This window comes from Bufo gargarizans, chromosome 3 (assembly GCF_014858855.1).
Source record: "Bufo gargarizans isolate SCDJY-AF-19 chromosome 3, ASM1485885v1, whole genome shotgun sequence".
In the NCBI taxonomy this organism is placed as follows: domain Eukaryota; kingdom Metazoa; phylum Chordata; class Amphibia; order Anura; family Bufonidae; genus Bufo; species Bufo gargarizans.
The window spans coordinates 478,984,392-479,226,791 of record NC_058082.1 but is presented as its reverse complement, the minus strand read 5'-3'; the positions used below and the strand labels follow the sequence as shown (position 1 = coordinate 479,226,791).

Genomic DNA, 242,400 nt, shown 5'->3' with positions numbered 1-242,400 from the left:
TTAAGCCCTTTTTAATTCTAGAAATTAGTGGTCTGAGGTCAGACTTCACCAATGTGATCTTTTCGCGCACCTACAACATGGACTGTATTTCTCCTTTAATAAGAATATATGAGAGAATCTAGGCTTTATGGTTCGCTGATTTTCTTAGTTGTTTTAGTGCCGTTTTTGGCAGATTTGTATTAATTTTTTCAACTTCCCATCCATTTCAATGGGAGAATCCACGCAGATTCCGCTCAAGATAGAGCATGCTGCTCCTTTTTTTCCATGCTGTCATTTTCCAATGTGGAAAAAAGAAAGCAAGTTCTGCCTCCCGTTGAAATTAATGGGAGGATTTTTAGAGGTGTTTTTGACGCGGATTCCACGTGGAAAATGCATAAAACAAACACTAAAAAATGTCATGTGAACAGACCGTTACAGTGTCCCTGAAAACTTCTGGCATGTTATAATGACGTGAGGCGTTTTGATCGGTGTGTGTGTGACCCCCACGACTGCTAAAATGAAGGGGCACAAGCGCTCAGTTGAACACTTTTGGCTGTGATCGTAGCCTTGAACATTGCACTGTATGGACTCGTACACTCTCTATGCAGCCCTGCCTTTGCGAGGATCAGTCAAAAGGGCTCACAGATCCAGTGAGGGTTTCTGCCCCTTCATTTTTAGGGAGCGGTGAATACCGGTCAATGGTGAATGTCGCTTTCTCTGGCCTCTGCGTCATATATGCCACAGCCACCACTAGAGATGAGCGAATTTCATATTTTGAAGTTCGGGTTGTGGTATAATCTGAATTGCGTTATGGATTCAATTACCACGGACTATAATGCTATTCCATGACTGAAGAGGACTCAAGCATAACGAAAACCAGACAGATCCATCATGCTGGCCATGGACTTCTATTATGACGGAATGCCTCTACAGGCATTCCGTCATGGAATAGCATTATGGTTCGTAGTAAAGGAATCCATAACGCAATTTCAGATTATACCACGATATATGAAATTCGCTCATCCCTAGCCACCACATTCATTTTGCATATTTTAACAGTACATACTAAGGCCTTGCAGTATTATGTGCTCATCTCAATAAGGCATTCTGGACATTTTATTTGCATTTCCTCCCATGCCGTTTAGATATGTATTAACTCCTGAAGTGCCTTGTTGCAGCAGCTGCAGCGTTTGCGAGAAACTATATTGTGTGCGACAATGCTGCAACCCTTTACTATGGGAAAAGGGATTCCCTTGACGTCATTGATGGAGGTCTTTCATTTGCTTTAAGGGTACTTTCACACTAGCGTTATTCTTTTCCGGCATTGAGTTCTGTCCTAGGGGCTCAATACCGGAAAAGAACTGATCAGTTTTATCCTAATGCATTGTGAATGGAGAGCAATCCGTTCAGGATGCATCAGGATCTCTTCAGTTCAGTCACTGAACGGCGTTTTGGACGGAGGAAATACCGCAGCATGCTGCGGTTTTATCGCTGTTTAAAATTCCGTAACACTTGGCATTTTTTCCCATTAAAATGCGCATCCGGCCCCGAGTGTTCTGGTAAAACTGATCCGGCATTGCGGTGTGCGTGTATGCGCAGACCGCAAAAAATGTGAAAAAAAAGAAAGTAAATGCCGGATCCGTTTTTCCAGATAACACCTGAGAGACTGATCTGGCATTTCAATACATTTGTCATATGGATCAGGATTCTGATCAGTCTGACAAATGCCATGAGTTTGCATACGTTTTGACGGATCCGGTAGGCAGTTGCGGCAACGGAACTGCCTGCCGGAATCCTCTGCCGATCCCTAAGAACCATCCATCGTGTTGTACTCGGATAGGATACTGTACAATATAACGTTACGTATTGCACTTGTGCCTGTTAATGGCCTGTTGGAAATGTTCACTTGATTTTTTATTTTTATTTTTCTTAATCTTTTCATACTTTTGTGGAAATAAATGCAGGATGCACATTTGTCTGCAGGGGTCATGCCGCTAATTCACCTTTGCATTTAATTTACTGCCTTTAAAACAAAGTTATAACGGAGACGTCTAATGTGACCGCTTTGCAGAAGTCATGTTTATTTATTGCAAATGATGTAACTAAATATTTCAGAAGAAACCCAAAAAAAAATCTATGTTGGTCTTATTCTTTTGCTGCATTTCATTCTGACAACATGCCACAAACTGCACATACAGTCAGATCCATAAATATTGGGACATCAACACAATTCTAACCTTTTTGGCTCTATACACCACCACAATGGATTTGAAATGAAACGAACAAGATGTGCTTTACCTGCAGACTGTCAGCTTTAATTTGAGGGTATTTACATCCAAATCAGGTGAACGGTGTAGGAATTACAACAGATTGCATATGTGCCTCCCACTTGTTAAGGGACCAAAAGTAATGGGACAGAATAATCATAAATAAAACTTTCACTTTTTAATACTTGGTTGCAAATCCTTCGCAGTCAATTACAGCCTGAAGTCTGGAACGCATAGACATCACCAGACGCTGGGTTTCATCCCTGGTGATGCTCTGCCAGGCCTCTACTGCAAATGTCTTCAGTTCCTGCTTGTTCTAGGGGCATTTTACCCTCAGTTTTGTCGTCATCAAGTGAAATGCATGCTCAATCGGATTCAGGTCAGGTGATTGACTTGGCCATTGCATAACATTCCATAACATGCTTTTGCAGTATGCTTTGGGTCATTGTCCATCTGCACTGTGAAGTGCCGTCCAAGGAGTTCTGAAGCATTTGGCTGAATATGAGCAGATAATATTGCCCGAAACACTTTAGAATTCATCCTGCTGTTTTTGTCAGCAGTCACATCATCAATAAATACAAGAGAACCAGTTCCATTGGCAGCCATACATCCCCACGCCATGACACTACCACCACCATGCTTCACTGATGAGGTGGTATGCTTAGGATCATGAGCAGTTCCTTTCCTTCTCCATACTCTTCTATTCCTATCACTCTGGTACATGTTGATCTTGGTCTCATCTGTCCATAGGATGTTGTTCCAGCCTGTGAAGGCTTTTTTAGATGTCATTTGGCAAACTCTAATCTGGCCTTCGAGTTTTTGAGGCTCACCAATGGTTTACATCTTGTGGTGAACCCTCTGTATTGACTCTGGTGAAGTCTTCTCTTGGTTGTTGACTTTGACACACATACACCTACCTCCTGAAGGGTGTTCTTGATCTGGCCAACTGTTGTGAAGGATGTTTTCTTCACCAGGGAAGGAATTCTTCGGTCATCCACCACAGTTGTTTTCAGTGGTCTTCCGGGTCTTTTGGTGTTGCTGAGCTCACTGGTGCGTTCCTTCTTTTTAAGAATGTTCCAAACAGTTGTTTTGGCCACGCCTAATGTTTTTGCTATCTCTCTGATGGGTTTGTTGTGTTTTTTCAGCCTAATGATGGCTTGCATCACGGATAGTGACAGCTCTTTGGATCTCATCTTGAGAGTTGACAGCAACAGATTCTAAATGCAAATAGCACACTTGAAATGAACTCTGGACCTTTTATCTGCTCATTGTAATTGGGATAATGAGGGGATAACACACACCTGGCCATGGAACAGCTGAGAAGCCAATTGTCCCATTACTTTTGGTCCCCTAACAAGTGGGAGACACATATGCAAACTGTTGTAATTCCTACACCTTTCACCTGATTTGGATGTGAATACCCTCAAATTAAAGCTGACAGTCTGCAGTTAAAGCACATCTTGTTTGTTTCATTGCAAATCCATTGTGGTGGTGTATAGAGCCAAAAATCTTAGAATTGTGTTGATTTCCCAATATTAATGGACCTGACTGTACTTAGGGCTCATGCACACGGCCCTTCCATTCATTAGGGATGGCAATTTGCTGCCTTTCTGTGATGGCCAGCACCATCTACCACCTTCCGTTCTTGTCATTCTCCAGTTGTCTCTGATTTAAGATTTGGAGCTGAGATGCAGGCAACGACCACAGCCCTACCTTCGGCATTCTGTCTGGACTGCCCTAGTAATGACCCCTATAGAGGCCCCAGGAGTATGCTCCCAGTGTGGGCTAAGACTCCTGTGTCCCTGCGCCATTTGTACACCGCCTCATCTAGTGGCCTATGAAAAAGAACTGTTGAGCAGAGAGCCATGGGCTCCCATGCCCTGCTGTGGTATTCAGTTGTACAATTAAATTTAGGAGAGGACCTGGGGTCCTAGTCTTAATTATAGGGGTTTTCCCATCTTGAAAACTGGGGGTATATCGCTATGATATGCCCCCCATGTCTGATAGGTCTGGGACCCGAACCTATCCTTAGAACAGAACCCACAAAGTGACAGAGGACTCAGGTAGGTTACCCTCCATTTCTATGGGAGTGACAAAAATAGCCGAGCAACCCCTTGGGCATTAGCCCACTGTGGCCATTCCACCCCTGGGTAAGGGAGTTCCAAAAATAGTTGAGCGCTTGCTTGGCTATTTCCAGCAGTCCCATAGCTGTAAAAGGAGAGCACACTGCATGCGCAGCTTGCTGTCCTTCACTTCAGGGACCCGTTCTGGAGATGGGAGCAGGTCACAGAGCTGAGACACACATCTATGGTATATCGTAGCAATGTGCCATCAATTTCTGAGATGGGAATAACCCTTTAGTGGTTGACCTGATTATATATATATATAATATATATATTTTGATGTCCTATACAGAAATGATGGTCTTACCTTTATAGAGCAGCCCCCACTGATGCCATGGCACATTTTTTTATCCCCCCCCCCCCCCCCCAACTCTTGGCCCTGTTAATTTCGGCATCTTATATTATAATGAGCTGACTTGGTTATACTAGGCGGAGACTCGCAGTTTTGCTGGGGGCGGTTCTCTTCTCCCTTGCTCTGAGCACATCCAATCAGAGCGCACCGCTCTTAGCCAGGGAGAATGAGCTCCTCCCTGGCTAAGAGCGGCGCGCTCTGATTGGATGTGCTTCTCCCTGGCTAAAAGCAGTGCACTCTGATTGGATGCGCTCACACCTAGGGAGAAGAGAACCGCCCCCGGCAAAACTGAGAGTTGGCTCATTAAAAGATAAGGCACCAAAATCAACGGAGCCTGGAGCGGATGAACGGGGGGGGAGGGGGCTCTTTGGGGGGGAAAAAGAGAGTGCCATGGCATCAGTGGGGCCCGCCCTATAAGATAAGACCATAATTAGACTAGGGCTAAACTGATGAAAGGTCCTCTTTAAAGAAGTTTTCCGGGCTACACATATAGATGGCCTATACTCGGGTAGGTTATCAATATCAAACTGGTTGGGGTGCTGGGTGTCAGACCCTTACCGCTCAGCTGTTTGCCGCAGGCTCCTGAGCTAACAAAGAGAATGGAGTCAGAGGCACATCACTATCCACTGTGCCGTGGTCATGCCAGGTTACTGAAGCTCAGCTCACTTGAATGGGAGTGGAAAAAAAACATTTTCTCATCTGATCGGGTGTTTTATGCTTGTTTGGTAGAAGCAGATCTCCCTGTTTAAATGGGGAATATGCTGCCAACAGATGCAAACTAAAAAGAACGTTGGGAGAGATTTATCGTTCCCATATGCCATTTTTTGTTTTCTTCTTGCGTACAAAAAGTTGCTATCCCTTAGTTTGAGACCTATTAAACGACGTTACAATTAAAAGTAGTTGTAGTTTGCATTTCTATGCCGCCCTCATCACCCCCCACCCCCCACCAAAAAAAAAAAGTGTGTGTGAGATGAGGGATCATGGGCACAGGCACATTTATCTTAATTTACGCCAGTTTTCAGGTATCACTGGTGACTGAGATCTATGGCAGCTATGAGCTAGGGTAGACTTTATTGTAGGCGCATGAACTGACGGAGGATTTGCTTAGACGAGCCATGCACCGCATCATAAATTAAGTGCATCCTCCAGCACCACAGATAAGGTCAAGACAAGTCTTAATAAATCTCTTCCATGATTCGCCCCCATACAGTGGGACAATAGTTTATTACATTTAAATGTACCGATCACGATGCTATATTGTCAATCTGCGCTCGTTTACCGCCAGGTCTGCCTTTATGTCTGTGATTACAGATCCGTCATGAATTGTCAGCTGTTTTTATTTCTGGCAAGGGGTTGTATGACACTGAAAAAAACATGGCTGCATTGACACTTACTATAGATGTGCACACACGGTGATGCTAATGGATTTTGCTTTGGCTAAACCAGGGAATGGAGTATAGAGGACTGAGTTCTTCACCCTGATCCCCTGCAAAGAGACATCAACTAACCCTCAGGGAATCCTCAGGTCACTACCCTCATTGTATGCTACATTAGCCACAGCTGGCAAGTAACTGAACTATAAGCAGCAGGCAGAAATCATAGCCTAGTGGAGTAGAAAGTGTGTGAGGCAGTTTTGGGTAAACAGGGAGAAGTCAGGACAGCAGCAGACAAGACGACAGTCAAATATGCAAGCCAGATCTGTAACCAACTGATCAGGACAACACATCTTTGCAGCATACAGGAGGAACCTTATAGATCTTTTTTTATTTTTTTTATAAATATATCTTTATTCACAATACAAAATCAGCAAGAATATAACTTTTCAGAACAATCAATATTTTTCCCATTTACAATACCATCCCCCCACCACTCCTCACCCTTCCATACCCTGAGAGAGAAGTAAAAAAAAAAAAAAAGGGGGCGGGGGGACATAATTTATACCATATTATTCAAACAACGAACTATTCTAAAAGTAATGTCCCCTATTATCATATTTTATATTTTCCACTGTTCATTTCCACTCTACTGTTAAAGGAGGATCCCTTTCAACCCATTTTTTTTTTCATTATAATAAGTCTTGCTTGAAACAAAAGTTTACAGAGTACCATCTTATTTATTTTTGAAATCGGCAACTGTAATGTGTCTACTTCTGATTAACTAATTGTGTCCCTTAATTGCAGATATCTAAAAAACTCTTTATTGGAAATCTAAAATTTTCTCAATGTCTCAAAATCTTTAAACACCTCTCCATCATTTTTTGAATTTCTTTTAAATTGATATTAGTCCAAATAGCAGTGAAATCTATATATCCTTTAATATCCCTCATTTTTTAATCTCTCCAAATGTGATCCATTAAATTAAAAATATAATTACGGTATTTTGTTTATATTTCCCAATGCTCCAGATTCTAATACCACCATCATCTTCAATTGATGATCTTTCCACCCCACATTCTTCAAGTGTCAACCCAAAATACACTCACCTAAAGAATTATTAGGAACACCATACTAATACGGTGTTGGACCCCCTTTTGCCTTCAGAACTGCCTTAATTCTACGTGGCATGGATTCAGCAAGGTGCTGATAGCATTCTTTAGAAATGTTGGCCCATATTAATAGGATAGAATCTTGCAGTTGATGGAGATTTGAGGGATGCACATCCAGGGCACGAAGCTCCCGTTCCACCACATCCCAAAGATGCTCTATTGGGTTGAGATCTGGTGACTGTGGGGGCCATTTTAGTACAGTGAACTCATTGTCATGTTCAAGAAACCAATTTGAAATGATTCGAGCTTTGTGACATGGTGCATTATCCTGCTGGAAGTAGCCATCAGAGGATGGGTACATGGTGGTCATGAAGGGATGGACATGGTCAGAAACAATGCTCAGGTAGCCTGTGGCATTTAAACGATGGCCAATTGGCACTAAGGGGCCTAAAGTGTGCCCAGAAAACATCCCCCACACCATTACACCACCACCAGCCTGCACAGTGGTAACAAGGCATGATGGATACATGTTCTCATTCTGTTTAAACCAAATTCGGACTCTACCATTTGAATGTCTCAACAGAAATCGAGACTCATCAGACCAGGCAACATTTTTCCAGTCTTCAACAGTCCAATTTTGGTGAGCTTGTGCAAATTGTAGCCTCTTTTTCCTATTTGTAGTGGAGATGAGTGGTACCCGGTGGGGTCTTCTGCTGTTGTAGCCCACCTTTCTTTCCCATTCTGACATTCAGTTTGGAGTTCAGGAGATTGTCTTGACCAGGACCACAACCCTATATGCATTGAAGCAACTGCCATGTGATTGGTTGACTAGATAATCGCATTAATGAGAAATAGAACAGGTGTTCCTAATAATTCTTTAGGTGAGTGTAGGTGCTATATTATGCCGAGCCATAAACCAAAATTGTGCCACAAAAAAGTATAAATACCAGTTTGGAAGTGCCATTTCCCCCTCTTTAAGTGAAGATTCTCCTAGTTTCAACAAAGGAAAATATCGATTTTATGAAAGACAGGAGACTAATATTATGCTTATATATTTCTTTTTTACTCCCAGCAGCAAAATAGTTAATGTAAACATATAAACATTTTTTTATAAAATATGTAAATGAGCCTCTAGGAATATCCAATGAACAGCCAACAAAGGTTATATAAGGTTTAGCCCCACATAAAAACTTCCTTCTTTCTTGATGATAAACATTCATTATAAATACAGTTGTTGGAAATTAAATCTGGATTTGATGATCCACCAAGAATCACACCATCTTGAATATAATCTGTGTATTAAACTGAAAGGAAAGAGAAATGTATATAATAAGGGTTGGGTCAATAGGGTGGGATAATGTTTGTCTCCTGTCTTTCATAAAATCTATATTTTCCTTTGTTGAAACTAAGAAAATCTTCAATTTTAATTCCAGACAAGAGACTCCATTATGCAAGTTCAAAGCTTAATTTTAGATATGAATGTAAAACATAATATCACAACATTGTTACTGGTTATTAAATAATACCATGGAAACATGTGCTTCAGGTCTAAAATAAAAGTTTTTAAAAGTTGATTCGGAAGACCAATTAGCTGCTTTTAAGATGTCTGATAGAGATCCTCTAGCTTGTCTAACTTTAGTCAGAAAAAAGAGGAATGACCCCGGATAACCCCTAACGCACACAGAGAGGACAGTGCCTACATATATATCATATAAATGCGTTGGGATATCCGAAAGGAAATAACTCGGTACAAGCTCCGAGTGCAATAGCAGAAAAAAAAGTACCAAACTAATGATTAGAAAAAATATTTTATTAAATACATGGTTAAAAACGCACATATAATAGATGCCAAGGACAAGGTAGGGGGAACAGGGAGGAGAAAACGAGCCTGGACCCTGGACAAACACACTGGTCACAAAGTGCATGTAGTAAAGATAATACTAAGATCATGAGAGGAAAAACACATCTATATAGGGTACAATGACCAACTCATGAATCCAGTGTACAAAAAAGGCACGCCGAAAAGCGCGTTGGGGTAGCGCCATCCTGGTCTTCTTTCACACTTGGTCCCTCCTTGGTGAGTTTCAGATCACAGTCTCCCTGCCATGGCTTTGTGCTGCCGATGTTGAGACCTCTCACTTGGCCTTTATTCATTGTTATACTGCCTGTATATTTCTGTACTGCCAGTGTTCCAGCATATTATGCATTACAGCCATGGTGGGTTTTCTTATCGGTCTTTACTCACCTCCAACTATTCAATATATATTTTTTGTACACTGGATTCATGAGTTGGTCATTGTACCCTATATAGATGTGTTTTTCCTCTCATGATCTTAGTATTATCTTTACTACATGCACTTTGTGACCAGTGTGTTTGTCCAGGGTGGCGCTCGTTTTCTCCTCCCTGTTCCCCCTACCTTGTCCTTGGCATCTATTATACACTACGTGCAGAATTATTAGGCAAATGAGTATTTTGACCACATCATCCTCTTTATGCATGTTGTCTTACTCCAAGCTGTATAGGCTCGAAAGCCTACTACCAATTAAGCATATTAGGTGATGTGCATCTCTGTAATGAGAAGGGGTGTGGTCTAATGACATCAACACCCAATATCAGGTGTGCATAATTATTAGGCAACTTCCTTTCCTTTGGCAAAATGGGTCAAAAGAAGGACTTGACAGGCTCAGAAAAGGCAAAAATAGTGAGATATCTTGCAGAGGGATGCAGCACTCTTAAAATTGCAAAGCTTCTGAAGCCTGATCATCGAACAATCAAGCGTTTCATTCAAAATAGTCAACAGGGTCGCAAGAAGCGTGTGGAAAAACCAAGGCGCAAAATAACTGCCCATAAACTGAGAAAAGTCAAGCGTGCAGCTGCCAAGATGCCACTTGCCACCAGTTTGGCCATATTTCAGAGCTGCAACATCACTGGAGTGCCCAAAAGCACAAGGTGTGCAATACTCAGAGACATGGCCAAGGTAAGAAAGGCTGAAAGACGACCACCACTGAACAAGACACACAAGCTGAAACGTCAAGACTGGGCCAAGAAATATCTCAAGACTGATTTTTCTAAGGTTTTATGGACTGATGAAATGAGAGTGAGTCTTGATGGGCCAGATGGCTGGATTGTTAAAGGGCAGAGAGCTCCAGTACGACTCAGACGCCAGCAAGGTGGAGGTGGAGTACTGGTTTGGGCTGGTATCATCAAAGATGAGCTTGTGGGGCCTTTTCGGGTTGAGGATGGTCAAGCTCAACTCCCAGTCCTACTGCCAGTTTCTGGAAGACACCTTCTTCAAGCAGTGGTACAGGAAGAAGTCTGCAAGGTAAGAAAAACATGATTTTCATGCAGGACAATGCTCCATCACACGCGTCCAAGTACTCCACAACGTGGCTGGCAAGAAAGGGTATAAAGAAGAAAATCTAATGACATGGCCTCCTTGTTCACCTGATCTGAACCCCATTGAGAACCTGTGGTCCATCATCAAATGTGAGATTTACAAGGAGGGAAAACAGTACACCTCTCTGAACAGTATCTGGGAGGCTGTGGTTGCTGCTGCACGCAATGTTGATGGTGAACAGATCAAAACACTGACATAATCCATGGATGGCAGGCTTTTGAGTGTCCTTGCAAAGAAAGGTGGCTATATTGGTCACTGATTTGTTTTTGTTTTGTTTTTGAATGTCAGAAATGTATATTTGTGAATGTTGAGATGTTATATTGGTTTCACTGGTAAAAATAAATAATTGAAATGGGTATATATTTGTTTTTTGTTAAGTTGCCTAATAATTATGTACAGTAATAGTCACCTGCACACACAGATATCCCCCTAAAATAGCTAAAACTAAAAACAAACTAAAAACTACTTCCAAAAATATTCAGCTTTGATATTAATGAGTTTTTTGGGTTCATTGAGAACATGGTTGTTGTTCAATAATAAAATTAATCCTCAAAAATACAACTTGCCTAATAATTCTGCACTCCCTGTATGTGCGTTTTTAACCATGTATTTAATAAAATATTTTTTCTAATCATTAGTTTGGTACTTTGAGCTTCCTTCCTCTTTTTTTCTGCTTGTCTAACTTTAGTAGACATAGCTCCTCTAGAGGAGTGTGCTCCAAAGAGTAAGGTATCAACTCCAGCTAAAGACATAGTTTGAGATACCCATCTAGCCAGGGTTGCTAATGACACTGGTAAGTGAGGTTTGCAATAAGAAATAAGGAGTTGAGATACCTATGGATTCCTGAGTGGTAAGGTTTGTAGTTCATAGGATTGTAAACACCTAACTACACAAAGTTTTTTTGTAAAGGGAACGCAGGGTAGAAAACCGATGAGATATTGGTTTTTGTACGACATACAATAGAGAATTGCACGCCTTGTGGTAGAAACTGTCTATGGGATATATCCAAAGATTTGACATCTGATATTCGTTTAAACGAAATAAGGCATAATAAGATGGTTAGTTTAAATTACAAACAATTTCAACGGAAGAAGATCATTATCCTCCCAATTTAGGAACAAATTGAAATCCAAATTTACGTCCCAAGTAGAATTATATTTGGGCATAGGAGATCTTCGAAATCTAATACCCTTCATGAGTTTGCAAACTAAAGGGTGTTTGCCTACTGGTAGAGTTTGGATAAGGGAATGATAAAAGGAAATGGCCGATCGGTAAACGTTAATCGTTCTATATGCTTTTCCTGCGTCAAAAGAATCAGACAGGAAATTTATAATCTGATTTAAAGGTGCACATACGGGATCCAATGACCGTTGACTGCACCAATTAGACCAAATCTTCCAGGCTGATCTGTAAGAAGATCGGGTGCCTGGAGCCCAGGCGTCAGAAAGAATGTCGTTAGCTGATCGTGAAATTTCGAAATCAATTCCTGACGACCGGAAATTAACCAGGCTACTAGGGATAGATGGTTCGATAGAATTAACGGATGTTGTTGTCCTGCTGGATTTAGAAGGATCGAGGAATAAATGGGAAGGATGCGTGGGTAATCTATCGTCATTGCCAGTATCTGGGGAAACCATGTTTGAGTTGTCCAGAGTGGGGTTATCAGAACCAGAGTTGATTGTTGTGACATGGTTAGAAGAAGAATCCTCGGGATGAGATTGAAAGGAGGGAAAGCATATAATCTCTTCTCGGGCCATATCTGAGATAGAGCGTCGGTACCTAACGATTCCGGATCGGGACGCCAACTAAAAAAAACAAGGAAGTTGACGATTGAGTCGAGAGGCAAAAAGATCCAGGTACATTGGACCCCAAAGTGAATCGATCTGATGAAAGATGTTGAGATCTAATCTCCAATCGCTGGAATCTGTGAGAAATCGGGAACTCCAATCTGCAATGGTATTGGATAAGCCCGGAAGGTATTCTGCTTTCAGAGTGATATATTTGTCCAGGCAGAAATGCCAAACTTTTTTGGCAATGTTGGCTAACGTCTCTGATCTGGTTCCTCCCAAGCGGTTGATGTATTGTACAGCCGCAATATTGTTCATCCGAAGAAGTACACAGCAATGGGATATTTGTTTCGTAAAACTCTTGAGGGCAAAAGAGCCTGCCAAAAGTTCTAAACAGTTGATTTGAAGGGAAGACTCTTTTTCGGACCATTTCGCTCCTGTGAAAAGGGCGCCACACCGAGCACCCCAACCCAGTAGACTGGCATCCGACTCGATAACTATATCCGGGACAGAATTGAATATAGTTTTCCCATTCCAGTCTTGGATATGTTGTAGCCACCAAATTAACTCCTCCCTGGTGTCCGGGGTTAGGATTACTTTGTATGAGTAACCTAATCCTTCCCTTAAATGTTGTGTTTTTAAACATTGGAGGGACCTGTAATGTAAGGGAGCAGGAAAAATTGCTTGGATTGAGGCTGAGAGTAGGCCTACAATCCGTGCTATTGTCCTCAGAGATACTAAATTCTTGTTGAGGACAGATCGGATTTCTTTCCTGGTAGTCTTCAATTTCCTGGATGGAAGACTCAGAGTAGCAGATTGAGTATCTACCAGGAAGTCCAAAAATTCCACCTGTTTTGAAGGAATTAATTTAGATTTTTCGTAGTTGACTAGAAATCCCAAATTGGTCAAAAGAGTTAGTGCCCAATGGATATGAAGGTGAATTAGTGAAAGAGATTGAGCCATGATAAGAATATTGTCTAAATAAATGATGAGGCGTACACCTCTTGTCCGAAGGATTGCCACTACTGGTTTTAATAGTTTTGTGAAACACCAAGGAACGGAAGACAATTTGAATGGTAGGCTGGTGAAATGATATTTGTGACCCTTCCATAGAAACTGGAGGTAAGGTTGAAACATCGGATGCATAGGCACCGTGAGATAGGCGTCTTTCAGATCTATTTTTGCGAGCCAATCTTCTTGTAGGAGTAGGTCTCTCAGTAAATAGATACCCTCCATTTTGAAATGTCTGTAGACGACATAATTGTTGAGGGTTTTCAGATTGATTACAGGTCTGTGACCTCCATCCCTCTTTTTCACCGGAAATTGTACGGGTATTTTTATTAAAGCGCCTTTGGAACATAGTTCCTTGATTTCTAAATGTATCAGATTTTGATCTGTCTGGGAAAATGTGATCGGATGTGGTAACTGAGTTTGAATTGGTTTGTAGCCAAAGTCTATTTGGTAGCCTCTTACGGTTTTTAATATTCATGCGTCTGTTGAAATCATAGCCCAGACGTTGATAAAATGTTTTATTCGACCTCCTAAGGGAATGTGGGAAGAAAATAGAAAGAGATTTCTTACCTGCAGAGGGTCTTGATCTCGGGAATCCTCTATTTCCTCTCTCACGCCATGGTTTTCCTCTTGTAGGGAAGAATGGAGTGGTAGTGTAGGAGGTGGATGGGTAATTAGTATATTCTTGTTGTGGGGAGGGGCCTTTAAAGAAATGTCTGTCATGGAATCCTCGGCTGGGAAACCGGCCCTTTCGTCTCCCAGCCCTTCCAAAAACACACCCTTGCAAGACTCTTTTTAGAGAAGTCTGGGCCTTATCAAGTTATGAAAATAGCCCCACATACTTGTTAATATCTTTAACAAAATAATCTCCGAAGAGTAACCCATTATGGTCATTATGCACCGGGGCAAGGTGCGTCAATTGTGGGTCTAACCTCATAAGAATAGACCTCTTTCTTTCAGTGCATATGGTCGCATTTGTATTACCTAATAGACATATTGCCCTTTGTGACCATCCTTTTAGGACTAATAAATCCACAGGTTTGTCTGAAGTGGAAGCCTGTTCAGTCAAATCTAATATTTTTGTCAAAGGACTAACCATGTCTTGTAATCTATCTTGGATTGACCTAAAGGAACGATCTACTCCTTTTTTTGGATTTTTTTCCCGATTTTGACAAATATTTAACCAAAGCTGGATCAATTTCAGGCGTATCTGAAATTTTATGTGGGAGAGTGGGTCTAGGGCATTCAGCTCGTAGTTTGTTTCTTGTAGAATTTTCTAGTGGCTTTTTGAGCCAAGAAGACACAAATTTAGACACCTGGGGTAATGGTACCCATTCTCCTGACCTGGGATGCTTAATCATTCCAGGGTCAAAGAAAGGTACCCCTGATCCATCCAAAATAACGGATGAAGAAAGATTTCCTTCTTCCTCATCAGAAATGTCTTCATATAGAGATATTATATCACTCTTATAAGAATTATCTTCTTCACTAGAGGATTCAAGAGGGGAAGAGTTAAATGAGTCCAGCTTAACTCTTAAAGCCTTAGATGCCTGCTTCGTGACTTCAACCTCAGGGGCAGAGGGTGCAATGTTAACTGCTTTAGCAGTGGTAACTGTGCTTTTTTTAAAAGCTCTAGATTTTTTCTGATCCAATTTTTCCTGTGTTTTTTGTAACTTTTTAGGAATGAGATTGGTAGAAAATCGCCTTTTACAGGCTTATTTACCCCTCTTAAAACCATCCGCAAGGCGGGAAGAGGATTCCTCCGTAGACCAGAATTGGTCGGACGGGGTAACAGGGTCATTTGGTTTTTGCAAGGTCTGCGCATTAGTCATAGCCATGGTCACAGATTGTGTAATGATACTTTGCAATGACGACATGGCTGTGTCGACTGCACATTGTACAGATCTAGAAACTGTTTCATTGACCATGGATTGGAGGAGGTCTTCCTTCACAATAAGTGAACCTGGGGTTCCAGGAATATTTTTATGATTTTCAGCGGACATGTTGGCTGATAATATATATATATATAACCAATTAAGGAAAAATGCAGAAATTGTAAGGGATTGTAAAATATCACCATATACACCAGGGGTGTCAAACTCAAATACACAGTGGGCCAAAATGTAAAACTTGAACAAAGTCGCGGGCCAGCATTGAACAAATGAACCTTTTAACATGGACCCAAACAAGATTTGCTTTAACATTGAATATGGAACAAGCATATTCATTTATTAAATAAGATTTAAATAATAATAAATAATAATAATTTTTAAAATAAAATAACAATAATAAAATCAATCAACCATTCAAGCCCATGTCTTGGAGTAGCAAGAAAAAGTGCATAAAGAAAACATTAATTATTGCTCAGTTTGCTGCACACTGATCTAATCTGATGTGCCCAAGCCAGATACCTGACATCTCTTCTTGGATGATAGTTCATCAATGTCTGAGCTCAGGCTTTGAGCTGAGGAAATCCTCAGTATCGAGCGAAGGTGTTCATCAGTCAGACGTCTCCTGTGAGATGTTTTGGTCATCTTCATCGAGGAGAAAAGTTGCTCACATAGATAAGTGCTGCCGAACATGGAGAGCATCTGAGCAGCTTGGGTGCGGAGCTGAGGCATTGTGTCAGGGATGAACTGTGGAAACTGTGCGGCGCCCACAGCATCATACTTTGACTTCAGCGTGTCATTACACTGGAGTTCAATTAGCTCCATTTGGAGGTTGGTTGGTGCGTTTTCCACATTAACTGCGAAGGGATTACTAAGCAGTTCAAACCTACATTTCTGGACATCAAAGTTGGCAAATTGCCGGCTAAACTCAGCGCCGAGTACACTGAGTTTTTCAGCAAACTGTGCGCATGGGAACAAGTTGGTAAAGAACTGCGTTTTCATGGTTTGGCAGCAGGGAAAATGGCCAAGGTTTCCTTGCAGCATCTGATTCTCCCACAGGCACAGTTTAGTTTTAAAAGCCCTCACTGCAGCGTACATGTCTGTGATGATGCGCCCGCGCCCCTGAAGCTGCAGGTTCAGCGCATTGAGATGGCTCGAGATGTCACGCAGAAAGGCCAGCTCACACAGAAACTTTTTCTCCCGAAGCTCTGCTGTGTCCTTCCCTTTGCTTTCCAGAAACTGACATATTTCCTCATGCAGCTCAAAACATCTATTCAGTACTTTTCCTCGGCTTAACCATCTCACCTCTGTGTGATACGGCACGTCTGAATACGCCGAACCACACTCCTCCAGAAAAGACTTAAACTGGCGGTGATTCAGACCTTTGGCTCTTATAAAGTTAACTACTTGTGTTACTGTGGTCATAACGTGTTCCATCTTTAGGGCTTTGCCACACAGTGATTCCTGATGTATGATGCAGTGATAAACAGTTAGTTTACCTGCACAGTTCTCTTCCTGCATCTTCTCCCGGACCCTGCCCACCAGTCCACTTGTTTTACCGCACATCGCTGGCGCACCATCTGTCGTTAATCCCACGAGTTTATCCCACAACAGCTTTATTTCAGTTACGCATTTGGAAACCTCCTCAAAGATTTCCTTTCCTGTGGTTGTGCCATGCATTGATTTGAATCCCAATAGCTCCTCCGTAACACACATATTTGAGTCCACTCCACGGATGAAGACTGACAGCTGAGCAGTATCAGATGCGTTGCTGCTCTCATCCACAGCAAGGGAGAATGCAACGAAATCTTTTCCCTTTTCCAAAAGCTGGTCATACAGATTGGTGGCAAGATCACATGTGCGATCAGCTATTGAAAAGGCTTGCTTTTTCTCTGGGCACACGATGTCACAAACTTTCAACATGCACTCTCCCTCATTAAAGGGCCGGGCTGATTTTGCGATCTCTACTGCTACAATATAACTAGCTTTTACAGCAGCCTCACTTTGTGATGTGGCTTTTTTGAACATATTCTGTTGTGAAACCAAACTTCTTTTCATCTCCTCCACTTTCTGGCTCTTTTGAGTCATGTCCAGGTCCTTGTACTTGTCATGGTGTTTTGTTTCATAGTGTCGTCGAATGTTGTACTCCTTAGTTATAGCCACGTTGACTCCACAAATCAGACAAACAGGTCTGTCTTTTACATATATAAACAGATATTCTGTCTCCCACCTGTCCAGAAAGTTCCTGTTGTCTGCCTTTCTTTTTGCCATTTTTGGGAAGAGGTTCCACAGTGACAGTTGTAGCTTGAGATCGCTATGACTTCTGTCACACAGGAGAGGGCGTTTCTGGGACCTGTCCTTATTGACGCGCCGAAACATCAGCAAGGCATTATGGGATTTGTAGTATTAGCGATGAATGAATGCGCTGTATAATACCGGCGGGCTAGCTCTAGTAGTCATTTGGTATAGCCTCGCGGGCCAAATATAATTACACTGCGGGCCAAATTTGGCCCGCGGGCCAGAGTTTGACACCTATGATATACACCAATATAAAGAAATTGTAATGAAGAACAGTATATGTAAAGGATATTATGAAAACTATCACTAGGTGGCAGCAGAGTATAAGGAATGAAATTAGCTAGCAGTTTTCTTCTGAGACGGAACGAGCAACAGACGATATCTCTGAATGAGGAGAAAAGGGCGCGCAGGCTGATGACCAGCTGCACATGCGCACTGGGGATCGGGTGCTGAGGTAAAGTGAAAGTAAACAGTGACAGCACTACTACAGGTAACTCAGCATAGAGGAAAATAATAGTGCAAATGCAAAGCAGGCAATAACTCTAATCAGGGGGAACTGAATGCAGGAGAAAACACATTAACCCCTTAGTGACCAAGCCTGTTTGGGCCTTTATGACCAAGCGTTTTTCTTCCTTTTTTCATGGTCTCGTTCCAAGAGCTATAACTTTTTTATTTTTTCGTCAATATAGCTTTATGAGGGCTTGTTTTTTACAGGACAAGTTGTAGTTTTTAATTGCACCATTTTGGGGTACACATAACTTTCTGATTAACTTTTATTAACTCTTTCTGGGAGGGAGATGGGGAAAAATAGCAATACCGCCACTGCGTTTTTACATTAAACATTTTACGGCGTTCATTTTTCGGTACAAATAACATAATATCTTTATTCTCTGGGTCAGTACGATTACAGTGATACTAAATACTTATAATTTTACAACTTTTTTTTTCCAATAAAACCCCTTTTATTAACCAAAAAAATGATTTTAAATTGCTACTTCACAAGACCCATAACTTATTATTTTTTTTCTTCTATGGAGTTGTGTGAGGGCTTGATTTTTGAGGGACAACTTGTATTTTTCATTGGTATCATTTTGGAGTAAATGGCGCTTTTTGATCGCTTGTTATTACGTTTTTTTTCGGTGGAAACTAAGAATAAATTAGAAATTCTGTCTTTTTTTTTTTTTTTACGGCGTTCACCATAGGGGATAATTTATGTAATATTTATGTAGTCCGGGTTGTTACGGACGCGGCAATACCAAACATATGGGGGATATTTTCTTTTTGCAATTTTTTTTCATTGAAAAGCGTATTTTCAATGGAAAAAAAGCATATATTTTTTTTTAAATAAATGTGTATTTCTTTTCTATTTTTTTTACTACTTAAAAGTCCCACAAGGGGACTATAATATACAGTATTTTGATTGCTTTTAAAATGTAATGCATTATCTCTATAAAGCATTACATTTCAATAGCAATGCATTTCAAACATTGACCAGCAGGCTGCGCCAGAGAGGCACAGCCTGCTGGAGAGAACTGCAGACAGGCTCGGGGCCCTGAACGGAAGCAAGGTAAGCTTCCGAACACATCAGCACCCCGCGATCGCGTTTTCAGGGGTGCTGATGGGAGACAGAGGGAGTCCGCTCCCTCTGTCACCACTTTACATGCAGCGGGCGCCATTGCGCCCGGCATGTAAAGGGTTAAACAGCCTGGATCGGCACTTCTGCCGGTCCGGGCTGTTAGAGCAGGGATATACTGAATAATATTGTGCTTCTATCCATCTTTTTTCTATACAATTCAACATTTCCTTATCTAAATGTGTTTCCTGTAGACAAATGATGGCTGGCAAGTACCTCCCCATCCAGTCAAAAACAGCAAACCTTTTTCATTTTTCTCTCAACCCTTGTACATTAATTGGAAGGATTCTTATAATTTAGAAGACAATACCAACACCTAAATCGGAGATAAAGGAAGAACAAAAAAAAAGCAAAAAAAAACAAACACCCCTTCACAGGAAACCTAATCTATCTCCAAAACCCCATTCTGCTCCCCTTATCGTAATAACAGAGACCCTCTTTTCTATGCATGATAAACGCCTTATGTCTCGCCCCGTCCTCCTTGTTAGACTACTACTTTTCACACAAGCCCTTCAAATCTAGTCATTTATTTGCTTCTTTTCGAGAGTAAAAAAGAAATACTTTATCCTGATGTAATATTCGCAAATTAGTTGGAAAAACTAAACTGTATATTATCCCAGCCTGTCTCAGTCTCCTTTTTATACCCCCATATTTTTTCCTTTGTGCGCTAGTAGCCACTGAGTAATCTGGATATACTCTTATTTTATTCCATCAATTACAAACTTCTCAGAAAGTCTGAACGGTCTTTATGATATACAAAGTTAGTCAAGATTGTTCTTGGATATTCTCCTGGCTTTCTCATTTGGCTTGGCAAAGGTGTTAGACAATATTACAGTCTTGCAATTCTCGGCAATCCATTTTTCAATAAAATCAATACAATCTGACCCCTCCTTCCCCTCTGGTATTCCTACCCATCTCAAATTCACTCTTCTAGACCTATTTTCCATCTTCGTTATTTTATTTTCCATAACATCATAAATCTGTTTAAGGCCTCTTGCACACGACCGTATGCCCTCCGAGACATACGGTCCGTGAGCCGAAGTGGCATTGATCGTGCGCACTCATAAGATTATATGAATGCGGGACAATAGCCATGCGGGCGGCCCAACGAGCACAGACAGCATCATTGTAATCTATAATGCAGTGCGCTCCCGTGCGCACGATCAATGCCGCTCCAGGACATATGGCACGCTCACGGACCGTATGTCTCGGAGGGCATAGAGTCATGTGCAATAGGCCTAAAAGTCACTATGTCTTTCTCAAGTTTGCTTAATAGATCCTCCACAGGTGAAAGCCTATTCTCCATCTCTTGCATACGATCACACAGCTTCACCAAATTGTCTCTAATTAGGCTCACATCCGACTGAATTCCCCCTATCTGTGTTACCACTTTCCCCATCATAGTTATTAATCTTGTAACCGCAAAAAAAAAAATCTTTCACCATTCTCGGGTCAGAGTCACATAATTCAACATCCTTTTCATTCCATTCAAAATTGTTTGTCTTTGTGTTTCCTTCAGAAATAACACCTGACCCCTCCTCCCCCTTTTTCCTTGGGTCAAGGGTTTTTGAAGGAGAAGTTGTAGCTGCTAGATATTTGCTCAGCACATTTTGTTTCTGCCTTCTTTCTAAGCCAGGACCTCCAGCTGAGCATCTATTAGACCCGTATTGGTCTTCCTTTTTTTTTTGGGGGGGCGGCATTGTGGAAGATACACTTGGTAAAAAAAAAAAAGGGTAACAAATCAAGCGCATCCAGAAAAATCCAGTGGAAGATTAATATGAGTAAATTAATAACATATCATCAGTCACTTGTTATAAAAGCAAAGGGTTAATCCGGAGATCAGGTTATAAAAAACTGGGGTTAGGAGGTGTCCTCAATGTTAAAGAATCTGTCCATATGGTTAGCAGATACTGAGCATTATACATATACTCCTCTGATAGGAGCTTGTCAGACAGGGTTCAATGCAGTTTAATGCAAATAGGTTAATGGAGTATCACAAGTCACTTGTTAGAAAGGCAAAGGGTTAATCCAGAGCTCAGGTTATGAGAGGCAGGAGTTAAGAGGTGTCCTCAATGTTATAGGGTCTGCCCCTATAGTTAGGAGATAGTGAGCAGTATTAAGCAAATAAATGCAGTAATTATCCTGTAGGTAAATACAAGTCAGATAATACCTCTAACTCCAGCCTCCTTCACCATCAGAGAACTTTCTCTTTTCTTTCCCCTTTCTCTTCTCCTGTTATGGAATATAATGGATACTTGCTTGACACTTACAAAATGGAGTCTGTCCGAGAGACAACCCCCAGTATGCATTCTATGATTAAAACTATTTGCAGCAAAAACTTGAAACTGTCAGGAATTCCTCTGAGTCTATAATACATATGCCTTAAACTTATTTCCTGTTTACATTCCTTCTTGCTAAAAAAAACTATTGTGAGCCCACTCCTCCCACTAATATGGAAGGTATATAATGTGAAGCCCCCACCTAATAAATTAGAGTTATGCTTCGACCTTATCTAGTGTCAGTGTTATTTTTCACGCCGTGCATGCACGTATCTATCTAATTTGGAGCAGTGTATCAACTTACCTGACCATTGATCAGAACCAGAACATTTTGGCACCCAATGTGGGGCTCGAAGATTGGACCCCCCCCCTGTTCCTGTACCCCCGAAGATCAGATGTAGGAGGGGCGCACCAACGGACACCGGGATCGCTACTCTTGATATGAGGTAAGAAAACAGAGTAATCTTGCCTATACTGTGTCCCCTGGTGTAGCCTCTTGTCATCTGTCTGAGGAAAGAGTGCGGCAGCAGTTGGGATGACTTTGAGGGCACGCAAGTAAGAACCCCACAGTAATTGATGAGATTTTGATACACTGTGTTTTATGTGTTGCGTTGTTCTGACGTCGTTATGACCTTGAGCACCTGTGTATAAGCTACCGAGTTACAAAATAAGGAAGCCTACCTCATTTGCCTACATCACGGTACAGCCAGAGGAGTCTGCCCGGATAGTAGAAGGGGAGGAGGCTGTCAGAACCGGTCCAAAGGTGTACTACGTGTCTGACTCAAAGAAGAACTCAGGTAGTTCAGTAACACAGGGTGCAAGCACAGGTTACGGACTAGACTGCTCCAGGAGAAATTACATTATGGGAATTTTTGAAAGTGTCCCGAAAGGACAAGAGAGGGAAACGCTTCGTAAAGTGTTTACCCAGGTTGCAGAAACATCATGAGATGTGTAAAGGTGGCACTCTTTGTGTTGATACATGGAGAGCATTGTTAAATGAGAAGAAAGGTAAACTTACTGATAAAAAGATAGTAAGTGCAGTGGAGGTGTTGCTTGCAAAGAATTTGAACGGACGGGGGGGGAGAACAGACATATAATGAAAAGACCGAAAGATATTACTGTATGCCCGGGCAGCCACCACCTTATAATAATGGTGTCATCAAGAAGAAGGGGAGGGGACCTGTGCCGTATGTGGGCAACAGAATTCTCCCTTCCATGTTACGTGCCTCGCATGTGGTGCTTCACGCCCACATAGCCACATTCCTATAGCTACCCGGCACCTCCTACCCACAGCTGGACTGTTAACCCCTGGTAAACCAGATCCCTCCGTTCTGCCTGTAAGCCCACAATTTCAAGCACTCTATCCCATGATAAATCCTGATGGCACATTCAGTCTGCCACAACAGGTTGTTCAAGTGATGGGCAAGAAGAAGGAGAAGGATGATGGGGATGAGAACCCAGCAGAACCCCCCGTGCATACTACTTTCCCCTCTCCTGCAGATATGAGCACTCCTAAACGGCGGTCAGACTTGACCGAGGAGGAGCGGCGGATACAGTATGAGTTACATGAGATAAAAGAACAGATGAAGAATGTGGCAGGAGAACAGTCTGAATTTTTGAAATATGCAAATGAGACCATTTTATACAAAGCAATATCCAGGGGACCACCTAGATATGTGTCATTCACACCAAATCAGCTGTATTCAGTCAGTTGCCGGACCCCGAGACCCACACCATGCCGTTTTACTGTAAATTAGATCAAATATACAAGACATATGGGAGTTCGTGGTCAGATCTACAAAATATAGTAGAGAACAAAACTGGAGAATACTCAGCCCTCATTCTGGAGAAACTCAAGAAGCATTGTGTGCCTTTGTGCCCCGCACCGTTCGTGTCTCTGTTGATCGGTCAATATAGAGTGAGAGACAGGGGGCCATAGCTGGAAGGGGGGGGTGACGTCATGACATTGACATGTGTGATAAGCAAGAACACTGTCTGCAAGGCCAAAGAGATAATTAAAAGAAGATTGTCGCATTCGCACATGCAGGCAAGCAATACACTTGGACTGTGATGCCTCAGGGAGCACAGAATAGCCCCTCATGCTTTAGCAAAGCCATGTCCTCCGTGCTCAAACCATGGCAGGCTGACAACCCGGAGGTCAAACTCCTGCAATACGTGGATGACCTCCTCCTTTGTGCTTCAAGCTTTCAGGAATGTCTGGCTAGCTCAATCTCTCTCCTACAGTTCCTGGCCGAATCGGGCTGCAAAGTATCTCAAACCAAACTCCAATTGTGTTTACCCAAGGTAGTTTTTCTTGGCCACTGTATTGCCCAAGGTAGTAAACACTTGACGGATTCCAGTAAAAAGGCGGTTTTAAACATACAGATACCAGACACTCCACACCAATTGCAGACTTTCTTAGGCCTCATTTCCTACTGCCGACCCTAGATCCCCGATGCCTCAGTACTGATGCAGCCCCTAAATGACTGTATTCCCCGGAATGCAACCTCTCCATTCCAGTTAACAAGGGAGGCTAATGAGTCATTTGACAAGTTGAAGACAGCAATTGCAACCGCTCCGGCCCTTGGGATTCCTAACTACAGCCTTCCCTTCAGGCTGTATGTCATGGAATGTCAAGGTCACGCTACTGGAGTTCTGAGTTCAAACTCATGATGGACACAACAGACCGCTGGGCTACTACTCTAAGCGCCTTGACCGTGTAGCCAGAGCTGCCCCTTCCTGTATCAGAGCTGTCCATGCTGCCAGCTCTCTTCTGGATGTCACATCTGACGTTGTGCTTGGGCACTCCCTCACTATTTTGGCTCCGCATGACATCTCTGCCATCCTCCAGCAGACACAACCCAAACACCTCACTGCACAACGCCACCTCCGGCTGCAGTGTAGTCTGCTCCTGCCAGATAATGTCACCATTCAGAAATGTCACATCCTTAACCCTGCTGCACTCCTTCCTCTTCCAAGGGGGAGTATACTAGAGATTCAGGAGAAGCTTCTGAAGATTTTATTGATCTGCATGCTGAAGAAGATCTTCAGGAAGAAGAACTATGGACCTCAACTGACTCTCTTTACCAGGAACAGGATCATGATTGCATCACAATGATGGAAGCTGAAGTAGGGACACCACCATCGGTCCAAGACACTCCTCTGACAAACCCTCATTGGATTCTCTTTGTGGACGGCTCAAGGTACGCCGATGACAAAGGGAAATTCCATACAGGCATGGCAGTCACTAGTGAGCATGAAGTGCTGTGTGCAAGACAATTGCACCCAGACCAGTCAGCACAGGAGGCTGAACTCATTGCCCTCACTGAAGTCTGCCTCATGGCAAAAGATTCCACCGCTAATATCTACACGGATTCCAGATATGCCTTTGGAGTGGTTCATGACTTTGGACTAATATGGAAGGCACGGGATTACATCACAGCCACAGGAACCCCAATCAAAAATGCCTCAGCAGTAGCGGCCCTAATGGCAGCAGTACTCCTGCCCACTCAAGTGGCAGTGATCAAGGTAAAGGCCCATACACGAACTGACACTCCTGAGGCCAGAGGAAATGCCCTAGCTGATCAAACAGCGAAGAGAGCAGCAATGGAAGAGGAAGGAGCCCAGACAGAACAGATCCTGACAGTACAAGAAGATCTGGAGCAAGAGGAAGTCACATGGGACCTACTGAAACAAATGCAGAAACAGGCCACTCCCAGGGAAAAGGAAACCTGGTTGAAAGAGTCAGCCCTCGAAGAAAAATCCAGACTCTGGACACAGGGAAAGAGTATGCCTAGCCAGAACTCTCTATCCCCTAATAGCCGCAATAGCTCATGGGCCCACCCAACAATCCAAAACAATCATGAAAGAGCTAATTGATAAAATATGGTTGGCCCCAGGGATCACCCCTGTCCTGGGGAGAAATACTCAAGCATGCCTCATTTGCGCAGAGTGTAATCCAGGTAGAACCAAGCCCACGCCCCGGAAATATCTCCCAAAGGCCTTATATCCCTTTCAGAGGATACAAATCAACCACATCAAGATGCCAATGTGCCAAGGGTTTCAATATGTGCTGGTAGTGATAGACTTGTTCTCTGGGTGGCCAGAAGCCTACCCCTTCCGAAATCAGACAGCAACTAACTACTACTGCTAAAAAACGGAGGCAGGCGCTTGTCTGTAGGTTCAGAGTACCTGAGGCCATTGAGAGTGATCAGGGCCCAGCATTCACTGCCAAATTAACCCAAGAAGTCTGGGAAATGGTAGGGTCGCACCTGGAGTATCACAACCCCTACAGGCCCCAAAGCAGCGGCAAAGTTGAAAGATTGAAAGGGGTGTTGAAGTAAAAAATGTTGAAGATGACCAGGGAGACAGGGCTCAATTGGGTTCAGTGCTTGCCTATAGCACTCTTTTCAGTTAGGCACACACCAAGGCCTCCAACAAACTGACACCATACAAGATCCTATTTGGGACAGGGCCAAGAAGTGACAGTATTTCCCGCAACAGTTGCAAATGCATTATGAATCTGTTGCCAAATATGTGATAGCTCTGAGTAAACAATTGTCTAACATACATGCACAAGTTTTCTCTTCCATTCCAGATCCTAACTTCCTAGAAGGAAGTCACACTCTGAAACCTGGAGAGTGGGTGGTGGTCAAGAAGCATATCAGAAGCACCCTCGAACCACGATACGAGGGACCTTACCAGGTGCTGCTGACCACCCCAACTTCTGTAAAACTCGAGGGGAGACCTAACTAGATCCACGCATCACACTGCAGAATAATACGAGTGCCAGCTCCAGATATCGAGGAAACCACCGCTGAATATGCATGATGCCTGTTGCAACGGTTATCGCTCTGCTACTTTTTGTCTACACCTACACGGTCACATATACACAGAATCTTCCAAAGACAGGAGGACAAGTGGCCATCACCCAACAAAAAGAGAAGGATGGCTACATATTGACCACTTTCTGGTTTAATTCCTCCAGTACTCACGTGGCTACCTTCAAATTTTATTACTGCAGTCTAGTATTGTGCCCAATTCCAGCATGGCAATGTAGCATGTACCAAACGGGCAGCCATAGATCCACATACATCTGTGTCACTGATAACCAGTATGGGGAATAGTGTAACTCGTGGGGAGCAGTTGGGTGGAATACGGGTGACCCATGGGGATACAGACCTCAGAGTGCCCGAGACAAAATAGACAAAATGGGTAAATTCTTGCTTACCCACATGACACTGTTTAAGAGTGGAAGATGCCACCCAAGTGGACAGACAGGCTCCAACATGCCACTTACCATCACAATAGAAAACCCCAGCCCCAATGACGCAGGGACATACCTTATAGGCACCTGGATGGGGGTGGTAACTGCTGGGGACATGGGCATGTTCCACCTGAAAGACCTACATAATCTCACAAAGATAGAGAAGGGTCCGTCCAAACCCTACACTACCTCCCTTAGGCAGATGACAGCCATAGCAGACCCCCACCTTTGAAGATACTATGGCCGCAGAGACAGGATTTTCTGACACCAACCTGTGGTTAGAACGGATTAAATACAATGTGACACATACAATAAGATGAACTGTTACATATATGGGGGTGTACGCCCACACCTAGACACAGTGCCCTTGCATCTGCCTCCTTAGACTGAAAGCTGCTTCCTCAGCCTATACACCAACACAAGCGTGAATGACTCTGCCTGTGAAAAGAGGAAGAGAAAATACCCCCTGGTAGTAAAAACCACCAAACCAGGTGAAGGCATAACCATATACCCCGGTAACTACACCTGTTACGTCAACCCTGGCAGTCAGAGATTCTTGGGCAACTTCACAGAGGGTACTGCTCATCCTACAGCAACCTGTCCACTGAAACACAGAATCAGAGGGTATCTTTGGGGGACATCTATTGGATCTGTGGAGATGGAAAAATAAGAACTAGGTTAGAAGGCAATTGGTCCGGTGAATGCGCCCTAGCGAAAGCCATAATGCCCCTTCACATACTAGAAGATGACCCCACAGTTAGAGGGTATACTCAAAAAAACTATTTAGGGAGGTCAAAAAGGGAGGCCTCCCCACAGGGGAGCTTTGACCCACATGTGTATATAGACACAATAGGAGTCCCAAGGGGGGTCCCCAACGAGTTTAAGGCCAGAGATCAGGTGGCAGCTGGATTTGAATCCCTACTCCCAATAGTGACAATCAACAAGAACGTCGACTGGATAAACTACATATATTATAATCAGCAAAGATTTGTAAACTACACCTGTGATGCCCTAAAAGGAATTGCAGAACAGTTAGAGGTTACTTCTGCTGTGGCCTTTCAGAACAGGATGGCCCTAGATATGATCCAAGCTGAGACTGGGGGAGTTTGTAAAATGATTGGGGAAACTTGCTGCACCTACATCCCAGATAACACTGGCCCCAAAGGGAAGGTAACTGAAGCAATAAACAAGCTTACTAACCTCTCAGAGGAATTAAAACGTAACTCATGGATAACAGACCCATGGGAAATCCTTTCTCACCCAGATAGGTATGGTGATAGTCTTGATGCTAGTATTAATGTCAGTAGTGTTATTTTGCGTTGTACCCTGTGTCCGAAAAATATGTGAAAAAATTGTGACTTCAACTACTGAACAGCCCATCATGCTGCTATATGGTGAAGAAGAAATGGAAACCAAAGAATTCAACACAAGTTCCCCCACCAATTACAATGTCGTACCGAGATTGGTAAAGATGTATCCCAGGGTACTATCATAAGTCCGATTAACCGGGAGTCTACCCAAAAGGGGTAGGTTGTTGCCACTGTGGGTGAAGAGGATTAGGAATGGTGTTTCCAGGGGTTCACTAGGCAGTGAAAGTTGTACAATCAAGAATCCAAGGGGGGACTGTTATGGAATATAATGGACACTTGCTTGACACTTACAAAATTGTGTCTGTCCGAGAGACAACCCCCAGTATGCATTCTATGATTGAAACTATTTGCAGCAAAAACTTGAAACTGTCAGGAATTCCTCTGAGTCTATCATACATATGCCTTAAACTTATTCCCTGTTTACATTCCTTCTTGCTAAAAATAACGATCACAAGAGCCCACGCCTCCCACTAATATGGAGGGTATATAGTGTGAAGCCCCCACCTAATAAATTAGAGTTATTGCTTGACCTTATATAGAGTGTCAGTGTTATTTATCTCGCCATGCATGCACCTATCTATCTATCTAATTTGGAGCAGTGTATCAACCTACCTGACCATTGATCAGAACCAGAACACTCCCAGACACCTCTACAACAAATCAGGCACACACCGATAGCCTGCTCTGACCGGGCTCTCTCTCCCTCTGCAAGTCCGCTCCGTTCCTCACCACTTCCACCAGCAGAGGAACCCCTCCTCCAGTCAACGTTGCTGTAACAGCCACTAGGGAACCCGAGCCATTCTAACAAAGCAGACAAAGCAGGGACCTCCGCACCAGGTACACAGCGTCTCCCCTGCCACCCCTCCTACTCCCCACACGGGACACCGGCCCTGGATCAAGTGGTGGGGAGGGGGCGGAGCCCAGCGTCACGCATCTGACGCTCCCATGCTCCTCGACCTTATGGATCTTATTACTTAGGCCCCGACCAACAGGAGGAGGATCTCTTATAAAAATCCAGGTCTGTAGTGCATAAGACAGGGTTAGCAGCACTGGTCAGGCGAAATTCAGGGGGCAGAAGAATCACTAGCAGAGTACTAACTGAAAGCAGGTTGTTTTTGGTGGAAGATTTCTAATTTGATGGCAGAGTATTACACATGTTTTAGAAGAGCAATTTTTGTTATCCCGCCCTTGGTTGTTATATAATGTTATGTAATGTAATTCAGAAGCATTTTTGGTGGTGGAAAGCCACTTCTAAAACTGCTAGCGTTTTTCCGCTTCCACATTGACTTCAATATAAAATCCTCTATCATTCCGCTTCAGAAGCGGATCTGTGCACATGGTGATGTTTTTCCATTGAAGTCAATGGAAAGCTATGGATCACAGATTTCGCTGCGGGAAAATGGCCGCTTTCCATGATGGAATCCACGGCGGATTTAATTCGTGTGACTATACCCTCTGCTCGGCAGAACAGCATTATGAGAGGAACAGTGGCATGCAGAAGGAAAGACGCTGTACACTGGCGTAGAGAAGTCAGTGGATCATGACAAAGTCTCTGTCCTGAAACGACACCGCTTATATCATTGGGGTGTTTCTAGAATTGCAGCTACGACTTCTTCTGAGCTCCAATGTGAGAACATACTAGCACATTGAGAAATCTGACACACATTTCACTCTATGCTTTGCAAAGAATAATATTTGCAACATAAATTGACAAGATGCACATTTTTTTTCACCAATTGGTGGATGAGATTTGTGTAAACCTCATCCTCTTTGCTGCTACGGTACAACACTGCGGGTCGTTCACTTGCAATTCCACAATGGAATGGGCTACTTTCACATTAGCATTAACAGGGTCTGGCAGGGGAACAGCCTGCTGGATCTGTCCTAACGCTAGCTCATGTGTGCCGCCGGAAGTCCGCTCCAGCCTCATTCACTATAATGGGGACGGAGGTCCAGCCACAGCACGGCAAACATGCAGAGAGGCGGCCGGACAAAAACTGCAGGATGTGTGCCGCTGCAGCCAAGTGGCAAATCACTGCTAGGTGACATGCCGCTTGGGGACACATAACTATTGAGGCCAGTCATTGGTTGCGGCGGTGCATGTGACCCCCGTCTGTGCAGGAAATTGACATGCAGGGACTTGAAGTCCGGTGAAGAAAGGCCGGACTTCACAGAGAGGCAGCGATCAGGTAATTATAGATCTCATTAAGGATCCCACTCGAGGGATTTAAAATAAAATCTTGGAAACCCCATTTAAAGACATGTAAAAAGCAAACATTATGGAGGAGCTTTATCAAAATTGGTGCAAGGGAAAACTGGCTTAGTTTATTTTGTAAATGGGAACTGGAAATTAACAATATTTGAAAAGATATAACCAAATAAATGTTAAATGGTTATTTTTTTTCCATTTTTGCTTTGTATGTTATTAGCAAAACTAGATATCTAACATTTCATCCAGGGCCCTCAACTATGATGGAGGGAGCTTCCCCTGGTGAGGCCAATTCTAGATGAATGTACAACTGTGCAGAATGTGCTGGCGCATAAATGGGATTAATGATGATATAGGTCAAGCCTTGCCTTACCCTAATCTGCACCACGCTCTCTTATCTGCTACTAATTAGAACAAATGATCCCAATGTACGCTAACTACAGCTTGATGAGAAGTTAATAAGTATGTATTGTGTGCTGAATGCCTGCAACTATTAAAAGCTGTGTAATGGTAATGAATTAATATATCATACTAGAAAAGAGAGCTAGAGATGGAGCAGATTTGTGTTAAAGGTTCTAAAATATATATATGTTATATTAGTAAATATGGAAAAATTTGCAAAAATACTGCAAAACCAAAAGGGACGCAATTGTCCTAGAGAGGGGTTCACCAAGAAATCACTTTACTTATATAGGATAATCTGATTTGTGAAGGTCCCAAATACTGGAATTTTGACCAAACCCCAGAGCTTGTAAGGAGTATCAACAGAACGTGGTCATGTATGCAGCCATATTCTCTAAATGACAATGATAAGAACTGCCCTGTTGAAGGCGCGCATGAACCCTCACGGATTTAACTTTTTAGATACGATTTAAATATCTTACCATACCATACAGGCATAATTATTTTTTCAAATATACGTATTATAGGAATATAGGTGTCGCTAGGCTAATGACTATGCATATTGCCATATCAGGCAAAACCTTTTGCTAATCTTCACTAACTAGAACTTTATTAATAAAACTTTAAAGGTCATCTGTCACAAGATTTGTACCTATGAAACTGGCTGACCTGCTGCATGTGCACCTGTAACCCATAGGGTTACAGGTGATCCCCTGGTGGGCCCTTGAGCAAGGTGGGCCCTAGTCTCCCACTCACTGCACCAGTGGTACATAACACAGTAGACGTACTGCGCTACATACAAACCGGATTCCAAAAAAGTTGGGACACTAAACAAATTGTGAATAAAAACTGAATGCAATGATGTGGAGATGGCAAATGACAATATTTTATTTGTAATAGAACGTAGATGACAGATCAAACGTTTAATCCGAGTAAATGTATAATTTTAAAGGAAAAATACATTGATTCAAATTTTCACGGTGTCAACAAATCCCCAAAAAGTTGGGACAAGTAGCAATAAGAGGCTGGAAAAAGTAAATTTGAGCATAACGAAGAGCTGGAAGACCAATTAACACTAATTAGGTCAATTGGCAACATGATTGGGTATAAAAAGAGCTTCTCAGAGTGGCAGTGTCTCTCAGAAGCCAAGATGGGTAGAGGATCACCAATTCCCACAATGTTGCGCAGAAAGATAGTGAAGCAATATCAGAAAGGTGTTACCCAGCGGAAAATTGCAAAGACTTTGCATCTATCATCCTCAACTGTGCATAACATCATCCGAAGATTCAGAGAATCTGGAACAATCTCTGTGCGTAAGGGTCAAGGCCGTAAAACCATACTGGATGCCCGTGATCTCCGGGCCCTTAAACGACACTGCACCACAAACAGGAATGCTACTGTAACGGAAATCACAGAATGGGCTCAGGAATACTTCCAGAAACCATTGTCAGTGAACACAATCCACCGTGCCATCCGCCGTTGCCAGCTGAAACTCTACAGTGCAAAGAAGAAGCCATTTCTAAGCAAGATCCACAAGCTCAGGCGTTTTCACTGGGCCAGGGATCATTTAAAATGGAGTGTGGCAAAATGGAAGACTGTTCTGTGGTCAGACGAGTCACGATTCGAAATTCTTTTTGGAAATCTGGGACGCCATGTCATCCAGACCAAAGAGGACAAGGACAACCCAAGTTGTTATCAACGCTCAGTTCAGAAGCCTGCATCTCTGATGGTATGGGGTTGCATGAGCGCGTGTGGCATGGGCAGCTTGCATGTCTGGAAAGGCACCATCAATGCAGAAAAATATATTCAGGTTCTAGAACAACATATGCTCCCATCCAGATGTCATCTCTTTCAGGGAAGACCCTGCATTTTTCAACAAGATAATGCCAGACCACATTCTGCATCAATCACAACATCATGGCTGCGTAGGAGAAGGATCCGGGTACTGAAATGGCCAGTCTGCAGTCCAGATCTTTCACCTATAGAGAACATTTGGCGCATCATAAAGAGGAAGGTGCAACAAAGAAGGCCCAAGACGATAGAACAGTTAGAGGCCTGTATTAGACAAGAATGGGAGAGCATTCCTATTTCTAAACTTGAGAAACTGGTCTTCTCGGTCCCCAGACGTCTGTTGAGTGTTGTAAGAAGAAGGGGAGATGCCACACAGTGGTGAAAATGGCCTTGTCTCAACTTTTTGGGAATTTGTTGACACCATGAAATTCTGATTCAACATATTTTTCCCTTAAAATGGTACATTTTCTCAGTTTAAACTTTTGTTCCGTGATTTATGTTCTATTCTGAATAAAATATTAGAAGTTGGCACCTCCACATCATTGCATTCAGTTTTTATTCACGATTTGTATAGTGTCCCAACTTTTTTGGAATCCGGTTTGTACATATACTCAATGTACAGCACCTCAACCAGCCTATAGTCATATAAAAAACTTGATATATTATTAAAGAAACTTCCCAGTTTATTATTATAGACACGATCAGAGCTGAGATGACTTCTGGGTATAGCGGGAAGCTGCCAGTATCCTCTTTTCCCCAGGACCTTTCTTCTCAAAGCTCCAGGGACCCCCATATTCAAGTATTTGTTAGCATCTTGTGTGAGCAGGTAATCTATGTATCTGTACCGTGGACCCCCAAAATAAATTTTACTGGTGGGCTCTAGGCACCCCAGTCTGACACTGATCATAGTAATGGCCCGGTGACTGAGAGGGTAAAGATTCAAGTTCATCTGCAGAGCTGAGAGAGTAAAACTCTGCATCAGAACTGGGGGTTCAGCACTAGAAATGAGGGGTTCACTTCACACCCAAAACACATAATACTGACAGCACAGTGACTTCTCACCTCAGGGCTCGAGTCCTGCGGGAACGTGTGGGAACGGCGTTCCTGCACTTTTTTTTATAGCAGGAACGTCGTTCCCTTTCGGGGCCACCCGTCTATAACGCCGGGCAAAAGGACCAGGAAGCGGTGAAGGCTTTGTACTCACCGCTTCCTAGTCCTCTGTAGGTAACGCTTGAAATTAAAATATACCATCGGATTGGAGAAAACTCTGATCTGATGGTATATTCTAAACCTGAGTTGTTCCCATGGTGATGGGGACGCACCTCTGACAGGGCACTGCCATCCGTGGCACCTGATGGGTTAATTGCACGGACGGCAGCTCCCTGTCAGAGGTCGGGTGCCGGGAATGTTTCTACAATGTTTGCATTGGTGGGCAGTGCGCTCCCCCTGGTATTAAAATCATTGGTGGGCAGTGCGCCCTCCCCCCCTCCGCAGTATTAAAATCATTGGTAGGCGGTGCGGCCTCCACCCCTCCCCAGTATTAAAATCTATGTCCAGGGTTATCACTGCTACATACAAAGTATGTAGATGAAAACGGACAGCACATCCAGTAGAAAAATACTTAAAATTTATTCAGCTACAGTGGCACAGTGAGGCGACGTTTCGGCTCAAAACACAGAGCCTTTCTCAAGCAAGAAATATTTATATATATATATTTTTTTTATTTGGGGGGGGGGGGTGAGTTGGGGTGGGAGTGGATCTTGGGTGAGTTCCCACACTTTTTTTTCCCAGAACTTGACCCCTGCCTAAAGTCATCGGTTCCGCAGAAGTCACTCTCATCATCCTCTACACTGTCACTCCATTTCTTTGGGGACACAGAATCCCCATTCTCATGATTATCGGGGACCCAGCAGTCCAAACTAATCAGATACTTATCCCCTATCCTGTAAGTAGACAATAAAAAAATAAGCTGAGCTGTAAAACCAAGAAAGTCCATCACTATCTGATCAGCAGGGGTCTGACACCCTGCACCCCTAGCCAACTGACTATGAAGATTCAGAAAGAGGCCCAGACCAGGGGCGTAACTAGAGGTGACTGGGCCCCACAGCAAATTTTTGTATGGGCCCCCCCCCCCCCGTGTAAACCCCGCTCCTTTGGCTAGTCACGATCTAGACCAGACTAGGCTGCCATGCCATCCTTTTGCTATTATATATATTATATACATACACACACACACACCCTATCTGTCATGTAGTGTCATTCTATCATACTGTTGTGGGGGCCGTGTCAAAGTCTTAGGCCCCTTTCACACGGGCGAGTTTTCCGCGCGGGTGCAATGCGTGATGTGAACGCATTGCACCCGCACTGAATCCGGACCCATTCACTTCAATGGGGCTGTGTACATGATCAGTGATTTTCACGCATGACTTGTGCGTTGCGTAAAAATCGCAGCATGCTCTATATTCAGCGTTTTTCACGTAGCGCAGGCCCCACAGAAGTGAATGGGGCTGCTTGAAAATCGCATTGCATCTGCAAGCATTGCGGATGCAATGCGATTTTCACGGATGGTTGCTAGGAGATGATAGGGGCCCGAACTTTATTATTTTCCCTTATAACATGGTTATAAGGGAAAATAATAGCATTCTTAATACAGAATGCAATAGTAACATGTGGCTTGAGGGGTTAAAAAATAATAAAATATTAATTATTCACCTCATCCACTTGATCGCGCAGCCCGGCTCGTCTTCTTTCAGGACCTGGTAGGAAAAGTACCTTTGGTGACGTCACCGCGCTCACAACGTGGTGAGTGTGGTGACGTCGGAGCAGGTCCTGCTGAATGAAGATAGAAATCTTCTATCTTCATTCAGCAGGACCTGCGCCGACGTCACCACGCTCACCACCAGGTTGCTAGGAGATATTGTTTGTAAACTTTTAGTTTTTTATCACGTGCATGAAAAATGCATCAAAACGCATTGCACCCGCGCAGAAAAAACTGAACGCAATTGTAGACAAAACTGACTGAACTTGCTTGAAAAATGGTGCGAGTTTCACTGAATGCACCCTGAACGCATCTGGAGCCAACCCGTATCGTTTGTGTAAAAGGGTCCAGCCATTCCCGTATTGCGGACCACATATACGGATCAGCAATACACGGGCACCGTTCCGTGCATTCTGCATCACGGATGCGGACCCATTCACTTCAATGGGTCCGCAAATCCGGAGATGCGGAAGGGTGCGAAACGGAATTACGGAACGGAACACTACGTAAGCACTACGCAGTGCTTCCGTGGGGTTCCATTCCGCACTTCCGTTCCACCAAAAGATAGAACATGTCCTTTTTGCAGAATTGTGCTTTCCTGGGTAATATACCCGGAGAGGTGAACATGACATCACACTACACTGTATGTACAGAACAGTATGACCCCTGCTGTAGCATAGGCACCCATTCTATGTATTGCTGCAGGGCTGACATCGACTGTAGTCTGTCCCCATGGTCTGAGCCCCTGGTAACCAGTCGAGTAGCTAGAAATGACTGGGCCCCACAGCAAATTTTGAAACGGACGGGCAGGCGTCATACAGTGGCATTTGATTCTTTAACATACATGTGTTTTTACTGGACTATGACGTACACGATACAAATATGCAGTACTCCACGTTTTTGTATCCTGCACAATCCGGTAAAAAAAAAAAAGGATATATAGATATTTTACAATGAAACTCTATGGTGAACGGATGTCACTGTCATGGCATCAGTATGAGGCATCCGAATAAGTTTTTTTGTATATGTTAAACAGATGGGAAAAACGTGATGTGAACCCAGCCTTAAAGGAGTTGTCTGGGTTCAGAGCTGAACCCGGACATCCCTCCATTTTCACCCCGGCAGCCCCCCTGACATGAGCATCGGAGCAGTTCATGCTCCGATGCTCTCCTTTGCCCTGCACTAAATTGCGCAGGGCAAAGGCATTTTTTTGGAGATCTGGTGACGTACCAGGGCTCTCCATGGGGCTGCCAGGAACCCCGGTGACGTCACCGGCACTGATGGGCGGGACTTAGCTCTGCCCTAGCCAGTAAAAGCCGCCCGGCAGTGTGTTATTGAAAACAAAAGAGCCCGTGCCCTGCGCGATTTAGCGCAGGGCAAAGCAGCGGTTCGGGGCATAAGATGCTCCGATGCTAGCCTCAGGGGGGCTGTCTGGGTGAAAATAAGGGTATGTCCAGGTTCAGCTCTGAACCCGGACAACCCCTTTAAATGTGGGACAAAAATGTGATGTAAATAGTGGTGCATTGTACAGTTGTGGAAAAAACCATACTCGCCTGCTCCCCGCCGCTCCGTGATCTTCCAGTCCCCATTCTGGCCTCATACTGGTGTCCCCAAGCTGCACATGGGCGCCCAGAGGAGTGTGGCATCAGATGGATAGGGGGCCTAGAGGGCAGGGCATCAGATAAGTAGGGGGCCCACAGGACAGAACTGGGGGGGCTTCTGAAAGGACAGCAGATGAATGCAGCTGGGGGGGGCTACATGAGATGCAGGACAGCTAGGGTTGGCAGGCATAAGCCTGGAATGTATGGGCTCCTGAGAGGGACAGGCACAGCATCTTCTTTCTGCAGAACTTCCTGTCACTATTCAGTCTCCCCTCTCCCTCCTGTTACTGCCGACTACAGAGCAGTCTCTGTAGAAGAAGCTGGGATGTACTAACAGGGGAGGGAGGGGAGACAGGATCTCCCTGTAACACACTGTACTGTGCCCTAGCTGCACTATTAAGCAGCCAGGCTCCTCTATTAATGGTCTGTGCTGATGGGCGGGGCTTAGCTCCCTGCTCTGCTCCGAGGACATTCTAAAGCAGCAGTGAAGTGAGTGTAGAGGGGGTGTGGCCAGTCTGACTGTTTACTACTGCTCCGGGCCCCTTGTCAGCCCGGGCCCCGAAGCAGCTGCTTCCCCTGCTTCCCTGGTAGGTACGCCACTGGCCCAGACACACCACTAGTCGATATACACTGACTTCTGCATAACTGCAAGGTATCAAATGTACAGTAGATGTTCTCATTAGAAGTCGGGGCACTGGTCTTAAAAGTGGCCCTGTTGATGATGGGCCTTTACCTCATGAATAGTGTTGACTGCGAATATTGGTATTGCTAATTTTTATCGCGAATATTGGCACCTCGAGAATTCGTAAATATTTAGAATATAGTGCTATACATTCGTAATGACGAATATTTGTTTGTTTGTTTTTTGTTTGTTTTTTAACACAGTACACATCAGGTGATCATCCCTCCCTTCTTCTAGCTTGTGGACCAATGAGAAGGCTTAGCAACATCCCTAGCAACCAATAGAAAAGCTGCCCACCCCTTACTATATAAGAACCTCCCCAGCAGCTATTTTCTAAAGTTTATTGCAGTTATGAAAGAGACAGCAGTGTCATTGCTGTGCTCTGTGCTAACTGTGCACATTAGACAGTTAACTTATATATATAATTCAGATAGTTAGGGGGAGATAGTCAGCGTAGGTTAGATCAGGGGCGTCGCTAGGTTAAAACATTCGGGGCCTGGGCCCCGGATGTTTTGTCCCATGCCCCGAATGTCCTGCCTGCCTGCCTGCTAGATACAACTGTATTACCGTACACAGAACGGCAATACAATTGAATCTTACACTGGGAAGAGGTGAAGCACCTTTGGTGACATCACAGGTCATGTGATCAGCAAAACAGGCTGTGATAGGATGACCTGGATGATTTCACCATTATGTGACCAGTGCAGGATTGGACCGGAGTGAAGAGGAGAAGGAGCCTAATGCTGATGTCTGTACAGGAGAGGTAAGTGAAGGGAGAGGCAGAGCAATGCTGGGAGTTGTAGTTATTTAACTGGGATATATGTTAGGGCTGAAGGGAGGGATGTTATTGACATGGAACTGTGTGCTTGATGTGGCTGGGGGAGGGAGTGATGTTATTTACATGGGACTGTATGTTGAAAGTGGATGGTGGGGGGAATGATGTTTATGTACATGGGACTTAATGTTTAGGCCCCGTGTTTCCCAACCAGTGTGCCTCCAGCTGTTGCAAAACTACAACTCCCAGCATGCCTGGACAGCCTTTGGCTGTGCGGGCATGCTGGGAGTTGTAGTTTTGCAACAGCTGGAGGCACACTGGTTGGGAAACACTGGTTTAGGCTACGTTCACACTTGCGTTTGGTGATCCGCTTGTGAGATCCGTTTCAGGTCTCTCACAAGCAGCCCCAAATGCATCAGTTTAACCCCAATGCATTCTGAATGGATGCGGATCCATTCAGAATGCATTCGTTCTGCTCTGTACGGCCCCCCGTTCCATTTTGGAGGCAGACCCCAAAATGCTGCAAGCAGCGTTTTTGTGTCCGCATGGCCTTGCGGAGCCAAACGGATCCGTCCTGACTTACAATGTAAGTCAATAGGGACGGATCTCTTTGCATTGACACAAAATGGTGCAATTGTAAACGGATCCGTCCCCCATTGACTTTTAATGTAAGTCAGGATAGATCCGTATTGGGACTTAGAAATTCAAATCTAATACAAACGGATCGGTCCTGAACGGATGCATTTGTTTGTATTATATCGGTGCAGATCCGTCCTGTACAAGTACAGGACAGATCTGCACGAACGCAAGTGTGAAAGTAGCCTTAGGGGGTGATGTTTACATGGGATTGTGCGTTGGAGGCGGCTGGGGAGGAGGTGATGTTATTTACATGGGACTGTATGGTGGAGGGAGGATTATAACTGCAAGGGGCACTGCAGATCCAGGGGACATTATAGGCCAGTGGTGGCGAACCTATGGCACGGGTGCCAGAGGTGGCACTCAGAGCCCTCTCTGTGGGCACCCGCTCCCTGGTATGGTGTACCAGTATGCCTTAGACTTTTCCTGCCATTCATCAGCGCAGGGCTCACTATGAACAGCACAGGCAGCGCACTGAATGTAGGCAGGCTATTACAGCTACATGATAAAGTACATGGAAGATATACTATATTGGCATTCAGGTTAAAGTGCGTGTTGGCACTTTGAGATAAATAAGTGTGTTTTGGGTTGCAGTTTGGGCACTCGGTCTGTAAAAGGTTCGCCATAACTGTTATAGGCGGTCTTATTACTACTGGGGGCTCTATAGGAGGGTCTTATAGATCCGCCTTATAACTAAGCGCACTATGGGGTTATTACTACTGAGGGGTCTGTAGGAAGCTTTATCACCACTGGGGGAACAATAGGGGGCCTTATTTCTACTGGGGACTCTGTGAGGGTATTATTAATATGGGAGGGCTCTTCTAATAATGGGGGCATTGTTGAGGAGCATTATCACGGTTGGGGCAGTGTTACTAACGAGGGCATTCTAGAAGGGAATTACTATTGGTGGGACTATGAGGAGCACTATTACTATGGGGGGCAGTAATGTTTCTTCAGGATAGTATTTGGGGGTATTGAGGGGGGGGGGGGTTGAGGTTTTGGCACAGCAAGCAGCAGGATAACACTGTGGGGACTCCAGTTGGGGGATAATGATAGAATGTGAGGAAGCTAAGATGTCTGTGTGTCACACTCTGCAGAGACGAGGCGGCTGAGAGAAGTTGTCCAGACCAAGTGGAGAAGATGATGACAGAGAGGAGATGTCACCTGGAGGCCCTGGATGTGAAAGGTAAGTGCCGCTGTATAGCAAGTACAGCATAGTGCGGGGGGACATATTTATTGGGGCTTGTGCCCCGGATCTTTTGAGATCCTAGCAACGCCCCTGGGTTAGATTGATCTATAGTGTAGCTGATAGGTTCTGCTGTCCATACATACATGCTACAGACATAGTGCTGTGATGTCACAAGTTGCACGTATTGCAAAAAAAAAAGTGCATCATTAATTGCCGAAAATTTACAAGCGCAAATATACTGGAGCACTCTATCTGCATATAAAGCTATTCTAATGTTCTGCCGTGCCAACCATTTTCTCCAGTCTCGGGAAACTTATACCAGCTTGAAAAATGTAGCATAAGTGACCCACGCCGGTATTTCACCCACATTACGTGAATAATACATTGCCGATTTTCTCAATAAAGAATACAATCTCGAATTCTCTAATTCGCGAATATATGACGAATATTCTACAACATATTCGCAAAATATTGCGAATTCGAATATTGCCCCTGCTGCTCATCACTACTCATGAAGAGTCGGGCCTTCAGCACTCAGCAGAGAAAAACCCCCCAGTGGAGGAAACCTCTAGGGAGCCATGGCTGAAGGACTGCCCCTCCCCTGGGCGGTGGAGGAGAACAACGACATGACAAGGATGGTAGATTTTTCCTTGAATTAATGGTGAATGTCAAGTTCGTTGACTTCTGCAGAGACCAAGCCTGGAATCTGCCTTTTGATGCAGCAGCAATATCACTTCTTCGGTGAAAACATCTGGCTGCGGAAATTTTGGTGAATGACAAGTCCAGTGGTGAATGCAGAGACCGAGCCCGGAATCTGCCTCTTAATGCAGCAGGAAACTCACTTCTTTGGTGAATACGTCTGTCTGCAGAAAGTCCAGTTGAATGTCAAGTCCATTGGTTATTGCAGAGACCAAGCCTGGGATCTGCCTTTGATGCAGCAGGAAACTCACTTCTTTAGTGAATACGTCTCACTGCAGAAAGTCCAGTGGGTGAGTGCAGAGACCGAGCCCGGAATCTGCCTCTTGCTGAAGCTCAGGTCATCTGATCCTGACATGGTGGCCACCATGTCGATGACTTGTGTCATCACCTCAGTCTGTATCCCATATTCATTGCCAGGACACAGTGAGACCTCCGCTTTGGTACAATGATCTGCAGATGCAAAAAATATGACTGAACATGGAGCAGCAGAAAATTACATGTAAGTGACACACAATTTACTCCCGGTCACTGTGGGTCGTTGTAATCTCTTTAACTGTATTAATCTTAGGCCCATGTTTCTAACAGCGCAGCGATACCAACGCTTATCATTGTCATTGACTGTTGTAACTGTTATTCTTGTTCTGGGACCCACTGCTGTATCCAACATAAACAGAATACACCTTATAATTGTGGGCTGATTTATTTCCATATATTTTTATAGGGTTTGGAGCTCAGTTTTCCTGATCGAAATCGCTAAAACCCCTCTATTACACACTTCTATAGTTAAAATTCTGGGAGCCATTGCTGAATATCAAGGTCAATGGGAGCTCCCTCTAGTGGTGACTGCAGACAGTTAGAATTTTTTCATGCCATATATCAGGTGGTTTGGATGATTTTCCACTAATGGCCACTGCTCTGCTCATCTTTATGGAGAATCTAAGCCCTAAACTATTCTATGTCATCACTGTGGTGTCTCCAGAACTTGGCTTCATGTCTGTTATTATTATGAGCTCCTGTCATAAATCACATTACATTTTATGACTCTGGTAACAAGGATATTACCTCATTTAGGGATCTTTTTTAAGACCAATACCTTCCAGCAGGGGTCACTAGTGAAGATCAGGAGATGGTTTAGTCTGTGCCTCATTTTGTCTCAGACCTATGGTGATCCCATCTGCTGCAATTGACTTCTTAACCCCAGGCTGTTTTTATTTCCAGTGGTGACCAGTGGATACCGCTGTGTCCAAGTTATACAGAAAACACCATAAATATCAAGAAAATCACAAATCATCAATATACCAAATGAAGATACAAGGTCTTCTCATTGATGCAGTCTCGATCATCTGATAGTCTAACACATGTTACTGGGACACAACTGCCTGATAATCAGGTCTCTAGGACTGAGTTAAAATAATAAATTAGGATACCCTACCTATAGACACAGCAAAGTTATGGAGCCCAAAGACTAAAAGGCCAATGTTTGTCGGGTGTGATTATCCTGAACATTTGGTGGTTGTCTAATTATTTGCTACACATAAAAATATATATTATCACATGAGAAGACATTATTCCAATCAGTACATGAAGATGATCAAACTTAGAAAAGTCACTGGTTACTTACCAATACCAACAAGTCTTTGGGTTCTAGACCTGTACCATGGGTTAGCGGTTTTAATCTGGGGTTGGGTAGAGGCTGCAGCTTTTGGGAAGTAGAGGATCCAGGTCTGTTTCGGTAATATCAGGCTTCTGGTCAGGGCGATCTCTTGGCCCATCATAGACTCAACATGTCATGAAAGACATGGAGTCGCTAAGTGACCTTTTTGGGAAAGCCTGTTATTGTGCCATTCTGCAGGCAGGATATTAGAGGGGTCTGCAGTATATGAGATGTGTATTTTTGTGTTGTGCCCACACTGGTGATTACCACGTGGGTCCAAATTGTAGTCCATTTAATTTCAGCCGCCCATTGATACCAGAGTAATATGCAAGTGGTACGAAGCCATAATACAAACACCAAAGTAGTCTATGTGGCCTTACTGTACCTAAGGCCATAACTAGGTGCAAAATTCGAAAACATCCCAAGCAACTTCCCCAAAACCTCTCCTCCCGCAGCGAGTCCTGCACTGTTCAGGAGGAGGAATCAAGAGTTTACTAATCAATGGCTGATGAAAGCACCTCCCAAAGCCCTTCCCCTCCATCTGCATGCAGCAGCTTCCTGATAGTCCTCTTCTCTCTGAGGGTTTGGGTCCCTGTAGGTTGTAATCTTCTGTCCTTACTGTAACCTAATCATCTATCCATGTACTGACCTTCCACTTACACACAGCAGCAAAATTGAACAGACAGTGCTTCAGTGTAAAGCATAAGGGAGATACAGAACAGCAGACCAAATTTATGAGACAGGACCTCCTATACACAATGCTGCTAAGCTGCAGTCACTATGATGCACATGACTATATTTTTGGTCCGTGTCCAATTCGCATTTTTTGCGGATTGCACACGGATCCATTCATCTCTATGGGTACACCAAATAAACGGACAACACATGGATGTCATCCGTGTGCTGTCTGCATCCCTGCGGCTGGGCCACAAATTATAGAACTTGTCCTATTCTTGTCCATTTTGTGGACAAGAATAGGCTATTTTTTACAGTGGTTCTCGCTAAAAATTGGGCGATGCACACAAACTGGTTCCATATTTTGCGGATCTGCAATTTGGGGACCGCAAAACTGATACGGTCGTGTGTAGGAGGCCTTAGAGTGAGAAAAATGCGGAGTGCACACAGAAGGTGTCCGTATTATGCAGGTCCATTGTTTGTGGACTGAATTATGGGCACGGACATGTGCATGAAGTCTAAGATCTAGTGAAGGCTCTTTTACAGTCAGCGAGGTGTCAGTGAGTTTTCTGCTTTTCCCATATTAATGACCTATCCTCAGGATGTTCAGTATCAGATCACTGTGATAAATGAACTGGGCACTCTCAGGATATAGGGATCATACAGATATTTATTATGTATAAGACAATAAAAAAGGACAATAAAAAGAGAGAATATGGCCCTTCTATTGTACTAAACAGCACCTCCTCACTATAACTAGCACTCTGAATCTAGATAAGTACTAATAACTTTGTATGACATATTCCTGAAATAAAACGGCAATAAAATGGTACAATCGATCGCTAAATCACAAATTATTCACACAATAAAAAACGCATAAATAGCGTGGACGCTGAATGTTCACTGGGAAAACTCCAAATGTCACTGTTGCGAGTTATTCCCAAACTCACTGATAAAGTTCTGAAGCTCCAAAGTAACAATTATTAAAGGCACCGTGGCGTGATAGTCCCACAACAAACAGGTATAGTGGCGTCCCGCTCTAGATTCAACCAGTAGCGTCCCACTGGGCGAATAGCATTCAAGTCTTGTTAAATCTCCTGTCAGCAAATATTCGATGAAAAAGATAGTCTTACCGGAGCTACTGAGGAAGGGGCAACCTTAAGCCCCGAAACGCGTCTAGCGCTAACAGGACCCCGAACTTTGAAAGAGTGAGGACCAACAGATAGTGCCGGAACCTCATACCACACTGCTCAACACCACGATAAGGTTAAAGTATAAGGAATCCGTGATAGCCTACAGCAGAGACCGGGCTGCACATGCCAAACTTTTACCTACGTGGGATTTCAACAACCTGACCGCTCAAAAAAGTCTGGAGGTAATTTATTAAAACGCGACCCAGCAGAGCGACGGTGTGCAGCGAAGTGGTGAGAAGAACCTTTCATCGAATATTTGCTGACAGGAGACTTAACAAGACTTGAATGCTATTCGCCCAGCGGGACGCTACTGGTTGAATCTAGAGCGGGACGCCGCTATACCTGTTTGTTGTGGGACTATCACGCCACAGTGCCTTTTATAACTGTTACTTTGGAGCTTCAGAACTTTATCAGTAAGTTTGGGAATAACTCACAACAGTGACATTTGTAGTTTTCCCAGTGAACATTCAGCGTCCACGCTATTTATGCGTTTTTTATTGTGTGAATAATTTGTGATTTAGCGATCGATTGTACCATTTTATTGCCGTTTTATTTCAGGAATATGTCATACAAAGTTATTAGTACTTATCTAGATTCAGAGTACTAGTTATAGTGAGGAAGTGCTGTTTAGTACAATAGGAGGGCCATATTCTCTCTTTTTATTGTCCTTATTTTATTGTCTTATACATAATAAATATCTGTATGATCCCTATATCCTGAGAGTGCCCAGTTCATTTATCACAAGTTTTACGTCATTTGAGTGCACCTCTGGTTGGTCTTTGTGTGTTCCTGTGCGCCTCATTTACTATTTTTATCAGATCACTGTGTGTCCGAGTCCCGGCACCCCTACTGATCAGCTGTATGAAGAGAATGCAGTGCTCGCAGGATCGCTGCTTTCTCTTCACCGTTTACCTGCTCATCATTGACATTGCAGCAGCGAGGAAGTGTAATTACAGCTCCTCCGTCCTATTCACTTGAATAGGAATGTGTGTAACTGCAATTGAGCTGTACCATTTTACCCCTTCACTACCGAACCACTTTTTACCTTAAATCCCAGGCCGATTTTTGCAAATCTGACATGTGTCACTTTATGTGGTAATAACTTTGGAACGCTTTTACTTATCCAAGCCATTCTGAGATTGTTTTCTCGTCACATTTTGTACTTCATGATAGTGGTAAATTTCAGTCAATATTTTTCATTTTAATAAAAAAAAAAATATAATTTACTAAATTGCAATTTCTCTGCTTTTAAGACAGAACGTGATTAGGGGCGGAGTCTAGCGGCCGAGCCGGATGCAGGCTGAGTGAAGAGCTCTGCTGATGACCGAGCCCTTTTGAGCTTATTAAAGCAAAGATAACGGCAAAAAAATTGGAAAAGTCGGCAAAGACAAACCTAAAGAAACACCTGGGAGGCTGAAGACCGCTTCAAATCAAAGCGATCTGGACAGATTTGTGAGAAAACCTGAAGCGAGGTCAGAATCCAAGATGGCGACCGCACGCCGGGTGACTCTAATAGCAGGTAAAGACGCTGACTCAGACGGGGAAGGAGATAGCGATCCAGAGGAGACCGCAGCGGCAGACGACTTACCTCTCTCCAGAGTCTTCATGAGAGACCTCTTACATGACGCTTTAGAGCCCCTCAGGCAGGATTTGTCTGAAATAAAACAGGATGTGCGTCAGTTGAGTACCAGAGTGGACGCACTAGAGACTGAACAGCAAACCTTCAATGAATTTGGGGAACAAGTGGCAACCAATATGGACAATGCACAGGCCCACATAAACTACTTATATGCCCTAGTAGAGGACAGAGATAACAGGGGACGGAGAAATAATATAAGGCTCAAAGAGGAGTCCCTGAAACAAGAAAAGCTAGAGATGGACAGAATCCATAGGGCGCTGCCGCCAATGCCAAAGCCACAAGATCCTCCTAGGGACGTCATTTGCCGCATGACCAGCTTCTCAGTAAAAGAATAAATCCTGGCAGCAGCGAGAAACAACAAAACAGTGGATTTTGAAGGTTCCATCATTACGCTATATCAGGACTTATCGCCCATGACTCTAAAGAAGAGACGGCACCTGAAACGCCTCCTGGATATCCTGCAGCAAAAGAAACTAACATATCGATGGCTTCACCCATTCGGTTTGCTAATTAACACGCCACTCCGGAGACATAATGAATTCCTGGCAAGAAGGATCATCCAAGCGGCAGAAATCCAGGAAGGCCCATGGACAACTACCCGTCTGATGACGGATCAACACAAGGCGGAACTTGGCCACCGTTCATATCCATTTATCCTGATGACCTACAAATGTTGGGTCACACTAACTCCTGTTATCTGTTAATTACAAACCAATGACCTGTTTTTAGCAGGCCTTATTATCTGGCGTTTCTGCACTAATCTCCTTTAACTCTCCTTCCCTGCTCCTATTTCTGTATCTATTCTTCCCTGCTCCTATTTCTGTATTCACCCTCCTTATGCACTACTATCTCCTCAACAGATTATGATAGTCCTATATATACTGGGTTATATTAGTTCAATGTTGTGATAAGTGGATTTCTAATTGAAGGGAGACACCCAGTGGCGAAAGAAAAAATTACAGTTATTCCTGGCAAGTCACTTCACTTCTGTTCTAATGTTCCTCATGTCTTTCTAATTAAATGTCTTTATATCCCATGATAGCTAGCTCAAACGGGGACTCGGTCCACCCATTGTAGACCCCCTCCCCAGTTCACATGTCTCTTACTTGGAGACCCTCCGTTAAGTATTATATTGTAATTAACTGTTACTACTGTTTTTCTCCTCTTTTTTTGCTTTAGGTCCTTCCTCCTCTATCCTACTCCTTCCCCCCCCCCATTGCTGAGCATATTACTGGTACTGGAATCAGGTATGGATGACTGTCCGCGAACTAGGCTTATATGTGCATGGCTAGCTTACATATATGTACATACAATGTTAGAGGGCTAAACGCACCATCAAAACGGAGTCAAATATGTCAATATTTGCATAAGATGAGAGTGCAAATAGCTCTAATACAAGAAACACACTTTCACATAAACCATGTTCTAAAGCTATCACACATGCTATATAACCAATGGTTTCATAGCACCTCTCCCTTAACGACCACAAAAGGGGTCAGCATAGCCATCCATAAAAATACTCAGTTTATACTTCAAGACACACTAAAAGACAAGGATGGTAGATTTATCTTTGTAAAAGGAACGATAGGTCTCCAGCTATTTACTTTTTGCAATATATACAGTATGTACCTAACACGGCGCAAGCCACATGGCTTCTAGAAAACACAAATAAACTTGGAAACTTTGCAGAGGGCATTATTATCCTAGGCAGAGACTTTAACGTCACACTAGTCCCTAGCCTTGACTCTTCCACTGGATCCTCATCAATGTCAAAAATATCACTATGTAAAATAAAAAAGGCACTTTCCCAACAGGGTCTTATAGACGTTTGGAGGGCATTGCACTCCAATGAAAAAGACTATACCTACTTCTCTTCTGCTCACCACTCCTATCAAAAACTGGATTACATCTTCCTAAATATGCAAGCTCTCCAGTATTGTATCTCATCCAAGATCGGGAATATTCTTCTGTCAGATCATGCCCCAGTTTTCCTCACATGTACTATTCCCAATATGCCTAAAACGGAATATAGATGAAGGTTAAATGAAACACTATTGAATAGCTCTAATATCCCAAAATTAGCTGATCTGATTGAGGAATATTTCAATTTGAATGAATCAGCAGACCTATCCCAAGCTGTGCTTTGGGACGCCCACAAAACTGTTATAAGAGGCCATCTAATTGCTTTGGGCTCTCGTGTTAAAAGACAGAAGTTAAAGAAAATAGAAGAACTCACCTCAGCTATCTCTAAACTGGAGACGCAACACAGGAGATCATTAAAGGAAGATACTTTGGCACACCTGGACACCCTAAGATCAGAACTAAAAAATATCCTAAATGCCAACACAGCTAAACTGTTTCTATCCACTCAATATAAATACTACGCTCACGGCAATAAAGCTACAAAAGTACTCATGTCCCAAATCAAAAGACGAAAAATAGCGTCCTACATCTCCCACATAAAATCCCAAAACTTGCAAGTAGTCCACAAAACAGAATTAATTGCTGAACAATTCTGCAACTACTATAGTCAACTATATAATCTACAAGTCAACCGAACCCTGTCCCAAACTAGTGAGAAAAAACAACACATACAAAACTGGCTAGGTACACTGAAACTCCCTACTCTAACTACTGCTCAAGCCAAAAAGCTATCCTCTCTGTATACTCTAGCTGAACTGCAAATAGCTTTAAAAAATTCTCTGATGAACAAGAGTCCTGGGCCAGACGGCCTACTAGTCTTTTATTACTCCTCGTTTAAAGAGACCTTACTACCCCGGCTATTGGCAGTTTGTAACGAGGCAAGAGAGGGCAAACCATTCACCAGAGATATGTTGTCTGCGCAAATATCCATTATCCCCAAACCTAATAAAGACCACTCACTCTGCTCAAACTATAGGCCAATTTCGCTCCTCAATAACGACCTTAAACTTTATGCAAAAATGCTTGCCAACAGATTAAAGCTTTACTTACCAGACCTTATTTCGGCGGAACAGGTGGGCTTTATACCTGGAAGGGAAGGGAAAAATAACATTATCAGGGTTATAAACCTTATACAACTAGCTACGAAGTCAAAATCACCATTAGCTATCCTCAGCATGGATTGGTTCTTTATGACACAAACATTGGCAAAATTTGGAATCCCGAGCACCTTCATAGCCGGGGTTATGGCAATGTATTATAAACCGTTAGACCAACCTAGAAGAAAAAACTCACATATAATGTGTAGATAACACTGGGGTCTAGTATAATATACTGAGCCAACCCAAAAACAAAACCAATAACCCCAAAGAAAAATGGGAGACACACATATAAAATATATGTAATTTATTGAGACATGATCACATAACAAACAATATATAAAACATAAGGCACAAGTGTACAGGAGGGGGGGGAGACCTCAAGTAAGGAGGTCAGATACAACCTCTCTCCCAAACACCCAACTGCCAGTTGGGTGTTTGGGAGAGAGGTTGTATCTGACCTCCTTACATGAGGTCTCCCCCCCTCCTGTACACTTGTGCCTTATGTTTCATATATTGTTTGTTATGTGATCATGTCTCAATAAATTACATATATTTTATATGTGTGTCTCCCACTTTTCTTTGGGGTTATTGGTTTTGTTTTTGGGTTGGCTCAATGTGTTATAAACCTACAGCGCGCATCCTGGTGAATGGCACCCTCTCCCCAGTATTCACAGTATCAAATGGTACTCGCCAAGGCTGCCCCCTCTCTCCCTTACTGTTTGTGTTGGTTATAGAAACGCTTCTTCAATCATTTAGGCATGTTGAAATCGAGGGAATGAGAGTAGGGTCTATAACTCATCAAACAGCTGCATTTGCAGATGATGTACTCCTATTGATCACTAACCCAAATCTAGCCTTTCCAGCAATGTCTACACTTCAGAGTTATCACTCCCTATCCAATTTTTCAGTGAACTTATCTAAATCCACAGTCCTGAATGTGAATCTGAACCCACAAGTCATGACCACTTTGCAAAAAAACACCCCTTTTCAATGGACCACTTAATCAATAGTATTCATAGGGATAACGCTTATACCGGAATTTTCTAATTTGTTTCGGGAAAACTTTCAAACACTACCAAAACGATTAGAAGACTTGATAGGTTCTTGGGATATTCCATTTATATCATGGTTCGGTCGCAGGACGCTCATCAAAATGTTACTCATGCCCACTGTTCTTTACTACCTTCAAGCATTGCCTATTCCAATCCCCAAAGCTTATTTTGCAAAAATGCAAGGGATTCTATCAAAATTCCTCTGGGGTGGTAGGAGATCTACAAACCGGATTCCAAAAAAGTTGGGACACTATACAAATCGTGAATAAAAACTGAATGCAATGATGTGGAGGTGCCAACTTCTAATATTTTATTCAGAATAGAACATAAATCACGGAACAAAAGTTTAAACTGAGAAAATGTACCATTTTAAGGGAAAAATATGTTGAATCAGAATTTCATGGTGTCAACAAATCCCCAAAAAGTTGGGACAAGGCCATTTTCACCACTGTGTGGCATCTCCCCTTCTTCTTACAACACTCAACAGACGTCTGGGGACCGAGGAGACAAGTTTCTCAAGTTTAGAAATAGGAATGCTCTCCCATTCTTGTCTAATACAGGCCTCTAACTGTTCAATCGTCTTGGGCCTTCTTTGTTGCACCTTCCTCTTTATGATGCGCCAAATGTTCTCTATAGGTGAAAGATCTGGACTGCAGACTGGCCATTTCAGTACCCGGATCCTTCTCCTACGCAGCCATGATGTTGTGATTGATGCAGAATGTGGTCTGGCATTATCTTGTTGAAAAATGCAGGGTCTTCCCTGAAAGAGATGACGTCTGGATGGGAGCATATGTTGTTCTAGAACCTGAATATATTTTTCTGCATTGATGGTGCCTTTCCAGACATGCAAGCTGCCCATGCCACACGCGCTCATGCAACCCCATACTATCAGAGATGCAGGCTTCTGAACTGAGCGTTGATAACAACTTGGGTTGTCCTTGTCCTCTTTGGTCCGGATGACATGGCGTCCCAGATTTCCAAAAAGAACTTTGAATCGTGACTCGTCTGACCACAGAACAGTCTTCCATTTTGCCACACTCCATTTTAAATGATCCCTGGCCCAGTGAAAACGCCTGAGCTTGTGGATCTTGCTTAGAAATGGCTTCTTCTTTGCACTGTAGAGTTTCAGCTGGCAACGGCGGATGGCACGGTGGATTGTGTTCACTGACAATGGTTTCTGGAAGTATTCCTGAGCCCATTCTGAGATTTCCTTTACAGTAGCATTCCTGTTTGTGGTGCAGTGTCGTTTAAGGGCCCGGAGATCACGGGCATCTAGTATGGTTTTACGGCCTTGACCCTTACGCACAGAGATTGTTCCAGATTCTCTGAATCTTCAGATGATGTTATGCACAGTTGATGATGATAGATGCAAAGTCTTTGCAATTTTTCGCTGGGTAACACCTTTCTGATATTGCTCCACTAACCTTATGCGCAACATTGTGGGAATTGGTGATCCTCTACCCATCTTGGCTGCTGAGAGACACTGCCACTCTGAGAAGCTCTTTTTATACCCAATCATGTTGCCAATTGACCTAATTAGTGTTAATTGGTCTTCCAGTTCTTCGTTATGCTCAAATTTGCTTTTTCCAGCCTCTTATTGCTACTTGTCCCAACTTTTTGGGGATTTGTTGACACCGTGAAAATTTGAATCAACATATTTTTCCTTTAAAATTATACATTTACTCGGATTAAACGTTTGATCTGTCATCTACGTTCTATTACAAATAAAATATTGACATTTGCCATCTCCACATCATTGCATTCAGTTTTTATTCACAATTTGTTTAGTGTCCCAACTTTTTGGAAATCCGGTTTGTAGACTACCTCTCATACTCATGTCACAACACCCCACGAATGGTGGGCTCGGTTTTCCAGAACTATATATCTACCACAAAGCAGTAATTGGTCTAAGATGCCTAGAATGGCTAAGACCGTACTCGAACCGACTAGACCTTATTACTGAAGACAATATGGTAAACCTCCCACTTCATTCTAAAATCTTCCTAGACCAATCCCAAAAGAACACTAAACTACAAACATATAACACCATCACTAAGTACACTTTAGACATGTGGAGGGACTCTAAATGGAAAGATCATTTACTATCAAATTACCTCACCCTGATGCAGGTTCGTGATGTGCTCTGCCACTCCTCTACCCAGTTCTGGGAAACACTATCTGACCGAGCAAAGTCTATCTCCACACCCGTCTTATCCCATTACCTATGTCCGGATAATGACATCCCAACTTACGACAAACTGAAAAAACACCCTATAATATCCAGCCTTTCCACTTTCCAAATAGCTCAATTTATTCACTTTTTAAAATCCCACCTTAAAAATCTCACTGAGACCACCGAACAATCTGCTTCTGAGAAACTAGCCCTTCAAACAAAAGAAACCAAAAGGAAAGTTATCCAAATTATACAGCCTTCTATTGGCCCTAACACGCCCTGACAAATTTCCCTTCATCTCAAAATGGGAAACTGAACCTAATATCCAAATCTCAGCGAATGAGTTAAACAGCGTCCTGAAGGCCCCCCATAGGGTGTCCAGGTGTGTCAAACTGCAAGAAAACAGTTATAAAGTACTAACCCAATAGTACTACACACCACAACGCATTAACCGTATGTTCCCTGAATGCAGCCCGGTCTGTTGGAGATGTGGTCTTGAAATAGGCACTCATAGCCATTTATGGTGGAAATGTTCTAAAATTACATCCTATTGGCAAAAGATTTGCAAAGTCATCTTTGATGTTTGCAGAATATCCATACCAGTCTCACCGAAGCTATGTCTATTTGGGGTGTTCGGGAGTCTCAAGTGTCCCAGATACACACAAACATTGGGTCAGATTTTGTTAGCATCATCCAGACTACTCATTGCAGTATACTGGAAAAAAAACAGAGTCACCCCCATTACAACACTGGATTCTAAGGTGTGATCAATTATACCGCCTAGAGCAAATTGCACACTGGGAATCCCGAACGCCACAACGATTTGAAGTCATATGGAAACCTTGGAAAAAATATAGGGATTTATCGAACTAACAAACTTACAGGTTATAGAGTGTGAGCACATAAACCAATGTTTTATTACTTGTTTATCCACGTACTACAAAACAGCAGCATACTCAACTCCCTCATCCCCACCCCTTTTCTCCCCTCGGACTTCCCTCTTCCCCCTCCTACCCTTTAAAGTTGCTTTTCTCATTGAAAGTACTGCATCAGTTATATTCTTATATGGCTGCCCTGGTTGGGCAAACAACTTGTGTACAATATCGTTGTTTTAAAACCAATAAAAACAAAACAAAAATAAAACAGAACGTGATACCTCATATAATAGTTATTACTTTACATTTCCCATATGTCTACTTTATGTTTGTGTAACACCCCAGAGTTGTGTTACGACACGCCTCTACCCCGCTACTATCTCCTAAGAGCCTTTACCTTGTCATCTGATATGATTTTGCTCATGTCTTCACAACTGTGCATTTAAAACTATGTTAAATGTAAATTTCCTTGTAATTTTCCATGTTCACCAGCAGGTGGCAGCAATGCGTTGGTAAGGTATTAGGTTCAGTTTAGTATATCTAGGCTGGAATTGGTCATTCCAGCTTAGCTCCCCCTCTGTGGATGTGTGTACTGTTCCCACATGCTGCAGATTGGGTGGAGAAGGAAGTTAGGGTCAGTGTGCCAGCCACCCCTGTTGGGGAAGGCTGTGTGATAGAGTTCAGGAGTTCCCCTGTACAGGGCCGGACTAGGGATAAAAACCAGCCCTGGAAAAAGTTGCATACCAGCCCCACAACACTGCGTCATTATTTACTTGTTTATAAAAGGGGAAAGCATTCATTTTAAAACACGTGTGTAAACACGAATATGAACTTTGCCCCACAATAGCTCTTTTGTAGAACCCCCATTGTTCATATTATCACCGTAGACCAGCTTTTCCCTACCAGGATGCCTCCAGCTGTTGCAAAATTACAACTCTCAGCATGCCCAGACAGCGTTTGTCTGTCAGGGCATGTTGGGAAATGTAGTTTTGCAACAGCTGGAGGCATCCTGGTAGGGAAACACTACAGTAGACCATTATCCCATCCAATTAGGTCAGAACTAAGAATAATCAAAGAACTTTACTTTAAAGTAGAGGTGGGACGAATCCAATCTTTTTTCAAATTCGAAAAGGTTCTCGAATCTCTTGAATCTTTCGAATCTCGAATCCTACGAATCCTGTACATAAGAATTGTGTAAACGGTGTAAGAAACAAAGTGATCCAAACTCAATATTCTTTTAATATGAAAAAATAAAGAGTCCTTTTTTACCAAAGTATTCGGATTTGGATTAGAAAAAAATTGGAAATGCAGGGTACTACAGCGCCCCATACCTCTTACATCCAGTGACGTCTTTTTGATGTAGATGTCCCTTTCCTCTTTCCTCATCTTCTCCTTTCAGACCTTCAGATCAGACCACCAGTTTTCAGCCATTTTTCGCCTCTGCAGTTTGACAAAAATAAAAATCTTAGTTTACTACTTTTCCTTTATTCTCGCATCTTTTGGACAAATCATCCTACTACCCCCAATACTGTGCCGCTGTGCTCCCCAATATTATACTGCAGAAACAGATAAACCCCCTGATAATACTAGTACCACACAGAGCCCCCCATATAAAATACCCCTTCTTTGTGTCCTCAGTATATGCCCCCATAGTGCCCCCAATAATGTGCCAGTAAAAAGGGACCCCCATAACGCCCCCCAATAATGTGCCAGTAAATGTCCCCATAGATGCCCCCCATCATGTGCCAGTATCAAGTGTCTCTCTCCTCCCCCCACATGTCCCAGTATCATAGTTCCCCCCCAAGTCCCAGTATCATAGTCCCCCCCAAAGTGTAAACGGTGTAAACGGTCCCAGTATCATAGTGCCATCTCGCCCCCCCAAAGTGCCAGTATCATAGTGCCATCTCTCGCCCCAATGTGCCAGTATCATAGTGCCAAACCCCTCCATGTGCCAGTATCAAGTGCCAAACCCCCCATTTGCCAGTATCAAGTGCCTCTCTCCCCCATGTCCCAGTATCATAGTGCCATCTCGCCCCCCGAAAGGTGCCAGTATCAAGTGCCTCTCTCCTTCCCCCCATGTGCCAGTATCATAGTGCCATCTCCCCCCAATATGCCAGTATCAAGTGCCTCTCTCCCCCCCCCCACATGTGCCAGCATCATAGTGCCATCTCCCCCCTCCCAATGTGCCAGTATTAAGTGCCTCTCTCCTTCCCACCCACCCCCCCATGTGCCAGTATCATAGTGCCAAACCCCCCCACGCCCCAGTATCATAGTGCCATCTCCCCCCCAAAAGTGCTAGTATCAAGTGCCTCTCTCCTTCCCCTCCCATGTGTCAGTATCATAGTGCCATTTCCCCCCCAATGTGCCAGTATCATAGTGCCATCTCCGCCCCAATGTGCCAATATTAAACACCTCTCTCCCCCCCCACATGTGCCAGTATCATAGTGCCATCTCCCCCCTAATGTGCCAGTATTAAGTGCCTCTCTCCTTCCCACCCTACCCTATATGTGCCAGTATCATAGTGCCATCTCCCCCTCCCAATGTGCCAGTATCAAGTGCCTCTCTCCTTCCCCCTCATGTGCCAGTATCATAGTACCAACCCACCACCATGTGCCAGTATCAAGTGCTTCTCTCCTTCCCCCCATGTGCCAGCATCATAGATAAGTCCTTTTTCCTTCTGTGTCTGTTTTTACTAGGCCCCTAGAGTGACGCTAGCTCCTTCAGTTGTGGAAGGAGCTGGTTGTCTCTTTCTCTCTTCCCTACAGCTGAGGGTTTGGTCCAGTGTGTTACAGCTTTAGGTACGTGGGCATGTGCATATCTACCATCGAGATATGCACATGGGCATAGCAGCATAGGGAAAGTCTCTTAGGGATTGCTAGGAGGTGACCCCTTTGTTCTCTAGCTTTTGGGGCCTAGTCAGTTGTTTTGTTTGCTTTGCAGTGTTCTGTTTCCTTCCCTTCCCTTACCTACCATGACACTTTGTAATGCGAACCAAGGGAGTGAAGACACCTTTTGCTTCCTGCACTCATCATGACAGAGGAGGCAAGAAAGATGGCCGCCATTCTGGAAATCAATATGGCCGCCGCACTCAAGCCCGCTCCCAGCGGAAGACCCCGACTGCCAAGTCGTCCAGACACTGGATGTGTCTGCACCGCCAATTGCCCCATCGCCAGCGACCGATGTCCCAGCCCAGGAACAAGCCGCGTCCTCTAAGGAGCCAAATGCAGTTCTGAAAACAGCCGCGACCGCCAACGATGATCTGCAGGAGGCACCGGAATCGGCCACCCGGCCGCGACATCAGGTAGTAGTAGTCCCGCTCCATGAGGCCCCGGTCCAACCCGTAGCTGCCCCTGCGCCGCGCCCGGTGGTACCTGACTTACCTACTAGGCCCAGAGAGAGCGCTCCTTCCCTGCCGTCACCACCACTGGCGATACCTTTGCCAGAGCCATTACAGCCAGGAGTTCTGAGTCCTTCTACCCCGGCAGGAGTTCCCAATGTACAGCAGCTCACCTTAAAGGATAACTGTCGTATTTTTTTTTTTGGGGGGGGGGGGGGTATTGGATTGTGGTGATTAATATCACATTGGTGGTCCTATTTCAACTTTTCACTGTGTATTCAATTACCCCTTAACTCCACATATTTTTTCCCTGTACTGCCTACTTTTACCTGTGCTTAAAATAGGGTTGCTAGGCATGGTCCGTCTATCTGTTGAAGGACGGAGCACGCAGCGTGCAGGCTCACATTACTGACAGCCAGGGACTGTAAGTAAATGATTACAGCCAGGTCCTCCCCAGCAGCTGATAACAGTGCCTGGACTGTGTGCACTTCTCCCTGTCCCTGCACTTGGCAGACGCTCCCTCACTCAGCAGACTTGGACAATGCAGAGTTGAAGCAGCGCAGACCAGGGAAGGGAGATCTGCCGTCTGCTCAGTGTATAAATGAAAGCAACATGTGGTAAGAGGACCCCTTTGTGCTGCAGGAGATTAACCCTTTAGGGGGGGGGGAGAGCTCTGGTTACTGACACTTTTGGGGGGCTATTGTTACTGACTAGTGCATGTGAGGAGCTCAATGCATTGTGGGTAGTGAGGGCAGGCGCGATTAGCCTCAGGCTGAGGGCAGTGGCGGCCATCTTAACTGAATTGTGAAATTGCAGCTTTATGCAGACTGGTTGCTAAGGGCTTAATCTTATTAAATATGAGGCAAGTCAGTCTAATAGTAATTGATTCTGGAATATCATGTTATTAGTAACTACATATATGAAAATTGAAATTAGGGTCTAAATGTGACATTTATCCTTTAACTTTGACCAGCCTCATTACCCAGACAGTACCAGGAACCACCACAAGAGGTCAGTGGAGCTCCATCACAGCAGCCAGCCTGAGCTACAAGATGCAGGAGCGCCCTCTTGTGTTCCTCAACAGCTCCAGCAGTGATTAGGAGGTCACCTGGCAGGATGACCTTGCCCGATGGAAAGCCCACAGGTGGAGTACATTACAAGACTTGCTAAAGAGAGCGGAAGAACGGAAAAAGATAGAGAGAATGTTTAGTGGAGAAGATGACTTGTCAGAAAGAAGAAAACGCATAAAAACATATAAAGAAATTGTGGAGGAAAAAGAGCACAGAGAAAGGGAATTGTTTGAAGCCTCCAAGTCTTCTCAGCCGTCTGCTGAAGACAGCACACCTGATATGACTCTATCAGATCCGTCAGCTACTAAAAGTGACCTACCTACCAGTGAAGAGTCCACTGATACTGCTTCACGCACTCCAGAGCCACCACCGAATCCGGAGCTTCTTGCTATGAAAGACCAAGGGTCCGTCCTTTATTGCTGTCCAGAGAACCTATCACCTACAAGGAAAAGGCCAAGGCCTACAGAGGATCCTCCAGAAGAGGGTGAAGCTGCAGTTCCAAGTTCTGCCACAGAATGCCACCAGGAGATCGCAGATGAAGTTTCTGCTGGAGTTACAGCTGCTGAGAGCACACAGTTCAAAGAATAACTTTTGCGTCCTCAAATATGGGACCCAGGAGGAAGATTTCCAGACTTTCCTGTGAGGAAAACTACCCACGGTGGCAATTACCCACTACCTTGTGTGGATTCCAATTAACTCGATTGTTTCCCATTGGATTGCAAGTGACTTCTATTTGTTTCCAGAGGATTCTACATAAAGCACTTCAAAGTAAAAGGACTCAAGTCATATTTGAATGTATTCTTGAGTATTGATTGCACTAATATTATTGCACTATGTTTTTGCACTAATGTTTACAGGTTAAGCAACATTCAAGTATCATATGCCCATTGTGTGTATTCTTTTCTAGGTGCCGCAATGTGACCTTCATGCACTTATTGTGAAATTGCACTAACTTTTGCACTTAGCCAGATAAGTAGCACCTTACTTTTGTGTGCCTTGCTTTACAGCTCTTGTTCTCTCCCCCTTTACATGGACTGCCTCTGAGGACGTTAATACCAATGGCCTAATGATAGTGCACGAGTAAGACAAGTGGTAAGTCCCGGCAGGTCCAGTAACTACACAGGTAACCCTGCTGCTTCGGGAATGGTTAGAGGAGTTTTTGACCCATCCTTCCCGTTTGTTATTTGTTCAGGATTGCTCCCATCCTGAGGTGTCTTCCAGGAGTTCCATGGGATTATCATACCCTCCTCCTGTGACTGCCAGAAGTGCATGGAGACGCTAATACCTCCCCTTCTGTGCCTTTGCATAAGGTATGGAGCCTCAAACCTTCGAGCCATTTTAGCTACCCATAGTCACCATAGTGATCGTGCTATAAGCCTTATATTTTGACTTTGGTGTAGGGAAGGGAATACAGGATAAAGCCACCCTTCCATTTGCGGGCATTTCATTACACAATGGTGGGACTACAGAGTAAAGACACACCCATGCTTCCTTTGGTGTTTACAGAGCTCAGAACACTTCAGAATTAGTCAGTAGTGATTGCTTAGTGCAGACCTTTGGTTCACTGGTAATACCGAGAGGGAAACTGTTACTTAGGACACCCTACTCATGCGGGCAGGAACCTCAGGGTAGCCGTTTCATGTTTGTCCTTGTATGTCTTTATGTGTAATTCATGCAGCACTTTGTACTTATTTGGGTACCCCAGAGCTAGTACCTCCCCTCCTAAGCATAAGTTGAGGGTGGCTTAACTCAAAGTAAGGGGGAATGTAACACCCCAGAGTTGTGTTACGACACGCCTCTACCCCGCTACTATCTCCTAAGAGCCTTTACCTTGTCATCTGATAAATTTCCTTGTAATTTTCCATGTTCACCAGCAGGTGGCAGCAATGCGTTGGTAAGGTATTAGGTTCAGTTTAGTATATCTAGGCTGGAATAGGTCATTCCAGCTTAGCTCCCACTCTGTGGAGGTGTGGACTGTTCCCACATCCTGCAGATTGGGTGGAGAAGGAAGTTATGGTCAGTGTGCCAGCCACCCCTGTTGGGGAAGGCTGTGTGATAGAGTTCAGGAGTCCCCCTGCATAAGGAAGAAAGCCATGATCTTGTCTCAGCTGAGACATTGATCACATACCCAGACTGAGCCCTGCAGCCTCGGCTGGATGACAAGAAAGCAGACAACCTCTAGAGTTTCAGGACAAAAGCATTCCCTGAGAGCCTATCTGTAAGTACGGTCCAGAGACCTAGGAAAAGCCATATCCTCCTCAGCTAGTCAGTCCCCACAGAGCAGAAGATAAAGAGAAGTGCATAAGCTAAATTCCTGCCAAAGTTTCACACCTACTAAGCAGACGTCTTTTTCTGCAAGCTCCACATTTATAGTGCAGAAGATTTATTCCTGCCAACCATTGCCAAAACCTGCTGGGACCAAGGACCAAAGCTGTATTCTGTTTGGATTCAAGTTATCCTCAGTAAATAAAAGTTTGAACTTCACCTAAAGATCTGGACATAAATTTCTGCTGCAAAATTCCTCTATTACTCCTACTATCACTACACCCAATTTATTGCAAGTGAGCCAGGAGTCCAGCCGTACCCAGGTAGGAGACACCGTTGACTCAGATATCACCACCTATAGAGACATTATAGGACATTACACCACTCTGACATTCCTAACCTGGGATGTGCGTTATAACACCTTGGGAGGGCCCTGTGATAGTACCCTGCGCACGCTGCAATTGGCATCATGAACAAAACTATAGACTGTCATCTACACCTGACCCAGCCATTGCATAGTTTGGCGTCAGCGTATACCTGTATCCTGCCTCATTGCATTTGGATAATTTTGTGAATGCCATTTAATTTTTGGGGGACGTTAGAAGGTTTAGAAGTTTAGAAGCAAATCTTGAAATTTTTCAGAACATTTCCAAAACCCACTTTTAAAGGACCAGTTCAGGTCTAAAGTCACTTTGTGAGGCTTACATAATAGAAACCACCCAAAAATGACCCCATTATAGAAACTACACCCTCAAGGTATTCAAAACTGATTTTACAAACTTTGGTTACCCTTTAGGTGTTCCACAAGAATTAAAGGAAAATGTAGATGATATTTCAGAATTTCCCTTTTTTGCAGATCTTCCATTTTAATCAATTTGTTTCCAGTAACAAAGCAAGGGTTAACAGCCAAACAAAACTTAATATTTATTACCCTGATTCTGTAGTTTACAGAAACACCCCATATGTGGTCGTAATCTGCTGTACGGGCACACGACAGGGCGCAGAAGGAAAGGAACGCCATATGGTTTTTTTAAGGGCTTATTTCACTGGGATAATTTTAAGTTGCCATGTCACATTTGAAGACCCCCTGATGCACCCCTAGAGTAGAAACTCCAAAAAAGTTACCCCATTTTGGAAAATACACCCCTCAATGTATTAAAAACTGATTTGACAAACTTTGGTAACCCTTTAGGTGTTCCACAAGAATTAAAGGAAAATGTAGATGACATTTCAAAATTTAACTTTTTTGGCAGATTTTCAATTTTAATCAATTTTTCCAGTAACAAAGTTAACAGCCAAACAAAACTTAATATTTATTACCCTGATTCTGTAGTTTACAGAAACACCCCAAATGTGGTAGTAATTTGCTGTACGGACACACGCGTCGCCAGGGCGCAGAAGGAAAGGAACGCATATGGTTTTTGGAGGGCAGATTTCACTGGGATAAATTTAAGTTGCCATGTCACATTTGAAGACCCCCTGATGCACCCCACAGTAGAAACTTCAAAAAAGTGACCCCATTTTAAAAAATACACCCCTCAAGGTATTCAAAACTGATTTTACAAACGTTGGTAACCCTTTAGGTGTTCCACAAGAATTAAAGGAAAATGTAGCTGAAATTTCAGAATTTAATTTTTGGGGCAGATTTTCATTTTAATACATTTTTTCCAGTAAAAAAGCAAGGGTTAACAGCCAAACAAAACTCAATATTTATTAGCCTGATTCTGTAGTTTACAGAAAGACCTCATTTGTGATCATAAACTGCTGTACGGGCACAGGGCAGGGCGCAGAAGGAAAGGAACGCCATATGGTTTTTGGAGGGCAGATTTCACTGGAATAATTTTAAGTTGCCATGTCACATTTGAAGACCCCCTGATGCACCCCTAGAGTAGAAACTCCCCAAAAAATTACCCCATTTTGGAAACTACGGGATAAGGTGGCAGTTTTGTTGGTACTTTTTTAGGGTACATATGATTTTTGGTTGCTCTGTATTGCACTTTTTGTGAGGCAAGGTAACAAAAAATAGCTGTTTTGGCACCGTTTTTATTTTTTGTTATTTACAATGTTCATCTGACAGGTCATGTGGTATTTTTATAGAGCAGGTTGTCACGGACGTGACAATACCAAATATACAACTTTTTTTGTTACATACAAAATACTGTAAGCCATAAATCATCAAAAAATGAATAAATGAAACAACTATCCATGCACATCAATACCATGCATAACTGTCATGCCCTGCTCAGGTCATGTGCGGAGGTCTGCTAGGTTAGCAGCACATGTGTAGCCTTTTGTTATTGTTTTGGAGTTGAGCTGTATCCGCCTCCCTTCAGGTGCACTGGGTGGGGTCATTGGTATAAGTTTAAATTACGCCCACTCCCAGTGTCCTGTGCGGGTTATAGCTTCTGTCTTGTTCAGAGGAAGGAAGTAGGGAAGGATTGCTGTTCCTGCTCAGTACAATATAAGTTGGTTTTGTTTTCTTGTGATTGTCTGTCTAGGCTGTTAGAGACACGACTGCCCCCTCCAGGTCCTGAGGGAGCAGGCTGCCTATTTCCCCCTTTCACCATCTTAGGGATTTTAGGGAATGTTCAGCCTAGGCACGAGGACACGTTCATTCCCACCTTCAGGGTCTTAATGTGGGCATAGAAGTCTAGGGAGAGCTGGTAGGGATTTGTCAGGAGGTGACCTTTATCCCCAACTTCTTGCCTAGACATTTGTTTTGTTGTATTCTGTGTATCTTGTATCCTGTCCAGCGTGACAATAACACAATCAAAAAAGTGTATAACTATATGCCAATAAAAATTACCAGATTGCATGAAATATAAATATAATTTATTGACACAATTTATAAATAACAATTCATACATGAAACCAAGTACAGGAAAAGGCGACATCTACATCAAGAGACACAACTGGTGACTCAATCCCCATTATGCATAATATTAAAATTGCAAGTGCATATAAAGATCTCATACATACAATGAACAGAGTCTATTTACCCATTATGTGTCCTCTCTGGGATGGCGCTAGCCCTGACGCGTGTTTCGGCGGACCTTCGTCATTATATTATGTATAATGTGGATTGAGTCACCAGTTGTATCTCCTGATGTGGATGTCGCCCTTTCCTGCACTTGGTTTCATGTATGAATTGTTTATAAATTGTGTCAATAAATTATATTTATATTTCATGCGGTCTGGTAATTTTTATTGGCATATACTTTTTTTGGTTGTTTGTTTCAGTTTTACATAATAAAGCATTTTTTTTATTTTTATGATTTATTATTGTCTCCATATTCTGAAAGCTAGAAGACAATACGGGGAAAGCAGAAAACTCCTTTAAAAAAGAGTCGTATCTGTCCTTTATACTTTCTCTCCATTTTTAATCTTCCTGATTTTGTCTTTCAAAACTCCTTCAGCAAACTTGACCGTGTGGCCGCCGTACCCTCACGTTCCCCTATAAATGCTCCAAAAATCTCCTCCCCTATTCCTCTTGGACATCAAATGTACACAATGAGCTGCAACATCGACCTTCGGAGAAGACTGAGGAAGTCCATGGGTCGCTGATTCATCTTCCACATGGCAGCCCTTTGAATAGTGGAAGTTCTAGCCCCGTGGGTTGCTGTTAAAATCCAATGTATTATTACGCCATAGTCATTTTATTCAATATCACAATACAATTATAATATTTGGAACTTCTAAAATCTTGTATGCGATTTCACTGCAAACAAGGCATGTGATAATTCATCAGGAAACCCAAAAAGACTTCATCTGAATGCGATCAAAGTTATCAGAATATTCATGTTTACACCTTATAGAATAAGACTTATCACAGGAATTATTCATTAATAGGTTAACAAGGCCGTTTACATCATCCATCATATGAATAGATTTGCATTTATAATGTGACACATTTTCCAGAAAATGACAAAACTAGGCAAGTGACGTCACTGTCTGCCCCTGTCATCACCCTGGAAACAAAACAGCAGCATTTTATTTTTCTGTCAGCAGGTGTCGCTGTCTCACAGCCGCTGGGTGGCAAAATCTTTGGCTCGTCATAACGGCTTTCTAGCCAGCCTCTCTCATCTCTATCGACGACTCGCCGGACTGGGTGACGTTGGACAACAAAGATGGCGGCGGGAAGCAGTAACTACTGGGAAGGTGAGAAACGGACCCTAAAGGCGGCCAGTACCGGATCTACCGGGAGATGTATGCGTGGGAACACTGGTTAGGATGCGGGGTGCCTGGGTATAACTCCGGAGGAGTGCTCGCAGCCTGCAGTGTAGTGAAATGAACCTCAGCAAGGAAGACTTTCCTGTTACTGAGCTGTAATGTCTCTATAATGCAAGTGAAGCTGTCCCCCCGTCCAGAGGCGATAATACCAGTGTATTGTATCAGGAGCCTGACTTTCACTATTACACCCTCCATAGCCTGTAATGTAGTCTATGTGCTGTACCATGCAAATGCCATCATACAGCCTCCTCATGTAAAGTATTACTGAAACGCCATCATACAGCCTCCTCATGTAAAGTATTACTGAAACGCCATCATACAGCCTCCTCATGTAAAGTATTACTGAAATGCCATGATCTGGATGTGTCATGGTGGCCATCAAAGCGCTGATCACCTCCTTAGCCCGTCAGGTCAAGAGCGGTTTGGGTTGTTATAGTCGCGTCTGCGCTGAGACCCGTAATTCCGTAAATGTACAGGACATACATTGGCTAGAATAGGTTCCTGTAAACACAAATCTGAATAAAACTAATTAATATTTAAGTTCCCCCTTATTTCAAAATCTCTGCTAGCTGTCAGTAAAAATTCTTGTCCTCATGCTGTCCTGATCATGTCATGTTTAGTGTTGAGCGAACTTGTGTTTTAAGTTCTGCGTCCAAGGTGCGGGTTACCGAAGAATCCCGTTATGGATTCCGCTACCACAGGGGATTCTTTGAAAGCTGCTTTCACACCTGCGTTGGGTGCGGATCCGTCTGGTATCTGCACAGACGGATCGGCACCTATAAATGCAAACTATGGTATCCGTTCAGAACGGATCCGTCTGCATTCTATGTAAAAAAAAAAAGTCTAAGTCTAATTGTTAGTCCGACAGATCCGTCCTGACTTTACATTGAAAGTCAATGGGGGACGGATCCGTTTGCAATTGCACCATATTGTGTCAACATTAAACGGATCCGTCCCCTTTGACTTACATTGTGAGTCAGGACAGATCCGTTTGGCTCCGCAAAGCAGCGTTTTGGTGTCCGCCTCCAGAGCGGAATGGAGGCGGAACGGACCCAAACTGATATATTCTGAACAGATCTATTCAGAATGCATTGGGGCTAAACTGATCCGTTTGGGGCCGCTTGTGAGAACCTTGAAACGGATATCACAGGCGGACACCGAAACACTGGTGTAAAAGTAGCCTTACCCGAACTTTGGACGCAGAACTTAAAACACAAGTTCGCTCAACCCTAGTCCAGTTGACACAGCTGCATGACTATAAGCCTGAGCTCTCTCTAACAACTCATGTACACGACTGTGTTTTGTATCCACTTGAACTGATAAGCGAACTTCTGTTTTCAAGTTCTATAAGTTAAGGTTCGTGGTACGCCGAACTTGAAAACAGAAGTTTGCTCAACACTATCCATGTGCGATCCACGTTTTTTGTGTGGATAGAACACTGACTAGGGATGAGCGAATCGACTTCGGATGAAACATCCAAAGTTGATTTGCATAAAACGTTGTTCTAATACTGTACGGAGCAGAAGCTCCGTACAGTATTAGAATGTATTGGCTCCGATGAGCCGAAGTTATTGCTTTGCGAAGTCTGGCGAGACTTCATGCGATAACGTCATAAATTTATTTGTACTGTAAAAAAAACATTTCCCGAACTCGGGTTTGGTTCCAATTGGTACCTTGGAACTGAACCCTAGTTCGGGAAATGTTTTTTTTTTTTTTTTTACAGTGCAACTTAATTTATGAAGTTATTGCGTGAAGTCTCGCGAGACTTCGCAAAGCAATAACTTTGGCTCATCGGAGCTAGTGCATTCTAAGGGTCCATTCGCGCGTCCGTAGAATGGGTCCGCATCCGTTTCGCAAATTGCGAAGGGGTGCGGACCCATTTATTCTCTATGCAGCAGGAATGGGTGTGGACAGCACACAGTATGCTATCCGCATATTCGGAGAGCGCCACCGATCTTCCGGTTCGCGGCTCCGAAAAAACCCCAACATGTCCTATTCTTGTCCGCAATTGCGGACAAGTATAGGCAGTTCTATGGGGGTGCCGGCCGGGTGTATTGCGGATCTGCAGTACACTACGGACGTGTGAATGGACGCGAATACTGTACGGAGCTCCTGCTTCGTACAGGATTAGAACAAAGTTTTATGCGAATCGACTTTGGATGTTTCATCCGAAGTCGATTCGCTCATCCCTAACACTGACCCGTTCATTTGTATGGGTCCACAAAAAAAACCATTATCTGTATCCATATGTCTGTTTTGGAAATTATAGAACATTTCCTATTCTTGTCTGTATTGCTGGCAAGAATAGTCATTTCTAGTAATGGGAGTGAGATTTTTGGGCATCCGTGGTTTGTGGACCGCAGTACAGACACGGTTGAGTGCATGAGGCCTTGTAGCGAGGCTGCGTAACAGGTTTTCAGCCTCTTGTTCTTGTAAAAGAAAGTTTCCCATTCGCTGACAGCAAGCTGAGATCTGAAAGTTGTGAAGACATTAAAGGGATATTCCATTTTTTATTTTTTCATTTGTTTATATAATATACATTTTTGCATTTTTCCATACACACGTATTTACCATTTCTCTTAGATACCTTTCTTAGGCTACTTTTACACTTGCGTTTTGTGCAAATCCGTCTTGTATATGCACAGACGGATCCGCACGAATAATGCAAACGCTTGTATCCGTGAATAACTGATCCGTTTACATTATTCATTAAAAAAAAAAAGTCAATTCCGTCTTGACTTACATTGAAAGTCATGGGGGGACGGATCTGTTTTCAATTGCACCATATTGTGTCAGTAAAAATGGATCCGTCCCCCTTGACTTACATTGTAAGTCTAGACGGATCCGTTAGGCTCCGCATAGTCAGACGGTCACCAAAACGCTGCAAGCTTCGTTTTAGTGACCGTCTAAAAAAAACGTAACGGAGACCAAACGCAGCCAAAGTGATGCATTCTGAGCGGATCCTTGTCTATTCAGAATGCATTGGGGCTGAACTGATCCGTTTTCGGCCGCTTGTGAGAGCTCTGAAACGGATCTCACAGGCGGACCCAGAAATGACAGTGTGAAAGTAGCCTTGTATCAGGCTGTTGAACCTTCCATTCATCTTATAGGGCTTGCAGAAATCGGTGTGCTTGCTGCCCTATTCAAATTAATGGAACGGATTTTCAGTTGCAGAATTTTTTGCCCTAATGCTTTCATGGCCTAACTGAAACATGGCATCAGTCAAGTGACACCCGACACATGATGTAATGACATTCAGTAAGCAACAGTCTTACATGACATACATGTGCTGGGTCAGCACATGGGAAACTTCCATGAGATAGCTACAAATGCCTAATGGTGGAAACCATTGTGGCTATTATAGCAACTATTTCACTGTATGTGTGTTTACATGGCTGCCTGTCTTTAGGTGATGTCGTCATTTTGTACAGGGAGATCAATGTCAGATGTGCTTCTCCTCTGACAGACATTATGAGGTGCTGCTGTATTATATACTGTATACATATGTTCGGCACGTCCGTAAACTGCTATTCACCTGTTAGATATATGGGCATTTAACTCAATGCCAGATCTGTCACATGACTGACGCCATATTTAGCCCTCCTCCGGATGTACTTTACAGGAGTAAAATGGGCCGTACCAATTTTTTTTTTTCTTTAGCGAGAAGCTGCTGTGCAGATATAATAAAGGTCAGAGAAGTGCCGTACATTTTAATACATTATTAATACATTAATATTATAAAATTGTATAACTGCCTGTTCTCTTAGCTAATAAATGTAATCATTAAAACCGGAATACCTCTTTAGGGGGGTTTCTGTCATCAGAAAAATCGTTATGTAGCTGGCTGACATTAGAGATGTGCTAATGTCGGCAGAACATAACTGTATGACATATCTCCCTGCCTGCCGCCGTTTGCGCTAAATAATGACTTTTATTATATGCAAATAAACCTCTAGGTGCTAGTGGGGCGTTGCTGCAGCACCTAGAGGCTCCGTCCTCTCACCGTTTGGCACGCCCTTGTAAAGGTAATTGACATCCTCGGTCTCCTCCGTGCCCCGCAAATCCTGCACCTTTGCCGTCCATTTTAGTATTAGGCGCAGTGAGTGAAGGACGGCAGCAGGCGAGCGTCCTTCACTCACTGCGCCTAATACTAAAATGGACGGCGTGGGATTTGCGAGACCGAGGATGTCAATCACCTTTTACATGGGCGTGCCAAACGGTGAGGCTCCATCCTCTAGGTGCTAGTGGGGCGTTGCACCTAGAGGCTCATTTGCATATTATAAAGGTCATTATTTAGCGCGAACGGCGGCAGGCAGCGAGATATGTCATACAGTTATGTTCTGCTGACATTAGCACATCTCTAACGTCACCGACAGCTACATAACGTTTTTTCTGATGACAGAAACCCTTTAAGCTTTAATAAATATAAAACTGAAACAAAGGACAGTACTGGTTCCTGTAGCTTACAGGCGTTGGGCTGCTGACTAGTTTGCTGAGAATATCGCAGGTTGGGCAATGAAAAGTTGGGAAGATGTTTTTTTTTTTCTATGGAAACCTCTCTGTTGTCTTTACAGACACAGATTTGTATAACCAAAACTATATAAATAATGATCGCTCTGCCCAATTATCTGTGCGCAAAATTAAGAAAATTATTATAATAATTTTACCATTCGCACTGAAATGGTCAGCACATCTGTAGCACAATTGGCTACATCTAAACACCCTTGACCATCAGGAATAAAACTTTAGTCCACAATTACTGTTCTTACTACGAGCGCAGCTGGTCTCCGGCGTAGCGAGTCCGATTCACACTAAGGTCCAATTAATAGTCATAAAGACCGCGCAGCTCCAGATAGATACAGATCCAACCTAATTGTAGTAGATAGACAACTGTCTCGGTATAGTCAATCACTGTTATGTAAAGTGTGGACTCTACAATAACTCTCATCTGCGCCTCCTATTTTGGGAAGGACAGAATGGCCAAGAATAGTGAAGTACTGCTAGCACTTAATATCAAACCAGTATTTATTATACTTACAAGATTCCATAAAACATAGACATATAAAATTAAAAAATCGGTCTCCCATCACTCGCCCGATCCAGGTTTCGCCTCTGCTTCGTATGCCCCTGACGAAGAGAAGGCAAAACCATATATTAGCAACATTTTTCTCAGCAATGCGGGCACATATGAATATGGGACCAACACAGATGTCTTCAGCTGCCAAGTGCACGTGTAACCCTGGGTTCAGACCTGAGCGTTCTGAAACGAGCGCTCTGTATGCGCGATTGTACCGGCGTTTACAATCGCGCATACAGAGACAAGCGAACACACATTGTCGCGCGTTCCCGCTGAAGTCTATGTACGGGAACGCGCGACAAACGGCCAAAAAAAAGCTCAAGAACTTGTTTGAGCGTCGGGCGTTTTACCCTAAGTTCACACCTGAGCGTTTTACAGCGCGTTCAAACGCGCTGTAAAACGCTCAACACATGAAAACCAATGCTTCCCTATGGCCCTGGTTCACACTTGAGCGTTTTACAGCGCGTTTGAACGCGCTGTAAAACGCCCGACGCATAAACAAGTTCTTGAGCTTTTTTTGGGGCGTTTGTCGCGCGTTTTGGCCATAGACTCATTGGACAACACTGCAGTCAATCACACAAAAGCGCGTCAAACGTGCGTTTACTATTGCAAAAAACGCACATAAAAACGCGCGTCTCAGAAACGCTCAGGTGTGAACCCAGGGTTACAGCGCGATCGTACGCGCTGTAAAACGCCCAGGTGAGAACCATTCCCATAGGGAAGCATTGGTTTCTCCTTGTTGAGCGTTTTACAGCGCGTAGGAACTTAGGGTAAGGCTGAGTTCACACGGGCGAGATTTCCGCGCGGGTGCAATGCGGTAGGTGAACGTATTGCACCCGCACTGAATCCGGCACCATTCATTTCAATGGGGCTGTGCACATTTTTTTTCACGCATCACTTCTGCAATGCTTTAAAATCGCAGCATGTTCTATATTCTGTGTTTTTTAACGCAGGACAGGCCCCATAGAAGTGAATGGGGCTGCGTGAAAAACGCATTGCATCCGCAAGCAAGTGCGGGTGCGATGCGTTTTTCACTGATGGTTGCTAAGAGATGTTGATTGTAAACCTTCCGTTTTTTATCACACGCGTGAAAAACGCATCAAATCGCATTGCACCCGCGCGGAAAAAACTGAACAACTAAACGCAATTGCAGACAAAACTGACTGAACTTGCTTGCAAAATAGTGCGAGTTTCACTAAACGCACCCTGAACGCATCCTGAGCCAATCCGTCACGCCCGTGTGAACCCAGCCTAACAGGTCAGACAGTGTCAAAGGTACAAAACTGCTGACAGATGCCCGTTAACCCCTTTTCCCCTGCATTGAAAATAGTTCCTCTCATATAGCCCCAGAGATACAGTACAGACCAAAAGTTTGGACACACCTTCTTATTCAAAGAGTTTTCTTTATTTTCATGACTATGAAAATTGTAGATTCACACTGAAGGCATCAAAACTACGAATTAACACATGTGGAATTATATACATAACAAAAAAGTGTGAAACAACTGAAAATATGTCATATTCTAGGTTCTTCAAAGTAGCCACCTTTTGCTTTGATTACTGCTTTGCACACTCTTGGCATTCCCTTGATGAGCTTCAAGAGGTAGTCACCTGAAAATAAAGAAAACTCTTTGAATGAGAAGGTGTGTCCAAACTTTTGGTCTGTACTGTTCATACGGTATATAACGCCCCCACATATAAACAATATAGCTTTATATTTCTATGGACTTAGAAGTAGGTATGAATGAATGACAGATGCCTGGACCACTTCACTCGCTTCTCCATGAGATAACTACACTGGCACCGAGGGGAAGAAGAAACCAGGGAAGCTATTGAGCATGTCAGTCCACCTCTGGATGCATGTAGGAGAAGGTGGACAAGAATTATAAACAGCAGGGGGCACTACCAGAGAGGAAAATGTAATGAGCAGAAAAAACAAACAATATTTTTATTTCATTTTTTGCAATAATTCTTCATTTAAAATGCATTTTTATTTAAATTGCATAGTAATACTTTTCACAGGACAACCCTGTTAAATATGTGGTGATGTGACTGGTTTTTTTTTCCCATTAACAGATCTGAGGAAGCAGGCCAGACAGCTGGAAAACGAACTAGATCTCAAATTAGTTTCCTTTAGCAAACTCTGTACAAGCTACTCCCATAGTAACTCAAGAGAGGGAAGACGCGACAGGTATAGGTACTACCTGATTTTATTTTTTTATTTGTTCTTTTGATTCGTTTTACATATAAGTATTGCCTTTGACGTTTACATTGGCCACTTACAGTTAGTTCCATATATATTTGGACAGAGACAAAGTCTACTTTCATGCTTGGTGCGGATCCGTCATGGATCTGCACAAACGCTTCCGTTCAGATAATACAACCGTCTGCATCCGTTCAGAACGGATCCGTTTGTATTATTTGTAACATAGCCAAAATGGATCCGTCTTGAACACCATTGAAAATCAATGGGGGACGGATCCGTTTTCTATTGTGTCAGTGAAAACGGATCCGTCCCCATTGACTTACATTGTGTGTCAGGACGGATCCGTTTGCCTACGCATCGTCATGCGGACACCAAAATGCTGCATGCAGCGTTTTGGTGTCCGCCTCCAGAGCTGAATGGAGACTGAACTGATGCATTCTGAGTGGATCCTTTTCCATTCAGAATGCATTAGGGCAAAACTGATCCGTTTTGGACCGCTTGTGAGATTCCTGAACGGGTCTCACAAACGGAAACCAAAACGCCAGTGTGAAAGTAGCCTAATTTTTGTTCTGTACATTACCATAATGGATTTTGAACAAAACAGTTCAGATGCAGTTGAAGTTCAGACTTTCAGCTTTAATTCAGTGGGTTGAACAAAATGATTGCATAAAAATGTGAGGAACTAAAGCATTTTTTGAACTCAATCCCTTCATTTTAGGGGCTCAAAAGTATTTGGACAAATTAAATAATTGTAAATAATATTTCTAAATTTCGAATACTTGGATGAAAACCCATTGTTGGCCTGAAGTCTTGAACTCATGGACATCACCAGACGCTGTGCTTCCTTCTTTTTAATGCTCTGCCAGCCCTTTACTGCAGCGGTTTTCAGTTGCTTTTTGTTTGTTGGCCTTTCTTTCTGAAATTTAGTCTTTAACAAGTGAAATGCTCTGTTGGGTTCAGATCAGGTGACTGACTTGGCCATTAAAGAATATTCTTCGTTGCTTTGGCTTTATGTTTTGGGTCATTGTCCATCTGTATTATGAAATGCCGACCAATCAATTTGGCTGCATTTGAGCACACAGTATGTCTCTGAAAACCCCAGAATTCATCCGGCTTCTTCTGTCCTGTGTCACATCATCAATAAACACTAGGGACCCAGTGCCAGTGGCAGCCATGCATGGCCAAGCCATCACATTGCCTCCGCCGTATTTTACAGATGATGTGGTATGCTTTAGATCATGAGCTCTACCATGCCTTTGCCATTGTCACGAACGGGGGTAGGGAAGCGTGCACCCCTGACTGCCACCCACGCCTCTGCCCCTACCTACTTGCACAATCCGTCCTAGGTAACAGGGCGCAACTGGACGGCAGTCCCTAACTTAAAGAGGACCTTTCACTAGTATACAAACTAAAAACTAACTCTATCTGTGGGCAGAGCGGCGCCCAGGGTTCCCCCTGCACTTACTAGTATGCCTGGGCGCCGCTCCGTTCGCCCGGTATAGGCTCCGGTGTCTCAGCTCCGTCTGTTGTACTGAACTGATTTTTTGTAGGAGGTGTGTCCCTTGCTGCAGCACTGGCCAATCGCAGCGCACAGCTCATAGCCAGGCTATGAGCTGTGTGCTGCGATTGGCCAGCACTGCAGCAAGGGACACGCCTCCTACAAAAAATCAGTCCAATACAACAGACGGAGCTGAGACACCGGAGCCTATACCGGGCGAACGGAGCGGCGCCCAGGCATACTAGTAAGTGCAGGGGGACCCTGGGCGCCGCTCTGCCGCTGATAAGAGGGAGAGGCTGGGGGGCACATGAGAGGCTGGCTGCCATGGTCAGCTCCCCGCTGTTGTGTGCACAAAGCACAGGGCAGCAGGGAGAGTGTAAAGTCCTATTCACCCTAATAGAGCTCTATTAGGGTGAATATGACAAGGGTTCTAGCCCTTAAGGGGGCTAATAGTTATTAAATAAAAAGTAAAAAAAAAAAAAAAGTTTACCCACCCCCATATATAGAAAACAATATATCGCAATATATATATAGCATATCGCACATGCTTAAACTTATATCGCAATATAGATTTTAGGCCATATCGCCCACCCCTAGTGACACATACTTCTTTAGTAAAGATTTGTGAAAAACATTGTGGATGCAAAAGGAATCAGTTAGTTTTAGTTTAAATGATACAGGGTTAATAACCTTAATAATCTCGTAAGGACCAACAAATCGTGGAGCAAACTTAACTGTGCACAGTTCTGTAATCAATTTATCTGCTTCCGGAACTTGTGAAGAAGACGGCGACAATGAATTAAATCATGGATGGAACCCAAGATTACAGAAGAATGGCGACACTCCCGTGGATGAGTTCACCCGGTTATTGATGGCAAACTCAGCCAAGGTCAGATGTCGCACCCACAACAGTTGATTATCAGAAACATAACATCTCAAGAACTGTTCCAATGAATGGTTCAACCGTTCGGTTTGACCGTTAGTTTTAGGGTGAAAGGCGGAAGAAAAGGACAAAGAAATATCACATTTATAACAGAAGGCTCTCCAGAACCTAGAAGCAATTTGAACGCCTCTATCAGAGACAACATTCTCTGAAATCCCATGAAGATGTACCACATGATCCACAAACAAAGAAGCCAAAGTTTTAGCATTAGGGAGCTTTGCCAGTGGAACAAAATGCACCATTTTACAAAATCTATCTACCACTACCCATACAACCGACTTACCCTCGGAGACTGGCAAGTCGGTGATAAAATCCATGGAAATATGTGACCATGGTCTACTGGGAATGGGCAGTGGTCGTAACTCACCAGCCGGGCGAGTTCTGGGAGTTTTGGCTCTGGCACATACCTCACATAAAGACACATACGAGTTCATATCTCTAGATAGCGTGGGCCACCAGTAGGACCTGGAGATGAGTTCCTTGGTGGCTTAAACACCGGGTGTCCACATAACACTGAATTATGACACTCACCCAAAAGCCGGAGATGTAAGTGAACTGGAACAAACAATTTATCATGGGAAGACTGTACCAGAGCTAGATGTTGTGCCGCCTCAATTTCGGTGGTAAGATCGGAGGACATTGAGGCCACAATGATACCAGCAGGTAAAATAGCTTCAGGAGGAGTGTCAGGTGGTTGAAAGGCATGAAAACTTCGGGACAAGGCATTGGCTTTTAAATTTTTACTTCCTGGCCTGAAAGTAATAGAAAAGTTAAAACACGTAAAGATTAACGCCCACCTTGCTTGTCTAGGATTCAAACGTTTTCCGGATTCCAGAAACAATTGATTTTTATGATCAGTAAGAACAGTGATGCAATGCTGAGCCCCCTCCCAAAAATGTCGCCATTCCTCAAAAGCCCATTTAAAGGGAATCTGTCACCTGGTTTGAGCATATTAAAGTGTTACTACTGCCATGTACAATAAAATACCTATTTCTTGCTGTAGTCTTTTTTTGTTTCATGGTTTCATAGTCTTTTGTTATTCAAATGGGTGTCCAAAGTGGCCAGAGGGGCATTATTATCCTTCCATGGAGCCCAGTAGCTCCCCAGTACAGTGCCCAGCCCGCCTTCTTTTAGAGCCCAAGCACTCCTCTTCCAGCATAAGTAACTGCCCACACCCAAACTCTTTGCCAGCCCAAATCTTTACTAAAGAAGTATGACTCTCATCAGTGGGACCCACTCCATTCAGCTATTTGATAAGAAACCCGCAGTAGCGCCATGGCCTTCTTAAGACTTTCCCTAGGCCAGTGACGACATGTTCATCGGTTACATGGCCTTGGCGCAGCTTAGCACCATAGAAGTGAATGGGGCTGAGCTGTGATACCAAGCACAGCCGCTATACAATGTACGATATTGCGCTTGGTGAGAAGAGAGAAGGCTGTGGTGCTACTGCAGGCGCCTTTGGTTCTCAAACAGCTGATCGGCAGTGGTCCCCGGTGTTTGACCCACACTGATCAGATACTGATGACACGTATCAGAGGATACGTTATCACTAAAAACAGCTCGGAAAACCCTTAGAAATTTTCCCATCTGGGCATTTCACTAGGATATGCCGTAAATGTCAGATGTGTGGGTCCCACCTTCTGTCTCTAGATTGGGGTCCTGGAGTTCTAGGGTAAAGAAAATAGCACATATGTCCTGACATAATACGATAAATCAGACACCTTAAAATTTATTAGGGCCATCCACACCTTTTTTTTTTTTTTTTTATGTTTTTATTAAATTTTCAAGCAGTAGTAGACAAAGAAACCCATACATTCATAAAAAATTAAGAGGTGAATGAGAGTTAGGATGCACAATGATACTATAGTTACATATTACCTACATTATAAAAAGCAATATATAAAAGTACATCCATGTCTTTGGGGTTGACAGACAAGCAAAAGGGTGAAATCAGATGGTTAGCTTGGAAAATTTTAAACATTAGAAAGCAAAGAACAGGATAGGGAAGGGGGAGTGAAAGAACGGGGGAGGGGGAAAGATGGGGGTAGGGGGTGCACGGCTCCTCCCATAAGGGCCACCTTACAGAAAAACAATGGTGGCAGGGAATTGCAGGAGGGAGAGAAGTCCCTCTTCATCCTTTATGATGAAGTCATTAACTGATCGGTCATGGTATTCCTGCTACCGTTTGGGTCAAATACGCACTTTTCAATACATTAATTAGTAATTGTGTCTTGGTTTGAGGAGCCAGAATCTCGATAAATGGTTCCCATAAAGTAAATAACTTTTTACCATTAGCTTCTTTATGCTGAGCAGTTTCCACCCAGTCTATTCCTAATAGGTGAGACAGTTTTTGCAGAAATAAATGGTGATGCCTGGGAAGAATCCATTCCTGTAGGCCACACTGGACAAAATAGACATCAGTTTCTTTGCCTCTGAAGTGCAATGATAGACCCGAGGATCTAGATGACCAAAGATCACCCACATACAGAAAAGTGGGTCTTATATGGGGGTATATGTGCACTCCTATCACTTCCACATGTAGCTATGTCTGTATGGCCTTACAGAGATAACTTTGTGAATGCAGCCTTAAGAAGTGAAGTCTTCCCTACAGGTGTCTGAATTTTGATGGACTTACTGTTTTGTTTAGTTTTTATGTGATATCTCAACTTATCTTAAATGTACTATTAGTTTATGGTTGAAAATATGACTTGTGGTTTTCATACCCTCAGTTCTGATACAACTCCACTCCTAAATGGATCAAGCCAGGATCACATGTTTGAAACCATGGCTGTTGAGATTGAGCAGCTCCTGACAAAGGTATTTTAAAGATATTATTTGTGTGTATGGGATAAAGCTCTGTTCACACTGTAGTGGTGCATGGCCAACATACACACTGAGAAGGTCTTCCAAAGTACACATCAAACACATTGCCCCGATGTAGGCAACTGTACTCCATACATCAGCATATTACAAAACAAAGCCCTTATCCTACACAATACACTTCTTTATCGCTATTCTTTCAGAAGATTTTCCCAGGATATTTGCCAAACATGCATCATATATGTGGTGGAAATGTAACCTTACATATAAATAATAAACTGTTAGCCCAAGCTTCGTGACACTATAGAGCAGTGATGGCGAACCCTTTAGAGACCGAGTGCCCAAACTGCAACCTAAAACCCAGTTCTCCCTACATTCTCCCTACATTAGCTATGATCTCCCTACATTCAGTGCACCGCCTGTGCTGATGAATGGCAGGAAAAGTCTAAGGTCCCTTTCACACGAGCGTGATTTCCGCGCGGGTGCCATGCGTGACGTGAACGCATTGCACCCGCACTGAATCCGGCACCATTAATTTCAATGGGGCTGTGTACATGAGCGTTTTTTTTCACGCATCACTTCTGCAATGCTTTGAAATCGCAGCATGCTCTATATTCTAGGTTTGTAACGCAGGACAGGCCCCATAGAAGTGAATGGGGCTGCGTGAAAAACGCATTGCATCCGCAAGCAAGTGCGGGTGCGATGCGTTTTTCACTGATGGTTGCTAAGAGACGTTGTTTGTAAACCTTCAGATTTTTATCACGCGCGTGAAAAACGCATCAAAACGCATTGCACCCGCGCGGAAAAAACTGAACAACTAAACGCAATCGCAGACAAAACTGACTTGTTTTAGTGCCAAAATCGCAGCATTTTCACTGAACGCACCCTGAACGCATCCGGATCAAATCCGTCACGCCCGTGTGAAACCAGCCTAAGGCATATTGGTACACTATAGACTTTTCTCACTCATATCATTGGGGACACAGGAGACCATGGGTCTAGCTGCTGCCACTAGGTGGCGACACTAAGCAAAAAAAAGTTAGCTCCTCTTCTCAGCTATACCCCTCCTGCAGACACTGAGCTAATCAGTTTTTAGTTTAGTGTCTGTAGGAGGCAGACTTTTTTTTTTTTTTTTTTTTTTTCCCACGTTCGGGCTGCAGGTGGGCTCTCACCACCTGTTTTTCTCACACTTGAGGGGTGAGATCAGCGTGTCCTCAAGCCTGCTGCTCGTTCCCCACCTCTGGAAGACAAGGAGGAACAGTGGATTTCAAATCCGCTGTTACCCGCCAGCTACAGTGTCACCTTGGCTACTACTTCTGGAAGTCCCCCCTATTACCGGTGTAGCCGCCCTCCCCAAGGGGCAGCACACTGAGGAAGGTGACACTGCTGGAATCAGGGTGGGCAGAAACCATCTGGATAAGTATATTACCTACCTTCCCTGCTGGCCCCCACTGTGCCCGAGCCCCCCTTCTCCTGTGTTTTCTAAGTGAACACAGGAATATATGTTGTTTCTCCTAGACCAGTTATGGCGAACCTTTTATAGACCGAGTGCCCAAATTGCAACCCAAAACACACTTATTTATCTCAAAGTGCCAACACGCACATTAACCTGAATGCCAATATAGTATATCTTCCATGTACTTTATCATGTAGCTGTAATAGCCTGCCTACATTCAGTGCGCTGCCTGTGCTGTTCATAGTGAGCCCTGCGCTGATGAATGGCAGGAAAAGTCCAAGGCATACTGGTACACCATACCAGGGAGCGGGTGCCCACAGAGAGGGCTCTGAGTGCCACCTCTGGCACCCGTGCCATAGGTTCGCCACCACTGCCTAGACCTTGCCCCCTGTTTCTGGTGACTTACCGCCTCGGTCCCACCTCTGGTCCCCAGCTTCATCCACACCCTGTGAGCCAGTGCCGGCGGTCACGTGTCTCCTTGGGTGGCCGCCGCTTTTCTACTCGGGGCATCTGTACTCCCGCTCCCGGCCTCTTTATTTCCCAGTTCACTCTGCTACCTCCCTACATCGCCGCCCCAACCGGAAGTTCTTCCGGTCGGCCCCTCCTGTACTCGAGGCCCCGGCTCTGCGGCCTACTAGGCCGCATCTCCCAGCATGTTTCGGGGGCGGGATCTGTATTTTTAAAGCCCGAAAATGTTGCGCCCATGACTTCGCCCCACCAGCTGCCCAATATCTCTGCCCCTGCCTTCTGCTTAACCCCTTCCTTGCCTCAGTACTACTGTGTTGAGGAAAGTGCTTACTGGGCTCTGCTGAGGCTTACAGTGCTGGTCATTAGTACAGACAGATGTGGGTTCAGTTCCCCTAGCTCTGTTTTGTTAGTATTGAACTGTATGAAAAAAAATAACTATATATTTATATATTATTAACCCTTGGAGCGATCTGGTCCTTCTGGAACTAGTTCCCGCGTCATTCTGTAGGCAGAATTTCTTTACCCTACTGCTGGATACATACATCCTATAGCGTAAGCGGAATCCTGGCACTACCGCTGGATAGCGCACTCCCTGTAGCTTATCCTCCTCCTATAGGCGCAGTAGTTACACTACCACTGAATTCCTTGAGTCCTGCCACATTCCCTTCTGTCCTTAGGCGGAATATGTGTGCTCACCACTGAACCCTGTACATTCTGTAGCATTACCCTCCTTCCATAGGCAGAGTAATTGTCCTTGCATTGGATGCCGTACAGCCTGTAGCGCTACCCTCCTTCCTAGGCGGTGTACTTGCTCTACTACGGGATACTGTACAGCCCATTGCATTATGCTCCTTCCATAGGCAGGGTAATAGCACTACTACTGGATACTGTACAGCCAGTTCCATTAATTGCACATCCACTGGGTTCTGTACGGCCTGTAGCATAATCCTCTATCGGCGGAGTGTTTACATCCCATTGGTTCCTATACGTCCTGTAGCATTGCCCTCTGTTCGTGGGCGGAATATTTATTAGGGATCGACCGGTTTTACCGATATTATCGGCTTTAAAGGTTATCGGTATCGGCATCTATTTTGCTGATATTCTTATAACGAATCTGGAACACGGATCGCGCTGCTGTCAGCGCAATCCGTGCTCCCTCAGCAGCACGGGAGGAGGAAGCAGTGTCTGTCTCCCTTCCCTCTGTGCCGCTGCCACCAATGACAGGAGGGAGTACAAGAGAAGGGGCGGGGCTGTGGCCACTGCGCCACCAATGAAGATAACTCTCTCATTAATTCATATACAGGAGGCGGGTGCTGGCTGCAGAATCACATAACCGGCTCCCGACCTCTATGACAAGTAGCTGCGATCTGCAGTAGTTAACCCCTCAGGTGCCACACCAGTATTAAAAACATTGGTGGCACAGTGCGCCCCCCCCAGTATTAATCATTGGTGGCAGTGGCCACGGTGTCCCCTCTCCCCTCCTCCTCCGTGGCCGTTTCCGATCGGAGCCCCAGCAGTGCAAGCCTGGGGCTCCGATCGGTTACCATGGCAGCCAGGATGCTATTGAAGCCCTGGCTGCCATAGTCAGCTCCCTGCTGCTGTGTGCACAAAGCACAGAGCAGCAGGGACAGTGTGAAGTTTAAAAAGAACCAAAATATTAAGTATAAATGAAAAAGAAAGATTTACAAAAAACAAACTACACGTTAACAATAAACATTCATTTTCAGCAGATTTGTGTAGGTTTTATTTTTTTTCAAAAATGAAAATTCACAGAATATCGGTATAAATTATATTAAAAAGCAATATCGGTCGATCCCTAATATTTATACCACCACTGGATACCGCACAGCCGTTACCCTCCTTCCAGAGGCAGCGTAGTTGCACTACCAATTGATCCTATGCTTCCGGTAGCATTACTATAGATACTATACATCCTGTTGCATTGCTCCATACGCAGGCGGAGTTATTGCATTAATGCTGATATCATCTGTCCTGTCTGTTAGCCTCCTTATATAGGTGGTTAAGTAGCACCGCAGTCGCATACTGTAGATCCTGTAGCATTATCCTCCTTCTATAGAGTAATTGCTATCACTGGATCCTGTACAGACTGTTGCATTACCCTCCTTCCTTAGGTGGAGTATTGCACTTCCACCGGATACCATATGTCCTGTTGCATTAACCCCTCCGGAGGCAGAGTAATTACTCTTATACTGGATATTATCTGTCCTATCAGCTTTCCCCCTTCTATTGGGGGGATTAGTTGCACCACAATTTCATGCTATAGATACTGTAGCATTACCCTCGCCCCATTGATGGAGTAGTTGCACAACCAGTAGTGCTTGCACTACCAGGGGACCCTGTACATGTTTTCGGTCCCCCTTTTTCCTGTCAGCGGAGTAATTCCACGACCACTGGAAACCTTTCCTCCTATTACATTATCTGTCTTTCTTGGGTAGAGTAATTGCTTCAACATGGTCTTCCTCGACTACTCTCATTTGTTCCTTGTCCCAAGGCATCCCGTTCCATGGGTGGCCTATTGGCTAGACACGGTACCTACAATCGTCTTATCCCCCGTCATAGGTGGTATTTTGACACTACTGCTGGATACTGCTACACACTACCCCCTTCCTCATGTAGTCTTAGTTTAGATTGGTGGCTGGCGCCTACGTGCAGCCTTTGTCTTCAAGGTCGGCCTGTAGCGCTAACAGGCTGTTGGTATACCTCATACCTTTCCCTGTGAGGGGCAATCTCATTTGGTTGATTGTCATTGGCACGCCCGGCGTCCACACTCCTTCCATAGGTGGAACGTCTGCTCTGATTGCCAGTTTTCTTCTTTCTCAGGTGGAGTGTTGCGCTAGCACCAATTCTTGGTGGCTGTTGCTGTTGTCCTCATTTTCAGGTGTTGTTGCTATTGCCTCACCCCTGTGAGGCAGTCTTTGCGCTGCCCATAGATATTCTGGCTACTACGGTTCCGTGGCTACTACGGCGTGAACCCTTCCCAGGGGGAATTTTTGCGTTCATTCTTCAACTGCGGCTTACAAGACGCATGGGCGGGAGACACTACATTTATGGTTTTCTCCACATCATCTTCCTCCATGTGGAGTATCGGCCCTGGCTTTCCGGCGGCATCTACACAGCATTTCTCCTTTTAGGCATGGTGCCTTTTCGCTAGTTGTAGTTGGGATCGTGTCTAGATATCCTTCTTCAACAGGGGGCACTTTGGTTATGTTCTGCCATGACACGCTGAAGGGTTTGCTCACTTCTGCTGGGCATTAGTACGTTTTCTGTACCTGGTATAACCTACCGATTTCTATTGCGCTGGCTTAGCGCCTTGTTCCCTTTTAAATGTTCCGGATCGCCTCTACAATTTACTATGGTGACAGCATCCGCGTTCCCTCCGTGTGGAATTTGGGTATGCACTTATTCCGTTTGCATATGTGAGTTGTCTGCATGGCTCCCCTCACCGGGTCGAGCGGTCGTACTGCCCTTGTTGTCACCCCTAACTGATGGTTTTCTACTAAGCTGCATCAGCTGCTTCTGCTTCTCCCCTTCCGCAGGGCTAGTAGTTGCAGTCTCCCACATTCTGTTACTGCCTGCTCGGCCAGTGTTTATAGCCATTGGGTTCTCGCATGCCCCATTTCTTCTGTGGGGTGCCTGCGCAGGTGGTGTTGGTTCTGTTACCAGTTTTTATCTGGGGCTTTGTGGCGCTCGGGGTCCACACTTGCTTCCTGGCGCAGTATTCCTATCTCTGGTTCCTGTCTGCAGGCCCCGATTAGGTCTGCCAGTTCAGGCAACCTTTCATAGAGTATCAGACGGCTTCTCTCCTCTCTTGTTATGGAATTTAAGGTCCTCCTCTACTTGCCTCTGCTTACCACATTGGCGTTTTCCTGGGGGAACATTCTTATGAAGAAAACCCCCTTTGGTTGTATGTTTGAAGGGGACGTTTTTGATCCCGGAGGACACTCTTTTCCTACCCGGTTACTCCCCAATTTTTTTTTTGTCAGTTTTGGGTCTGTTCCACTGCCTTGTTCCCTTTTGGGTTTCTTCTCACTCCCTCAATAATTTTTTCTTGTGGGCACTTCTCATGCTTGACCTGCAGGTTATCTAGCCCTGACTTGTTCGTCATGGTCCCGCTGGAGTGTTCTTCTCTTCTGGCAGTCCGGTATGGTGTGTGGGGCCTTTGCCTTCGGTCATGCTTAGTTCTTCCCCCATGGGGCAAGTTTTGTCACATCTGAAGTTCTTTGGCCCTTGATATCCAGACGCTATTTTCAGTTCGTCTTCTTCCAATCGGTATTCCTGGTGTGTCGTTCTGTTTCCTCCCTATGGTACTGCTCTTTAACATCCCATGGTCTTCTGTGTCCCTTAATGATACCCGGTATGTACATTGCTGGTTCTCCTAGATGGGTCCTTCTGGTTCTTGATGATGACCCATCTTTGCCTTTCTTACTTTTTATTGTTTTCTGTTGGCTTCTCATGGCTGCTCCTACTGATTTTGTACAAACTGATCAGCTCAGTGTCTGCAGGAGGGGTATAGCTGAGAGGAGGAGCTAACACTTATTTTTATTTTTTTGCTTAGTGTCACCTCCTAGTGGCAGCATCTGTACCCATGGTCTTCTGTGTCCCCCAATGAACTCAGCGAGAAAAAGATTTTACAGTTAAAGAGATTCTGTCACCAGGTTTGGGGCTATAGAGATGCGGACATGCACAGCTAGATCGCCGCTAGCATGTCCGCAATATGTGTGTCCTATAGGGCTGTGTGGTTTTAATGTCTTTAAAAAAAGGATTTTATAGGTATGTAAATAAGTGTTGAATGTGTCCAAGGGGCTGTACGAATCTTACTTGTGCCCAGCCACGCCCGCCTGTGAAGGAGCCCAGCACCGCCTATGTCTCCTCCTTTCATCAACGATAGATAGCTGTAATCTCGCGATGCGCAGTGCCGGTATAGTGTTCCTTCCCTGTGCTGGCATCAGCCTCAGGGAAAGAACTGCGCATGCGCGAGCTCCCGCATCGCGAGATTACGGCTATCTATCGTTGATGAAAGGAGGAGACATTGGCGGTGCTGGGCTCCTTCACAGGCGGGCGTGGCTGGGCACGGCTGGGCACAAGTAAGATTTGTACAGCCCCTTGGACACATTCAACACTCGTTTACATATCTATAAAATCCTTTTTTAAAGACATTAAAATCACACAGCCCTATAGGACACATATATTGCGGACATGCTAGCAGCGATCTAGCCGTGCATGTCCGCAGCTCTATAGCCCCAAACCTGGTGACAGAATCCCTTTAAGCACAAAAAATCCAATTTTCCAGGTTGCGGGTGCTCACAGAGAGGGCCGCACCACTGCTATAGAGCTGCCAGGACAGGAATAGATTTTGTTCTCTTGAGTTGCTTTCACACCTAAACTCTGGAATATTTCCAGATGATCGGGTCTGGAGATTTACCAAGTTGGACTTTTACCCAGAGATGTTCCATGTCGGGTGTGTTCTCACTACAAGGAAAATGTTCCAGATCCCCAGGCAAGGGGTGGTAAATTTAAGCATGGCCCACTGATTTTCTGGAACATTTTACTCTTGTTTTTACACATGAGCTCACGCGGACAAAACCCGGAGGTAGTACTATGGCTCTGAGGAGAAAAAGTCTGCGTAAAGTCCAGGACAGATATTGCAGATGTTTGCATTCACACATACAACCCCTCCGGGTAAACTCCACAAAATGTATGGATTCCACTAAGTGTTAATGGGGCTTTGGTGACTTTCTCTCGCTTTATCCCCTTTTCTCCACTCCACCTTTTCTTTACACTTTTTTTTCCTTGTTTTTCTTGCTTCTTCCCATCCCTTCCTTCACTTGATTCAATGTCTAAATACCAAACTTTCGGCATCCGTAACGATAGATGTGTAAGGGGGACAGGGGAGACTATTCATATCAACTGATTTACTAATTGTTACTGACTTATGATTTCTTTTGTCTTTGAATATTTTGTAGCTTACTGGCGTGAATGACAAAATGGCTGAGTACAGCAGTACTGCTGGGGTGACATCAATAAACGCAGCACTAATGCACACATTGCAGAGACACCGAGATATATTACAGGTAGGTTACGTAATATGCTGGTAACTGTGGTTCACATTTTGTCTGGATTAGAAAAACAGCACAGTTTTCTTCCAAAAACAGTATCACACTTGTCCATGGGTTTTGTCTGGTATCTCATCTCCGCTGCTGTACCACACAACCTTTGGACAGGTGCAGACTAGATGGGCCAAATGGTTCTTATCTGCCGACACATTCTATGTGGTGCTGTTTTTTGGAAGAAAACAGCCCTTTTTTTTCCCCTAATCCTAGACCTAGACAAATAGTTGAATGTTGCATCTGTGGGTGTCTGACCTCTGAGTCCAGTGATCACTGGAAAGGGAAACCAATGTTCCTCTTGAGTACAGCCATAGTGGAAGGCGTTGTATGGATCTAAGACCAGCATTTGTCTGCCCCTCCATAGAAATTCATAGGAGATACAGAATCAACCAAGTGAGCTTTGACCGCTCCAGGACCGCCTAACGCACGGATGCGTCCTGGAGGCGGTCGATTCATTCCTCCTGGACGCAACCGTGCGTCATCTCGCGAGAGGCGAGATTTCCTGTGAACGCGCGCACACAGGCGCGCGCGTTCACAGGATCGGAAGGTAAGAGACTGGATCTACAGCCTGCCAGCGGCAATCGTTCGCTGGCAGGCTGTAGATGCGATTTTTTTTTTAACCCCTAACAGGTATATTAGACGCTGTTTTGATAACAGCGTCTAATATACCTGCTACCTGGTCCTCTGGTGGTCACTTTTGCTTGGATCGACCACCAGAGGACACAGGTAGCTCTGTAAATTAGCACCAACCACCACTACACTACACCCCCCCCTGTCACTTATTAACCCCTTATGAACCCCTCATCACCCCATATAGACTCCCTGATCACCCCCCTGTCATTGATCACCCCCCCCTGTCACTGATCACCCCCCCCCCTGTCACTGATCACCCCCCCCCCTGTCACTGATCACCCCCCCCCCTGTCACTGATCACCCCCCCCCTGTCACTGATCACCCCCCCTGTCACTGATCACCCCCCCCTGTCACTGATCACCCCCCCCTGTCACTGATCACCCCCCCCCCTGTCACTGATCACCCCCCCCCCTGTCACTGATCACCCCCCCCCTGTCACTGATCACCCCCCCCCGTCACTGATCACCCCCCCCGTCACTGATCACCCCCCCTGTCACTGATCACCCCCCCCCCTGTCACTGATCACCCCCCCCCTGTCACTGATCACCCCCCCTGTCACTGATCACCCCCCCCTGTCACTGATCACCCCCCCCGTCACTGATCACCCCCCCCGTCATTGATCACCCCCCCCGCCATTGATCACCCCCCCCTGTAAGACTCCATTCAGATGTCCGTATGTGTTTTACGGATCCACGCATCCATGGATCGGATCCGCAAAACACATACGGACGTCTGACTGGAGCCTTACAGGGGGGTGATCAATGACAGGGGGGTGATCACCCCATATACACTCCCTGATCACCCCCCTGTCATCGATCACCCCCCTGTAAGACTCCATTCAGACGCCTGTATGTGTTTTACGAATCTACGCATCCATGGATCGGATCTGCAAAACACATACGGACGTCTGAATGGAGCCTGACAGGGGGGTGATCACCCCATATACACTCCCTGATCACCCCCTGTCATTGATGACCCCCCCTGTCATTGATGACCCCCCACTGTCATTGATGACCCCCCACGGTCATTGATGACCCCCCACGGTCATTGATGACCCCCCCCACGGTCATTGATGACCCCCCCCCCACGGTCATTGATGACCCCCCCCCACGGTCATTGATGACCCCCCCCACGGTCATTGATGACCCCCCCCCACGGTCATTGATGACCCCCCCCACGGTCATTGATGACCCCCCCCACGGTCATTGATGACCCCCCCCCACGGTCATTGATGACCCCCCCCACGGTCATGATGACCCCCCCCCACGGTCATTGATGACCCCCCCCCCCCACGGTCATTGATGACCCCCCCCCACGGTCATTGATGACCCCCCCCACGGTCATTGATGACCCCCCCACGGTCATTGATGACCCCCCCCCCCACGGTCATTGATGACCCCCCCCCCCACGGTCATTGATGACCCCCCCCACGGTCATTGATGACCCCCCCCACGGTCATTGATGACCCCCCCCACGGTCATTGATGACCCCCCCCCCCACGGTCATTGATGACCCCCCCCACGGTCATTGATGACCCCCCCCCCGGTCATTGATGACCCCCCCCCCCCCGGTCATTGATGACCCCCCCTGTCATTGATGACCCCCCCCTGTCATTGATGACCCCCCCCCCCTGTCATTGATGACCCCCCCCCCCCCTGTCATTGATGACCCCCCCCCCCCGGTCATTGATGACCCCCCCCTGTCATTGATGACCCCCCCCCTGTCATTGATGACCCCCCCCCCCTGTCATTGATGACCCCCCCCCCCCCCTGTCATTGATGACCCCCCCCCCCCCTGTCATTGATGACCCCCCCCCCCCTGTCATTGATGACCCCCCCCCCCCCTGTCATTGATGACCCCCCCCCCCCTGTCATTGATGACCCCCCTGTCAGGCTCCATTCAAACGTCCGTATGTGTTTTATGGATCCACGCATCCATGGATCGGATCCGCAAAACACATATAGACGTCTGAATGGAGCCTTACAGGGGGGTGATCACCCCATATACACTCATTGATCACCCCCCTGTAAGGCTCCATTCAGACGTCCGTATGTGTTTTACGGATCCACGCATCCATGGATCGGATCCGCAAAACACATACGGACGTCTGAATGGAGCCTTACAGGGGGGTGATCAATGACAGGGTGGTGATCACCCCATATAGACTCCCTGATCACCCCCCTGTAAGGCTCCATTCAGACATTTTTTTGGCACAAGTTAGCGGAAATTGATTTTCTTTTTTCTTTTTTTCTTTCAAAGTCTCATATTCCACTAACTTGTGTCAAAAAATTAAATCTCACATGAACTCACCATACCCCTCACGGAATCCAAATGCGTAAAATATTTTTGACATTTATATTCCAGACTTCTTCTCACGCTTTAGGGCCCCTAAAATGCCAGGGCAGTATAAATACCCCACATGTGACATCCATTTCGGAAAGAAGACACCCCAAGGTATTCGCTGAGGGGCATATTGAGTCCATGAAAGATTTAAATTTTTGTCCCAAGTTAGCGGAAAGGGAGACTTTGTGAGAAAAAAATATATAAAAAATCTATTTCCGCTAACTTGTGCCAAAAAAAAAAATATTTCTATGAACTCGCCATGCCCCTCATTGAATACCTTGGGGTGTCTTCTTTCCAAAATGGGGTCACATGTGGGGTATTTATACTGCCCTGGCTTTTTAGGGGCCCTAAAGCGTGAGAAGAAGTCTGGGATCCAAATGTCTAAAAATGCCCTCCTAACAGGAATTTGGGCCCCTTTGCGCATCTAGGCTGCAAAAAAGTGTCACACATGTGGTATCGCTGTACTCGGGAGAAGTTGAGCAATGTGTTTTGGGGTGTCATTTTACATATACCCATGCTGGGTGAGAGAAATATCTTGGTCAAATGCCAACTTTGTATAAAAAAAAAATAGGAAAAGTTGTCTTTTGCCGAGATATTTCTCTCACCCAGCATGGGTATATGTAAAATGACACCCCAAAACACATTCCCCAACTTCTCCTGAGTACGGCGATACCACATGTGTGACACTTTTTTGCAGCCTAGGTGGGCAAATGGGCCCACATTCCAAAGAGCACCTTTCGGATTTCACAGGCCATTTTTTACAGATTTTGATTTCAAACTACTTCTCACGCATTTGGGCCCCTAAAATGCCAGGGCAGTATAACTACCCCACAAGTGACCCCATTTTGGAAAGAAGACACCCCAAGGTATTCCGTGAGGGGCATGGCGAGTTCCTCGAATTTTTTCTTTTTTGTCACAAGTTAGCGGAAAATGATTTATTTTTTTTTTCTTACAAAGTCTCATATTCCACTAACTTGCGACAAAAAATAAAAACTTCCATGAACTCACTATGCCCATCACGAAATACCTTGGAGTGTCTTCTTTCCAAAATGGGGTCACTTGTGGGGTAGTTATACTGCCCTGGCATTTTAGGGGCCCAAATGCGTGCAAAGTAGTTTGAAATCAAAATCTGTAAAAAATGGCCGGTGAAATCCGAAAGGTGCTCTTTGGAATGTGGGCCCCTTTGCCCACCTAGGCTGCAAAAAAGTGTCACACATGTGGTATCGCCGTATTCAGGAGAAGTTGGGGAATATGTTTTAGGGTGTCATTTTACATATACCCATGCTGGGTGAGAGAAATATCTCGGCAAAAGACAACTTTTCCCATTTTTTTTTTATACAAAGTTGGCATTTGACCAAGATATTTATCTCACCCAGCATGGGTATATGTAAAATGACACCCCGAAACACATTCCCCAACTTCTCCTGAGTACGGCGATACCACGTGTGACACTTTTTTGCAGCCTAGGTGACAAAGGGGCCCACATTCCAAAGAGCACCTTTCGGATTTCACCGGCCATTTTTTACAGATTTTGATTTCAAACTACTTCGCACGCATTTGGGCCCCTAAAATGCCAGGGCAGTATAACTACCCCACAAGTGACCCCATTTTGGAAAGAAGACACCCCAAGGTATTTCATGATGGGCATAGTGAGTTCATGGAAGTTTTTATTTTTTGTCACAAGTTAGTGGAATATGAGACTTTGTAAGGAAAAAAAAAAATTCATCATTTTCCGCTAACTTGTGAAAAAAAATAAAAAGTTCTATGAACTTACTATGCCCATCAGCGAATACCTTAGGGTGTCTACTTTCCGAAATGGGGTTATTTGTGGGGGTTTTCTACTGTCTGGGCATTGTAGAACCTCAGGAAACATGACAGGTGCTCAGAAAGTCAGAGCTGCTTCAAAAAGCGGAAATTCACATTTTCGTACCATAGTTTGTAAACGCTATAACTTTTACCCAAACCATTGTTTTTTTTTTACCCAAACATTTTTTTTTATCAAAGACATGTAGATAAAAATGTCAGCAGCAATGAAATACCACCAAATGAAAGCTCTATTAGTGAGAAGAAAAGGAGGTAAAATTCATTTGGGTGGTAAGTTGCATGACCGAGCAATAAACGGTGAAAGTAGTGTAGTGCAGAAGTGTAAAAAGTGGCCTGGTCATTGAGGGTGTTTAAGCTAAGGGGGCTGAAGTGGTTAAAGAGGACCTCTCACCACTCCTGACATGCCTGTTTTAATAGCTTCATACATTCCCCATATAACAACAATTCTGGAGAATCTATTCTTATGTCTGTATGTTGTGTCATTCCTTTATTATTTTTACTAGAAGTTATGAATGAATTGCTAGCAGCCTGCAGTAAGGGTACAGAGGGGAGGTAACCGGTTGTGGGTGTGTGCCTGCACAGACTCGCTCTATCCAATCAGTGCTGCTATTTTCAGACTGTGCAGGGACACCCCTCCCCCCAACTTGTTATCACCCCTCTATACCCTAACTGCAGACTGCTAGCAATTCATTCATAACTTCTAGTTGAAATAATAAAGGAATGGCACAACATAGTTAAAAGAATAGATGCTTCAGAATTGTTATTACACAGGTATTACAGCACATCCCGTGTTATTTCTCTCATGGTTACTGTGCAGCACTACTCAGCAGAGGAGCAGCACTGGGAGCCTCTGGAGTTTATGGGATTATTATTTTAATAATCATGAGTATGAGCGATATTGGCTGGACATGTGTCAGCAGTATCCAGTTCAGTATGAGGCTGCTGCCCAAGGCAGGTAAGGGCTCATGCACACCACTGTAGCTTCAGTCTGCATCCGATCCGTATTTTTTGCAGAATCAGATCTGGACCCAGTCATTTCATTTGGGCCGCCAAAGATGCAGACAGCACACCAACCATATGGTGTCCTCATCCGCACGTCCACTCTGCGGCCCTGCAAAAAAATTGAACGTGTCCTATTCTTGTCCTTTTTGTGTGCAAGGATAGGACGTTTCTACAGAAGTAAAAAAAAAAAAATGGTGGCATGCACACAGCCGTAATCCGTGTTTTGCGGACCACAAAACACGTCCGTGTGCATGAGCTCTAATAGAGGATGCAGGTGGACACATAAAGAAGATGTGTGCATGTAAAAGGTTTCCAGCAGTCTCATGATGATGTCACAGTGACATCACAGAGGTTTGCTAAAATGAAGATTTTTGAAGTGCTCACATGGGGGCAAACTAACTATTGAAAATGCATCAGTTTTCTGGTGGATTTTGCTCTAAAATCTCCCTGAGGATAAGTCATCAACCCCTTTATGCTCCTTCCATTACACTCTAGAAATGTTGTATAGTTCTCAGGCTTTCCATTACTGTAGACTCGGAGAGATCAGTTTAAAGAATCTGGTAACTCTCTTCCTTCCAAACAAAATAATGATGGGAATGATTTAAAAAAATGCCTTCATATTAGTTTTTAGCAAAATGCTTTGCTTCCTAGTTATGATTTGTTTTTCACCTCATGCACATCACCGTATTTTGGGTCAGCATTTTTTGCTGATCCCATGCAGACCTGTTCATTTGTATTGGGTTGCAAAAAATGTGGACAGCACACAGATTTTATCTGTGTGCTCTCCGCATCCGTGCGGCAGTTCCGAAATTTATACTACATGTACCATTGTTGTCCGTTTTGTGAACAAGAATATGCATTTGCTGGATGCACATGGCTGTATTTCTGTATTTTACAAATCACAAAACGGCAACAGCCATGTGCATGTGGCCTTAATCTGCGTGTTTGTTCACTTGCTCTTAAAGGGGTTTTCCAGGATTTTAATATTGATGATCTTTCCTCAAGATAGGTCATCAATATCAGATCAGTCTGACAGCCGGCACCCCTGCGAATCAGCTGGTTGAAGGGAAGGCCGCACTCCATGCGAGCCGAGCCTTCTCTTGTTTGTTTACCTGCTCGCTGTCGACAGCGCAGTGATGAGCAGGTGCACTTACAAACTGTCCCATTCACTTCTATGGGATGGCTCGTTCCTATACTCTTGAATACTACAGAGCTGTCCCATTGAAATGAATGGTGCAGCTTGCAGTTAGTCGTGCTCACCACGGTGCTGTCGACTGCGAGCAGGTAAACAAACAACACATGGAGCACGGCCTTCCCTTCAACCAACTGATCGGTGCGGGTTTCTGACCCCCTGCCGATCTGATGTGGATGACCTATCATGAAGATAGGTCATCAATATTAAATTCCCGGAAAACCCCTTCAAGTCATTATACAGCAGATTTATTAATAGATGAGAATGCTGTTTTACAGGATTACACACATGAATTCCACAAAACAAAAGCTAATTTCCAAGCAATTCGAGAAAGAGAAGACCTCTTGGGATCAGTGCGGAAGGATATTGAGTAAGTCACAAATGATGTTAGAGACTCTCCGCAGATGGCTTGAGTGGTCCGTGCTGAGTGCTGCTTTTCTTTAAAGGTTTATGGCTCTAATATTACGGCACATCCCGTGTTATTTCTCTCATGGTTACTGTGCAGCACTACTCAGCAGAGGAGCAGCACTGGGAGCCTCTGGAGTTTATGGGATTATTATTTTTAGACCTATGTGGTAAGGGTTGTATAGTTTGCCCTGACAGTTTTGTAGTTGTAATGAAAATATTGCAATATAAGAAAAGAGCCATAAAAGTAATATAAAGAGGAATGATATTTCTATTTACTACAGTTCCAGTGCTCATTTTATTTTCATGAGTTTTTCCAAGTATATAGAAATCTTTCCAAAAGGCTAGGTTGGTCTAAATTAGATTTTTCTGTAATGGGTTTTTAATTCCTTATTCTCTTTACTGTATTGGGCTCTTCTTTGAGAGGACCAACCTCCTCGAAGATTAATTTTCTGAGCAGTTTTGGAAGTTGGTCTAAATGAGGTTTCACTGCATTACATTAAAGGGAATTTCGTAGATCTTGGTCTTGAACATTTTCAGCAGCTTTCTCTTTTACTACATCTGCAGACTATTGCTTTCTGTTTTACACTAAATCGGGCAAGGAACTTCTGTGTCTGCTCCATCTATGACCCTTTACAGGGGTTGTGCAGCAATTTATATTGATGACCTATCCTCAGAATAGTAACATTGGGGGGTCATTTATCAATCTGAAATGCACCTAAATCTGCAATTCTCTCCGTTCATGTCAGATCTAAAATTGTGGGCCTGGCGTGAGCAGGGAAGGGGACAGGCTGACAGACCCGTCTCATTTACCATTTTCTACGCCTGTTTCATAAAAAAAAGGTCAGCACAGGGAAGGAACACTATGCCGGCACTGCACATGCGCGAGCTTGTGCATTGCGAGATTACGGCGATCTGACTTCGTGAGCAAGGAGGAGATTCGTGGTTACAGGCAGTGCTGGGCTCCTTCACAGGGGGCATGGCTGGGCTCCAGAACGGTTAGTGCAGCCCCTTGGGCTCCTTACCAGGCTGATTTACATATATATAAAATCATTTTTTACACTCAATAAAACCACTCAGAGATATGGGAAAGGTATATTGCGGACATACTAGCGGCGATCTAGCTGTGCATGTCCGCATCTCTATAGGGTAAAAAGAGGTGACAGAATCCCTTTAAGACCGATGTCTAAAATGCCTCATAGTTTGTAAGGCTGAAAAAAAGACATTTGTCCATCACGTTCGGCCTGTTATCCTTCAAGTTTATCCAGAGGAAGGAAAAAAAAAACTGAGATAGAAGCCAATTTTCCTCATTTTAGGGGAAAAAATTACTTCTCGACTCCAATCAGGCAATCAGAATAACTCCCTGGATCAACAACCCATCTCCAGAAATCTAATAACTATAGCCTGTAATATTATTACACTCCAGAAATACATCCAGGCCTCTCTTGAACTCTTTTAGTGAGTTCACCATCACCACCTCCTCAGGCAGACAGCTCCATACTGCTCTTACAGTAAAAAAAAACATCTCAAATGAGCCTCTAGGAGCAATGGGGGCATTGTTGTTACTCCTAGAGGCTCAGATCTCTCTACAACTGCTGCACCCTCTGCACTTTGATTGACAGAGCCAGACAAGCATGATGACTTTTACACTGCCTGGCCCTGTCAATCAAAGTGCAGAGGGTGCAGCAGTCGCAGAGAGAGTTGAGCCTCTAGGAGTAATGGCAGCGCCCCCAGATAGGTGATAAATATCAAATTGCGAGGGTCCCTGCTGAACAGCTATTTGAGGGGGCCTCATAGCTCAGGCAAGTGCTGCCGCTCCGTCATTGCTTACATTGCTCCACACTACACAACCCCATAATTTAAGTTGAACCTGTCGGGCTGTTTCTGCAGTCCCATCTGAGAGTAGGCTATAGTTTTTATGATTTGAAGCAGGGTGGCAGGGTAAAAAGCAGAGTAAATCCTGACAGAAATACTAGGACAGGCAATTGGGGTAATTTATTAAGACCAGTGTTTTAGACTCCAGTCTTAATAACCCTGCTCTGGAGCTTGATGGGCCTAAGTTATGTACAACAGCCTTAAATCTACACCAGCTCCCTTGCTGGCGTAAATTTAGATCATTTTCTACGCCAAAAACGTAGTAAATGATGAATGAGACGGGCCTGCCTGTCCTCTTTCCCTCGCACATCACGCCTCCTTTTTCAGAGCTGCCGTGCGTGGCGTGTAAGGGGAATAGGTTGCAGGTTTTGACTCAAATCACCTTTGCGAAAAAACCTATACCAAATATACTCTAAAAAAGTAAAAAGTGCCGTATATTTGGTCATAAATGACCCCTGATGTGTCGACCTTCACAAAGTGTTTGCCAGTTTTCCCAGTGTGTGTACACAGAAGGCTTTCAGTTATCTTGTGTGGGCAGGGTAACCAGGACTCTCACGGTCACCCCTAGGAGTCCTGTGCTTTTTACACAGAAATCGTGGTCCAAAATATCTAAACCTATATATTACAGAGCTTAGCTTCTCTCCCTCTGTCATATCCAGATATCAGCTGACATTTGTTTTAAGTGCTGGCTATGCTGGTTATTGCTGCTTTGTACCATTCAAGGAAATATACCCAGAACAACCAGTATCAAAGGGGTTGTCTAACATTTTGATATTGATGGCCTATCCTCAAGATAGGTGATCAATATCTAATTGGTGGTGGTCTTACTCCCGGGACCCCTGACGATCAGCTGTTTAAGGAGGCCATGGTGATCACTGTGGCTTCCTCATCGCTTACCAGGCACAGCGCAGTATATTGCATAGTGGCTTTGCTTGGTATTGCAGCTCAGGCCCATTCACTTGAGCAACTGAGCAATGTACATAATGTCACTGGCCTACGAAAAGTGAGCTCTGTTGCACCACAGCTTCTTCAGAGAGTTGATCGGCGGGGGTGCCGGGAGTCAGACCCACTATCCTCTGAATAGGTCATCAGTATCTGATCGGTGGATTCCAACACTCGGGACCCCCACCGATCAGCTGTTTGAGAAGGCACTGACACTCCTGTAAGTGCAGCTGCCTTCTCCCTCCTCACCAACCGCAGCACAGTATGTTTTATAGTGACTGTGCTTGGTATCGCAGCTCAGCCTCATTCACTTCTATGGGGCAGAGCTGCGCCTAGGTCATGTGACTGATGACCGTGGTGTGACTGGCCTAGGGAAAGTTGGAAAAAGCCGCAGGACTACTGTGAACGCCGCTGCCTTCTCAAACGACTGATCGGCGGAGATCCCTGGTGTTGGACCCCCACTCATCAGATACCGATGACCTATCCAGTCGATAGGTCATCAGTATTTAAGTCTTGGAAAAACCTTTTTAATACTTCACATGCTTAAAGTCAGTAAAGCTGTTGAAGTAAATTATGTGCATGTTTTCTGCTTTTACAGATCTTACAAAACAGGCTCTGGCGTTAACAACAGGAGAACGGAGCTGTTCCTGAAAGAGCATGAGCACCTCAGAAGGTAGGAGAAGCGGCTGTCATCTCTGAGACGTATGGAGCTAATGTGTACACTATGGATTTTAGCTTTCTGCGGCCTAATTGCTCTGCACAAAGATCCAATAGTCAATAGGCTGATCCAGCAGCTATGCTTGCTGAGCAGAGAGTCCATGCTTTAAAGCAAAACACCCGTTCAGCAAGTTTAAGAATAGACCTCATTACAAGAATAGGGACTTCCTCGAAAGCAGTAGGTCATCACAATTCTGCCGCCTCTTTGTTTCTAATCCATTACCCACTGGGAACCCGTATCTCTGTCCTGCAGACACAGTTTTCTGCTATTGAAGAAGCAGGATATTCCAAAAAGAGTCTAGAAAACGTCATTTATCTCTTTCGGTTTTACTATGGGGGATGTACGGTGGGCAGGTGCCCTGTCCGTCGTCATTTACATAGCCAAAATTTATTATTTTTACACAGGACTTGCCTCAGTTTGGAGGTTGGTATGACGTTTTATGGTAAATAAGCAAAAATATCTCTGGCTCTAAACGGACTGAATAGAAGGCCTTCTTGAACTCCATCTCCTCTGAGGTGGTGCGAGTCTCTGAGACCTCTGTGTTACTGTTGGAAGAGACATTTAGAGCCAGAGGTATTTTTGCTTTTTTTTTTTACACAAAGTGAACAGGAACATTAGGCCTCCCCCTAATCTCTTAGTGCTCCATTTCGTCCGTAGCGGATCGCTGCCCAGCTATAATTAAGTGTTCTTGCATGGCAAGACCACTAATGCTCCTTTCACACCTGCGTTCTTGTATCTGCAAAGACTGATCCGCACCGATAATGCAAACGCTTGTATCCATTCATAATAGATCCGTTTGCAAGTCTAAGTCAAAACGGATATGTCTTGACTTACATTGAAAGTCAATGGGGGACGGATCCGTTTTCAATTGCACCATATTGTCAGTAAAATCGGATCCATCCCCATTGGCTTATATTGTAAGTCAGGACGGATCTGTTTGGCTCTGCATCGTCAGGCGGACACCAAAACGCTGCAAGCTGAGTTTTAGTGTCCGCCTCAAAAGCAGAACGGAGACCAAACGCAGCCAAATTGATGCATTCTGAACGGATCCTTACCCATTCAGAATGCACTGGGGCTGATCTGATCCGTTTTGGGCCGCTTGTGAGAGCCCTCAAACGGATCTCACAGGTGGACCCAAAAACGCCAGTGTGAAAGTAGCCTTAATGTTATCTCACATATATATTCTTATTATTATAGCCAAGTTTACCACCCTAATTCCTCCCACAGTTTTTTTACTACATAGACAGTAATATACCGAAACATGCGAATTGTTCCTGATTGGTGTGCTATTACTTTGTGGAACGTTTCGTCGAATGGTTCACGAAATATCAGCGTTTATGTGGCGAAATTGGTCTAATAGGAATGAATGGCGGAATGTTCAAAACTAGAGTGGGAGCTGAAAAATCAGGACATGATTTCTAAACTGCCACCACTCCCTCATTTTCAATGGGTTAGGTCATGGGGTATTTTTATAGAGGAGATTCTTACGGACGCGGCAATATCTAATAAGAGAACTTTTTTTTTTTTACAATTATTTAGGTTTTAGACTTTATTATCCTTTTTGATACAAAAAAAAATACAATACAAAGTCTTGAGTCATTTTTTTTTTTTTTTTTAGCCGATTATCTTATGTGGGGGCTCATTTTTTGCGGGATGAGAGGACTGTTTTATTGGCACTATTTTGGGGGCTATATGACTTTTTGATCGCTTGCTATTAAACTTTTTGTTATGTAAGGTGACAAAAAAAAATATATATATTTTTTTTTTGGGACCGTGTTAATCTTGGTGGTTGGGTCATGGGGTATTTTTATAGAGGAGATTCTTACCGACGCTGAGATACCTAATTTGTATACTTTTAATAAATTATTTTAGTTTTTACAATTTTTTTCAGTCTTAAGTCTGAGAACCAGTTTTTTTATCCGATGTCAGTGCTAAATTGGGATATAAATTTAGTACTCCATGGAAGTGTGGTACTCCCTGAAGCAACCAATAATGCAGAGGCCCGGATGATCGGGGCACGCGTCACATTGAGTAGTGGTGTCCTTCCGTATCCCCCTCCTGTGACACACTCTGCACCTTTTTTGGGTTCGTCCCTTCTTTCCAGTATGGGGGACCACACCTGGAAAGTGTTGGCCAGGGACGATAGAACTGAAGGAATGTCCCTCTGTTGCCAGCGCTCCGGGACAGCACAAGAGTGTTGTACATGGCAACCTGTACCAAGTAGACCGCAACTTTTTTGTACCATGCTCGGGTTTTGCGCATGGCATATGGCTTGAGGACTTGATCAGAGAGATCAACTCCTCCCATATACCGATTGTAGTCGACAATACAATCAGGCTTGAGGACCGTTGCCGCGGTACCTCGCACAGGGACAGGGGTGATGCCGTTACCATGAATTGTGGACAGTACAAGGACATCCCTCTTGTCCTTATACCTGACCAGCAACAGGTTTCCAGTGGTAAGGGCACGGGTCTCACCCCTAGGGATAGGTACCCTGGAGGGGGCAGGGAGGCCGCGTTGATTTTTCCGCACGGTCCCACAAGCGGACGTGGATCTGGCGGCAAGGGACTGGAACAAGGGGATACTAGTATAAAAGTTATCCACGTAAAGGTGGTAACCCTTATCTAGCGGTGGGTACATAAGGTCCCACACAAGTTTCCCGGTAACACCCAGAGTGGGGGGACATTCTGGGGGTTGAATACGGGAATCTCGCCCCTCGTATACACGAAACTTGTAAGTGTACCCTGAGGTACTCTCACAAATTTTGTATAGCTTCACGCCATACCTCGCCGCTTGGAGGGCACATACTGGCGGAAAATGAGTCTCCCCTTGAACGCAATGAGAGACTCATCAACCACGACCTCCCTTCCAGGTACATAGGCCTCCATGAATTTGGCCCCGAAGTGATCGATGACCGGCCGTATCTTATACAGACGGTCATGGGCAGGATCACCTCGGGGGGGACATGCTGCATTATCTGAATAATGCAGACTTTTCCGGATGGCCTCAAACCGGGAGAGTGTCATTGGCGTACTGTAAAGTCGGGTCTGGTAGAGGACGTCCCCACTCCAGTACAGCCTGACACTGGGTTTCTTGACCAGGCCCATATGCAGCACGAGGCCCCAAAACGTCCTCATCTCGGCTGCACTGACCGGCGTCCAGCCACCGGGCCTGGCCAAAAAGGAGCCCTGGTGCTGAGCAACGAACTGTTGGGCGTACAGATTCGTCTGCTCCACTATCAGATTTACCAGTGGGTCACTGAAAAAATGACAAAAAAAGTCATATTCAGTGTAGCCCACTGTGGCAATCTGGATTCCTGATTGGCCTACAAAATCAGGAATCACGGGCTCGTATCGCTTTTGGGTACACCAGTTCACCGGCAGGCTGCTCCGGTTGATTTAACTGGTGGGCCGGAAAACTAGTATGAGCCCCAGAGCTGCTCGTACTAGGGTGGGCCACAGGGTCCCTAACATGGCGGTCCCCTTGCTCCGCCTAGCGGCGTCTCCGCCGCCTTGGGGGCTCATCATCATTGCTAGATGATAAGGAGGACGCGGATGACAACAGGAAAGTGGGGTCATCCTCGTCCTCACTGGGACTCTCTGAGTTGGAGGCAAGCTGGGCGTATGCCTCCTCGGCTGAGAACGTCCGGCGGGCCATAGGGGAGTGTGTGTGTAAATCTTTATTTGGTGTGCGTGTGTGTGTGTGGGGGGGGGGGGGGGGGGTGCGATGCGCTAACAGTGGCCGGACGCTAAGAGTGCTGGCCACAGTCAGCGTACACAAAAAATAAATAAAAATCCTGCACCCCAAAAAAGTTGGGGGGGGGGCAAGCGGCAGCACCCCTGGGGGGGGGGGGGGGGTGTCTAGGGTCACACAGCTGTGCTGTGGACCCCAGACACCCTAACTTAGGGTGATGCAATCAAAGTTTTTCAAACTAACTTTCCCTTTATTTTCCCTGCCTAGCCCAACCTTTCCCTATACTTTCCCTAAGTACCTGCTGTTCAGATGGGGTGTGCTGGGGCACAGATCGGGTCCTGGGGGGCACAGATGGGGTGATGCTGGCACAAATCCACGAGGTGCAGGCAGCGCTCCTCTCTCCTCCGGCTCCGGGACACAAAAGGAGGAGGAGAGGAGCGCTGGCAACATTTGAATCTGCCGCCGGCCCGCCCGCCAACCAATCAGAGGCGATCCTGAGAGGTGATGTCACCATCACCTCTCAGGATTGCAGGATGGTGATTGGTGGGGTAAAATGACACCACCATCACCATCCTGTTCCGGGTTATCAGGTCTTCAGAGACCCGAATAACCCGGAAACGCTGAAAACCGCAGGTCTGAATTGACCTGCGGTTTTCTGCGATCGACGACATGGGGGGGGGGGGGGGTCACAGGACCCCCCGGCGCATTTAGCCTAGGTGCCTGCTCAATGATTTGAGCAGGCACCGGGGTCCGATCACCGCCCGTCAGGCGGCGGTGATCGGAACCATACATGACGTACCGGTACGTCATGTGTCCTGAAGAGGTTAAAAAATGGGTTTTGGAAATTTTCCGAAAAATTTCAAGATTTGCTTCCAAACTTCTAAGCCTTGTAACGTCCCCAAAAAATAAAATGTCATTTTCAAAATGATCCAAACATGAAATAGACATATGGGGAATGTAAAGTAATTACTATTTTTGGAGTTATTACTATCTATTATAAAAGTAGAGAAATTGAAATTTGCTAATTTTTCCTAATTTTTGGTAAATTTTGTATTTTTTTATGAATAAAAATGATTTTTTTTAACTCAATTTTACCACTGTCATGAAGTACGATATGTGACGAGAAAACAATCTCAGAATGGTCTGGATAAGTAAAAGCGTTATAAAGTTATCACTACATAAAGTGACACATGTCAGATTTGCAAAAAAATGGCCTGGGCAGGAAGGTGAAAACAGGCCCGGGGTTGAAGGGGTTAAACTACAACCGTTTGAAGATGGCAACCGCCAGTGAAGTCAGCAAGTTGGAGTAGTTTGTTTTGAACCGCCCTTCTCTGCCCTTGCTGTAGAGTGAGTTGCCATAGGAACCCAGGTTTGTGAGCAGCCAGCAAAATGACAAAAAAATCAGGACAGGATTTCTAAACTGCCACCGCTCCCTCATCAAGCCCACCTACACAAATATGCTGCTAATGTTTTTATAAATAAATGTATGATTTAATGTAACTCTGAAGCTCTTTGGGCAACAACATTGCAATTAAATGTGCTCTATAAATAAAAGTTGAAATGCATTTCTCACTCTAACAAGCTTACCATGTGCACTTTTTAAATTTGATCAATCAATTGTTTAGTGTAATGTTTACTATCTTTACTCACTCTAAACACTCCACACAGTTACTCTGTCCAGTCCAACCTTTCCACAGTTACTCCAGCTACACAACAGTTACTCCGCCCACTCCACCCAGGCACGCCGCCCACTCCACCCAGGCACGCCGCCCACTCCACCCAGGCACGCCGCCCACTCCACCCAGGCACGCCGCCCACTCCACCAGGCACGCCGCCCACTCCACCCAGGCACGCCGCCCACTCCATCCAGGCACGCCGCCCACTCCACCCAGGCACGCCGCCCACTCCACCAGGCACGCCGCCCACTCCACCCAGGCACGCCGCCCACTCCACCCAGGCACGCCGCCCACTCCACCCAGGCACGCCGCCCACTCCAGTTGTAGACTTCTGGTGGAGGCAAGAACACTTCACATAATTTCCCCAGAAATTGTAGCTTTTCTAGTTACATATATTTATTCTATGGTAAATATATTTTAGAAACTTACACATTATTAGCATTTTATTGATGATTTATCTCTGCTTAAAATCAGCTTACATTATTATAAGACGTCCGCCCACATTACAAGGTTACAGTGGTCATTGCAGGATCGAGGCAATCAGCCTGGGCAATTTCAGTGGTAAAGCAGCTGTATGGTAGAAGTGCATGCAGTCATAGGCTGTCTAATAGGACCTCTCTAGAGTACGGTGAAGTATTACATGCTGCTTCTTACCTGTACCAGGAATAGCTGATCTTTTGGACCCTAGGCCAGGGCAGCGCCATGTTATATTTCTGGTACCCTGTATACTATGAATAAGATTGTGGTTGAAGCACATACACAGTAGTTTTTGTTGGAAAGCTAGATTTTATCGTTTTTTTGGATTCGCACAAGCATGCCGTGTTCCAGGCACCTCCGTTCTTCCCAGACGGTGGGCAGGTGAGCGCTGTTGTATCACCTTGGACTGTGATTGCCCATATTGGCTCCTTTGCTGGCTTGATTCATTTTACACAGCTCATATCCAGGGATTACAGCCACGGTAAATCAAGTAGTGGTGGCCGTGCTTTCACACTATAGGTGGCCAGGACAATGTGAGCACCCGTAAGCATATCTCTTATCGGCTCTGCAGCACTGACCAGAACCCCAGGGAAAAGCCGTTTATAATGTGATAGAAAATCCACAGGATAGGCCATCAGTATCAGATCAGCAGTGGTCTGACAACTCAACACCCGCTGATCAGCTGTTCATGAGCTCTAGGGCCAGAACTGCACAGCTCAGTCTATTATGCTGTGGACAGAGCTGTTATTGCAGCGCTGCTCAGATTCATTTCAATAGGATCAGCACTGCAGTAACCAGCTCCGTCCACAATCCAATGGAAGAAGCTATGTAGTGCCGACGCTGCTACCGAACAGCTGATTGTCAGCAGGGTGGGTGGGGTGTCAGACAACCACCAATCTTATCTGGAGGATAGGCTGTCAGTACAAAAATCCTTTTAGTAGAATTTCAGTCTCTGGTTCGTTGAGACCAGGTAGGGTTATTCCATATAGAGGAGCAGGCATATTACAGGTAAGAGGCTCGCCGGCAGTTCTCTTCTGCACTGCGCCTGCGCTGTTACTTATCCACACAGAACAGCATGAGACTTTATGAGAAGTCAGACATGTTCACGATGCCAGCCCCTGTCAATCAAAGTACAGGGGGTGCGTCAGAAAGACTCTAGGAGTAGTGGCAACTCCTCTGTTAATCCTAGAAGCTAAGTTTCATATATAAAAACTTAATTTTTTTCACCAAGATGCCGCCACGTATCGGGACAGAGCCAAGACAGATCAGTTATGATCTAACGCCAGCCTGTTCTATTGCTTTGAAACTGGTGACAGAAACCCTTTGAATAGAATCTAGTATTTGAAAATGACCTATTGTTTAAGTCAAGTTTTTGTGCTAAACATTTTTTTTTTTATTTGTTGTGGTTTTCTTAGATTTTTCATGTTAATATATTATTAAAAAAAAAAAAAAAAAAATCCTGAAATATTGCCATTTTCACTTTGTCTCTGAGCCCTCCCATGAGGCTGGCTCTTCCTATTCTGTAGAGACCACTTATTAGCATTTATCTCATTATCATCACAGGTATGATTACATTGAAAGGTAACATACTGTATATCAGGGGCGTTGCTAGGTTAAAACATTTGGGGCCTGGGCCCCTGATGTTTTGTCCCTTCCCAGAATGTCCTGCCTGCCAGATAGATACAACTGTATTGCCATCCTCAGGACAGCAATACAATTAAATCTAATACACTGGAAGATCTGAAGGATCTGTGGTGACATCACAGGTCATGTGACCAGCAAAACAGGCAGTGGTTGAGAAGTACCTGCGATGATGTCACCATCATGTGACCAGTGCAGGAGAGGACGGCAGTGAAGAGGAGAATTCCTGGGGGAAGAAGCTGTGGTGATGTCTGCTACATGAGGAGAGGTAAGTGAAGGGAGAGGCAGAGCAATGCTGGGAGTTGTGGTTATTTAACTGGGACTGTATGTTATGGCTGAAGGGAGGGATGTTATTTACATGGTATTGTGTGTTGGAAGGTGGCTTGGGAGGGGGGTCATGTTATTAACATGGGACTGAATGTTGAGGGGGCAATGTTATTTACATGGGACTGTATGTTGAAGGTGGCTGGTGGGGGCAGGATGATGTTTACATGAGATTGCATGTTGGAGACTGCTGGGGAGGAGGTGATGTTTTTTACATGGGACTGTATTTTGGAGGGGGCTGTGGAGATGGTGTGATGTAATATTTACATGGGACTGTATGGTGGAGACAGGGAAATAGTGTTATTTACATGGGACTGTATGTTGGAGGGGAGTGATATTATTTACATAGGACTGTATTTTGGAGGGGCAGGAGAAATGGTGTGATGTTATTTACATGGACCTGTATAGTGGACAGAGGAATATAATTGCAGGGGGCATTATAAAATACTGGGGCACTTCAGGGTGACTATTATAACAGTAAGGGGCAGTATAAATACTGGGGGCACTGTAGGGGTATTATAAATCCAGGGGGCATTAGGCATTCTTATTACTACTGGAGGCTCTATAGGAGGGACTTATAGATCTGCCTTATTTCTACTAAGAGCACTGTGGGGGTCTTATTACTACTGAGGGGTCTGTAGAGAGCTTTATTACAACTGTGAGAAAAATAGGGGGCCTTATTTCTACTGGGGGCTCTGTAAGGGTATTATTAATACTGGGTGGCTCTTCTACTAATGGGGGCATTCTTGGGGAGCATTATTACTGTTGGGGGAACTGTAGGGGGCAGTATTACTAATGGGGGCATTCTAGAAGGGAATTACTATTGGTGGGTCTATGAGGAGCACTATTACTATAGGGGCACTCATATTTCTTCAGGATAGTTTTTGGGGGTATTGAGGAGCACAGCGAGCAGCAGGATAACACTGTGGGGACTCCAGGTTGGGGGATGATGATAGAAATGTGCGGAAGCTAAGATGTCTGTGTGTCACACTCTGCAGAGACGAGGCGTGTCTGGGAGAAGTTATACGAACCTAATGGAGAAGATGATGACAGACGACGTATATCAGAGGAGACGTCACCTGGAGGCCCTGGATGTGACAGGTATGTGCTGCTGTATAGCAGGTACAGCAAAATGCGGTATGTGAGAGGAGGGGGGTAGACTTAGAGAACTAGGCCATATTCCTTGGGGCTTGGGCCCTGGATCTTTTGAGACCTTAGCAATGCGTTTGCTGTATATCTATATAAAACAGAGGATTCATAATAGGTGATGGTCACAGATCATCTCCTCCCTTTACTGCACAGTGACCTCTGCACAGGTCATTCCTGCAACACTTTTCTGTAGAAGTCAATGCGTCATGCCCAAACTACAGGTTCCTATAGCTATGTGGCTGGCAGCCCCCATAATCATCTGCAAAAATTGAATACAAATATGGAATCAGAAAAGAAAACAGATAAAATATTTAGTTTCTGTATATAGTTTGAATAACTAACACAGTGATATGTGTGGACTGCGCTATTCTTGTTCATTCTGTCTCCGGTTTACCAGCTTTCCCTTTCTTTATGGTATGCTCTGTTGCAAAAATTGTGTTTACAACAGGATTTCTGGGAAAGTTGCACTTCTGTCCAGTTACCAGCAGGGGGCACTGCTTATATGTTAATGGAACTGCAATTCGCTGTCTTATAGGCCACACAAATTCAGCAGTTTCCAGTTTAGCCAGAAATGCTCTAAAAGCATTTCCAAGTAATTAAAATGTAGATTGTTAATTTGAAGTAGATAAAGTGCATCATGAGCAGCGATGTACTTTCTTGCTGAGTCTCTGCTTGACACTAGGTTACTTTGTACCATTATGTAGCTATGTAAGGTAATAGAGGGTAATTGCTCTGTCAGTCAGTGTGTGTGTATCCCCTTAGTGATCACCAATACAGCTTTTTATGGCGGCCACTAAAGGGCTTTAGGCTGGTCCGCGACTTTTTACGGAGACCCGTGCAGCAGAGAGCGTTGGCATTGCTGTTGCATGTTGCTGGATCACTGAACTGGGCTGTTTACCCCCTTACATGCCACAGGCAATCGTGCCCACCACCTAGGAACAGACTCCCTTTGTCTCCCATCAGCAGAGCCGGCCTTAGGTGTTCAGGCGCCCCGTGCGAGCTAACGTTGTTCTGGCTGGCAATCCAAACAAGTAGTTACCAGCCCGCACACCACAAAGGCCGGTGTAACGTTATACTTCCCTACTTTGTGAGATTTCCCTACCCTCGTCACTTCCGGTCGCACCGGACATGACGTGACGAGGTGTGCAGCGTCGCGCAGGCGCACAATGACAGGTTAGGGAAATTTCACAGCAGAGTACGCATGCGCCAGGAGCCTCGCCGGTGTTTAGGGTAGGGAAAAATTATGGGCCAGTGCGCAGGCGCGGTGATCGGATGGATGTTCATACGGGCCAGTGCTTTTTCCCTACCCTAACCGCTGGTGAGGTTCCCAGCGCATGCACAGTGTCGGCCGGTGTCCAGCTGAGAACATCCATCCGATCACCGCGCCTGCGCACTGGCCCATAATTTTTCCCAACTCTAACCGCCAGCGAGGCTCCCGGCGCATGCGCACTCTGCTTTGAAATTTCCCTAACCCATCGCTGTGTGCCTGCGCGGTGCTGAACACCTCCTTACGTCATGTCCGTTGCGACCAGAAGTGACGAGAGTAGGGAAATCTCACGAGGTAGGGAAGTATAACGTTACACCGGTCCTGGTGTGCCATCATTAATTTACACTACTTTTCCCTCCATGGGCCCAACAATGTTAGCACCTGTGCCTATAACATAGTTCAGAAGGTGCTAGAAAACACAATGGGTAGATTTATCATTCCCCCTGCACCAGAATTGTGGCACTAAGAAGCCACACATTTTTGCACAAGATTTGGTTTGCTCAAACAATTGTGACTTTTTGCTCAATCTTGCCACTTTGCTAAATTGGGCAGGGTATGGATCAGTTTTCTAGTGCATGTAAATTACTATAAGGTAACTTACCTTATAGTCCGGTTCGACAGTCTCCGGAGCAGTCCTTTAGTCTCTCTGGGCTGGGGCGGGCTGTAGTCGGCAGACCTTGACGCGGTGAGTGACACAGGAACGAGCGGGATGCGAGCGGAGCGCCTGCTGCTCCAGTCCTACACACTGGCCAATCAGCAGCAGGATCTTTGCGCTGCGAAAAGCTGATTAGCCAGTGTGAACTGTGAATCTGAAATGGTGCAGACGTGCCAGACGCACGGCACAGTGGATCATCAGGTGACAGGTCAGACACAGGGGAGGAGGAATCAGGTCAAACAGGGGGGCCCGCCCCGAGGGAGAACACAAGTGCCGCCTCGCCTGCCGAATATTACACTGCGAGCTGTCGGACGCCTGGCGCCCCTGTTGCTATGGCGCCCTGTGCGGCCGCACAGCCCGCACACCCCAAAGGCCGGCCCTGCCCATCAGCACCCCGCAAATGAGCTAGCGGGGTGCCGATGTCAGTGCAGGCAGACAGGCCTGCCTCCAGCGTTTCCCAGTAGGCTGCACCTCTCTGGCGAATGTCAGTAGAGCACTGACGTTTAAATACAATGCACTATAGAAATTTATTTTAGAAGTGGTCAAAATATCGCCTATTAACCACCTCCGGACCGCCTAACGCAGATCTGCGGTCCGGAGGTGGCAGCTGTGCACTCAGCGACGCATATACGCGTCATCTCGCGAGACGCGAGATTTCCTGTGAACGCGCGCACACAGGCGCGCGCGTTCACAGGAACAGAAGGTAAGCGAGTGGATCTCCAGCCTGCCAGCGGCGATTGTTCGCTGGCAGGCTGGAGATGTGATTTTTTTTTAACCCCTAACAGGTATATTAGACGCTGTTTTGATAACAGCGTCTAATATACCTGCTACCTGGTCCTCTGGTGGTCCCTTTTGTTTGGATCGACCACCAGAGGACACAGGTAGCTTTGTAAAGTAGCACCAAATCACCACTACACTACACTACACCCCCTCCCTGTCACTTATTAACCCCTTATGAACCCCTGATCACTTCATATACACTCCCTGATCACCCCCCCGTCATTGATCACCCCCCTGTAAGGCTCCATTCAGACGTCCGTATGATTTTTACGGATCCATGGATACATGGATCGGATCCGCAAAACTTGTACGGACGTCTGAATGGAGCCTTACAGGGGGGTGATCAATGACAAGGGGGTGATCACCCATATAGACTTCCTGATCACCCCCCTGTCATTGATCACCCCCCTGTAAGGCTCCATTCAGACGTCCGTATGAATTTTACGGATCCTCGGATACATGGATCGGATCCGCAAAACGCATACGGACGTCTGAATGGAGCCTTACAGGGGGGTGATCAATGACAGAGGGGTGATCACCCATATAGACTCCCTGATCACCCCCCTGTAAGGCTCCATTCAGACGTCCGTATGATTTTTACGGATCCACGGATACATGGATCGGATCCGCAAAACGCATACGGACGTATGAATGGAGCCTTACAGGGGGGTAATCACCCATATAGACACCCTGATCACCCCCCTGTCATTGATCACCCCCCTGTAAGGCTCCATTCAGACGTCCGTATGTGTTTTGCGGATCCGATCCATGTATCCGTGGATCCGTAAAAATCATACGGACGTCTGAATGGAGCCGTACAGGGGGGTGATCAATGACAGGAGGGGTGATCAATGACAGGGGGGTGATCAGGGAGTCTATATGATTGATCACCCCCCCCTTTAAGGCTCCATTCAGACATTTTTTTTGGCCCAAGTTAGCGGAAATTATTATTACTTTTTTTTCTTACAAAGTCTCATATTCCACTAACTTGTGTCAAAAAATAAAATCTCACATGAACTCACCATACCCCTCACGGAATCCAAATGCGTAAATTTTTTTAGACATTTATATTCCAGACTTCTTCTCACGCTTTAGGGCCCCTAAAATGCCAGGGCAGTATAAATGCCCCACATGTGACCCCATTTTGGAAAGAAGACACCCCAAGGTATTCCATGAGGGGCATATTGAGTCCATGAAAGATTTAAATTTTTGTCCCAAGTTAGCGGAAAGGGAGACTTTGTGAGAAAAAACAAAAAAAAATCAATTTCCGCTAACTTATGCCCAAAAAAAATAATTCGATGAACTCGCCAGGCCCCTCATTGAATACCTTGGGGTGTCTTCTTTCCAAAGTGGGGTCACATGTGGGGTATTTATACTGCCCTGGCTTTTTAGGGGCCCTAAAGCGTGAGAAGAAGTCTGGGATCCAAATGTCTAAAAATGCCCTCCTAAAAGGAATTTGGGCCGCTTTGTGCATCTAGGCTGCAAAAAAGTGTCACACATGTGGTATCGCCGTACTCAGGAGAAGTTGGGGAATGTGTTTTGGGGTGTCATTTTACATATACCCATGCTGGGTGAGAGAAATATCTTGGTCAAATGCCAACTTTGTATAAAAAAATGGGAAAAGTTATCTTTTGCCAAGATATTTCTCTCACCCAGCATGGGTATATGTAAAATTACACCCCAAAACACATTCCCCAACTTCTCCTGAGTACGGCGATACCACATGTGTGACACTTTTTTGCAGCCTAGGTGGGCAAAGGGGCACACATTCCAAAGTGCACCTTTCGGATTTCACCGGTCATTTTTTACAGATTTTGATTGCAGACTACTTCTCACACATCTGGGCCCCTAGAATGCCAGGGCAGTATAACTACGCCACAAGTGACCCCATTTTGGAAAGAAGACACCCCAAGGTATTTTGTGATGGGCATAGTGAGTTCATGGAAGTTTTTATTTTTTGTCACAAGTTAGTGGAATATGAGACTTTGTAAGAAAAAAAAATAATAAAAATTCATAATTTTCCGCTAACTTGTGACAAAAAAAAAAAAGTTCTATGAACTCACTATGCCCATCAGCGAATACCTTAGGCCGGGTGTCTACTTTCCGAAATGGGGTCATTTGTGTTGTTTTTCTACTGTTTGGGCATTGTAGAACCTCAGGAAACATGACAGGTGCTCAGAAAGTCAGAGCTGCTTCAAAAAGCGGAAATTCACATTTTTGTACCATAGTTTGTAAATGCTATAACTTTTACCCAAACCATTTTTTTTTTTTTACCCAAACATTTTTTTTTTTATCAAAGACATGTAGAACAATAAATTTAGCGAAAAATTTATATATGGATGTCGTTTTTTTTTGCAAAATTTTACAACTGAAAGTGAAAAATGTCATTTTTTTGCAAAAATTTTTTAAAATTTTGATTAATAACAAAAAAAGTAAAAATGTCAGCAGCAATGAAATACCACCAAATGAATGCTTATTATACTGGGGTGTTGGGGGGGGGGGGCGCACTGTGCCACCAATGTTTATTATACTGGGGTGCTTTGGGGGGACGCACTGCGCCACCATTTTTTATTATACTGGGGTGTTGGGGGGGCGCACTGCACCACCAATGTTCATTATACTAGGGTGTTGGGGGGGACGCACTGCGCCACCAATGTTCATTATACTGGGGTGTTGGGGCGCACTGCGCCACCAATGTTTATTATACTGGAGTGTTGGGGGGGGCGCACTGTGCCACCAATGTTTATTATACTGGGGTGTATATAATGTTTATTATATTGACCTTCTACTAAGCATTCTGTATTAAAGAATGCTATTATTTTCCCTTATAACCATGTTATAAGGGAAAATAACACAGTGAATAGACTTTCATCCTAGCAACCGTGCGTGAAAATCGCACCGCATCCACACTTTTTTGCGGATGCTTGCGATTTTCACGCAGCCCCATTAACTTCTATGGGGCCTGGGTTGTGTGAAAAACGCACAACATAGAGCATGCTGCGATTTTCACGCAACGCACAAGTGATGCGTGAAAATCACCGCTCATGTGCACGGCCCCATACAAGTGAATGGGTCCGGATTCAGTGCACCTCATGCATTGCACCCGCGCAGAAATCTCGCCCATGTGAAAGGGGCCTAAGGGTGAATAGGACAACACTAAGGCTACTTTCACACTTGCGGCAGTATGATCCGTCAGGCATTTCCGTCGTCCGAACTGCCTGCAGGATCCGCTGATCTGGATGTGACTGAAAGCATTTGTGAGACGCATCCGGATGCGGATCCATCTCACAAATGCATTGCAAGAACTAATCCATCTCTCCGCTTGTCATGCGGACAGACTGATCCGTCTTGTATCTTTTTACACATTTTTACCGGTCTGCGCAGACGGATACTGCATTCCGGTATTTTAAATACCGGATCTGGCACTAATACATTCCTATAGGGAAAAATTCAGGCAAGTCTTCAGTTTTTTCCTGCCGGAGATAAAACCATAGCATGCTGCGGTTTTATCTTTTGCCTGATCAGTCAAAATGACTGAACTGAAGACATCCTGAACGGTATAGAGCCCCTGTGACTGAACTCTAGGCCGGAAATGAAAAATGCTAGCGTGAAAGTAGCCTAAAATATTAAGTTTAAATCCCCCCTTTCCCAATTTTACATATAAAATATATAAACAATAAATAAATAAACATATTACATAGCGCTGCGTCCGAAAAGTCCAAGCTATTAAATTATTTAAAAATATCTCCTATGCGGTGAGCATTCGCCATTTTTTTGTCACCTTGTCACCCCAAAAAATAGGATAGGACTGTTCTATTATGGGCCGAACGTTTCATAAAATGTGAAATGCATTTTTTTTGCGTGGTATTGAGTATCGCAATACTTTTTTATGGTGACGAAAGCGAATCAAAATTTTGGTATCGAAACAACCCTACGCCGATCTGATCGGCGTAGCGTTGTCACGATACCAAAATTTAGATTCTGTTTCGATTTGGCGACTAAAAATTTAATTTGGCTTCTACATTTTTCAGTTCAGGAGCCAATGGCTACTAGGTATTTTTTTTTAGTCTGGAGCACTGTGAGATTTGACAAATCTCATGTACAATTTACTTATTCTCTTCCGTGAGGAAATTGACCTGTTGTGTGGGTTTTAAGATCTGCATCAAGTCAATTGTTTGTCCGATTCTGCACCTTATGTAGAGTTGTTTTCCCCATAGACTGCAATGGGGTTCTTAGCATAACTAGAAAATCTGCAGCAAAATCCACAACAAAGGCATAACCACTCGAAAACCAAGATAAATAGTGCGGATTCATGTGCGGTTTTGGTACTTATAGTGTGCACAAGCTAAAAACATCTGATTCTAATCAGTGGCGGATCCAGAGCCTGGTCTCGGGAGGGGCACTTCCAGATTATTTTCTGTCCGCCGCCACAAGACTATTGTGTGGGACAGTGTAGAGGTATACTGTATATTGTGGGGCACAGTGTAGAGGTATACTGTATATTGTGTGGCACAGTGTAACGGTATACTGTATATTGTGTGGCACAGTGTATGCTATATGTGTATAACAAACATATTTCACATGAAAACTTACAATTACTTGGCTTGGCCCTTGGATCTCGGACGCCACTTCAACACTTTGGCCGGGGGCTCGGCGGAGCTGATGTGTTTTATCCTAATGAGAGAGATTTCATAATAAGGATTTGAAGAATGGGCAGAGGGATTGCAGAGTAGGGAGAGGATGGTGCTGCTACTAGGGGGTCATTCCATGGGGGAGTAATAAAGCCCACCATAATGCCCCCCCCCCCCCCCCAGTAGTAATAATTCTTCTTTTAATAGACAGTGCAAAAAATACCCCTTTGTAATGACTCCAGTTGAGCTAATAACCCCATAGTGCCCCATAATGTGCCAGTAAAAATACCCCTATATAGTGGCCCCAGTAAATGCCCCATAGTGCTCCTCTCCCCCATTTCTCCTAGTGCCCCCCATAATGTACCAGTATAAAAATGCCCCATATATAGTGCCCTAGTAGATGCCCTTAGTGTCCCTCATAATTTGCAAGTATAAAATACCCCTTCTTAGTGCCCCCCGTAGTTGACCCCATAATACTCCTCTCCCCCTTCCCCATAATACCTACCATAATGTGTCCCAGTATAAAATGCTACTGTACAGAGCCCCCATATAAAATATCCCTTCTTTGTGGCCTCAGTAGATGTCCCTATAGTGCCCACCAATCATGTGCCAGTAACAAGAACCCCCCCATCATGTGCCAGTAACAAGAACCCCCCCAATCATGTGCCAGTAACAAGAACCCCCCCAATCTTGTGCCAGTAACAAGAACCCCCCCCAATCTTGTGCCAGTAACAAGAACCCCCCCAATCTTGTGCCAGTAACAAGGGCCCCCCCAATCCTGTGCCAGTAACAAGGGCCCCCCCAATCCTGTGCCAGTAACAATGGCCCCCCAATCCTGTGCCAGTAACAATGGCCCCCCAATCCTGTGCCAGTAACAATGGCCCCCCAATCCTGTGCCAGTAACAATGGCCCCCCAATCCTGTGCCAGTAACAATGGCCCCCCAATCCTGTGCCAGTAACAATGGCCCCCCAATCCTGTGCCAGTAACAATGGCCCCCCCAATCCTGTGCCAGTAACAATGGCCCCCCCAATCCTGTGCCAGTAACAATGGCCCCCCCAATCCTGTGCCAGTAACAATGGCCCCCCCAATCCTGTGCCAGTAACAATGGCCCCCCCAATCCTGTGCCAGTAACAAGGGCCCCCCCAATCCTGTGCCAATAACAAGGGCCCCCCAATCCTGTGCCAGTAACAAGGGCCCCCCAATCCTGTGCCAGTAACAAGGGCCCCCCAATCCTGTGCCAGTAACAAGGGCCCCCCCAATCCTGTGCCAGTAACAAGGGCCCCCCCAATCCTGTGCCAGTAACAAGGCCCCCCCAATCCTGTGCCAGTAACAAGGGCCTCCCCAATCCTGTGCCAGTAACAAGGCCCCCCTCTAATGTGCCAGTCACAAGAGGGGGCCCCCTCTAATGTGCCAGTCACAAGAGGGGGCCCCCTCTAATGTGCCAGTCACAAGAGGGGGCCCCCTCTAATGTGCCAGTCACGAGAGTGGCACATTAGAGGGGGCCCCCTCTCGTGACTGGCACATTAGAGGGGGCCCCGTCACGAGAGGGGGCCCCCTCTAATGTGCCAGTCACGAGAGGGGGCCCCCTCTAATGTGCCAGTCACGAGAGGGGGCCCCCTCTAATGTGCCAGTCACGAGAGGGGGGCCCCCCTAATGTGCCGGTCACGAGAGGGGGGCCCCCCTAATGTGCCGGTCACGAGAGGGGGGCCCCCCTAATGTGCCGGTCACGAGAGGGGGGCCCCCCCTAATGTGCCGGTCACGAGAGGGGGGCCCCCCTAATGTGCCGGTCACGAGAGGGGGGGCCCCCCTAATGTGCCGGTCACGAGAGGGGGGCCCCCCCTAATGTGCCGGTCACGAGAGGGGGGCCCCCCCTAATGTGCCGGTCACGAGGGGGGCCCCCCCTAATGTGCCGGTCACGAGGGGGGCCCCCCCTAATGTGCCGGTCACGAGAGGGGGGGGGCCCCCCCCTAATGTGCCGGTCACGAGAGGGGGGGGGGCCCCCCCCTAATGTGCCGGTCACGAGAGGGGGGGGGGCCCCCCTAATGTGCCGGTCACGAGAGGGGGGGGGGCCCCCCTAATGTGCCGGTCACGAGAGGGGGGGGGGCCCCCCTAATGTGCCAGTCACGAGAGGGGGGGGGGCCCCCCTAATGTGCCAGTCACGAGAGGGGGGGGCCCTTGTTGCCAGTCACGAGAGGGGGCAAGCACTGCTTACCCCTTATGGTAAGTTTCCCTGTAGAAGCAACGGGAGTAAAGGTTGTCTTGTCTTGTCACAAGCTTTCTGGTTAAAATAGGTTATACTGTAGAATTCTGTACCTCCTGTACACTACTGGAATAAGGCTGCGTTCACATCTGCGCTATTATTTCCATATTCTGTTCTGCTCCCCCCCCCCGTGCCATCAGCTCCCCACCCCTGTGCCATCAGCTCCCCTTCCCCCCCAGTGCACCCCCCAACTGTGCCAGTCACGAGAGGGGCCCCCCCCCCTACTGTGCCAGTCACGAGAGGGGGCCCCCCCTAATGTGCCAGTCACGAGAGGGGGCCCCCCCCTAATGTGCCAGTCACGAGAGGGGGCCCCCCCCTAATGTGCCAGTCACGAGAGGGGGCCCCCCCCTAATGTGCCAGTCACGAGAGGGGGCCCCCCCTAATGTGCCAGTCACGAGAGGGGGGTCCCCCTAATGTGCCAGTCACGAGAGGGGGGCCCCCCCTAATGTGCCAGTCACGAGAGGGGGGTCCCCCTAATGTGCCAGTCACGAGAGGGGGGGTCCCCCCTAATGTGCCAGTCACGAGAGGGTGGGGGCCCCCCCTAATGTGCCAGTCACGAGAGGGGGGGCCCCCCCTAATGTGCCAGTCACGAGAGGGGGGGCCCCCCCTAATGTGCCAGTCACGAGAGGAGGGGGCCCCCCCTAATGTGCCAGTCACGAGAGGGGGGGCCCCCCCCTAATGTGCCAGTCACGAGAGGGGGGGCCCCCCCTAATGTGCCAGTCACGAGAGGGGGGCCCCCCCTAATGTGCCAGTCACGAGAGGGGGGGCCCCCCCTAATGTGCCAGTCACGAGAGGGGGGGCCCCCCCCTAATGTGCCAGTCACGAGAGGGGGGGCCCCCCCTAATGTGCCAGTCACGAGAGGGGGGGCCCCCCCTAATGTGCCAGTCACGAGAGGGGGGGCCCCCCCTAATGTGCCAGTCACGAGAGGGGGGGCCCCCCTAATGTGCCAGTCACGAGAGGGGGGCCCCCCCCTAATGTGCCAGTCACGAGAGGGGGGCCCCCCCCTAATGTGCCAGTCACGAGAGGGGGGGCCCCCCCTAATGTGCCAGTCACGAGAGGGGGGGCCCCCCCTAATGTGCCAGTCACGAGAGGGGGGGCCCCCCCTAATGTGCCAGTCACGAGAGGGGGGGGCCCCCCCCTAATGTGCCGGTCACGAGAGGGGGCCCCCCTAATGTGCCAGTCACGAGAGGGGGGGGCCCTTGTTGCCAGTCACGAGAGGGGGCAAGCACTGCTTACCCCTTATGGTAAGTTTCCCTGTAGAAGCAACGGGAGTAAAGGTTGTCTTGTATTGTCACAAGCTTTCTGGTTGAAATAGGTTATACTGTAGAATTCTGTACCTCCTGTACACTACTGGAATAAGGCTGCGTTCACATCTGCGCTATTATTTCCATATTCTGTTCTGCTCCCCCCCCCGTGCCATCAGCTCCCCACCCCTGTGCCATCAGCTCCCCTTCCCCCCCAGTGCACCCCCCAACTGTGCCAGTCACGAGAGGGGGCCCCCCCCCCAACTGTGCCAGTCACGAGAGGGGGCCCCCCCCCAATGTGCCAGTCACGAGAGGGGGGCCCCCCCTAATGTGCCAGTCACGAGAGGGGGGGTCCCCCTAATGTGCCAGTCACGAGAGGGGGGGTCCCCCCTAATGTGCCAGTCACGAGAAGGTCCCCCCTAATGTGCCAGTCACGAGAGGGGGGGTCCCCCCTAATGTGCCAGTCACGAGAGGGGGGGGTCCCCCCTAATGTGCCAGTCACGAGAGGGGGGGTCCCCCCTAATGTGCCAGTCACGAGAGGGGGGGGTCCCCCCTAATGTGCCAGTCACGAGAGGGGGGGTCCCCCCTAATGTGCCAGTCACGAGAGGGGGGCCCCCCTAATGTTCCAGTCACGAGAGGGGGGGCCCCCCCTAATGTTCCAGTCACGAGAGGGGGGTTCCCCCCTAATGTGCCAGTCACGAGAGGGGGGCCCCCCTAATGTTCCAGTCACGAGAGGGGGGCCCCCCTAATGTGCCAGTCACGAGAGGGGGGTTCCCCCCTAATGTGCCAGTCACGAGAGGGGGGCCCCCCTAATGTTCCAGTCACGAGAGGGGGGGCCCCCCCTAATGTTCCAGTCACGAGAGGGGGGGCCCCCCTAATGTGCCAGTCACGAGAGGGGGCCCCCCCTAATGTGCCAGTCACGAGAGGGGGGCTCCCCCCTAATGTGCCAGTCACGAGAGGGGGGCTCCCCCCTAATGTGCCAGTCACGAGAGGGGGGGCTCCCCCCTAATGTGCCAGTCACGAGAGGGGGGGCTCCCCCCTAATGTGCCAGTCACGAGAGGGGGGGCCCCCCCTAATGTGCCAGTCACGAGAGGGGGGGGCCCCCCCTAATGTGCCAGTCACGAGTGGGGGGCCCCCCCCCTAACCCCCCCCCCCCTAATGTGCCAGTCACAAGAGGGGGCAAGCACTGCTTACCCCTTATGGTAAGTTTCCCTGTAGAAGCAACGGGAGTAAAGGTTGTGTTGTCTTGTCTTGTCACAAGCTTTCTGGTTGAAATAGGTTATACTGTAGAATTCTGTACCTCCTGTACACTACTGGAATAAGGCTGTGTTCACATCTGCGCTATTATTTCCATATTCTCTTCTGCTCCCCACCCCTGTGCCATCAGCTCTCCTCCCCCCCCCCCCCAGTGCACCCCCCAACTGGTTTACCCCCCCTCTGTACCCTTACTGCAGACTGCTAGCAATTCATTGATAACTTCTAGTAGAAATAATAAAGGAATGGCACAACATAGAGCCAAAAGAATAGATGCTAAAGAACTGTTATTACATCGGAAATCCATGAAGCTATTAAAACAGGCATGTCTGGAGTGGGGAAAGGTCCTCTTAATTCATACTTTCCACTTGCCCTAGGAATATGAAATAAATATCTCTACCCCTTACTCTGGCATATTCTACCTCTGGATATATGACCACATTACCTTCCAGTCACACTTTGCCCGATTTTTCTTGAGTCTGACAAGTTACCGCTTAGTTCTGGCTACCCCTGCAGTTTCCATTCACTTTTCCTGCCGCTGTGTATCCTCTTCTAAGACAAATCAGACAATTTGCACAGTTCATCTGCAGCTCAGAAACCGGTTGTCGCTTTATATTACCGAAGTCTATTTCCAGCTTCTGCCTAATACATTCTCCTTATAATCTGACAAGCCAATATGCGTGATTTATATTAGAGGGCCATTTGTAATGAAGAAAAACGATCACAAGTTTGGTTAGCTGTAAGTGTCCTGCAGTTTCCAGAGCTGACGCTTTAAAATGTACTTTAGTTCGAAGACTGAAATAAAAGTGCAGCTTGTGAGGGACTTTGGTATAAAACAAATGCATTCTTATGATATTTAAAGGGATGTGTATAGAGCTGAGGACATGGGTTGCTAGATCGCCGATACCACATCCCCAATACCCAGTCCCCATAGCTCTGTGTGCTTTTATTATGTAAAAAAAAAACAACAAAAAAAGATTTGATACACATGCAAATTAACCTGAGATGAGTCAGGGACAGGACACCTCTCAGGTTAATTTGCATATGTATCAAATCGTTGTTTTTTTTTTTACATGATAAAAGCACACAGAGCTATGGGGACTGGGTATTGCAGATGTCCTCAGCGCTATACACAAAATCCCTGTGACAGGTTCCCTTTAAAAAGTTACTAACTTACTAACATAACGGCCATCTACCCCAGAAGGTTCTTTTAAATAATTTTTGACCCTGTCATTTAAAAAAATAAAATAAAAAAAAAGTGAGTTTTCTTTTATTTTTTTCAGAGACCTCAATGACACCTTGAATAAAGTGTATGAAAATGCATGCTTATGAATATTCATTAGAGGTTCTGTTTCTGCTCAGTCATCCTATAATGCTGGTTGCTGGCTTGCCAGGCATTAGAGGAACATTGAATGTGATTGCAGAGAGGCCACACTTAGAGGAGCTGTCCCCTCTCCTGACATGTCTCTTTTAGCAACTAAGCAACTACTTGCATTCCCCCTATAATAACAATTCTGGAGCATCTATTCTTATGACTCCATGTTGTGCCATTCTTTTATTATTCCTGCTAGAAGTTATGAAAGAATTACTAGTCGTTTGCAATGAAAGTCCAGATGGGTGTTACCTGTTGGGGGGGGGGGGGGTGTCCTCGCACAGTCTGACACTGCCAGAACTGATTGGATAGTGTCAGACTGTGCATGAACACCCCCCAACTGGTAACACTATTGTAGACCGTTATTGCAAACGGCTATTAATTCATTTATAACTTCTAGCAGGAATAATAAAGGAAAGGCACAACATAGAGCCATAATAATAGTTACTACATGGGGGATGCATAAGTTACTAAAACAGACATGTCTGGAGGGGGACAGGTCCTCTTACATAGAAACATAGAATGTGTCGGCAGATGAGAACCATTTGGCCCATCTAGTCTGCCCAATATACTAAATACTATGGATAGCCCCTGGCCCTATCTTATATGAAGGATGGCCTTATGCCTATCCCATGCATGCTTAAGCTGGCTGTTCACTGTAGCTAGCTGTAGGCTGATCATTCGTTGAGTCTATAGCTGTTCCTCCTAGACAAGCACACTCTGCTTGGTCACTTACGGTTGTGTTACAGGAGAAGGGGTTAGGCCACTGATGGCTTGTCTTCCTTGACAACAAAAGTTTGTGCATGTTGAAATCCATCATGCCGTCAGGGGAAAGTTGGGATTCCTGCATACACGTTGAATGGTCAGTCAGTCCAGCCAAAATCTGCAGGTTCAGCCAGCATCCTTCTAATGCAGGGATCAGCAACCTCCGGCCCTCCAGCTGTTCTGAAACTACAACTCCCAGAATCCTCCTTTCACTTCTGTGGGAGTTACAAGAACAGCCAAGTACATGTGCATGCTGGGAGTTGTCGTTTCACAGCAGCTGGAGTGCCGAAGGTTACTGATCCCTGTTCTAATGTGTATGTCCACCTTAAAGTTCCAACCAGTAGACTCATTATGACCGCAGCGACCCTGTCAACTTCACATGTGAATAATATGGGCACTGTTTGGATGATCAGACCAGCATTCAGGTCGGATTTGCAGACATATTATGGGCGCAGAAATGTGGACTTGTTATGCTTCTGTGAAGTGCTATGGTTTCCTAAAATAATAGGAGATGTAACTAAATTGAGTCCTCCTATATGAAAATATAATAAGATTTTATTGTACATTGTGTATTAGATTGTATTGTACTTTTTTGGGGGGCAAGAATTTTGTCTATACCATTGTCAGGTACATACAGTTTGGTGTTTAAGGGGATTTGCCGGGATCAGAATGGACTGCCTTATTTTGAGCCCTCTGTATTCAGCACTTTTTTTTTTTCATTGCCACATTAATTTTTCCTATTCTTTCCAATTAAACAGTAAAGTAATAATTTAAAATAAAACAGTAAAATCCTTTTAACAAATAAAGGGTTTGGTTGTTTTTTTTCAGTGGGGGTAGGGGGCTGGGACTTGATGTTTGAAGTACCGTTCTGCGGCCCCTATAGGCATTTCTACCATAGGGCTGGCTGATTGCATTCCACAAGATGTGGAACACACACGGCCGGTACCCGTGTTTTGCGGATCTGCAATTTGCACACCACAAAACACTTAGTCGTGTGAATGGACCTTTAGTCAAACATGGCGGTCATTGTTAGGCCCATGGCTGTCATTGAAACCCATAGGCACGTGCCGATCATGTTGGGATGCATACGGTTGATATACTTAAAAAATGTATAAAACATAAAAAAAAAATAAGATTGACCACTCTTGTCTTGCGTATGTATTGTGGACGTCTACCTCTACGTTTTGTTATTCTATTAAATGTAAATTGCTCAGGGCACACTTCACGACATCTCTGGAGGCTTTTGTTCTGTCTTTGCCCCCTCCTTTGTGATGCACCCATCGCTATTGTTTTTGCAATCCTAGCCACTGAACAATTAATGAGCCCCATGAGATTACAGAGCCATAAATGTATGGCACTGGGACTTATTTACTGACATTCAGCACCGGGAAGGGGTTAAATTGCTCCAAGATGGGCTTTCATTAACTCCCTCGTCATATCTTCTCTTCAATATTGGTCTATTCTCTTTGTAGTATTGGGACATTCATGGCTATCATTAGACTGGCTACTTTTGTAAGCTTTAAAGCAGGGATGCCCAACCTGCGGACCTCCAGCTGTTGCAAAACTACAACTCCCAGCATGCTCGCACAGCCTACAGCAGGGCATAGTGGGAGTTGTAGTTCTACAACAGCTGGAGGGCCGCAGGTTGGGCATCCCTGCTTATAAGGGATTGTCCAGCCTTTTTTAAGTGATAGCCTATCCAGAGGTTAGGCCATCACTAGCTGATCAGCGGTGGTCCGGCACCTCACACCCATCAGCTGTTTGGTGTAGCTCCATCACCAGAAGTCAGCACCAAAGCTGTCAACAATTTGAAGGAGGGATCTGTGTACTACAGCGCCGCTCCCATTGACTTCAGTGTTAATGGTGATGTGTAATTCCGGTGATGGAGCTATACCAAACAACTGATGGGTGCGTGGTGCCGGACCACCACTGATCAGCTAGTGATGGCCTATCCAAAAGATAGGCCATTGCTTAAAAAAGGCAAGACGATCCCCTGTAACTTTTGCAACTATAGCTAACTAAAATATCAAAGGCAAGATGAGTTGTGCCTCTTCTTAACTCTGAACTATCCATTGTGCATCCTGGTCACTTAAAATTCTCCTTATTAGAATGGGTAGATTTAAAATCCACACTTTATTTAAAAAGACTGGACATCATCTTTGAAGTTGTTATTCAATACCAAATAATATGTTCAATGGTATGAAAATGAGAAAGGAAGCAACGTACTAATATTCTCTCCTTTTCATAACTGCACTGATTGCAACCGCAGTGATCCCGGTAGTTCGGAGATTTTCCTGTGACGCCTTGCCACCGGCTCATGTGACAGGGAGCTTCCTCCACCCCCCTGTGTTTCGGCATGTGACCAGAGATCTGTATGAAGGGGGCTTGATGTCTGCCTCAGTTCACTAGCTAAGGGCTGTGTTACAGGTAGATTTTATGTTGATGACGATTGATGATCAAACTGTTAGCGTTTTGAAAGTGCTGACATTACACAGAGCGATGGTCGCTGTTATTGGTAATTCGATTCTTAGAAACAGTCTAGACTACACCTACAGTCTGATCTTCTAATGAGCGAATGGCAACCTATTACACATTAAGATATAGTAACATAGTATATAAGGCCGACAAAAGACATTTGTCCATCCAGTTCGGCTTGTTATCCTGCAAGTTGATCCAAAGCAAGGCAAAAACCCCAGTGAGGTACAAGCCAATTTTCCCCACTTAAGGGGAACAAAATATTCCTTCCCGACTCCAATCAGTCAATCAGAATAACTCCCTGGATCAACGAACCCTCTCTAGTAGCTATATCCTGTAATATTATTACACTCCAGAAATACATCCAGGCCCCTCTTGAATTCCTTTATTGTATTCACCATCACCACCTCCTCAGGCAGAGAGTTCCATAGTCTCACTGCTCTTACCGTAAAGAATCCTCTTCTATGTTTGTGTACAAACCTTCTTTCCTCTAGACGCAGAGGATGTCCCCTCGTCACAGTCACCGTCCTGGGAAGGAATAGATGACGGGATAGATCTCTGTACTGACCCCTGATATATTTATACATAGTTATTAGGTCTCCCCTCAGTCGTCTTTTTTCTAAAGTGAATAACCCTAATGTTGATAATCTTTCAGGGTACTGTAGTTGCCCCATTCCAGTTATTACTTTAGTTGCCCTCCTCTGAACCCTCTCCAGCTCTGCTATGTCTGCCTTGTTCAGAGGAGCCCAGAACTGTAGACAGTACTCCATGTGTGGTCTGACCAGTGATTTGTAAAGTGGTAGGACTATGTTCTCATCACGGGCATCTATGCCCCTTTTGATGCAACCCATTATCTTATTGGCCTTGGCAGCAGCTGCCTGACACAGTTTTTTTACAGCTTAGTTTGCTGTTTATTAAAATTCCTAGATCCTTTTCCATGTCAGTGTTAACCAGTTTTTTACCATTTAGTATGTACAGGTGACTTGCATTATTCCTTCCCACGTGCATAATCTTACATTTGTCAGTGTTAAACCTTATCTGCCACTTCTCTGCCCAAGCCTCCAATTTATCCAGATCCATCTGTAGCTGTATACTGTCCTCTTCTGTGTACTTTACACAGTTTAATGTCAATGCAAAAATTGATATTTTACTATGCAAGCCTTCTACAAGATCATTAATAAATATATTGAAGAGAATAGGGCCCAATACTGACCCCTGAGGTACCCCACTAGTGACCGTGACCCAATCTGAGTGTGTACCGTTAATAACCACCCTCTGTTTTCGATCATTGAGCCAGTTACTTACCCACTTACAGACATTTTCTCCCAGTCCGAGCATTCTCATTTTATATACTAACCTTTATGTGGTACAGTGTCAAATGCTTTGGAGAAGTCCAGATAAAAAGATATGTGCTCGAAGAACAAGAATTTTTAAGCATGCTGAAAGATCACAATCAGCAAGAACCAAACTATTTTCCAGTCGCTGGAAACTATCACACAGTGCAAAGATCGCTGTTTCGTGAACAATATTATGATTTCTTGTTTAATTCTCGCAACTTATAATACAAGCTAATACATGCAAATATGTTATTTATTATTTTTTTTTTTACATTTTCACACTACTGAACTTGCTTTTTTGGTATCAGATAACGCCTAGGGGTTGTCTCACTTCAGCAAATGGCATTTATGATGTAGACATGGTTACTACAATGCACTTACTAATGTGATGTTATTGTCCATATTGCTTCCTTTGCTGGCTTCATTAATTTTTCCATCGCATTTATACGCTGCTCGTCTCAATGGTTACGACCACCCTGCAATCCAGCAGTGATGTTCGTGCTTGCACATTATAGGAAAAAGTGTCGTCCTATGCACCCTCTGGCAGTCTTGGCCACCAGAGAGGCCGGAGCTTTTTCCCATAGTGTGCAAGCATGGCCACCGCTACTGGATTACAGGGTCGTGATAACCATGGAAACGAGCAGTGTATAATGTGATGGAAAAATGCTTACAGCCAGCAAAGGAGGCAATATAGACAATCCCAATACATTAGTAAGTGCCTTATATTAACTTTGTCTACGTGATAAATGCCATCTGCTGGTGACAAAACTGACAAAAAGACTAACCTCAACAAATAACCCATCAGCTGTACCACTAACAGACTGTGATGGACTGAACCTGAGTCTTCTAGTACACCATCCATAACTGATGACTTGTCAGGATGTTTAAAGGGATTCTGTCACCTCGTTTTAGCCCATAGAGATGCGGACATGCACGGCTAGATCGCCGCTAGCATGTCCGCAATATACCTGTCCCATAAAGTTGTGTCCTTTTATTGTGTTTAAAAAAGGATTTTAAATATATGTAAATGAGCCTGGTAAGGTGCCCAAGGGGCTGTACTAACCACCTTGGAGCCCAGCCACGCCCCCTGTGAAGGAGCCCAGCACCACCTGCGTCCTCCGAAACTCCTCCTTTCTTCACAGTTAGATTGCCGTAATCTCACGATGCGCGAGCTCGCGCATGCGCAGTTCCTTCCCTGAGGCTGATGCCAGCATAGGGAAGGAACACTAGACCGGCACTGCGCATGCGCGAGCTCGCGCATCGCGAGGTTACGCCAATCTAACTGTGAAGTAAGGAGGAGATTTGGAGGACGCAGGCGGTGCTGGGCTCCTTCACAGGGGGGCATGGCTGGGCTCCAAGAAGGTTAGTACAGCCCCTTGGGCACCTTACAAGGCTCATTTACATATCTCTAAAATCATTTTTTAAACACAATAAAAGGACACAGCCCTATATGACCGGTATATTGCGGAGATGCTATCGGCGATCTAGCCTTGCATGTCCGCATCACTATAAGCTAAAACGAGGTGACAGAATCCCTTTAAGGAGTAGAGGTTTTCATTTTTTTTTTTTTTTTTCAGTCTAAATAACCTTTTTCAATTTCTCCATCAACTTGTGCTGTCTTGTCACATTGACTCCCATGATTTACGACTGCAGCAGTCAATTAGCTTTGCATAAGTTGCTATTTAATTTATATTTTGCTGCAAGAAATTGATGAGTTTTTTTCCCCGCAGTAGTTGAAAAGATTTGTCAAAGTCATTTATTAAAATTTTTGCACAATTTATAAGTTTGAGGATTATGTGCCGACTTGAAGAGTAAGAAGCGCTGGATCGAAATATACAGGCATTACCCGTGTACTGTTTTCATAAATGATATCACACTGTAGTAATGCCCATAGGTCACGTTGAAGGGGTTTTCTGGTTTGCATCAACATCCTTTAGGCCTCTTGCACACGACTGTGTGCTGGCCGTGCATTGGGGACCGCAAATTGCGATCCCAAATGCATGGGCACCATCCCTGTGGCTGCTGCAGACGGATCCAGACCCATTCGACTTGAATGGGTTCCGGGATCAGTCCACACCTCTAAAAAATGGAACGTGTTCGTGTGCAAAGGCACAGAGAGAAACCCCACGGAAGCACTCATGCCCGTATATATTGCGACCCCGCTGTTTGCAGGCCACAATACAGGCCCGGGTAGTGATGGGGGAGTGTCTATGTAACTAGCTGGGTGGGAAGAGCTATAAACTTGCTGTACATTGTTAGGGGCGGAGCTGGAGGTGTGGCAGAGAAAGGAGAAGTGCATCATGGGTTTGGTTGGACACAGCAACAGGAAGTGCTGCATACAGGATGGTGAAAACTGGTCAGAAAGTCCAAGTTGAAAAAGAAAAGGCATGGGGAAGATGGTAGGCCTCATTCAGATGACTGTAGTGCAGCCACATTTTAGCGATCTAATAACCTGAAGCAACAGCATCATATGGGTTAGACCTGTGGTCGGCTAGACTTATGGTTATGTTGCAGCAGTAATACGGACGCTAAAATGTGGCTGTCTGAATGAGGCCATAGATAAAATAGATAGAAAGAAATTATAGATATTAACCAACAGAAGTATTGGAGGGCTGGTACTTCCTTCATGTCCACGTGCCGAGACACCATCTTGCAGCAGCTGAGCAGCTTCAGTAGACAATCCAGTCAATACAGTACCACGTTTTTGTAAAGCGACGCTGTTTACTCCATGCACACAAGAACCCGCTTCCCTTCATCATTCATTTGTATGAATAAATACATAGTACACCACATCAGATGCCATCTTTTATTCCTGGTATTAAACACGCATCACAAAAACATCACCCATAGGGTGCATCCAAGTCCTCATTTCATTGAAGTTAAAAGCTTCTGTTATCTGTGGCATTCACAGCAGAGTCATAGCAGGTGGATGAAGTCCGACCACACGCTACCTGCAACCTTTTTTGAGGGAAATCCACCCTATTTCTCAAGTATGCCTGCAAAACCCATCACCAGTCTGAAATAGTACACTTATTTAATCACCTACAAATTATCAATAAAATTGAATTAAGCATCATTTTTTTTAAAAGCTTCCCATTCATTTCAATAGGAGAATCAGCGCGGATTCTGCTCCAAGATAGAGCATGCTGCTGCTTTTTAAGGTGGAAAAAAATATATGTAGTTCTGCCTCCTATTGACATGAATGGGCGTTTTTTTTTTACAGGCTGTTTTTGACACGCAAAAAACAGCACCAAAAAAAACATTGTGTCCGCAGGTCTTGATAAAGGAATATTTGTAACATCTCTACAATATCACTTTGTGCCATAAGTAGTTGCAAAGTCCCTATTCCACTCGTGACTGAGGTAGGGACACATTCACACAGCCCCAATCAGTTCAGTATAAACACTGCTACAGAAAAGCATTTAATATAACATATAGTTAGGCGAAAACGAGGAGGTCAGATCTTCCCTTGCCTCGTACAATGTACTTGGTATGGAATATACTCCATTACGGGGTAACCCAGTTCTATCTGAATTTACGATGCTGAACGGTTTTGAGGAATGGAAGGAGAGAGGGGTCTGGCGGCTTAGTCATCTGCTAGAAAGTGGAGTCTTTAGAACTTTTGCTAGCTTTCAGGAGAAATTTGGTATTTCCAGGCGCAAATTCTATCAATACCTACAATTACGTCATGCCTATATGGCCACGACCCAGAAGGACAATGTGTGTTCTCAGAGGGATCATCCGATGTCTACAGGCCGCATCCGATGTCTAGAATGCAGAAATGGGTTCAGGATATAGGTAATATCTCTCCAGAACAATGGGCGGATATATTGGAGGCAGTGCCCAGATAATCCTTGAGTGAGGGTGGAAAGCTCTCGCAATTGTTTATTATACACAGAGTTTACAAAACGCCAATCTTTTTACAGAAAATTGGGGTCAGACTTGATGCTAAATGTCCTAGATGTGCTGAGGAATCGGCAGATCTGATCCATATGTTATGGCGCTGTTCGGCATTGACTGTGTATTGGAGGAAGATCATTACTGCTGTTCAATCAGCCTATTCAGTATGTATTCCACGTGATCCCATAGTCTGCATTTTGGGGTACTTTTCTGAGCTTGCCCTTGATCAATCACTTAGAGTGGCTGTGGGCCGCTTGCTTTATGTTGCCCGGAAACTGATTGCTCAGCATTGGATACAGACCAGCCCTCCTACGTTTGGTGAATTTCTACGTAAAGTAAGCATCATGCTTGGTTATGAAAAGGCTGTTTTTCAGAAAAGGGTGTGTCCTCTTAAATATGAAAAGCTGTGGGAACCGTGGCTGGCGTATAAGTATCGTTTTAGACAGTCGGAGTAGATGTAAACAACACCGGAAAGAGGGAGGGGGGGAATTTTGCAGATTGGCAGATGGGATGGTTTCAGATCATTGTCTTTATCTATGGATGCACATATACAGGTCCTTCTCAAAAAATTAGCATATTGTGATAAAATTTATTATTTTCTGTAATGTACTGATAAACATTAGACTTTCATATATTTTAGATTCATTACACACCAACTGAAGTAGTTCAAGCCTTTTATTGTTTTAATATTGATGATTTTGGCATACAGCTCATGAAAACCCAAAATTCCTATCTCAAAAAATTAGCATATCACGAAAAGGTTCTCTAAACAAGCTATTAACCTAATCATCTGAATCAACTAATTAACTCTAAACACCTGCAAAATATTCCTGAGGCTTTTAAAAACTCCCAGCCTGGTTCATTACTCAAAACCGCAATCATGGGTAAGACTGCCGACCTGACTGCTGTCCAGAAGGCCATCATTGACACCTTCAAGCAAGAGGGTAAGACACAGAAAGAAATTTCTGAACGAATAGGCTGTTCCCAGAGTGCTGTATCAAGGCACCTCAATGGGAAGTCTGTGGGAAGGAAAAAGTGTGGCAGAAAACGCTGCACAACGAGAAGATGTGACCGGACCATGAGGAAGATTGTGGAGAAGGACCGATTCCAGACCTTGGGGGACCTGCGGAAGCAGTGGACTGAGTCTGGAGTAGAAACATCCAGAGCTACCGTGTACAGGCGTGTGCAGGAAATGGGCTACAGGTGCCGCATTCCCCAGGTCAAGCCACTTTTGAACCAGAAACAGCGGCAGAAGCGCCTGACCTGGGCTACAGAGAAGCAGCACTGGACTGTTGCATGTCATTCGGAAATCAAGGTGCCAGAGTCTGGAGGAAGACTGGGGAGAGGGAAATGCCAAAATGCCTGAAGTCCAGTGTCAAGTACCCACAGTCAGTGATGGTCTGGGGTGCCATGTCAGCTGCTGGTGTTGGTCCACTGTGTTTTATCAAGGGCAGGGTCAATGCAGCTAGCTATCAGGAGATTTTGGAGCACTTCATGCTTCCATCTGCTGAAAAGCTATATGGAGATGAAGATTTCATTTTTCAGCACGACCTGGCACCTGCTCACAGTGCCAAAACCACTGGTAAATGGTTTACTGACCATGGTATTACTGTGCTCAATTGGCCTGCCAACTCTCCTGACCTGAACTCCATAGAGAATCTGTGGGATATTGGGAAGAGAAAGTTGAGAGACGCAAGACCCAACACTCTGGATGAGCTTAAGGCCGCTATGGAAGCATCCTGGGCCTCCATAACACCTCAGCAGTGCCACAGGCTGATTGCCTCCATGCCACGCCGCATTGAAGCAGTGATTTCTGCAAAAGGATTCCCGACCAAGTATTGAGTGCATAACTGAACATAATTATTTGAAGGTTGACTTTTTTTGTATTAAAAACACTTTTCTTTTATTGGTTGGATGAAATATGCTAATTTTTTTAGATAGGAAATTTGGGTTTTCATGAGCTGTATGCCAAAATCATCAATATTAAAACAATAAAAGGCTTGAACTACTTCAGTTGGTGTGTAATGAATCTAAAATATATGAAAGTCTAATGTTTATCAGTACATTACAGAAAATAATGAACTTTATCACAATATGCTAATTTTTCGAGAAGGACCTGTACTCTGTACCTCAGTTTACCCCGGTGTGTTATTTCAATTGTAACACTGTATATTGCAATTTCGCTTGTTATATGGTGTAATTGCACTGATCATATAATAGTAATTAAAAAAAAGATCTGATTCAAAAAAATATAACATATAGTTAATTTAACCCATTAGGGCTTTTAGTATTCAATGCAAAATCCAGTAGGTCACCTAATCTGGATTTATTCCTCATCTGGTCCTTTTATCTCCTCCAATACGCACTATTTTAATTCAACTACTTTAGACCCCAGCTCATAAAAGTGACATGCTACTGTATGGTCGCCTTATTTTTATTTTAGTTTTTTACTAGTTTGTGACCATCTTTATTCTCATCAATTCTCTGAGGGTAAAACCAGATCCCGGAAGGATGTTCATTCACTTCTCGCAATATGAATCCTGTGGTCTGTCCCACAGTAGACCTCAGCTTGGCTTACATTGGAGCTGCTGCCTAATAGTTTACGTACCCTACGCTTGGCTGGCGTCATTTGGAGCTGCCCGCCAGCCCTACGCTGGTTGTTCAATTTGAGCCTAAAAATACGTAGATAGAGGTTCTGAGCACACAAGGGTGCCTTCACACGCGGAAGATTTCTGCCACATAAAATCAGTTCCATTCATCTGAATAGGGTTGTTTTGGCGACAAGCGCCCTGACGTTCCACAAGATTGAATTTATATTGTACAGGAGCCTTTACGAGCTACGTGGGTGTCATTGATGTCTGTAGAAATGTTATTGCAACTAAATACTCAGTCAGCAGGTTTGTAGCACAGCTTTATAAAAAAACATCTCTCACCGGAATTGTATGAATACATCCTGATACGTAAATGATAAGTGCTTGGCGTGCATCTCTGTGACCTTATGTACTGTACACAAGCAATAAATGTAGTGTGAAAATAGTAAATGCCATTCCTATGATCAAAACTGGCTTGTTGAGTAGAAAAGCCAGAGGAGATGGGCAGGACTTTTCAGGGCCACATTGTATATGAACATGTTGGACCACATTCATATTCGTTTCTGTCAGACCACAACAAGATTATGTTCAGATCAGGCTGTCTAGTTATGTTTGCCACAAAATGCATCACTTCTTGACTTCAGTGGATTCCTGATATTTTTCATTAAAATACCTGGAAGGAGCGTCCAGGCAGAGACTGAAAGAAGAGGTAGCTGCACATGTACATAGCTCTCTGTTCACTTCTACAAGAGTTACGGAAACATTCAATCAAGTGTGTTCAATTTTTCCCCATATGTGAATGGAGAGAACTGAGTACATACATGGGCACCAGTCAGCCACCACCTGACCAGGCTAGACTGGGGCTGGAGATTGATGTAGGTCCAGAGGATGAAACCCACATCTATCTTTTTGGCTGTTCTTTTGGATATATGATAGATGTTTAAAGATGCTGAAAGAACCTGATGCTCGTTCATTGTATAATCTCCGGCAGCTTTAGATTGCTGGATCATCGCTAACGAGTATTCCTACAAACGTTGGCACGACAGTCGCCTGGTGTAATACTATCATTTAGATAAGGATTAGATATTAACTGTGTCTTTTCTAGGCATCCCATACGGTTTACTAACTTTCTGACGAGCATTCATATAAACATATTGAATTTGTAACAAATCATTATTTGGGGGGTACTATCTCTCCTTCGGAAAAGAGTGCCTTAATCGGCGTGAGGAGACGTCTAGGCCATACATGCTCCTCTGGAATTCTGGAAAGAAAGGGGACATTAGAGGCAGAGCTTGTTAAGAGCTCATTTGTAGAGTTGAGCGAAGCAATCTTCAGATGCTTAATCCAAAGCCGCTTTGTTCAAAACTTCGGAATAATACTGTGCAGAGATTCATCTCCGTACAGTATTAGAATATATGGGCTCCGATGAGCCAAAGTTAGTTATTCACGAAGTCGAGCGTGACATAGTTGAATAACTTCCGTAGTTGATTTTTAAAGTTTTTACCACTTTAAAACTTTAAACCAAACTCTGCTTCAGTTCAAAGGTACTAGTCTGAGCCGAAGCAGAGTTCGGTTTTAAAGGGGTTTTCCACTTTAAAAATCAACTACCGAAGTTATTCAACGAAATGTCGCTCAACTTTGTGAATAACTTACTTCGACTCATCGGAGCCCATACATTCTAATACTGTATGAAGATGAATCAACGTACAGTATTATTCAGAAGTTTTGAACGAAGCGACTTCGGATTAAGCATCCGAAGCTCGCTTCGCTCAACACTAGTCATTTGCATCCCTTTCTTCCCTGAATTCCAGAGGAGCATGTATAACCTATAAGTCTCCTCACACCGACTAAGGCGCCCTCTCCCCAAGGAGAGACAGTACCCCGGCCCCCAAATCCTGACTTGGCCTCTCACCCAGTTAAGCCAGTACTCTCTGCTCTGCACTAATGAGGGGCAATCACCCTGAAACCGCTTCCTGCAGATGAGGTGCTGGCTTACTTAATATCGGAGTCATGTCTCAAGGCCTACTTAAAGGGTTAAACATTGACCTTCTTACATCTGGTGGCATTAGAGGCAGAGCTTGTTAAGAGCTCATTTGCATCCCTTTTTTCCCTGAATCATTTTAATGTATCATTGTGTGTTGAATATTTACTAATTGCATAAAAAAAAAATGTTTACTTGGCTGGAAGCAAAGTTTATTGAAGGAGAGAAAAAAAAGCCCATATTACTGCTGCGAGTAGTCTCAGAACCCTAGGAGCTGTGTACTAATGAAGCCGACAGCTCAAGGGAACCAGAGCTTCCACCTAATTATAAACATTCTTATTCCAACCAGATGCGGATGGGCCCAGATCTTTCATGTCTCCCAAGCGTTTCTGATCCTCGAAGATTCCCAGCACTGCAGACAAATGAGAGCTAGCGTGATTTCTCTAGGCTTCAATCTTTTCTGCCTCTCTTAGAAATTGCCCATTTGATGCAAGTTGAAGCAATTTCTCTGTCGCCGTGTGTGCTTTAACCTATTCACCCGAAGATTTTCTGAACAAAGAATTAAATCTTCTTCTGAAGTGACCAATCTCCTATACGTTTTCAGAGGGAACAGAAAGCTAGACTTTTGTCTTTTAATTAGATTGGGACCCTGAATGAGACACCGATAATTACTTTGCTGTCTCCACATTTATATTACGTCAGTCTTGTTAATGCGATCGTATATCTTACAGCGCTAAACTGTGGACATCGGTTGGGGAATATTCTTATACTGTGCATAGTCTTAATGCCCTTAAGTTTCCAAAGGGAAAAAAACCTTTATGAAATGGGTACAAAGAATTGCATTTGGCACACAGTGTGACAAGCAGTAAAGATCCTGTTTTTGTTGGATTGCGTGCATGTTGATTACTAGCGTATGGAAATCTTGTGGCACATGGTTGAGAAGACTAATAATGTCTACTAGATTTAGAACCCCTTTCCACTTGACACCGCATATCCTGCTACTCATGTTCCTTCTGTAATCGCCAGATTCCCACCATAACCCTATTAAGCCAGCTGACATTAGCGATGTGCTAATGTCGGCTAAACCTAACTAGTCTATTCCTACTTTTATCTATGCCCCCGTTACGCCAGAAATCGAACCCTTTAATATGCTAATTAGCCTCTAGGAGCAGAGGGGGGCGTTGTTCCTGCTCCTAGAGGCTCCGCTCTCCCACCTTTGTCGCCTCCCTCCAAGTCCTGATTGACAGGGCCAGGCAGCGCTCGCATCTGTCTGCCAGAACTGTGCTCTGGTAAAATCTCGCGCCGCTCGGCATTCGGCGCAGGCGCGGTGAGGAAGCTGGCAGCCTTCGAGCGTCTTTCCCTCACCGCGCCGAATGCTGAACTGTGCGAGATTTCACCAGAGCACAGGGCTGGCAGACAGATGCGAGGTGGGAGAACGGAGCCTCTAAGAGCAGGAACAACGCCCCCCCCCCCCCTTCCCCTGCTCCTAGAGGCTAATTAGAATATTATAGAAGTTAGATTTCTGGCGTAACGGGGCATAGATAAAAGTAGGAATAGGTTAGTTAGGTTTAGCTGACATTAGCACATCGCTAATGTCAGCTAGCTTAAAGAGGACCTTTCACCGATTATTACAACTAAGTATACAGACATGTAGGGCGGCGCCCGGAGATCTCACTGCACTTACTATTCTCCCCGGGTGCCGCTCCGTTCTCCCGCTATGCCCTCCGGTATCTCCGCTCACTAAGTTATAGTAGGCGGAGTCTGCCCTTGTTCTTCTGTAGCGCTGGCCAATCGCATTGCAGAGCTCACAGCCTGGGAGAAAATAACCTCCCAGGCTGTGAGCTCTGCGCTGCGATTGGCAAGCGCTAGAGCAGAACAAGGGCAGACTCCGCCTACCATAACTTAGTGACTGAAATCTCTGCCTACTATAACTTAGTGAGCGGAGATACCGGAGGGCATAGCAGGAGAACAGAGCGGCGCCCAGGGATAATAGTAAGTGCAGTGAGATCCCCGGGCGCCGCTCTCCATGTCTGTATACTTAGTTCACAGTGTAAAAATTGGTGAAAGCTCCTCTTTAATAGGGTTAAATCTGGTGACAGAATCCCTTTAAATATTAATTCTGCAACACTTTTCCTTAATATTATGCATTATTCCATTTCGCTGTTACTACAGAAAATGTGTGAATAAATTTATTCCCCCTGAAAATATGTACATAAATTGACAACTCTCTAAATAGTCTAACACAGTCAGAACTGATTCCCCAAACAGGTTTTCAACCTGTATAAAGCATTACTTTGCCCAGAAAGCTTTTGCCTGCTGTGTCTGTGTCCTTATCGTGGTATTCCCACCTTGGACATTTATAGCATACCAACAGGATAAGCTGTTAATGTCTGATAGATGTGGATCCCACCTCTAGGGCCCAAACTACCTAGTAAAGCGGCTGCCAAATCCAGGCGGAGAAGGAACCAAGAGATAACTTGTATGGGAGTGAAAGCAACAGCTGAGCTCTCCAATCATCCCCCGCCTGGATATGCCTGCATTATCTATCAGGTGGGCCGGGACCCCAGATTTCCACACAGGTCCGGCTCCAATTGTTTATCTGCATCAATCGGACATAAATGGCATATCTTATTTTTAAAACTGAGGGGGTCACTTATTAAACAGAAATACGCCTATATTAGGTGTATTTCTAGCGCAGATTGTGGTGCAAAGGTCCTTTGCGCCTCAATGTCCAACTTTTCCTCAATCTACAACTACTGCTCACCCCAGGTCTAAAGAAGTGAGTGTGTCAGTGAAGGGGACAGGCTGGCAGGCCCATCTCATTTACCATTTTCTATGCCTGGTTTAGGTGTAGAAAATGTTATAAATGTAAGACCGCTACATTTAGAAGCGCCAGTGGATCCTCCAAAGTTGTGTAGAGGTCTTCATTTTTACATAACATCGACGGATCCACCGCCAGGCCTTTTTAAGTCTGGCGTCTAAAATGCTGGTCTTAATAAATGTTCCCCTGAGTTCATTGTCTCATCTTTTCTGACCCCTCAGATATTACAAAGTTTTACGGGAAGATTTATCATGACCAGCGTTTTGCTGGCGGGTCTTAATCTCTCTCCCCTGTTTGTATCAGATGTGCTCAATTATTAAGTGGTGCACGCCTCTTAATGTTTGTGGCACGTCTGTGCAGGTCAGTGAGCTGAACTGGAGATCTACGCCAGCGAGGGAGATGCTGTAGATTTCTTCTATAATCTATGGCAGTTTCCAGGCGTAGAATATAATAAATGTGATTCTGCCCCCACACAGCTCTCTGCTTTGAAAAGTGTGGAGCGGTGCCTAAAACCCCCCCAAAAAGGCGTAAAGTTTTGTACAGCTACAACATACTTCACACTCTTCGGTGTTTTGGAGAAACTTTTCTGGCGCACAGGGAATGATACATTTCCTCCATAGTATTAGCTGTTTTTTTGTATTTACGGTATTTTGTATACGTTTTGTTAGTACAGTTTATATATGTGTTTTATCTAAATATGTGGCAAAGCCGCAGGAAGAAGCTGTTAGTTATGTTTATTTGAGGTTTGGCTGTTTCATTTAGCCATGTGCTCAAGCTTGTATATCACATTTATTACTGAGCAAATGCTGCATTTATGATCTACAGGTCAAGTGCTCACAGAGGCCAAGCTGTGACCATCTGCTTCATCCTGGTCCTTGTGAAGCACAATGCAGTGAGCACTGACCTGTTAGGCTCTGTGCTGAATTTGACCAGAAATGAAATTAGCTCAGGCTTACGCATAAGTGTTTGTCCATTTGTGCAGCATCTTCAGGTTTCAATGTACGGCTTTCATTAGTGTTTAAAACTGACCGGCTTTCCATTTAGAGCTGCAATTGCTATTTTGCAACAGGGTAAAGATAAATGCCATAGGGGCACGTGGCTAGGCCGACGAGAGATATGGCTGCTTAGTTGGGGTGCTCCGGCATCAAGCATCTGAATAAGCAGCAACATCTCGCCACATAAGAGACAGAACCTGCCAGACTGCTGGGTAAGCAGACACAGATGATGGGGAAGACAAAAAGACAGCTCCCTAGGCTCTCAAATAACTTGGAGCAGTACTTTGACAGGGACCGGAGCACAGATGGCGCCGAAGTACAGGGCTCAATGTCTGCTCTCGATTCCTATCACAGCTCTCCAGCCTCAGTAACACCACGCTTACCCTAAGTTCACACCTGAGCGTTTTACAGCGTGTTCAAACGCGCTGTAAAACGCTCAACACATGAAAACCAATGCTTCCCTATGGGAATGGTTCTCACCTGGGCGTTGTACATCGCGTACGATCGCGCTGTAAAACGCCCGACGCATAATCAAGTTCTTGAGCTTCTATGGGGCGTTTTGACGCGCGTTTGTGGCCATAGGACACTGCAGTCAATCACACAAACGCGCGTCTACTATTGCAAAAAACGCGCGACAAAAACGCGCGTTTGAGAAACGCTCAGGTGTGAAAGCAGGGTTACACTCCCCAACACTCCCCTTGCACCGCTGTCCGCATCTATACAGGACCTAGAAGGCAGGGTGTACCACGTAGAGTTTGCAGACTCGCAAAATTCCGTCATTGATGCGCATAATGATGTGGCGGAGGAAGTGGAGACTCTTAAAGCAAAGATGGCAGACATGGATGACCACTCCCGCCGTAATAACATCAGATTCAGAGAGCTGCGACCCTATCTTCACAAGCTCTTCTCCACAGGGTGCCAAAACCACTATTCTTGGACAAAGATGTTCCACGAGATACGCTGGCATGAATTCACTATTTCCACACCAAAGAGGCCCTGATGATGGCAGCACGCATGGGCAAAACTATACCTCCACCCCACCAGTCAGTCAAGCTTTTTACGGACCTATCTGCGGCCACACTCTGACAACGCAGAAACCTTATCCCCATCACAACAGTTTTACGGGGCCGCAATGTCGCATACCGCTGGGGAAATCCAATAAAATTTGATATCCCCAGCACACACATGGTGAAATCTTACGAAGAGGGAAAGAAACTGCTCACTGAATGGAAAATCCCCATAGAACAACAGAGATAAAGATGCTGTTAACTTTACGCCTTTGAACAAGGAGTGGAACAGGGTCCCCCAAGGCAGAAAACAAAAAAGAGATGAACATAGACAATATGACAAGATTCCCACCCGCCTCAAGTAGCCTCAATACTCGGTTTCCACATGGAACTATTCCCCCGTGTTACTGATTGCCGTATTGTTCTTTTTTTCAGGGCTTTTTTTTTGTTTGATAATGTTTTTATTTCTCAGCTTAACTGTTTTATGGTTCCCTCATATGCCTTTACTATATATCAGCATTTCTCTCAACATCAAGGAGTTAAATAGTCCACAGAAGAGAGCTTATGCTTGGAGGGAGGCGATGGAGGCCCACGCGGACATCCTATTTGTGCAGGAATCTCCCCTGCTACAGTCAGATGCTCCCCACATGCGACATCGCCTCTACCCAATCATCATACACGCACATAACATGAAAAAAAAAAATGGTGTTTTTATTGCCTTGAGGAATTCAATAGCCTCTTCAATCACTCAACAGATTGATAGCCAAGGCAGATTTATCATTCTAGTTTGCTCTATTAACAACATAGTATATACCCTGGTAAACGCCCCAAATGTATGTCAACTGGTTTTGCTAAAAAGGCTCATGAATTGGAAAACTAATGGTGTGTGGTGACTTTAACACTGTTGTAGACCCCGCAATAGATTCTACCAACAGCAGTCGACGCCAAAATGGGGGTTTATTATCATTCCTGCTTAACAATGTCTGGAGGGCTCAACATAGTGTTGAATGAGATTATACTTATTTTTTTCCCTTCTCACTTGTCCCATTCACGATTAGATATGTTCCTAGTGTACCGCACCACCTTATTACATTCAACATCTACCACAATAGGCTTCATTAAATGGTCAGATCATGCACCAATGACATTATCCGTAAAGGAACAATACCAATCACACACAGCTCCAATCTGGAGGAATAATACATTCATTTTGAGTTATAAGAAATATATCCAGGAAATTACAGAGGCTTTGACAGAGTACTTCACGATTAATGCAAATTCTGTATCTGACCCATACATCGTATGGCAAGCCCATGAAGCTTATGTAAGGGGATTAATGATTAAAATAGGCCACCAAGAGAAGAAAGCTAGAGAAAAAGATATAAACACCATACTAGCTAAACTAGATATTTTAAAGCAGAACAACAAACAAAAACCGACTGCTGCTATCTCGGCAGAAATAATGGCTGAGAGAGAGATTGAGAATACTCCTTCTGTTTAACTATGAGAAAGCTCTTTCACGTACAAAGTCCAGATACTACGCCCAAGGTAAAAAGGCAGGTAAACTATTAGCCTCCAAACTAAAAGCATCGCACACCCGATCCCAGATACCCTACATTCTACACCCTCAGACCAATGGGAAGCTCATAGATCCCAGAGACATAGCAGACCAATTTAGATCTTATTATGAAAAACTGTACAACCACAAAGATCAAATCTTTCCCTGAATTAGTGCAGAACTTCTTAACAAACGCTTCCCTCCCTACGCTTTCCAATGTCCAATTAACTGACCTTAACGGCCCCATCTCAGAAGGAGAAATTAAGAAAATTATCAATTCACTTCCCTCGGGTAAGTCTCCTGGTTTGGACGGCCTATCAGGCGAGTACTATAAGCAATTTACTAAACCATTGATTCCACATTTGACTTCCATTTACCAAAGAGCTGCCACAGGCATACCTTTTCAGCTGAAATGCAAACAGCACTTATAATTACCCTTCCCAAACCAGGTAAACCTGATAATATCCCACAAAACTTTCGGCCCATATCATTGCTTAACTCGGACATAAAAATCTTCTCCAAACTGATAGCAAACCGACTAGCACCTATATCACCATCACTTATCAAAACAGACCAAACAGGATTTATTAAGGGACGCCAGGCAGCAGACAACACCAGAAAGATACTAAACATCTTGCAGTGACCCTTGATGACGAGAAGGCATTTGACAGACTTAGGTGGTCGTATGCTTTTTCCGTGTTAGATAAGATGGGGCTTCATGGTTTAATCATGCAGGCCATATCTAGCTTATATGCAAATCCATCCGCTCAGGTCTACACAAATGGTGTTGCCTCGTGTAGATTTAATATCACAAATGGATCACGTCAAGGATGTTCCCTTTCACCAATAATATTCATTCTTGCCCTGGAGCCCCTAGCACAATACATTACATAGTGAAGAAATAAAAGAAATCACCATTGGCAACTGTAATCATAAAATGGCATTATACGCGGATGATATTATTTTAACTCTCATGGATTCGAGACAGTCCCTTCACAAAGCCATGGAAGTCATATCTTCAGTTGGCGCCCTGTCTTACTACAAAATCAATAAGGCCAAGTCACAGGCATTACCAATACAGATACCTCCAGGGGAACTACGGGTTCTTAAATCTACATACCAGCTGGATTGACAAAAAATTAGTATCCCTTATCTGGGGATGCATTTGACGTCTCCATGCTTACTTCTTTATAGCCACAACTTCTTACCATTACTGAAGACATTGGAACAGGACTTTTGCATTTTTGCTTTAAAGCAGCTGTCGTGGGTGGGTAGGGTAGGGTATCGGCCTTCCAAATGATGACACTTCCAAAACTGATATATGTATTACGCACCCTGCCTATCCATATTCCGGGTTTGTTCTTCTATACTCCTTAGCGCTAAATTGGTAATCGGACATCATTGGAAAAAGTCGAATGGCCCACTGATAGACGAAGTATACTGCACCCTAAACACGACATGCCGGTATGAAAAAATGTTACCAAGTACAATGATCAATAGGGAAAGGGTGGAGCATATTTGGGAGAGGTGGATGAAGCATGTTAGAATTACACCTTGACATTTTGTATCAGACACTCATAAAACATTCCGAAACAATGAGCAAAATAGGATTTGGGGGAATCAGGATTATAGTTAGTTTGTTCCTGTTTATTAGATAGTTCACCTTACGCTGATGTATGTAGGGGTGTCAGGTTTGGCAGCATCTATGCGTATGCCCTGGTACCCAAGCACAGAGAAAGAGAAATGTATAATAGAATGTTATTTCTTACCCATGGATGAAGGCATGGGTTGTTGTTGATGCAAAATACAATGTGCACATCTATATATACGTGGCTGCGCCTATTAAAATATGTTTATCTTTTATGTACTGATAACTCAATAAAAAGATTGAAATATATAAAGATAAATGCAGTAGCGCTTTTCAGTTTTTAATGTTATAGACTATTGGTCTATCAGAAAAATAGCTTTGTAATATACTCAACCTTGGGATTCTAAAGGCTTTCGATTTTTCAGCTGATAATCGCTAATGAGCACTTGCATGAACAACTCATTAGCAATCATCTTGCAGTGTAATACTGCCATCGATTGCCCGATGAACGAGCAAACACTCATTCATCGGGAAATTCAGATTTTTCTTTTAAGCATGCTTAAAGGCTAGGTACACCTTTTGGAGGCAATTTTTGTTTATAATTGCATCTTACCAATTTTTGGCTAAAAATCATATTTTCTATTGGCCTTTATTAAAAAATATTGAGCCATTCTGTCACAAAGGCTTCACTGTTTTTCTAGCTGTGTGACTGGTACTTTCACTTTGTGCCGGTCATCTAATAACCTTATCTCTAAAGTACTAAGAGGTCATAAACACTTATTTAAGCCACATTCTTATCAGTGAGATAATGATTGAACTTTGATGAGTGTTTGTTTATAAGGTCAGAGAGCAGAGATAAGGCGTCTGTCTGCTCCTCAGATGACGGAAAAGACAGAAAATACACAGGCAGCTAGTAGAGCATCTCAGCTCTGTACAGAGAAACGGACTCCATATTGTTAATAAAAACCAATAGAAAAAATAATTTTTTGCTCAAAATAAGTACAATGCAATAATAATAATAAAAAAATATGCCCCTGGAGGTGTACATAGCCTTTAAAAATCAGCGCTTGCTGTCTGCAGATCGTGCTGTCAAATCACAAGCTGTTGCTGGCAAACCACTAGACAGTATAGAGATGAGCGATGGCATAGCGATCGCTCCTCCCCATGCTGCAGAGGAGATCACTGCATGTAATAGCAGCGGTCTCCTCCGCCAGCTACCAAGCTATTGCCGGAAGGGAACACTTCCCTCCCGACAATCGCTTGCTCAGTCAGCCTGTGTAATATAGGCTTTATTTTATGACCCCCTGCCAACAGCAACCTTCTGTCCTGGTTGACGACTAGGCTGAAGTAATATTGCGTTTGATCTGATGTGACAACACATCATGTCATTGGATGTTATGTCACTACTAGCCATCACACCCGTACATAGGGATTTTACTTGCGGGGACAGAATAATTCATATGTTAATTTTACAGCTCCAAAGTTAGGTAGATGAAATGGAACCATGGCACTCCAACTCGATGCAAAGGAGTCTCTCGCACATTAATACGACAGTATTGCTTTCAGTATTTGCTTTATCCAGTCGAAAAACATGAATGTAGGTATATGTCCAGATGACACAGCAAGCAAGGTCCAACAGGGCCTTTATTAAGCCTAATCTGGATATGAGGTCCGGGCTGGCATGACGGCAGGATGAAGCACCAGTTCCAGTGTTAGGTAGAGACACTGAGCCAACAACAACGCTCAGTCCAATCCTACTGATTGGATTAAGTTGTCACACTAAATATATCAAAAGGACTTACAGCAGTTCATGATCCAAAGGTATTTGTGTAGGGATAGCCTCTGAGCGTCTCGGCACTTCATGTGGCATTTAGTTCCCTGCAATTCCTCCTAATTCACCCATGTTCTCATTGAAACACAATCCGTTTTCTTTCACCGCTCTCCGCTGTATGCTTCCTTATAATGCAAGTTCTTGAGGAGATAGAATGGCATTTAGCTGTATTAGCCAGGCTTTCGAATTCCCTATGGCATCCTGGTACAGTTGTGTTCAAAATAATAGCGGTGTGTTTAAAAAAGTGAATAAAACTCAAAATCCTTCTAATAGCTTTTATTTCCATACACACAAATGCACTGGGAACACTACACATTGTATTCCAAATCAAAACATGAAGAAAAAATATCAAATTTTTGTTGTTCCTCTAAATAAATTGAAGAAAAGTGAATTTTAGACTTTTCAAAAAATAGTAGTGTTTGTATTCATTCACTATATAAACTGAAAAATGTTTTTAGATTTGTCTTTCCTTTAAGTCACTTCACTAATATTTAGTTGTATAACCCCTGTTTCTGAGAACTGCTGTACATCTGTGCTACATGGAGTCAACCATGTGAACAGGTATTCCAGCCCAGGATGATTGGACTACATACCACAGTTCTTCTCTATTACTTGGTTTTGCCTCAGAAACTGCATTTTTTTATGTCAACCCACAAGTTTTCTATTGGATTAAGATCCAGGGATTGGGCTGGCCACTCCATAACGTCAATCTTGTTGGTCTGGAACCAAGATATTACATTTATTGGTGTGTTTGGGGTTGTTGTCTTGTTGGAACACCCATTTCAAGGGCATTTCCTCTTCAGCATAAGGCAGCATGACCTCTATAAGTATTCTGATGTATTCAAACTGATCCATGATCCCTGGTATGCGGTAAATAGACCCAACACCGTAGTATGAGAAGCATCCCCATATCATGATGCTTGCGCCACCATGCTTCACTGTCTTCACAGTGTACTGTGGCTTGAATTCAGTGTTTGGGGGTCATCTGACAAACTGTATCCGGCCACTAGACCCAAAAAGAAAATCTTTCCTTAATCAGTCCACAAAATGTCTCTTTAGGCCAGTCAATGTGCTCTTTGGCACATGTCATTTTTCAGCAGTGGGACTTTGCGGGGGCTTCTTTCAGATAGATTGGCTTCACATAGGCGTCTTCTAATTGTAACAGTACTCACAGGTAACTTTAGACCTTCTTTGACCTTGCTGGAGCTGATTGTTGGCCTTGCCATTTTGGCTATTCTTCTATCCATTCGAATGGTAGTTTTTCGCATTCTTCCACGTCTTTAAAGGGCTTCTGTCACCCCACTAAACGCATTTTTTTTTTTTTTTTTTTGTCTACTTATAATCCCTATCCTGCCATATTGCCATACATTATGTTATTAATAATTTTCGTTCAGTAGATTTAGCCAAAAACTTACTTTTATGATATGCTAAGACGTCAGAAGAAAGAGAAGACGTCATCGGAGCAGGCGCACTGAGGGAGGGCTGAGGAGGCGAGCCTCCTTATCTCAGAGCGCCTGCGCCGAATCAACACAGGCGTGCGATTTTTGAAAAGCTGACAGGGCTGGCCGGAGGAGGAGATCGCGGCTGGTCCTGTCAATCAACACAAGGAGGGGGCGGTTTTCTGCGGCTGCTACCAGCAAGTAGACGCCCTACTTGCTGGTAGAAAGGTAATTAGCATATCATAAAAGTAAGTTTTTGGCTAAATCTACTGAACGAAAATTATTAATAACATAATGTATGGCTGGATAGGAATTAGAAGTAGACAAAAAAAAATGCGTTTAGGTTTTGATTGCCATTTTAAAGCATTTGCGATAATTTTAGCTGAGCAGCCTATCATTTTCTGCACTTTATATGTTTTCCACTCTCCAATCAACTTTTTAATCAAGGTACGCTGTTCTTCTGAACAACCCATTTTCCTCAGAATTTCAGAGAGAACTGCAATGTAACCAGCATGTACAACATTTGCTGCCTTCCTTTCTTAAAGGGAGTCTGTCACCACTTTTTTGCATGTTAGACCATTAAAATAGGGTTATTTGATCCAGCCAGAACATAAAAACGGTACCTTTGTGGTAGAAAACGGACTTTTCAATTTGCAGAAAACGAACTTATAAGATTATTTTCGGAGCCCTCTCAAGTGCCCAGGGCGGTCTCTCAATCCTCGGAGCCCCTGGCTGGCACCTCCTAAACGGCTGATAACTCCGCCCTCCGTGCGCCTCTGCCGCCCGTTTACTCCCCTCCCCTGTCCCTTTCCACTGCGGCTGTGCGGTCCAAATCGTAGCGGGCGCATGCGCAATAGGTATTGCGATGCCCTGCCAGGAGCGGGCATCGCATTGCGCATGCGCCCGCTACGATTTGGACCGCACAGCCGCAGTGGAAAGGGACAGGAGAGGGGAGTAAACGGGCGGGCAGAGGCGCACGGAGGGCGGAGTTATCAGCCGTTTAGGAGGTGCCAGCCAGGGGCTCCGAGGATTGAGAGACCGCCCTGGGCACTTGAGAGGGCTCCGAAAATAATCTTATAAGTTCGTTTTCTGCAAATTGAAAAGTCCGTTTTCTACCACAAAGGTACCGTTTTTATGTTCTGGCTGGATCAAATAACCCTATTTTAATGGTCTAACATGCAAAAAAGTGGTGACAGACTCCCTTTAAATAAGGGCAATAATTGCCACCTGATTTTCAAAGAATGAATGACATCACTCATTGATCTCCACACTGCTATTATTTTGAACATGCCCCTTTCAATAAGTGATTGAATTACAGAGAGTCAGCAGCATGCATGTCATGACTGTTGGGTTTCTATTACTCTACTACACCTGCTAGTAAATTATTTGCCATGTAGAAATATCGTTTCTACATGGCAAAGGATCCTCACCTGAGGATCCTTTCAGACAACACAACAACAGTGGCTTACCTCTCACATCAAGGGGAAAGAAATGAAAAAAGCTTCTAGACCTTTCAAACTAAATTTTCTACTGGGCAGAAAAGTATGTAAAGTCTATTTCAGCGACCCATCTCAAAAAGAATCTCTAAATCAGGAAGCGGACTATCTAAGCCGACGCATAATAGACCAAACAGAATGGTTCCTAAATCTGGAGGTCTTCAAAATTATAGTCGACAGATGGGTAACTCCAGACATAGACTTGTTTGCTTCAAAAGACAACCGTAAGTGGAAGCGATTCTGATCCCAGGGGCAATTCTTGGTTGATAGACGCATTTGCCACGACATGAGACTGGAGTCTGTGTTATGCGTTTCCACCAATGCCGATAATGCCGAGGGTGATTCAGAAAATCCAACAAGAAAGTTTGACTGTCACCCTGATAACTCACTTTTGGCCGAAAAGGAGTTGGTTCTCCTCCCTCAAAAGGCTTTCAATCTCCAACCCTTGGACCCTTCTGCTCAGGAAGGACCTTCTTCTACATCAAGGTCCCATCCTGCATCCTCACCCAGAATTCTTAGAACTGACAACTTGGATCCTGAAGGCAAGATACTTAAACGTCAAGGCCTTTTAGACAAGGTTATAACCACACTAAGGTCCAGTAGATAGAAGGTGACTTCCGCTATGTACTTGAAGATTTGGAAGAGGTTCTGCTCCTTGTCAGGGGAACCATCTCCTAAACTCGAGAGGCCATAAATTCAAAGAATCCTGGGCCACAGTCCCTGTGCACTTAAAGTGCAAGTATCGGCACCCAGCTGTTTCTTCGATTCAGACTTAGCCGATCATAGATGGATCAGGAGGTTCATGAGAGCCGCGTCTAGACTGAGGCCCACGTTGAAAACACAAGTCCCTTCTTGGAACCTTAAAACCGTTTTAAAGGGTCTAACGATGAGTCAATTCGAACCTCTGGAAGAATGTCCGCTCAAATTCCTATCTTTCTAATTGCGATTTTGTCCGCAAGAAGGCTGGGGTGAGATCCAGGCCTTAGAATCTTGGAAGATCGGATAGTGCTTAGACTGGACCCGGGGTTCCTTCCCAAGGTGGTGTCAAATTTTCACAATGATCAAAAGATTATTTTTCCATCCTTCTGTAAAACCCCCCAAAAATAGTGTGGAGTCTACATTTCACACTCTAGATGTAAGACGTACAGTTTTAAAATACCTAGATGTGACTAAGAATTTTAGGAAGTCTGATAGTCTTCTTATTCAGTTCTCAGGGAAAAACAAAGGTGAAACAGTTTCTAGGTCATCGATTGCCAGGTGGATAAAGATAAAGTTTCTTGTCCTGTTAACTTAAAAGCTCACCAAACTAGAGCTTTGTCCTCTTCATAAGTGGAGAAAGCGGGTTCATCTCTGGAAGACATGTGTAGAGCATCTACTTGGTCCAGTATGCATACTTTTATAAAGCAATACCGGTTAGATTTATCCAATACTTTAGAATTGTCTTTTGGACGTAAAGTCCTCCAGGCAGTAGCTCCCCCTTAATGTTATAATTTTGTATATCTCCTTGTGAGGTCGTAAAATCTGAATAAAATTTACCGGTAATTTGGTATCCATGAGATCCCCATGACGGCCCATTAATCCCTCCCATTTTATTAGTTTACTTTGTATCTTATATGGTATGAAGTAATACCTTCAGTTTCTATATTATTATGTTACTATAATTAAATCTCCACCATCTCACTCTCTAGTAATTTAGAAAGCACTGGTGTATAGGGGGGGGAGGCGGGGGGGGGGGGGGGAGTTTAACCTTTCCCTGTTCCTGCCCCTACAAAGGTCAATCTCCTTGTGAGGCCGGTAAGTCTAATTCAGATCTTCTTAATGGTTTCTAAATGCTGTTAAGAACAGTTCAGGCAACATGGCTGCCCTCATAATCATGTTCAGGAAAGAGAATAAAGAGATCTGCAATCAGAAGATAAAAACCGATGAAAAGGATGTGTTAGGGTCCATTCACACGTCCGTTGTTTCTTTCCTGATCTGTTCCGTTTTTTGCGGAACAGATCTGGACCAGTTATGTACCCATTAATTTTCAATGGGTCCTGAAAAAAAATCGGACATTGTGCTGTCCGTTTTTTTTTCAGGACCCATTGAAAATTAATGGGTACAGAACTGGTCCAGATCTGTTCCGCAAAAAACGGAACAGATCAGGAAAGAAACAACGGACGTGTGAATGGACCCTTACTATGTGGTTTTAACTGGCAGAATTTTTTTGGGGATACACATTTCCTTTGAAGGGGGTTCTGTGGTTTGGACCCTTGACAGTAAAGTGATGACAGAGTGTCTCTCTGCTGGAGCTTCCATCAGTCTGCTGGAATCTGTGGGGAATCTTGGTGGTAAGTGTTCAGTTTTCCTGCTGCACCACCACAGGGAAAAGCGGGCATTACACATGTAATGCAGGACAGGTCCTCCAGAGCAAGTAGTGCTCTTTGTATACAGTCTTTACTCTAACTAAGAGATGAAGATCCCTCAATTTTTTTTTGTCTTTGTTTCACTTTAGCAGTGCTGAGCAATGTGCAAGGGGTTGATATTAATATTAGCTAACCTTAATGTATATTCTATTGAATTATAACATTTTAAAAATAATTGTACATGCATCATTGATTTCTTACGCATATTTACATTGGGCAGTTAAGTGTTTTCCAGGACTCCCACAAACCTGCCTTAATTACACATAACACGCCTATAGGAGAAATAATGTAATATACCGTTACAAAGTTGCATGGATCAGCCTCTGGGAACCTGGTTATATAATGCTACTGAAGTTCCAGCTTCTGCTGACGTCACGTCCTGCAACAAGTTTTCAGCCTGGGCTACAGATGGCGTGTCACTTTTGCTGTGCATGGGGCTTCAACAGTTCCCTTATCTGGTGCATGAGGGAGCGGAGTACTTCTGGCCTTATCGATAACCCAGGTTGAAAACTGGTAGCGGACATCTTGGTGGAAGCCGAATTTTCAGGAAAGGAATGTCACATAACCCGGGAGGCCAATCCTTCCAATTTTGCAAGACACTTTCTCCTACTGGTGTGTTCTGTGTAATTAATGTGGCTCCGCTGGTCCTGTTGGGTCCCGGAAAACGCCTTTAATAATTGTTTAATTGTTCAGATCTGAACGATAATTGCTTTGTGAAAATAATTGTGCCTGGATGGAGCTGGCAGGGGAACTTTGCTTTTTAAACCATTGGCCGGCTACTTAAGTGAGTAGAAATAGAGTGGTTATGGAGTGATACTGTCAGTGTGTTAGACGCCTATAAATATTAGATGATTACTGATGGTTTTGCCGGTATCAAAGATCAGGTGACAGACAAGCACTGTGCGTAAGCAGAAGCGCTCCATTCTGATCTCTCCTCAAAAATATAGTTATCTATTGTAAGAGCTCTTGTATCTCTGTGTGCGGTTCTCCTTCTTACTGGACCTGCCTGTTTGGCTCCTGAGCTCTTCCTCCTAGCTGAGACCAAGAAACCGTAAGCTGCGACAGCCATGTAAAGCTTTGGAGCCCTGACCACCTTATGTGATGGGACTGAATTATACCTGCTGCTAATTCTTTTTCCTCTCTCTAGTTTGTCTAAGCTGTGCTGAGTTAAGGTGCCATACACATTAAAGGGCATCTGTCAGCAGAAGGCATCTGTGGTGGTCCAATGTTCATATGTGCCCACGTTGCTGAGAAAAATGATGTCTTAATTTATGCAAATGAGCCTCTAAGAGTGTTCCTTCCCAACAACTGGTTCAGTGAGGGTGAAGTGCTACATCTACATGCAGTGATCACCTCCACAATGTGAGCACACACACACACACAACAAAGATTTCACACTGAAAGTGCTGGTATGGGTTTGTGTAATACAGTGCTTGCTAGAAGAAGGTCTATTAGCCTGTGTGTGCAGGCTTCCTTCTTCCCTCTTTATGCTTCTTGCACAGTCTCTCTTCAGCTGTGCTTTGTGTAATATGATTTCTCAGGGAAAGCTCTCACAAAAGCCTTGGGATTTTTCAGTGAGTGCAGAGATTCTGAAAAGTTAGTCAGTGCAAATTCAAAGGATAGGGGAAAGAGACATCTGATATGTGGAGAAAGAGGCAATTCACATTAACACAATATATTATAAAACTTTATTAGATTTGCATACACTACTATAGATAAATAAAAACAATGATGGGTATTTTTTATGACTTATCGCTAGTGGTGGGTCATTCTTTATGAGCTCTCCACCTGCCTGCAGTGACAGAATAGCAGTGGGGCAAGATGTTTACGAAGAAAATAAAGTTTTCATCTTGATTCATTGCAGCGTATACCTATTTTCATAAACACGAAAAGAAAGAAGAAACTTGCAATGGTACATTTGGTCTTTATTATACTTACCAGCTTGCATATGCTGCGTTCACTAAAAAGCTTGATTCATGGTGGACATATCTGATGTTTTAGTTCCTAGGTGGATTATTTCGGAAAATTCCTGATCACAAGTAGGTTAAGTGCAGGTTATGCGAGGTATGGTGTTCTTATTGTTGCAGCTGTATATGTTAATTCCTTTACTTTAGAGGAGTAAGAGAATCCATTAGATTTGTTCCTGGCATGGCTGGAACCATTGCGGTTAATGTTAATGACTTTCAGTAATGCCTTTTGCCTGCATAATTTTGCCTTGCAATGGGCTCCTGCATAGCAAATGACATAGGAAAGGCTTACCAACTGCTGGCCTGACGAGGAGAAAGCTTAAATACACTCATGCGGTAGGAACCCATCATATTGTTCCTGCTCACTTTGTTAGATGTCAGGAATCTTGGTGCTTGCAGAACCCATAAAATAAATTGCTCCTGCTTGTCACACTATCTTTGAAGTTAAATTTATGCATTATACACGTTTGGTGTAATGGAAACTTACAATGAAACAAACATTTTTCTTGCAGTAGTTTAATTCAGCTTTGTAAGAAGCCGTTGAATCTGTATTTAATTTTTCTGGCTGCCATCTTTTTTTTGTAACATCTTCAAAATATCACCGAAAACAATATTTGATAAGTCATAGCGACATATCAAAGGTGTGGATTGGTGGGGGTCTGAGTGCTGAGATCTCCAAACTATGGCTAGAATGACAGGAGAAGTGCTCACACAGTGCACTCGCTCTTCTAGCTGCAGGAGATGGAATCAAGACAGGTCCATAGACTTCCTCTTGAGCCTATTAAGGAACGAGTACTCGGATGAGGACTCAGGTATTGGCAAAGTTGGCAATTTTTTTCTAAATCTGGCTGTATCCACCTGAACCAAAGCTGTAAAGACATGGCATGACAAGATACCCCCAACAGTTATGATTGTAGATAAGTGCTCAAACAGTGCACCCACTCTTCTAGCTGTGGGGGATGGAATTTAGACAGGCCCATAGACTTCCTCTTGATCCTGTTAATAGCAGGGAACAAGTACTAAGATGAAGACTCAAGAATTGGCAAAGATGCAATAAAGAGGATGGTTAAAGTGTGATTATACCATGGTTTGGTGGGTGTCAGCCCAACATATCAAATCCTAGGATCTATATAAGACTATGGTTCTCATTACCCAGCCCCGATTTTTATTTAATTTTTTCCCGCCAGTAGTATGCAGTGTTATGTATATAGTTTTTTTTTGTTTTTTTTAAGAATATATATACATGTCACCATTCTTGGTGTATTTTACATGTCTGGCTTTGTGGTATATTGGCCGCCTCTATTACCCAGCTACAATTCCCCCCTTTTTTCTGTTTAGGATATATAAGGGAGAAACAGCAAAAGAGAGATAACATTTGCAATAATTTGCTTTTGAATTTTCCAATCCTTAATTGTTTTTGAGGGTTGAGAGCAAAACAATTATCATCGGATATGGCAGCATGCTAATACCAGTGTGGTTTTGGAAAGGGAATCCCAACCCATGATAAATAATAACAGAAATAAAAACACCAAAGATGTGAATACAACGTCCTAGGACATGGGCGTATGCTAATGTGTTCATCCTGATTTGCTAGGGGAATGCTAGATTAAAGATGAACGCAAAGGCAGAGCAGTAAGAGGATGCTCACCCAGATAGTATGCCATTAGACAGCTTGGTGAGCCATATGGCCTCTGAGCTGGCTGCTGCTGATGGTCGCTCACAGATGTGATATTTAGCAAAAAAAAATGGTACATGAAATGCATCTGTTTTCTCTCATTTTAAAAAAAAGGAACTGAAAACCTTTGGTGAAACCGCGCTGCACTTTCGGGTCTCATTGGCTCTTTTCTGCTTTTCCAGCATGCAGAGTACAGATCCATAGAAAACATATAGGATCTGTCCTCCAATCATTGGAAAACCAAGCAGAGCCGATGAAACCCGACTGTGTAGAGCGCTGTGAGAAGCTATAAGTCCCATTTTTAAAGTCACTTGAATCAGTTTGTGTGAATTAATTTACATTTGTGTTTTCATCTCTACATTGATAAAGCCATGGCTGCAGTTGCAAATGGACACTTTTGACGAATTGTTGTGACAGGTGAACATTTCTGGTCACAGATGTGCCCATGTTAGTCATTCTGTATACTGTGCCTGGCATCCGTCAGAAAATTACCTTTTGAGAGGAGCATTATTTTGTGTCAGAACAGCCTTCACTGAAAGAGATTGACTCCCTAGGTCCTATGGTAAATAGGACATCTTTAATCAATAATACAGTATAATATAATTGTAATTAAAATATCAGATATAAACACCAAAAACCACTAATTAAAAACTATCTCTACATTGATAAAGGAGTGATCAGTGTGTCTAAATGATCATATTTATTTATTTATTTTACAGCTCTGACCGTCTTATAGAAGAAACAATAAGGTAAGGAGATTATCCATACTATTCATGTGCAGTCAGATTGAGTGGACATTTACACTAGCATCATGTTAAAGAGCTGTTCCGGTGTCCAGCATTTTCCATCTGACCCCAGGGATCCCCACCAATCACAAGAACAGGGGACCCTGAAGTTAAACTACAGGTTGTAATCCTAGACATCGGGCTATAAACATCATATTGCGGGCCAGTAAGTGGTGATCAACTGTGGGAAACTATTGAGAAAAATTTAATTACTGTGCATTGTAAAAAATTCACAGTAGAGAAAAAATACATATGGTGTAGGAATATAATCTGTATATCACTGAATAGTTATCCTACTTAAAACTTAACTTTTAGTCATTATTAATTAAAATAAGGCCCACAAAAGAAGAATATTATTGATAGCTGCAAAAATAGGACACAATGGACTTATGTACAATAAGACACAGGGTGACTTTACAGAATCAAGAGCTCGGATTTGGACCATGTAGTCCCACTCACGGTTTGATGGTTATTCTGTTTATGGAGATGGATCATACCACAGCAGGAAGGAACGTTGTGGGAGGGTCCACCGGAATCTTGATGAAAAAGAAATACGGCTCTTCTTAAAGAGGACAGTAAAAAAGGGGGGGGGAAGAGGCTGGGGAGATAATATCCCTATCCCACTGATACAGTTCTGCCTGAAAGCGGAGAGGTCCCCCGCCTAAATGCGGGAGAATCACCCCAAAGGGAGCGACCCCACTTATCGACGGCTGTCCCTGTTATTCTGTCCCTGAATGATGACTCCCAGTGTCAGTACAGCCAATAATGAAAAAATCTTGAATTTCCAACGCGTTTCCTCCAATACAAATATGACCGGATTCATCAGGGGAAGAGAAATACAGACGTGGACAAAATTGTTGGTACCCTTTGGTCAATGAAAGAAAAAGTCACAATGGTCACAGAAATAACTTTAATCTGACAAAAGTAATAATAAATTAAAATTCTATAAATGTTAACCAATGAAAGTCAGACATTGTTTTTCAACCATGCTTCAACAGAATTATGTAAAAAAATAAACTCATGAAACAGGCATGGACAAAAATGATGGTACCCCTAGAAAACACAGAACATAATGTGACCAAAGGGACATGTTAATTCAAGGTGTGTCCACTAATTAGCATCACAGGTGTCTACAACCTTGTAATCAGCCATTGGGCCTATATATATGGCTCCAGGTAATCACTGTGTTGTTTGGTGATATGGTGTGTACCACACTCGACATGGACCAGAGGAAGCAAAGGAAAGAGCTGTCTCAAGAGATCAGAAAGAAAATTATAGACAAGCATGTTAAAGGTAAAGGCTATAAGACCATCTCCAAGCAACTAGATGTTCCTGTGAGTACAGTTGCACATATTATTCATAAGTTTAAGATCCATGGGACTGTAGCCAACCTCCCTGGACGTGGCCGCAGGAGGAAAATTGATGACAAATCTAAGAGACGGATAATCCGAATGGTAACAAAAGAGCCTAGAAAGACTTCTAAAGAGATTCAAGGTGAACTTCATGCTCAAGGAACATCAGTGTCAGATCGCACCATCCGTCGTTGTTTGAGCCAAAGTGGACTACATGGGAGACGACCAAGGAGGACACCATTGTTGAAAACGAATCATAAAAAAGCAAGACTGGAATATGCCAAACTACATGTTGACAAGCCACAAAGCTTCTGGGAGAATGTCCTGTGGACAGATGAGACAAAAATCGAAGTTTTTGCCAAGGCACATCAGCTGTATGTTCACAGACGAAAAAATGAAGCATATCAAGAAAAGAACACTGTCCCTACTGTGAAACATGGAGGAGGCTCTGTTATGTTCTGGGGCTGCTTTGCTGCGTCTGGCACAGGGTGTCTTGAATCTGTGCAGGGTACAATGAAATCTCAAGACTATCAAGGAATTCTAGAGAGAAATGTACTAGCCAGTGTCAGAAAGCTTGGTCTCAGTCGCAGGTCATGGGTCTTGCAACAGGACAATGACCCAAAACACACCGCTAAAAACACCCAAGAATGGCTAAGAGGAAAAAATTGGACTATTCTAAAGTGGCCTTCTATGAGCCCTGACCTCAATCCTATTGAGCATCTTTGGAAGGAGCTGAAACATGCAGTCTGGAAAAGGCACCCTTCAAACCGGACACAACTGGAGCAGTTTGCTCATGAGGAGTGGGCCAAAATACCTGCTGAGAGGTGCAGATGTCTCATTGACAGTTACAGGAAGCGTTTGATTGCAGTGATTGCCTCAAAAGGTTGCGCAACAAAATATTAAGTTAGGGGTACCATCATTTTTGTCCATGCCTGTTTCATGAGTTTATTTTTTTACATAATTCTGTTGAAGCATGGTTGAAAAACAATGTCTGACTTTCATTGGTTAACATTTATAGAATTTTAATTTATTATTACTTTTGTCAGATTAAAGTTATTTCTGTGACCATTGTGACTTTTTCTTTCATTGACCAAAGGGTACCAACAATTTTGTCCACGTCTGTATATATAGATAAAGATAACTAGATATTTTTAAATGGCACAATAGCCGTCAGCACTATGGCTCTCTATCGATGTATCCAACTGAATGATGCAGTCCCTGTACTGTGCATTGTAGTATATTAAGGATTTTTACTTTGTATCATATACTTTCAATAGGAGTTAAGTATTATGTATACTGGAATACCCCTTTCATTGTGGCGTGGTGTCGGAATATTTATGCTGTCTCCGATTGACAGTCTATATGATTTATGTGAATAAATTAAAATCGGCAATAAAGGAGATTCTAACTTATTATCATAAATATCAAGCTAAAACAAGCTCGTGATCTGCGTTGAATTGAAGACAAAACCCAGTTACAGACAAAATATATATGTAATTTATTAATACAATTTATAGTGCAAAATAATATATATAATAAAATTGGCGGTAATAAAATTCACTCAATGATATGCAAAATAGTGGTAAAGACAAAAATAATTGAGAACATATATATATATATATACACACAATTATGCCTTCTTATAATAATACCCCTCACTTATTTTAAAAGTCAATTTAATACTTGATTTCTCTCAGCCGACAAATGTCCGATTAAACCCAAATCTGGTTTATCTTTTATCTATATAAATATATATATATTATCAACCATACTGGTCTAGAACTGAATTCAGTTCCTTGGAGATAATACCGTGTTTTCACTAGTATCTTTTTAATCTCCCTGTATTGGATTAATTTTCAGGATGATGCTGCAGGTACACCCCAATCTTATTCCAAAACAGATACTATACACAAAGTATGGTTAATTGAATATATCTATAGATATGTATTATATTAATTAATTATCCTATAAAATATAGGTAAGGTTATACTATACCAAAATGTCAGCTAGCAGAAATCAGTTTCAATGGTTCTAAGATGGCTGCCTCCAATGACTGGCAAGATGGTCAAGATGATGTTCAGAGAGAGAGCTCGATCGACCTCTTCTGTCAGCCCATACCATCTTTTTATCCTCTCTTAGAAAGGGCTTGGCCAAGTTTTATCATTAACTAGTGACCTCACTTTATAATTAATAGAACCTCCCTCTAGGGAAAAATATACCCTAGATCTTTGTTACCCTAACACTAGATGGCACTAGTATTCCATACAAAAATCGAAAGCATTAATTTATTTCTCTTTTTCATATACTAGCAATAAAATTTAATCTAAGGTTTCAGACGAAACCTTGAGAAGATCTTTAAGAGACAATGAGTTTTATACTTGGTCAACTAACTTGTGTATCCTTAAGTCTTTTGACCAGACTTGATTAAATCAAGATAAATATGGCTATCTCAATTCATTGTTCTTGGAGGAGACAGGGTTTGTTCATGATCACCTGTGTCCACATTTTTCCATTCCAGGAAATAAATAATTAATTTGTGTGTTCCACTGAGACAGATTCTAAACATGACAGAGGAGTTTATACCTCATTTCTAATCTTACAATTGAATATATCTATGAGGACTATACTCTTATATATATACTATATATTCAGCACACCTATTAAAATTGATTATATAAAATCAATCTACTCCTATATTGATTAATATAAAAACCCCAAAGAAAGATTAGAGTCTTTCTATTCACTAAAATCATCAGAATTCAAATACATTGTCTTATCTAGGCCATGACATCTCATTAGACCTTGGGACATCTCCTTCTCACAAAACAGACTTAGGTAAACACTTTGGTATATATCGTAAACCTTAGGTTAGCAATTTCAGAGTAAAGGAAAAAAAAATCACTCTGTCTTTAATAAGACAAAATGGTTGTCCCTTAGGCTCATGTCCATACACTTATATAGGCCTTATAATTATGGACTTTATTCATACCCAATAGTTCTGACAAATCCCCCCCCTTCTTCCCACGTTAGTCAAGGATCCCCTTAAGACCTAACTGGGAGAAGGTCGGAAGAATTTTCATGTTCATCAATATTGTATCTGAGTCTTTTATCGCCTCATAACGTCAATCCTGGAAAAGTATATTATCACAGAGATTCTGTGTCCAATGGTTTTAGCATGTGAGAAAAATGCAAAACTTGGCACCAATCATGCCATTATTGCTGTGACTTTGTTCTCATGCATAATGTACCAATTTGGTTCCTTTCCCAAGCTAAAATGGTGATATCCGGTATCTTCATCCAATGAATGTCCTTGGATCCAGTTTCGCAAAGATTCCTGAAATATAATCTTCCTTAGCCATCATTCACAATCCTGGGACATCTGAAACACGACTGTAGATTCGGGTTGATGATTAGTTCCGTCTTTAATTGGACCTCTTGAATCAACACCATCTGCACGATATCTGTATCTTTGTTGTCATCATCATCGCCAGGAATCACGTCTGGTTCCGCCCGTCCTTTTTCTATAAAGGAAAATGAAAGTATGAATACAGTATATATATATATTTATTTATTTTTTCTTTTGAGATATACAGTTTCCCTAGCGTTGCTATGTAAAATGCTTTATATGGAAACCCCAGAATTGGAACATCTGTGAACTGAGAGAAATCAGATTAACGCATCCTTATTCATTCTCTTATTCAGCGTCATCTTCTATGATTCTCAGTTCTGATCTTGGATGACATACTCGCAATTGATTTACATGGACCCATTTCTCGATGAAACCATCTTTGGTATTAATTTTCACCTTATAAACTACAGGTGATATTTTATCAATTACATCATACGGACCTTTCCATGATGGGAGAAATTTTCTTTCTTTTACCCGATCCCGGGCAAAGTTATAGAGATACACTCTATCTCCTACCTCATATTCCTTTTTGGTAGTTTTCAAGTCATAATAAGTTTTGTTACTTACGGCGGCTTTCTCAAGATTCTTCTGCGCGAAAGCAAACGCGTGTTGAAGATACTTACGAAGGTCCTCCACATACTGATGTGTCGTGGCTGCATTGATCAGGTTATGATCTGATGTGCGATACAACAGATGTTGAGGAAGTACCATTCTTCTTCCTGTCATCAGCTCAAAAGGTGACATCTGGGTAGCCGTACTTGGAGTAGCTCTAATGGCCATGAGTACTAATGGTAACCTTATATCCCAGTCTTTACCCGACTCCTTAACATATTTCTTAAGGATGTTGACAATAGACTGGTTATAGCGCTCAACGGATCCGCTAGATGTTGGACGATAAGCAATGTGTAATTTTCTCTTCACACCCAACATCTTCCACATCTTCGCCATTACCTCACTTACAAAGTGTGATCCACGATCTGAATCAATCCTTAACGGTAACCCAAATCTGGAAAATACATGGTTAATCAACAAAAATGCACAGGTCTCGGCTGTGTTATTGCGGGCCGGTAGACACTCTACCCATTTTGTAAACACACAAGTGACGGTTAACATGTATTTATTTCCTCGGGATGACCGGGTAACAGGACCAATAAAATCAATTTGGATGTCAGACCATGGTAATGAAAAACCTTTCTTCTGAAGTGGAGCACGATGTTTAGGACCTTGCGGTTGAAATTGCGCACATACCAAACAACCTTGACAATAACTCTGGACATCCTTTAACATATGAGGCCAGTAGGCATAATCACGTAGTGACTCATATGTAATCTTTTCTCCACGATGACCAGCTGTAGGTGCATCATGGGCATGCTGTAACATTAAACCTCTAAATGTAGTAGGAACTACCCACTGCTGAATACCATTTTTAGAGGTTCTCATTAATAACCCATCCTGAATACTAAATTGGGATTTGGATTTCATAAGTAATCGGAGGTCTTCTTTTTGGGTATAATTATCCTCCGATATGGGATTATTATTAGGATCCTCAATATGTTTATAGAAGATTCCCAATATAACATCTTCCTTCTGGCTTTTGATCAGATCCTCACTAGAAGATTCTTGGCTCCATTGAACTATACTATTTTCAGTTTGGGCCTTAGCCTGTTGTCTAGTGATAGCGTCAATGGGAATCATCTCTAGTAGATGATCTATATTTACATGATCACCATTTATGGCTCCTTGTTTGGCTAGTCTGTCAGCTAGGTCATTACCCTCTTTATCTTTATTTTGGGTTTTGGAATGACCTTTAGTCTTTTTCCAATAAATGGTTAGATCATTATGTCGGACTAGCTCATCTATGGCACAAAACAACTTGGCGTGTTTCACTGGTTTGTTATTGGACCGTAACATATGACTCCTCTTCCATGTGGGCATATATTCTACAAAACTGTTCCGCACATAATTTGAATCGGTAACTATGACGAATTCCTTTATATTGTGCTCTATAGCAATTTTAACGGTTTGGTAGACAGCTGCTAATTCGGCTACCTGGCTACTCTTAGCACCAATACTATAACCTATTGAAATACTCGGGCACCCATCTATCCACGTAATACCAATTCCTGCCACTAGTTTTCTTTCGTCCCCTACAATGGTGTGGTAAGCACAACCATCTATGTACGCACAAGGGAGTAGAGAGCAATAGTCGTCTTCATACGCTTTGTAAGGGGAAGATTTTTGTTCCTCTAGAAAATCATCTATCAGTTCTTCCGTTTGAGAATTAGCAGCGCAATTATGCAGTTCAGCAAGTCCTTGGGCTACTGGACACTTTCTATTTTGCTTATACTGAACTTCCAACGGCCATCCTTGTAAAGACAAGGTCCAAGCAGTGATCCTGCTGTTAGACAAGTTACCATCCCTAATTTTATCACTCTGTAGATATTGTAGGGGTTGATGGGCCGTTTCAACAATGATTTTCTCACCCTGTACAAAACTTCTAAAGTTTTGAAGCGCCCAGACTGTGGCTAGTAAAGCTTTTTCACAGTTGCTAAACTTTATTTCTACTGGTGACAGTGATTTACTTGCATAAGCTATAACTTTATGCAATTTATCCTGTTTTTGGCATAGGATGGCACTAATACTAAGATTTGTAAAACCAGATAAAAGGGTTTACCCCCCTCGGGATAAGCTAGACATGGGGCTTGGGTGAGTCTCCTTTTAAGCTCAGACATAGCTTGTTCCTGATCCTCCCCCCATGTCCAGGGTACACCTTTCTTTAACAATGTCAGCAATGGTTTACTAATCTCAGCATAGTTATCAATGAATTTACGGGAGTAATTCATCATACCCAGAAATGATCTTAATTCACTAATGTTGGTAGGCGTTTTAGATTTCATAACAGCCTCCACCTTTTTCTTCTGGGGATTCAGGCCTTCACAGGTAACCTCATGTCCAAGGAAATTTACCTTAGTTCGACACCACTGGGCTTTCTGTAAAGAAATTTTCACACCTGCCTCTTTCAACTGATTCAGTACATGCCTAATTTCTTGAATATGCTGGTCAAATGAAGTACTTTTCATCAAAATGTCATCTACATAAGTTAAATTTCCTCTTTCTGTGGCATCAGGCATAGCCTTATGTAAAAATACAGCAAATTCATGACCTGAATTTATGTACCCAAACGGTAGTCTAGTCCAGGCAAACTGTTCTTTACCAAAAGTAAAGGCTAATTTGTATTGATCTTCAGGGCTCACTTTGATGGTCCAATATCCCTGAGCGCAATCTAAGGTGGTAAAGATCCTAGCGCCTTGCATTTGTACCAAGCATTGGTCTATATATGGCACGGGCCAGCCGGACATATATACACGTTTATTTAGCTGACGAAGATCAGCACATAAACGCCATTGACCATTCGGTTTAAGAATTCCAAGAATAGGATTGTTATAAGAACTGTGCACTGGTCTTATAATACCTCTCTCCTTGAGATTTTGGATTATTTCCGCTAGCGAGTCGTAACAAGCTAGTGGAAGACGATATTGCTTGATATAAACGGGAGGTGCCTCAGGATCAGTCTGGATCCTGGCAATGTGTATGTCAGTCAGACCACAATCAAAGGAATCTTTAGCAAAGATATCCTTGAATTCTAAGAGAACTTCCTTTAGTTGTTGTCGCTCTGGGTCATTGGAGCATCCATTAGCTAATGAGATTTGTTGCTGGACCATTTCCATAAACCCTGGAAAAACTTCTGGTTGACCTATTTCATAGGTTTCCTCCAATCTGTCAGTGAGGTCATGATTTGACTTACCTGCTTTTTCAGCAAACTCATGATATTCCTGGGCTTCCTGCTCATTGATTGTATGATCAAAGGTAAGAGAGGATTCCTCTACCTTACAGGTACCTTCTTCAAGATTAAAAGGATATACTGAACTAATGGTGAACAATCCTTCAGGAGAAGAATAAAATGTTTGTTCAACCAATTGTTCTTCTGTTAGATACGATTCAGGTATTAGGCCAATAATTATATTCTGAAACCCAAAAGTATAATAATCTGAATCTAATGCCATACCAATGATAGTGTCTTTAGACAAATGAACTTCATTTGGCATTCCATTGTTCACAATTATTTGGGTTTTAAAGGTTTGTAAATTCACCATAGGGGTATGATTTACTGAAATACCTAATATTGCATTCTGTTTGACTAGGCATATCAATGCATCACCATTCTTTAATTTTTGGCCTTTTGATACCTGAATGGGTAACAGGAAATTATTAGTACCTGGAGGGATGATTATATCTCGTGGCACTAATACACTGACTGCATAAGGCAGTATCTGGGATGACTTGAGTGCTTCATGTTCATCCATAAAACCTTCAGGATTCCCTTTTAATCTTGTCCACAATGTGGAATTCACTATATCCACATGGATAGCAAAACGATGTAAAATATCGTTGCCAATGTACATAGGATGTCTGGGTTCATCAAGCACCAGGAATAAATGATTAGCCGATTTTCCTGCAATAGAAATGGTTAATATACATTTTGCAATTATATTATGATCATCAGAATCATTATCTAAGTCATGTATCCAATTATCTTGTGGATTTGGATATCGAATCACTTTAGAATTGGCCACTTGATTTAGTAGATCCCTACTAATATAACTGTTTTCATGGCGCAAATCCAATTTAGCCCTGTTAGTTCTTCCTAAGTCATTCACCTGTACTGGGAAGAACATCTCATCATCCACCTTTTCCATTCCCACTAGGAATTGTTCGTGACCATTAAACCCAATAGGGTCAGTAGTTTCTGGGTGTAGGTGGATTGTAAGAACATCCCCTTCCAAACATACATCTTTTACTCGTTCAGGAGACACACATATGGTGTTATCTTCCTGTTCACCTATAGTGGAATTTGGAGTGATTTGCAGGAAAGAGACATCAGGGACTTGGCTATTTCGGAAATGTACCTCAATGGAATCCGGCCTTTCCTCTATCACATGGCAGTTACGCCTATTGTGATAGGATTGTGATTGTTCATAATTAATGGGCATCTTTACTTGAGACCATATCACCTTATTAACAAAATCAATAACTGGACTTAATCTTTTCAGGAGATCAATGCCAATAATTAATCTATCAATGGGCATATCCACGATTAATGTAGGATGGCTAATTACTTTGTTTCCTACTTTAAAATCCAGCCAAGCTTTACCTAAAACCTTGAGGGCATTGCCTGAGACACTTACCAGGTTAGCATTAAAACTTTTTAACTTATACCTGTTAGAAGATACATCCTGCAATTGTTGGAAGTATTTTACAGATAATAAAGTTGCTTGGCTACCTGTATCTATCAAGGCTATTATTGGCGAGAAATTATCAAATAATTCAACTTTCATATAATATCTATTATCTATTTCCTGTATGGAACAAAGATATTTGGCATGATTATTGAAATGGTTTTCCTGCTCAGCAGTTAGACTTGTCCTCAACTCCTCCTCCTTCCTTTTATGAGCAGGATCGCATGTCTTCTTCTGTGCAGCTTAGGACTTTGTGTGCTGTAAGACAGAACAAACAGGTTTCCCCTCCCCCTTGCCATGTGGCTTTGTAAGGGTTAAATTCTTTTAAAGGGAAAGACAATTATATTAGATTGCTCCACTTTACATACATTTAAGTCATCAACCCCTGCAACATTTGACATACTTACCTGCTTCTCCCCCTTTATATTTGGGGAGGATTCTCTACAGGAGGGGTTACCCCTAAAAAAGGATTTTTAGGGTTAGCAGTGATTGTTTTAGACAATTCCTCCATCCGCTGCATCAACATACCAAACTGATCTTGGATTTGATCCATTCGATCATATAGGTTACTTCTCTTTCTCCCATAACCTTTGGGAGATTGATTTTGGTACCGATATGATTGTGATCTCCCAGAACCGTCTGACTCAGAACCACTTTGAGCCCTTTCTGGCCTACGTTGATATCCCCTATAATAATTATTCTGATATCTTTGAAAAGGAGGGACCCGTCTATTTCTATACTCCTTCTGGTGGTTTGGGTTCTTTTCAGCAACATTTGGACCCTTATTCCCATCTGGCCTAGGCTGAATTTTATTTGGCTCGGAAGGTCTAGGAGTTTTTAACACATCGGCATAACTTCTTTTAGGGCTTTCAAATTTTCCCTGATCTCTTTTTATGTGAGTTTCTGCTATTTCCTCACTCGCTCTTTTAAATTTTCTGTCAGGAGACTCATCACAATTTTGTATTGCAGCGTACAGAGTTGTACTCTCAGTGAGTAACCAATCCAGAGTCTTTCTGGGATGGTAATCCCTGGCCAAAATAAATTTTATTTTATTGGGCAAAGAGTCATAAAATAACTGGATAAATTCACTACCTTCAAAATTGGGATCTTTTTCAGATAAACTATAGGCATTTTTGAGGACTGACAAAAATTCCCTGGGACTTTGATTATGTCTACATTTCAGGGTAAATAAGGCCCTCCTTGCAGCAGTAGCGGACTTATAGGGACCAAATTCAGTTTTTATTTCTGCAACCACATCTGACCAAGAATCCCTACCCATATCTCTAAGGGAATTAAAGAAATACCGGTGTTTTGGTTCGAATACCCAGGTAATAAATTCAAGTTTCTGTATGTCCTTTTCTAAATGTAAAGTTTTCATGGCCTCCTCATATATTTCCAAATGACTTATTATGGAGGGTGAACCCTTTTTTGCAAATTGACCCACAGTTTCCTTGAGAAATTTGATCACTTTAGTAGTGTCTATCATGGGTTGATAAGATCTCTGTACTGAACTTTTAGAGGACCTAGGAGGTGAAATCGGTCTTAATTTAGGAAGAGAATGTTCTCTCAGAGCCATTAATTCTTCTCCATTAAAGGGGTTGTCATATTTACTTTCTGCATCTGATTCCCCCCTGGAATATTTTACCTGCACTCTATTAGAATCCTTAGGCTGTCTGAATTGAAGAGGGTCAAGATCCCGGTTATCTAACTCTGTTTGTAAATTTCTATTGTCCTTATACAACTTTTTACATTCCTCATCTAGATCCACCATAGACAATTGACATTTAGACAATTCATTAGTAGCCTGACTTAATTTCCATTCCAGAGTCCTAATAACTTCTTGCTGTTGACTGTCTCTGTCATTATATTCTGATAATTTAGCAGACCATTGTGCTAATTCACCAGAAACCATGGCCGCCTTATTTTCCATTTCAGATAAATCTTTTTGAAATTTATCAATTTCATATGCCTGTTCAACATTTTTATATTTTGCTTTTTCTAATTGCTTTGCTATTTCAATAACTAAATATACAAATTCAGGCCAAGATTGAAGGATTAATGAATCCTTATCTTTCTTATGTTTAGCTTGGGAAATGTGACAGAGATAATCAGCAAACCGGGATTTATCAGACCAGATATCATCTGCATATTCTACAGCTCTCTTTTCCAATTCAAACCTCCAATCCTTTAACTCTCTCTTAATATCCAACCTGTCATGCATATGACCCAACACAATATATTCAATTAATTCTTGAGTCTTTCTATCATGCATATCAGTCTTTACCACTGCAGCAGCAGCCTGCATGCCTTGGCTAGCCTCGCCATTGTTATCAGACATTTTTTTTTTACTTGTTGCACTACAAGTACCACAATAACTTTATCAAATATATATTTTGCACCCCAAAATTTTGTTTCTATTACAAGCAGATCTCGGTAGGGACCTCCAATTTAATGTCGGAATATTTATGCTGTCTCCGATTGACAGTCTATATGATTTATGTGAATAAATTAAAATCGGTAATAAAGGAGATTCTAACTTATTATCATAAATATCAAGCTAAAACAAGCTCGTGATCTGCGTTGAATTGAAGACAAAACCCAGTTATAGACAAAATATATATGTAATTTATTAATACAATTTATAGTGCAAAATAATATATATAACAAAATTGGCGGTAATAAAATTCAATCAATGATATGCAAAATAGTGGTAAAGACAAAAATAATTGAGAACATATATCTATATATACACAATTATGCCTTCTTATAATAATACCCCTCACTTATATTAAAAGTCAATTTAATACTTGATTTCTCTCAGCCGACAAATGTCCGATTAAACCCAAATCTGGTTTATCTTTTATCTATATAAATATATATATATTATCAACCATACTGGTCTAGAACTGAATTCAATTCCTTGGAGATAATACTGTGCTTTCACTAGTATATTTTTAATCTCCCTGTATTGGATTAATTTTCAGGATGATGCTGCAGGTACACCCCAATCTTATTCCAAAACAGATACTATACACAAAGTATGGTTAATTGAATATATCTATAGATATGTATTATATTAATTAATTATCCTATAAAATATAGGTAAGGTTATACTATACCAAAATGTCAGCTAGCAGAAATCAGTTTCAATGGTTCTAAGATGGCTGCCTCCAATGACTGGCAAGGTGGTCAAGATGATGTTCAGAGAGAGAGCGAGATCCATCCTTTCTGTCAACCCATACCATCTTTTTATCCTATCTTAGAAAGGGCTTGGCCAAGTTTTATCATTAACTAGTGACCTCACTTTATAATTAATAGAACCTTCCTCTAGGGAAAAATATACCCTAGATCTTTGTTACCCTAACACTAGATGGCACTAGTATTCCATACAAAAAAATCGAAGCATTCATTTATTTCTCTTATTCATATAATAGCACTAAAATGTAATCTAAGGTTTCAGACAAACCTTGAGAAGATCTTGAAGAGACAATGAGTTTTATACTTGGTCAACTAACTTGTGTATCCTTAAGTCTTTTGACCAGACTTGATTAAATCAAGATAAATATGGCTATCTCAATTCATTGTTCTTGGATGAGACAGGGTTTGTTCATGATCACCTGTGTCCACATTTCTTCATTCCAGGAAAAAAATAATTAATTTGTGTGTTCCACTGAGACAGATTCTAAACATGACAGAGGAGTTTATACCTCATTTCTAATTTTACAATTGAATATATCTATGAGGACTATACTCTTATATATATACTATATATTCAGCACACCTATTAAAATTGATAATATAAAATCAATCTACTCCTATATTGATTAATATAAAAACCACAAAGAAAGATTAAAGTCTTTCTATTCACTAAAATCATCAAAATTCAAATACATTGTCTTATCTAGGCCATCACATTTCATTAGACCTTGGGACATCTCCTTCTCACAAAACAGACTTAGGTAAACACTTTGGTATATATCGTAAACCTTAGGTTAGCAATTTCAGAGTAAAAAAAAAAAATCCTGAATTCACTCTGCCTTAAAATAAGACAAAATGGTTGTCCCTTAGGCTCATGTCCATACACTTATATAGGCCTTATAATTATGGACTTTATTCATACTCAATAGTTCTGACAAATCCCCCCCCTTCTTCCCACGTTAGTCAAGGATCCCCTTAAGACCTAACTGGGAGAAGGTCGGAAGAATTTTCATGTTCATCAATATTGTATCTGAGTCTTTTATCGCATCATAACGTCAATCCTGGAAAAGTATATTATCACAGAAATTCTGTGTCCAATGGTTTTAGCATGTGAAAAAAATGCAAAACTTGGCACCAATCATGCCATTATTGCTGTGACTTTGTTCTCATGCATAATGTACCAATTTGGTTCCTTTCCCAAGCTAAAATGGTGATATCCGGTATCTTCATCCAATGAATGTCCTTGGATCCAGTTTCGCAAAGATTCCTGAAATATAATCTTCTTAGCCATCATTCACAATCCTGGGACATCTGAAACACGACTGTAGATTCGGGTTGATGATTAGTTCCGTCTTTAATTGGACCTCTTGAATCAACACCATCTGCACGATATCTGTATCTTTGTTGTCATCATCATCGCCAGGAATCACGTCTGGTTCCGCCCGTCCTTTTTCTATAAAGGAAAATGAAAGTATGAATACAGTATATATATATATATTTATTTCTTTTTTCTTTTGAGCTATACAGTTTCCCTAGCGTTGCTATGTAAAATGCTTTATATGGAAACCCCAGAATTGGAACATCTGTGAACTGAGAGAAATCAGATTAACGCATCCTTATTCATTCTCTTATTCAGCGTCATCTTCTATGATTCTCAGTTCTGATCTTGGATGACATACTCGCAATTGATTTACATGGACCCATTTCTCGATGAAACCATCTTTGGTATTAATTTTCACCTTATAAACTACAGGTGATATTTTATCAATTACATCATACGGACCTTTCCATGATGGGAGAAATTTTCTTTCTTTTACCCGATCCCGGGCAAAGTTATAGAGATACACTCTATTTCCTACCTCATATTCCTTTTTGGTAGTTTTCAAATCATAATAAGTTTTGTTACTTACGGCGGCTTTCTCAAGATTCTTCTGCGCGAAAGCAAACGCGTGTTGAAGATACTTACGAAGGTCTTCCACATACTGATGTGTAGTGGCTGCATTGATCAGGTTATGATCTGATGTGCGATACAACAGATGTTGAGGAAGTACCATTCTTCTTCCTGTCATCAGCTCAAAAGGTGACATCTGGGTAGCCGTACTTGCAGTAGCTCTAATGGCCATGAGTACTAATGGTAACCTTATATCCCAGTCTTTACCCGACTCCTTAACATATTTCTTAAGGATGTTGACAATAGACTGGTTATAGCGCTCAACGGATCCGCTAGATGTTGGACGATAAGCAATGTGTAATTTTCTCTTCACACCCAACATCTTCCACATCTTCGCCATTACCTCACTTACAAAGTGTGATCCACGATCTGAATCAATCCTTAATGGTAACCCAAATCTAGAAAATACATGGTTAATCAACAAAAATGCACAGGTCTCGGCTGTGTTATTGCGGGCCGGTAGACACTCTACCCATTTTGTAAACACACAAGTGACGGTTAACATGTATTTATTTCCTCGGGATGACCGGGTAACAGGACCAATAAAATCAATTTGGATGTCAGACCATGGTAATGAAAAACCTTTCTTCTGAAGTGGAGCACGATGTTTAGGACCTTGCGGTTGAAATTGCGCACATACCAAACAACCTTGACAATAACTCTGGACATCCTTTAACATATGAGGCCAGTAGGCATAATCACGTAGTGACTCATATGTAATCTTTTCTCCACGATGACCAGCTGTAGGTGCATCATGGGCATGCTGTAACATTAAACCTCTAAATGTAGTAGGAACTACCCACTGCTGAATACCATTTTTAGAGGTTCTCATTAATAACCCATCCTGAATACTAAATTGGGATTTGGATTTCATAAGTAATCGGAGGTCTTCTTTTTGGGTAAAATTATCCTCCGATATGGGATTATTATTAGGATCCTCAATATGTTTATAGAAGATTCCCAATATAACATCTTCCTTCTGGCTTTTGATCAGATCCTCACTAGAAGATTCTTGGCTCCATTGAACTATACTATTTTCAGTTTGGGCCTTAGCCTGTTGTCTAGTGATAGCGTCAATGGGAATCATCTCTAGTAGATGATCTATATTCACATGATCACCATTTATGGCTCCTTGTTTGGCTAGTCTGTCAGCTAGGTCATTACCCTCTTTATCTTTATTTTGGGTTTTGGAATGACCTTTAGTCTTTTTCCAATAAATGGTTAGATCATTATGTCGGACTAGCTCATCTATGGCACAAAACAACTTGGCGTGTTTCACTGGTTTGTTATTGGACCGTAACATATGACTCCTCTTCCATGTGGGCATATATTCTACAAAACTGTTCCGCACATAATTTGAATCGGTAACTATGACGAATTCCTTTATATTGTGCTCTATAGCAATTTTAACGGTTTGGTAGACAGCTGCTAATTCGGCTACCTGGCTACTCTTAGCACCAATACTATAACCTATTGAAATACTCGGGCACCCATCTATCCACGTAATACCAATTCCTGCCACTAGTTTTCTTTCGTCCCCTACAATGGTGTGGTAAGCACAACCATCTATGTACGCACAAGGGAGTAGAGAGCAATAGTCGTCTTCATACGCTTTGTAAGGGGAAGATTTTTGTTCCTCTAGAAAATCATCTATCAGTTCTTCCGTTTGAGAATTAGCAGCGCAATTATGCAGTTCAGCAAGTCCTTGGGCTACTGGACACTTTCTATTTTGCTTATACTGAACTTCCAACGGCCATCCTTGTAAAGACAAGGTCCAAGCAGTGATCCTGCTGTTAGACAAGTTACCATCCCTAATTTTATCACTCTGTAGATATTGTAGGGGTTGATGGGCCGTTTCAACAATGATTTTCTCACCCTGTACAAAACTTCTAAAGTTTTGAAGCGCCCAGACTGTGGCTAGTAAAGCTTTTTCACAGTTGCTAAACTTTATTTCTACTGGTGACAGTGATTTACTTGCATAAGCTATAACTTTATGCAATTTATCCTGTTTTTGGCATAGGACAGGCACTAATACTAAGATTTGTAAAACCAGTTTCCAGATAAAAGGGTTTACCCCCCTCGGGATAAGCTAGACATGGGGCTTGGGTGAGTCTCCTTTTAAGCTCAGACATAGCTTGTTCCTGATCCTCCCCCCATGTCCAGGGTACACCTTTCTTTAACAATGTCAGCAATGGTTTACTAATCTCAGCATAGTTATCAATGAATTTACGGGAGTAATTCATCATACCCAGAAATGATCTTAATTCACTAATGTTGGTAGGCGTTTTAGATTTCATAACAGCCTCCACCTTTTTCTTCTGGGGATTCAGGCCTTCACAGGTAACCTCATGTCCAAGGAAATTTACCTTAGTTCGACACCACTGGGCTTTCTGTAAAGAAATTTTCACACCTGCCTCTTTCAACTGATTCAGTACATGCCTAATTTCTTGAATATGCTGGTCAAATGAAGTACTTTTCATCAAAATGTCATCTACATAAGTTAAATTTCCTCTTTCTGTGGCATCAGGCATAGCCTTATGTAAAAATACAGCAAATTCATGACCTGAATTTATGTACCCAAACGGTAGTCTAGTCCAGGCAAACTGTTCTTTACCAAAAGTAAAGGCTAATTTGTATTGATCTTCAGGGCTCACTTTGATGGTCCAATATCCCTGAGCGCAATCTAAGGTGGTAAAGATCCTAGCGCCTTGCATTTGTACCAAGCATTGGTCTATATATGGCACGGGCCAGCCGGACATATATACACGTTTATTTAGCTGACGAAGATCAGCACATAAACGCCATTGACCATTTGGTTTAAGAATTCCAAGAATAGGATTGTTATAAGAACTGTGCACTGGTCTTATAATACCTCTCTCCTTGAGATTTTGGATTATTTCCGCTAGCGAGTCATAACAAGCTAGTGGAAGACGATATTGCTTGATATAAACGGGAGGTGCCTCAGGATCAGTCTGGATCCTGGCAATGTGTATGTCAGTCAGACCACAATCAAAGGAATCTTTAGCAAAGATATCCTTGAATTCTAAGAGAACTTCCTTTAGTTGTTGTCGCTCTGGGTCATTGGAGCATCCATTAGCTAATGAGATTTGTTGCTGGACCATTTCCATAAACCCTGGAAAAACTTCTGGTTGACCTATTTCATAGGTTTCCTCCAACCTGTCAGTGAGGTCATGATTTGACTTACCTGCTTTTTCAGCAAACTCATGATATTCCTGGGCTTCCTGCTCATTGATTGTATGATCAAAGGTAAGAGAGGATTCCTCTACCTTACAGGTACCTTCTTCAAGATTAAAAGGATATACTGAACTAATGGTGAACAATCCTTCAGGAGAAGAATAAAATGTTTGTTCAACCAATTGTTCTTCTGTTAGATACGATTCAGGTATTAGGCCAATAATTATATTCTGAAACCCAAAAGTATAATAATCTGAATCTAATGCCATACCAATGATAGTGTCTTTAGACAAATGAACTTCATTTGGCATACCATTAGTTCACAATTATTTGGGTTTTAAAGGTTTGTAAATTCACCATAGGGGTATGATTTACTGAAATACCTAATTAGTTGCATTCTGTTTGATAGGCATATCAATGCATCACCATTCTTTAATTTTTGGCCTTTTGACACCTGAATGGGTAACAGGAAATTATTAGTACCTGGAGGGATGATTATATCTCGTGGCACTAATACACTGACTGCATAAGGCAGTATCTGGGATGACTTGAGTGCTTCATGTTCATCCATAAAACCTTCAGGATTCCCTTTTAATCTTGTCCACAATGTGGAATTCACTATATCCACATGGATAGCAAAACGATGTAAAATATCGTTGCCAATGTACATAGGATATCTGGGTTCATCAAGCACCAGGAATAAATGAGTAGCCGATTTTCCTGCAATAGAAATGGTTAATATACATTTTGCAATTATATTATGATCATCAGAATCATTATCTAAGTCATGTATCCAATTATCTTGTGGATTTGGATATCGAATCACTTTAGAATTGGCCACTTGATTTAGTAGATCCCTACTAATATAACTGTTTTCATGGCGCAAATCCAATTTAGCCCTCTTAGTTCTTCCTAAGTCATTCACCTGTACTGGGAAGAACATCTCATCATCCACCTTTTCCATTCCCACTAGGAATTGTTCGTGACCATTAAACCCAATAGGGTCAGTAGTTTCTGGGTGTAGGTGGATTGTAAGAACATCCCCTTCCAAACAGACATCTTTTACTCGTTCAGGAGACACACATATGGTGTTATCTTCCTGTTCACCTATAGTGGAATTTGGAGTGATTTGCAGGAAAGAGACATCAGGGACTTGGCTATTTCGGAAATGTACCTCAATGGAATCCGGCCTTTCCTCTATCACATGGCAGTTACGCCTATTGTGATAGGATTGTGATTGTTCATAATTAATGGGCATCCTCACTTGAGACCATATCACCTTATTAACAAAATCAATAACTGGACTTAATCTTTTCAGGAAATCAATGCCAATAATTAATCTATCAATGGGCATATCCACGATCAATGTAGGATGGCTAATTACTTTGTTTCCTACTTTAAAATCCAGCCAAGCTTTACCTAAAACCTTGAGGGCATTGCCTGAGACACTTACCAGGTTAGCATTAAAACTTTTTAACTTATACCTGTTAGAAGATACATCCTGCAATTGTTGGAAGTATTTTACAGATAATAAAGTTGCTTGGCTACCTGTATCTATCAAGGCTATTATTGGCGAGAAATTATCAAATAATTCAACTTTCATATAATATCTATTATCTATTTCCTGTATGGAACAAAGATATTTGGCATGATTATTGAAATGGTTTTCCTGCTCAGCAGTTAGACTTGTCCTCAACTCCTCCTCCTTCCTTTTATGAGCAGGATCGCATGTCTTCTTCTGTGCAGCTGAAGACTTTGTGTGCTGTAAGACAGAACAAACAGGTTTCCCCTCCCCCTTGCCATGTGGCTTTGTAAGGGTTAAATTCTTTTAAAGGGAAAGACAATTATATTAGATTGCTCCACTTTACATACATTTAAGTCATCAACCTCTGCAACATTTGACATACTTACCTGCTTCTCCCCCTTTATATTTGGGGAGGATTCTCTACAGGAGGGGTTACCCCTAAAAAAGGATTTTTAGGGTTAGCAGTGATTGTTTTAGACAATTCCTCCATCCGCTGCATCAACATACCAAACTGATCTTGGATTTGATCCATTCGATCATATAGGTTACTTCTCTTTCTCCCATAACCTTTGGGAGATTGATTTTGGTACCGATATGATTGTGATCTCCCAGAACCATCTGACTCAGAACCACTTTGAGCCCTTTCTGGCCTACGTTGATATCCCCTATAATAATTATTCTGATATCTTTGAAAAGGAGGGAACCGTCTATTTCTAAACTCCTTCTGGTGGTTTGGGTTCTTTTCAGCAACATTTGGACCCTTATTCCCATCTGGCCTAGGCTGAATTTTATTTGGCTCGGAAGGTCTAGGAGTTTTTAACACATCAGCATAACTTCTTTTAGGGCTTTCAAATTTTCCCTGATCTCTTTTTATGTGAGTTTCTGCTATTTCCTCACTCGCTTTTTTAAATTTTCTATCAGGAGACTCATCACAATTTTGTATTGCAGCGTACAGAGTTGTACTCTCAGTGAGTAACCAATCCAGAGTCTTTCTGGGATGGTAATCCCTGGCCAAAATAAATTTTATTTTATTGGGCAAAGCGTCATAAAATAACTGGATAAATTCACTACCTTCAAAATTGGGATCTTTTTCAGATAAACTATAGGCATTTTTGAGGACTGACAAAAATTCCCTGGGACTTTGATTATGTCTACATTTCAGGGTAAATAAGGCCCTCCTTGCAGCAGTAGTGGACTTATAGGGACCAAATTCAGTTTTTATTTCTGCGACCTACATCTGACCAAGAATCCCTACCCATATCTCTAAGGGAATTAAAGAAATACCGGTGTTTTGGTTCGAAAACCCAGGTAATAAATTCAAGTTTCTGTATGTCCTTTTCTAAATGTAAAGTTTTCATGGCCTCCTCATATATTTCCAAATGACTTATTATGGAGGGTGAACCCTTTTTTGCAAATTGACCCACAGTTTCCTTGAGAAATTTGATCACTTTAGTAGTGTCTATCATGGGTTGATAAGATCTCTGTACTGAACTTTTAGAGGACCTAGGAGGTGAAATCGGTCTTAATTTAGGAAGAGAATGTTCTCTCAGAGCCATTAATTCTTCTCCATTAAAGGGGTTGTCATATTTACTTTCTGCATCTAATTCCCCCCTGGAATATTTTACCTGCACTCTATTAGAATCCTTAGGCTGTCTGAATTGAAGAGGGTCAAGATCCCGGTTATCTAACTCTGTTTGTAAATTTCTATTGTCCTTATACAACTTTTTACATTCCTCATCTAGATCCACCATAGACAATTGACATTTAGACAATTCATTAGTAGCCTGACTTAATTTCCATTCCAGAGTCCTAATAACTTCTTGCTGTTGACTGTCTCTGTCATTATATTCTGATAATTTAGCAGACCATTGTGCTAATTCACCAGAAACCATGGCCGCCTTATTTTCCATTTCAGATAAATCTTTTTGAAATTTATCAATTTCATATGCCTGTTCAACATTTTTATATTTTGCTTTTTCTAATTGCTTTGCTATTTCAATAACTAAATATACAAATTCAGGCCAAGATTGAAGGATTAATGAATCCTTATCTTTCTTATGTTTAGCTTGGGAAATGTGACAGAGATAATCAGCAAACCGGGATTTATCAGACCAGATATCATCTGCATATTCTACAGCTCTCTTTTCCAATTCAAACCTCCAATCCTTTAACTCTCTCTTAATATCCAACCTGTCATGCATATGACCCAACACAATATATTCAATTAATTCTTGAGTCTTTCTATCATGCATATCAGTCTTTACCACTGCAGCAGCAGCCTGCATGCCTTGGCTAGCCTCGCCATTGTTATCAGACATTTTTTTTACTTGTTGCACTACAAGTACCACAATAACTTTATCAAATATATATTTTGCACCCCAAAATTTTGTTTCTATTACAAGCAGATCTCGGTAGGGACCTCCAATTTAATGTCGGAATATTTATGCTGTCTCCGATTGACAGTCTATATGATTTATGTGAATAAATTAAAATCGGTAATAAAGGAGATTCTAACTTATTATCATAAATATCAAGCTAAAACAAGCTCGTGATCTGCGTTGAATTGAAGACAAAACCCAGTTACAGACAAAATATATATGTAATTTATTAATACAATTTATAGTGCAAAATAATATATATAATAAAATTGGCGGTAATAAAATTCACTCAATGATATGCAAAATAGTGGTAAAGACAAAAATAATTGAGAACATATATATATATATACACAATTATGCCTTCTTATAATAATACCCCTCACTTATTTTAAAAGTCAATTTAATACTTGATTTCTCTCAGCCGACAAATGTCCGATTAAACCCAAATCTGGTTTATCTTTTATCTATATAAATATATATATATTATCAACCATACTGGTCTAGAACTGAATTCAGTTCCTTGGAGATAATACCGTGTTTTCACTAGTATATTTTTAATCTCCCTGTATTGGATTAATTTTCAGGATGATGCTGCAGGTACACCCCAATCTTATTCCAAAACAGATACTATACACAAAGTATGGTTAATTGAATATATCTATAGATATGTATTATATTAATTAATTATCCTATAAAATATAGGTAAGGTTATACTATACCAAAATGTCAGCTAGCAGAAATCAGTTTCAATGGCTCTAAGATGGCTGCCTCCAATGACTGGCAAGATGGTCAAGATGATGTTCAGAGAGAGAGCGAGATCTCCTTTCTGTCAGCCCATACCATCTTTTTATCCTCTCTTAGAAAGGGCTTGGCCAAGTTTTATCATTAACTAGTGACCTCACTTTATAATTAATAGAACCTCCCTCTAGGGAAAAATATACCCTAGATCTTTGTTACCCTAACACTAGATGGCACTAGTATTCCATACAAAAATCGAAGCATTCATTTATTTCTCTTATTCATATACTAGCAATAAAATGTAATCTAAGGTTTCAGACGAAACCTTGAGAAGATCTTGAAGAGACAATGAGTTTTATACTTGGTCAACTAACTTGTGTATCCTTAAGTCTTTTGACCAAACTTGATTAAATCAAGATAAATAGGGCTATCTCAATTCATTGTTCGTGGAGGAGACAGGGTTTGTTCATGATCACCTGTGTCCACATTTTTCCATTCCAGGAAAGAAATAATTAATTTGTGTGTTCCACTGAGACAGATTCTAAACATGACAGAGGAGTTTATACCTCATTTCTAATCTTACAATTGAATATATCTATGAGGACTATACTCTTATATATATACTATATATTCAGCACACCTATTAAAATTGATTATATAAAATCAATCTACTCCTATATTGATTAATATAAAAACCCCAAAGAAAGATTAGAGTCTTTCTATTCACTAAAATCATCAGAATTCAAATACATTGTCTTATCTAGGCCATGACATCTCATTAGACCTTGGGACATCTCCTTCTCACAAAACAGACTTAGGTAAACACTTTGGTATATATCGTAAACCTTAGGTTAGCAATTTCAGAGTAAAGGAAAAAAAATCACTCTGTCTTTTAATAAGACAAAATGGTTGTCCCTTAGGCTCATGTCCATACACTTATATAGGCCTTATAATTATGGACTTTATTCATACCCAATAGTTCTGACAGTGGTGGAGGCAGTGGTGTCCAGGCAGTTAAAGGGGTATTCCTATCTCAAACAGTGGAGGCATATTGCATGCGCGGCCACCGCTCCTATTCATTTCTAGAGCCAGTGCTCGGCAATTTTCGATGGCCCCATAGAAATGAATGGAGGGCTGCCACGCATTCGCAGTGCGCCCTTTGTGACTTTCTAGGCTCTGTTTACGAGATAGGTGTGGGTCCGAGAGGTGGGACTAACACCTATCAGACAATGGGAGCATATCCTAGCAATATGCCCCCCTTGTCTGAGATGGGAATACCCCTTTAACGTCGAGTTGACATCAGTGTTGTTTTTCCATCAGAGAGACTGAAAACAGAAGAAGCTGATCCATTTTAATCCCCTTGTGTTTGAATGGGTTAGGCTTCATTCACATCTCCATTTGGAGATTCTCTATGCCAGAACAGCCTGCCGGATCTGGCATTGACTGCAGTGAGGTCCAGCGTTGATCCTGCCAATTTCCAGCATAAATGCCAGGTTTGGCCGGCATTTGTGCCGGATCTCCAAAACAGAGATGTGTACGTTGCCTTAGTTTGTGCTCAGCTTTCATCAGGTCTTAGTTATGTTGTACTTTTTTTCTCCTGTCAAAAAATAAATGAAACCTGACAGGGCTGACACAAACCGATGCTCACAATAACTCATTCTAACAAACAAATCATTTTTTTTTTTGTATTTTTTTTCTGTTAGGCTTTGTTCACATCATGTTTTTGTCCCATGTTTAACATATACACATGACATATATGTTAAAGGGATGTTATATAGTGGCAGCCGTCCTCATAAGGTTCCACTATAAAAAAAAAAGGGGTGCTAACTTATGTTTTTTGCTGGACTCTTCAGGATTAAAATGCGTAGTGAACTATGGTTTTGCATCTTTCTTTCCCAACATAAAGGGGTTGTGCAGCAATATATATTGATGACCTATCCTCAGGTCATCAATATCTGATCAGCTGGGGTCCGGCACCCCCACCAATCAGCTGTTTGAAGAGGAGGCAGCGCTGTATGAGAGCGCTGTTTCCTCTTCGTTACGCTACCCGTTGTCTCAGAACTTTGGTCAGTGCAGTGTAATGACAAAGAGAATGGGGTGAGCATTTGTAATTACACTTTGCCACCGCTGCAAGGGAGACGACACGTAGTGTAATGAAGAGGAAGCAGCGCTCGCATGAAGCGCCACCTCCTCTTTAAACAGCTGACAGCGGGTGTCTGGCCATGAGGATAGGACATAGTATATATGGTCTGCACAACCCGCTTAAATGTGATGTGAACAGCTCCTTAGCCGGACAGAACAGAGATACGGAAAACGGTGAACTCAACCGTAGTTGCAAGGAACTTACAGAAACAGTATTACAGGAATTTCCCTTTAAAGTAATTTCTTTATACATATGTAACGCGGGAGCGATCTGCTAATTAGCGTCAGAGCTGCAGAGAATTGATAACCTCCCATGCGTAAATGGCTCCTGTATTCTGCTGACACTGCCTACTGGGCAGGAGTAGTCAATCTGAATTATTTCCTTTTAACTGGAGTTTGGCTTTGGCATAATTGTACATCTTTTTAGTAATATATTGCTGTTTTTGGTTACATCTACGGGGAGTAATTATATTAGGGATATTTTGTCCTTTACAATGCACTTCTCTTAAGCCCCTCATTAATAGTGAATATATAGGCAGCAGCCAACATATAGAGTTGTTAGATTGGTACCCTGGCTAGAACAGATTATCTTTTATCCACTGGAGAGAGGATAACTGTTAGTTTGGAAAGGGTCTGACCGCTAGGACAAAAGGTATGACTTTAGGAGCAGCATGGCTGCCAGTATGTTTACCCCTGTGTTCATACTTGTCCCCCCTCCAGCGGGCCCTTTGCGTTCTGAGCTATCAAGCTGCATCACCTTAATGCCATGAACACTGGATGCAAAGTAGCATGGCAAATATATCCCAGTGCAAGGGGTCCTCTTCTGAAGCGTGTGTTGGCAGAGTGTTCTTTCATCCTTTCCTTGCCACTGCTGCGACACTCATCTACACTTCTATAATTGCACTGAGCTGTCAGTCTGGGACTATTCTGACATCAATTGAAGTCGCTCAGCAGTATATAGCAAGCCATGGCTGCAGTTGCAAATGGACACTTTTGAGGAATTGTTGTGACAGATGTGCCCATGTTAGTCATTCTGTATACTGTGCCTGGCATCCGTCAGAAAATTACCTTTGAGAGGAGCATTATTTTGTGGCAGAACAGCCTTCACTGAAAGAGATTGACTCCCTAGGTCCCATGGTAAATACAAAATCTTTAATCAATAATGCAGTATAATATAATTGTAATTAAAATATCAGATATAAACACCAAAAACCACTAATTAAAAACAAAATACAACAGAAACTGGTTACAATAAACCATAAAATGAATGTTATACAACACGTCTTGAGCTGTTATAGCTATCGCTAGGGCCCAGCGGTCGGCTAAATATTGTTGTCCCAGGCGTAAAATTTAAAACATTGTTTCTATTGTATTTTGTTTCAAATTCATTGTTTTGGTGTGTACTGTATTTTTAGTTCTATAAGGCTACTTTCACACTAGCGTTTCTATTTTCCGGTATTGAGATCCGTCTTAGGGTCTCAATACCGGAAAAAAAACGCTTCCGTTTTGTCCTCCTTCATAGTTAATGCGGACAAAACGTAACTGAACAGAACGGAATGTTCTAAAATGCATTCCGTTCTGTTTGGTTGCGTTCTCATACCAGAGAGCAAACCGCAGGAAGCTGTTTTCTTTCCATCACGGATGCAGAGCAAGACAGATCCGGCATGACCCACAATGCAAGTCAATGGGGACAAATCCGTTCTCTCTGAAACAATAGAAAACAGATCCGTCCACCATTGACTTTCAGTGGAGTTCATGACGGATCCATCTTGGCTATGTTACAGATAATACAACCGGATCTGTTCATAACGGATGCAGACGGTTGTATTAACAGTAACGGAAGCGTTTTTGATGGACCCTGCCGGATCCAGCAAAAACGCTAGTGTGAAAGTAGCCTTAGACGCACCCAGGTTTTAGAGGAAGAAAATAAGATTCCTAGTGTTAATCAGTCCTCAGATCAGAACCCCAATGTCTTATTCAGACTTCAGATCAGCCCCACAATGTTATTCAGGCCTCAGCTCAGACCCCCAATCAAACCCCCATTGTTAATCAGACCTCAGCTCAGATACACATTCAGACCTCAGCTCAGACCCCCATTGTTAATCAGACCTCAGCTCAGATACACATTCAGACCTCAGCTCAGACCCCCATTGTTAATCAGACCTCAGCTCAGATACACATTCAGACCCCCATGTCAATCAGACCTCAGCTCAGATACACATTCAGACCCCCAGTGTTAATCAGACCTCAGATATGACAAAAAATCAACTCACCTTTTCTGTTCCAGACACCACTGCCACTCTGGAGATCCAGTTCTCTTCCTGCCGTGCTGTGACTGGGCGTTGCACAAAGCGAGGTCCCAGAGCGCGCCCATGTCCTCACACTGTGTGCTGATCACAGCACAGCAGTTGGAGCCTGCTGGAGAAGACCAGGAAGCAGTGAATACAGCCAGCACAAGGAGCGCTGCGCTCACCAATCCCTGGTCCTCCTGTACTAATGAGCGCTTCCATAATGGAAGTGCCCATTAGTATTTGCCCTATAAGACGCACTGCCACCCCACCTCCCCCCCCCCCCCCCCCCCCCCCCACACACACACACACACACACACTTTTGGGGAAAAAGGTGCTTCTTATAGGGTGAAAAATACAGTATTTTTGATATTTTTATTACATGTAATTGCTGCATATTGATTAAATATTCCTTTATCATGGTACCTAGAGACCTAGGAAGTTAATCTTTTAGTGTTACTGATTTCAATTTTGCTTGAAAATGCCAGGAGGGCTATTGCAAGGCCTACGTAAGCTGCTAAGTTATACTATGTTTACCAGATCAGCTTTTATCTATATGATACAGAGTCCTAAATTGTGGTCTGCAGTCTGACCATCACTGGTAGACACATTTATAGCAATCTGAACATTCTCTAGCAGCTTTCCTCACTGCCTGAAATATAATGTATTCTTTGTATTAATGCAGACAGTATAGGTGAACAGATATGAGAGAAGCTGCTGAATGAGCTGACATGCCCAGTTAATCAGTGTTGTAGTCCGTGAGGGCAGGATGGCACTACAGGTGTCTGAAAGCCATGTGAGTAGAGAATCCAGGCCTCACATACTTACTGTTACTGGTATCAGTAGGATCTTAAAGGGCATCTTTCAGCAAATTTGTACCTATGACTGACTGACCTGCTGCATGTGCGCTAGGCAGCGGAAGGCATCTGTGAACTTTTTATATATGCTAATGAGCTTCTAGGGACAATGGGAGCTTTGCCATTACTCCTAGAGGTTCTGCTCTTTCTGCAACTGCCGCACCCTCTCCACTTTTATTGAAAGGGCCAGGCAGTGTAAACGTCATCATAGCTGCTGGTCCTGTCAGTCAAAGTGGAGAGGGCATGGCAGTTACAGAGAGAGCAGAGCCTCTATGAGTAAAGGCAACACCCCCGTTGCTCCTAGAGGCTCATTTGCATATATTAAAACTTTTTCAGCAGTGCGGGCACATATGAACATATGCCTTGAGCTGCCAAGCACATGCAACCAGCAGTTTACGTCAGTCACTACTTTAGGATCTTAGTAGGCTGAAGATTCATCACCTTTCTACAGGATAGGTGATAAATATTAGATCACTTAAAGGGGTTATTCCATGAATAATGTAAAAAAGGAAAATAAGATACATATATGGTAGTTCATGACAACCTCTTTCTAACAAAGCTAGAACCAGCCCTGTACCTCACATAGATCCAGAGATCTCCACATTCATTGCTCTGCTAGCTCAGCTAGCTTTTCTGCTGCAGCACAGGAGGCGTGTCTCAGCTCTCCTTATCACAGCTCAGGAGGCGTGTCTCAGCTCTCCCTATCACAGCTCAGGAGGCAGTTGAAGGATGAAACTGAGCATGTGCGGCCTCTTCAGTGAGCAGGTCAAAGAAATAAGAAAAAAAAAAACAGCCAGTGGTGCTATACAGATACATTTTATTGAATATCTCACTGGCTGTGCTAAATTTTTATTAAATACAATTCCAAAAGTGTTCAGATCCAGGTGCTGGTTTAAAAACTGTAGAATATTTTTTTGTGGGACAACCCCTTTAAGTCTCCACCGATCACTAGTAAGGGGTCCTAGGCCCCCTTCTCCTCACTAGCATGTCTTCAAGTCTTGGTGTGGTGCTCAAGCAGGCCTGCCACAGCTCCATACACATCCATGGGATTTACAGAACCAGGAGATTGCTAGGAACCAGGGGTTCCTAGGAAATCAACATTTATTGGCTGCTTTTGTATAGGTGATGGTAAAAACCCTTTTAAATTTAGTTGAGCGCCTTCTTGGAGGCACATTAGCCCAAACACATCGGTCAGCAAAGTGATTTTATTTCACATACTATAATCATCTCCCTCCGATCACATCTTCTAATTGATCTTTAGCAGCCATTAGAGAAAATAGATGCAAACAAGATCTGAGGAGATAATATACTTTAAAAGTTTGATGATTCTCAAATGTGTATCTACTGAGGATGCTAAATGGTCAGGGATGATTTGTGCTCACGTTGCTCAGCACAACCTACGGCTGGGAATTCCCGCTATCGAAGACTTTGCTTATTAGGTATTCTGCCCGATGCTACACAGCCTTTTTTCAGTAATTCCTTTTTCATCAAAAAGTTTCACTTTTTCTTTTCTTTCTTTCTTTTTTTTTTTTTTTTTTTGAGAATGTAAAGCTATCGCCTTCCCCAATGTACAGGCTTGAAAGCTCCGTGCATTTGCCTGCCTTACTTTATTGAGCTCTGCCTTTCAGATGTTAAAAGCACTCACTCTCAGGATATATTCCTAATGAGGTTTTATAATTGTGTCCCTGGGGTGCTCTTTACATAAGCCAGCAGCACTCTGGATCCAAGCCGTGCAGACCTGCTAAGCAACGATGATAACTGGCGTAATGAGTCCAGGGACACTGCAGAGATTCGCTGGGAGAATAACTGCTGGCCAATGGAAGAAGTCAGGATCACATTAATTACAGTGGAAGAGCTTGGCTGCAGAAACTGCCAGTCTTTGACATGGCAAGTTGTCCTGGCATGGCCTTAAGCTAGATGCGGCCTTCCCTGCAGTGGTGATTAAGCAGTGCTGGTTGCTGTCTTGGAAGCAGGAGAAATGATATATACACGTGGTTCATTTGTGTTCTTATTGGTTTTGTATGGTTTACATTTTATCGGGTTTTCCAAACTGCCCGTCTCGAAATAATATATTGAGAGAGATTCAAAATATGTAATTATCTACTAACCAAAAAAGCAAGGAACAAAACAAAAAAAAAAAGAGCTGCACTTATATAGAAAGATTGATTTAACATAATTAACTCTTGGATATCCCTCGATTTTTATTTAATTTTTTTAAACGTCACAATCCTATTGGCTCATTTGTATTTTTAGGTTGTAAGGGTGACACCCAGGTTTTTCTAATAAAAGGCTTATTATTGAAAGAGGGAGAGGAAGACTCGAATACCAAGAGTCATGTCTTCCCATTCTTTTGCCCCTAGACTAAAGTTCAAGATCTGGAGCATGGCAGAGAACATGGTTAGAGCCCTTGTTTAGGGATGACACAAAAATACTGCCATGACATGTACAATATATTGTATATACAAAATGTTTTCCAAATATCTAGAAACTTGCATTTTTTTATTATTCTCTTAGAGCACGGAATAAAAGTGAGATCTCATTAAAAAATAAATAAAGACCTGACGATAGAAAAAGGCCTGAAAACATAAAATGTTTGAGACACTATCACTTAATTTTTATACAATAGAGTACAATACACACTCGTTATATTTGGTAAAATAAACCTCAGCAGGTCCTGGCACGCCTAAAAAAATCTATGACCATAAGGGCTCATGCACACAGTCGTGTCTGATTGTCGTCCGAAAGTGGATATCTTATGCGCGCATTTTGCTTTTTCTTAGGCTACTTTGACATTTGCATTGTTAATTAGGATGCGTTTTGATTCTGCACATCAGGATGCATCCGTTCTGTTAGGATGCGGTTGTGTGAAATCAAAACTGATCCGTCACTAAATATAGACTCCTAAAAAAAAAAAAAAAAAACCGATCTGTCACCATTGACCTACACTGTTTTCAGTGCCGGATCCGTTTTTTTTTTGTTGTTTTTTATTGACCAGACACTGCACAAAACAGAATGCTGCAGGAACGGAAGGCTTCCTGACCGGATCTCTTTCCATTCAGTATGCGTGAGGACTAAACAGAATATTTTTTTTTTTTCTGGTATTGAGATATTCTGCCAGATCTCAATACTAGAAAATAACGCAAGTGTGAAAGTAGCCTTGCTTCCATCGATAGAGCTATTCTCATCTGCAAAAATTACAAGATTATGATCTGTGGAGAGAGACTTGGTTTTTCTCCATTCTGTTCCATGGAAGTTACAGAAACAACCCATCAAGTGTGCTAGATTCCCCTTCTCGACATAAGTGCAAATACACATAACTTTGCATGGTCCAGGGTCCAGACTATGGTACCAGACTGCAAAATCCCATCATGATTGTGTTTTTTTTTATTATTTTTTGGCTGAATAAATGATCTGAAATAAAATGCTTTCTTTATCTTTCCAGCATTGCAATGGCTACGAAAGAAAACATGACATCGCAGAGGGGGTTGTTTAAATCCATACAAAGCCGGATGAACACCTTGGCTAGTATCCTTATGAACCTGCTAATATTTGCATATATTCATGTTTTACAGGCAAGCAGCTGTCACATTAAAGCAGTACTCTGAGTGAAAGCTAAATATATACTTAGTACCAGGATCTGCCAGCAATGATACAGAGCTTCTGCAGGCTTTCTAGCTTACCCAGAGCATGATTCCTGGATTGAGATGTCATGATTTCCCTGATATAAAGACAGTACTCAATCTTTTTGAATCTTATGGAATCCACCTGAAAAAAAAATAATAATAAAAAAATGTGTATACCGTATGTTTGTACGTGTGTATATATGTATATATCTATATATATCTGGCTATCTATCTACAAGGAAACTGCAGCACTACAATAACTTGAATAAAAGTGCAAAAGATGTATTTACCCATGTCTCAGCTATATAGTGTGTGTGTATATATATATATATATATATATACACACACACACACACACACTATATAGCTGAGACGTGGGTAAATAAATCTTTTGCACTTTTATTCAAGTTATTGTAGTATGCAGTTTCCTTGTAGATAAGGCTACTTTCATATTGGCGTTCGGGGCTCCGCTTGTGAGTTCCGTTTGAAGGCTCTCACAAGCGGCCCCGAACGGATCCGTCCAGCCCTAATGCATTCTGAGTGGATGCGGATCCGCTCAGAATGCATCAGTCTGGCACCGTCTGTCCTCCGCTCCGCTCAGCAGGCGGACACCCGAACGCTGCTTGCAGCGTTCGGGTGTCCATCTGGCCGTGCAGAGGCAAACGGATCCGTCCAGGGTTACGATGGAAGTCAATGGGGGCGGATCCGTTCGAAGGGGACACAATATGGTGCATTTTTCAAACTGATCTGCCCCCCCATTGACTTTCAATGTAAAGTCTGGACGGATCCGTCTGAATACAAATTGTACTTAGACTTTTTTAGTAAAATATAATGCAGACGGTTCCGTCTGAACGGATACCATCGTTTGCATTATAGGAGCGGATCCGTCTGTACAAATACCAGACAGATCCGCTCCGAACGAAAATGTGAAAGTACCCTAAATAGCCAGATATATACATATATACACACGTACATATATATTTCTTTATTTCATATATATATATATATATATATATATATATATATATATACACACACACCCCCACCAATACAGCAGCAGCACAGTCAGACAGCGTGCACTGGGTGCAATTCCTCACAGAGGTCAGCTTCTCCTCCACAATACTTACTCTCCAAATAACGAGGCAGCACTTCCAGCTTTCGGTGACAGGGTGAAGACCCCAAAACTTTATTCCCAGCAACGTTTCGGCCTACTCAATGAGGCCTTTGTCAAGCTATACATATATATACACACGTACATATATATTTTTTTTATTATATATATATATATATATATATATACATTTTCTTTACAGATTAAACAGTTCACTTAGGTACATAAAATACAATATTACATTTGATTTCTCCAAAACCATAGGAAGAAAGATAATGAGGTTCCCTTGCTGATGTGACAGCACCAGGCTTCTTCTGTCCAGGCCTATTTGCATTAAACCAGGTGGACTATAGTCATAATGTCCATCTACCCTAGTTTGAAAAAAAATTGAAGCGTAAACCTTGCAACCAACCATTTAGCACTAGCTTTTAGTTAATTAGTGGAAGGCTTTGCTTTTGTGCTTATTTTTGGTTGGGTGGGACAGTTTTCGATACTTATTCTCTAAGCGGCAATGAGTGCCCGGGGTCACCCCTGATGATTCCCTTGTGTCACCGCTCCCTGATACTCCATATTGGAAAGCATAATCATATTTGAAAGAATATTCAATAGTCACCACTTCTCCTGCTGAAGTTTGTCACGGTTGACAAGTCATTTTTGTAAGCCAGAACATGTTTCTTTATATTCCTATTCTGAGGCCATGGGCTGAGGAGTCCATACATTCCTTCAGTTTATACCATGTATTTGACATTTACCTAGTTTAGAAATAGAAGTGTTTGTATGAAATCACTGCACTCTCGATCCCTCACATATGGTGGATGGAAAATAAGTCCTGAGGAAGTTGTTTTCCGTTCTAAGTGTTGGTAAGCAGTTTTACAACCTGCATTGTCAGCAGCAATGTTATTGACCTCAACTATAGCATAACTATATAATGGTTATCTGTGCTCTTTAGAAAGTAAGATACATTAAGTATGGTCACACTTCATCTCAGCTTTTCAGTCATTTGCAGCATATTGGATTCTTTTTGTAGAGTGATGTACATTAGAATTCTTGTTGCTGGCTAAGCTGTAACTGCAGACATTGATAATCATTACAGGGGTGTTCACATCTTATAATGTGGTGGCATAGTAAGGATCACAGGAGCTTTGGAATACAGTGATCCCTCAAGTTCCAATATTGGTTTCGGGGCGACCATTGGATGTTGAAATTAGTAATTGGTTCCAAAGCCCCAACATGTCATCCCAGAGTATGAAAACAACAAAGACAGATAAAGCAAGTCTTTACATAAACCGGCCAGAAATAGATGTTGGACATTTTAAATCACTTGCTATGATGAGCACATGCCCTTCTTCAGGGTGTTGTATAGTACAGACATGTACCGGAAAAATAAAATTAAGCTACCCCTTACTTGGTATCCATAGTAGCTGAAGCATTGTATGGCGAGTCTAGTTTCCACTTACGATGGTTCAGGATTGACCATTGTATGTTTAAATTATTGTATCCTGAGGCCATTGTATCTTCAGGGACCACTGTACTGGGAAACTTCAGTAGTGGTTAATTAGCTCTGGTGCTCCTGAGTGACAATCGCAGCAATCGGAACCCCATGAATAGTAAGTGATGGAATATCCCAGCTATATGTTATCATTTACCATCACGGTATCAAAACCTGTTTTACAGACTTAACATACGCAATGGTGACAAAATAGTAAATGTGCAAGAGCAAAATGTGCTATGCAGAAGAAAAATATTTGCAAAATTGTGAAAAGTTTTCTCTATGGAAAAGGTCTTATGCACACGAACGTTGTTTGTTTCCGTGTCCGTTCCGTTCTTGAGCTTTTTTTTGCGGATAGGATGCGGACCCATTCATTTCAATGGGTCCGCAAGAAGTGCGGACAGCAGACCGTGTGCATCAGTATGTCTGTTCCGTAGCCCCGCAAAAAAAAAAGTCCTATTCTTGTCCGTTTTAGGCATTGTTACAATGGATCCGCCAAAAAAACAAAACAAAAAAAAAAAACCGGATGGCATACAGATGGCATCCGTTTTTTTTTTTGTGTTTTTTTTTGCAGACTGCAAAACACATAGTCGTGTGCATGTAGCCAAATTCTGTACATTATTTTTAAAGGGAGGCGGTCAGCAGTATTGACCCAGCCAAACTTATGATAAAGCCAGATGGCAGTCAATGCGAGGTGGGTAATCATACCTTTTATGATGATTTTCTTTTATTTACAGGACTGAGAAAGTGAAGTTTTACTTCTGCAGTTAGTAGCTACATGACAGTCCCTCTCCTCTGTAGTGGTCTCCTGGTTGGACATACAGCTGCTACTTGTAGCCAAGGGGTAGGATTGTGAAGGAGCTTGTTGCAGAGGGCACTTTACAGGGAGGCACTGCCTCCCGGGCACTTGCAGGGCATGGTGAAATAAAATGTCATTTACTCTCCTCATTCCAACCCCTACATAGCTCTGTCAGTCAACGTTTCTCACACCCTACAGATAAACAGTTTAAACTCTTGGAAATGTGTTGCGTTATCTCATGACACTGGCACTTTAAACCTTGTGGTGATAGAGGATAAAATGAATGCCACAAAAACGTGCTGTGGTCTTCAAGAGAACTGAGAGACATTTATGTTTCAACCAAACCATATCCCCAAGCATGGAGCCCGCTCCAGTCGTAATGCCCTGGAGTAGCCAAGTTCTTGAGAATGTAGGCCAGATTTGCAGTCTCCCCACGTCAAAAATTGCATATTTATCCACACAACAGACTGAGGACTGTATACAAATGCCCCAACCAAATACTGACTTGGTATATATTCAATTATTTAATATGTAGTAATTACGCTGTATTAAAACTGACATTTTTACAAGATTTGTTCACATTTTCTCATCACTTTCCATTTTATTCTCAGTGACAGATGAGCAGACCGATCAATGGAGATTTAGGAGTCCTAGATTTAATTACTACAGAAGGTAGTAATGAGTAGATCCAGGAAAAGCTCTGAATATTTCAGCAGCTGTCTTGCTGACACCTCTATTAGGCGGTTAATGGGAAAGTGTACTGAACAGTAACCAGCGAGTTATTTCCACTGTGCCATTGTTCCCTTTCAGCTCCCAGTCACCTCTATTATGGAAGGGAAGCAACACTGAAGCAGAACATGAGCCTAGTTGCATTTGTTTCCTTCATATATTTAACGAGGGATGAAAATATATTGATTTGTATGCGGATGGATAAATAGGAAAGTTAGCCACATCAAACAGACATACTGTATGTATACACATAATATATATTACATAAATCTAATATACCAAATGGAACAGTGGTCCAGAAAAGAGCATATTAAGGGTCCATTCACACGACCTTATGAATGGGTCCACATCCATTTTGCAATTTCACTGAACAGGTGCGGACCTATTCATTTCAATAGGGTTGCAAAAGATGCGGACAGCACAAAGAGTGCTGTCCGCATCCATAGTTCAGTTCCGCTGCCCCGCAAAAAATATAGAGCTTGTCCTATTCTTAAATTAATAGATAAGTAGGCTCACCAGATATTAATATTCCGGAGTTTGGCCTGCTCTCTACCAAAAAGCTTCCAATTAGGCTACTTTCACACTGGCTTTTTTACTGGATCCGGCAGGGTTCAGCAAAAATGCTTCTGTTACTGATAAGGAACGGATTTGGTTGTATTATCTTTAAAGCGAACCTTTCACCTGTATTTCACTTAATAAACTATCAAAAGTACCTTATAGATCATCCTCATTGTGTTATCATACAGTCTTGTCCCGCTTTTCTGCCATGTATATGCATGAAAAAAATCGCCTTATAAAGTACTCTTCTCCAGCTCCACAAGTCACGATAGAAGTCAAGGGGGTAGCCCTTCCCTCACTCCAGGCTGTAACTCCCCTGCCCTAACCCCCCCTCTATGCAGTCTAATTGACACCCGGCTCAGTTGCCGGGACCGCGCTTGTACAGGCGGCGCATGCGCCGTCGGCCTCAGTAGCAGCGTGATCCCGTCTATAGCGCGATCCTGTAATTCAGTTACAGGATCGTGCTGCTACTGAGGCCGACGGCGCATGCGCCGCCTGTACAAGCGTGGTCCCGGCGACTGAGCCGGGTGTCAATTAGACTGCATAGAGGGGGGGTTAGGGCAGGGGAGTTACAGCCTGGAGTGAGGGAAGGGTTACCCCCTTGACTTCTATCGTGACTTGTGGAGCTGGAGAAGAGTACTTTATAAGGCGATTTTTTTCATGCATATACATGGCAGAAAAGCGGGACAAGACTGTGTGATAACACAATGAGGGTGATCTATAAGGTACTTTTGATAGTTTATTAAGTGAAAGGCAGGTGAAAGGTTCGCTTTAAAGAGGATTTTTTACCGATTATGACACTGTGAACTAAGTATACAGACATGGAGAGCGGCGCCCAGGGATCTCACTGCACTTACTATTATCCCTGGGTGCCGCTCCCTTCTCCCGCTATGCCCTCCAGTATCTTCGGTCACTGTTATGGTAGGCGGTCACTAAGTTATGGTAGGCGGAGTCTGCCCTTGTTCTGCTGTAGCGCTGGCCAATTGCAGCGCAGAGCTCACAGCCTGGGAAGTTCTTTTCTCCCAGGCTGTGAGCTCTGCGCTGCGATTGGCCAGCGCTACAGCAGAACAAGGGCAGACTCTGCCTACCATAACTTAGTGACCGAAGATACCGGAGGGCATAGCGGGAGAACGGAGCGATGCCCAGGGATAATAGTAAGTGCAGTCAGATCCCCGGCGCCGCTTTACATGTCTGTATACTTAGTTCACAATGTCAGGATCGGTGAAAGGTCCTCTTTAACATTGCCAAGACTGATCCGTCATCAACTCCATTGAAAGTCAATGGAGAATGGATCAGTTTTCTATTGTGGCAGAGAAAACGGATCCGTCCCCATTGACTTGCCTTGGGGGTCATGATGGATCAGTCCTGATCAGTTTCCCAGGACGGAAAGCAAAATACAACATGTTGCAGTTTGCTCTCCGGTCTGTGAACGCAACTAAACGGAATGCATTTTGGAGCACTCTGTTCTGTTCTGTTCAGTTCAGTTCAGTTTTGTCCCCATTGACAATAAATGGGGGCAAAACTTTTTTTTTTTTTCCCAGTATTGAGCCCCTATGATGGATCTCAATACCGGAAAACTAAAATGCTAATGTGAAAGTAGCCTTAATCACAGAAATATATAAATGGCTGGCTCACAGAAAAAGTTTACATTTGTTATTAAGAACGTGTAGCTATCACATAATTATAATAGAGATAGGAATAAAAATGGATAAATAAAATATTATATATTGAGATCTCACATATAGCCCCAATAGAATGAATAAATAAATAAAATAAAGTAGAATCAAGTCAATCGGTCTTGGTCCCTTTTGGTATTATCACATGCCGTCAATGACGGCTTGGCAGACTGTGAGTTTTAATCTCCTTCATTAGTCTATCATATGTATGATTTCTCCGTGTAGTTCATGAAGTTCATAAATAATTTCAATGCTATAGATTAATATTTTGTTATGCTATGAGTCTATAACATTGATATTATTTATGATCTTCATGAACTACACAGAGAAATCATACATATGATACTGCAATGAAGTTCATATGCCATTAACCATTGAGCTGCTGTTTCATGATCCTGAGTTCATTGCTAGAGATATGTAAGAAATCATTAGACAGATTAACTTTAGATATGATTTTCGAGGCGGTTTCCATTATGTAGGAAAATATATCCGTAGACATGGATAATAGTTAATAGGTGCTGGAAAAGCAGAACAGTCAAAGCTGCTAGAATATATGAAATCCGCAACCTGTAAGCAATGTGGGGTGCCTGTGACGGACATGTTGCAGTCTCTAATCAATTCAAATTATAGGCCATCACTTTAAGGTGTTGTCCCACAATATTCTACAGTTTTCAGACTAGCACCTGGATCTGAATACTTTTATAATTGTATGTTATTACAAATTTTGTATCGCCACTGAGATATTCATTGAAATCTATCTGCATAGCGCCACCTGCTGTTTGCTGTTTTTCTAATTTCTCTGTCCTGCTCACTGAGATGGAAGCACATGTTCAGTTCTATCCTTCAACTGCCACCAGCTGCAGCAGAAAGGACACACCTCCTGAGAGAGTGCACACCACCTAAGCTGTCAGCGTGAAATAAATCTAGCGGAGCAATACATTGTGGGATCTCTGGGTCCATATGAGGTACAGGGCTGGTTCTAGCTTTGTTAGAAAGAGACTGTCATGTCCTATATGATGTCTGATTTTATTACTTACATTCATCATAAATAACCCCTTTAATCAAACCTGGACACAACGCCTTTAACTTTAATATTTAAGCCACAAAAGGCTTCTTTTCATTTTGGCTATATGGTTTTCAGAGACTTTAATACTGATGGCCCATCCTTAGGATTGATCATCAATGTTTAATTGGTGGAGTCTGACTCTCTTGATTTCCCCAATACCAGTTCACCTAATAAAGGGCCTTTGTCCCTTATTGTTTACTCAGGCACAGCGCCATGTGTACTGTTGTGGCTGTGCTTTGTACTGCAGCTCAGTCACATCCACTTGAATAGGGGTTAGCTGCAGTGGCAAATGCAGCCATAACACCATGGCTATCAATAAGTCCCAGAAAATTGCTTTAAAGTATGGTTTTTGCCTCTTTTGCTTAAACATCTGGTAGTGATCTTAAATCTATGATTCTAAGGGGTCGCAAACCAACAACACCCAGCATAGAAGCTTCCTGCTGTAAGGACCTCCATTTGTCTCTGTCTCATATCTGTCTGTGAATGCGAACGTGGATATTCTTTTTATGTTTCATAGTTGATGTCTGTTTCACGTTGCTGCCCTTAACCCACCTTCTCAGATCGTTTTCCTGCAGTGAACAGTCTCATCCAGAGGATTAACCTCCGGAAGCGCCGGGATTCGCTCATCTTGGGAGCCGTCATTGGCATTTGCACTATCTTGCTGCTACTTTACGCGTTCCATTGATAGCTGACAGAGACTCTGCCACAATCCGGAAGAGCAGCGACATCAGGGTTGGAAAAAACGTGGAAGTTGCAGTTCTGCACACACCAACTGTACATAAGGGAGTGGGAATATTACAGGAATACTTTACATTTTATATTGACAGGCTATCGTACTGGCACCAGGCGGGTTTCAGGCCAGTAGCTGTACATAGTCATTGTCATCTAACCGTCTACGTACATACTGAATCTTGAGATTTGTGAAAGGCTCGTCCATGTCCGCTGTAGGAATTGTTGAGCTGGGACCTTAAAGGACCACTAAACGTATATAAAAGTTATGGTGTGTACATTTTCCAGTTAAACTAGGGAAACATCTTTTATAATGTACCATATGGCAGGCATTGCAGTAAAGGTTTGTAAGATAGCCTCAGTCACCACCAATATTACTAGGGAATATAGTTCTTACTCCGAATACCAGACATGTACATAACCAGTTTACTAGGCACTGATGAAACTACGAAGGCATGCAGCACAAAATGGCTCTCTCTCCAGTATCCATACATCACAGATTGTCATTTGTGCAATCCTCATCTACTGTATATGTATTTGTGGTAATGGAGGACCCATACATAGTGTAATCGCTTTGGTTTAGTGCTCCTTTAATGGTTATTGCCAGGGGGTGGAAGACATCGCTTATGTACACTGTGACCATACAGTCCGTGTTTGAGAACACTTTACAGAAGTAAAAATGTACAGTATATATCTATACCCGTTTTAATTTAAACTGGCAACATTGCAATTTTAATTTAAAGTGATGCAATAATAGAGCAGAACAATATGCAGAAATCAAATTTCCTTCCAAATTCCCGTCTATAAGCCAATTGCAGATGCTGTTTATGGCAGGCTGTTTTCCCCCTTTGGCGCTTCAGACACAGATTGTCGTAAAACAGTGCATTCTGCTGGCTCCTGGCAGCCCCGGTGAACCTGATTTCTCAGCTGCTGCGCTGCAGTATTATTGGCTTATAAGGGCACATATCTGGTTTTAATATATGCTGTTTTTTGGCAAAAGCAGGAGTAGATCCTAGTAAAAGACTAAAAATCAGCGCTAAAGAAAGGATTCTACTACTTCCCACTAGGATATATTTCTGGTTTTAGCCCCCCAAAAAAGCAGGGACATTAATTTTCTATATCACTGTGTAAGTATGCCCTTATGGATGCTGTTCCAAAATGGAGTGCATAAAATAATAATTTTTAGGCATTTCTCTTATATACAAGTTTAGGGGTTTTTCAGATGGCACATTTTAGTGTTTGTATTAAGGCTGCCTTACTCAGACCTCCTGCCATTTTACAGAAGTGAACTTGTATGACCGTGGAAAACGATGGTGATCTACGCTTCCTTCAGTAAAACTACGGGAGGGCCAAGTATTTGGGCTTTAGGTTCATAGGTGCGGTTCAGAGCATCGGTGAAATGTAGACTGCAAAATGCATTTAGCGTAAAGTAGGCATGCTCAACCTGCGGCCCTTCAGATTTGATAAAACTACAACCCCCACAATGCCCTGCTGTAGATTGTTCAGGCATGCTGGGAGTTGTAGTTTTGCAACAGCTGGAGGGCCGCAGGTTGAGCATGCCTGGCTTAAAGCAACAAAACAAATTGCACTGCAACATAAAGTACTGTCTGTGGCTAGGAATATGCAATTATATTTTTCCCTCAAGTTTATATTATTGATTGGCAGGCTGGAAATGTGGTGCTCGAGATGAGTGCAGTCATGTGTACTCTCACACATAGTACCCACATGCTAAGCACATTTAAGCCTTTTTCTGCAGAGAGAATTGGTCATTGTAAGAGCGACGCAAAAGTAATTCTAATAGTTGGTGGTTTTTGGGGGAAAAAAAGGTTGTCTTTTTATGGTGAAAGTTAATGCTACCCGTTTGCAAAATCAAATACAATAGAGTGCTGTGTAGCTGGAACAAAGTGCTCTAGTACAGTGTTTCCCAACCAGTGTGCCTCCAGCTGTTGCAAAACTACAACTCCCAGCATGCCCGGACAGCCTTTGACTGTGCGGGTATGCTGGGAGTTGTAGTTTTGCAACAGCTGGAGGCACACTGGTTGGGAAACACTGCTCTAGTAGACCAGCATGCTTTTAAATAACATGATGAAGCAACTTATACAATTAGTCTTGGTTAAAAATGTCCTTCTATTTTATGTATACAGCCCCTATGCAGACCTACATGTCTCCATTGCTACAGACTACAAACAAACCTAATGTGTAATCTGCAGTCATGTGGATGGACGTATTCCGATGTCGCTGTCAAACTGTGTTTTTATTTTTTTGCAAAATCTTTTTTATGCAGACTTTGCATTCACTTCTGTTTCTGGATTCTACAAAGAGAAATGTATCAGAATTTCCAGTTTTTTTTTATGAGGCTCAAAATGTGTGTAATTTCCAGTTTCCTCTGGAAGGGAGCTAATGTAAGCACATGCACATGACTGCAGGTTCAGACTACACAGGGCTTATTTGTAGTTGTCACTATAAGGACACATACAATGGGTCCCCACCCCAATAAGGAGCTGCGTATCCAAAATTATTAAGGGTGCTTTAAATCAAGACCAATTGCAATGTTGCTTTCTTTATTGATAATTATTTCTGTACTGTTGACTGGGGGCGCATAGAAAGTTTGCACTTAGTTTATTCTCCCAAGATGAAAAGTCATTTTTTATTGTTTAATTGCAACAGCTAAGGGGTGACTGAGAGCCTCAAGGTGATTGAAACATCTGTATGTGTTCTGGCCAGAAGAGTTCTAAAAGACCTGCACGCTGATGGAGTAATTTATTTGCATTATTGCAGGAAAAATGGACAAAGACAGAAAATGCTGCCATTCAATCGAATAGGTGCTGTCCGTTCAAAACCCACTCATGTGAAAGTGCCCTTACAGGGGTTGTCCTTTGCCAACAATTTATCCCCTGTGCACAGGATAGGAGGTAAGTGTCCGATCGACGGGGAGTATGTCCATTAAGGCCACCGTGTTCCCCTGTTTCAGTGGAGGCACACATGCGTGTCCACTGCTTTACTCAGCTCAAGGGGCTGCTGGAAATAGCTTGTACTTGGCCTTCTTCCGCAACCCCCACACATTCATGTCTGTAACTCCATTCAAACAGGAACACAGGCCTCTAATAGTGATTAGTGGGGGGAGCAGCAGTCGGACCCCCGCCAATCAGACACTTATCCCCCATGCTGTGGTTAGGAGATAAATTGTTGTCATGGGGAAATCCCTTTAAGATGACAATCCAAGAAAACTGTCATTTAAAGCTTATCTCCAGTTAGAGAAAATGTCTGATTTGAACTGTTTCCACTCTTCTCTAGATGGAAACTTGCATGCGTTCTTTTTTGTGGATTTAAACTGCATGCTCAATTGAGTCCTTAAAGGGAACCTGTCTTGAGGATTCAGGCCTCAAACTGCCACCAACCTGTTATCCAAAGTGTTCACAGGCATTGCCTTCTATATTCTGGGCATAACTTTGAACACTGTAGTCAAATGCTCTGTTAGAAATCATGAGATGGAGCCACTTCTCAAGAGAGTCAGGTGTGCCTGTCGTGATCGTCATCACAGTCCACATCCAGAGCATGTACAGTGAAGCAAGGTGTACTTGCCCAGGGTTCATCTGCGCATGCGCTCGGTGTCACTGGAGGTGGCTTGTTATAAAGTACACAGCCTTTGAGACATGAGTCAAACCAGGAGGGGGACTGGCCAGTATGACTCTTCAGAATAGCGGCAGCACCCTCATGACTCTTTATAGTTTATGTGAATAGAGCAGTGTTTCCCAACCAGTGTGCCTCCAGCTGTTGCAAAACTACAACTCCCAGCATGCCCGCACAGCCAAAGGCTGTCTGGGCATGCTGGGAGTTGTAGTTTTGCAACAGCTGGAGGCACACTGGTTGGGAAACACTGGAATAGAGCATTCAAATTTCTTTATCTGCCACATATCCCAGAGTATAGAAGTACACCATTGGCGAACGTCTTAGGGCTCTGTCACACGAGCGGATCCCGTGTGAGTAATCTGCTGTGTTAAAGAAAGCCAAGCCCCGCTCTGAACAGCAGAGACATGGAGCATTTTAGATTGATTGATAATGCTCCGTGCCTCTCTGTGACCTCTCTACTACGAAATCACACTGACAACTTTACCTCACTGTGATTTTGTAGTAAAAAGATCACAGAGAGGCACGGAGTATTATCAATCATGTTAATGCTCCGGGTCTCTGCTGTCCGGAACGGGGCTTGGCACTCTTTCACGCAGCGGATGACACGCACGGGATCCGTTTGTGTGAAAGAGCCCTTACTGTCCTGAATAGCAGTTTGGGGGGCCTAAATCCTCATGACGTCCCCTTTAGTTACCAAAATCAAACCCAGCTCAAGGCAGAGAAAGAAAATTACTAAGATCTTCCCTATGGTAATGCTTCCCCTTTTCCCAAGTTTTATTTTGTTCCCATATCCAGTCATTAAAAATGGCCAACGCTCTAGTAGTAGCCAAAGATGCGGTGTACGCAATTGCATCTCTGTGACGTTTCCTACAACTGGAGGTATGCTTTATACTACATTGTAACTCAAATACATCTACTTCCAAATGTTGCAGCTCATTGCAACTTGCTGCAATCCTTTCATGTGACAGTCATAGAAGTTGCGATTATTATGTAACTTGGTTTCGGGACCTGGCTAAACTCTGACTTGATATGTATGTAGTGTGTACCGTCAGATCTCATGCAACCGTTTCTCCTACAGAGACACAACCATAGTTGCAACTAGCGTTTCCGCACTGTAATGTGAATGTAGCACACACACATTGGTAGTGTCTAGTGACCTCAGTATTGTTGTGGTCTTTATTCCCATTCACATAATGGCATGACATAACCTACATGTGATGGGGATTACTAGACTGAAATTAGAGTTCAGCTCTGGCCCCTGCACCATATACCATGCAGCAAATGAAATCTTCCTCCTTGTTGCCCAGCCTATTGCATTCTTATACTTGTGCTGTTCTGTAGATTGTGCGAATGCAATAATTGCTATCATTACATCCCTGCTTGGACGTTAGAGGGACCTCAGTTGGCATGGGACCAAATTATCGGATGTGAATAGCCATTATTCTAAAGTATTGCAACAGAGGGGAGTGGATTAAAAAAAAAATTTATAGTTGGGGGGGGGGGGGGGGTCTGACTGTTGGCAATGCCACTGATCAGCTGTTTCAAGATACTTTTATAGTATACCAAGCACGGCACCATACATTGTAAGCTGGGCTTGGTATTGCTTTTCGCTTGATTGGAACTACATTGGAGAAAGGGCAGGACAGATGGACATGAAGTCACAGACCGAGGAAAGTGCTGTAGACCCTTCAAACAGCTAATTGTGGTGGGTGCCAAGAGCAGGATCTCATGAGGATAGGTCAATTTTTTTTCCAGGAAAACACCCTTTAGTGCACCATGTTATAGAGCAGGACAAGTTGAGTGTGTGTGTGTGTGTGTGTGTATGTATGTATATGTGTGTATATATATATATATACAAACTTTTTTTGTGGAATCAGTGAAAACTGTAATTTATACAGTTATATCTCTACTTTTTCTAACAGTGATTGGTACAGACGGGAGGGGTTATCAGTGACTGAGAGCTATCACTGTAGGCACACTTGTATACAAAATGCTCACTGATAGCGCAGGAGGTGGAAAAAGCAGAGATCAAATGTATAAATTACAGGTTTTACTGAATCTTTTCAAACAGAAATATACGGGACATCAATCTGCTCAGCTCCTCCTGCTCTATAACCTGCTGCTTTCAGATTGCATTGCATTTTGTGGTGACAGGTCCTCTTTAAGGGATTATCCAGCAAAATATTTTATTTCCTGGAATACAGTAGCTGTTAACCTTTAGAAACATGAAAACTAGCTTTTCTGATGGTTCATTTTTCCATTTCATGGCATTTATTAATAGCAACCATTGTAGCACCGAGTCAGCAGGCCTTCACACTGTGTTCAGGAGATCCACTCTGCCTAAAGCTTTATTCATCAAAAGTGGGAACTGCGCCGACAACCAAAGGGAAAAAAAGAGCCGGTGGGCAGATTTACTAAGCCTTAAGATGGGGTAAATGCGGTCTAGCCCTGCACCAGATGTATCATAGGGGCTCAGGCTGGATACATTTGGTGCAGGGATAGACACTTCTGTCTAAATCTATACCAACTACTCGTTAGCTTACTTTATGACGGGAGTTTTGTGGCAAAATTTATGTTGCATCTGAGGCTGCGCTAGAATCTACATGTCGGATGAAAGAAGAGACTTGAAGGAGATTTGATCTCCTGAACACAAGTGTGAAGACCACATTGTACACATACAGACCTTGAGGGAAACCAAGGATCGGGTGCTGAATTATTGCCTGCCATTGCAATTTCAACATGGTAAAATACTAGTAAATTCTACCAATACATTTCTCAGGAATGAGGTAGTGCCCTGCCATTATTTTCCCTGGGAACATATCTTTTATCATCATGCACAGCCGCAGGTTTATATGGTTTTTGTATTAATAAAATCTGTCGATTATCGGTAGACCTGAAGGGAGTATTCAAATAAGTGTTTTACTGGCCTATATGAAAACTTGATATTTAGCCCCAAAAATGATATAATTTAGTTATGGGGATAATGGAGACATAATACATATGAATGAGTCCTAATGAGCAGTGGAAACATGGGCGGATTAGTTTATACCAAAACCACAGAACACTTTATGAATCCACTTTGCACTTGCCAGTAGATTTCTGGATAATTTCAGACAGCTGTAATGTGGTCACCCTTTAGCTTCTCTATTATATCTATTATCAATTTGTCTACGCTCTTAACTTTACCAAAAGCTAATAGGTTCTGTAATAGTGCTTCAAGGGCATGTCCACACGAGATGAATGCACTGCGAGTTTATGATGGCTTTGCGTGCGGCAAATCCTTAGCATTTTACAGTACCAGCAAAGTGGATGATATTTTAAAGGGCATCTGTCAGCAGATTTGTACCTATGAAACTGGGTGACCTGTTACATGTGATTCATTTCAATGGGTCCGCAAAAAAAAAACGGAATGTACTCCATATGCATTCCCTTTCCGTATTTCCGTTGTTTCGTTCAAAGTAGAACATGTCCTATTATTGTCCGCATAACGGACAAGGATAGTACTGTTTTATCAGGGGCCAGCTGTTCCGTTCCGCAAAAAATGGAATGCACACAGACGTCATCCGTATTTTTTGCGGACCGCAAAATACTGAAAGAGCAGTACGGTTGTGTTCAATAGGCCTAACACAGATGCCTTCAGCTGCAAAGCGCACATACAACAGGTCAGCCAGTTTCATAGGTACAAATCTGCTGTGCTGACAGATGCCCTTTAAGAAATGTCATCCACGCGTTACGAAAAATATTTACCGTGAATTTCACCACTTTACAATACATAGGGTAAAATCCACGGAAATTCTGCATGTGTTTAGTACCCTCATAGGGGAAAAGCATAAAGGGATGCTTTTATTCTTTATGTTAGAGATGCTTCCACTTTCCCTGGTATTTTTAAAATTTAAGATGTGAACACGGCCTAAATGATTCGCCATTAGGTACAAAATGTTAACATGCTAAAACGTATAGCTCCTATAGAAGGGTGTAGCCAGGCACAAATGTTGAGCGTAATCTCTTTCTGACATACCATGTAAATGTGTGGTCTCCTGTAGAATGTGACAACTAATTTATTCACCAAACCTCATTAGGAAGTGATATCTGAACCCAAAGTATCCACCTGTATATATAACCTTTCTCATCTAATAGCACTTTCTTATTTTGCTTTACAAGTTGCTCATTGGAACTAATTATATTTTATTGCTCTTGTAATTATTTCCTCATTTCTGCACCTAATGTGCAAATCCTGTCTGTAATAAAGAAAAAAAGCTTTGTTATGTAATTTAATAATAAATTAGAGTTATACATGTTTGTGTGTTTTTTTTTTTTTTTCCACCCCCTCATTGTGTTGTCTCGTCTATGGTATTTGGTTAGGGTGAGACCTACTGTTACAGTATAGTGTCATAAAAAGTATTAGATACATCAACACCGTCTGGAAACTGTTGACAGTACCCGTAAGATACCAGCGCCGTAACAGGGTCACAAATCCCAGCGCCGTACAGCTACGGCGCTCTAATCGGCCGGGCGCAGCAGCTGCGCCCACCCGATCAGCTGCAGGGGTCCGGTAGTCACTTGTAGCCGGACTCCTGCTGTATGCTCTGGCATCGGTGAAAACACTGATGCCTTCGCATTAATCCTTGCACTGCCGTGGTCAGCGCTGACTGCGGTATCCTGCCGGGTGTCCATCGGGTAACCGCGCTGCTGTGACGGGGACCCGATGGCTTGAATAGCAACCTGATGCCTTCTTTAGGCATCATGGCTGCCATCCGTGTGAGATCCAGCCCCCCCCAAAAGTTGAAGTCCCAGAGTGGGACAAAAATAAAGTTAAAAAAGAAGTAATAAAAATAAAGTTTTGCAAAAAAGTTTCAAGTAAAAAAAAAAAAAAAAGTCCTTTTCCCTAAATAAAGTTTAACAAAATTGTAAAAAGAAAAAGAGAAAAGTAGACATATTGGGTATCGCCGCGTCCATATCGTCCAGCTCTATAAAAAATATCACATGATCCACCCCGTCAGGTGAACGCCATAAAAATAAATAACTAAAAACAGTGCCAAAACCATTTTTTGGTCACCTTGCCTCACAAAAAGTGTAATACCAAGTGATCAAAAAGGCATATTTAGACCAAAATAGTACCAATCAAACCATCACCTTAAACAATCGCCCAAAAAATAAAAAAAAATTGCTCTCAGAAAATGGCAATACAAAAACAAGATTTTGTTCTGTTTAAAAAGGCTTTTACTGTGTAAAACTTAACAAAAATAAAAATTATACATATTGGGTATCGCCGTGTCCATAACAATCTGCTCTATTAAAATATCACATTATATGCCCCCTCAGGTGAATGCTGTAAATACATTTGTTTTTTAAAACTATGCCAAAAGAGCTTTTTTTTTTTTCCACCTTGCCTCACAAAAAGTGTAATACCAAGCGATCAAAAAGGCGTATTTAGCCCGAATTGGTACCAATCAAACAGTCATCTCATCCTGCAAAACATTAGCCCCCATATAAGACAATCACTTAAAAAAATGGCACCCGTAAACCGATCCATCAAAATCTGCGCTGCAAAAGCTATATGGTGCTTTTTTCCTTTTGAATCCTGCCATGAGCCCCCACAGCCGCTTACCACCACATATGGGGTATTGCCGTATTCAGGAGAAAATTGGTAAATTATGGGGTGCTTTTTCTCCTGTTACCCCTTGTGAAAATAAAAAAAATTGAGGCTAAAGCAACATTTTCTTGGAAGAAATGAAACTTTTCATTTTCACAAGTGTTTCCAAATTCTGTAAAACGCTTAGGGGGTCAAAGTGCTAAGTACTTCCCTTAATATATTCTTTAGTGTAGTTTCCAAAATGTGGTCACTTTATAAGGGTTTCCACTGTAGGGGTATGTCGGGGTCTCTTCAATTACAAAATAGTGCCTAAAAACCATTCAAGCAAAATCTGCCTTCAAAATCCATATGGCGCTCCATTCCTTTTTACCAGTGCCACGTGCCCATAGGGCAGTTTACCGCCATATTTGGGGTATTTCTGTAAACTGCAGAATCAGAGTAATATATATTAAGGTTTATTTTGCTGTTAACCCTTGCTGTGTTGCAAGAAAAAAAATTAACAAAAAAATCTACCAAAAAAGTGACCTTTTTAATTTCACCTCCATTTATCAAAAGGGGTTATCCCATCATAATGATCACTGTTAAATCTGTTAATAATTTGACAGTGATAATTTTTGTAAATATATTTGGTTACCCAATTCCCAGCTTTTATTAGAAAATTCATCCCCACTTCTCATTGTTGTCTTTTGGTCTCCCCTGGTTACGGCCACCGCTCTTCTCCGGAATCCCAGTGGCCGCGCTTGCGCAGAAGACTCCTTTTCTCCCGGCCGGGCCGCTTGCTGTCCTGAACGCGCATGCCGCCGCACATGCGCGATGGTGACTTCTTCCTGGCCAGAATAGTACAGAGCCGCGAACGCGCATGCCGACTCTGTACTATACTGGCCAGGAATAAGCCACCATGGAGCATGCGCATTCAGGCCAGCGCACGGCCCGGCCGGGAGAAGACTTCAATCAAGATGAGGCCCGCCCCCAGCCAGAATCCAGGAAGTGAACGGCGCGCTGGCAGCAGTTAAGTTTGAAAATGCTAAGTGGGATAACCCCTTTAATTCTTGTGGAACACCTCAAGGGTTAACAAAGTTTCTAACATCAGTTTTGAATAATTTGAGGGGTGTAGTTTCTAAAATGGGGTAATTTATAGGTGGTTTCCATTAAGTAAGCCCCTCAATTCAGAACTGCGGTTTGATGCGTTTCTGGGTCATTCGGGTCTCCGGTGACCCGATAACCCGGAATAGGATGGTGATAATACACCACCAATCACCATCCTTAGATCCTGAGAGGTGGCGGTGACGGACGGGCGAGCGTTAACTTCCCCCAGCTCTGCTTTTCTCCCCCACACTGCTTCCGTGGAGCCTGTCCGTCCACCTCTAATCCCAGCACCCCCACGTGAGCCACCATAGTGCCATCTGGCACTCAAAAGTTATTAGGGAAAGGTTAGATTAGGCAGGGAGACTGAGGGATAGTTTTAGGGAAAATTTTTATTTTAGGGCTTCACCCTGATCTGGTGTCTGTGGGCCATAGCACACTCAGCTGTGCGACCCTAGACCCCAAATTTTTTTTTGTGCACAAGCGCTTTTTTTTTTCTGTGCGTGCGCTGACTGTGGCCAGCACTCTTAGCGTCCAGCCACTGTTAGCGCATCGCCCACCCCACCGCTGATCAGCAAGTTTGAATCCTTTTTTTTATTTTATTTGGGGGCTTTCATTTTTTTTTTTATGTAGTTTTATTTTATTTTTTCTGTTAGGTCTAGGGTGTGTTAGGGTAGGGTATAAGTGAACACCCATCCCTCCACACGCACACACACTACCCTATGGCCCGGCTGACGTTCTCGGCAGAGGATGCATACGCCCTGCTTGTCTACGACTCCAAGAGCCCCAGCGGGGACGAGGATGACCCCACTTTCCTCTTGTCATCCGCATCCTCCTCATCTAGTGATGACGCTGCCAAAGGACCCTCATGCCAAGGACCCTGTGGCCCACACTAGTATGAGCAGCCCTGGGGCTCGTACTAGTTTTCTGGCCCACCAGATAAGTCCACCTGAGCCCCCTAGCGGTGAACTTGTGTACCCCAGAGGATTCTATGCCCATTATTCCTGACTTTGTTGGCCAACCAGGAATCCAGATTCCCACAGTGGGCTTCACGGAATATGACAATCGTTTTTTTTTCAGTGACCACTTTGTGAATCTGATGGTGAAGCAAACAAACTTGTTTGCCCAACAGTTCATTGCTCAACACCCGGGCTTCTTTTTGGCTAGGTCCAGTGGCTGGACTCCGGTCAGTGCAGCCGAGATGAGGACCTAGATAGGGCCTCGTGCTGCACATGGGCCTAGTCAGAAAAAAAACAGTGTCAGGCAGTACTGGAGTGGGGGCGTCCTCTACCAGACCCCACTCTACTGTATGGCCATGACACGTTCCCGTTTTGAGGCCATTCGGAAATGCCTGCATTATGCAGATAATGCAGCATGTCCCCCCGAAGTGATCCTGCCTATGACTGCCTGTACAAAATCAGGCCGGTCATTGATCACTTCAGGGCAAAAATTTTTGAGGCCTATGTACCTGGAAGGGAGGTCGCTGTTAATGAGTCTCTCATTGCTTTCAAGGGGAGACACATTTTCCGGCCAGTATGTTTCCTCTAAGCAGGCGAGGTATGGCGTGAAGCTGTACAAACTTTGTGAGAGTACCTCAGGGTACACTTACAAGTTTTGTGTGTACGAGGGACGAGATTTTCGTATTCAACCCCCAGAATGTCCCCTCCCACTCTGAGTGTTACCGGGAAACTTGTGTGGGACCTTATACACCCACTACTAGATAAGGGTTACCACCTTTACGTGGATAACTTTTATACTAGTATCCTCTTGTTCCAGTCCCTCGCCGCCAGATCCACGTCCGCTTGTGGGACCGTGCGGAAAAATCAACGCAGCCTCCCTACCCACCCCCTCCAGATATCTATCCCCTTGGGTGCGACTCGTTTCTTTACCAGTGGAAACCTGTTGCTGGTCAGATATAAAGACAAGAGGGATGTCTTTGTACTGTCCACAATTCACGGTAACGGCATCACCCCTGTCCCTGTGCGAGGTACCGCGGCAACAGTCCTCAAGCCCGATTGCATCGTGGACTACAATTGGTATATGGGAGGAGTTGATCTCTCTGATCAAGTCCTCAAACCATATGACGCCATGTGCAAAACCCGGGCATGGTACAAAAAAGTTGCGGTCTACTTGACACAGGTTGCCTTCTACAACTCTTTTGTGCTGTCCCAAAGCGCTGGCAACAAAAGGGAAATCCCTGCAGTTCTATAAGGCAGTCCTCAAGGCCCTGATCTTTTTTGACCGGGAAAGAGCAGGCCGGAGTACCTCGGGAACTGGAGGCGCCCGGATCGTCCCTGGCCAACACTTTCCTTTTGTGGTCCCCCATACTGGAAAGAAGGGACGGTCCCCAAAAAAGTGCACAGTGTGTCACAGGAGGGGGATACGGAAGGACACCACCACTCAGTGTGACATGTGCCCCAATCATCCAGGCCTCTGCATTGACGGTTGCTTCAGGGAGTACCACACTTCCATGGAGTACTACATTTATAATCCCCTTCCCCAATTTTAATTATATTTGGTCACTTTTATGGAGTATCTACTCTAGGGGTGCATCAGGGGGCTTCAAATGGGGCATGGTGTAAATAGATCAGTCCAGCAAAATCTGCCTTCCAGACACCATATGGTGTTCCTTTCATTCTGCGCCCTGCCGTGTGCCCGTACAGTAGTTTACGACCACATATGGGTTGTTTCTATAAACTACAGAATGAGGGAAATAAATATTGAGTTTTGTTTGGCTATTAACCCTTGCTTTGTTACTTGAAAAAATGGATTAAAATGAAAAATTTGCCACAAAATTGAAATTCTGAAATGTCATCTCCATTTGTCAATAATTCTTGTGGAACACCTAAAGGGTTAACAAAGTTTGTAAAATCAGTTTTGAATACCTTGAGGAGTGTAGTTTCTAAAATTGGGTCATTTTTAGGTGCTTTCTATTATGTAAGCCTCACAAAGTGACTTCAGACCTGAATTCGTCCTTAAAAAGTGGGTTTTGGAAAATTTCAGAAAAATTTCAAGATTTGCTTCTAAACTTCTAAGGCTTGTAACATCCCCCAAAAATAAAATGTCATTCCCAAAATGATCCAAACATGAAGTAGACATATGGGGAATGTTATAACTATTTTTTGAGGTATTACTATGTATTATAGAAGTAGAGAAATTGAAACTTGGACATTTGCAAATTTTTCTAAAGTTTTGGTAGATTTTGTATTTTTTTTAATAAATAAAACATTTTTGACTCCATTTTACCAGTCTCATGAAGTACAATATGTGACGACAAAACAATCTCTTAATGACCTGGATAAGTAAAAATCGTTTTAAAGTGACACTGGTTGCAGACGAGCGTGTCCGGATGCGTCCCGGGCACATTGCGGCAAACCCACGCGAGTAGGTACGCAATTCCGTTGTTCAGTTTTTATCGCGTGGGTGCAATGTGTTTTGCACGCGCGTGATAAAAAACGGAATGTGGTACCCAGACCTGAACTTCTTCGCTGAAGTTCAGGTTTGGGTTCGGTGTTGTGTAGATGTAATTATTTTCCCTTATAACACGGTTATAAGGAAAAATAATAGCATTGTTTAATACAGAATGCTTAGTACAAGGTCAATTGAGGGTTAAAAAAAAATAAAAATTAACTCACCTCCTCCAATTGATTGCGTAGCTGCCGGTCTCCTGTTCTTTCTTCAGGACCTGTCAAAGGACCTGTGCTGACGTCACTGACCTGACCTCAGGGAGACGCGTGGAGCCACATGACCCTTATAAAAGGAAAGACTGCGGAGATATTCTCCACCTGACCTGACTCCAGGAAGACGCGTGCGGAGCCCGTCTGACCCCCCTTCGAGGGGGAAGACGTGCGGGGAGTCCCAGCTCACTAGTCAGACGTGATAGTCAGATTTGAGCCAACCAGAGGGGAGGGTGAATCCTTTGTCTGTGGAGGAAAGGGTTAAAGGTGCCTCTTTACGCCTCTGTTTTGTGTGCGTCAGTCTGAAATACTGCGGTTGAAATGGGTCAGTTCCAGTATTATCAAGGAGAAAATACAGCCCCTAGCTAGTAGCGAGGGAAGAGGGAGATTATGGGATGTGATATTAATGGAGAATTGAAAGTTAAAATGTAAAAAAAGAATGTTACAGAGCAGTGTCAGGATGTTAATTGATGGCACTAGCAAGAAAGAAAGTGCCCCAGTGTCTGCAATCAGAAAGGCGCTTGTGTTAAATGTTCCGAAATGAACTGGTTAAGTTTTGTTACCCTAATAATATGTGTGTGTTTAAATAGGGAAGACCCATAGCCTGATCAGTTAATGGATAAGTATTGTACCTAGTGTGAGCTACAAAGATTCACTTCCCCTGCCTTCACAGAAACATTCCTGAGATAAGAGAAACGGGCAAAGGAAAGGGGGGAGGGAATCATGCAGAGTAAGTGATGTGTAATATATTATACAAGACGAAGAATTGTTCAATAATTTTCTTTCTTCTTTCCCAAGCAGTGTAATGTGGGAATCCAGCTTTTAACAAAATGACTGTATGATTATAACATGTATATTGTCTTCTTATAAGAGTTGATTAATCACAGAGTGAAGACCAGAAGAGATTGGAAAACACAGCACAACAGCGACATAGAACATCAGCAATTCTGGGTGTGGTGTGGCTATCTGTTTCCAGGAAAGCTGTGTTTGTCTGTACTGCAAGTTTTGGGATGAAACAAAGAAAACTGTGTGGCTGGGTTGGAAGACATAAATGATTCAGTGGAATGTGAATGGGTGTGGCTTTGAGTTGTAGTTGAGTCGAAAATGTGTGAAGACTGATGGATGTTTTTAGCAGAGCTGTGAATGCAATTCATATTTTATGTATAAGGGCGTGGTTATGAGCTGTTTGTGAAAATGAGTACATGAAAATGTGAATGCGTATGGAGTATGATATTTGTTTTTAAATAATATGCGCATTGAGAATTTTATTTTATTTTTCTTGGAAGATTTTTTGTTTTTTATTGGTGCCAACAGTGTTGATTGAGCTGTACATTTTTTTAAATTGAAGTCAATGAAAAGTTTCTTATGGGCCCTTTGTGTGTTCATGTCTGAATTGTCAGATTTGTTTGTTTCAATGTTTGAAGTTACGTGTTACATGTTAAGTGTTGTGCAGCTCTGTTCTTATGGATAGCTGGGACACTACTGACGGACAGAAGGAGGACCACAGCGTCCGACTAAAAGGGGTGGACTTAGATGACTCAGAGCGGAGGGAGGAGGATAGGGGTGGACGTTACAGATAACAACAGCCTCTGTGCCCATCCCCTAGTTATAAGACACTCCCATGGAAGATGAGAAGTCCTGTTTTCCAGTCTATTAATTCCGCGATAGGAAAAGTTGGATACCTCTGTAAGGTAAGCCAAAATGCAGAGTAACATCAAGCAGCATTGGGTGGTACAGTGGTGCCAACCATAGGTAGTGTTCCTTTGGCATTGCTTCAGCCCTGATGTCAAACGCCTCATTGAAGTGAGGAAAAAGTAAGTCTGCCACCCTATAATGGTCCTGGGAGATGGGACCCAGATCCCAGAAGAGAGAGTGTTGTGCTGTGTGTGGTACTCCTCGTCCACACCACACGAGAGGATTGTATTCTATGTTTACCATGCCCGAATCACTCTCCGTCCCCACAGACACCCATGTTTTTTTGTCATAAGGAAAACACAAAGACAGGTGAGGGAGGAGAGTTAGATCAAGATTAGGAAACAGGAAATCCAGTATCGGCTCTACTTTTAAACATTTTTAGCAGATTCAGTCTGGCCCAATGATATCCCTCATTCTGGGTGATAAAAGAAGTAGTCCCGTTTTTGATTGATACTGGAGCAGCCAAGACAGTTGTGCACAGCAAACATGGCCTCCCCTGATTTACTCTCCAAGGACACCAGTCTTTGGGTAGAAGTGGATGGGAAAGTAGTACGCTCCCTTTTCAACAGAAACCATCCATATTAGATTTGCCACTAACCAAGATGCGCTTGCCCGTTTGCTGGTCAGTGGTAACGCCCCTTGTTGCCTCCTGGGTGCAGATTTGCTTGCAAAAGTACATGCTAGTATCTCATATCAGGAGGACGGCACTGTGAAGCTTACAGGTGCCCTCAACGACCAGGAACTTTGTTTGTTGGCAATTAGTGATAAAATTCCCTGGTCCATGTTTGTATCAGTACTCCCAGAAGCTGAGAAAAGCAAACCACTCACCATTGGATGGTACATGACCTACATGCCGTTAATGAAGCCACAGTTTCTAACACCCACATCATGCCCAATACACACACACACACACCCCTTGTCGGCTGAGGTTCCCATTACCCCTACTCACTCCACTGTGATTGATTTGTCCTTTAGTCCCTACCGCCTCACAGATGAGGTGGTAGATGCTTTTTATGCCTAGAACTGGCAATTTTGTGTTCCCCTACACTGGGCCTATCAGATTATTACATTTAGATTGTATTGTTATGAAGTGACTGGCCATGACTCAGCTGTTCTCACCCAATTGCATGGCCAGCAATAACTCCCCGTAGCATATTATTCAGTCAGACTTGATCCCGTGGCCAGAGGTGCCCCTTTCTGCATCAGAGCTGTAGTAGTTGTACTAGCTATGCTTGATGAAAGTTCTGAGATAGTTCTGAACCACAAAGTGATGGCGATATTATCTATCCTCATAAACGTACAATCCAAATGATTGTTTTGTTGCCTGTTATTTGACAATGCAGTGTTCCATGTTGTTGCCTGACAATGTTTCTCTCCAAAGGTGTAATACTTTGGACCCAGCCACCCTGTTGCCTCTGGATCAAGGGAGGAGGGAAGAGTTAGGGCAACCGCACTTTATTCTTTTCTTCCAGATTCAAAGGAAGAGGCTCCTGACTGTTTGCAGATGATGTCAGAAGAGGTAGTGGGATTTGGTAAATCAGCCATTAGGTAATCTAGATCATGTGCTCTTTGTGGATGGATCGAGGTATGGCCAGGATGGCAGGTACTTCACAGGTTGGGCAGTGGTGATTAAACGTGAACTACCACACATGTTTGCTCAAGAAGTGGAGCTAAAAGACTCTGAAGATGGCTTGCAGATATGCAGATGGGAAACAGCCAACATTTACACTGATTCCAGGTGTGCTTTTGGGATAGCCCATGACTATGGGCCCATATGGAAAGCCAGAGACTCCTTGATCGCTTCAGGTAAACCCATTTAAAATGGGGAATCAGTGAGGTCTCTGATGGAAGCCCTCTTGTCACTAACATAAGGGGTGATGATAGCAACGAAAGGCCACTCTAAACATGCAGAGGAGGCAAAGGGGAAAGCCACGGCAGATCAGGTGGCAAAAATGGCTGCCAAATTACCTAAGCAAACCCCTGTCTTAAGTGGCCACAGTTCAGGTCCCTGAAATAACTCCTCCTGTCTCCCGAAAGTTCTTAAGACCTTACAGAACCAGATGGGGAAGGAGGAAAGGGACTGGATGGAAAAGTGGGGACTACAAATAAGAAGGGAAACTTTGCCTTCCCAGGTCGCTCTACTCCACGATGCCACAGGCAACCCATGGAGTGATGCACCAGACAAAAACTGCTATGTGTGATTTAGTACGTAGCATATGGTATGCCCCAGGGTTCAGCACTGTAACAGTCAGACATACTCAAGGATAAATGATTTGTGCCCAGAACAACGTGGGCAAGGTGGTTAAGGTACCCAAGAAACACGTCTTGCTTTTTGTATCTGTTTCAACGTTTGCAGACTACCTTCAACTACCCAAGGTGGGCATGTATGAGTATGTATTGATATGTGATGACTTGTTTTCAGGATGGCCAAAACCGTACCCAAAGAAGTAAAGAAGATTATGGCCGAAGTTGTGTGCAGGTATGGGGTACCGTAGATCATTGAAAGTGACACAGGTGTTCACTTCACAGGTGAAGTGAGGCAGGAGATGATGAAGGTTTTGGGTGTAGGACAGGCCTTACATGCTTCGTACCATCCACAAAGCAGCAGTAGAGTAGGGAAAAGGAACTGAACGGAACACTAAAGTTAAAGATTCAAAAGCCTTAATAGAGTGCCTGCTAGTAGCCCTCTTTTAGTAAGCTATACGCCTAACCGTGAGACAGGCCTTTGTCCCTATAAGGCCCTTTTTGGGCCAGCCCCTAGGATAGGATTTTATTTCCCACAGCAGCTTCAGATGCAACATGGTTGTCTGACAGAATATGTGATCAGTTTTGTACATTTGACTAAAGTACATTTTCGAGTTTTTGCTTCACTTCCAGGTTTTGATAAAGTACCAGGAACCCACGCACTTGTGTCTGGAGATTGGGTGGTAGTAAAAGACACGTTAGAAAAGTCTTAAAACTCTGGTTTGATGGTCCATTCCGAGTGTTGTTGACCACGAGCACCGTGAAGCTCAAAGAAAAGCATAATTGGATTGATTTCAAGGAAGTGTTGAGACTGGTTTTCCCTTGTGTGACTGTTGATCATGACTCAAAAGAATATGGAAAATTGTATGAAAACTTCGGTCCAGTCAAATCAGAAGCACTGATGACCTCCAGTCTCCCCCATATGATGTCAATGCAAATTAGGGAAAGATCATCTGACTTCCCCGTGCTCAAATCCAGTGTCATTGGAGGCTGTTCACTAGGAATGGCTTGTCATGGAAGCTGGTGAAGAGGAGGCGGAGCATTGGGACAGATGTTTAGGGAGGAGAATTAAAATTCAAGGGGGGACTGTTAAAGATGTGTGAATTTTATTCTATTTTTTTGTATCTCTAGGACTGTAATGAGTTAACTTTTTCTTCTTCAAGTGCCTCCCACCCCCCTCTTTGTTTCAAGACTGGAGAAGAGAGGGGGGGGGGGGGCAAAGAGCTGTGCTGTGGGAAGTGTCTGTTTTCTCATCTTTGTACAGGTGTCCCAAGGGAGGTGTATAGATTGTGGAGGAATGCATAAGCCAATCATATGACTTGATGATATGTATATATTATTCACTACCTATAGAGAAGCACCTCCTTGAAGTGTCACATATGACGTATGCAGTATTATTGTTAGGATAGACGCCATTACAACATGGCGACAATAACCAGATGTTTACATTAGTTCACATTCCAAAGTAGTGCCCTGTGCGCAGATGCTAGTGTATTATCTCCTCTCTCTTATCTCTTCTTCCTTTTGAGCCAATGAAATAATGCCTGGCCTCAGAAAGTACTGCCCTTTTCTGAAGATACATATACCGCTTATTTTCTGTGATAAATTAGAGATTGCTTTGACCAGCTTCTGTGTCAGTGTCCAGTCTCAACCATGCGTGGATATTAACCCCCTGGGGGTACATTGATTTGGAGCACCAGAGTGCATCTCAAATGCTCTAATTTAGGGCTACTTTAACAGTAACGACACTCCCTCAATAATCTCATACCGTAACTGTGAAATGTTATGTTTTTTTTTCCCGTGGAAATGAAAAGGTATTGGAAGCAATAAGTTTCCTTTTCTGATAGTAGATTTGTGCTTACTTAGTCTGTCCTTCATTCTCATAGAGGTTTCCCCCACATATAATAATCCACATGGACACTTAAGAATGTAAATCACAAATCTACTATCACATGTGAATGTGCCCCTTATCGAAATCCTTTCACCTGAATGGAGATGAGAAAAACATGGACCCTTGATAACACTGGAACAATTCACACAGTTAAGACAGGGAAACGTACCCTGTCTAGGTGCTGACAAGGTACTCTGCCCTCTTTCTGTTTTATTACTTCCCACGTCAGCCCGAACTATCTTATCTCTAATGTTATCAGCACGTTTATAGCATATCATAGGTTGTCTCTGAAACTCACTTATCTGAGGATAAGATTTAGATAGTATGTGCCAATGTTGATTAACAATAGTCCTCAGACGTTGGGACCATGGGTGATACTTAATCACTAGAGGGATCCTTGTCTCTTTCTTATTTCTATCCACCTGTGTGTTCTCAATTTTGTCTCGCTGTATCTTCAATAATTCGAGAGGGTAGCCTCTATCTCAAAATTTTTGCGTCATATCATCTAAAACGACACCAAAATATGCAATGTTGTTTATATAGTAAATTAGAGTAAACAAACTGACTCTCAAAGTACGCCATATACGTATTTGCTTATTTACAGGTTTTCCAGGTACGCGGTCACAGGTACGGGACAAAACTTAGTATTGAATTTGTCATCTAAGAGCCTCAGTCCTGCCCAGATGAATCTATTGAAAAAGGGCTTATCCTTTAGCCCGACCGGTAGCTTCGATACGTTCACCTTGGACACGGACCTGCATCACTTCTTCCGTACGTTTAAAGGCTCAGTTTGGTGGTAATGAAGCTGCCTCTCAGTTGAGTGTGGATCAGATGGATGATTTTTCTCCCACTAGTATGTTGACTGTGAAACAGTTTATTCTGAGAATAAGGAGTAACTATACACCACTGAAAACACATCATCCGATTGAGACTTTTGTTAATTTAGTAAGGCGAGATGTGGACACATTGTTGCAACAGAGTAAACAGGGTTAATTATATATAAAACACAATTTACCAGTGGAGGAGAAACATGCCCTTGATTACTTGTTAAAGGAAAAATCCTTAATATTTAAACCGAACTGTTAAATCAACACCCGATTACTCCTGTATTTTACACTTTGCCCAAAGTGCATAAGTCACTTATTAATCCACCTGGCCGCCCAATTGTGGCGTCCACTGACTCCATTCTCTCATGTTCTGCTATTGACTCCTTTAACTCAACATGCACCGTCCTATATTCGTGATACCAGCCACTTTCTGTCAGAAATTGGCTCACTCCAGGTGGATGAAGGCTGCATACTCGTCACTCTTGACGTGTGCAGTCTTTATACGTCAATCATACATGAGAAGGGAATTAATGCAGTCGCGGGTCTCCTGGACACGAGTACATATAAAGAGCAAGTGAAAGAATTTTTTTCTGAAACTTTTGAGGATAGTACCTGAGCAAAATTATTTTTATACTTTTATCAGCAGTGCCGTGGGACCGCAGTGGGATTGAACGTCGCACCGCCATCCGCAAATACGTATATGGCGTACTTTGAGAGTCAGTTTGTTTACTCTAATTTACTATATAAACAACATTGCATATTTTGGTGTCGTTTTATCGATGATATTTTTTGCGTATGGCGAGGCGACATTCGATCCCTCACGGAATTTACTACGTATTTAAATTCCATCTGGGATGAGCTGAAATTCACAGTAAATCAAGGTTTAGACAGGATCTCCTTTTTAGATACATGGGTGGTCAAGGGAAAGGATGGCAAGGTACAGACAGATTTATTTATCAAGACTACTGATAGAAACAGTTTATTGGCCTTTTCTAGCAGTCATCCAACATCTATTAAGGAATCAATTCCGTATTCTCAATATCAGAGACTAAAACGCATTGTCAGTAACAAGACACGTGTCAAAAAAGATTAGATGATATGACGCATAAATTTAGAGAGAGAGGCTACCCCCTAGAATTATTAAAGATACAGCGAGACAAAATTGAGAACACACAGGTGGATAGAAATAAGAAAGAGACAAGGATCCCTCTAGTGATTAAGTATCACCCATGGTCCCAACGTCTGAGGACTATTGTTAATCAACATTGGCACATACTATCTAAATCTTATCCTCAGATAAGTGAGTTTCAGAGACCACCTATGATATGCTATAAACGTGCTGATAACATTAGAGATAAGATAGTTCGGGCTGACGTGGGAAGTAATAAAACAGAAAGAGGGCAGAGTACCTTGTCAGCACCTAGCCAGGGTACGTTTCCCTGTCTTAACTGTGTGAATTGTTCCAGTGTTATCAAGGGTCCATGTTTTTCTCATCCCCATTCAGGTGAAAGGATTTCGATAAGGGACACATTTACATGTGATAGTAGATTTGTGATTTACATTCCTAAGTGTCCATGTGGATTATTATATGTGGGGGAAACCTCTATGAGAATGAAGGACAGACTAAAAGTAAGCACAAATCTACTATCAGAAAAGGAAACTTATTGCTTCCAATACCCTTTCATTTCCAAGAAAAAAAAAAACATAACATTTCACAGTTACGGTATCAGATTATTTAGGGAGTGTCGTTACCCCGTCATGGGGGCGACAGAAATAAAATGTTACTAAAAAGAGAGGCCTACTGGATCTATCGTTTACAAACGATGGAACCTAGGGGCCTCAATCGTGAATACAATGTGTCTTGCTTCCTATGAGGCATCCTGCTCATATAAAGTTTACAAATGCATTTTTTCCTTTCTCCCCAGCACGATTGATTGCTTAAGGGCTCTTTCACACTTGCGTTGTCCGGATCCGACGTGTACTCCACTTGCCGGAATTACACGCCGGATCCGGAAAAACGCAAGTGTACTGAAAGCATTTGAATACGGATCCGTCTTCAAAATGCTTTCAGTGTTACTATGGCAGCCAGGACGCTATTAAAGTCCTGGTTGCCATAGTAGGAGCGGGGGAGCGGTATACTTATAGTCCGCGTGGCTCCCGGGGCGCTCCAGAATGACGTCAGAGCGCCCCATGCGCATGGATGACGTGCCATGCGATCACGTCATCCATGCGCGTGGGGCGCCCTGACGTCACTCTGGAGCACCCCGGGAGCCGCACGGACGGTAAGTATGCTGCTCCCCGCTACACTTTACCATGGCTGCCAGGACTTTAGCGTCCCGGCAGCCATGGTAACCATTCAGAAAAAGCTAAATGTCGCATCCGGCAATGCGCCGAAACGACGTTTAGCTTAAGGCCGGATCAATGCCTTTCAATGGGCATTAATTCCGGATCCGGCCTTGCGGCAAGTGTTCAGGATTTTTGGCCGGAGCAAAAAGCGCAGCATGCTGCGGTATTTTCTCCGGCCAAAAAACGTTCTGTTCCGGAACTGAAGACCTCCTGATGCATCCTGAACGGATTTCACTCCATTCAGAATGCATTAGGATAAAACTGAACAGGATTCTTCCGTCATAGAGCCCCGACGACGGAACTCTATGCCGGAAGAAAAGAACGCAGGTGTGAAAGAGCCCTAACATATTGGAGTATATTGTATTATAAAATTTCGATGATATGACTACTATCGTCAATGAAGGGGAGGAGCTTTACTGATGACGTCAGTTCCCCTGTATTTCATTTGTCTATTTAAAGTCTGTAAGTGAGATGTTAATTTGTAGTCTGATGAAAGCACACTAGTGCTGAAACGCGTCACTATGCAATAATATGTGTCCAATAAATTGAATTCCTATCCGGTTAGGCCATGCCCCCTCCCACTCCTCAGCCGACTAAGATTGAAAAAAATGAAGTTAAAAATCAACTTCTAGGTCCTGCTAAGCCACGCCCCGATCTGGTTAGGGCACGCCCGCCCCCACTCCTGAGCCGACGTGGATTGAAAAAATGAAGGTAAAAATCTTCTGTCAGCTGCAGGGGTGGGAGGGAGAGTGACTTTTTTCCTACAGCTCACACTCAGACAGTACAGTGCTGCTGTCTTAGAGTGAGCTGTTCAAAAGGACACGCCCCAGATCCAGTAAAGGCCACTGTTAAGGGGGTGGGCCCCTGTGGATGGCACTGTCAAAGGGGTGGTATGCTGTGAAAATCACTGTTAAAGGGGAAGGCTGCTGTAAAGGTCAAAGTTAAGGTGGTGGGCTGCTGTGGATGTCCAATTTTAACCTGTTGGGGACACAGGGCGTACCTGCATGCCCTGATGTCCTGGTACTTAACCACCTCAGCTCCCGTAGCTTAAACCCCCTTAATGACCAGACCACTTTTTACAATTCTGCACTACACTACTTTCACCGTTTATTGCTCGGTCATGAAACTTACCACCCAAATGAATTTTACCTCCTTTTCTTCTCACTAATAGAGCTTTCATTTGGTGGTATTTCATTGCTGCTGACATTTTTACTTTTTTGTTATTAATCGAAATTTACAAAAAAAATTGAAAAAAAAATGAAATTTTTCACTTTCAGTTGTAAATTTTTTTTTTAAAAAACGACATCTATATATACATTTTTCTCTAAATTTATTGTTCTACATGTCTTTGATTAAAAGAAAATGTTTGGGTAAAAAAAAATTGTTTGGGTAAAAGTTATAGCGTTTACAAACTATGGTACAAAAATGTGAATTTCCGCTTTTTGAAGCAGCTCTGACTTTCTGAGCACCTGTCATGTTTCCTGAGGTTCTACAATGCCCAGACAGTAGAAAAACCCACACATGACCCCATTTCAGAAAGTAGACACCCTAAGGTATTCGCTGATGGGCATAGTGAGTTCATAGAACTTTTTATTTTTTGTCACAAGTTAGCGGAAAATGATAATTTTTTTTATTTTTATTTTTTCTTACAAAGTCTCATATTCCACTAACTTGTGACAAAAAATAAAAACTTCCATGAACTCACTATGCCCATCACGAAATACCTTGGGGTGTCTTCTTTCCAAAATGGGGTCACTTGTGGGGTAGTTATACTGCCCTGGCATTTTAGGGGCCCTAATGCGTGAGAAGTAGTTTGAAATCAAAATGTGTAAAAAATGCCCTGTGAAATCCTAAAGGTGCTCTTTGGAATGTGGGCCCCTTTGCCCACCTAGGCTGCAAAAAGTGTCACACATGTGGTATCGCTGTACTCAGGAGAAGTTGGGCAATGTGTTTTGGGGTGTCTTTTTACATATACCCATGCTGGGTGAGAGAAATATCTCGGCAAAAGACAACTTTTCCAATTTTTTTATACAAAGTTGGCATTTGACCAAGATATTTATCTCACCCAGCATGGGTATATGTAAAAATACACCCCAAACACATTGCCCTACTTCTCCTGAGTACGGCGATACCACATGTGTGACACTTTTTTGCAGCCTAGATGCGCAAAGGGGCCTAAATTCCTTTTAGATGGGCATTTTTAGACATTTGGATCCCAGACTTCTTATCACGCTTTAGGGCCCCTAAAATGCCAGGGCAGTATAAATACCCCACATGTGACCCCATTTTAGAAAGAAGACACCCCAAGGTATTCAATGAGGGGTTCATGCGAGTTCATATAAAAAAAAAATTTGGGCAAAGTTAGCGGAAATTGTTTTTTTGTTTTTTTCTCACAAAGTCTCCTTTTCCGCTAACTTGGGACAAAAAGTTCAATCTTTCATGGACTTAATATGCCCCTCAGCGAATACCTTGGGGTGTCTTCTTTCCAAAATGGGGTCACATGTGGGGTATTTATACTGCCCTGGCATTTTAGGGGCCCTAAAGCGTGAGAAGAAGTCTGGAATATAAATGTCTAAAAATTTTTACGCATTTGGATACCGTGAGGGGTATGGTGAGTTCATGTGAGATTTTATTTTTTGACACAAGTTAGTGGAATATGAGACTTTGTAAGAAAAAAAACAAAACAATTTCCGCTAACTTGTGCCAAAAAATTTTCTAAATGGAGCCTGACAGGGGGGTGATCAGGGAGTCTATATGGGGTGATCACCACCCTGTCATTGATCACCACCCTGTCATTGATCACCCCCCTGTAAGGCTCCATTCAGACATCCGTATGTGTTTTGCGGATCCGCGGTGTCCGTGTTTTGCGGATCCACGGATCCGCAAAACACATACGGACGTCTGAATGGAGCCTTACAGGGGGGTGATCATTCCATATAGACTCCCTGATCACCCCCCTGTAAGGCTCCATTCAGACGTCCGTATGTGTTTTGCGGATCCGATCCGTGGATCCGCAAAACACATACTGACGTCTGAATGGAGGCTTACAGGAGGGTGATCAATGACAGGGGGTGATCAGGGAGTGTATATGGGGTGATCACCCCCCTGTCATTGATCACCCCCCTGTAAGGCTCCATTCAGACGTCCGTATGTGTTTTGCGGATCCGATCCATGGATCCTTGGATCCGTAAAACAGATATGGACGTCTGAATGGAGCCTTACAGGGGGGTGATCATCCCATATAGACTCCCTGATCACCCCCCTGTAAGGCTCCATTCAGACGTCCGTATGTGTTTTGCGGATCCGATCCGTGGATCCGCAAAACACATACTGACGTCTGAATGGAGGCTTACAGGAGGGTGATCAGGGAGTGTATATGAGGTGATCACCCCCCTGTAAGGCTCCATTCAGACGTCCATATGTGTTTTGCGGATCCGATCCATGGATCCTTGGATCCGTAAAACACATATGGACGTCTGAATGGAGCCTTTCAGGGGGGTGATCATCCCATCTAGACTCCCTGATCACCCCCCTGTAAGGCTCCATTCAGACGTCCGTATGTGTTTTGCGGATCCGATCCGTGGATCCGCAAAACACATACAGACTTCTGAATGGAGCTTTACAGGGGGGTGATAAATGACAGGGGGTTATCAGGGAGTCTATATGGGGTGATCAGGGGTTAATAAGGGGTTAGTAAGTGACAGGGGGGGTGTAGTGTAGTGTGGTGCTTTGTGCTACTTATTACAGAGCTGCCTGTGTCCTCTGGTGGTTGATCCAAGCAAAAGGGACTACCAGAGGACCAGGTAGCAGGTATATTAGACGCTGTTATCAAAACAGCATCTAATATACCTGTTAGGGGTTAAAAAAATCGCATCTACAGCCTGCCTGCCAGGCTGTAGATCCACTCGCTTACCTGCAGTTCCTGTGAACGCGCGCGCCTGTGTGTGCGCGTTCACAGGAAGTCTCGCGTCTCGTGATATGACGCGTAGATGCGTGACTCTGCCTAAGACAGCCGCCTCCGGACCGCGATCCTGCGTTAGGCGGTCCGGAGGCAGTTAAGGACACAGGGCGCACACGTACGTCCTGTGTAGTTCCGATCACCGCCGTGCGGCGGGCGGTGATTGGAACTGGATGCCTGCTGAAATCAATTAGCAGGCACCCTGGGTCAATGCCGAGGAGGGTCCTGTGACCACCCCGTATCGGCGATCGCAGCAAACCGCAGGTCAATTTAGACCTGTGGTTTGCAGCGTTTTCGGAAGTGACCACGGGGATCAGAAAGCTCAAAATGCCTATTTTTTGTTTAACCCCCCCCCCCTGCAGCCCTCTTTGTTATGTGCCGGTGGGCACAGCGGGGAGGTTATGGGCGGTGCTGGGGGGACGGGCGCGCGATCATCCGCCTACCCTCCCTCTCATTTTCAGGATGGTTGAGGGGTTAGCAAGCAGAGTGTTAGCATGCATTGCTGACACTCTGCTTGAAACGGCTGACATCATCACACAGATGTCAGCCGTTTAACCCCTTCCATGCCGCGGTCCGTAGGGACCGCTGTATGGAAGAGGTTAACAGGGAGGGAGCTCCCTCCCATCGGGGGCTGCTGTGCCTTTTCAGCCTCCGATTCTTGACTGGATAACAGAGCTGTTGTGGCAGCGAGTGATGGTTACCATGGCAACCAGACGCCTTCACAGACTTCCGGCTGGTGATCAGACTAAGTAAAGTGAAAATACAGTACAGTACACTATATAGTGTACTGTATTGTATTATGCAGACATCAGACCCACTGGATCTTCAAGAAACAAGTGGGTCTGGGTAAAAAAAAAAAAAGTGGAAATAAAAAAACACATTTATCACTGATTTAAAATAAAAAAATAAAATTCCCTAAACATGTTTGATATCAATGCGTCCCTAACGACCTGATCTATAAAACGGTCATGTTACTTTCCCCGCACGGTGAACGCCATAAAAAAATTAAGTAGAAACTATGATGAAATATAAATTTTTGCCCACCTTACTTCCCAAAAAAGGTAACAATTTCTGCTCTATAGAAATACCACATGACCTAAACCCTGAGGTGAACACCGTAAATTTTTTAAAATAAAAACGGTTTCAAAAAAGCAATTTTTTGTCACCTTACATCACAAAAAGTGTAATAGCAAGCGATCAAAAAGTTGCTTGCCCCCCAAAATAGTGCCAATCTAACCGTCATCTCATCCTACAAAAATAATACCCTACCTAAGATAATCGCCTCAAAACTGATAAAACTATGTCTCTCAGACTATGGAGACACTAAAACATGATCTATATTTTTTTATAAATGATATTATTGTGTAAAACTTTAAAAAATAAAAGAAAGTATACAAATTAGGTATCGCCACGTCCGTAACGACCGGCTCTATAAAAATATAATATGACATAACCTCTCAGGTGAACACTGTCAAAAAAATAAAATAAAAACTGTGCTAAAAAAAACATTTGTTTTGTCACCTTACATCACTAAAAGTGCAACACCAAGCGATCAAAAGGCGTACGCCCCCCACAATGGTGCCAATCTAACCGTCACCTCATCCCGCAAAAAAATTATACCCTACATAAGAAAATCGCCCAAAAAATAAAAAAAACTATGGCTCTCAGACTATGGAGACACTAAAACATGTTTTATTTTTTTGTTTCAAAAATGATATTATTGTGTAAAACCTAAATAAAATAAAAAAAGGTATACATATTAGGTATTGCCACGTCTGTAAGAACCTGCTCTATAAAAATACCACATGACCTAACCCCTCAGGTTAACACTGTAATTTAAAAAAAAAAAAAATGTGTTAAAAAAGCATTTTCTATTTCAGTTTTTTGTTACTTTGCCTCACAAAAAGTATAATATATTTCAGTTACGAAAATTATATGTATCCTAAAATAGTACCAACAAAACTGCTACCTTATCCCGTAGTTTCCAAAATGGGGTAACTTTTTGGGAGTTTATACTGTAGGGGTGCATCAGGGGGCTTCAAATGGGACATGGTGTCTAAAAACCAATCCAGCAAAATCTGCCTTCCAGAAACCATATGGTGTTCCTTTCCTTCTGCGCCCTGCCAGGTGCCCGTACAGTAGTTTACGACCACATATGGGGTGTTTCTATAAACTACAGAATCAGGGCAATAAATATTGAGTTTTGTTTGGCTGTTAACCCTTGCTTTGTTACTGGAAGAAATGGATTAAAATGGAAAATTTGCCACAAAATTGAAATTCTGAAATGTCATCTCCATTTGCCAATAACGCTTGTGGAACACCTAAAGGGTTAACAAAGTTTGTCAAATCAGTTTTGAATACCTTGAGGAGTGTAGTGGGGTCATTTTTAGGTGGTTTCTATTATGTAAGCCTCACAAAGTGACTTCAGACCTGAACTCGTCCTTAAAAAGTGGGTTTTGGAAAATTTAAGTTAAATAATGGGGCACTATGGGGGTGGGGGGCTGTGGAGGTCACTGTTTTGGGGGTGGGGTGCTGTAGATGTCACTTATAGTGGATAGTGTTGATATCTTTATCAACAAACATTAAATGAAATATACCCGAGCAAAGCCGAGTCCTTCACCTAGTTCACTATATAAACTGAAAAATGAAGATGTTGCTTTCCTTTGAATCACTTCACTAATATTTTGTTGTATAACCACTGTTTCTGAGAACTGCTGTACATCTGTGTTGCATGGAGTCAACCAACTTCTGCCACCTGTGAACAGGTATTCCAGCCCAGGATGATTGGACTACATTCCACAGTTCTTCTCTTTTTCTTGGTTTTGCCTCTGAAACTGCGTTTTTTATGTCACCCCAGAAGTTTTCTATTGGATTAAGATCCGTGGATTGGGCTGACCACTCCATAACGTCAATCTTGTTGGTCTGGAACCAAGTTGTTGCACGTTTAATGGTGTGTTTGGGGTCGTTGTCTGGTTGGAACACCTCTTTAGCATAAGGCAGCATGACCTCTTCAAGTATTCTGATGTATTCAAACTGATCCATGATCCCTGGTATGCTATATATAGGCCCAACACCTTAGTATGAGAAACATCCCCATATCATGATGCTTGCGCCACCATGCTTCACTGTCTTCACAGTGTACTGTGGCTTGAATTCGGTGTTTGGGGGTCGTCTGAAAAACTGTCTCCGGCCACTTGACCCAAAAAGAACAATCTTACTTTCATCAGTCCACAAAATGTCTCTTTAGGCCAGTCAATGTGCTCTTTGGCAAATTGTAACCTCTTCAGCACATGTCTTTTTTTCAACAGTGGGACTTTGTAGGGCCTTCTTACAGATAGCTTGGCTTTACATAGGCCTCTTCTAATTGTAACAGTACTCACAGGTAACTTCAGACCTTCTTTGATCTTCCTGGAGCTGATTGTTGGCTGAGTCCTTGCCATTTTGGCTATTCTACTATCCATTCAAATGGTAGTTTTTCGCTTTCTTCCACATCTTTCAGGTTTTGGTAGCAATTGCGATCATTTAACTGAGCAGCGGATCATTTTCTACGATCAAGGTACGCTGTTCTTCTGAACAATGTCTGAAATGACCCATTTTCCTAAAAATTTCAGAGAGAAATGCACCGTAACCAACATGTACAAGATTTACTGCCTTCCTTCCTTAAATAAGGGCAATAATTACCACCTGTTTTTCAAAGGATGAATGACCTCAGTAATTGAACTCTACACTGCTATTATTTTGAACATGTTCCTGTCACGCTGGACAGAATACAAGATACGCAGAATACAACTAAACAAGTGTCTAGGCTAGAAGCTGGGGAAAAAGGTCACCTCCTGACAAATCCCTACCAGCTATCCCTAGACTTCTATGCCCACGTTCAGAACCTGATGGTGGGAATGAACGTGTCCCCGTTCCTAGGCTGAAGATACCCTAAAATCCCTAAGATAGTGAAAGGGGAAAAGAGGCAGCCTACTCCCTCAGGACCTGAAGGAGGCAGGCGTCTCTCTAACAGCCTAGACAGACAATCACAAGAAAAACAAAACCAACTGATCTTATTAGTGAGCAGGAACAGCAAATCCTTCCTTCCTTCTTATCAGCAAGACAGAAGCTATAACCCGCACAGGACACTGGGAGTGCACCTGAAGGGAGGCGGATACAGCTCAACTCCAAAACAAAAGGCTACACACAAGCTGCTAACCTGGCAGACCTCCGCACATAACCTGAGCAGGGCATGACAGTAACCCCCCCCCCCCCTCCACGGGTGACCTCCGGACACCCTGGCCCAACTTTATCCGGGTAGGATCTGTGAAAAGCCCTCACCAGTCGTCTGGCACTAACATCCACAGCCGGAACCCACATCCTCTCCTCAGGGCCGTATCCCCTCCAGTGTACCAGGTACTGAAGGGAACCCTGAAGAACTCTTGAGTTGAGAACCCTAGAGATCTCGAACTTTCCATCAACCAGAACAGGGGGAGGAGGCAATGGCGATGGTTCCACCAGTTTCACATATTTCTTCAGTAAAGACCTCCAAGTCTGCGGAAGATCCAGATGAAACGCTACTGGATTGACCACCGCAGATATTTTGTAAGGTCCAATAAATCTTGGACCCAGTTTCCAAGATGGTACTCTCAGTTTAATATTTTTAGTAGACAACCAAACCAGATCACCCACACACAGGTCCGGACCAGTCATACATCTCTTGTCAGCCATTCGCTTATACCTCTAACCCATCTTCTCCAAATTCACTTGGATCCTCCGCCAGATAGAAGACAAGGAAGAAGAAAATCTCTCCTCCTACTAGTCCCAGAAAAGGTACCAAACTGAGGATGAAAACCATATGCGCCAAAAAATGGCGACTTACCCGTGGACTCCAGCCTACGGTTATTCAAAGCAAACTCTGCTAGGGATAAAAATGAGGACCAGTCCTCCTGATTCTCAGCCACAAAGCACCTCAAGTAGGTCTCCAGGTTTTGATTAGTACGCTCTGTCTGCCCATTCGACTGCGGATGAAAAGCCGAAGAGAACAAAAGCTGAATGCCAAGCCGAGAGCAGAACACCCCCCCCAAAACCTGGAGACAAATTGCGTGCCCCTATCAGAAACCACATCCGAGGGAATGCCATGTAATTTCACAATATTATCAACAAAAATCTGAGCAAGAGTCTTGGCATTGGGCAGACTAGCTAACGATACAAAGTGAGCCATTTTACTGAAACCAAAATTTCTGTTTTCCCGGAGGAACTCGGCAGATCCGTAATAAAGTCCATTGACAAGTGCATCCAAGGATGAGACGGAATAGACAAAGGAAGAAGTGAACCAGAAGGTCGAGTGTGAGCAACCTTTGACCGTGCACAGGTTTCACAGGCTGCTATGTAATCCTCAACACTCTTACGTAACCCGGGCCACCAGAACCTCCGGGACACAAGATCAAAGGTGGACTTACCACCAGGATGTCCAGCAAGGACAGTATCATGATGTTCCTTGAATACCTTGTATTGCAGTCCATCAGGAACAACCTCCCTGGGGGACAAGAACCAGGAGCCCCCTCCTGGGCTCCCAACACCTCCATCTCCAATTCGGGGTAAAGAGCGGAGACCACCACCCATCAGCCAAAATCGGAGCAGGATCCTCTGAATCACATCCCCCAGGAAAACTGCGAGACAACGCATCCGCCTTGACGTTTTTAACCCCCGGGCGAAAAGTAACCACAAAATTGAACCTGGTAAAGAACAGTGACCATCTAGCCTGTCTAGGTTTCAGACGCTTGGCAGACTGCAGGTAAGCCAAATTCTTATGATTAGTATATACCGTAACGGGATGAGACGCCCCCTCCAACCAGTGACGCCATTCCTCCAAGGCTAATTTGATGGCCAGCAATTCCCTATCTCCTACATCATAATTCCTCTCGGTGACCGAGAGCTTCTTGGGAAAAAAAGCACACGGAACCGATTTGCCAGGGGATGAACCCTGCGACAGCACTGCTCCAACCCCCACTTCTGATGCATCAACCTCCACCACGAATTGCTGAGACACATCGGGCTGCACCAGAATGGGAGCAGACGCAAAACATTCCTTAATAGTTGAAAAGGCCTGCAATGCCTCATCCGACCAGACAGAGACGTCGACGCCCTTCTTAGTCATATCGGTCAGAGGTTTTACTATGGTAGAATAGTTCAAGATACATTTTCTATAATAATTAGTAAACCCCAAAAACCGCATCAAAGCTTTCTGATTCTCCGGTCGGTCCCATTCCAGAACCGCCCGGACCTTTTCAGGGTCCATACGAAAACCAGAGTCAAAAAGCAAATATCCCAGAAACGGAAGCTCCTGCACAGAAAAGACACATTTCTCCAATTTGGCATATCATTTATTCTCCCGAAGGATCGACAAAACCTGTCTCACGTGATCCTGATGGGTCTTCAGATCAGAAGAGTAAATTAGAATGTCATCCAAGTAAACTACCACGAACCTCACCACAAAATGATGGAAAATGTCATTGATGAATCGCTGAAATACCGCTGGCGCGTTAGTTAACCCAAAAGGCATAACCAGATTCTCGAAATGACCCTCGTGCGTTTTGAAGGCCATTTTCTACTCATCCCCTTCCTTGATTCTGATCAGATTGTAGGCTCCTCTTAAATCCAACTTAGAGAACACCTTGGCTCCAACAATTTGATCAAAAAGATCGGAGATCAAAGGAAGGGGATACAAATCACGGACCGTAATACGGTTCAATTCCTGGAAATCCAAACAAGGTCTCAGTGATCCATCCTTTTTCTTTACAAAGAATAAACCAACTGCAACCGGAGACCTGATATGACCTTTTGCCAAACTCTCGGCAATATACTTCCACATGACCCCTCTTTCAGGTTGAGAAAGATGGTAAAGCCGAGACTTTGGCAACTTAGCCCCTGGAATGAGATTAACTGGACAATCATAGTCACGATGAGGGGGCAATTCCTGAGCCCCACCCTCCAAAAAGACATCTGCAAAATCTAAGAGATACTGAGGTAAAGCCGTAGTAGACACACCAGAGATAGATGTGCCAAGACAATTGTCCGAACAAAATTCACTCCAACCAATGATCTGTCTTGCTTGCCAATCTACACTCACCTAAAGAATTATTAGGAACACCTGTTCTATTTCTCATTAATGCGATTATCTAGTCAACCAATCACATGGCAGTTGCTTCAATGCATGTAGGGTTGTGGTCCTGGTCAAGACAATCTCCTGAACTCCAAACTGAATGTCAGAATGGGAAAGAAAGGTGATTTAAGCAATTTTGAGCGTGGCATGGTTGTTGGTGCCAGACGGACCGGTCTGAGTATTTCACAATCTGCTCAGTTACTGGGAATTTCACGCACAACAATTTCTAGGGTTTTCAAACAATGGTGTGAAAAGGGAAAAACATCCAGTATGCGGCAGTCCTGTGGGGGCGAAAATGCCTTGTTGATGCTAGAGTTCAGAGGAGAATGGGCCGACTGATTCAAGCTGATAGAAGAGCAACGTTGACTGAAATAACCACTCGTTACAACCGAGGTATGCAGCAAAGCATTTGTGAAGCCACAACACGCACAACCTTGAGGTGGATGGGCTACAACAGCAGAAGACCCCACCGGGTACCCCTCATCTCCACTACAAATAGGAAAAAAAGGCTACAATTTGCACAAGCTCACCAAAATTGGACTGTTGAAGACTGGAAAAATGGTTTCTTGAACATGACAATGAGTTCACTGTACTAAAATGGCCCCCACAGTCACCAGATCTCAACCCAAAAGAGCATCTTTGGGATGTGATGGAACGGGAGCTTCGTGCCCTGGATGTGCATCCCTCAAATCTCCATCAACTGCAAGATGCTATCCTATCAATATGGGCCAACATTTCTAAAGAATGCTATCAGCACCTTGTTGAATCAATGCCACGTAGAATTAAGGCAGTTCTGAAGGCAAAAGAGGGTCCAACACCGTATTAGTATGGTGTTCCTAATAATTCTTTTGGTGAGTGTATAATTGGGTTATGTTAAGTCAACCACGGTAAACCTCAGACTATAGTAGCGGGCAAGTCCTTCATGACAAAACAAGACATGATCTCAACATGTGAATCACCCACCCTTAACTGAATACCATGAGCAATATGAGTGAGACTCCTTTGAGAAAGAGGGGAAGAATCAATTGCGAAAAACCGGGATCTCTCTTTCTAAAGTGCAAGTACTTAGACCCAGATTTTGAAGAAAAAGAAAATCAATAAGGTTTACCCCAGCACCACAGTCAAGGAATACTTCAACAAAAAAATTCTTGAGTCTAGCGCCGCCATAGCTGGAAGGAGAAAACGAGTATTACAGGGAGCTTGCATACCTGCTTGCTCCACCACCCCATTCACACTACCAAGAGTCATCGAGACCCGATCTGGATCATCATAAATTAATCCCAAGGCTTAAAAAATTTCTTCCACAGACCGGAGGGCCATAGAACCGGACGGCAGAGAAAAGGCCCAGGATTGCGCGTCCCCTTTAAGCAGGGATATGATTATCCCTACCCTCTGACTCTCATCACCAGACGAAGATGGATGCAGCCGAAAATACAGCTTGCATGACTCTTTAAAGCGGATAAAGTCATCCACACCCCCTGCAAATCTATCAGGGAGAGCGACTTTAGGCTCCCCATAAATTTTACTTCCTCCTATTGCACCTGATGCAAGAGCATTCTGACACCGTGTGACCGAATTACGCAGATCAGCAACCTCTAGGGATAATCCCTGCATGCGATCAACTAGCGCATCAATTGACTCCATCTCAAAACAGTTGAGAAATGGCAGTCAAAGTATTGGCGGGTTATAATGTCACGCTGGACAGAATACAAGATACACAGAATACAACCAAACAAGTGTCTAGGCAAGAAGCTGGGGATAAATGTCACCTCCTGACAAATCCCTACCAGCTCTTTCTAGACTTCTATGCCCATGTTCAGACCCTGATGGTGGGAATGAACGTGTCCCCGTGCCTAGGCTGAAGATACCCTAAAATCCTTAAGATGGTGAAAGGGGAAAAGAGGCAGCCTGCTCCCTCAGGACCTGGAAGGGGCAGGCGTCTCTCTAACAGCCTAGACAGACAATCAATAGGACCTTTAGGACCAATAGGTTAATCTAGTTCTATCTTCTTGCGGACGGAAGCACGGAACGGAACACCACAGAAGCACTCCGTAGTGCTTCCGTGGGGGTTCCGTTCCGTGCTTCCGTTCCACATCTCCGGATTTGCAGACTCATTCAAGTCAATGGGCCGCGGTCACGGAAGCGGAATGCACACGGAACGGTGCCCGTGTATTGCGTATCCGCATATGCGGTCTGCAATCCGGCAACGGGACACCTACTGTCATGTGCAGAAGGCCTTAGAGCCACTTTGATATGGTAGGGAATTGCATTGTGAGTGATTGTCTACTCTACATCTATGACCTGCATCGTTTCCTTAGGCTACATGCACACGACAATGAAAAAAGACGGCTGTTAAAAATGGACTTAGTGTCAGTTTTTCATGGCCATTTTGCATCCATTTTAGAGTCGTTAAAAGTGGATGAATTTCATTGAGTTTTTTAAGTTAGAACCCCAACCCCTGTAGTGTCCCAATTATAAATAATGCACTTTGTGCCACCAGTATAGCTAATGGCCACCTTAGTGCCTCCCAGTAGTTATAACAGCCCCCAAGTTGTGCCCCAGCATAAAGATTAGCCCCCAGTTGTGCCGCTATATATAATGCACCCACATTCCCCCCAACCCAACCAGTGCTGACATAAAAAATAAAAAAAATTACCTCATCCACTTGCATGCAGTGGAACACTCGCTCCGCACCGGATGCACCAGGACCTGGCGTTGCAAGCCTTGTGATATCATGTGAGAAGTCCCGACGCTGAGAGTGCAGGTCCTGCTGCCTCCAGTACCGAGTGAGTGTTCCATCCCATGCAAGTGGATGAGGGGAGTATTTTATTGTTATTTTTTTAACCTCTGAAAGGCCCTTTATTCACAGTGCACCTGTTTTTAACAACCATTAGATGGGTACAGTCCTGTATAAACGACCATTAAAAATGGTCCCAATGATTTCAGTGTGGTCATGAAAACGGACAACAATAGGACATGTCCTATTTTTTGACAAGCACTACTCATGTGAATAGCCCCATTGATTCCAATTGGTTCTAAAAATGACCGTGTGACGCCTGTGACAAAAACGTCAGTCATACAGCCATTTTTCACGTTCATGTGAATGTAGCCTTGAAAGTAGTCAGTCACCCTGATTTTGATCTTTTATCTGCAGTACTACATGAGCAGTCCCGCACATAGGCTGTCCAGATCGCTAGGTTTTTTTTTGTTTTGTTTTCCTACTTTAATGCCTAATAGCGGGAAATGGAGGGCAGTAGGAAAAAAAAAAGTTGTGATCCGGACTCCTTATATGCAGTACTATTCATGTTAATAGTCCAAGGTCAGGGTGACAGATTCCCTTTCATTAACGGGAGCAATTCGTGTAGTTGGAGCATCCACTGTCTCTTTTCATGGCACAGCTATTTGGCAATGGCTCAGGATGCTGTTCTGTAATATATATGATAAAGTCGCTCCAAAGATTCACTTTAAAGAAGACTAAGTTGTCCTAGTCGCATGGATAAAGATAAAGCAATACCTGTTCTCTTTGTTTAAATGCTGAAATATAGAAAGCTTTGTTCTAGTCAGTACTTACTGGACACCGTAAGGTCCTAGAACTGCAATGCAGAGCAATATTTTACCCAGCAGAGACCGTACACAGTGCACTGAACTGTTGAACAGCCGATGCTCCTTTTGCATAGATTAAATCTAGTGTTCATGACAAGAATTCTTAATGATAAGTGTTATTGAGTCGTTCACTTTTATAGGATGCATTTAAAGGGATATCCCAGCTTTTCTTTTTTCTTCAGTTTTTGCCTATCCATGTTTAAGCAGCTATAACTTTAAAAAAAATTTAAAGAATTTCACTGACATGACTGTATAAGGAAGAAATTGCATTTTTTAAATGTTGTTTAACAGTACATATACCCTATTTTTCACTCTATAAGATCCACTTTTATTCTCCCAAAAAGTGGTGGGGAGAATGGTGGTGGCAGTGCGTCTTATGAAGCGAATATTCACCTCTTCCTGGTCTTCTGCCGGCGCAATGCTCTGTCCTGACTACATACAGCGTCAGAACGTACTACGTAAGGTCACAGTGCAGCGCTGTAGGAAGAGAGCGCTGGATCCTCTAAGTGGCGGTGCTTTCCAAAGCAGAAGAGGTAAGTTCTTTTATTTATTTTATGTCCCATCTGAGATGAGGATTGGGGTCTGATTTGGAGGTCTGATAAAGATTGGGGGTCTAATTTGAGGTCTGATGAAAAATAATATTTTCCTCCTCTAAAACCTAGGTGCATCTTATGAAGTGATTTTTTACATTGTTTTTTTTTACTTTTTTGTTTTTACTGTACATATTTCACACTGAATAACCTGGTAAATGAGTTGTTTAGATTATTTCAGTCATGCAGATACCTAATAGTTTTTTGATTTTACATAGTGTACAGACGATAATGATTATTTTATGTAAAATTATTGCTTTTTGTGTTTTGTTTTGTTTTTTATAAAACATTTTTGTACATCTTTTAACTGCATTTTTAATTAGATTTTTTATTTTTTTGCAAAATCCCATTGAGTAATTCATGTCTTCCAAAATTATTTTAAACATGTATACTTGTACTTGGGTATGCCAGTACATTGTGCTCTGTGTCTCTATGGCACAGGGTGTGGTTAGTGCAAGACTAGTGCACCCCAACAGCAGGATTACTGAATTTACAGTCCTGGGGTCCTTTCTAGGTCCCCAGGGCTTACTGCAGAGGGGTTTCCTGTAATCAGGTCACTGGGACCCAATCAGAAAAGGAAATACTCTTTGATCATGCGGTGGTCAAGGACTGCAGAGGTGACAGTTGGGATTGGAGCTATAGGTAAAAGGCTGCTCCAAGAACCAGAGCTTTTCATTACAGTTCATTTGTAGATCAGGAGTGCTCACAGAGGAGGTCTGCTCCCTCTAAAACAGCAACGGCAAAAGACAGTGGGTGGTCATTAAGGGGTTAAACCAGCATGCTGTGTGCCACTACTATATGGTTCTCAGAACCCAGGTTTTGGGGGCAATATACTGTGCCTCGTATCCAACTGAAAAGGACATTTACGGCTCATGCATAACAAGTGTGCGTGCCCCATGCTGCAGTCTGCAATGCACGGCACTGTTCATGTGCATGCCATTTGCGGATGCGGACCCATTGGCTTGAATGGGTCAGCGATCTGCAAGAGATGGTCCGCACTGCAAAAAAGTAGGACATGTTCTATTTTTTTTTTTTGTGGTGCAAAGACACAGAACGAAATCCCACGTGCCTCCGCAACGTATCTTGGGGATTGCGGACCCATTCAAGTGAATAGGTCCACATCCATGAGTGCACACGGCCGGTGCCCGTATATTGCAGACCCGCAGTACGGGCATGAGCCACACACGCTCGTGTACATGAGCCCTTAGGAGAAATATTTTGAGCGGAGACCTACCCTTTTTGGAATCTATGACATGAGATATCAGCTTGATACAGCTGAAGTTCACCCTGCATCCCGATCATTTCTATTTCATTATATGCCACAAAAGGAATAAACCACTGGAGAGTGAAGAAATGCTCTTAGTCTTTTTCTATCTTCTTGCCCTTTTTACTCTTCTTATTTAGCATTTTCTGCTGCTGACTTTGGACTGTAAAGTACGGAATCGGCTGATTAATGGTTGACGTCAGTGTTACAGTCCAGGTGTGTGCATTATTTCCTGACTGAAAAATGTGAATTGTTACACGCTCATATTTTTATCAAGGAATATAATTGTTAAAAAGCAAAGGCACCAACATTATTAGAAAATCCTAAATATTACATGCATTTAAAATAATAGTGATCTCCTGTTTCATGCAGCGGCAAGGCCTGGAGGAAGTGTTATGCGTGGCAAGGGAGACGTCGGGCAGTGTAATGAAGAGGAAGCAGCGCTCACATGTTGCTCTGCCTCCTCTTCAAACAGCTGATGGGTGGGGGTGCCGGGTGTTGGACCCCCGCAAGCAAATATCAATGACCTATCCTGAGACAACCCTTTTAAATGCAATGTTCAAATTTTTTATTGCTGCTGATTAACTCCTTTCCGACCGCCTAACGCACGGATGCGTCCTGGCGACGGTCGATTCATTCCTCCTGGACGCATCCGTGCGTCATCTCGCGAGACGCGAGATTTCCTGTGAACGCGCGCACACAGGCAATCGTTGGCAGGCTGTAGATGCGATTTTTTTTAACCCCTAACAGGTATACTAGACGCTGTTTTGATAACAGCATCTAATATACCTGCTACCTGGTGCTCTGGTGGTCCCTTTTGCTTGGGTCGACCACCAGAGGACACAGGCAGCTCAGTAAAGTAGCACCAAACACCACACTACACTACACCCCCCCGTCACTTATTAACCCCTTATGAACCCCTGATCACCCCCCTGTCATTGATCACCCCCCTGTAAGGCTCCATTCAGACGTCCGTATGTGTTTTACGGATCCACGCATCCATGGATCGGATCCGCAAAACACATACGGACGTCTGAATGGAGCCTTACAGGGGGGTGATCAAGGACAGGGGGGTGATCACCCCATATAGACTCCCTGATCACCCCCTGTCATTGATCACCCCCTGTAAGACTCCATTCAGACATCCGTATGTGTTTTACGGATCCACACATCCATGGATCGGATCCGCAAAACACATACGGACGTCTGAATGGAGCCTTACAGGGGGGTGATCAGGGAGTCTATATGGGATGATCACCCCCCTGTAAGGCTCCATTCAGACATCCGTATGTGTTTTACGGATCCACGCATCCATGGATCGGATCCGCAAAACACATATGGACGTCTGAATGGAGCCTTACAGGGGGGTGATCAATGACAGGGGGGTGATCACCCCATATAGACTCCCTGATCACCCCCCTGTCATTGATCACCCACCTGTAAGGCTCCATTCAGACATTTCTTTGGCACAAGTTAGCGGAAATTGATTTTATTTTTTTCTTACAAAGTCTCATATTCCACTAACTTGTGTCAAAAAATAAAATCTCACATGAACTCACCAGACCCCTCACGGAATCCAAATGCGTAAAATTTTTTAGACATTTATATTCCAGACTTCTTCTCACGCTTTAGGGCCCCTAAAATTCCAGGGCAGTATAAATACCCCACATGTGACCCCATTTCGGAAATAAGACACCCCAAGGTATTCCGTGAGGGGCATGGCGAGTTCCTAGAATTTTTAATTTTTTGTCACAAGTTAGCGGAAAATGATGATTTATTTTTCTTTTTTCTTACAAAGTCTCATATTCCACTAACTTGTGACAAAAAATAAAAACTTCCATGAACTCACTATGCCCATCACGAAATACCTTGGGGTGTCTTCTTTCCAAAATGGGGTCACTTGTGGGGTAGTTATACTGCCCTGCCATTTTAGGGGCCCAAATGCGTGCGAAGTAGTTTGAAATCAAAATCTGTAAAAAATGGCCGGTGAAATCCGAAAGGTGCTCCTTGGAATGTGGGCCCCTTTGCCCACCTTGGCTGCAAAAAAGTGTCACACGTGGTATCGCCGCACTCAGGAGAAGTTGGGGAATGTGTTTTGGGGTGTCATTTTACATATACCCATGCTGGGTGAGAGAAATATCTCGGCAAAAGACAACTTTTCCCATTTTTTTATACAAAGTTGGCATTTGACCAAGATATTTATCTCAACCAGCATGGGTATATGTAAAATGACACCCCAAAACACATTCCCCAACTTCTCCTGAGTACGGCGATACCACATGTGTGACACTTTTTGCAGCCTAGGTGGGCAAAGGGGCCCACATTCCAAAGAGCACCTTTCGGATTTCACCGGCCATTTTTTACAGATTTTGATTTCAAACTACTTTGCACGCATTTGGGCCCCTAAAATGCCAGGGCAGTATAACTACCCCACAAGTGACCCCATTTTGGAAAGAAGACACCCCAAGGTATTTCATAATGGGCATAGTGAGTTCATGGAACTTTTTATTTTTTGTCACAAGTTAGTGGAATATGAGACTTTGTAAGGAAAAAAAAGAAAATAAAAAATTCATCATTTTCCGCCAACTTGTGACAAAAAATAAAAAGTTCTATGAACTCACTATGCCCATCAGCGAATACCTTAGGGTGTCTACTTTCAGAAATGAGGTCATTTGTGGGGTTTTTCTACTGTCTGGGCATTGTTGAACCTCAGGAAACATGACAGGTGCTCAGAAAGTCAGAGCTGCTTCAAAAAGCGGAAATTCACATTTTTGTACCATAGTTTGTAAACGCTATAACTTTTACCCAAACCATTTTTTTTTTTACCCAAACATTTTTTTTTATCAAAGACATGTAGAACAATAAATTTAGCAAAAAATGTATATATGGATGTCGTTTTTTTTAAAATGTCATTTTTTTGCAAACATTTCGTTAAATTTCGATTAATAACAAAAAAATTTCAGCAGCAATGAAATACCACCAAATGAAAGCTCTATTAGTGAGAAGAAAAGAAGGTAAAATTCATTTGGGTGGTAAGTTGCATGACCGAGCAATAAACGGTGAAAGTAGTGTAGTGCAGAATTGTAAAAAGTGATCTGGTCATTAAGGGTGTTTAAGCTAGGGGGGCTGAGGTGGTTAATATCCCTTCACTGACGGTATACACTGAAAATGTATACCATTAAAACTACTTACAGTTCAAGGGGGTTATCTCATGATTAATGTTAAAAGCAAAAATCCGACATCACATAGTACATGAGAATGCCTTTCCAGCCCTGTACCTCACATGGATCCAGCAATCTCCCCATTCATTGCACCAGTTGCTCTGCTAGACTTATTTTAATTTTGGCAGATCAGGGGGCATGCCCATTCTCAGGTGGTATGTCCTGTCTGCTGCAGCTGGTGATAGTTGAAGGATTCAACTGGGCATGTGCGTCCACCTCAGTGAGGTGGACAGAGATATTAGAAAATGTGCAAACAGCAGGTGGTGCTATACAGATAGATTTCTTTAACTCGGTGACTATAGTAATTTTTTAATTACATGCAGTTACAAAGGTATCCATATATTTTTCATGGGACAACCCCTTTAAGAGAATAACATTGATTATGTTTCAATCGCACCTGTCAAAGGGTGGGATATGTTAAGCTACTTTCCCACTAGCGTTTTCAATTCCGCTATTGAGATCCGTCATAGGATCTCAATAGCGGAAGAAAACGCTTCAGTTTTGTCCCATTAATTGTCAATAGGGACAAAACTCAACTGAACGAAACGGAATGCACCAAAATGCATTCCGTTCCGTTTGGCTGCATCCCCATCGCGGACAGAAAAACGCTGAAAGCAGCGTTTTTCTGTCCGCGATGTGGTGCGGAGCAAGATGGATCCATCCTGACACACAATGTAAGTCAATGGGGACGTATCCGTTTTCTCTGACACAATGACGCTTGCAGCGTTTTGGTGTCCGTCAGACGAAACTGAGCCAAACGGATCCGTTCTGACACACAATGTAAGTCAATGGGGACGGATCTGTTTTCTCTGACACAATCTGGCACAATAGAAAATGGATCTGTCCTCCATTGACTTTCAATGGTGTTCAAGACGGATTGACTATGTTAAAGATAATACAAACTGATCCGTTCTGAACGGATGCAAACGGTTGTATTATCTGAACTGATCCATGACGGATCCACACCAAACGCGAGTGTGAAAGTAGCCTTACTCGACATGGGCCCACATGCTCCAGTATATGTTGTTTGGCGTGCGTTCCACAGTGGAACGCATGACATCACTTCCTCCCATCATTTCTTGTACCTTCCCTCATCGGCCAGCTACTATTCACAAATAAAAGGACTTTTTTTTTCCCACTACTCCCATATCAGTATCTAAATAGATGTCCCAAGTGGGGCCATTACCCGCCCCATGAAGCGCGATGAGAAGGATGCCAATCACCTGCGTACCACGGAGGAGTGCACTGTTCATAAACTGAAACCTCCGGTATGCGCTCCACCGCGGAACACAAGCCCAAACATCGCAGGACCTGAAACAGGAAACCTCTCATACTCACGCAGTAGTAGGGACGGCAGATTTCTCATGCGCTCCACGATGGAACGCACAACCTGGAACATCTGGTGTGCGTCCCACCGTGGAGTGCAAATGCGCCGCCATGTGCAACCCAAATGCCAAATAAAAATTACATGTTGAGCACCAGGCATGTCTACAATATATACATAAATTATGATCCATTGATAATTATCAATACCCAACGAATAGGGCTGAGATGTGATACCAGGCACAGCTGCTGTACAATGTACGACGCTGTGCTTGGTAAACTGCGAGAAGGCTGCAGCGCTCAGTTCGCCTGTGCCTTCTCAAACAGCTCAACAGTGTCTCAGATGTCAGACCCCCACCGATCAGATACTGATGACCTATCCAGAAGATAGGTCATCAGTATTAAAAACTTGGAAAACTCTTTTAACTCTAGCTATACCACACAGAAGTTTATTGAGCACTAGCCCCAATACACACAGGTCATGTGGATATTTGATTATAATCTAACTACAAACCAGATTCCAAAAAAGTTGGGACGCTAAACAAATCGTGAATAAAAACTGAATGCAATGATGTGGAGATGGCAAATGTCAATATTTTATTTGTAATAGAACGTAGATGACAGATCAAACGTTTAATCCGAGTAAATGTATCATTTTAAAGGAAAAATACGTTGATTCAAATTTTCACGGTGTCAACAAATCCCCAAAAAGTTGGGACAAGTAGCAATAAGAGGCTGGAAAAAGTAAATTTGAGCATAACGAAGAGCTGGAAGACCAATTAACACTAATTAGGTCAATTGGCAACATGATTGGGTATAAAAAGAGCTTCTCAGAGTGGCAGTGTCTCTCAGAAGCCAAGATGGGTAGAGGATCACCAATTCCCACAATGTTGCGCAGAAAGAGTGGAGCAATATCAGAAATATCAAAAATTGCAAAGACTTTGCATCTATCTTCATCATCAACTGCATAACATCATCCAAAGATTCAGAGAATCTGGAACAATCTCTGTGCGTAAGGGTCAAGGCCGTAAAACCATACTGGATGCCCGTGATCTCCGGGCCCTTAAACGACACTGCACCACAAACAGGAATGCTACTGTAAAGGAAATCACAGAATGGGCTCAGGAATACTTCAAGAAACCATTGTCAGTGAACACAATCCACCGTGCCATCCGCCGTTGCCAGCTGAAACTCTGCAGTGCAAAGAAGAAGCCATTTCTAAGCAAGATCCACAAGCTCAGGCGTTTTCACTGGGCCAGGGATCATTTAAAATGGAGTGTGGCAAAATGGAAGACTGTTCTGTGGTCAGACGAGTCACGATTCGAAGTTCTTTTTGGAAATCTGGGACGCCATGTCACCCGGACCAAAGAGGACAAGGACAACCTGTCACGGAAGGTGTACAGGAAACTAGAAGACACAAAATGAATATCCGACTCACTGGATCCAAAACTAAGGAACAAAAGGGAGAGCCCTGCATCAGACCTGGCTCACTCCCTGACTGCTCAGCCTCTGCGAAAATCCCAATGGTAGATGATCGCATATCCTCTTACCTCGACTGTATAACACCTGAACACCCCATAATAGTGAGGGGACACGGCCACCGGCTCCCTACACTTGATACGGAGGGAGTCAGGGTCACCTGGGATCCAGCAAACAGAAAAACACAAATGAATGAACAAAACTTATCTGTAGAAGACTCAGAAGTAGGATCAGCATGCACACACTCCAGGAAGGAATATAAACTGCAAAGTGAAGCAGTCTGGGAAGGGATTTAAAGGGATGCAATCAGAGCAACTACATGACAGCTGAGAGAGGCTAAAGAGATGAGAAAATGAAAGCAAAACAAAAGGAAGCTCAAGGATGAGGTTCTGAAAGACATCTGTCAGAGCTTCTCCGATGTCTGGTGGTGACAGTACCCCTCCTTCTACGAGTGGACTCCGGACACTCAGAGCCCACCTTCTCAGGATGGGACCTATGGAAAGCCCTGATGAGACGAGTGGCCTTAATGTCCGTCACTGGGACCCACATCCTCTCCTCAGGACCATAACCCTCCCAATGAACGAGGTACTGGAGAGAACCGCGGACAACACGAGAATCCACAATCCTAGAGAACTGAAATTCAAGATTACCATCAACCACAATCGGAGGAGGAGGCAAAGACGAGGGTACAATGGGTTGGACATAAGGTTTTAATAAGGACTTATGAAAAACATTATGGATCTTCCAAGTCTGAGGAAGATCAAGACGGTAGGCAACAGGATTGATGACGGACAAGATTTTGTAGGCCCAATAAACTTAGGACCCAACTTCCAGGAGGGAACCTTCAATTTGATATTCTTAGTAGACAACCACACCAGATCACCAACATTCAGGTCCGGACCAGGCACACGTCTCTTATCTGCCACACGCTTATATCTCTCACTCATGCTCTTTAGATTATCCTGAATCTTTTGCCAAATAGATGACAACGACGAGGAGAATCTGTCCTCATCAGGTAAACCAGAAGACCCCTCTCCAGAGAATGTCCCAAACTGCGGATGAAACCCATATGCACCAAAAAATTGCCTTATCAGAGGACTCCTGACGACGGTTATTTAAAGCAAACTCAGCAAGGGACAAAAAAGAAAACCAATCCTCCTGATTCTCCACCACAAAACAGCGCAGATATGTCTCCAGATTCTGATTGACGCGTTCTGTCTGGCCATTCGACTGTGGGTGGAAAGCAGAAGAGAGTGACAACCGAACCCCCAAGCGAGAACAGAAAGCCTTCCAGAATCTGGAAACAAACTGCGTGCCCCTATCAGAGACTATGTCTGAAGGAATACCATGCAATTTGACAATGTAATCAATAAATGTCTGCGCCAGCGTCTTAGCATTGGGCAAGCCAGGAAAAGGGATGAAATGCACCATTTTGCTAAAACGGTCCACCACCACCAGAATCACAGTCTTCCCCGAGGAACGAGGCAGGTCCGTAATGAAGTCCATGGACAGATGTGTCCAAGGACAGGAAGGAATGGGTAAGGGAAGGAGAGGACCTGATGGCCGTGAATGAGGGACTTTGGCACGAGCGCAGGTCTCACAGGTTGCCACAAAACCCTCAACCGACTTACGAAGCGCCGGCCACCAGAATCTCCGAGCGATGAGATCCACTGTGGCTCTTGCCCCCGGGTGCCCAGCAAGGACAGTATCGTGGTGTTCCTTAAAAATCTTGTGTCTTAAAGTGAGAGGCACAAACAACCTCCCAGGAGGACAAAGATCAGGAGCCTCTGACTGGGCTACCTGAACCTCTGCCTCCAATTCAGGATAAAGAGCAGAGACCACCACACCTTCAGCCAAAATGGGACCCGGGTCTTCAAAATTCCCACCTCCCGGAAAACAACGTGACAGGGCATCCGCCTTCACATTCTTAACCCCAGGGCGGAACGTGACAACAAAATTAAACCTGGAAAAGAACAAAGACCATCGGGCCTGTCTCGGGTTCAGACGCTTGGCTGACTCCAAGTAGGCCAGAATTTTTATGGTCAGTAAACACAGTAATAGGGTGTCTGGCTCCCTCTAGCCAATGGCGCCATTCCTCAAAAGCCAACTTGATGGCCAACAACTCCCTATCTCCCACATCGTAATTTCTCTCTGCGGAGGAGAGTTTCTTCGAGAAAAAGGCACACGGTCGCCATTTGGCAGGAGAGGGACCCTGAGACAAGACCGCACCCACACCCACCTCAGAAGCATCGACCTCAACTATGAAGGGTAGAGAAATATCAGGTTGTACCAAGATGGGAGCAGAAGCAAAACTCTCCTTGATTTTGGAAAAGGCCTTACGCGCCTCTACCGACCAGGAGGAAAAATCTACCCCCTTTCTAGTCATATCAGTGAGTGGTTTAACAACAGAGGAACAATTCAAAATAAACTTCCTGTAATAATTGGCAAAGCCCAAAAAACGCATCAGCGCCTTCTGATTCTCAGGAAGTTCCCACTCAAGCACAGCGCGGACCTTCTCGGGGTCCATGCGAAAACCAGAAGCGGAGAGAAGAAACCCCAGAAACTGAACCTCTGGAACCGCAAGCACACATTTTTCCAGTTTAGCGTACAATTTATTCTCCCGCAGGATGAGCAAGACCTGACTGTTCCTTATGAGTTTTGAAATCAGGAGAAAAAATCTAAATGTCATCTAGATACACTAATACAAATTTCCCCATTAAATGATAAAAAATGCTGTTCACAAAGTGCTGAAAGACGGCTGGAGCATTCATCAAACCAAAAGGCATAACCAAATTCTCAAAATGGCCCTCAGGGGTATTGAAGGCCGTCTTCCATTCATCTCCTTCTCTGACCCTGACCAGGTTGTATGCCCCTCTTAGATCCAACTTGGAAAAAACTTTAGCCCCAACAATCTGGTTAAACAGGTCCGGGCTCAGAGGAAGCGGATAAGGGTCACGAATTGTGATACTGTTCAGCTCCCTGAAATCCAGACATGGTCTTAAAGAACCATCTTTTTTCTTAACAAATAAAAAACCAGCGGCAACATGTGACTTCGAGGGTCGTATGTGTCCCTTTCTCAGACTCTCAGAGATATAAGCACGCATAGCAACCCTTTCAGGTTGGGAGAGATTGTATAAACGAGATTTAGGCAGCTTTGTGCCTGGGGTGATATTAATAGGGGCAAGTCCTGAACACCACTCTCAGAGAAGACATCCGAAAATTCAGAGAGAAAAGATGGTACAGTCTTAGTAGAAACCTCAGAAACAGATGTCGTGAGGCAATTCTCTCTGCAAAAGTCACTCCAACCATTTAGCAAAAACAGGTATATCCTTTCCCAAAGTGCATACCTGGAAACCATGAGTTATAGCAAATTGATTATCAATAAGATTGACAGCTGCTCAACTATCTACAAAAATCTCACAAAAAATGTTCTTGCTCTCTAGCGCCACCCTGGCAGGTAGGACAAAACGGGAATTACAAGCAAACGGAAAACCTTCAATTTCCGCATCAACCTTGCCAATGGCAACAGATGGAACATTTTTAAAGGATTTTTTTTCTTTTAGTTTCTTTATTACTCTCAAAAGACTGTCTGAATCTCCTAGAGGGACAAACATTTGCCAAATGATTTATACCCCCACAACAGAAACAAACCTTCCTATGAGGACTGAATCTTCCACTGTCAGAGGCAATCAAACCGAGCTGCATGGGCTCCTGCTCAGAAAGGGATTGAGAGCGACTGAGACCCCTGTGCACTGAATGAGACCGCCGCACTGTCCTGGGACTGAGTATGACAGGAAGGAGTGATTTCTCCTCTCCCTCTAAGACGCCTGTCAATACGAACGGCCCGAGACATGGCAGAGTCCAAGGAGGTAGGTCTCTCATGAAAGGCAAATGCATCTTTCAATCCCTCTGAAAGACCATGGCAAAATTGACTTCGGAGTGCAGCATCATTCCAACCAGTATCAGCTGCCCATCTCCGAAATTCTGAGCAGTATATCTCTGCGGATTGTTTACCCTGACATAAAAGACGTAGTCTAGACTCAGCCAGAGCAATACGATCCGGATCATCATATATCTGACCCAGGGCTAAAAAGAATTCATCCACTGAACGGAGGGTCCGTGCCCCCACCGGCAGCGAAAAGGCCCAGGACTGAGCGTTATCCCTGAGCAGTGAGATGATGATCCCCACCATCCGTTCCTCATCACCAGAGGAATGGGGAAGTAGGCGAAAATGGAGTTTGCAAGCCTCTCTAAAACGAACAAAATTCTCACTACCCCCGGAGAACGTATCCGGGAGCGAGATCTTAGGCTCAGAACAAACTCCATGAACGCAAGCTGAAACTGAGAAAGAGTCTTACGGAGATCTGCTACCTCCAATGAAAGACCTTGCATGCGTTCAGTCAAAAGTGAAACCGGATCCATGCTTGAGACAGTTTTGGCTTTATAATGTCACGGAAGGTGTACAGGAAACTAGAAGACACAAAATGAATATCCGAGTCAATAGATCCAAAACTAAGGAACAAAAGGGAGAGCCCTGCATCAGACCTGGCTCTCTCCCTCACTGCTCAGCCTATGTGAAAATCCCAATGTTAGAGGATCGCATATCCTCGTACCTCGACTGTATAACACCTGAACACCCTATAATAGTGAGGAGACACGGCCACCGGCTCCCTACACTTGATACGGAGGGAGTCAGGGTCACCTGGGATCCAGCAAACAGAAAAACACAAATGAATGAACAAAACTTATCTGTAGAAGACTCAGAAGTAGGATCAGCATGCACACACTCCAGGAAGGAATATAAACTGCAAAGTGAAGCAGTCTGGGAAGGGATTTAAAGGGATGCAATCAGAGCAACTACATGACAGCTGAGAGAGGCTAACGAGATGAAAAAATGAAAGCAAAACAAAAGGAAGCTCAAGGAGGAGGTTCTGAAAGACATCTGTCAGAGCTTCTCAGATGTCTGGTGGTGACACAACCCAAGTTGTTATCAACGCTCAGTTCAGAAACCTGCATCTCTGATGGTATGGGGTTGCATGAGTGCATGTGGCATGGGCAGCTTGCATGTCTGGAAAGGCACCATCAATGCAGAAAAATATATTCAGGTTCTAGAACAACATATGCTCCCATCCAGACGTCATCTCTTTCAGGGAAGACCCTGCATTTTTTAACAAGATAATGCCAGACCACATTCTGCATCAATCACAACATCATGGCTGCGTAGAAGGATCTGGGTACTGAAATAGCCAGTCTGCAGTCCAGATCTTTCACCTATAGAGAACATTTGGCGCATCATAAAGAGGAAGGTGCAACAAAGAAGGCCCAAGACGATTGAACAGTTAGAGGGCTGTATTAGACAAGAATGGGAGAGCATTCCTATTTCTAAACTTGAGAAACTGGTCTCCTCGGTCCCCAGACGTCTGTTGAGTGTTGTAAGAAGAAGGGGAGATGCCACACAGTGGTGAAAATGGCCTTGTCCCAACTTTTTGGGGATTTGTTGACACCATGAAATTCTGATTCAACATATTTTTCCCTTAAAATGGTACATTTTCTCAGTTTAAACTTTTGTTCCGTGATTTATGTTCTATTCTCTATAAAATATTAGAAGTTGGCACCTCCACATCATTGCATTCAGTTTTTATTTCACGATTTGTATAGTGTCCCAACTTTTTTGGAATCCGGTTTGTAATTATATACAATCATTAACTACTAAAAAGTGCCTTAGATGTATTCACTTACTGGTGTGACAGATGGTTACCTCAAAATATACACACAAAGATGCCGCATGCCACATGCTAATGAGCTGATTTGAGTCCAGCGTGATGTCATTGAGTCCAGCGTATATTTAATTCAGAGCTATAGCCACTCCCCTGCCCACCTGCTGATGATTCATATGGAAAATAACTGTCAATCAGCAGCAGGTGGGCGGGGAGAGTCAGGAGCTCATAAATATTCATGACTCATCATTATCAGCTGGAGCTTTTCAATACAAGATGTTGGCAGATTGACTAGGTCAATTAAAGAAAGTGACCCAGCATTTTGCTAAGAGAATCAGTCACTAAGTTAGGACACCATATAACTGGTGAC

At 43.5% G+C, this 242,400-nt stretch overlaps 2 protein-coding genes across 3 annotated transcripts; one reads left to right on the top strand and one right to left on the bottom strand.

Annotated features, from left to right (window-relative positions):
• Positions 1-15,786: 15,786 nt before the first annotated feature.
• Positions 15,787-17,562, bottom strand: LOC122931692 (general transcription factor II-I repeat domain-containing protein 2-like). Its single transcript, XM_044285761.1, has one exon. It carries the CDS (start codon positions 17,560-17,562, stop codon positions 15,787-15,789), a length of 1,776 nt encoding a protein of 591 aa, XP_044141696.1.
• Positions 17,563-63,871: 46,309 nt separating this feature from the next.
• GOSR1 (golgi SNAP receptor complex member 1) lies at positions 63,872-194,490 on the top strand. 2 transcript variants are annotated; one of them, XM_044283783.1, is made up of 9 exons: positions 63,872-63,993; positions 71,219-71,333; positions 76,519-76,606; positions 84,518-84,625; positions 91,934-92,025; positions 95,476-95,550; positions 150,570-150,599; positions 182,408-182,490; positions 190,577-194,490. In XM_044283783.1, exons 1-9 carry the CDS (start codon positions 63,963-63,965, stop codon positions 190,699-190,701), a joined length of 747 nt encoding a protein of 248 aa, XP_044139718.1. In that variant the 5' UTR covers positions 63,872-63,962; the 3' UTR covers positions 190,702-194,490. The 2 variants fall into 2 exon arrangements, with proteins under 2 accessions (XP_044139718.1, XP_044139717.1); XM_044283782.1 differs by having other exon boundaries at positions 71,219-71,339.
• Positions 194,491-242,400: the final 47,910 nt, after the last annotated feature.

Bases quoted from the DNA above. Each gene is read 5' to 3' on its own strand.
- LOC122931692 (XM_044285761.1), bottom strand. From the start codon at position 17,562: ATGGCAAAAAGAAAGGCAGACAACAGGAACTTTCTGGACAGGTGGGAG.
- GOSR1 (XM_044283782.1), top strand. From the start codon at position 63,963: ATGGCGGCGGGAAGCAGTAACTACTGGGAAG. The intron at 150,600-182,407 runs GTAAGGAGATTA...TTATCTTTCCAG, and splicing joins CTTATAGAAGAAACAATAAG to CATTGCAATGGCTACGAAAG. The intron at 182,491-190,576 runs GTATCCTTATGA...CCACCTTCTCAG, and splicing joins CCGGATGAACACCTTGGCTA to ATCGTTTTCCTGCAGTGAAC.